Source organism: Triturus cristatus, chromosome 4_2 (assembly GCF_964204655.1).
Source record: "Triturus cristatus chromosome 4_2, aTriCri1.1, whole genome shotgun sequence".
Taxonomy (NCBI): domain Eukaryota; kingdom Metazoa; phylum Chordata; class Amphibia; order Caudata; family Salamandridae; genus Triturus; species Triturus cristatus.
This window is the reverse complement of record NC_140586.1, coordinates 633,271,653-633,560,010: the sequence shown is the minus strand read 5'-3', so window position 1 is coordinate 633,560,010 and position 288,358 is coordinate 633,271,653. Positions and strand designations below refer to the sequence as shown.

The 288,358-nt window shown below is 44.4% G+C and overlaps 1 protein-coding gene across 4 annotated transcripts in view; it reads right to left on the bottom strand.

The window, feature by feature from the left end:
- The window catches only part of GNG12 (G protein subunit gamma 12), a 537,018-nt gene extending 531,412 nt beyond the window's left edge, over nucleotides 1-5,606 (bottom strand). The window contains exon 1 of one of the 4 annotated variants that reach the window (XM_085602312.1): nucleotides 5,469-5,606. The gene's annotated coding sequence lies outside the window, so the exon portion shown is untranslated. Of the gene's footprint in view, nucleotides 1-5,250 lie in introns of all 4 variants that reach the window. The other 3 variants (XM_085602309.1, XM_085602311.1, XM_085602314.1) reach the window with 3 other exon arrangements.
- Nucleotides 5,607-288,358: the final 282,752 nt, after the last annotated feature.

Below are 288,358 nucleotides of genomic sequence, written 5' to 3'. Positions count from 1 at the left end.
ATTTCAGTCCTACTTCTAGGTTTGTAAAATATCTAGTTTTTTTGGTTTTCAAGGCCCGGTCACTCCAACCATAATGGGTGGCGATCCCGGGGGTCAGTAAGGCAATGTACATAGCAGAGACGACGCCCCCCGCTCGCCGGATTCTTCAAGGAAGGTTACGGTCTCCGTTTTCACCGTGTAGCGCTTTGCAATTAATTTCTCCATCCGCTTCCTGGCGCGTTGTGGCTGGGACACACGCCATCCGTCTCCCTGCTCCGGATCTGTCAGGCCGCCAGCCGCCCCTGGATCCACCATCTCACTGTAACAAGTTAAAGCTATTTAAAAAAAATGCTCGTTCGACAGCACATTTCATGCTTCAATATCCTTTTCTGAAGGAGTTTCCCAAGCTCCGGCAGCCGGAGATCCCCTTCAGAGCAGTGTTTTTTGCAGATTGAATGTTTTTTTCAGCTGTGAGAGGACTGGATGCTCACTGTGAATGTCAAGCAGCAAGCTGATTTTAGGGAAAAAGAAACACCGCGGGAGGTTGGGTCTGCGTGATTTCCCTCCCTCCCCTCGCTCACTGAAATGTGCAGTTCTTGTTTGTTCGATCGGTGCTTTCACATTGTCTACAAAGCACGAGCCGCGCTCACGCGGGGCGTTTCTGTGGGGATGGCAACGGTGGGCAGCATTTCTGTTGTTGATGTCTGTGACAAGAATATACGGAGACACCACCGCCTTTCTCCGAGGCGAAGCAGAAATGCCTCGGAGAAAGGCAGCGGCGGTTTCGAATTCGGGGGCGTTTTTTTCTTTTCTCTCCTCTTGCCATTGGCTGGAGGAGAGAATTAGAAAAGTTGCAAAAGACATGCCCCCGAATCCGAAAAGGACGGGGCCTGTTCGGAGTGACGGACCTCTTCTCCAATGGCTGGCCAGCATTCAAGAGGCCAGCCAATGGAGAAGAGGGGCGGGTTCAAGCCCCTCTTCTCCAAGTCATTATATCTTGCAAGCGAGACTGCGCGAGCGCAGCCTTCGCTAGCCGAGACCTAAAAAGTGGGGCAAAGAGGGGTGTGCTTTGGTTAGCACCATCTCAAGTACACTTACAGAAGTGGCTCTCTATGAAAGACGGTCTTGTCACTGGCATGTGGTACGAGGGACTTGGATGTTTGCAAATATCATTGCATGACGAAATTGACTATCTAGCAGGCCCACTCACTCATGAGGTGATGGGTACAGGGAGCTCAGGATGTATTTGTGTTCTTAACAGCAGTGTTCAGATCCTTGGACAGGCTGAGACTTGCGCACTGGAAAGAGCAGTAACGGTTAGTTGCCAAGCAGTGTTTTACCATGGCTTTGATTTAGGGCTATGTGAAGTAGCCCACACTGTGGATACAGTTCAGCAACATGGAGTCCATGAAGGTAAAAGTCCAAAAAATGATCACAGAACTATTGTGTAGCGACAATTTAGATTCACCAAGATGGTAAGTTGGCAGACCTATAATGCACAATCAATGTGTAGCGCAGCTACCAACTTCAAAATATCAGCCAATCAGGGTGAGGTCAGGTTTCCTCCTCAAAGCGGACACTGGGGTTACAGGGGCTTCCATCTCCATATAGGTGCTCAAGGTAAACCCTCCAAGGGCTTCTCTGGTAGGAAGCTATGTGGAGCCCTACAGACTAATTCAAAGAAAAAAGCAGAAAGAGGAAGCTGCAGAATGTGGTTGTCCTAAGGGCCAAACCCATTATCCACCATGCAAACATCATGTTTATTGAATGATAAAGGGTTGCTAACACTTCTGGGAAACCCTAAAATAGTTTTCACTTGTAACAAACACATTGTCATAAGATACAGCCATTGTTCTACAAGGTATATGCCGGTGATCGCCACACATGTCCGCAATCATATTTAACAAATTAAAATTAACACAAAAAGGTCCATGTTGGGCCTAAGCTTCTAGAACTCATTTTACACGGGAAGGCCAATAGCTTACTCCATCGGGTGCCCATAAACACCCCTAACCTAGTAATCAGATGCTATAAGCCAGAGAACAGGCCAATTGAGAACGCGGTCTAAGCCTATAATACCAAGTGAAGGAAGAAAAACTGGGGTTTCCCTTCTCAAGACTCACTCAGTGGGTGGCCCAAGGGCACCTATCTGGGTTTTAGCAGTCCTGAGGGATTTGGAGCCCTTCACACTGCTGCCCCCCCCCCCCCCCCAAACAAAATGTTTAACTGGAAACTTTAGGAGTCATGTCAGGCATGCCTACTGTACAAGCTGATAGGGTAGGGGCTTCGGCTAAACAATAGGACACAGGGAGGGGTGGAAAAGGGCTCCAAAGAGGGGGAAAACCCACCTTGCAATACATAATATTGATGTGACAGAGGCTGGACAAGGCACTTTTGCGAGGAACCCTCATCAGAAGCAAAATGGTGCTCACAGGGTTTATGCTGCACTTGAAGTAAAGATGAGCCAATTATTGGTGATGGTCCGCAAACCGGATATTGAACACTGTACATTCACTTCTATACTTCAGTTAGCCAAGAAGGTAAAATGGCACTTGAGCTACACAGCTGGATAGGAACACCTCACATCATGTTGTAGCCCATGCTTCACTGTGCCCCTCATTACCATGCATCACTCACCTATAGTATCCTATAGTACCTCCTGACCGCAGTAGAGCTCCTCCTAGCACTGGAAGGACAGTTTATCACTATGGAAGAACGGGACAAAGGCAAGCAATGGGGAAGAGAAGGACAAGCAGCAAGCACTAGAGGAGGGAGGGAGAAAGACCATAACAAGATACAGACAGGTGGGTAGTGAGAGAAGTCAGGGGGAGATGGTAAGCACCATGGAGGGTAAGTAGGATAGAATGTGACAGCTTAAGTAAGCAGGGGCAGCAGACAGAACGGTGCAAGTTCCATCTATACCTGCAATGCGCAGGTGCACGTACATGGCACCATCACCGCATGCAGCAACACTTTTGGCAACAGCAACGTGTGCTTTCCCTGAGGCAATGGTCTACTACTGCAAGAGAGTTAAGCAGCTACCTGCATAAAGCAGCCCAATGTGACTTGACCATTCACACAATGCAATTGAAGCACTCCAATGTGAGGATATGTGATGAACCCTGTCCTACTGGAGTAGTTAAGTTTGTGATCAATAAACTAGAATAGTACTCATGATGCTCAATATGCATCGCTGCGACACATCCAGCCAAATGTAGCAATTGAATCAAGATTTTAGCTATTGGCTTAAGCATCATTTGGGGAATGGAACTGGACTTCGGGAACATGCTGGGGTAGAATAAAGTTAGGCAAACATCTGTTAGCACAACAGAGCTAATTGCACTGTTCAAAGGGTTCAGCGCCTTTAAAATTGAGTTTGGCATCGCTATCTACATACATCTACATCACAATACAATTATATAATATTTGGTAAAGGAATAGAATATTCAGCATACACGTCGTCAAAATGCTCATCTACAATCAAAACATTTAGCAAATGTCGCTATCTTGACATTAAGACTACGATCATTCTTGCAAAACATTTGTACTAAGAAAAGCACAGCCTAATGAGCTAATTGTAACGTCTGGAAAAAGCAGGGCTCGCTCAAAGGTCAGCAGGGATGGTTTGATTTAATTTTCTTTTGTCGAACTGCTCTTCCTGATCATTCCCTTCAGAGATCATGACCCTATAAACAGATTAGCTGCACTAGAGAGTTGGCGGCTGATTCTTACGTTATCTTTTCATACTAGATTTAATGGAAAAAAGCACGTGTCTGCAAAAGAAATTCTCTTTAATGACAAGACACGTTTAAATATAGAGGAGCTGTTGTATCCTAAATTAATAAATCACACAAATTTCAGTGTAACCGACAAAGGTCGTCCAATGTGATGATAAAAAGCCTGAAGGGAAAACCGTGACGGATAACAAAACACCAAAATTACATTTAATTACAGAGAAAAGTACGGTACTAGCTGTCAGTAACCTTTGTAGTAGTGCAACAGATATCAACTAAGGTACAAAAAGCGACGATATAATTATAACAGTAAAAAGACAAAGGTTTTATCATCTCATGCGTAGTAAAAGAACAAAACTAACAGAACACTCCAGTGATTATTTAAGCGTCTCCATTTACCGCCCCTTGTTTTCCTGTCACACTGGGCCTAAGTTAACTCAGTCCAAGGGAAAGTTAACCTCCTGGGGCTAGGTTTGCCTCCGAGGAGTAAGGAAGTTGGAACATTTCCGAGCACAGGAACTTGCTCCCGCAACGCAGGACACCCACAGCAACCTGCGGAAGAGGCTATACCATTACCAATCTACATATTAGGACTTAACTACAGGAAACGTAGGCCAGCCTTGTGTAAAATCTTTCCACGGGATAAACAAACCAGGTATACATACATACATACTGTAGTAAGTACCCTGTTCGATTTTAAAGGGGGAAAAACACACACAAAAACACTTGTAGTATTTAGTGGCCAAAATACCATTATGTACACTCATAAACCTAATACGATGACATCTACGGGTTCGGGTCCCGTTTGTGCTTACGCCTACTTTCATTAAGTGGCGGCATAGAACACTTAGCAACATGATAAATAAAAATAAAGTCAAACGCATAAATAGTGCAAATGCATAGTTTACAACTGCTACTTGGTTGTGTATGTGAGGAATAAGATCACTTGGGTACTTAGCACTAGTGGGTTTTTATTTCACTCGAGCCGGATTGGTACTCAGCCAACATACCTGATTGATCAGTAAGTGCCTGGCACCGACTGCTTTTGTGGAGTAGCCGTGCAAGACATATCTGTGTATACGAGTTCTAAAAGTAGTTTGTGTCTTCTAATAGTTTGGAACATTCCTTTCTAACATAATCATGGCTGAATCACTTCCGTAAGTGGGTTTTATAAGGGACGGAGGGCGGAAGAAATAAAAATGTTTTGTTAGTGGGCGATTAGGTAGAAGTTTGCAGAAGGGAGTCAGTCTGTTGTTTCTATGGTGGTGTCTGCCAGAGATGCGCAACCGAAGGGCGTCCTTCACTGTGGTTTTTAATAAAATGCCCAGGCATAAATTGTCGGTAATATGTGAAGGGATCTAATATAGTGTTAGAGGGGTGCGGGTGTGTTTGTAGAGCTTTTTTGAGAGCTGTACTGGTGTGTCATGTGGTTCTATAAAGGGACTCCGTGAGTGTTCTGCGTTAGTATGCTTTTTCATTGGCGACTTTGATTCGAGGGAGTGATTTTATGTGCTGTCTGGGTTGTTACGAAACCTACCTCTGGAGTCGGCAGGTTGTATCTTAAGCTTTGTATAAGCTTCTGGTGCGTACAGCGCTTGGCAGGTCACAGACATCAGTGTTTGTATCCTTGTCTAGTAGGTCTGTGGGTTTTACAGCTGTTGTGGGTGTGTCAGTCCCCAGGGGTCTCTTGGGTCACAAGTACCAGCATGCCAACCCTCCCGAACCACGCGGGAACTTCCCGAACATGGACCTTACCTCCCGCCAGTAGATCATAAAAATCCGATCGCCTCTGCTTTGCTTCCGACTCTAACCAACTTTCAATACGTGAAATCGGAAAGCTGGTTTTATAATGATTGACAGGCTAAGAGGAGGTCCTAGGAGGGTCTTCGTGACTGTACATCCCAGTGCTTTCCGCTATTGGCCCCTCAAGAGACAACCCGCCCACCTCTGAGGAAAACGCCCTTGGTCCTGAACCGGAAAGGACCGCCTGCTGCTCCGGAAAACGTCGCCCAGCCACAAATGAGCCGTTGCATCAGGCAGTGTGTGCCGAGTCTGCTCGCTGTGAGCGGCCTGTGGCCAAGGTGCCCCGTGAATAGACTGGCTGACCCGGGAGAACTGTTTCTGGTACCGGATAGCAGGCTCTACCTGTAAGGAAAACAACTAAACAGCGACACAACGTGGGCCGCCAGGTGCCAGTGATCATATCACGGTCGGGGAGAGCGTCTTCTCGCAGTCACGATCAACCGGAGAAGGGGCACAACAGAGGCGGTAGTAGCGGCCCGTTAGCTTCCACAAGGTGGCGTGTCAGAAAAGCATATTTTTGGTTTTTGTGCACGGACGCCAAATGGATACCCGCAGCAGCATGTTATCACGGGCCACTCCTGAAAAAAAACAGTCACGCAATTTATGTGCTTGGGAGTAAAGGCCTCATATGTAATCACAGTTGCTAGTTGTAAACCGCCAGTCAAAAATAATCGCACCACACAAGCACTGCCAGTTTAATTAAAAGTTATGGCGATAATCCGTGTTACATGTTGGCGTCCTTGTAGCGGCAGTTCCGCCCTACATTGGGTTAGCCGTACGTTATTATCCTTTTGTGGGGACTCCTGCTCTTTTCGTGCTAGCTGACTGGCGTCGCAAGGAGAGCAGAAAATCCGGTATCAGCCCTGGCAAATAGCACGCATCTCGAGTTACTATAACGCATTTTAGAAAAGTAATTGCATCACTGCAAGCCCAGACATTTGTCACGCTCATCATCTGTGAGCTGATAGCATGGTCTACACACAATGCCAAAGCCAAATAATCGGTACTCGTCTCCCTGGCCATTTGTGACCAATAGGACAGCACATGCTTATGATAGCAAGCTGGAGGTGCACGCCCGGAGACTGAAAAATACGTCTACTAGGACTGGGTTGAAAAAACCATGATGTGAAAGACCAACAAATATGCACTCTTTTCAGCCTTTTACATGTAACGTCGACTCTAGAAAAAGGAGGCTAACTAACTATTTACCATGTTAACTCAGGTTCTGCCTATAATGGCTGTCATAATGCAGTCACCTCCAAATCATATGATAATATGCACACATTATTTAGTAATGTAAATCACATTTTGCTTATAAATTTGTTAATTATGTACCTATAAAATTGCGCTCCCCCATCTGCAAGAATGCAGCCCTATGATGGCTGCAGGTTATTGTCGGGTTTAATGAATAAGGGACCCATCAAAAGCAGCGCATGTGTTGCAGGTGGTCCACTGTTGAAAAGAGAAGAATGATGGTGACTTTGAGAAGTGGGTTGGGTTGCTACCTTTCACAGAGAAAAATACCAGCCACGCATTAATGGGTTAAGGTTCCAAGCTGGCCTCATGGCACCAAGACTCAATTTTCCAGCCCTGGAGTTTTTGTTAAACTGGTGCATTCTGGGAAAATTTTGAATTTCTAAAAAAAAAAGGAAAGTTCAGGTTTGGATAATAATGTCCCTGGTAACATGGAGTCCTCTTGTAAACTTTAATGCTTTAATTTGTTTGGTAGGATCTGGTCTTTGAATAACGTGTAAAATCTGAAGCATTCTTCATTCACATTTAGCTTTGCCTCTGTTTGCTTTAATAATACTTTGAACAGTTTTAGACTACTTTTGAGTTTATTTCTTCTGGAATTTGTTGTTCTATGTTTATTTTTAAAAGGGAAAAGAATAATAGCTTTTACTGATTTGCATTTCAAAATATCACATGACCGCTGTGTAGTAAATCTGGAATGCCTGCTACTGGTAGCATTCCAGGCATACTAATGCAGAGTTTTTGTGAATTGGGGTAAATTGTAAATTGACTGCAGATTTACTATTCCCTTTGCGAATTGGGTTAGGAGATTTTTTTATAACGTGTTACTCAAAGACCAGCTCCATGCCAATTCCGAAATAATAAAACATAAACACAGTGCTTTTTGTTTTCTCTGGGGAACATCCCTTGGGTCCAGCAGCAGCTGCGATTTGCTCAGAGGTGGCGCAATCACCATTAGGGTTGGGGAAACCAGTCAGACAAGAGGTGTGTGGACATAGGTGCCTTTTTGGGGGGGGGGGGATGCAGATGTGGCTATTTTGTATCGGGTGTCCGTCTGTATGATGTTGAATAAGGAATGCGTTGCAGTGCTTGGATCGTAATTCCCATTTTTTCTGTGCATGTACTGAAGACAGCCAAACTAAAAGTACTAGAATACTCAGAAAATATGGCTGGTTCTACTATTCATACACAGGGCAGGAAGATGAGAGTTCTGTAGTTGTCTCTTGATATGTTACAGGCTGCTTTCTTTGTATGTTAGCTATTTTTGGGTCTGGCCTAAGACAGCTCATGTGCTGTCTGTTGCAAGACATTTTGTTAGCTTGTAGTGGTCATATAGCCCACCCGTTATTTACCATTGCAGGGGTGTGGATTTAATAAAATATCTACTTATCCATTGGGCAGGTTGCTTCATAAATCTACTTGTCCTGTAACAAAATCGACTTGTCCCTTTGGTGCCATGTAGTGCAGTGACAAATTATATCAGCAATCTCATTCTATAAGAGCTCTGATAAAGCCTCTCTGATTATGCCAGGGCTCATACCATAGTAGTGTTTGAATACTTACAATCCCCTTATGTTGCCACATTTCTGCAGATCTACATACTGGGGCTGAAGGTAGTGATAAGCAATCGTTCCATGGTTAGAATGCCCTTTTGTGTCCCTGCAAACCTACTAACTAGCATGTTTTGAGGGTTTTCAACAACTCTTCTCTAATCTTTTCCATATTGAGAAATGTTGAAAATTTACTCGACAATGGCAGGCGTAAACCTTCTTCCAGAGTTGGGGAAAAAAAAGTGGTTGGAGGGAAAGTGAACTTGCAAACACTCAGATTTTTGCAGAGCGAATCTACACATGCATATTTGCTCATGCTAAAATGCAGTTCACAAATATTTTTTAGGAGTACTATTTCTTGTCCTACATCTGTAAATTCTTGGGAATTCACGAAAGCTGTATAGCTGCACTCAATGCAAGAACATATACCATGGGTGCACTTTTGAGATATCTTTAATAATTGGGCTCCTAATTTGGTCTGGCGTTGACCATGACCTTTTGTGTTTATTAAAATTCTCTCTCTTTCTCTCTTTCTTTCTCTCTCTTCTGCTCTTTCACAAGGAGCATATTGGCCCACACAGTAGTTTGTTCAGTGCCAGTAACTACTGTGGCAGTGTGCGCTTTTTGAGACCAAAAACTATTTTTGCTTTTGCCAATGTTTGTTATAATGGCGAGGGCCTGGCAGCTTCCACACCCATACGGTTTTACAAAAACCATGCTAAAATAAGTCACACATTGACAAAACTAATTCGCTGACCACCAATTTCAGACCTATTGGCTTTGCCAATGCTTATTTATATTTTTTCCCCATAATCTTATTGAAACTGGTTACACTGATTTTCCATTATCAATATTTTGGGTAAATATTAGCATGCATCAACACATGCTACTAAATGATGCTGCAAAAAATGGTACCTGAAATTTTACAGTAGCTGAGCTAAAACATTTTTTTCCTCCGTTCATTTTTTATGAACATTTTATTTTGAAAGCAAAGAATCATCAATCTTTTCAAGCTTCTGCAAATATTTGCATCAAACCAGAAAGCATTCTGGGAGCATTATACATAGCCTCATATTGCTAAACTTTGAACATATGTGTACACATTTTTATACTAGAACCACTGTCAGTACTGCAGTCAGAGCTTACAACATTTACTTAGAGCGCTTACCCTAATAATAAAGGGTTTCAATTAATGAACCATAAATACAAGTTTGAACAGCACTAACACTTGGACAACATTTTTAACTTCACTACAGACCGTGCCCCTCACTGATCCATAATGTGGTACTGCAAACTGGCAGCCAAAGGGTTTGTGCTGCAGGGGTTTGAGCCTACTTGTCCCGAGGACAAAATAAACATGAGCATTTGTTTCCCTTGGCCCAAACAAAATGTCCTGGGCGCCGGGCTATAGGAATTCCACATCCCTGCAATTGGCTGCCCCCATTGTGTCTCTTTACTTGCTTATTTGATGGCTTGTGTGGGCTGTACCTCCCTGACATGAATTTGTTTGTTTGTACCTCTCCCAAAGCATAGATGCAGTACTGTGTCCTTACACTGCTTGTTTTTTTTGGTGCTACTTTTTTAGGTCTTGCCTAGCGTCGCAGCGCATGCGCTGGTCGCTCTGCGAGATTTATTGTCGTCTGGTTGCTTTTGGGAGTGGGGTTGGTGACCGCCCTTTCTCCCTTAGGCCCCGCCCACTCGAACTGGACTGGACTCGTCGTATGTTGCTCGTCATGCGCGCTGCGTCTCTTTTCCTAAAGTCACTTTTAACGAGCACTAGTGTGTGTCTGCCGCGCTTCAACTTTCCTCCCTCCTCTTGTGCTCTGCGCTCCTTCTGCCAATTCCCCGTCTCTGCGCTTTGTTCCGCCATGACAGTGCCCATTCAGTGTGTGCGTCTCAAAGCGAGGGGCACAGGAGGCTCAGGGGCAACTCTAGTGCCTGCCGCTTTGCTGCTCCTCCTATGGCTCCTCTTATGTTGTGCATCCTTTCTGCCATGAACGCACCCGCCCTCTCCTGCTCAGTTTGTGGGTTGTGGCCGTAGTGGATCCAGTAAACAGCCCCTCCCACTGTTGGCTCCGTTATTGCAGCCCCCGTTCCCAGTATGGTGTCAGGTTTGCGTTACTGAGCTGTTTCCACTTGTATTGCCTGCCAGCACAGCAGATTTTCTACTCCTTTTACGTTAAGGTTTCAGCAGGCCCCCCCACACCTTTCATCAGTCTGACTGCCGTTACATTTGAAAGGCGTTTCTTAAATGTAACATTTTGAAATATCGTTTTCTCTGTTGTCTTTAGTGACATCTGTTTCTCTCAGGCAGACAACGAAACGGCGCATATTTCACTCTGAAGGGACCTCACTTACTGGGGCCCCGGTGACTGGGGTATAGATTGATGTTTATTTATGACTTCAGTTGCCCTGCTAACTGCACAGCGTGCACACCCCACAGCACCCCGCAGCCCTACCCTCCCCACATAAAAATATTTATTGGGTATGCCATTCCGACGCCACTTATAGCCGATACCAGGAGGCCCTATTATGACGGTGCCATTCCGACGCCACTTAAAGCCGATACCAGGAGGCCCTATTATGACGGAACAACAAAGAGTTACCAGATTATAAATAAAGCCTCAAACATGGCCTCGTTCCAAGGGGATTGGGAGCTCCAAAACGCAAAAAAAATGTGATTTTGCTTGGTACTTTGAAAGCCCTTGCATGGGACCTGCATAGGGGTATTTATAATGCGGGAAAAAGCAAGGTAATTGCTGGCTGGGCCCACCCCATGCTCCTTCTAAGCAACAGTAGAGAACTGAACTCTTAGAATGTGATGGTCTGCTAGATAGGGTGAGAACCGAGGCAATCAAAGCTTTTCAAAGCGCAAGACAAAATAAAATGTTGTCTCATGGAGCACTCTCTAAACACCTGCTATATGTTACATTTATTGAATGTAATGCTTCACTGGAAGACACATTTCTCGCCTTAACAACAACTCCCCAAAAGGCAGTTGTCAAACCGTTTGTAGTAATTTTACACCAGTTGGGGCCTTAAGGCTTCTGCGTCATCTCGATTTATGGAAGTGCTGACCCTGATATCTGAAGTTTCACCAGTGTTTTGGGAAACACTCCCAGGCATATTTTTAGTTTGGTGGGTATCTTGACAGCCCACTGAGACTTACAATGAAAGTGGGGAGAGGGTGTTGCATAATGACCAGAGCTGCCAACTTAAGAGCTGGGGAACCAGATTAGAGTCTCGCCATCTGCTAAAGCACCCTGTGATTCTGGGAAAATCACTTAATCGCCCCGTAAATGAATGTGTCCTTAACTGGTGCTTATGAAAAGAGCAGTGTTGATGATTAAGTGTTGGTACTGAGCGCTGGAAACCACTGGTGCAAATTACGCACTGGCCGCCCTACCTTTGCTAGTCTGGTGTAGGATTTGAGGACCCCACCTGTTTTTGAAAGTACTCATTTTCATCCAGAGTGTTTCTGCTATAAGACGGGAGTGCTTTTGTTAAAAATAAATGTGGGGCTGGCCACCATGTGATTGATGCCCGCTCGGCATGTGTTTTATTTTTCCCCCCAGAAATAAATGACCAGGCAGGGGACTGTTTCTGAAAAAAACTAGATACAAATGTCCCTGGCTTCAAAGTAGTTTTCTCACTGTGTGTCCGGGACATGTTTTGATGTTTACATTTGGAATGGGGGCCGAAAATTCTGCATCTGAAGGAAGGCAGTCCTTCCAGTGTTCTATAGCCAATGGACCTGAGATGGTTGGGCCACCGACCTGAGATTGTTGGGCCACCAGCTAAAAGTTTCCGGGCGTGGAGCAAGCTGGGCTCTGCTCTCGGAAACCAAGCCGTTCTGCTACCTGTAAACGAGGCTGAGGAACCCCAGGTTTGGCAAATGGGACATCCACTGATTTAAAGCGGCGGTCCCATATCCACAACACTCCTAAAGCCCTTCTCTGTCTGTCACTTTCACCTGCTCCCAAAGTGTTATAGTTAGGGACGGTCCACTTTGGGGTTTTTGTGTTATAAATACAACACAATATAACAAATGCAGGGCAGGTGGCTGCGTCCTATTGGAGGGTGGTGGTGCATAGCATTGCTGATAGGCTGTAGTGGCCCCTGAATCCCTATGCACATCAAAACCGAAATCAGAAACACAGTAGGTCTTTGATTCTGGATTTCAGGCACAGCTGTGGTGGCATATAGTGTGCTTAAAATACTTGGACCCATATTACCGAAAAGGCGCACTTCCCTGGTATGTGATAGGTGTACTTTTACCTGGTGCACCGGTAGCAGACTGGGTCAGTGCGCCCTGCCACAAAGAATGCATGGTTTGTGGTTTAGGCGCAAACCTGTGCCAGCAGTGGGAGCCACTGGGTCTGGCCTTCATTGTGTAGGCGGTAACGCAGCCTGCGTTTTTAAGAGGTTCAGTGATCCTCCTAAAGGTGGCCACAGTGAGAGACTGCACAGGCTTGCAGTAGATGTCAGTGGAGTCCATAGGACCGCCTAATCCCCCTTCAAAAGAAGTGCCTCGGTGGGGGCCCACTGACTGTGCACCACCTCTATGTGGCTCACAATCCTTGTGCCCCAGGCAGCTTATTTACCTCGGCGCCTGCAACTAGAATGCATAGTGGTCACAAAGGTAAAGGATTTCATAATGTGCATGTTGCCACACCCTCATGCAAATGAGGGAATAGCCCCTCAAGATGACACCAGCACACATTTAGCACTGCATGATCTACAATACACAATAAACCTCACAAACATCTGGATCGCCTTCAGTAATATGAAAGTGCCCCAGAGGTGCACAAACTGGGCACAAATTCCCATTGCATCCCGAGACAATGTTCTAATAAAACCCCATGTGTGGTAATCAGGCAGTTAAACGTTGTAAGGTAGAACATCAATTAGCGCTACATAATCTCTGCTGTTCATTCGAACCTTCAATGCAATAAGTTGCTTTGGGTTGGGGAGCATCAGCAAAACCACATCATGGCTGCAGTACTCTGTGGAAGAACCATACCAACATTTATTAAGTACATTCAGCTATTATTAGAGATCCCATGCCAGTGCTGGAACCTGTCCTACATGTGGACAAGCAGAAGAACCATTTATCCATGTTGTCTTGTTACGCCTACTATATACTGAAATCAGGACGTGGAAAATAGGAGATGGAACAGGGAGCTAAAAGTAGCCTTGGAAATGTTTTCAATATCAACCTTATATTGGCATGATTAAGAATAGCAAAAGTCAGTTTGGTGATTTTAAAGAGGATATGACTCCTTACATCTTTTTCAGTCTATCTAAAAACACCTTTAACTATCAGCAGTCCTATCGTTATCAATGCTATATTATGACTGATATAAGGGTATCAATGGGAGAGTGAGGATATTTAAGAGCTAGTCCATATCCCCTAGGTTATATATTAAATCAATGAGAACTAGTCTGTCAAGACGTGTTAAGGAACTCTAAGTTCTTCTTTCTTTTTTATGAAGCCCTCACCCACCAACCTAGTTGGTGGCATGCTTCATCATCGGGCCCACCTGGTGACACAGAGTGTTTCCCTGGTGTGCTACAACGCCTGTGTTACAGCGGAGCTGGTATACTTACTGAGTGTGCAGTGTAGGTGATGTGAAAGTGAGATTTAAAAGCTGTCCACTGGTCCCATTTACCCAGAAGGGATTAACTTTATTCTTTGGGCCTCTGGCAGCAGTAAAAACAAGGCAGCGGATGTAGGTGGAGTTATAATTAGGGGACTCCTGCATCCAGTGGGTGGTCTACATGTTTCAGCCAGGCCTTTAATATAAACTGTCTTTCTTCAGGACCTAGAAACATGAAAAAGTGCAATCTATATTGTGTATTGTGTATGGATCGTAATATGTGTGGCACACACTAATGTGCCCTATGTGTAAGAAATGCAGTAAGAACTATTGATGGACAGAATGCAGAACAATGTCATACATTCACCCCAGTATAGAGATCTGGGCCTAAATCCATCGTTGTTTGGCTCACCATGCCATTCCAGTTTGGACCCAGCCATATGCAAATCAGTCTTGACCCTGTGCCCAATGGGAACAGTCCAGCCCGAACTGCCAGGCCAGGTCCTCCCTGGACTGTAAACAAGCATCCTAGGACCAGTTTCAGGGTTTCACCCCTCTTCAGTCAGAATAGCTTGATTCCAGTGGCATGGAGAGCACGGAACTCATGTCTGAGCATACCCGTCCCACTCGGGGTGACAAATGCAAAAAGAACTATTGATGGACAGAATGCAGAACAATGTCATACATTCACCCCACTACAGAGATCTGGGCCTAAATCCATTGTTTGTTTGCTCACCATAACACACAAGAGGTTGACTGATTTGCATATGGCCATGTCTGAACTGGGGTGGCGGAGTGAGCTAAAGAATGATGATGGATTAAACCCAGATCAGTTGACTGGGGGTGAGTTCTTGCAATGTTCAACACTCCGTCCATTATCCCCTTTGGTATCGCTTTGTTCGCCCTAAGTTGGCAGGGTATGCCCAGACGTGGGTCCCTTGCTCACTTTGCCACTGGATTCAAGATAGCCTGGCTGAAGAGGGTTATGAACCCGAAACCGGTCCCAGGATGCTTGTTTCCGGTCCAGGGAAGACATGGCTTGGCAGTTCGGGCTGGACTGTTCCCATGAGGCACAGGGTCAGACTGATTTGCATATGACCATGTCTGAACTGCGGTGGTGGAGTGAGCTAAAGAATGATGATGGATTAAACCCAGATCAGTTGACTGGGGGTGAGTGTTTGATTAGCTCAAACGCTCCGTCCATCATCCCCTTTGGTATCGCTTTGTTCGCCCTAAGTTGGCAGTGTATGCCCAGACGTGAGTCCCTTGCTCACTTTGCCACTGGATTCAAGATAGCCTGGCTGAAGAGGGTTATGAACCCGAAAACGGTCCTAGGATGCTTGTTTCCGGTCCAGGGAAGACATGGCTTGGCAGTTCGGGCTGGACTGTCCCCATGAGGCACAGGGTAAGGCTGATTTGCATATGGCCATGTCTGAACTGGGGTGGTGGAGTGAGCTAAAGAATGATGATGGATTAAACCCAGATCTGTTGACTGGGGGTGAGTGTTTGATTAGCTCAAACGCTCCGTCCATCATCCCCTTTGGTATTGCTTTGTTTGCTCACCATGCCATTCCAGTTTGGACCCAGCCATATGTAAATCAGTCTTGACCCTGTGCCCAATGGGAACAGTCCAGCCCGAACTGCCAGGCCAGGTCCTCCCTGGACTGGAAACAAGCATCCTAGGAACGGTTTCGGGGTTTCACCCCTCTTCAGCCAAGATAGCTTGATTCCAGTGGCATGGAAAGCACGGGACTCAAGTCTGAGCATAATTTAATTTTTTATTTTTGCAGCATATGCATGCTACAAAAGATAAACCATTGCGCCAGCGCTACAAGGTCACATATATTGTCTTTGCCAGTATTTGTTTCTCTTGTGTCAATATTTTTGGGTTATACTTTTTTAGGTTCAGACTACTGCACAGCTGTCTGGTTTGCTAAAGACATCTTGAGGACATTCAGAATGCATTCCACCCATTGGTTACCATTGACTTTGTGGTTTGTAACTCTCATTGTCTGGCTTTTTATTTGTTGACTTTATTTGCTTTTTTATTGGGGCCAGTTGAAGCCTTTAGTTGGGATGTCACATATTGACAATTCTGCATCACACAACATATTTACACTCCACATAATACCACTCAAAGCCACATAATTATCCTACACATAATTTACACTCTACTCAACACAACATAAATACATCCCTACATAAATGCATTTTATAACCATAACACATAATGCCAATAAGCATAATTTCGCTCAATGCCACACAGTTCCACTCCACACAATTCAACTCCACACATTTCCAATACACACCACATAATTCCACACCAACCCACAGATTTCAAATACACAACACAATTCCACAACACACCACATACCTTCAATACACACCACACATGTACACATCAATCATACACCAAATAAAAACTACAATACAGCCCAAATAATTACACTCCACACCACATCGTCCACTACACTCCAAACCAAAACACAGATGTAAAACACATTGTCATTTAGAATGCCAATAGCTCTAACTCTTGCAAATGCGAGACCTATTGCATTGCAAATACTTATTCTTTTTAGTTTAGTACCACAAACGACTGCATGTTTTGCCAAGTTGTCTCCCTGTGCATGCTTCTCTGTCCCTCAGTCTTTATACTGCACGTTCTCACCATGTGCTTCTATGCCCCGACTCCATGTTGCTCTGTCTCGCTGTGTTCTTCTGTGCTCTTTCCCCCATCTCCATGTTGCTCTGTCTCACCACGTGCTTCTCTTCACTCCATCAGTCTCCACCACCAGTCTCCGTGTCTCTGTCTTACAGTTTGCTTCTGTGGTCCCCCCCGTCCCCCCCCCCAGTTTCCATGTTGCTCTGATGCGCAGTGTGCTTTTCTGTTCACCTCTATGTTATTCAGTCTTGAACTGTACTCCTCTGCCCCTTACCCCCAGTCTCTTTTTTGCTCTGTCTTGCTGTGTGCTCCCTCGATTTCTGTACTGTCTCACTGTGTGCTTTTCTGCCCCTCCTGTGTTGTTGTCTCCCAAGTTGCTCCTCTTGCTCACCGCCACCCCTCCCTATTTTGCTTGCACACTTTTTTCCCCATTTTGCTTCCCTTCTTCTTTCTGGCTTTTTCCCCTTTTTGGTTACCAATATAACTCTCTGATCGTTAACTAAAAGGGAAAAAAGTACCAGCGGCCATGCTAATTTTTTTCTTTCATTTTGTATTTTTATTCTTTAGTCATGCTGCGCAGCATCATAGATGCTGTGCAGCTTGTAGAATACCCATTGGTAAAGCCAATAGGTCACAAAGGCAAGACGTTTTTTTGCTTTCCCACTGCTTCATTGTTTCTTTTGAGCACTGATAGGTATTTTTTTCAAACTACCATACACCCTGATATTTTATCCTCCATACGAAATCATGATTGTTGTACTTTTCTCCCTCGGAATGTACAACCACATACAGTATACAATATAATGATCAACGAATATGATGATGTACTTGCGCCTGATATGCAGCGAAAGGAGTGCTCTGTATGTGTTTCATTTGCATCTCATCTGCCATCCTGGTCTGTCCTTACATGCTAGGTTTGTTGTCCCTGAGGAACAGGCAATCTGCTTGTCCTTCAAACACGCCCCACCCCCCGTTTTTTCTTTAATTAACTCTTCCCCACCGGCTAAAACCTGCTTGTTTCTGACAGCAATGTGTTATTCCCTTTCTTCTTTGGCAATGGGTATTTTTTTTCTCGGAGTGTGTTTTGTTTTCTTTTGCTCACCTTGTGGTCATTGTTGTCATTACCCACGTAGTTGTCACGCATCAGCTGATGTGGGGTCATGTGTCAATTCCTCACCAGTGGGGGAGTTGTCAAAGTGACACGCATTGTTACAGCGCTCCTTCGTTTCCCCACTTCCACTCTTCTATAATTGGGGGAGATAAGGCTTGCTAGTGTTTAGTGCCTCATGCCTCGAAGAATCTACTCGCTATGGCGAGTCAATTTCTTTCAGGACAAGACAGTTTTTAGGCCTACTGGCCCGAACTGGCAAGTAAGCTCAACAGCTCTGCTAATTATAACTAGCTTAGTGCAGTAGCAGTGAGAGCCTCTGGGGGCAGGGGGGAAGGGGTGCGGTGGCTAGCTGAAACGCTATTACATTGTATTTAGTGCGTGAAAAAAGGATTCTTTTTTATATAACAATAAAGTGTTTCTTGCAAACATTTCAAACCGTAATTTATCAGGACATTCTGCAATGTGATGTGAAGCTTTTTATTAAAGGCATGTCAGGGTAAGGTCAACTTTTAAGCATTTCGTGCTTGTCTCCGTGCATTTGGTTTAGTTGCTTGGAAAAACAAGCATTGGCATAGCCAATAGGTCTCGCTTTTGGGACCTTATAAGCATTTAGTTTTGAAGCACAATATCCTTGCTGCAAGAACATCAACTGTTGCATGGCTAAACACGTATAAGGTACAAGGTTTAGCCATGCAACAGCTGATGTTGTTGCACCAAGGATATTGTGCTGCAAAACGAAATACTTAGGAGGTCCTAAAAGCGAGACTTATTGGCTATGCCAATGCTTGTTTTTTTTTTTTTTTTACAGTTTTATATGGCAAAAACTTGTCCCGAAAGCGTCAGAGCGCTTGCACACACAGCAGTCAGATAACAAGAGCCACTGGCTTTTACCCCTTTCATCTATGGTGCCGCGCACTTGAGGTAAATTTGGAGAAATCGCCAGTCAGAGCTCTCCTTCATTCTTCTAAATTATGCAACACCCGGTTGACGATGTAACGTGGACAGTGCTAGCAGTGATACCTCCACGTTACAGGGGAGGGTAGATTGAACACAGTTTAGCACATTGTGAAGCAAAGTGTATTGAGAAACTTGACACCGTAAGAAAGGGCCTAAATGAACACAATGAAATGATGACCTCAATAAGTAGATAATAAGCGTTTGATTTTGCCTAATCACAATGAGGGGTTCAAGTCCATAAATATTACATTGATATACAGAAGATTAACGATGAATGAGTGGTATTAATTTTTTGATTGCTTCGTTCAATAAAAATGTCAATGCAGATGTTTAGAATGATAGAAAATGACGTACGGTTGCGAAGAAATGTACACTGTAAAATAATGTTGTTTATTTCATGGAACAGGCGATTGGCCAATGGCACCTATATTACAATGTTTTTTATTTTTTTCCTCCAATACTTTATAGGTTTGATAAAAATGATTAATCCTATAAACACACAGGCACATGCCTGTAACGATAACAAGAACTTTCCGAAAGGTTAATATAAGTAGAAGGTATATTGTTCATAGCACAATTCTGTCTCCCTCAAGATGGTGCTGTGAAAGTGCAGCGTTACACTTACTCTAGTGCAGCAAAGGAAAGCGAATCAAAACACACAACACGAGGGACCAATAAGTAGAGCTAACTAAAAAAACAGAAGTGTGGCCAAACAGGTGCGCCTATTACGGCACGGAAGTAGCGCTAGGTTGTCACCAAACTCGAGGGTTAGGGGGAAGAGTTCTTTTCCAGAGGAGAGCGGAGCGTTAGCCTTCGGTTGACACAGTGGGCCTCAGTGTGAAGGAGCTATCAATCCCTCATCGCGATCACGATCACTCTAATAGCGAAAGTGATCGCGATGACGCACGCTAGGGATGCGTGCGCAGCAGCGGGGGGAGGGGTATGGGGCTGAAGGCTGGCGCAGGAAAGGCAGATGGCTGGGCGAGAAGGGAGGGTGAATGCGGGGAGCAGCTGTGCGCGTGATCCAGATCAGGGCATACAAATTCTCCCTACTTCCACGGATAGAGTAAATTCACGGATAGAGTAAATTCACAGATACACGCACATACACTCATCATACGCTTGGGCCCATTTCACTAACATACGCTCAGATTACTCTACCAGTGCCAAACATGGAGTGGAAGCTCCTAAATACCCTGTATCTACAGTAAGGTCAATGAAACCAAATTGATTCTGTCCTGAGTCATGATATAAACAATAATAATCACATTTGTGTATTCAATAAACGACAAGAAATAACCACCAACACTGTAATTCATAAATGATTCTTTATCTAAAATTAGTTCAAAGAAAGTCAATCAAAGCAAAATCATTATTCTCATAATTACCTATTCTAGCTAAATGTCATAAACGGGTCAGGACAGGTCTCTCAGTAGAAGTCTCCCGAGTCGCCGTCCTCACAGCATCGATCCTCACCAACGCAGGTTTGGGAAGAAGTGGCCTTAGACCCTCTCTAGTCTAACAATATTTATAATAATTCTTACAAAATAAAGCAACATAAAATGTTCTAAATTTCCGTTGAGCCGCTGAGCAAAGCGAGCAGGAAAGCATGTAGCATCGCTACATTTGGAAAATCTCCGCTCAGAAAAAATCACAAAAATAAAAAGACGGAACAAGGAAACTCGAGTTTGCAAATGTTACTTTTAAAAATGCTCTTCCTCAGACCCATAGCGAAACCATCGCTGTAATCACAAAGTTCATTGTGGCTCTCTTTCCCTCCAAGGTTACTTGGATGTTTGCCTGGAGTCGCTGTCATCACGGAAACTTTCAAAACTCCAGCAGAAGCCATAGTCAGATGACTTTCAACAAGGCCTCTCGTCATCTCATATTCACTCGAGCAGAGGCTGTAAATGTCAGCCATCTTTTCTTAGGCCAAAACGAACCATCTTAATTGAAAGAAACACAAACAACGTTACTACATCATCGCAATGATTAAACAGTGTTAATTCCCACTTATACCCTTATGTGTATATAATTAACTAGCCATCTGCAACATATTTAAGCATTAGTACACGTTATTTTTAAAAGCATCGACACAAAACAAATAGCACACTTATTAAATAACCGCACATTATTATTAAGCAACATATATGCATTCCCACGTGTAGTTTCTCTTGTTATTCGTGTTGGTTAGTCAGAATTTTCACACAAAACAAATGATTATTAATTATAGATTAATATTTTTAAGTCTCGACATCTAGACAAAACTAGAGCGTAAAACCCAATAAATTTTTTTTTAGATTTTAGTCCCATTTTAGGAGAAATTGGAATTGTCTTTTTCTTTTTCACAACACTACATACCAGACTCCCTTTCATCATCCCTCTTCGTTTCCAGGTAAACACTCTCCCTCAATTCTTCTAATTCTATTTCTTGTGGATCTCTTTTTGACCTCTTTTGTCTCTTTTCAATATTTCTTTTGACTAATTTCTTTTTCCCTCCCCTGTTTTTACAACACAAACACACCAATCTAAGTATTAATAAAGCAACAATCACACATGTCAAAGGAAATAATATCTTACCTATAATAGTACTACCTATCTTTGCAATAAAACTCTTAACAGCAACTATCTTATTAGCTATTTTAGTCCAGATACTTTCAGCTTCCAGTGGTACCAATTCTTCATGCAAATCAGTAATATTTTTGATATAGACCTTCAGGTCTTTGCTTTCGTCAGGAATGTAAGTGCAACAATGTTGAACTTTCAGCATTCCACAAACTCCACCCTCCTTGGCCAATAGAATATCAAGGGCAAGTCGATTTTGCATAGACATGGCACGTACGGCAATCATCTCCGTATTCACCAAAAGAAACCCTCCAGCGGTACTTGTCGATAAGCGATCCACCACTGTTGACAGTTTCCGAATTCCATATGCATTTAAAGAAATTCCCACTGCTGGAATCAAAGCTCCAAAGATATCACCTACAATTTCAGACCAAGTTTCTCTCTTAAAACGTGTTAGTAAATTAATATGTTCTACATCATCTATTCTATCTATATGAAAGATCTTTGGAAAGACCAGGCCCACATAACACGTGCCATACCAATGGTCAGGCAACCTGTAATAAGCCTTGTTCCCACAAACATAATACACTCCTGGGAAAACTGGATCCTCTCCTCCTTTGAAACCCCATCCTGTTGCAATGAAGTATGTATCATGACACTCACTAGTCCCAACAAAATATGTATCATATTGGGATTTCCTCCTAGTAATGCATAGCTTACCCTTCTGTGGTGCATCTAGAGCTAAAGTTGGACTAGCCCCATTCCTCAACTCTTTCCCCATCTCAATGTCCCAAATTGTCTCACTCACTTTATATTTCCCTGCCTTTTCATGCATGCTCATTCTCCTTTCCTCTACCATGTTTAAGAAAGCTTTCTCCTCTTCTTTCAAACTACAAGTTAAATTGTTCTTAAAAATGTAATCTAATGTTAATTCTTCTTTCTCAATAAAAATTTCACCAAAAATGTTAGCTTCTTTAGCTGGATTCAGCCTTTTGTTCATAGGCAATTGCCCAAAAATGTTATCTTTGTTAGACATCTCTTAATCTATTTTCCCTAACAAATAAAAAACACTACTTAACACACTACATGAAATTCCATACGTAGCTGGTAAATGGTGATAAGTAACACCCTCTGAAACGGATGCAGGTAACTGCATACATACGTAACAATCTCTTACTTCCATTGTCTTCACGTATTCATACAATAATTTTGTAAAAACATTACTAGAAAAATCATTAATTGACCTATCTTTATGCATGTAAGTATTACTAATTCTAGTTGGAACCACTTTTTGTGAATTCTTTTCTACATTAGTCTCATTCTCAGTATGTATCTCAAATGTACCTATTGTAACTCTAAATGTAACTAATAAAGCTAAAACTCCCCATAATAGCATTAATAATCCAGTACAGCAGCAGCACATTCTACACCATCTTTTTAAGAAGGCACATCTACTTTGATTATTTTCTATGTTAGCCATTTTACTACTTTGACCGTGTCTTTTGACTTAGCCTCTACTACTCCACTACTGCAATTTCTATTTTCCTGGATTACTTCAGACAGCTAAATTTGAGACTTTCTTCTTTTCACTTTTCTCCAAGTGATTGCTTCAGTTCACTCAATTTGGATATTCATCACTCTTCACTTCGACTTCTTCAACATCAAATTGTATTAGATCTCCAACAACATCCTCAGTATCCGAATTTTCTCCAATGTCAGTCAAGATAACTTTCAGGATTTCACCTGTTTCTTCCTCAACCACTTCTCGTACGGTCTCCTCTGGATTTCCTTGACTTTCTGCCTCTTCACCTTCAGACAGTGCCACATACGTCCATTCGGGCGACCTATACTTCTGGTTAGGTTTTCTTATTCTTTTGATCTCCTCTGATTCTTTCGACTCTTTCCGCTTTTCACCTTTTGCTGGATTTTGACTCGACACCTCATTCACTTGTTCAGCTTTCGATGTATTTGCTCGTGTCAATCTGTATCTCAACCTCTTTACTCTGTTGTTAGGCCAAAGATCTCCTCTTACAACCTTTTTTGGTCTTGTTTCTTTATTATTTCTTTCTCCAATCCAAGTTCTCTTTCTCAGAACTCGACCCTCTGATTTCTCATTATCACTCTCATCTGATTCTGTTTCAAATACCTCTTGTTCTTCAGCAGTTTTCTTTCGCTCCACACTCTTTATCACCACTGTTTGAGACTTCCCTACTTCTTTCCCTCCTCGGGTCTCCGACACGCAATCTTCTTGCTGTCTACTTGTCCCTTCACCTAGCTTATCAGGAATATTCCCTACACCTCCTCGGGGGTCTTCCGCAATCTGTCCCTCTCTAACTTCTTCTGACCCTGCTTCTTCAGGTGTAATCTCAAGTGGATTTTCAACTTCCTCATCTGATTCAGAAGTAGTTACCGTGGAACTGCTCTTTTTTCTTCTTTCTTCTCCACTGCTTGTTAGAACTTCAGGCTCTCTTACAGAATCTGATCTCCCTTCTGTGACTCTCAATATTTCTCTTGAAGTCTCCCCTGGAAAGAAAGAATCACCTGACCCTCTTTCTCCTTCACTCCTTCCAGAATTCTGATTTCTCCTCACTGGTTCAGCTTCTTCTTCATCACTTGAATCTGATTCTTCAAAATACTCCTTGCCAGTTCCTTCTTTTGGATTTGGAACTCTGAGTATGACTTGCATGTACCCAGTTTTTCACACCAGCACACTTTACTGCAGTCGTTGTAGTCAGAATTACTTGTCTTGGCCTTCCCCACCTTGGGACCAAGCAATTTCTTCTCCTGTGCACTTTAATCCTCACCCAGTCCCCTGGACTCAGATCATGGGCTTGCTTCTTCTCAAGTGTAGTAGCGTCTTCTCCAACCTGGTGAAACACAGAATGAACTGCGTCAGCCAGGCCTTTACAGTAATCCAAAATCATGTCATCAGTTATTGTCATCAACTTATTGACAGGTACAAATGCATGACGCATTGCACGTCCCATCAAAATCTCGTGTGGACTCAAACCAGTAGTTCTATCTGGAGTAGATCTAATAGTCATTAGCACTAGAGGCAAGACATCAGGCCCATTTCATTCCAGTGGCTAAACACATCTTACCAATCCTGTTCTTGATCGTGCCGTTCATCTGCTCCACAACGCCAGAAGCCTCTGGTCTGTAAGCACAATGTAGCTTCTGCTGTATGCTCAATGCTTCACAAATTAAACTCATGAGCTCATTATAGAAGTGTCCACCTCTATCAGACTCAATTGTTACTGGAAACCCGTACCTAGGAATCAGCTCTCTTAACAGTAACTTTGCCACTGTTATTCCATCATTTCTCCTAGTCGGATAGGCCTCCACCCATCTTGAGAACAAACAGACTACCACTAGAACATACCTCAATCTGTTCACTTGTGGCATTTCAATGAAATCAATCTGCATTCTGGTAAAAGGACCACCTTCTCTGCCTATCGTTCCCAGACTCACCACTGTCTTTTTCCCAGTGTTAAATTGCTGGCAAATCAAACATCTTTGACAAATGCTTTCTGCAATCATCCTGAACTTTGCATTATACCAAGTCTGTTTAAAAGACCTGATCATCGCATCCCTTCCCAAATGTCCCTGGCCATGATACATCCTTGCCATTGTCGACAGCATAGAGTTTGGCATAACTGGTCTACCATCTCTATAGATCCAAACATGATCTGTTTCTCTTGGGGCACAACCTGCCTTGATCCAGTCTTTCTTTTCTTCCTTTCCTGCCTCATCCTGCAACTGTTTCACCTCATCCCACGTTTCTAGGACATTAGTAAACATCACAGAACAAAAAAACATTTCCCTTTCTCGTTCCCTATTAATCGAGTGATTATTTTTAGCACAATACTGTGCTATATCGTTTGCAAAACGATTTCCAAGTGTTACAAAATCATCTCCTTGTCCATGAGCAGCACATTTTACAACTGCTAATTCTTTAGGCAGCTGTATCGCCTCAAGCAATTTTCCAGTCACCTCAGCATTCTTTATTGGAGTTCCACTCGACGTCAAGAAACCTCTCTGTAGCCAAAGCTGGCCAAAATCATGCACAACTCCAAATCCATACTGACTATCAGTCATTACAGTCACTCTCAGATTCTTCCCAATCTCACAAGCTTTCGTCAATGCCACCAATTCAGCTACTTGAGCAGATTTCACTCCTTTCAATGGCGATGCTTCCATAACTTCTGAAACCTTGCACACTGCATATGCTGCACTCAGCACACCATCATCATTTCTCAGACATGATCCATCCACAAACAGCACATGATCACTCTCAGGCAATGGAAGATCTCTTATGTCTGGTCTCGGTTTTGTACAGTAATCAAGCACATCCAAACAATTGTGATCATCTTCTTTCACACCCACATTTTCATTATCTGGCAACAATGTTGCTGGATTCACATTCACACATCTCTCAAGAGTAACATTTGATGCTCCCAGAATGACTTTCTCATATTTAGTCAGCCGACTATGTGACATGTACTGAGTTCTGCTTCTTGTCAAAAGAATTGCCACATTATGAGGTACAAATACCCTTACAGGATATCCCATTATTATTCCCTCACTCTGTTCCAGACTTCTGCATGTTGCGGCTACAGATTTGAGACAACCATGGTAAACCCACAGCTACAGGGTCAAGTGTCGATGAGAAGTACGCAATAGGCCTTCTCAGTTGTCCATGCTTCTGGATTAACACTGAAAGTGCACATCTATTTCTCTCACTGCAGTACAACTCAAACTCTTTTTCATAGTCTGGCATACCCAAAGCAGGGGCTTCACACATTCTGCTCTTCAACTCCTCAAATGCTGCCATTTGTTCTCCATCTAGTTCCAATGGGTCTTTCATCTCACTCTTTGTAAGCTTAATCAGTGGCTTTGCTATCAGGGAGAAATTACTAATCCACTGACGACAATAACCCACCATCCCCAGAAACATCCTCACTTCTCTCTGTGTCCTTGGGGCTTTCATTCCCCTGATAATTTTGATCCTGTCATCAGTCACCTTTCTCAGACCCTTTTCAATATTGTGTCCAAGATAATGCACCTCTTTCTTGCAAAATTGCAATTTGGCTGGAGATACCTTTAACCCTCCATCTGCCAGATGATTCAGTAAAGCTATGGTATCTACTTCACAAGCTTCACGTGTCTTTGATGCCACAAGTAGGTCATCAATATACTGCACTAGTACTGAGCTTTCAGGCATGATCAAACTCTCCAATGATTTTTTCAATAACTGATTGAATATCGAAGGACTCTCTGTGTACCCCTGTGGGATACGACACCATGCTAAAATACGCTGGCCAAACCTAAATGCAAAAATCGGCTGGCTGTCATGATGCAATGGAATCGAAAAGAAAGCATGACACAAATCAATCACTGTGTACCACTCAGCATCATGTGGAATCTGATACAAAATCACTGACGGATTTGGCACAATGGGACAACATGCCACCACAATTTTGTTAACCTTTCTTAAATCTTTTACAATCCTGAACTTCCCATTAGGTTTCTTTAGCCCCATTATCGGTGAATTACACGGGCTACTCAGTAGTTCTCTCAAAACTCCTTGCTGAATCATTTTCTCAATTATAGGAGTTATTCCTTCAATTATTTCTGGTGTCATTTTGTACTGAGTAATGTTAGGATAAGTAATTCCCTCTTTCACTGAAATTTTCACAGGATCTACATTATTCATCAATCCCACATCCTCTCCAGTAAAATCCCAAACTGTCTTTTTCACTGTGTCTCTCAGCTCTTGAGGCAAATCCTCTGGATTAAACACAGCATATGTACCAACCATCTCATTTTCTCTATTATCTAGAGTCATTCGGTACAAAACATCCTCATCTTGTGTTTCAAAAGCTATTCCATCCGGAGTACAAAAAATTGTACAATTCATCTTGCATAGCAGGTCCCTGCCTAACAAGTTCACTGGACTAGTGTCACAGACCACAAATCTGTGCATGTCCGAAAATTTCCCTATTCTTACCCTTACTGGTTCAGTAAGACGTGTCTTGATTTGTGTATTAGCTACACCAACTACTTGGATTGCTTCATCCGAGAGAGGAAGATTTCTAATTTCTGCTGACCTGACAGTTGATCTCGTCGCACCTGTGTCTACTAAAAAAGTAACACTTTCTTCATTTATTTTCCCATCTACAAATGGTCCTGCCTGGTCTATTTCTAGAGTTGCACCAAGTATGCACTCTTCCTCCTCTCCTCGGCACCGTCAATAATCACCTTCAGACTCACTCCCTTCATTCTTTAACAAATACTGTTGTACCTGGTTAGAACGCCTTGGTTTGTTTACCTGCTCATCATTGTAGAATCCTGAATCCTGATTGTACTTTTGTGACCCTCTATTCTGCGGCAAGGGCGGTTTTGGCTCTTGGCTCTGCTGTCTCACAACCTTCTGTTGTTGCTGCTGTTGATTATTCCCCTAATTCTGCACCTGTTGATTTAAGGGTTTACTCTCGTTATTCGCTAATGGTGGATTTGTACACTCAGATCTCCAATGTCACAGTTGTGACAAGGGAACTTTTTCTTGGCTTCCTCCAGATTCTCCTTTCCTTTCCCTGCATATCTGGGCCTATTCCCTGAATTATTTGCCTGTTCCACCAACTGTGCTTCTTGTCTCTCCGCAACTTTCACTTGTGCCCACATTGTCTTTTCTTTCAGCTTTCTCTGTTTTGCTTCAATTTCATCACTGAAGTACTTCGCATGTCTCAGAATCTCATCTATTTTCTTACTCTGCCAGTCCACTGTATGCTCACGAATTCTCTCACTAATCTCAGGTCTCAGGCCATATACAAATCTGTATACAAAATGACTCAAATCCTTGTCACCCAGATGTTCATCCCCACTGAATTGTTTAAAAGCCAGTATCAGCCTCTCATAAAAAGCATGAACTGATTCTTTTGCTTCCTGATGTGTTCGATCTATCTTAACCCAGTCTGTCTCTTTTGGAGGTACTTTACTTTTCAGGTATACAATCACCTGATCATACTTCCTCATTACCTCTGGATCTGGTGCTCCTGTTCTCTGATCTCGTGGATATTCTTCAGTAGGCCAACTTACAACTATTTTACACTCAGCCCATAAGTCTGCTGGAACAATTATATCAAACAGACTATTCAGATCAATCCACAGCACTTTTGACAATTTCACAAACCTGTCTACCTGCCTATACCACTCGACGGGCTTTTCTCTCAGTCGAGGGAAATCATTTGTAAATGATAAAATATCCTGTCTGGTCCATGGAACATGTACATATCCTCCTGCAGGTATTTCTCTCATAGGATAAGCATCCACTATTTTCTCCTTTTCTCTCACAGGAAATGCTGAATAAGTCCTATCCACTGATTCTTCCCTTTTCTTGTACCACCTATCCTTCCATTTTTCTACATCACCCCATTTTCGCAATAATGCAATCATTTCCTTAATCTGTCCTGTTCTACCAACACCATTCAGATTTTCAATATCTTTGTCCGTAAAATCCATCCTGTAAGACTTCTGCAATGCTTTCACCTTATCAATGTCAACTCCTTGTTCATTCGCTATTGCTCTTAACCTGTCATGGGTATTTTTAGCTCTCCAGGTAATGTTTTTGCACATAAATAATAATTCTCCATCATGATGATTTTTGAGAATATCTGTAGGAATTGTCCCTGCAACAAGCTCCTCTAATTCTATACGCAACCTGGCCACATCAATTGCCTGTAAATCTTTATCCCTCTTTTGAAGAACTCTCATCCATTCATTCAAATCTTCAGCTGTTATTTCAGTAGATCTTTTCACTGGAACCACTTTCTCTGGCATCCTTTGTGGTTCTAAAGGCATCCCTGAACAACTAGTATCACTAGTTTCCAATCTCGAATTAGACTGTACCTCTAATCCTCCACTGCATGTGTCACGTCTGGATTGTCTCAAATCATCATTACTCCCTGTCCTTTTTCCTGACTCTCCTGAAGGACCAGCCAAACTTGTCAACTTATTCCCAACATATGGAACCACCAAACCATTTTCACCCGTCCTCTGCTTATCAAAAATAGGCATAACCGGACCTATGGTTACAGGCACCGTAACAGCTTCCAAATTCTTCGTCAGTTCTCTAATCTTTTCAGTCAGTTCAGATGTAGTTCTGGCTAATTCTCTCGTATTCTCGTCGCCACATCTTTTTTCTCTCTCTCTTTCTCTGAAAGAGCTACCACTTCTTAAATCAGGTGTCACAACTTCTGTCTCAATGAAACGCAATGTATCTCTTATCGGAGTAGCAACTGGTGTGCTCTCTTCTGGTTCTGGTCTATATGGAGGTGGTCTCTTGTAAATCATATCATCCAAGACCTCATCCTCATAATCATTAACTCCATATCTTTTCACTTCTGCCTCAGGAACCCTTTCCGTACCCTTCCTTTCTTCCTTCTCGTCAACTGTTCTCATAGGATATAATCCTTCTGACATACTAGCATCTCGCCATCTCCTCATTCGATCATGATGAGTTTCACGATCATATTTCCTCCCGAACATGTACCTATAGTTGCTTCCAGACCTCTGTTTTTCTCGCTCATGTACTTCATCTTCCCATTCTACCAGAGCCTCAAACTGTGTCGGCCTTGGTCTTGGGTCAAGACACAACATCTTCTCCCGTAAATTTCTCAACACAGCCATATTAAATGAACCATGTTCCGGGAAAGCCAAAACACCATCCTCTCTAGTGTACCTAACCCAATTGTCTAACCATATACAGGTATGATACCCATACTTCGCAGCCATGAAGGATGCAGGCGTTTTCGTTGGAGGTAACAATTCACCTTCTCTTGTTTTAACATCTTTATCCTTGTCAAACCATCTTTTTATTTTTCCAAACAAGGATTTCTTCTTTTTCTCTTCTTGGTAATACATTTCTGCGTTTACCAAAACTTTCTAATCCCTTCCGTAATACCACTGTACAGTACGATATTTTATCCAATAACAGCGCGACTCACACCAACGCACCAATCCTGGAGCGTCTGCGTCACCCTGTACTCCTTCCAATCCCTGCGCGGCTCACACCAACGCACCAATTCCAGCGCGAGCACTGTTCTGATCCACTACCCAATTAGATCGCGGTCTCAATGACGTCAGCAGTCGCTGCAGTTGCTCCTGCTCCTGTCTCTTGTCACTCGTCTACCCCTCCTTTACAAAACCTCTCAGTAGACTTTGTGTCAAATTTTACAAAATCTATTAGTTACAACATATAAACATCTCCATTGTCTGCTTCGCTTAACCATAGAATAGTAAAGAAAATCTATTTCACAAGAATCCCGTCTTTCCCTGAAACAGCACTCACTTCTGCTTCACTACGGAATTAATACTTTCATTGACACAGTAGCACATCCCTCTACTCTGCCCTTCTAACATGCATTTATTAACTGTTTCCTCTAGGACTGCTCCAAAGAGTCTTACAATCAACTAAATGCTCATACATTCACGCACTTTCATACAAGAAAATGTAGTACATACACACAGAATCCTGCCCTTCCCGAGAACAGCGAACAGTCTGCCCTACTACAGAATTATAACACACATTAACCAAACAGTGTTTACCTCTGTTCAGTTCTTCAAACAAGCTCAGAGAATACCTATTACTTCCCCAGCGATAAGCTTTAACGGCAAACCTTACGGATCCCTGGGACTTAAGACCAGAGTTTCACAGATAACCTTCGCTATCATTCACACTCCTTTTATACCAGAAATATATCCCTAATAGTAACACACGACGATGTCACTGATTCCGAACCCAGACAATGTGACGCGCAACTTCAATTGTCACACGTTTTCTCCTGCATACGTACAGGACCAACAATCCCGTCTTTCCCGAGAGCAGTATATACTTCTCTCTGCCCTACTACGGAACTGCTACCAGCTCCCAAGTTCCAGAAGCACTACATAGAACTCAACACGACGACTTCAACATATAGTATTAGTACATATACTAACATCAATCAATAATCAATAAATCAAAAAGCCAATGTACAAGCAATCTAATCAGATCAAGACAATAATCAAAACCATATCTCTGCTACCAGGAAATTGATCCAGATCAGGGCATACAAATTCTCCCTACTTCCACGGATAGAGTAAATTCACAGATACACGCACATACACTCATCATACGCTTGGGCCCATTTCACTAACATACGCTCAGATTACTCTACCAGTGCCAAACATGGAGTGGAAGCTCCTAAATACCCTGTATCTACAGTAAGGTCAATGAAACCAAATTGATTCTGTCCTGAGTCATGATATAAACAATAATAATCACATTTGTGTATTCAATAAACGACAAGAAATAACCACCAACACTGTAATTCATAAATGATTCTTTATCTAAAATTAGTTCAAAGAAAGTCAATCAAAGCAAAATCATTATTCTCATAATTACCTATTCTAGCTAAATGTCATAAACGGGTCAGGACAGGTCTCTCAGTAGAAGTCTCCCGAGTCGCCGTCCTCACAGCATCGATCCTCACCAACGCAGGTTTGGGAAGAAGTGGCCTTAGACCCTCTCTAGTCTAACAATATTTATAATAATTCTTACAAAATAAAGCAACATAATATGTTCTAAATTTCCGTTGAGCCGCTGAGCAAAGCGAGCAGGAAAGGATGTAGCATCGCTACATTTGGAAAATCTCCGCTCAGAAAAAATCACAAAAATAAAAAGACGGAAGAAGGAAACTCGAGTTTGCAAATGTTACTTTTAAAAATGCTCTTCCTCAGACCCATAGCGAAACCATCGCTGTAATCACAAAGTTCATTGTGGCTCTCTTTCCCTCCAAGGTTACTTGGATGTTTGCCTGGAGTCGCTGTCATCACGGAAACTTTCAAAACTCCAGCAGAAGCCATAGTCAGATGACTTTCAACAAGGCCTCTCGTCATCTCATATTCACTCGAGCACAGGCTGTAAATGTCATCCATCTTTTCTTAGGCCAAAACGAACCATCTTAATTGAAAGAAACACAAACAACGTTACTACATCATCGCAATGATTAAACAGTGTTAATTCCCACTTATACCCTTATGTGTATATAATTAACTAGCCATCTGCAACATATTTAAGCATTAGTACACGTTATTTTTAAAAGCATCGACACAAAACAAATAGCACACTTATTAAATAACCGCACATTATTATTAAGCAACATATATGCATTCCCACGTGTAGTTTCTCTTGTTATTCGTGTTGGTTAGTCAGAATTTTCACACAAAACAAATGATTATTAATTATAGATTAATATTTTTAAGTCTCGACATCTAGACAAAACTAGAGCTTAAAACCCAATAAATTTTCAACAGAAAACTCTGCTCCAGCACGCGTGCACGCCATCGTGCACTGTAGCTTGTCGCCAGCACAAAAATGTGGGTAGCATTTTCTAAACCCACCTACTAAATGTCTCGCCAGACCAGCGCATGCGCTGGGTCAGGCGAGACCTAAACATGAAGCTTGCTAAAACATTTTGAGGCCTAGTACTAATAGTATAACTTCATACTGTGTGTTGCACATTTTAATGTTGTCAGTTCAATATAAATTGCACGTTAACATGTGACTTTAACTAGATTACTTTTGCATTTTAATAAAAACTTCCTTTCAGTCGTCACACCTAGATTCACTCCAAAATCTTTTCAACTGATGTCCAACAGTTTCTCATGACATGCTCTTCGGCTCAAGGATGTTCTTAGCAAAGACCAATTCCTCTCTCAAGACGTTTAAGTAGAGTAGGGCCACTGCCTGCTTTCTGAGTTTAGCTCCGCCAGTTCAGCTGTTTCTCCAGCAGCAGCCCCCTTTTCAAGGCTGCAGTAGGACCTATCAGCAGAGGCGCAGAGACAATAAGTGCCTCAGCAGCAACGGGCCTCCCACTCTTTTTTGAGATCAAGGTTGGGGAACAGGCCGACAGCACCGAGGCCCACAGGGGCAATGTGCTACCCGAAGTACAGACCCCTCCTCTGCCCCCCCCCGCAGCCACAGCAAAAACCTCTTTAGTTTGTCATTGGCAGCACACAGTCGCCCGGTTGGAGGGCGAGTCGCCTTTCACCTCCACGGATGGAGGAGTATCACGTTTGATAATCTGGTGCTCTAGATCATGTAACACGGATACTCCCTACCCTTCCTGTCATATCTCCCAGAACGGCCACCCACACGCAACACCTCCCGGAGGACCACATATCCATACTCCACGGAAAAGTTCAGACTCTCATTAGCCAAGGAAGCAATAGAGAGGGTGCCAGCATCAGAGATCGGTACCAGTTGTTACTCCCATTATTTCCTGGTGCCAAAGAAGTGCAGAGGCACTGGCCCTAGCCTAGATCTTCACCCTATTACCTTGTTCCTACAAAAAGGACAAGTTCCAGATGCTCACCCTGGCCCAAGTTCTGTCTGCTCTGAATCCAGGCAACTGGATGGTAGTGCTGGACTTGCACACCATGCTGGATGCCTATTTTCACATCCATGTCCTGCAGTCCCACGGACTTTATCTGCAGTTTCAGAGGAGCCTCAAGCACTATCGATTCTCCGTGCTCTCTTTTGACCCTACCAGTGCACCTCAGGTGTTCACCAAGGTGGCTGCAGCCCATCTGTGGAGGTTCTGGGTATCAGTCTTCCCACACCTCGACAACTGCTTCTGAAGGCGAGCTCACCCAAGTATTCGAAAGCCTCCTCCAGAATATGGCTGACCTGTTGACTTCGATGGACTTTTCCATCAGCATGCTGAAGTCACAGCTGACTCATTCACAGATGCTCCCCTTCATTGGAGGCATCTTGGGTATGGTGCTCTTCCGAGCATTTTCTCAGTCTCAATGAGTCGAGGACATTTGATCCAGATGTTTGAACCCTTGACCAGGGTCTCAGTGAGGGCATCTCTAAAGCTTCTAGCTGTTTTGGCCTCCTGCTTGTGCTGCATGCCAAGTGGCACATGGGAGGTCTGCCGTGGGATCTGAAGTCTCTGGACTCAGCACCAAGGCAACTTGTCCGAGTCCAAACAAGTGTCAAAGGGGACTGCAAAACATCTGCAACGGTGGCTACTTTACCGTCATTGGACAAGTGGCAGACCCCTCTCCCTGTGCCACCCGGGGCCAACGTTTGTAACGGATGTATGGTTGTAGGGTTAACAAGGTCATTTGGGAGAGGCGGATATCAGAGAACTCTGGCATCTGGATCCAGCTCGACTTCACATCAACTAGCTAGAGTAGCAAGTGATTTACTTGGCACTGAAGGCATTCCTCCCAAACATCAAGGACGGCTAGGTACAGGTTCTCATGGACAGCATTACCTCCTTGTAGTGCTGCCAAAGACAAGGTGGAGTGGGGTCTAGGTTGCTCTGCTAGGAGGCTGTAAGTCTCTGTACGTGGCTAAACATGTATTACATTTTCCTGATCACCCAACTCCTGTCAGGATTTTTACTTATCAAAAACACAAACACACTTCCATAGAGGCCAATCCATCTTCTTGGCTGTTATCAATGCTCTACCTCACCCCTCTAAAGATGTGGAACAGCTTCACCTACTTGACCCTAAGAAGGCCCTTTATTTTTTGTTTTTTACAGCAAACAGACCACAGCTTGCCAAGAGGATGATAAGCTTTTTGTTGGTTTTTCTGGAGCAAAAAGGGCACATATGTACAAAAGAGAACTGTTAGACCTGTCATACTTAGGGTGGTCTTCACCCAAACTTATTTTTTCAGCTTACCTCCTCTTTTTGCTTATTCTTATTTTTAGCCTTAGGACTCTGTGCACTTTACCACTGCTGACTAGTGCTAAAGTCCATGTGCTTCTCCCCTATACATGATCACATCGGTGTGTACACAATTGACATATTAAATTTACTTATAAGTCCCTTGTGAAGTGGTATACCATATACCCAGGGCCTGTAAATTAAATGCTACAATTGGGCCTGCAGTACTGGTGAGCCACCCACACAAGTCGCCTTTCAAACCTGTTTCAGGCCTGCCACTGCAAGGCCTGTGTGTGCAGATTACTGCTACGTCGACTTGGCATTTAAAACCCTTTGCCAAGCCTTAAACTCCCATTTTATTACACAGAAGTCACCCTTACGGTAGGCACTAATAGCCCATAGGGCAGGGTGCTGTATAAGTAAAAGGTAGGACATGTACTTAAGTTTTGCATGTCCTGGTAGTGACAAACACCCAAATTCGTTTTCCACTACTGTGAGGCCTGCTTGGCTTAAAGGTTATCATTCAAAAGTACTCCTTTAAGCTGTAATTCTTGATTGGAAAGGAGTAGCTGTGTCATGTTTATTTCTTTGGATTGGTAACCATAAATTCTCTTCACTGGATTTAACATTTCTATTTTAGAAATGGCACTTTTAGAAAGTGAGCACTTCTCTGTTCTTACTACTCTGTCTACGTGCAGTCTGTCTCCAATTCACGTCTGGGGTGAGTGACCGCTTCACTTTATGCATTTCTTCTAGATCGCCATGAGCACAAGAAAGTTAGGTGTGTCTGAGCACTCGTATGCATTTGGATGGCTCTTCCAGGGCAGGAAAGAAGAGAGGCACTTACTTACACTTGCACCTCAATACGTAGTGTCCTATCCCCACACAAACGTCTGAATACCCCTACTGATAGTCTGAAGCCAGTGCTGGGAAGAAAGGACCTCTGCACTTCAAAGAGCCTTCTTTGAAGTCACCCCCACTTAAAAGGCACAACTGGGTATAAGTACTGGGTTTTTGACCCCACCAAAGTAGTACACTGCTGGATTTGTGAAGAACTGTTCCCGTAAGGACTGCTGTGCTCCTACAAGGACTGCCACTCTACTGTACTGCTGCTCTGGAAGAACTGCTTTTCTGCTCTGATGGGCTGCCTGCTGCTTGCTACCTTCTGCCCTGCTGAGGAAAGGACAGGAGTGACTCCAAGGGCTTGCAGGCTTGCCCATTGTTTTGAAGTCTCAGGGGCATTAAAGACTTCCTACAACCCTGCAACAGTGCCTGGATTCTGCCATCTGTGAATCCTGCCTTCCCTAGTGATGCCAACCCAGTCCTGGGCCCTTGACAGTGACTTTTCTGTGCTGACCCAGCAGAATCCACGCACCTACAACTTTGCGCCAATCAGAACAGATGCATCTCCTTCAACACCAACTTAGTTGCTGCTTGACGACATCTCCTCGACGTACTGTGCAGCTCAACGACTGACTGTGCGGCTCGACAATGACAGACTGTGCGGTTCGACAATGAAACATCAGCTGCATAGCAATGGGGTTCATAGTCAAAGTCTCGCTGACTGCTCAGATCAGAACCAATGTATTGCCTCCTCTGCTCCTCACAATGGGTCTTTGACATTGGCGCTTCCTCCTCCAAGGTACTTTTTTTTCAGCGGGACCTGCACGAGTCCTGTAGCTGGCCTGTGCTCCATCGTAGTTGGACTGAACTGTGGATTTACATTGGTGTAGTGGTACCAGGTATCCCCGGTTGGTACTTTAAGACTCTCAGTAATATACTTTGATATACTCTTTAAACAAGTCATACATTCGGTACTACTTATTGATTTTTGTTGTTTTGGTCTTTTTACTAAATAAAAAAAATCTCTTTTTTTAACCCTGTGTGGAGTATGTTTGTGGTGTTTTCATTGTGTTACTGTGTATTGTACAAATACTTAACAGATTGCCTCTTTAGACAAGCCTGACTGCTCTGTGGCAAAATGCTAAAGGGTAATCATAGGTTATCTTTTAGTCTGTGTCTAGCTTACCGTGACTAGAGTGGTGGTCCCTACTTGAGCACGGTGCATACCTCTGCCAACTAGAGACCCCAGTTCTAACATTGGAGATCAACAGCGACGATAGGACTTGTATTTTTACAATTCCATATAGTAATTCAGTGGTCCCTATTTCTCTATGCTAAACACCAATTCAAACCTTTTTCAATGCTCCCTAAATTGACTTTTATGATTTTTTGCTAGCACCACATCTTTCTCTGGAGAACCAGCACCTGAAGTCATTGATTTTGAGTTGCGCAAGTTAGAATCTTATACTGTGACCCACACATGATTTTTGCAAGGGGTTTAATGTACCTATGAGAGGCTTCACCCAGAAGGTGAAGCTGCAGAACGCTTTGAGAGCCTAGGACTGAGTTCCCAAAGAAGAAGTTCAGGAACTGGAAGATGAGTAGCTGACCCTGGGATCGGTTGTGAATTTGGGACTGCCTGTGGAGGGGGCCAATAATTAGCTGGCAGCAATAGTGGTTCCCAGAACAAAGAGCAGCAGCTCATCAAGGAACCTGTCCCCAGAGAAGCTGGCAGACAGGAGGGGAAAATGAAAATTTAAGTTGGAGCTTGCTAGGCAAGAGAAAGAGCAGGCTCTGACTGAGAGGTGGTTAGCTCTTGAGGAGAAAAACTATCCCATGAGTTAAGCCTCAGAGAGCTGGACATAAAAGCCGTGGACTTTGCATCCAGCAGTAATGGTGGCAGCATACCTGCATTGTCCATTGGTGAGTCGAGATTTGATACACCCAAGGATTTGGCTCTGTTACCTTCCTGGTTGCCGGAAGAGGTGAAGTTCATGCTCGAGACACAGAGAGACACACTGGTTTTTGACTGGTCCGTTCTGGTGTAATAACATGTAAAACAGCTTGCCCCAAGACTTATGGGTGCCATTATCCACCCCGGTAACCCCACCCCTCAGGGTGAGGAAGCCCGTTCACGCTGAGGGTGTTAAGTGCACCACACCACAGAGAAGGTGAGCGCCTACAACTGGGCAGCAGAGGTGCTGGGGAGAGAGGGAAGGAGCAAGCGAAGAGAAGCGGGCAGTACAACACTAGGTTGCAAGCACTGACTGCTGCACGGAAGCAGCCGGCATTAGGCCAGTGCAGTTTGTGCACGCTGTAGTGCCTGCCACTTTTGATTTCACTACACTTTGGCAGATGCGGCCTCTCCTGCCTCAGGCCCAGTATCTACGAAGACTGTGGCCAATATTTTACTGTATTTAACTATACCAAATTTAAATTGGTATAATTCCTTAGACACCCCAGCGCCTTTTCTGGCTCCTCGCCCAAGGGAGGTAAAGGGATAAGGTGTAATCCGAAGGGAAAAGGCCACAGAGAAAAAGTTGTAGGGGTACTGTGTTCCTTTACACGCCCTACACACCTTATTCCACCCCACATAACTTCTGGAGCATCTGTAATTGGTTGTTGGTGCACGTCTAAGCAGAGTGGAGTGATCCAGCTAAAGGCAACCTGTAGTAGAGGTCTTATCTGCATCTTCACTCTTTCTACATTGCGCGTTCCTTCGCCCTCGTCCATGTTGGCATAGTCCAATTTTCCATTCTGTTCAAAGGCCACTGGACAATCGGCGTTGTTGCTGCCTGCCTGAGGATTGAAATGCGCACTAGCTATTGTAGTGTAGTTCCTATTTCCCTTATAGGCTCTGCGCATTGGAATAATATACACTATAGTTCTGTGCATAGGACTGAGGTCAGTATGCTCCTATAGAGTATATTAAACTTAAATACTTGTGTGCCAGCTAACTCAGAGGTCACTAGAAACTTCTTGAATGAACAAGAAGGGATTAGTTTCTGACAACCACATAAACATGACAACTTTGTTTCCTTTCAGAATCTGAACGTGTCTCAGAATCGTGGAAACAATAGATAACAGTTTCACTCAGTCAATCATGCATGCTTAGTTTCTTCAGAGTTACATAGAAAATAGGAAGACGGGCGTTTCCAATAAAAAGGATTTATTGAACAGTCTTAGTTCTCGTGTAAGAGATATGAGCTGTCACGATCATTAGACAGTAAGCAAGATATAATATGCACAGCGTCAGCAGTAAGAAGTAGTAAAACTGCAACAGCATTTTGTTTTAGCTATGACCTATATCTATATACATACACAGGCTAAAAGTGGATACTTATCTGGTGCTTCTAAATAATTCAACCCCAGTGTACCTAACTTGAATGTAGTGCAAGGTAGGAAGTAGGTGCTGATTTAAGCTATAGTTGGTCTGAGCTTAAGTTAGTATTTCATATGAGATTCCAAGAATTTCCTTAGGTTCTAGTCAGCTCCATACCTTAGAATGAGAGAGGTGGGAATCTCTTTCCAGAGCACGAACTCTAACACCCCGCAAGGGTAGTTGGAACACTGGAAGCTGGAACCTCTGCGTGCAGGGAAGACAGCGTCTGTTCAGTGCGTCAGGCGGGGACTAGAACTCCTTCAGGACTTGCCATGGTTAGCCGTATAGACGAGCTGTGCCATGAATTGCTAGGGCAAGTGAAGGTATATTTATAGCTGGAAGGTGTCTAGGAATGCTAGCATTGACGTAAAGTCGGGCAGAGGAAGACGTCAGGAATGAACCCCTAAGGAATAGTAGTTCATGCATAATAGATGAGTTCTTGCAGAAATCAATAATCCTAGCAGGGAAAATCCCAACGGCTTAAGGGTCTGGTTTCTAAGAACTCGCTGTGACGTGGGCTAGACGGATGTCGGTGACCATGCCTGTATTTGAATCTGCATGGCCAATGCCTAAATAAGAACTGGAATATTATGCCTAAATAAGGACAAGTCGAATTGTGCCTATATAAGGACATGATTCAATAGACCTATATATGGGTATCTAAAGCGACACACAACTCCACTTTCGATAGAACGACATTACTAAATGCTAAACATGATAAATATGTTTTTTTCGGGGGAGAACCAAGATGGCGGATTGAAGCTGCCACGGAGAGCAGCAGCAGTTTGATGGTCTCCCTTTACCCTCTGCAGTAATGGGCGCATTGGAGGTTTACTGAGCGTTTTTCCAGGAGAAAGGGAGAAAGAGATCTAGCAACGATAGAGCCGAACGAATGTGGCAGCTTCTCTTGTTAAAACTTGGCCGGGGGTCACTAGTACGGCTGCTGGCAGTTTATCGTCTTTCGCCGAGGTGCTCGTTTGCTCACTCGGCGTTCAACTGGTCTGGTCTTTCGCCCGAGGTAGCTGTTTCGGCTCTCGGGTACGGGGGAAGGATGGCGCCGCCGAAAGTGACACCGCGGAGCACTCGCACTGGCCGTAATTTTGCTGGAAGAGGAGAGACAGGCTTACTTGGAGGAACCGTCACGAAGGAGAAACCGGGCATTACGACCAGCAAGCCACTCTCGCATTTACTGCAGACGGGGAGAGTGCCAGAGCTTCTGGCAGGCAAGTGCTCTTCTGGCAACAATGTTACTGAGACTTTACTTACTGCGATTTCAAACTGCAATACTAACACTGTCGGGATGAGTACTGATGCCCTCCATTCGGATTCAGCTTTGGAAATATTGGACAATGATGGTGATGGTAATTTGTTCAGTGTGAGTAGTGGCGAGGTTGCTGGGAGTCATCTAATTGAGCCGTCAGGGGCAGCACAGCCTGCTGAGGGGCTCAGTAGATACGAGCAGGATACACCGGAGTCAGCTAGTTTGACGAGCCCATGTAGCATTCTCGCTAGTATAAGTCAAGATGGTCAAGGTGGGCAGCATAATTTGGCTCTGCTAAAGGATAGTATCATGCAAGAAGGAGAGGATGACGGCGAAGCTAATGATTCAGGCTCATTTGAAGATGTAGTGGAGCCAGCAGAGTCATTAGGTCAGACTGCGGGCAAATCATTTGTGGCCAGAAAAGGTAAAGGCAAACTTAAAAACAAATCTAAAAAAAATATACCTCCTACACATATTGTACATGCATCAGGAAAAGCTATCTCGGATAATAGTCCTCTTAGGAAATGGGTGCAAGCAAAGGGTGGTGTGAGAAGTATGGCATTACGACTCTCAGGTGCCAGCTCTGTTGAGGATAATACAATGAAACCCCATTCTGGTGCTTCGACAGCAGTAGCTAGCTCTGAGCAGGAGACTCCAGAAGGAGGGCAGTTTACATCTTTAAATCATAGAGACATACATCCTTCAGAGGAAGCCCATGTCGTTCGGGCTCTACCCGAGGCAATGGCGACTGGTAGTCAAGAGTGTGCGGCACTAACGCTTTCTTTGATCCTTCAGTCTTTAACTTAGCAAAGGCAAGAGGTACAGACGCACTATATGCAGGTTAGAGAGGATAATAATAAGACCCGACAATCCTTGCAGGAGATGACTGATAAAATTGGTGGGCTAACTCAAGATCTCACGGAGCTGCAGCAGAGAGTTTTAGCTACTGAAGAACTATCAGGACTTACTGATGTCTCTGCTAAAAAACACGAGAAACAGATTTCAGGCATGCAAATCAAACTGGAGGATATTGAAAATCGCCAGCGCCGACAGAATCTTAGACTCTTTGGTATTTCAGAAGGCGCGGAGGGGGCGGATCCGAGAGGGTTTATGGTCAAATTATTTCAAAAGGCCTTTCCTGATCTCTCTGACTGGGATTGGGACTCCCAACTTCAAAGGGTCCACAGATTACCATCAACTCAGAAGAACAAGGGTGGGCAATACCCTCGTCCGTTTTTGATTTACTTGGGGAACTTCTTACTGAGACAGGCAGTGGCAACAAAAGCACGACCTAACACACCGGTATCAGTAGATTCATTCACCTTTTTTGTTAGATCAGATCTAAGCAAGGCTAGAATGGACAGACGTTGGAGATTACGTCAATTTATTGACCCTATAAAAGCTCTAGGCGCCCAAGCCTTCTTACAAGAGCCTGCACGTCTGAAAGTTATTAAGGGCAGTCATACTTATATTTTCTTGGAAGAAAAGAAAACTAGTTTGGCAGTGGCTAAATAGCGGGCAGAAGCTGCCGAACAGGGATAGACTGGGTTTTTTTGTGATACTTATGGATGTATGTATAGTGTTAATACTATACTATGATACCCTTGGTTTTTCTTTTTTCTTTCTCTCTCTCACGCTTTCTTTTTTTTTTTTTAACCAGAATTGCAGAAATTGTGTTAAGAAACGAAAGGGGGTGGGTTGACATTGCTGCTGTTCTATAGGGCTGCCACTCCAGCGGCAGCTGTTAATAGGGGGGAGGGTTTTTCTAAGAGACAGGGTGAGGTGTCACTCTTAGATCTCAGATCTTAATGATATCCGGAAAGGTTGAGGGTGGGAGTATGGGGTTGAATGGAGGGAGAAAATCATCATCATCAGGACATTGTGGGCCTAAAGAAAGGGGAAGGTTTTTTGTAGCTTTTCCTGTTTTGATTAATAGGCGAAATAAACAAAACAGCGGATTAAAAACAGTATATACTCTAATTCATTTTATTTTGACAATAACAGAAGGAGGAGGAGGATTAATCCAAAAGATAGCAAATAAGTATGAGTTGGGTTAAGTGTCTGGTTTGTAATGTGGCCGGTCTTAATAGCAAAATCAAACGATGGTTAGTCCGAGAAGAGCTACGAATGTATCAGCCTCAATTGGTCGTTCTAACAGAAACAGATCTGTCTTTTAAAGATCGAAATTTATTGATGGATTTAGGGTTGGATATAATCATTCGTACTACTCAAACAGTATCTATAAAGGGGGTGGCTATTTTAAAAGATAAAAGGTTCAACTGCAAAGTAATGAAAAAGCAAGCCGATCAATGGGGGCGGTGGGCATTAGCCCAGCTGGAGATAGGGGTTAAAATATATGTGATTTGTGCTCTATATGGCCCCAATGTGGATGACCCTGTTATTTTTGAGTTTCTCAATGTGGAATTGTTAAATTGGGAGGGGGATAAATTAATTATGGGGGACTTTAATTGTGTTATAGATTATTATATAGACTCTACAGGGAAAAGGCTCAATCTAAGAATGCGTAGAACCCGGGCAGCAATTTTACAAATGATAAGGCTTCAGTCTGTTAAGGATGCTTAGAGACATATATATCCTTTAATACCAGGGTATACTTATTATTCGGCCCCTCATAAATCATATTCTAGGATTGATATGGTCCGTGTGTCTGACAGTTTACTTACAACATCAAAAATAGAGATATGTCCCCGAGTGACTTCTGACCATAATCCTATTATTTTTTCTTTTGGGGTTAAAACTGCAGAAAAAGAACTTAGGCCATTCTCCTTCCCTAGGTACTTGCTGACGGATAATGAATATTTGTTAAGTACGACTCAGCTACTAGAGGAATTTTTTAAAATTAATACAGGGACTGCATCTCCAATAATTGTATGGGATGCTATGAAAGCGTTTGTTCGTGGCATTACACAAAAGTACATCTTTTATCAGAATAAAAAACGATAAATATGTTAAATAGAGTATCACATGATTTACTAAAAACATATCTAAAAGCATAAAAACCGTCTCTAAAAACAGTGGCTATGCATTAAGATGCAATAGTGCTGTACATAATTAAAGCAAGTCTCATTCTAAACAAAACATATCACATCGATCGCTAAATGAATGAGCACAAGTATATACAAAGACACATACAATGAAATGGTTCAATGGTACAGAAAGGAAAAGCAAACCATTTCATGTCATGATTACATTGGTGTTAAAAAAGTAAGATGACAACGTGTCCCTGGAAGTGTTCAAGGAAATCTATTCTCTATGAATAGTTCTACTATAAGCAGAGTCCATGAGCCAAAAAAAGGAAAAAATGATAAAGCGAAAAAATGAAAAGTTCCAAGCTCTGTCTTTTTTTAAAAAATTTTTTTAAATGAAGACCAAATTCAGTGATTGTCTGGTACAATGTGAGCCAAATCAAAAGTTAGTGGAAGGTGTCGGAGAGAACACGTAATCCTCCAATCCTGTAGACAAGAAGTAGTCCACCAATATTGGTGACAGGTGAAATACCTCATTTAGAATATTAACTGCACATAAATGTGGAACATCGTTGGTAGCAGTATTCGATGTTACCTGGGCACCTGTTGATCCGTGTAGGAGAGTAGGATCTGCTTCACATGGGTACCCCCACTTTTTGCTGGTGTTTCACTGTTTTTCGACCTTAGTCTGGCTGTGGCCCTGCTAATCCGGACCACGGCCTAGCTGCTTCCTCTCTAAAATGGTTTCCATGTACATTAGGTACATATCTAATTGGATTCTGGACTGCCTTATAAGCCCCTAGTATATGGTGTACTATGTACCTAGGGCATAGTTACCTATGAGGCCTACCAGGGGCTGCAGCATATATTATGCCATCCCTGGGAAGCACTCCAAAATGGCACCACAGGTCTGCTAGTGCAGCCTGGGTAAGGGTGTGCTTGCACCCCTTACTGTGGTATAGGCTACCTATATCACTACCCTATACAGACACATATAAACCTATAAAGCCACTCCTATGGCAGGCCTTGACAATCCTGAAGGTAGAGTGCTTGGTTTTATTTGAAAGGGCGCCCAAGCATGAGCTGAGCCCCTCTGCAGCTTTCGGAAATACTTCCTTATGGCTGTTCTGTGATACATTACAGTATTTTAGGGACGAATCTCTGCCCCAATTCCAACCACACAGCGTGATGCAATTTGCACAATGTTCCGTGATACAGCCATACCATATACTCTTAAGTGCATTATAACCTCACGGTAAATGCTAACTTTGGGATGGCTGCATCAAACATGTCGTGTTTGGTGTCAAACGCTTTGGAATACTACCCCCCGCCAGTTCTGGTGGCGGGGGTAGCATTCCACCCTTCTAGAGGAAGAGACATGTTCACACTGGCTAAACCCGGAAGGACTTTCCTGAGCCCTGGCATCACAAAATGGAGGCCTCTGCCACAGACACAGGTCTGGCCTCCTGCTGCTGACCGAAACTCCAGCAGGGGAGGGCTGGACAACAGGTTTCCTGTCGAAGGGAGGTGTGACCACCTCCCCAGACAGGCTGATGTGTATTGGGGCTGGGCGGGAGCACTCTCTGGTGCTTTGAAGTCCTGCACTGGGGGCACGTTTGCTGTCCCTGTGCATAGCCCAGTTCAAACCGGTTGCAGGGGCTACCTGCCCCTGCTCTGCTGCGAAACTGGACAAAGGAAATGGGTGTAACCACCTCTTGTCCAGGCCCACCCATAGGTGGGGCCTTAGAGTTAGTCCATCCCCTAAACTTACTATAAGTATAGGAATCCAGTCCCAAGGAGTTTAGATTACCTTGGATGAAACTCTGCAACGTACATCCTGGACTTTCGACGTTCTATCCTGACTAGAAGACTGAAGAGATCTCCCTTGGGGTCAAGGAGTGACTCCTCTGCTTGGCAGGCACCAAAGAAGCAACTGACCGGTCTGCATTGCTGAAGCTCCCGCCGGACGCCGAAGTCTTTGCCTCACCAGAGGTAGATTTCCAGACTTCCACGAGGCTACCCTGAGTCCACAGCAAAGCTGAGGCCCATGGCTATCGTGGATGACGTGGAACCGTGACCCCTGGACACCGTGAACCTTTGCAGCAACACTATCTTCCTGGTCCTCCTCAAAGTTGTCCTTTGGGCTCAGAGTAGCCCCAGCCTTGAGCACGTCCTGCACCGAAGATTGTTGGCCTCCACTCCACGAGTGACCCGTGGGCCAGCTTCAAGTGCGACCGCTCGAGGCTCCTTCGTGATCAATAGCCCGTTGGCTAGCAGGTCCCCACGAAGGCAGCTCCTTTTCTGCTTGGGCTTTCCTGGTTGCTCCAGACGTGCCCTTACTTACCCTCGCTGGGTGAGTCCCTCAGACCTTGCTGGTCTGCACCGCAGTCCTTTTTCGAAATTCCAGTGACTTGCCATTGTCAAGGCTTGTTGGGTCCATTCTGGTCGCCGACACCGCAGCACTCGACAGACTTCGTGGGACAGCTTGAATCCAGCTTGCGGATTTTGTCGACGCCTCCTGGACCTCGTGGCTGAAGAGTCAAGACACCCATCAACTTCCCTGAAGCACCCGACATCTGTGGGCATTGGTCCATCCTGCCCTTGGTCACTGGCTAGTGACCCAGACTCTGTCCCCTCAGCTTTCAGGTTCCTTCCATCCCAGATTCAGGCTTGGATCTCTTCGGACGATTCTCCTCTTCACGGCAGCACCAGTTCTTTGCATGCTCCCATTGATATCGACGACGTGACCCGACATCAAAAGACACCTATGCACCTGGCTTCCCTGGGTGAGGTAACTCGAGTACTCTGGTGCTCACGTGGGTGCTAGCCCTAGAACTTCTTAAGTCCAAAAGGGTTTGGTCCTGACTCGATTAGAAGTGTCCCTAATCTTTAAATTTCCAACCATGACATTGCCCATAGAAGATAGCGGGAACCCGCGGTTGTGTTTACACACTGCATCTTTGCATGCTCCCATTGATATCGACGACGTGACCCGACATCAAAAGACACCTATGCACCTGGCTTACCTGGGTGAGGTAACTCGAGTACTCTGGTGCTCACGTGGGTGCTAGCCCTAGAACTTCTTAAGTCCAAAAGGGTTTGGTCCTGACTCGATTAGAAGTGTCCCTAATCTTTAAATTTCCAACCATGACATTGCCCATAGAAGATAGCGGGAACCCGCGGTTGTGTTTACACACTGCATACAGTCCCCGTGGGTTCCCTGTGTCACTACCTTGGGTGGTTCCTTGGGGTCCCAGCGATTCTAAAGGCTATAGGCCTAGTGTCTATTCCAGTCGTGGTTCTTATACCACTTTTTAGGTCTCGCTAGCGTAAGGCTGCGCGCATGCGCAGTCTCGCTGGCGAGATGAGATTTAGTGTTGACAGGGTATTTTCAGTAAGGGGCATTAAGCCCCGCCCCTCTTTCTCATTGGCCGGCGTCACCGTTTATGGTAAACGGCGGCCAGCCATTGGGAAAGAGGTGCCGGTGACGTTTTCGCTTGGCTTTTCGAGCCGTCCCATTTGGACGGCCTCGCCTGCTTTGCGTTGGTCGCAAAAGGTTTCTTATCTTTATGGGGCCAAACACATGGCCCCATAAAGACAAGAAACCTTTTGGCAGGCGAGGCCATGGCAGAAAAAGCCAAACAAAAACATCATGGCGAGCGCATGTATTTATATGCGCTCGAGCCATGCTGTGCATTCTACATTCCAGGTTGTGAATCGTAAAGTTTACCACATGTGCTGCTGCTACAGAGTGTGAGGTGAGGGGGGGCAGGGAGCAGTGGGCCTTGGGAGGGATGAGGTCCGTTGCCCAGGGGAGAGGGTGGGAGAGATATGTGGGGCAGCTGGCGGGGTTAATATTACCAACTGAAATGGTAATAAACGGCAAGAACGTTATGGGGCATTAATAAAGTGCTAAGGGAAATAGTTGCAGGATATTTCTGAGTATTGGTGTATTCTTCTAGCTCACCTTTCACCGATTGTTGCTCGTCTGGCGAGGTCCCCGCCTGAGGGTGGATTTCCTCCTGAAGGCACATTTGTGGGGATGGGTGTGTTGGTGATGGAGCCACCAGGTGGCTGGCGTCTGTGGAGGTCGGCTTGGGCTGCTTGGTTGCCGATCTAGGGTTGATACGGTGTTGGAATGCCCGCGGTGACTGGCGTTGCGGTCGCCTAGACTTTTGTGATGGGTGCAAGAAATTAAAGGACGGAGTAAAATTCGGGGGGGGGGGTGTAACCGCGGGAGCGGGCGGAGTTTGAGGGGAAGGGAGGGCGACACAGGAGTTTATTTTATGCGTTTTTATATAACGCGGACTTTACCCGAAGGGGTCAGGGTGCCATCGGACGGAGTGCCAAAGGTGTTGTTCTGGGGTGTGGGCGGAGTGGGATGGTTGGGTGAAGGAAGCGGGGGCGATCGGCTGAGGGTAGGAGGGGGGGCGTTGTGGGTTTTGAGGGTCGGAGTGCTGCATGGGAGGGTGCGGGATGGGGCGTGAAGGGGAGGAGGGCCTTCCTCGGCGGGTCGGGTATGCGCAAAGGCTGGGAGGAGGCTTGGCGGCGGTTTGAGCACCATTCAGAGAGGATGGATGTTTTTGCCGGGCTGGGCTCGGCCTGCTGGCATGTGTCTAGCTGTGGAGGATAAGGGGCAGTACGGAGGATTTGATGTGGGACGGCCGGAGTGTCGGCGCTGGTTTGGATGGGTGGGTGATGTGTGAAAGTCGCATGGCGCCTGGGGGGGGGTTGGTTGAAGGAGTAGTGGTTGGGAGGGGGGACTGTTTCTCAGAGGGCTGCAGGCTCACTGTGGAGGTTGCGAAAGGAGGATCGGAATGTTATTCAGCAGGCAATAATAGGTGGGATCGGGACCCCAGGGGGGGCGACGGGCCTTGTGGGCGGGACTGTCGACTTTGGGCCGGTGGGATGGGGTGCGGTTTTCAGTGTGGACGAGCAGCCGGTGGTCCTGGGCAGGTTGTTAGATGTCTGGGGAGGCGGACTTTGTCCGGGTATGGCGCAGCGGGTGGTCCTGGGACAGACTGACGCACATTGGTTGGGGTTGGAGGGGGACTAAAGGCGTGCCGGGGGAGGGGTGGGGGCAGGGGGCACTGGGGAGAGGCAGCGTCGGGTCTCATTACATGTTGAAGGGAGGTGCCATGGGCACAGACAAGGTGTACAGCACCTGGAGGCTAATTACATCTGGGTTTCTCCCCAAATGCTATCCTCATTTCTCTTCGGCCTGAGGTGGAAGGGGTGGGGTGGGCTTCCGAGGAGTCCCTCGGCATTCCTGCCACATCTGGAAGTGGAGGAGTATGGGGGTTTGCAGTGCCAGGCACTGGTGGCCACTACACCCACGGCTGGGGAGTGCAGCGTTTAGGCCCCGGGTGACTAGGGGTGAAGCACTGTCTAGGGAGGGATGAGGGGGCGCTATACAGGGAGCAATGTCTTTGGGTTATGCAGCGGTCCCTCGGGGGCGGGTGATAGGAAGAACACACTGGGAGGTTGATGCAGTCCTGGGGTGGGGGAGAAGGCAAACCTTTCCTTCTTTAAGAAGCACATCTAGACATTGGGGATTTGTGCCCCATGTCAGGGTGCGTTTTGTGCATTTATTCCTATTATCCCTGGTTCAGCAACATGCTCATGGATGCCATGTCTACTCTGTATCTATGTCAATATTCTTTATGACACAGACATGTCACGTGAAGTAGCCCGCTGAGTTGGGGAGCTGATGAAATGTATCTCTGGATGTTATAACTCCATAGGTCTGCTCATGCCCTCACCTTCAAGGTGCTGTTTGATTCTGACTTAAGTCCCGAGTGAAAGGGCAGTGGTTGGGGGCTTCCCGTGTTCCTGCTGGGGGGCATTGTACTGTGAAGTTATGGAGCACAATGTTGGGTGTGAATGGGCAGTCAATTATTCGAACTCTGCGTGATTTAAAACACATTCACACAGTCACATGAACAAATATGCCTTGGTGACAGCACAATGGGCATGCAGCTATATCGTGACTTGTTGTCTAACATGGGGAGGTTCATAGAGTCACTAGAGGATTATGAGGAATCTGCTGTGAAAGTGATGGAAGAGCACTGATGTGGAATCCCACACTCCTGTGGTGATTAGGCCTTATGATGAGTGTGCACGGACCCAGATACAGCTAACATTTAAAAAGCTTCTGGCAGGCATCTTTGAAGGCCATAACCCCCCGACCCCTGAGGATTGTAAACATCAAAGGGCCTTCATGTCAAGCTCAAAGACCTCATAATAAATCAGGTCTTATCTCCGGGAAACTTATTCCTTAGCTGCCCTCTAGGCAGGGACAGGAAGACAGGATTACGGTTCCAGCACGAGACAAGCATTTGCAATGCAATAGGCCTCGCATTTACGCAAGTTTAAACTATTGGCATTGTAAATAACAATGCCGTTTATTTATCTTTTAAAAACAAAAATAAAAGGCATTGCCATTTCTAATGTTAATAACTCAAACTCTTGTAAATGCGAGACCTATTGCATTTTTAATGCTTGTTTGGTATATGGTTTGGTACGCCCCTAGGGCCCAAACGTGTTTTTGTGCTATTACTGATAATTGCTGACTTGTAAACAAAGTACTTTGAACTCCAGTCTCATAAAGAGACTAGAGGGGTGTGATTTATACTAAATACATATATTTTGAATATATACCTGGTGTGGTTGTCTTTTCAATTGATCATTCAAGAGATTATAGACTGGTAAAACAAGCTGCTTTACATTCCTTCAAGACTTAGCCTGAAGGCTGCTCTCCATAGCTACCACTAGGATAGCTTTCAATAAAGGTTGTCTTTAACCTATCACCATAAGGGGTTGCTTGGACTGATACAAGGTGCCCACTAGAACTAGTGGACAGCATATATCAGGCCACCTTCTCACAATCCGTCTCGTACCTCAGCAGTAGGATGTTGCATCTGTGAGATCTCAATGAATGACGTCATCAGGATTGGTAGCCGCTGGGGACACACAGAGCATGGGCCGTTATCGGGTCCAGCAGAGTATCGATATCCACAGGCCTGACTGATGGAAGTGTCAGACATATGTCTAGCACACATTCTTCACCGCAAAGTAGGCAGCGCAGAACAGGTAAGATGCAATCCTGTCAGATAGGTCTGAATGACAGAAACCATGTGGCGTTCAGTTCTCGTAGACGAGGTAAACCCAGTAGTTGTACTATGCGCTCACGACACCTCCTCTCTAGAACTTTCTCCAAATTGCTGGGAATGATGCTGGTGGATAGGCTTGCCATAGCATAGCAGGAGGAATAAAAATAGGATTCCTGCAATGAGTGCTAAAAGAAGCGACAGACCACCAAACTCCGAGTGCATAAAGTTTGGAATGATTCCGAGGACTGCTTGAAAAGGTGTTATCAGTCCTGAACATATGGTCTTAAATACATACACAATACCGCTCGTATCAGACATGTTTAAGATACGTCCCAACATTTCCGTGAAATGCGTAGGGCAGTTGGTTTTAAAAGAGCCTGTATTTCAGCCAAAGTCCTTGCAATTTGTAGATCATAGGTTTCTTTGGCAGAGGTCAAAGGCACAGTTTTCTGTAAAAGAATGGCTTTCATTCTGTTTAGAGTATCAATTCGTATAGAAGAGACGTTCAGTGAAGGCCATAAAGGCGACTCCCTGACTGTATCTATTTGGGGGAACAAGACTTGCATACAGCAAGTGACCCTGGAAGTAACCGTTACTAGATATGGGATACCTGGCAACATGTCACAACAGCTCTGATCATTCAACATGAGGTAACTCCCATTTGAAAGTTGTCCAAACGTTGGATTAATCACATGGAGACGCGGCAGTAGTACTGTTTCCGCCCGCTGCTGTTTGTTGCCTGGTCGCTGGAGGGACTGCTAGTCCCAGGATACATTGCGTCCTCTGGAGGGAGGTGCACTCTGTCAACAGCGCGCTTAAAACGCGCCAAACATCACCACGCCACAGGATGCGCCAGTAGTACTGTTTCTGCCCACTGCTGTTTGTTGCCTGGTCGCTGGAGAGACTGCTAGTCCCAGGATACATCGCATACCCTGAAGGGAGGTGCACTCTGTCAACAGCGTGCTTAAAACGCGCTAAACATCACCGCAGCGCCGAAGCCTGGGCCAAGGGCAGGCCCGTCCTTGCCCGTCATTGACAGGAAGAGATAGGACAGTGCAGGGCCATCCCCTGATAATTGGATATTGAACAGACAACTACAGTTCCAAGGTACCTCCTTCCTTTTATAAACTCTAACTATTGGTGTCTCATTATTGCCCACATCTCTGCAAGTAAGTGCAGTATAAGGGAGAAATGGGTAAAAGGAAAGCTATCGACGCCCCGGGAGAAGGTCAAACAAGGAAAGGCAAGAAGCTCAAAAGATTGGGAAAACGGTCAATGCTACAAAACAGTAATCGAGCTACAGCCTGTATTGATGACCTGGTAAATGAGTTTGAGGCGATACTACTAACCTCTACTCCTTTGGGTCCGGAATGCAGTATGATAGCTGAGCCACCAACTTCTAGTTCCAGCGCTCAGGGTAGAAACCCCATCCCCCATGTCCCAGATATGTTTAAGAAAAAAGCGAATTCCAAGGGACCAATTATGGGTGGTGAAGTAGGAGGCATTAGAAATTCTCAAACTACTGTCATAAGTACTGACGATACAAGCATTATCCAAATGTAACCCACAATAGAATGTTTTAACAGATTTGCTGCATTATCTTCGCTGGATGAAGAATACCCGGATGTAATTAATATTGAAGAGGTTGTTAACATAAGACATAATGCCACTCCACTCTGTTCATGCAAGAATATGTGTTCAGATGTATTCTCTGGTCGGCTGACTAGCGTACAAGCTCAAACCACCAAGCTCACTGAAGAAGTTACCACACTCAAACGTTTAGTTGGAAAGCTAACAGAGCTAATGAAGAACCATTTGCAAAATATTTCTGCTGGCATAAGTAAACCCACACCGAACCTGCAACACAGGAGAGTACGCCAATTAGCCTGGGAAGTAGGGAAAGACAAAAAAATAATATTGCAATGAACCCTTTGATAAGTAATAAGGACAATACTAAACACCATCAAGCTATGACCACTATCAAACCCCCAGTCCCAAGTGGTGTGAAAGTGAATCATGGTTTCCAGCGACAGAATGGGGGAGCAAGTAGGAATTATCACTAGAGGTATGTGAGCGTATTGAAAGCGACCACAATCCACTTGTGCTATTGATTTTGTCCCCGGGCTCCAAAAAGGCTTGGCGAATAACACCTGAGAGTGAAACCACGGATGTTCTATTGTGTAATAACCTGAGGCGGGTGAAATGGGATAGGATTGTAACAAATGCTAATTCCCTCACTCAAAAGAAAGCAGCAGTAGAGAGTACCCTAGCAGATTTTCACACTATGACTGCACATGAGAAATGTAATGCTACAATCACTAAAGCTCACAATGAATTGTTTGTAAAAATGTATTATTTGTTTACAAAATCATATAAATCAAACGATAAAGGACCAGTTAGGCAGGACAGATGGAATAATAAAAGCGGCAGAGAGGCATATAGGCAGTTGTCCTTAGCCATTTAATTGAAAGATATGGGGAGAATAAGAATCGCTCGTACTTTTTACAAAACTACTCTAGTAACAGCAAAAAGGGATTGGGACGAGCAAAGATGGTCAGAGCTCCTACAGGCCAGTAAGGGGAAAAATATGCAGTCCATTTGGAATTTGGTTAAATGGGGGAATATTGGGTTAGGGCAAAAGCCATGTAATCATGTTGCCATGGCCACATGGGTCTCCTTTTTTGAGGAGCAATTCACTGCCAATGATGGTGATGCCACCGATTTTTAAATTCCCAAGGCTGACACGCCTCTGCTATTTGTTCAAGAAGAGGTGGAGAATGCCCTGAAGGCAGTACCCAGGGGGAGAGCACCAGGATTAGATTGCATCCCCGCAGATCTGTTTGTTCATGATAAAGAGAACTGGGTACAGTATATTCTCTGGCTATCAAATGCCATTGCAAATGATGCCCCCATTCCAGAATCTTGGCGTGGTGCCGAAATCCTCCCAATTTATTAAAAAGGGGATTGTTCCTGTCCTAGCAACTACAGGCCGATTAGTCCCATTGATTCTATACAAAAAATTACCGCAAGGCTAGTGTTGAGTAGGATACAGGATTGGATTGAAACCAAAGACATATCATCTCCCCTCCAGGCAGGTTTTCGTTCTAATACAAGCACCATTGACCAAGTTTTCCGGTTTCTATTAATATACTGGTGCATTGTTGTAATAGCAGGTGGCACCATTTATGCAGCATTTGTTGACCTTAAGTCAGCTTTTGACATGGTCTGGCGCATGAAGCTATGGGAAGTATTGCATCATATTGGGATGCCAGCAGAACTTTTATCTATGGTTGTGCGATTGCATAAGGACAATTTCGCACAAGTCCAATGGGGTACCCAGGGAGACGTCACCCCACGGTTTCCAGTCTCCAAAGGAATGCGGCAAGGGTGTGTTCTAGCCCCAAACTTATTTTCATTATTCATTAATGGGGTTGTAAATTATTTCCTTACACACCCGACAGACGCTCCTTTCCTTGCTGGCACCGAAATACCGCTACTTATGTTTGCGGATCACACCCTGATTATATCAAAGACGCAAGCAGAGTTAGATAGGGCACAGACCTGTTCACATACGTAGGGGTTACCCTGAGTAGAAAACTAAACTGGAAACCCCACATAGACCTCATGGCCCTTAAACATAGCCAACTAGCTGGGATTTTATTAAAAGAATTCCATCTCTCCCATATCAAGCCTATAGGTCCAGCAATTAAGATTTACAACACCAAGGTCGCGTCCTCCGCAACGTACGGTGCAGAACTCTGGGGTTTTAATGACCTTTCTCCCCTGATATCAGCCCAGAACAAATTTGTGAGAGCTCTAACTGGACTACCACAAAGCACTCCACTAACACCTTTGGTATCTGACTTGGGCTGTAATCGGTTGGTGGAGGAAGTACGATTTAGACCTGTAGCATTTTGGCACCGATTATGGTCCACACCGGAGCTTACACATTATGCAATGGCAGTGAAGGATGTAGTAGAGGCAGATAAATCATGTAAGGTTGTCTGGCTCCAAAGGGTTAAAATCATGCTGGTAGATATGGACATGGGTTATTTGTGAGAAGACCCGGTTGGTAACCAGTTTCCATCAAAAAAATAATTTAAGGAGGCATATTGGTCGATGGTAAAGGCAGAGCATATATACTCCACAAAGATTAATTCGTTGACTGGTCTGTTTTTGGAGCATAAGATTGCTCCCAAATATGAAAACTTTTGGGATTTTATAGCTATACCCAGTGATAGGAGATTATATTTCCAATTTAGGGTAGGCAGCCTTCCGGTTAACTTTTACACTCGAAAATGGTCTACTCCGTGTAATAGTAAATGTTTTTACTGTAAAGAGCAGGATGAAATGGTACTACACATCCTATTTGTCTGCCCAATATATAAAATTCCCCATAAAGTATGGTTAAAACCAATCTGTTCAAAAATGGGCACACGGTCGAGCGCTATAGCTTTGCACATCCTTATGACCAACACTAATGAGTTAATTGTTATAGCTATTGCTAAATTTTTATGTTGGTCTTGGAGAATTCGCGCAAACTTTTCTAAAAATCAGACCACAGGGGCAAGTGCTAATGCCGAGGATGACCCATCCCCTGTTAGTGATTTAGTGTGATCAAGCCCAGGGAAGATAGTCTTGATATACTATGAAGTTTGTGAAACGACAAAAAGGAAAAGTCGATTTTTATATATATATATATTCACTGAAAAAACCATAGGTTTCAGGGGTGTTATAGTTAGCTGGACTTTTCACTTGTACAAAATCATTAAAATTCCCCCGTTATAGTTAGTTCAGCTAACTATAACTCGCGCGCCCGCAATGCACTGCTGATGACGTCACATATTACATCACTCATGACATGGTCAGTGACATCACCCTTGAAACCTATGGTTTTTTCAGTGAATTTCTGAGGTTTTTTAAATGCTAATTCCTAACTATAACGTGCCTGAAACCTATGGTTTTTTCTGTGAATTTCAAAGGTTTTTTAAATGCTAATTTCTAACTATGCCTACAGAGATAGGACATGTGAAGAAAGAAGAAAAAATGCACAGAAAGAAAAAAAAGAAGTGCAGAAAGAAGCAACAGAAGTCCTCAAAGACGAAGAAAAGTGCAGGAAGAAGGATAACGTGCAGAAAGAACAAAAAGAAGAGCAGAAAGAAGCCTTGTTGCAAAATCATCCTGTACCCTCAACTTTTTCAGACGGATACTGGTGGTAACTGAGTCTGACTAACCAGTCCTAGAGCCAGTGCTATGTTAAAAGACACTTAGAATACAGTGAAAACACCTACATACACTAGGGAACATTATGCGTTGGGGTCCCCCTGTGATTAGCATGACCTCCTCTGTAAGCCCCTAGTATATAATAGGGCAGGGGGATTAAAACTACCTCTTAAAACAGGCCACAGGGCGTTTTTGCACACGTTAACTCAGGCCCCGTCCCCTCCCTTCACCACTGTGTAAACACGCCCTGTGTCCGTTTTTAGTTCGGAGTTTAAGTTCATTTGAATCTTGAGCGTCCCTAGGGTCCAACTAGCCCACTAGGTACCTCCAGTAAGTGCCACAGAGCTGCGTTGCAGAGAGGTGTAAAAAGTGGCACGGCCTGGACCACCTCTCTGCAGTGCAGCTCAGTGGTGCTTACTGGAAGCACTTGGTGGGCTAGTTAGCCCCCAGGGGCCCTCAGTATTGAAGGAAAAGTATATCCCCAATTTAAAACGTGCCATAGTGCGTGTTTGCACACGTCACCTCAGGCCCCGTCCCCTCCCTTCACCACTGTGTAAACGCGCCCTGTGGCTGTTCTAAGTTGAGAGATTAAGTCCCCTTGAATCCTAAGGGTCCCTAGGGTCAAACTAGACCACTAGTTACCTCCAGTAAGCGCCACAGAGCTGCGTTGCAGAGAGGTGTAAAAAGGGGCTTGGCCTCAGAACACCTGTCTGCAGCGCAGCTCCCTGGTGCATACTGGAGATGCCTGTTGGGCTAGTTGGCCCTCAGGGACCCTCAGTATTGAAGAGGAATTAATTCCCCAACTTACAACTCGCCAGGGGGCGCGTTTGCAGAGTGCTGCAAGGCGGGGGGGTGGCCTCCGGCACGATGCCAGTCTTTTATTTATTTTAATTTTTTAAGAAGGGGGGCTGTGTGGTTCCCCTTCTTATTCTAATTTATTGGCCCTGATGACCCCATCCCCCAGGGCCTGTCTCCTAATTATATTTTTTTGACCCCAATCCCCAGGACCGGCCACTGTTTTTTATTATTTTTTAAAAATATATATTTATAGACACACCTAGGACATGCTGGACAAACCGTACGTACCTATCACCATGACAATTTGCGTGATATTCATTAAAAGGCGACTATGCATACAATGAATCCACGTGGAATGTATTTACACCACTAGTGAAGCTCTGACATGTCTGATGCCCTACCGTGCCTAATCCCGGTAGACACCCTTGTCGTTTATTTATACAAACATGGGTAGCTATTGACGGGCATATTTAATACACATGCACACCAAGCCATTCAAAGGGGATTCGACAAAAATTCGACCAAAACTATGCAAGAAACCCCCCTCACGGTTAATAAAACACACATCCACTGCCGGATGTGTAATACTTTTTATTTTACTCTCTGGAAATGGGACGAACATCACTTGAGAGTCACAGCGTGCTCCTGGCAGAGCCCAATGCTGTGTTACACCCACCATTGCCTGCTGAGTGCCACACACCTCTGTGTTGTATTCCACTAGCTAGTGCATATGCTATGACACTCTCTAGCCCATGTGCACTGTAACACCACCCCGTGAATATGTCATGCCACACTTGTCTTCGCACGGGTTATATTGCCCCATCTAACGTGCCTTCCTCGATGCCTATGTTATAACGCACAGTGCTATGCCATACATATTACGATCTGGGATCCATATCTTTGTCACAGTACATATGCAACGTTACACTCCCCAGCACATATTTTATATTACAACTTTAGAGACTAGTTAGGTTACACAACACTGCCCTGTGCATATTACACTCCAAGGCGCATATCGCATAGCACGCGCTAGTGCCTGTGCTATCTCGCGCTCTCCAATGAATCTGTCATTGCGCACAATGTATTGCATATTATATTTCACGCCCAGTTCATCTTATATCACACTTTTTGGTGCATAGTTTATACCATACACTATATCTAGTTTTCATTTTCAATCGTGCTCTCAGGACTATGTTCTATATAACACTGTGTTCACCTACCCTTTTCACGGGCATTACATTTTGCGATAGGGGGTGGAGGGTCAGGGGGTGTTTCTGCCAAGTGAGCCCGGAGTCACAGTCACAAGCGTCCTCTTCTTCCTGAATAAAAGTGAGATTATGCTGCATACTTGTTCATATTTTAAGTAATTCGCACAGACACACGTTTTAAAAACAATAAAGTTCCTTCTCTGAACAGTTAGCTTGCTGCCCCATCCCCCTCCTCCCTATCCTCTGTTGTGTGAATCCATGGACTAGCCTCCTCCCTCCTGACATGCATGGTCTGATGTGCTGCCACTGCCCTCAATTTAGTATGATGTACCAGTCCACTCCTCCTGCCCTCTATTGCCCAATTCTATGCCCCATCATTGACCTCCTGCTTAAACTCTGTGCTTAGCTTGCTGCCCCTAGTCTCCTTCCCCCTGCCCTCCGATGTCTTTGTGCATGCCCCTGCTCCATCCTTTTTGCCCACCATGTTCCATGGACCTGCCACTCCTATCTACTCTGAGTGTTCTGTTGAGCTGCCACTCCCCTCCCACCTGCCTAGCATTGTCAGATGACTGTAACCTGTCCCTGCCACCTCTACCCTGCCTGTCCACATGCCATGCCCCTATCCTCTTCCTCCTGTCCTACATGGTCCATTGTACTGCCACACCCTTCTGCCCTCCCTGGTCTGTTGTGCTGCAACTGCTCCTCCTGCCTGCCCCGTGCGGTCTGTTGTGAGGCCCCTTCCCCTGAACTTTCTTGTCTGTGCACAGGTCCTGACCCTCCCTTCTATCCTCCATCGTCCTTTGTGCATGCCCCTGCACCCTCCTTCTTGCCCATCATAGCCATTGTGCTACCACTAACCCTCCCACTTGCCATGCATGGTCTTCTGTGCTGCCATGGCCCCTCCCACCTTCCCTGTGTGGTCAGTTAGCTGCCCCTGAACCCCTCCCACCTTCCCTCCATGGTCTGTGTGTATGCCATCACAGTCTCACTGTTGCTCTTCATGGTGTGTCTTGCTTCTAATGCCCATCCTGCCTGACCTCCATGGCTATCTTGCTGCTCCTGCCCCCTTGCCCCCAGCCCTCTGTTTACATGTGCAGACCCCTACTCCCTCCCTCCTGGCTTGTCTGTTCCATTGTAATGTCCCTGATCCATCCCTCCTGCCCTTTATGGTCTGTTATGCTGCAGCTTTCTCTCCTGTCTGTCCATTATGGTCCTGCCTCTTGCCCCTCTGTTCTCTGTTGTCCATGTACATGGTCCTGTCCCCTCCCTCTTGCTTTCTATGGATTGTTGTGCTGCACTCCCGTCCCGCATGCCCTGTGTGGTGTTTTGTGCTGCTGCAAACCCTGATGCCTGCCCTGCAGGGTCAGTTTGGTGCACCTCTCCATGTCCCTCCTGTCCTCTGTTATCCAAGTCCATGTCCCTACCCCATTTCCTTCCATGATCCAATGTACCATACTTGCGAACATTTTGAACTTGGTAAGAGGGAGATTTTGAAAAAAAACTGGGGTATTGATTTTCCCCTTTGAGTTACATTGAAAAAGAGGAGATTGTAGACAGGAGACAGATAAAATAAAGCCCATTTGAGCTTAAAAACATTGGATGTTTCCTGACTGAATCGGGTCTGTTGGCATGTATGGTTGTACTACCATTGCCTCTTCCTTCTGCCCACAATGGTCTATTACATTGCCACAGCCTCTCTTGCAAGTCCTGTATTGTTGGTTTGTCGCCCCTGCCCCCCTTTCCACTGCCCTCCATAGTCTGTTGTGCTGCCACGGCCCTTCCTGCCTGCTCAGTGTGGTTAAATTGTTGCCTTTGTACCCTCCTACCTGCCTTCAATATTCAGAGTCCGTGCCCCTGGCCTCTGCCTCTCAACAGTATCCCAATGAACAACTAGATTGCTAACATTCTATATTTATTACAAAAGTGTGGAACGCCTGACGTCATCTTGATGTAATCAAAACTGTAATACCTAGAGCATTTCCTTTAGAAATTACATATATGAGAGGGTCTTAATGGCATCATAATTATGGTTAGTGCTCTAAAAGACTAAAATAAGGACATATTTTCTGAGTTTTCAAATAGCGAGAAAGCACTTTTAAATTATTTGTTACCTTTATGTTTTTTTATCCAGTTGACCACTTTATTAAATGTTGCACTTAGGGGAGAGGATGTAGTGTTACTTCCAGAACTACAGACTTTGCAACTGGGGAACCAGGTTGGAGTTTCTGCTTCAGCTCGACATTCTGTGATTCTGGTCAAATCACTTAGTCTCCCCATGTCTACAACCAAAATGACTTTGTTCTTGTGTGATGTAACCAATGCTCATGTAAAGCACTCCAATACCTGACAAGTCTGCACTATATAACACTGCAAAAACACAAAATAATAAGTGTTTTGCACACTTCTGTCATTGGGCTATATTTGGGCTACATCTGGGTGATTTTGGGCTACATTTGGGCTCTTTTGTCTCCGGTGGCCATCTTGGGAGATTTATTTGTTATGAAGTTTCCTAATTTCCTCATGTACTGCAGTCTCCTCAGTAGGAAATGCTTTCAGTTTTTTACTTTGATTCCATCATGAAGGTATTCAGATATGTCACACATTTGCCATAAATTCTGAATGTTAGCACTCTAGTTGCTCATTAGATCATTGTAGTAAAACTACTGTTCACCATGGAAGTCTGCTCCTGGTATTAAAAGTGCATGTTTTAGTCTGCATGTCAGAATTTTTTAATGAAATAGAAGAGGATTTGAGAAGTCACTCAAAATGTGCCCTCATTTTCTTTCTTCGGCATTAATCATAATTTCTACGGCAAAATGAACCCCCTCATTGTGTTCCTTTTTAAATTAAATGTTTTAAGTATTACCAGTTGTTGGAAACAGCCCACTCCCACTCCGCAGGGTGGTGGTGGACTCCCCGAACACACTGTGGTAGCTTGGCTCGAGTGGTCAGGAATCAGGCTCCGTGCTAAGCATACAACATACCCAAACAATAACCATGCGTGCATCCGTTCCAAAAACGACTCTACACCGTAAAAATTATGAAAATATTCTTCTTTATCTTTTTCTCTTAGTTGCTGATTGGAAAAATAAATAGGTCAATCACAATATACAATTTTAAATAGTGCAGGTTAAATAAATATTATCTGAAGATTCAATAAATAGGGGTGATCATAAATACAAGGGACATAAATATCAGTGCAGGTAATACAGGCAATTAAGTATTCTGAGGCAATAAATACTGTACCAATAAATATTGTACACCATCAAGTCCTGTGGACCTATAAATATAGTGAAGCAATAAATAGGTAAAAACTCAATAAATACAGTACCCCCAATAAATAATTAAAAGTATACAGCAACACTCATGTAATCAGTTGACATTTCAATTCCTAGGGCTGATTTGGCCCAGGCACAGCTTGTAGGGTTGTGGAAGGCTTGAGGGGGGCTACTCCCTGGCTGAGACAAGGCTGAGGCCTAAACTGAGGTAGATCAAAGGGGGGAATACCAGTGCCCGGGCTGTCTCTCTCCACACCACCTCTCTAGGTTAGTCCCAGTTCACCCCAGGCACAGTCAGGATGGTTTCAGCCCCTCCCTAGCCCCTTAGAGCAGTCTCTCAGGTCTCCACAGGGCCTTAGGCGCCCTCTACTCCACTTACTGCCCTTTTTCTGATGTTCCGACGCCGCTGGAGTCGTGTCGACGCCGTGAGGCGGTTCCGGTTCGGTCTCGGCGGCCTCGGCACAATGTCAGTTCTTTGACGACGCCGGTAGGCGGTTCCGGTCCGATGTCGGCGGCCTCGGTTCAATCTCGACCTCCGATTCGACGGCGTCGGGCAGTCTCTACTCGGTGTCGACTTCGGGCGGCTCCGGTCCGATGGCGCTCTCGGCTCCGATGACGTCGGCCGGCCTGGCCTCGATGTCGACTTCCGGCGACTCCGGGGTGCGATCCTCACCCCCGACCTCCGGTGCTCCTCCTCTCAGGTTCCGGGCGACTCCGGAGTGCGATCCTCACTCCCGACCTCCGGTTCACCTCTACCTCGGTCTCCGACGACTCCGGAGGGCGGACTTCACTCCTCCGATGACGCCGCTCGCTCGACCTCGGTTCACTTCCTCCTCGACCTCTGGAATTCCTCACGACCTCCGTCGGCGCCCTCTCACGACCTCAGGCGGCTCCGGGTACGACGTCTGCTACTTCAGTCAGCGCCGCTTCTCCACCTCGGGCTCCAGGTCTCAGGCTACTCGACGCCGGACTCCAGGGAAACCAGTTTCCAGGTCAGGATCTTGCTGCTTTCTGCTTCTAAGGCCTGTTCCTGCTGTTCAGGTCCTTAGGATGAGTTTTTCTGTCTTCTTCCCACACAGGGCTATAGGCTGGGATCCATCAGTAGGGACAAGTATCAAGGGTGGGTTTATGGACCCCACTCCAGGCACAAGTTTCCACCCCTGCTGCTTCACTCCTTCCTCCTTCACTGTTGTGCTCCTCTCTCTTCACCAGTCAGGTGCCAACTGCCAGCTCCAACTGCCAACACTCTCTCTTAACCTCCCAACATTCCAAACCGCCTCCAACTGTCACAGGGTTCTGGAATCTCCTGGAATGTTCTGGAAGGTGCTGGTAGGTTCCAGTGGATGCTGGTGATGTCACAGGTGGCCACCATTTTGTGCTCCAGGCCCTCAGACAGAAGTTTCAGGGGTAGGTAAAATGGCTCCCTGAATCTGCAGCAAACCTAAAAAGTCTGGTGGTTCCCAAAAAGGAAAAATTCAAACAGGGTTTGAGGCAAAAGTGGGACAAAATAAATAATGATGAGGAGGGACCACCCAAAGGGCTGACAGGTCTAACACGCGTCCCCCCCAGCTGAAAGTGGGGAGAGCTACCCAACCCCTTGGGAGTTCTCATCACTAAGGCGGAAATACCTTGAGAGACCGTCTGCGTTGGCGTGGTCCACTCCAGGCCGATGTTCCACCTGAAAGTCCATCCCCTGTAGGGAAATAGACCACCTCAACAACTTGGGATTCTCCCCCTTCATTTGCATCAGCCAACGAAGGGGTCTGTGGTCGGTCTGAACCAGGAAGTGCGAGCCAAACAGGTATGGCCGCAACTTCTTCAGAGCCCATACCACTGCAAAGGCTTCACGCTCTATTGCACTCCACTTCTGTTCCCTGGGAAGTAGTCTCCGGGATAGGAAGACCACGGGTTGATCCAGACCCTCTTCGTTGAGTTGCGATAACACTGCCCCAATGCCATGTTCTGATGCATCTGTCTGGACAATGAACTTCTTGGAAAAGTCTGGGGCCCTTAAGACCGGGGCCTCGCACATGGCTTTCTTCAATCTCACAAAGGCCTGCTGACAGGCCTCCGTCCAGACTACCCGTCGAGGTTGTTTCTTGGACGTGAGCTCCGTGAGGGGGGCTACGATGGTACCGTACCCCTTCACGAAGCGGCGGTAATATCCCGTGAGGCCCAAAAATGCTCGGACCTCAGTCTGTGTCTTGGGGGGTTCCCAAGCCATGATGGCCTCGATCTTCGCCTGGAGGGGTTGCACCGCTCCCCTACCCACCAAGTGTCCAAGGTACACTACCGACCCCTGCCCGATCTGGCACTTGCTGGCCTTGATCGTCAATCCAGCTTGTCTCAGGGCCTGGAGAACAGCTTGCAGGTGACGCAAGTGATCCTCCCAGCTGTTACTGAAGACAGCTATGTCATCCAGATAAGCAGCAGAGAAACTCTCCATTCCGGTGAGGATCTGGTTTACCAGGCGCTGAAACGTGGCAGGTGCGTTCTTGAGCCCAAAGGGCATTACACAGAACTGGTAGTGGCCATTGGGCGTGGAGAAGGCTGACCTTTCCCTTGCTCCATCAGTCAACGAGATCTGCCAGTACCCTGAAGTAAGGTCAAAGGTACTTAGATATTGGGCAGCTCCCAGCCGGTCAATCAATTCATCCGCCCTAGGGATCGGATGAGCATCAGTTTTTGTCACTGAATTCAGTCCCCGGTAGTCCACACAGAACCTCAGTTCTGGTTGGGCACCCGGTGGTGCAGCTTTCGGTACTAACACCACCGGACTAGACCAGGGGCTGCTAGAAGGTTCAATCACTCCTAGTTCCAGCATCTTAGTGACTTCACTATGAATGCTGGCCTTCACCTTGTCTGACATCCGGTAGATCTTGGACTTCACAGGTGGGCTGTCTCCTGTGTCCACGTCATGGACGCACAGGTGAGTCCTACCCGGGACAAGGGAGAACAACGAGGAGTACTGCCCCAGGACCTGGCGACAGTCCTCCTGCTGTTCAGGAGTTAGAGATGGGGAGAGAATCACTCCCTCCACCGACCCATCCTTTTCTTGAGACGCAAACAGATCAGGGAGAGGCTCGCTTTCCACGTCCTCTCCTCCGTCAGTCACCATCATCAAGATGACTTCGGGCCTCTCGTGGTGGGGTTTGAGGCGGTTGGCATGCAGCACCCGCAGGGGCTGGCGAGGGGTCTTCAGGTCCACCAAGTAGGTAGCCTTACCCTTCTTCTCCAACACCTCAAAGGGTCCTGACCAGCGATCCTGGAGGGCACTAAGCTCTCCCGGTTCGATCACCCACACCTTCTGGCCAGGCTCCAACTCCACCGGGTGAGCATTGTGGTCATACCACGCCTTCATCACTGCTTGGCTGGCTTCCAAGTTGTCAGAAGCTTGCTTCCACAACTTAGCCATTTGGCTCCGGAAGGCCAGCATGTAGCTCACCACATCCTGGGGAAGCTTTCTGGGAGTTCTTTCCCATCCGTCTCTCACCAGGTTGAGAGGTCCACGTACAGGGTGCCCATACAGAAGCTCGAAGGGGCTGAAGCCCACTCCCTTCTGTGGCACTTCCCTGTAGGAAAAAAGTAAGCAGGGTAGGAGGACGTCCCATTTCCTCCGCAGGCTTTCAGGCAGACTTCTGATCATGCCTTTCAAGGTTTTGTTAAACCTCTCCACCAGACCATTGGTCTGGGGGTGGTAAGGAGTTGTGAACCGGTAGGTCACTCCACACTCCTTCCACATCGCCCGCATATACGCTGACATGAAGTTGGTCCCCCTGTCGGACACAACTTCCTTGGGAAAACCCACTCGAGTAAAGATTCCCATCAGGGCCCTAGCCACAACAGGTGCTGTTATGGTCCTCAGAGGTATTGCCTCTGGGTACCGTGTGGCATGATCCACCAAAACCAGGATAAACCTGTGACCAGCTGTAGTCGGCGGATCTAATGGACCCACAATGTCGATGCCCACCCTTTCAAAGGGGGTGCTAACGACAGGAAGTGGTTCCAGGGGAGCTTTCAGCTTCACCCCTGTTTTCCCACTGGCTTGGCAAGACACACATGTCCGGCAGTAGGTATCGGACGACACTTTCATCTGAGGCCAATAAAAGTGTGGGACAAGACGGGCGAAGGTCTTGTCTTGCCCCAGGTGTCCTGCCAATGGTATCTCGTGAGCCAACTCCAGAAGGAAGGCTCGATAACGTTGAGGAACTACCAAGGCTCGTGACGATCCGTGTAGGGGTGCCTTGGGTTCACTGTAGAGGAGGCCATCCTCCCAGTAAACACTGTAGTTCCCTTCAACGTTCCCTGCTGCCTGGGCTTCAGCCTGTCGCCTTAGCCCCTCAAGGGTAGGGCACTCCCTCTGGCCCTGGCAGAATTCCTCCCTGGACGGGCCTCCCTCCACGTGCCACTCGGCCGGGATGGGTAGGTCCTCCAGGTTGGTAACGTCCCCCACCGCAGACTCCTGGTCCACCACCTCCGGTGGCCTATCCGTCCTACGGGGTGGGGACGCCGAGGCAGGCTCCTCCTGTCCTCGGTTCTTCCCTTGACTGGCAGCTGGCTGGGCCTTTGTTCCAGGCTCCAGCCGAAATGAACTCCCTCTTCGGGTAGTCGCGGACCTTGTGCTAACACAGGCCCAGTCAGGTGTACCCAGCATCTCGGTGTGAGTCCGGTATTCCACCTCCTTCCAAGCGTTGTGCTCCATATCATTCCCCAGCAGACAATCGACTGGCACGGCAGGGCTTACGGCAACTCGAAGTGAACCTGCAACCCCCCCCCATTCAAAGGGAACCTCGGCCACGGGATAGTGACCTGTTCTGCCGTCAGCCATCGCGGCTGGGTGGAGTACATCGGGAATTACCTGCTCTGGAGACACCAGTTGACTACGCACCATAGTCATACTGGCTCCTGTGTCTCTCAGAGCCTCCCCTCTTTGGCCGTTGATGGTGACCCACTGCCCATACTTTGCGGTATTTGCGGGCACCTGGATCTTAGGAACCATCTCCCGTTCTCCCAGGGACACTAAAGTGACACCCGCCCACTCCCTTCCCTTAGTTAAGGGCATCTCCTCCCCGAGCACTGCACTAGCTACTCCGGGGGTCTTTCCTCCTGTGGGAGGGGGTGGTCGTTTCTGGCACTTCGGATCTCCTTTATAGTGTCCAACGCCACCGCACTCGTAGCAATGGACAACCCTTGGCTGCTGACTCTGGCCAGGATTAGGGTTTCTGGGCGGGTTAGCCTTAGAGGTGAATCCTGTTCCCTTCCCTTGGAAGTTATTTTGGGGGCCTTTGGAGAACTCCTTTTTCTTTTCCCCTCCCTCTTTCTTCTGGGGGGCGCCCTGTCCGGCCTTTTGAGTATCCCCTCCAGTCCCCCTTGTGGACACCCGGGTACTAGCCCAAATGTCCGCCTCCTCAGCAAGCTTCCGGGGACTGGTCAGCTTGCTATCCACCAGGTGTTGCCGCAGTTCAGGGAAACATTTCTCGAGCAGGTGTTCCTTCAGTACTAGGTCAAACAACTCCTCGTAGTTCCTCACTTCACTGCCCTGAATCCAACCTTCCATTGCCTTCTTCGCATAGTCCAGGAAGTCCACCCAATTCTGCGTGCCCAGTTTGTGACTACCCCTGAACTTCTGTCGGTACTTTTCAGGTGTTAGTCCAAACTTTCTGATGAGCGCCAGTTTCATGGTGGGGTAGTGGGTCTGCTCATCCTCTTCGAGGGCCAATAAAGCATCCCTACCAGCTGGAGGCATGTACTTGTACAATCCCCCTCCCCAGTACTTCTCCGGAACCCCATGGGCCCTCAGTGAGACCTCATAGGCCGCTAGCCACTTGGCGATATCGTCGCCCACTCCATAGCTAGCCACTATGTCCTTTGGCAGGTATGGTTTGGATTCCCTGGTGATCTCTTGGGTTTGGCTGCCACCATTAGGAACAGGTTGTGCCCCGATTCTCAAGATCTGAAGATCTATTTCTTTCAGTCGCAACTTGTGGGCCATCCTCTGCTCCTCCTTTTCCTTTTCCAGCCTTGCTAAGTCCCATGTGAGCTGTCTTTTCTCCCTCCGGTCCGTTAGCTCCACTTCAGACAAGCCACCGCTAGAGGCACTGCTGCCCTTCCTAGAAATGGTTCTGGGCCCTGCTGACAGGTTCCCCACCTCAGGTTGGTACATCTCAGCCCCCTCAGGGTCAGGCTCTCCATCCCTGTCTTCCTCCTCAGCCTTGCTTTCTCGGCGTGCCTCCCCCCAAGCCCTTAAGCTGGTTTGGAGTGCACCCTTCTTTGCTCCTGGGGGACAGTACACCCCCTCCCGCTGGCAAAACTCCCTGAGTTGGGCCACAGTGTACGTTTCTAGATTTTCTAGTACAAACTCCATCTTGCCCACTCAGGTTAGAGGACAGGTTTTTGTGCAGTAACTATGCAGGGGGGTACCTTTAATAATACCTCCTCCCACCACCAGAGTAAATTTGGAAAAAACAAAAACCCACAATTAGGAAGGCCGCTTTGAGAAAACTCCCGGTGTAGGCCTATGGACTACCCACAGTTATTGTTGAGTATATGTAGGCACAGCTCTATCCCACCACTGAACACCAATTTATGTTGGAAACAGCCCACTCCCACTCCGCAGGGTGGTGGTGGACTCCCCGAACACACTGTGGTAGCTTGGCTCGAGTGGTCAGGAATCAGGCTCCGTGCTAAGCATACAACATACCCAAACAATAACCATGCGTGCATCCGTTCCAAAAACGACTCTACACCGTAAAAATTATGAAAATATTCTTCTTTATCTTTTTCTCTTAGTTGCTGATTGGAAAAATAAATAGGTCAATCACAATATACAATTTTAAATAGTGCAGGTTAAATAAATATTATCTGAAGATTCAATAAATAGGGGTGATCATAAATACAAGGGACATAAATATCAGTGCAGGTAATACAGGCAATTAAGTATTCTGAGGCAATAAATACTGTACCAATAAATATTGTACACCATCAAGTCCTGTGGACCTATAAATATAGTGAAGCAATAAATAGGTAAAAACTCAATAAATACAGTACCCCCAATAAATAATTAAAAGTATACAGCAACACTCATGTAATCAGTTGACATTTCAATTCCTAGGGCTGATTTGGCCCAGGCACAGCTTGTAGGGTTGTGGAAGGCTTGAGGGGGGCTACTCCCTGGCTGAGACAAGGCTGAGGCCTAAACTGAGGTAGATCAAAGGGGGGAATACCAGTGCCCGGGCTGTCTCTCTCCACACCACCTCTCTAGGTTAGTCCCAGTTCACCCCAGGCACAGTCAGGATGGTTTCAGCCCCTCCCTAGCCCCTTAGAGCAGTCTCTCAGGTCTCCACAGGGCCTTAGGCGCCCTCTACTCCACTTACTGCCCTTTTTCTGATGTTCCGACGCCGCTGGAGTCGTGTCGACGCCGTGAGGCGGTTCCGGTTCGGTCTCGGCGGCCTCGGCACAATGTCAGTTCTTTGACGACGCCGGTAGGCGGTTCCGGTCCGATGTCGGCGGCCTCGGTTCAATTTCGACGGCGTCGGGCAGTCTCTACTCGGTGTCGACTTCGGGCGGCTCCGGTCCGATGGCGCTCTCGGCTCCGATGACGTCGGCCGGCCTGGCCTCGATGTCGACTTCCGGCGACTCCGGGGTGCGATCCTCACCCCCGACCTCCGGTGCTCCTCCTCTCAGGTTCCGGGCGACTCCGGAGTGCGATCCTCACTCCCGACCTCCGGTTCACCTCTACCTCGGTCTCCGACGACTCCGGAGGGCGGACTTCACTCCTCCGATGACGCCGCTCGCTCGACCTCGGTTCACTTCCTCCTCGACCTCTGGAATTCCTCACGACCTCCGTCGGCGCCCTCTCACGACCTCAGGCGGCTCCGGGTACGACGTCTGCTACTTCAGTCAGCGCCGCTTCTCCACCTCGGGCTCCAGGTCTCAGGCTACTCGACGCCGGACTCCAGGGAAACCAGTTTCCAGGTCAGGATCTTGCTGCTTTCTGCTTCTAAGGCCTGTTCCTGCTGTTCAGGTCCTTAGGATGAGTTTTTCTGTCTTCTTCCCACACAGGGCTATAGGCTGGGATCCATCAGTAGGGACAAGTATCAAGGGTGGGTTTATGGACCCCACTCCAGGCACAAGTTTCCACCCCTGCTGCTTCACTCCTTCCTCCTTCACTGTTGTGCTCCTCTCTCTTCACCAGTCAGGTGCCAACTGCCAGCTCCAACTGCCAACACTCTCTCTTAACCTCCCAACATTCCAAACCGCCTCCAACTGTCACAGGGTTCTGGAATCTCCTGGAATGTTCTGGAAGGTGCTGGTAGGTTCCAGTGGATGCTGGTGATGTCACAGGTGGCCACCATTTTGTGCTCCAGGCCCTCAGACAGAAGTTTCAGGGGTAGGTAAAATGGCTCCCTGAATCTGCAGCAACACTAAAAAGTCTGGTGGTTCCCAAAAAGGAAAAATTCAAACAGGGTTTGAGGCAAAAGTGGGACAAAATAAATAATGATGAGGAGGGACCACCCAAAGGGCTGACAGGTCTAACACCAGTTTATTCCAATCAAGATGGCTTCAGGTGTGCCATACTTTTGTCATAATGAAGACAGTAAGCGCTCTAGTTGTTTTTAAGAACACTCTGGGACATTCTGTCATTGGGCTATACTTGGGCTACATCTGGGTGATATTTGGGCTACATTTGGGCTCTTTTGTCTCTGGTGGCCATCTTGGCAGACTTATTTGTTATGAAGTTTCCTAATTTCCTCATTTACTGCAGTCTCCTCAGTAGGAAATACTTTCAGTTTTTTACTTTGATTCCAAAGGCATTCAGATGTGTCACACATTTGCCATAAATTCAGAATGTTAGCACTCTTTTTGCTCATTAGATCACTATAGTAAAGCTACTGCTCACCAGGGAAAACTGCTGCTGGTATTGAAAGTGCATGTTTCAGTCTGCATGTCAGAATTTTTTAATGAAATAGAAGAGGATTTGAGAAGTCACTCAAAATGTGCCCTAATTTTTCTTTCTGCAGCACTAATCATACTTTTTATGGAAAAATGAACCCCCTCATTTTGTTCCTTTTTAAATTAAATGTTTTAAGAGTTACCACTTTAATCCAAGCAAGATGGCTTCAGGTGTGCCATACGTTTATCATAAGTAGGACTCTTAGCGCTCTAGTTGTTCTTTGGAACACTCTGGGAAGCTGCAGTAGAACACAAAGGAATCAACTGACAGTCTCTGCCCTTGTTGGATGTACATGTTTTACTGAGAATGTCAGACTTCATGCTCACATGACTGAGAAAGATAATGTGAATTTACAGAAAATAAGCTCTCAATTTAGCTTATAGATCACCTTCCAAACCTCTGTGGGAAAAGCATGAGAAAATATTTTTCTCTCAATCATGATATCCCAGCAGAAGGCTTTTTCACATGGTGAAATCACCTTAGAACATACCACAATTCCTAAAATGAGTATGGTACCATCAACAAATGATTTATAATGTAACTAAAGTCTTAAAACCTTCTATTAACTGCAATGCTTTTTAATGAGGTGCTATCATGTATATTGGTCCCAAGATGGCTGCCAACACTTCTTGGATGAAGTGCTGACAGCCAATCAGATCTCAGGATGAGATGAGTGGTTAGGCTCCGCCCACATATATATATGATTTTACTTTTGATTTTCTCAGGAACTACTGAACAGATTGACACCAGACCTGCAAAAAGCACATCCCTGACCTGAGGACTACCTCTCTGCCAAATTTCAAGTAATTCTGTTCAGCCGTTCGGGCTGTACCTTGGACTAAAGGTCCCTATGGAAAATTGCATGGGGAAAACGTGTTTTGGGACCCCCCTTTTTTCTCAGCCCCCGCTTGACGAATCCCCCCGAGTCTTTCAGGGTAGGAGCGGAGCGGAGCGCCCCACCTATTTTGAAAAATTTGCGAGGATTCGTCAACCGGCGCCAAAGTTATTCCAAATAGAATGTTGCGGATTTCCTATGGAAACACGGTCCTAACTATAACTATCTACTGGCGACCGGCAGTAGAATATATATATATATATATATATATATATATATATATATATATATATATATATATATATATATATATATATATATATATATATATATTTTTTTTTTTTTATTAGTTTTACCGGCCAATGTTTTTTATTGACGATTTTAAATCTCACAGTTCACTGTAAATTTGTATAGTGTTATCAAATTATGAATTGTTAATCTATCTACTGGAATCGTTGATGACAAGAAATGTTTTCAAATAACTTTTGGTATCATTGGTCATTATATTTCTCGGCAATTGGCTTTTGTGACTGATTTAATCGAAATAAAGCTTAAATTGAATTGAAAAATTGATTAATTACAGCGGCTGGTGAACCTTGCAGGTGGCAGGATAAATTTGAAATGGAACCGCTACAGACCCCGTGTAAACTAATATCCCGACATATGAGTGAACCGCTCAGTGGATTTTCACAGTGTGTACCGCTAATAAGCACTTCACGCCCACCACTACAACATCTGTGTGTGTAAGGTAAATCCCAGGATGTCTTGATGTATTCTTTACCCAACCTTTCATATTTGCCCGCTGGTATGTATTTGAGGCAATACTGAAAATGGAAGGTTGTAACAGGCAGAGTTATTTTGCCATGAATTATCCATTCAGTAGCTGGTTTTTCCGTTACCGTAAATGGCATTTTTTCCAGTTTTTAAATGCTCAGCATTGTTTACTTTGCTCCACTTTGGGCCAGTTCGATCTGTTTACCAGTGAGATTGTATTCCGAGAACAGAGAAGACGTGTTAATGAAACGCCAAGGCACATAGCCTGCACGCAAGTTTTGTAGCGTCCAGCCTAATGACAGAATAGAACGTAATTGACACTGGCCTTGTTGCAACTGGACCAAATCTTGTTCCAAAATGGCTATTGCTGAGGATACAATGTTGCCCAATGAATATATCCTGGATGACGGAGTCGTTAACCCATTGTCGACTACAGTGAGAGTTTTCTCTAAATTAATATGATCAATTTCTCGTATTCTTTCTGTAGCGTCTGCTTGGGTAACCTTCCATATTTCATTATAAGCAGCATAGATACCTGCATATATGAAACATTTTGACGCGGTTTTCTTGGTCCTAGCAAGAAATCCCTAAGATTTGCGTCGTATTTAAGTAAAGATAAGTGTTTGGTATTTCACATCTTCTAGTGTAGATGTCTTCAGCCAATCGAGGCATAATTTTCCTACACTGAATGTTGTTACTACCTCTGGATGCTGTCTTTGGACATATCGTGGGTCTGGCCTATTGATTGTGAAACCCTGAGTTCTGTTCAGGACTCTTTCTTGACAGTTGTTTGTGTTTATGGGACAGAGCAACCATTTTTCCCATTTGGAATCTGTTCTGTTGTTTTGTAGAATTTTATGTACGTCGACCTCCCCCTGTGTAGTGCTATCACTGGCAGGTTTAGGTATGGACGGAGTGTTCATGTCTTTGATCTTGGCTAATCCAAGGCAAGACGTTTGTTGGACAGTGTCATTCAGAAACATTGTCTGCTTTGGGATGATGCAGGCTCTAAACAAAGCTTCTATCCCCTGCACTTGCCAATCTTTTGTACCCCAGACAGATTTTGTGTCAATAGTTTGTTTCCAAAAATCAAAACCCTGTCTAGACATTTGGTCAATAAAGGATGCAGAATAAATCTGTTTTGTAGTTGTTAACATATCGTTCTTTCCTATTTTGTTGATATTTTTTATAATAAAACATTTCTGGGATGGATGTATTGTACCCTGAAAAATATGGAAACTTCTTGTCAAATGTTTTTCAGCTACCCCTCGGTGGTGTAGGACAATGTTCCCATTGGTTATAAAAAAATACATTTCTAGGAGTTGTAGATCTATGCAAGAAATGACTACCATTGTGGTTGTAACAAAAAAGCTGTTCATAGTCTGTTGAACCCTCTAAATATTCATGGTTAGAAAATGCAGCAGACCTTTCTAGATCAGACATCATGTTTTTAACAGTCTCAAAGTCCCAATCATTAGAATAGGTACTAGAGGTAATAAAGTCACTTAATGATATTTTGAATAAGTGTGGAATCTTCACAAGTTCAGATGGACCGAATATATCATAATCCGTTTTGTCCCAAGCTATACCATCTTGTATAGGAACGGTTGTGATGTTCACTGCTGACAAGTCTCTTGCTTCACGATGGGATGATTTGTGTGGTTTCAAAAGTAAGTTCACAGTTCTGCTTTCTGTGTCCAAGTGAATATATCTTACCTCAGTCAACATGCTCAAAGTTATTACCAAAGCAAGCCAAAGAAGAAAGTTCCAGAATAATCCATAGTTCAATCCATGGTGAAACCAGATAAGTCTTTTTCAAGTGATGAAAAGAGTCTTATGCTTGTTCTTTAAAAGTCTTTTTTGCTGGCATCGTTTCAGGTTCCCTGGGATCCTCAGAAAACGTATCAAAGTTAATGAAATAGCCAGAGCCAGTTCTGTCAATGGTTGGAATTGCTTCAGGATTCGTTGAAATCGCTGGCACCAGCTGATCACGTGTTACGTTGGTGTAGATAGGTGTACCAGGACGAACTGTTATTTGGGTTTCAAGAGGAACGAGTTCCATAGCATTGTTGCTTAGTCCTTCATTACTTACTGTTGGAGTCTCAAAGGTGATGAGTCTTTCAGTTTGAACCTCTTGGATAGTAGCTAGAGGAGTGTGTCTGCTACTTGGTCGGAGTCCACTTGGCCTACTATTCAGTATTGGCCACATGATGTGGTTTGATGTGGTCAATGGGCACAAATCTTTTCTCCTTTTTACCAGCAAGGGGCGGCAGAAGTACAGTTCTTGATCCGTGGATTGCTAGGACAGGTACTGGTTGTATGTAAGAAGGCCCAAATTTCTTCTTATCCGCGATCTTTTCTCTGACTAGATCCCCAAGCTTTGGGATCCAGACAGGCCTTGCTGGGACAGCTGTTTTTCCCCAGTGGTGGTTGGCTTCAAGAAGAAGTTGCTTTGTTTCGTTCCTCATTCATTTAAGTCCTGTAAAACAGCCAAACGATCTTTGATATCAAAAGGTTTATTTTCCACCACTGTGCCTGCACATTCTAGATCTGTGACCCACATTCTTGTCCCAAATAGGACCTCATATGCCGTGATTCCCCCTTGAGAACTTCTTGGAAAATTGTTTAAAGAGCGTTGGACTCCATAAAGATGTTTGACTCACCCGTCACCCGTACCTAATACTTTAGCTGTTATAGGCCGCTTTATGTCCTGGTTTTTTCTTTCCAAAACCGAATTTCCCTCAGGATGGAGTGGAGAAGAGTACCGCAATGCAATGCCCAAACTGGCCATGGCTTCTCTGTAAGCTCGAGAGCTAAACGCAGGACCCTGGTCAAAATGTAGCGTGCCAATTGCGTATGTGCCAATAAAGACTCGCAAATCTTTTATAACAGTTCGAGCGTCAGCCGAGCGCTGAGGCCACTTCCATAGGAACCTTGAGCACGAATCCACTGCGACCATGAAATATTTATAGTTACCATCCCTCTGCAAGAGACCGCAGTGATCCAGGTAAACACACGCTAATGGTTTGTCTGAGATAACAGGGGCTTCTGCGCAGGACGTTTCACTGTAGAGACTTTCATCTTCTGGCATATTTCACATTCCAAAACATAGCTTTTGGCCTGTTTCCTAATGCCGGGCCACCAATATCTCTGTTTTAGCAATGATACTGTGGCGGAAACACCTGCATGGGCAGAGGCTATCCCTTCATGTGCTGCTAGGATTAGTCCTAGTATATGTTCCATGTTTGGAATCACCCTATCCCCCACTCCAGGTATTCAAGCAAACAGAACATTGTTTGCATCAATTATGTATGAGTATTTGAGTGGGAACATTTTAGGTAATGCTGCGCCGCTGCCTTTGCCGGAAGCATTGACAGCCAGTAATATCTCACCTGTCTATTTTCGTTTTTGAAAGAGTGATCGCAGCTACGGAAGCCGTTTGCACAGCCCCCTTCGCGGCTTCATCAGCCAATGAATTCCCTGCAACGTGACCGCCATCACGTTGATGACTCAGCGTGTGTATCACGTGAGTGTTTTGTTGTTCGTCCCTCAACTGAACTACTTGTTCCCAAAGCGTCTTATGCTTAATTGTGCCACCTTTTGCATCTCTGAAAACATTTAAGCCAATTCTGTAAATATTCATTATATGATTGTACACAGTAAAAGGAATCGCACACTATAAGTGTGGGGAATTCCCGATCCGTATTTTCAAGTGCCAATTTGAATGCTTGTAGTTCAGCTCACTGAGCTGTACAGTCTCCTAGAGACTGTGTTTTAGTGACCATCGGTCGGAATTTACCATCGCGCATACGACCTTTAATGATCGCGAATGCTGCACTGTAAGCTTGCTTACTCCTGGTAGCGGGTTGTGCTGATACGTCAGTATAAATTATAAATTCGTACTGGTCAAGAGGGAGAATCTCAATAGGCAGAGGACATTCATGTTCATATTGCAGGAATGCTTGAGTTTTCAAATAAGGATCAAAAACATATTCAACATATGTTGCAGCAAGAGAATTAACCCATTGTATCCATCTTGGATGTAAAGCTTTTGCATTCGGAATGCTCGCTTTTGTAACCGCCTCTAAGGCTGGTACTCGAGTCATGACAATAATGCGTTTCCCCTGAGCCAGAGCTCTTTCTTTTGCTACAGTGGTTTGAACTGTTGTCAGATTTTTTTCGGTTGAAGTGAAGCGCATTTCCGCCTGTGTGTACAAATGGGATTTGTATGCAATTGGTACTTTTTCACCTTCATTAAACGTTAAGAAGGTGAATCTGCATTGACCCGGTATTCTTCGGATCACTAAGTTACGTGTATTTACGCGTGTTTCTAAGTGGTTTGTTGCTAACATGTCAGCTTGTATTGAACGCAGGATATTTGTGTGTTCCTGTGTCCAATCTTTTTGTTTAAAATCTTGTTTAATTCGTAGAGAGGTTTAACCCTTTCTGCGTAATTTAGAATGTAAGTTCTTCCAATTATTGAGAAAGCTGTCAAGTTCCTACTTTCAGGTGCTATGTTTTGACAAAAGAAACCATTTGAAATATCCAATGTGGTTTTATATTTGTTACGCACAATATTATTCATTAATGCTGTACTGTGTGCATTTTGCACTGCAAATGTTTTAGAACAAGTGTTCAGGTGTCTGTAATCCAAAACTAGACGCTATGTGTTGTCTGGTTTTGCAACAGGAAACAAAGGATTGTTCATTGATGAGGTGCATGTTTCAATCACCCCTTGATATTCAAGTTGATCTGTTTTTTAGCTTCTTGCTCAATAGGGTACTGCCTTTGTGCAGCTGGTTGAGTTTTTAATTGGATTTTATGGTGAGGTGAGTCCTCATCCCATCCGACATGATTTTTATATATTGCAGGAGCTTGGGCAACTGCCCATTTCCTGGCATAAGTATATACATTAGATGTACTGGAACATGGTTGGAGAAGGCTGGCATAACGATGTCTTTGCCATGTGTTCACTTCCTGACAAATTGTGGTGGCCAGTCTTTTTCTGCTAGAAGTATGTCATAACCCCTTGAAAGCTTCTCCCAAAAGAGTGCTTTCACTTTTCTTGGTATGTCTCCCTCCATCCGGAGTGTTATTTCGTATAACTTTTGTGGAGAACTAACGCTGGTGTCTACAGTTTCAACTGTTATGTATTCATTCAAGTCCACTATCTCCAGAAGTTCCTTCAGGTTCTGGCGAGCTATTGTTACTTCTGCTGCACTGTCCAGCATTGTCTGAGCCCATTCCCCGTTCTTGAGTTGTGTCCTCAGGATTTTCAGCATGTCTGATCTTTAGACCTGCTACCTTTTTCTTGGTGATTTGAGGTTTTGGTTTGTTTTTCTGAATGTGTTGATCGTCTCTGGACGTCACAGGTTCTTCTTTTTTTTCTGACCGTCCTCTTCTTTCGGATGTCTGTGAAGATGTCTGAAAGGTACAAGAGGAACGTGTATCAGTGTCTTGATACCTGTCAGTTTTCTCAAGTTGTTCCTATTCCTGAGGTTATACCTCCTTTCAGAGGGCTCCTTTTGAGGAGACCTCCCTCAGGATTGAGAACGTTTCTCCTTTTAATGTTGTTTTTTGTTTTTCCACTTCTTTTTAGAAGATGTAGCATTGTGTTTAATTGAGTCCTTTTCAGGATCGTCAGACAGTTGTGGTTTAAGTGGTTTCACTCCTAAACAGTTCCTGCCCAATTCCTCATAGGATTTTTCTATTATTCTGGGTAGTTCTTTTTGTTGTTCTGTTACATCAAATTCTCTCAATTTCGGCAAATCGCCACTGATGCTGCCTCTTCTTTAATATTAGATAATATTATTGTTGAGACCTGGTTGAAGTTTTTCAGTAATTTCATACCTAAGTTCAGAGCAGGCTCCGCCCGTATTCATTTTGAATTTGTTTCAGGACATCAGGTATTACCGTAATAGACGGAACACCGTGTGTTTTAGTATAGATTGCAGCAAAGACTGTGCCCCAAGTGGTGCAGTCTTCCAGATGTGGTGTGATCCCCTTTGGTAAACAGATTGTTAGAATTCTGTGTTTTTCATGAGGGCTAGTATTAAGAAATACTGCTTCGATTTGAGTAATTGTTTGAGCTATTCAGAATGGAATTTGTTCACGTTTTGTGGGCATTTTACCCATGACTGCGTGTAAAGTCTGTGGAGTAATTTTTAGCGTATTCCCCTGGTGGGGGGTTGGAGTTGGAATGGTTAATGGTGGTTGGACTGTGAAAGTCCGCATAACATATTGGACTAATTGTCTGTACATTTTTATTAACTATTTGAGTTGAATGAGTAAATCCTCGTCTGACATCTCTTCGATATCAGGATGAGGTGTGTAGCCGGCTAAAATCGGCCATGTTGCTCCTAGTCTACCTGCCTGGTTATGTGATTGTAATGTTTTAGGGAGCCTTTAAACCAGAGCTGATGCTCTTGGTATGTAAATGGAATTTCAATATCCTCGAAGGGAATGTATTCCTCAGGTGGTTCATCTTCTTTAAAGAAGTGAAACACATGTGTTACTGGATTTGATTCTGGGAATGTAATCCATGAATAGAATACCTCTGTCTGAAAAGATTCATGTGCCTCTATTATAAAAACTGCTCTACCACCTCTTGGTGTTAGGCCATGTTTTATAAGTTTTAGAGTGTTGGCTCTCCTTAAATTTGGATGGATGTTTATAACACCCTCATCGGTTTCATTTAAACCTGTAATATTTAAACTAGGCCTGGGCTAAAATTTCATTCCGTTCGCGGAAATTGCGATAATTTGACATTTTCGCGTTCTGCGGAAAGCGCGAAAATGTCAAAATTTCCGCATTCCGCAGCTTGGCGATAATTTGTTTCTTGCTCGCGCTGTAAAGTAATACATTCTCGCGCGCGCGCGATTGCCTTACCTGAATCCCTGCATTCGCCGACAAGTTTTCTTGATCCGGTCGCGTTCTCCATGAGATGTTGTATTGTTTTTAGCCATTTGCGCTGTCTCGTGACAGTTCGCGCCCGCAGTGACGTCATGCGTCGCGCGATCACGTCTTTCTTCTCGCGATCATGCACCGCGAGACAACTGAAAACAAGATGGCCGCGCCCGCGAGCAACCACATGGGTAAGTTGGCGAGCCGCAACCATGCAGAAAATCTCGCGAACATGCGGAAAAAAAACTTCCGCATCTTCGCGATATTTCCGCATGTTTGCGATAATTTTTAACATTTTCGCGATAATTTGCGAAAGTGGATTTCGCAAATTCCGCCCACCCCTAATTTAAACCTGTTATGACTGGATCAGCCGTAGCCCCTGTATCAGTCATTTTGTGTAATGAAAAATGTAGAACAAGTTTCAAGGAAACAAAGATAAGGTGCACAATATTTTGGAACACTGTATCCTTCAACGTTGAATAAACCAATCAGCTAATACATAGGATTTTCGTCCTACTCAGCTATGGCGGATATTATCCCTACCCACTCCAGACGTCGTATGGAGTATTACGAGTAGGGATCTCTGAGAAAAACACGACTGAGTTACTTCAGTATCTACCGTTAAATTAGTGCCTTACCAAACCATTGGGCACCATGTAGTGTAGTTCCTATTTCCCTTATGGTCTCGGCGCATTGGAATAATATACACTATAGTTCTGTGCATAGGACTGAGGTCAGTATGCTCCTATCGAGTATATTAAACTTAATTACTTGTGTGCCAGCTAACTCAGAGGTCACTAGAAACTTCTCGAATGAACAAGAAGGGATTAGTTTCTGACAACTGCATAAACATGACAACTTTGTTTCCTTTCAGAATCGGGACGTGTCTCAGAATCGTGGAAACAATAGATAACAGCTTCACTCAGTCAATCGTGCATGCTTAGTTTCTTCAGAGTTACAAAAAATAGGAAGACGGCTGTTTTCAATAAAAATGATTTATTGAACAGTCTTAGTTCTCGTGTAAGAGATATGAGCTGTCACAATCATTAGACAGTAAGCAAGATATAATATGCACAGCGTCAGCAGTAAGAAGAAGTAAAACTGCAACAGCATTGTCTTTTATCTATGACCTATATCTATATACATACACATAAATACACAGGCTAAAAGTGGATACTCATCTGGTGCTTCTAAATAATTCTATCCCAGTGTACCTAACTTGAATGCCGTGCGAGGTAGGCAGTAGGTGCTGATTTAAGCTATAGTTGGTCTGAGCTTAAGTTAGTATTTTATATGAGATGCCAAGTATATCCTTAGGTTCTAGTCGGCTCCATACCTTACAAAGAGAGAGGTGGGAATTTATTTCCAGATCGCAAACTCTAACACCCCTCAAGGGGAGTTGGAACACTGGAAGCTGGAATCTCTGCGTGCAGGGAAGACAGCGTCTATAAGTGCATCAGGCGGGGACTCTTACTCCTTCAGGACTTGCCGTGGCGAGCCGTATAGCCAAGCTGTGCCGTGCCGTGAATTGCTAGGGCAAGTGAAGGTATATTTATACCTGGAAGGTGTCTAGGAATGCTAGCATTGACATAAAGTCGGGCAGAGGAAGACGTCATGAATGAACCCCTAAGGAATAGTAGTTCATGCATAATAGATGAGTTCTTGGAGAAATCAATAATCCCAGCAGGGAAAATCCCAACGGCTTAAGGCTCTGGTTTCTAAGAACTCGTTGTGACGTGGGATAGACGGATGTAGTTGACCATGCCTGTTTTTGGATCTGCATGGCCAATGCCTAAAAGACTGGTATATTATGCCTAAATAAGGACAAGTCGAATTGTGCCTATATAAGGACATGATTCAATAGACCTTTATACGGGTATCTAAAGCGACACACAACACTACCACAGGCGAAAGGACACACGGGGCGCTGCCCTCTCAGAAACTTGGCAGTGAAACAGGGTTTTTAAAATCAGCACCAACAGATAGAGAAGAAACGATGGAGATGCAGGAATCCTCGCCTTGAGGAATAGGAAAATATATTAAGCCTAAAAAGACTGAGTTGCTCGAGCATGTGCCGTCTGAAAGTTGAGGACAGAAGATAACCAGCAATGCCCCTACTAATCCCAAGCTTTGTTGGCAGTTAGGGGATCCTTGATCCAGGTGACTTCGTCACAGAGAACTGCAAGCTGTGATTCTATCATACCATCAAGAAAGATCACACCCAGTTCTATTGGAAGAGCTACTAAACAGCAACACACCAGCACCTTTAAACAATAACCTGAAAATGTGCAACCACAAAGGCACTCGCACGTCTGAAGCACATACCATTCTAGGAGCCATAAAATTGGAGCGGGAAGAGCTTTCCATAAAAACAGTTCGGCCCCTCTCCCGAGAAATTATAATAGTGCCTGTTCTAATGTTAAATACGGCACAGGAGGTGGCAGTGGCCAAGGAAGAGACTTCCCTGCAGAGTCCAGATCAAATGACTAACTGCAGTTCCAACTGTGTACCCCTCCAACTGGACAAGGACTCAGATATCATCAGCTCCCCAGACTTGTTAACAGACGAGCCTAAGCCAGCTGTGATCCCAACAGCCTGTGAAATCATGTCCCTCATGAATAACAACAGAGACTAAATGCACACTAGCCCCAGACTTGCTGGGGAAGGGAACTAGAGGCTCGCCAGGGTAATAGGAGACGGCCTGCCTCCAACACAAATTGTTAAACACAAATGGGGCCGCTCCTATTGGAATGACCTAAAAAGTGCTGAGTGGTGTTATGTGAATGTGAGTGTGGACTTCTCACAAAAGGTTACGGACTGACCTCACACACCACCTGGTGTCATGCTTCATCATTGGCCAGTCCTCGACGGGGAGGAGCACAGTATACAGCTAGGTGATTTTTCAGAATTAAGAATTTTGTTTATACTGTTATATATATTTCTTTTTGTAAATAGGATCTAGCAGATGTTCATGGCATGATATAACATCAATTTACAAAGTTATGAGATCAGAGGAGCCATATCTAAAGAAGGTATAATGGGATGATCATGACTTATTATCATCAATAAGCCCACTTGGGCGTGAAGAAGAAGAAGTACAGTAGTAATATGAATTAAGACTGGCTACTCTATGCCCACTGGGGCAGGATTGGACTTGCAATATAATTCTTGCAGTAATGTAATAGAATCATATGTAACTGTATTGATGAGTGTTTGACTCGATTTTTAAAAACATGTAATTGTGACTGTATAGCAGTAATAGCCATGTATAAATGTTGGCATCAGTATTTTACAGTCGTTTAAAACCGCTTTACTACTGTAGTCTTGAACTAAGTTAACAAATCGCAAGCACTGGCATTTTTTGTGCTTTATTTGCAATGCCTCATTAAGAGCGCTCGTGTACTTGCATTTGCACTTTATCAAATGGTGTTGGTATAAAAATGGTAAACTTGATTGTTCATACATTAGTATTTTTAACTGTAATAGATCAAAATTGCGGTGTAGCTAACATAACTTTATTGGTATATTCTATCTCTGTAACACGGGATTGAATCCAATTAAAGATGGCACCCATATATTTCTGTGAAACAACATGCAAAACCTGTTTCTATGTTTAGATCACGATTGTATGAATACGGAAGTGTAACATGTCTTTCCTACCGTAACAAAGCAGTAAAGGTGAAACACGTCGGTCCGAGGCTATCGTGTCTGCAATAAATAGCATTTGAGCACTGTGGAAGTGTCCTCAACTTTATTCTTAGAATAAGGAATCAGTGTGGCGAATTTTGAGATTTCCTCGGGATCTGTTAAGGACCGCCACAAGTTCGAGCCCAGTTCTACCGGACTTTGTGGGGATATATATATATGTATATATCCTGAGGCCATCAGGGGCGCGATACATGGTGACCCAATAAATGCAAAACTATCCCCATACATATCTACACCTGGCTACCAAGGGCCATTATAACACTTCAGTACCCTAACCATTGGGTTTTTTGTTCTTGACAGAGGAGTACACCTATTAAACGGACTCAGGATCGATATCCTCTAGTCAATTTTACCTTCACTCACTACCTCATGAGCACTACCTCACACACACCATGCAGCCAGAATTAAAGAGATCTCCGCAAAAGTGACCATTCAAGGGACCCGTATGGCAATGCAGTGCCAGCCCAACGAGGAGCAACCGCTTTATGATGATGCATGACATCCCTTGGGATGTGTGAGGGCAAAAAGTATGACTTTCTTCTACACCCTAGACCGACTTTTCTTCCTTAATGAACAGTGACCCAACCCCCCCGTTTTTTGGTTTACACTTTACTTGGGGTTCATATATCACTTTCTTCTCTGAAACACCACTCACTGAATCTGCTGTGTTGAAATAAAAACATGTTTAGAGATAAAAAATATTTTTGCTATATATCTTTTTTCCCCTGTTATATTAATCCAATGAACGAATAAATATATAACTGAGTTCGGTTGAATTGAATTTAATGAAATACAATTATTGGGCTACTTAAAATTACTTTTTTGTCAAAATTAACTTGCGGCAGGTAATCCCAGCCCTATTGTTATCTCTGACTAGACCAACACAGATTAAGAATTTGTGATAAAATGAAAATTGCTTTCCAAATAAGTTCCATGTGAACACTTTTTGTAAGATATAGCTTAATACACAGTTTGCCTTGACATATGGGTTGACCTTGTTTTTTGAAGTATACCCCAACTGAGCAAGAGATCTATTCCCATTTTTCTCCAGTACTCTGCAAGTGTTCCCTTTTAGGTGTTTTTCTTGTTACAAGTCTAGATCAGGGCCATGCCTTTTCAGGTATTGGGCAACAATCTCCCTTTTATTTTACTCCCAAGTCTGTTGACATCCCATGCGCTATGCATCATGTGGTTTGATTTTTATGTGCATCTGTCAGACGATGAGATGTGTCTCACAAAACACTAATTTCTATGGTGGTTTTAGAAACCATACTTCCTCCCCTCTGGCACCTTCAGGTGACTTTAGTAACCACAAAAACAAACAGCAACCCCCACCACACCCAACCCACCCTCCACCGTTGCCCTGCATAACAGGCTCCAGACTATCTGAATCCAATTGTCAAAGTGGGCGGGATTGTCAGGGCACAGCGTGCCCCTACTTTTTAAATTTAATGGAATCTGTTCACCTACTTTTTTATTTTAAAAAAGCATCCCAGCCAAGGCCTATAGATGAGACTCAGCCGTTCGTGGTCGTTAGGGGACAGGCGGGGTGAGCAGATAAGGGAAAAGACTCTGTCTCTTCCTTCTTGCCCAAAGAAGACAAGGACAGTGTCCACTTCTGCTCTGCCCCGGCAGCTGTCTCTCTTACACTTAATCTTATTCCCTCTCTTTCTGTCTCTGTCTCGCTCCTCCTCATTTGCTGAAAACTGTGACTTCAAGAAATGACTTTTACCGTCTCTTTCCTCTTCTTTCCTTCACTCGTTCCCCTGTGAAATGGATCCAAAAAATAAAGAAACTCTTTTGCTGGTAAGTCTCCTTTTTCGGATATTTTTCTATTCTGGCGTGCCCCCCGAGAAGAAGAGAAACAAAAAGTAAAAAATTGCGAAAAATAGATAAATAACTAAATAAAGCAAGACAGAGTGGTCGCAAACAGTCCACATTGGTGTTATTCACACACACGCAAACACACACACGGACACACATTAGAGCCACTTTAAAGAGTTTGCCTGTGAAGCACTACTTTCTTTTTCTCCTCTTTCTTTGAACCACATTGTTTTCTCCTGGTGGGTAAGAGCACCGTTCCTGGACGTACTACAATACCTGGTTGATGCCTGGAGTGGAAAATGTTTAACCCCTTTGGTTCATTGGACGGCCGGGGCCCGTCCTACGCACCAGTGCTCATGTGCATCGGACGGCCCGGGCAGTCCGATCACATGGCACAGGGAATCCCTCTGCTGCGGATACCAGAGGGATTCTCTTTCATCCTCAACAGCCTCGGGAGCTGGGGAAGAGCTGCTCCTTGGGCAAGGGCTTTTGCTCCCCACAAATTAAATGGGTACATTCAGTCTTTCTGCCCCCCCCCCCCGGGGGCAAGATGGGGGCAGTAGTCTCCAATCTTCTCCCCCCAGGGGGCAGAAAGCCCACTAGCTACCAGGGATTTTTTGGGGCAATTTGAATTAGGGGTGGGGGCATTGGTATGCCCGTTTTGGGCAGCCCCAACCCCTAATTCAAATTTTACAGTTTTTTGCCCCCACCTCGGGGGCAGATGGGGCAGTAGCTCCCAATCTGTATCCTCGGGGTGAGGGGCAGAAAGCCCACTAGATGCCAGTTTTTTTCCCCCATTGAATTAAGGGGTGGGGGCTGACCAAGATGGGCATGCCAATGCCCGCATCCACAACATTCCAGTCTTTCTGTTCCCCCTGGGCTGTTGATGGGGGCAGTAGCCCCCAATGTTCCCCCCGGGTGGCCAGAAAGCCCACTAGATACCAGGGATTTTCTTTCACTGCGATTAAAGATGGGCATGCCAATGCCCCCACCCTGCATTTTCTTACCCAGAATCCCCTGCAAACCTCAAATCTACTTACAAAGTCCCGTTTTCCTCACATTTCTGTGTGGGTAGGTTGTACGATCACCTTGCAGGCACAAATTTCCTTCTACCCTGCATTCTCCTTTGTCTCCCGAGAAAAATTATAACTCACTTGTGTGAATGCCCAAAGTAGCGTCAGCCAAAAAACACAGGTGCCCACCTATCTATCACAAAACTACCTAGTTTTTTAAGGGGGTCACTTGTGGTTTTGGTCCCGGGCTCAGCGACCATCTAAGGAAACCTACCAAACCCACATATTTCTGAAAATTAGACACACGGGGGAGTCCAGGGAGTTATGGCTTGCATGGGGCCACCAACGTTTCCCTACCCAGAACCCCCTGCAAACCTCAAATTTAGCTGAAGAAAATCACATTTTTCTCAAATTTTTGTGTGGGGAAATTGCAGGATCACCGGGCTGACAAAAATTTCCTACCACCCAGCATCCCCCAGGTCTTCCAATAAAAGTGGTACCTCACTCGTGCGGGTGGCTTAAGTACCCGCGACAGGCAAGGGCCCAAAACATATTGAGGAGACATCAAAATTACCTATCACAAAAAGACCTGGTTTTGCAAGGGGCAAGGGGAGCCCGCTCGGGCTCGGCGGCCATCTAGGGAAACCCCACCAAACCCACACATTTCTGAAAACTAGACACCCGGGGAAGTCCATGGAGGTATGGCTAGCGTGGACCCCCAACATTTTCTTACCCAGACTCCCCTGCAAACCTCAAATTTAGCTGAAAAAAATCAAACTTTTCTCAGTTGTGGGACCACCGGGCTGACACAAATTTCCAACCACCCAGCATTCCCCATGGGTCTCCCGATAAAAATGGTACCTCACTCTCATGGGTGAGTCGAGTAACCGTGACAGGCAAGGGCCCAAAACATATTGAGGAGACATCAAAATTACCTATAACAAAACAACCTGGTTTTGCAAGGGGGTCACCTGTGTTTTTTGGCCCCAGGCTTGGCGGTCATCTACGGAAACCTACCAAAACTACACATTTCTTAAAACTAGACACCCGGGGAGTTCAGCATGGTATGGCTTGCGTGGACCCCCAACATTTTCTTACCCAGAATCCACTGCAAACCTCAAATTTAGCTGAAAAAATCAAACTTTTCTCAAATTTCTGTGTGGGAAAGTTGTGGGCTCACCGGGCTGACACAAATTTCCTACCACCCAGTGGTCCCCCAGGTTTACCAATAAAAATGGTACCTCACTCGCATGGGTGGGTCAAGTACCTGCGACAGGCAAGGGCCTAAAATGTATTGCGGAGACATCAAAATTACCTATCACAGAACAACCTGGTTTTGCAAGGGGGTTCACCTGGGGTTTTGGCCCCGCTCGGCGGCCATGTTGGGAAACTAGCAAACCCACACATTTCTGAAAACTAGACACCCAGGGGAGCACAGCGAAGTATGGCTTGCGTGGATCCCCCAACGTTTCAGGGCCCTGTAGTCATGTCCTTAACTTTTCAGGCAAAAACAATCATTGATTTCTGAATAATAAGTGTAACTGCGTTAAGCTAACCATGTTGTTCCTGCTTACATTTCACATGTTTTGCTCTTTCTGGCCACACCTCTGACTCTGCCCACTGACCCAGTCCTTGGGGTATTCCCGCTACTGATTTTCTGCCCACAGTTCCCCTACTTTTTTCCCTACTTCGACCACTGCCTGCATCCCCAGCTTGCAGAGTGCCTGTAACCCATGACTCTCAATAAGACAGTGAAACTGAAATGAGAAGCAATCTACAGCGCCCAAGCTTCTCTGCAATCCCCATCACCATACAATAGTCCTTTACAGTATGTTCCAACAACTTTTGTAATGAAAGGTCAGTAAATTTCTTCTTTTGGAAAGACTCAGGTCCTGATATGGGCCATGACTGGTAGCTTCAGTGGTTTGTAATGTTTATTCTCTCACCCTGTATCAGTTCCCCTAGTGTCAGTGGCGGGAGCTTCTTGCAAAGCTTCCGGTTATGCTCCCTCTATGGTAATATTCCAGGTCATCCGTCAGCTGTCTACCCACTGTCCGACAAGGTCCTTTGAACAGAGTGTACTTCTTCATCCCTGTCCTGGTGCGTGGGGCTTCCCCTTGTTCTGTCAACCTGTGAGTTGTCAGCACAAAAAAACCTTTCACATGAAGGGGGGGTCCAAGGGATATGTTTAGAGACCAACAACAGTATAAATCCCCAAATCAACATACATTATACATAGAATACTGTGGGTCTAAAGTTCTATGTGAATAGTAACACTGATCTGACAGAAAGAGTCAAAACAAATAAACACAATAAACGTCTGGAGCTTTCCAAAAGGTTAAGTTCCCATCACCCACCAAAGGTGGCTTATCATCATCTGGGAACTATGGACAATACCATAAGAACCAACCACTTTGATGATTGTGGTGGTTCCACGGTTGTCCCAGGCGTGGATGCCAACGGTGGGGTGATGGTTGCAGTGCAAAGAGTGAAAAAGAAGAAAGTGCTATTTAAAAATGGCTAACAAGACACTGTAAATTTTATTCTGGTGCTGTCTTGATGCCACTTTAAAAACAGTGCTTACACAGCTTCACAAATAACTGTCAAGTTGTCGGTCTACATGTTTCGGCTACTGGACATAAGAGTCCAAGCTCTCATCAGGACCATGTTGACGCTACTGCAATAAGTGTGAAAAATTAACATATAAATGAAAAGGTTTTTAGGTTGGTACCCAATACAACCTGATTGTTCCTGTACGTTCCCGTTGAACTTTTACAGGGAAAAGAGACCTAGTAAAAATAAAGAGAAAAAGAACTCAACTCAATCTTATACAATATCAGTGTTAATCACAGAACTATGCTAGATAAAGTATGCTAGCAACATTAGGTCAATACCCAATGGTGTATTACAAGGCGATAGTCAAATCGACGCTCAGCATGTGCCCTTACCCGGAAAATTCTGGGTACGCACCTCGCCTCGCCTGGCATCCGCTCAGGCCTTGAGGCACCGCTCTGAAAATGGAAATATCAAACAACAATATTACCCCAAAGGGCATGGCAAGTTCGATCCAAGAGGGGGGGGGAGAAAACTGCCAAAGGGAGTGTTTGACTAGACAGTGTAGGAACATGGCAGGATCAGGGTCTAAAAAACACAATGCTCGAGTGTATAATTATTCGAACTCGAAAAAGAAATTGCTGCAGCTTGTTAACCCACTAACAGTTGATAATATATGGTCTGTTGTTAAAAAGTATTTAACCAGTTAGGAAGGATAACTAGGGACCTACTGGTTCTCATTGACGTCCAGACAAAGGCGAGGACGCCTGATGTACTCTGTGACGCGAAAAATAGAGAAGGCGAAGGCTCAGCGCTGCTTTGTACCAACAGCCGTGAATCAACTAAAAATCGTCTAATAGTCACATCAGTATGTGGGAAAAGACAGCCAAAAAAGGTTAACACGGCGTCAAAGGTTCGCGCCATTACGGTGGATAACAAAGGACCGTTGAAGAGACCTACCTGTCCGTCGGTACCCCGCTCTGACAACTGAGCTGGAAGGGGAGGTACCGGACAGACCGGAGGAGTGTCTATATATGTTTTTTGAATGCGAGCGTACTTCCGTGTTGGTGACTACGGGGCGCCCGGAGGTACAAAGTATCACGTGTGATATTGTGTATTTCGGGATAGCTGGGAAGTGTAGTGCCGGGTGCGGTTCACCGTCTGTGTTATGTTTTCGGTGAAAAAACGGGAAGGAACACAGCGCAAAGTCGGGTCACAAAGGAAAGTAAATAAAGAAATTCCTAAATAACAGGTGCATCAATACAAACACCGTGAAACTGACTTATAAAAGTTAGAGTGCCTTAATAATCCATGATGTCTTGCGCCAAAAGGCGCTCTGTCCTGATTAAAGGCGCGCCTTCAAATTAGAATATAGAGAAGCTCATTAAGCTAGAATAATGGACTTATAAGGAAGCCAGATGGAACCTTATTGCATATGGACAAATTGCAGGTGTCCAAAGGTTTAAAGGGATGACCACGGAATATCATAATTTAAACCAAGTTGATCACTCTTAAGTTTGAACACCCATTTCTGTTCTTTGATGAACAGAAATTTTTTGATATCCATCACATGTATGGGGATGAAAGGTTGTTCTAAGACTACCCATCTCAAATCTTCCGGTTTGTGTCTCAGCGACAGAATATGGTTAGTGAGTTTGGTAGCTTGTTTATTCCGCCTGATTGTGCTCTTATGTTCATTGATGCGTATCTTGATCTTCCGTGTGGTCATACCTACATAACGCAAAGAGCAGGGACAGGTAATAAGGTAGATGACTCTTTCTGTATTACAGTTGGTATGTTTTTTTAAAAACCAAGGTGTATCTGTGCCTATGTCAATGGTTTTGGTCGGCTGGGTCTGTGGACATGCTGAGCACTGACCACATGGGAAATGGCCTTGTACTGGCGGTAAACCCCATAAGGTGTTTGTAGTGGTGGGAGATTTAGTTCTAGGTCTGGGGTGCGCGAGACTGTCTCTGAGGTTAGTGCCCCTTTTGAAAGAGAAAAGTGGGGGTGGTATAACCTCATTCCCTACATTCAATATTCGCCAATGTTTACGCACCATTTTTTGTACCTGGTTAGACCAAGTGCTGAATGTATTTACAAAGGTCATTCTGGACAGAGGAGGCTTCGGCACAGGGGGTTCTAGAAGGGCTCCCCGATTATTGTTCGAGGCTCTTTTCCAAGCCTGTCTCACCAAGCGTTTTGGGTATTGTCTATCCCTCAGTTGGTTAGATAGATCTTTTGCATGTTGATTGAAGGTGGTCACGTCGGAACAGTTTCTGCGAATGCGCAGGAACTGTCCAACGGGTAGATTCTCCCGAAGAGATCTGGGATGATGGCTATGAAAACTCAGGAGGGAGTTCTTTGATAGAGGTTTCCTGTACAGTTCGCTGCCAAGTCTGCCGTGATCAGGACATATCACAATGTCCAGGAAAGGTAGTCGAGTTTTGTCACAGACAACTGTAAAACGCAAGAAATCATTCTTTGTGTTTAGCCAAGCATGAAAATCTAGCAGAGAGTCAACAGGCCCATGCCAGACAACCAGAATGTCGTCAATGTACCTCTTCTAAATTTTTATCTGATCTCTGAATGGATTGGACTGTGTGAGTACATTGTTCTGCTCGAAGAGATGGACATACAGGTTGGCCAAGCTCGGCGCAAAAATGCTGCCCATGGATGTACCCGAGACTTGTAGATATATTGTCTCCTCGAACTTAAAAAAGTTCTCCATCATGGCCAACCAGGCACATTCCATTATGAAATGGACCGGTGTTATGGTGTCCAAGTTTCTCGCCTCTAGAAGACTCTCAATGGCTTCTAAGGTTTCCATTTGTGGAATAGAAGTGTACAAAGATTCCACATCAGAACTGACCAAGAGGTCTGTCTCTGTATCATAACTGATGTCTGGAAGCACACGGAGGACATCCTTAGTATCTTGCAGGTATCTGGGCATTTCCTTGACAAGGGGTCTAAGGAAAAAATCAACAAAGGTGGAGAGAGGTTCCAGTGAGGAACCTATACCTGATAAGATGGGTCGCCCCGGGGGGGGCCTTTGGCTTTTATGTATTTTTGGTAAAACACAAAAGTATGGCATCACAGGATGTGTGGTTGTTAAAAAGTGTGATTCTTGCTCTGTGATCCAACCTGCAGCTTTGGCATCATCTGCAAGGGTTTGTATCTTTCTCGTGAGTCTGGGAGTCGGATCTTCAGTTAATGGTTTATATGCTGTAAGATCATTGAGTTGTCTTAAACATTCAGTGCGGTAGGCCTCAGTGTCCAAAATGACGATTGCACCGCCTTTATCGGCCGGTTTTATAGTTATGGTCTCATCTTTTGCTAGAGCCATTAAAGCATGTTTATCGCTATTAGAAAGATTATGATAGACTTTATCTTTTCTAGTACTGAAAGAAGTGATGTCTTGAATCACTGCTTGTTCAAACACTTTAACTCGATCAGGTATTAGATGGACTGGAGGGTTAAAGGTGGATGGTGTTTTAAGGCCCGTATTCTTATCAGAAAAATCATCTGGAGAGGTTGTCAGTTCTTTATCTTTAAAAAAGAAATGTAGATGAATTTTTCTGAAAAATTTGGCCATTTCGCATCGTAGTTGAAATAAGTCTCCAACATTGGTTGGAACATAACCCAAACCTTTGTTGAGGACCAGTTGTTCATTGGGTGTAAGGGTTCTAGTGCTCAAGTTTACAACTAACTCGTTGTGTCCGAGCTTGTCCCTGGTTGCGGTTGCCCTTTCCTGCTGCGGGTGTTGGGTGGTTGTTGATCCATCTGCCAATGTACCTGTGGCTGCCCTCTCCTTCTGCCTCTGTTTCGTCCGCGGCCTGCTCCTAAAAAAGGCGGTTGACCAAAAAATGGAGGCTGTGCTGCAAAAGGAGGCATTGACTGAGTAAAAGGCGGGGGTTGGTACCCCCATGGGGCAGGGGGCCACCATGATACTCCTGATTGATAGGGGTTCGGCATACCTCGTCTAAAGTTAGGTAGAGATTGTTGTCCTCTGCCTCTCCTAGATGGTTGTGCATTGTTCTGAGTGTCTGAGTCACTAGAATAGGTATCTGACCCAGATGAGGAGTAGTTGGAGCCATACCTCTTGCCTTTTCTATTGTACTCGGGTGGAACATACTGATCACTGGTGTAAGGGTAGACCTTTTCTAAAGAGAAGCGCGCTAGATCTTTTTTAAACTTCTCTATTTTAGTCAATAGGATCGTGTCTTTATGTTCTTTATTGGATTTGTTTGTCTCATCCAAATTCCTTTTGAAGATGGTGCTAGATATGGTGGTCTTGATCTGCCCTTCCAATGTTTGTATCTCTATGAGTATGGCATCAGCCACCCTTTTAGCTGTGTTGATAATTAGGATCAACCAATCGCGTGTGCAACGCCACGCGATTAGTGACCAGTCTCTGAGGAATGCTTTGTCTGATAGAAAAAGTCTGGGAGCATTTGTCACTATTAGGCCCTTTTGGAAAGCTCCAGACGTTTATTGTGTTTATTTGTTTTGACTCTTTCTGTCACATCAGTGTTACTATTCACATAGAACTTTAGACCCACAGTAAAACCTGTGAGTTGTGCCTGTCCTCGTCTCTCCTGGATCTAGTTAGTCTCCACCCAACCTGCCATTTCCAAGCCTCATTTGGGGCCTCATGTAGGTAGCATACCAGTTACCACTTCTTAAATACCGAACGTTACCGAATCGGTATTTAAGAAGTGGTAACTCGTATGTAGGTAAAGTGTCGGTAATTTTTACCGATTCGTTAAAATTCGGTAATTACCGAATCGGTATTTACCGATTCGGTAATGAGGCATACCTTCCCATTGATGGGAAGGTATGCCTCATTACCGAATCGGTAAATACCGATTCGGTAATGGGGGGAACACATGCAAGGGTGGCAGGGTGTCACATTGACACCCTGTTGCACCCCTGATTCGGCCATGTGTGCACATGTGGCACACATACATGCCCTAAGGGCATGTATGTCTGCCACATTGCACACTGCTAAGCGCTTAAAAATGCTTACACACATCCATTCATTATTTACCACCAACTATTAGTTGGTGGTAAATACCGACTCCTAAAAACACCCACACACTCCCCCTACATCTCATTTCTGTATTCGGAATTTTCCGAATCGGTAAAATTACCGATTCGGTAATTTTACCGATTCGGTAAATTACCGAATACAGAAATGAGCCCCCTACATACCAAAAGCCAAAATACCGGTCGGTAACGGTATCATTACCGAAAATCGGCCGTTACCGACCGGTATTTGGCTTCCTACATGAGGCCCTTGGTATTTTAAAGTGAACAGCGTCATATATTTTATTTCCCTTTCTCTCAGAATCTTCTTACCTCATTAAAGGTAAGCCTCACCTTCTGGACTTTCAACGTGAAGTGTGGAAATATTGTGACAGTAGAATTTTTAAACTTCATTTGGTCTTTGGTCCCTTGTTCTAGCGGCCTGTAGAGTTGCATCTCTGTCTCTGTGGTTGAACATGCATGTTATTATCGTTTTTGGTGGGGCGCTCTGCTGTGGCAGGGGAAATGAGGCCTTATTGGCACGCTCAATTGAGAAATAAATTTGTGAGGCCTTTCAAGCACAGAGTGTTGAGAATAAAGCCTTCTAGGAACAGCTCAACACTAGGGTCCTCTGCTCTTTTTGGGACTCCCACTACCCTAATGGTGCTCCTATGGGAGCACTCTTCGTTGTCTTTCAGTTTCACTTGTGTGGAGTCATTGTCCCTTTGCATACGACCAACTATTTCTGTCAAAGCTTTGACCTCACCTTTTAAGACGCTCACTTCTCTGTTTGTTGAATCTTCTCACTTGTTTTCCGGAGATCAGCTGCAAATAAATGTACTTTAGCCCCCTCTATCGCAAACCATTTTTCCTCCCTCGATGACTTGTCCTGTGTGTGGCAGGTTCAGATGGCTCCAGTATCTTGCTTTGTAGTGTTAGGTCCTTAGAGCTCCAGATCATCTTTAGTGATTGAAGGCAGCCCTTGCTTTGCTGATTCTTGCCTTGACCTCAGCGTCTTTGCCGTCCTGCCTGTCTATGACACTGCCAAGGCAGGTGAAGGCCTCAACCTCTTCCTGTGCATTGCCTCCGAGAATGACTGCAGTTGTGCTGGCTGTGTTAGCCTTAAGGATCTTGCTCCCTTGTGAATGTTGAGGCCAAGCAGTGCTGATGTGGCTGCCACTTTGTCAGTCTTCTCTTGCATTTGCAGATGGGTATGGGAGTAGGACCAGGTCATCCAGCTGCTTCTAAGTTGTTCATTGGATGCCATTTATTTTCCTTGCTGTGGATGTCTTCATGACCCAGGCTATGGCCAGCAGAAAGAGAAATGGTGAGAGCTAACAACCCTGCCGGACTCCGGTCTTCACTTCAAAGGCTTCTGTAAGTTGTCCTCCATGAACTTTCTTGCAAGTCATTCTCTCGTAAGAGTTCTTGATGATTCTCACAATTTTATCTGGCACACCTTAGTGGCGGAGGAGTTTCCAAAGGGTCTCCCTGTCCACACTGTTGAATGCCTTGTCATAGTTGATTAGTTGACATAGAGGGGAAGTTCCACTCCATCAATTGTTCAATGATGATGCGTAGTTTTGTAGTCTGGTCTGTGCAGGATCTATCTTTGTGGAAGCCAGCTAGCTGATCTCGTGACTGAGCATCAACTTGTTTCTTCATTCTGTTCAGGATGACTGTTTATCACTTTACCTGGAGTTGATAGAAGAGTTATCCTCTGTAGTATGCTCAGTTACTCAGGCCACCTTTCTTGGGGATCCTTATCAGATATCCCTCCTTCCAGTGTGATGGCACCTTTTCCTCTTCTCAGATTCTTCCAAACCTGGGTTAGGAGCATGTCTACTGATGGCAGAGTATTGTCTGCCAAAGCACTGGGAAAAGTGAGCACAGAACTTGATCAGTAGAGATGGTACACTCTACTGGGATAATGTCCCCATTTCCCCTATACTCCTATAGATTTTTACAATGTACTAGTGTGTGAGGTACATATCTCCTTAGAGTGAAGAATGCTGCACATGAGCGGTGGTTGAATTGGGCCGTGTTGTGCTACCTTTCTTGGGGTTTCCTGCATTTTGCTCCTGGTGACGGGCCACTACCCGTTTCCTCTCTGCCTCATAATGAAATAATATATAAGCAACATTATTTTTTCCATTCCAAAGCAAAACTATTGTTTTACTCCGCCTACGCTTATGGTTATCAATGAATGACTTGTTAGAAAGGGCAGTATGTATATCTAATTTCCACATTCAATACCCTCTAAACTGTTCCTTAATATTTTAGTTATGCATGGTTGTGCTCAAATAGTTTCTTCCACAGTCTTTAACATTTCCCAGCAGAATTAATGAAGAGAATTTAATTTTCTGTGACCTATTCTTAATATCAGATGTGTGCTCTTTAATGTATTTTAAGGTTCCACCAGAAGGGTTCACTCATACACACATTTGTATATTAAGCAAAGAGTTTCGAACTTTACATAAGAGAACGTATATGATCACTGCAGAACATTAAAATAGGGTCATGTAATCTCCAGTGGCTCTTTTTGTTCCTGTTGCTGAGTCTGGCTGCTCTCCTTTGGAACTTATAAAAATAGTCCATCAACTTAAAATAATGGACAAGCCAAAATGAGGTTTCATTACCCATATGTGATTTATCCTTAGTCCCTGCCTGTAAGGTCATGCTTTACATAGACTAATAGTTAGTGTTTTTGAACAGTTTAGGTCTTTAGAGTTCTACTTTCGGTCCATCTACAGATTATTGTTTTATAATTTATGAGCTGTCACAGAGAGGACCTTTTTAATTTAGCATTTGATCTGAAAACCAAGAGTTCCTTTTGAGGCTAGAGCTTTGATAGTCTTAGACTGCCATGTTCATATTCACCCAAGCAGTTGGCTATGGAACACAAAATGATGTGGCCCCTTGTAGAATGGCTATGGAACACAAAATGATGTGGCCCCTTGTAGAATGGCTATGGAATACAAAATGATGTGGCCCCTTGTAGAATGGCTATGGAACACAAAGTGATGTGTCCCCTTGCAGAATGTGAAGAGGAGCCCCAAAGGCACAGAAATGCATTGGCCTTGGGCTGACTGGAGACCCTCTTAAAAGTGTGAGGACCTCTGTGCCACAGGGGGTTGCAGCTGTCTGTTTTGCGGCCCTGCATGGAACTGAATTGCACACACGTCAAGATGATGTGATGGGCAACCACGTGGTGCTCTCCTTAAAATATAAAGTGCTTTTGTCAGGGGGACTTAAACTATGTGCTTTTCCTCAGCACAGACAACATCAAACAAATAAAAAACATCTAAAAATTGTTAAAATAAGGAAGTTTGGCGTATGTGCATGTGTGAGAACTTGCCCACTAGATGCCACTGTGCCTATATGTAAATAAATCCGCAGAGCACTTTTTTTATAGGCCTTGGTGAACCTAGCATTAGTGTAGAGCCACAGTTTGGCATAAATCATTGATGTATTTTTAGGAGTCCATTGGGTATTTTAGAAAGTGGAGATAATTGTGGGGTGTGCTCAAAAAGTGTGAGGGTGTTTTCTTCCCCCAAAGGAACATAATTTTTGCCACAGTCGTTCAGATCTCTTTTCTACAATTAAAGATACTGGTAATGGTAAGACATTGAGTCAGGCCATGTGTAGTTCTGTTTTTTGTCTTGACCATTCGCCTTTACTTTTTGCTAGCCTTACCTTTCCCCAAAGGATGGCAGGGGTATGAAGAAAGGTTACATTATTCACATAGAGCTGTATTTAGTACATTAACAGATACATTACCATCGTCTCTTACTGTCAACACAAGAACATCAAGCTGGTGTTGCCACCCCTTCTGCCTGTGCAGCTGGTGGTGTGGGAAGATAATGAAGTTCACAGATGCTCAAATTACAGTGTTAACTATAACCCACACTTAGTCCTTCAGAGTTTAATGTGCACGCAGACTGGGTGATCCAAATACTTTGATCCAGCAGTGAATTTTAAAGATAAATTGAATGTTAAGTTATCGATTTTATATATTCACGCATCTTTTCTCCGAATTTAATGTGGCATATTCTGCACCGACAACATAACACATTCAAATGTACTGAGCATATCAACATATCTCCAAGTGTAAAATATGAAATTGTTCCAATTTAAAATCTAGCTGGTTCCTGAGATTGTTTGAGAACAAATTGTAGTGAATATGTATTCATTGGTTATGCAGTCTCCGACTGCGTTTTGTTGGTGTTTCAAACACGCTGAAAAGAAATTTGCAGAACTTGTCAGTGATTGTTTGAACTGTGTGAGTAATTCCAACAAACTTTTGAACAGCCACATGAAAAACCTTGTGATGACCTTCTGTAGGGTAACTGACTTACTTATTTACCGTCCTTCATATCATGATTGATTAAACCTGGGGATCTGAGGTATTTTTGGATTTGTTCAGTATATGGCAGTAGGGAAGGTGGTTGAGGGAAATCACCTGTTTAGATCTTATCCTTAAAGGAAGATTTCTCTCTGTCGTTTGATTGAACAGACTGCTTAGCACACTGACAACATTTTAATTATACAGTCAGAACTATGCTGCAGACATCAATTGTGAATGATGTAAAGGAATTCAAAGCAGTAACATAGAGAAGGAGAATAATTGCAAAACTGGTTTTAGTCTGGCAATTATCTTGAAGCAGAGGTAAATCTTCATCATTTCTTGTGCATGAGCACTGAAGAATGTGGGAATTGGTATACAACATGGACGTCATTTAGGTGTAGCAGGTGTGACCCGTGGCTTGCCGCTTGCGACCCTTGGTCCTGCCTTTACAACCCTGGCCTCAGAGGTAGCAAAATCAATGCCAAGAACGCAAGGAATGCTCAATTTTTTTTTTCCGCCCCACTTTCCATTATACTAATAGTGAATGATATTCTATTATTCACTATTAATGTAATCAAAAATGCAGCACGCTTAGCTTGTCTGGGGCCTTTTTTGGCAGCTGTGGTAAATACAAATGTTTGTAAATCTATGTTGTGTGTGTACTTGCTGATGAGAGTGTTTATGTGAGAGAGAAAGAGTGTGTGTATGTGTAAGCATGTGTGTGTGTGAGTCCGTTACCGGTAGTAAGAGAATTATTGTCTGAGATTGAGGCCAGCCTTTTCTATACTTTGATGCAAGGCAATGCTGCATCAGAGATTCTAAGCTGCCTTGCGTCAAATGGTGAGAGAAACAATGCACCATATCTCAACTGATATGGTGCATTGATTCTCTTCCTCTGCTCTGGTGCACTTTTGGCAGCCACGCAACAACGCACACATCCTTGCGCTATAGTGCAAGGGTATGTGCATTCTCTGAAGCTTAGATTTTGTACGGAAAGGGGCTCCTTCCAGTACATAAACAATGTGTTAACATTTTTGCCACATTGCAAGTGTGCTCTATAATGCAGAACACATGGGAAGTCGGAAGAATGAGGAGAAATGGAGACATTTCTCTTCGTTATGCCTACCTTGAGGTGTCCTACAATTTAGCCACAAATTCCTCTTTCTCAATGTTTGTAGATAGGGATTTGTGTCAAAACCCATGGGTGGTTGCATGGGAATGCCCATACACCACCCACGGGACGCCCACTTGATACACAATAACGCAAAGAAGTGCATTGTGCAAATTTGAGTACCTTTAGGATACTATTTATCGCTGACAAATCAGGATTTGTGTTAAGCAGTAAAACCCACCCTAACACTCGGAGCCAGGTTTGTGTCACAGAAGTGCTAAATGTTAGTAAACATGAGGTTGTGTATTAGCATGTATGAGTGAGATTAGGAGGGTATGCAAGTGAGTGGGAAATAATGAGAATTAGTGTAAGGGGGTATAAGAGAGTGCATCACTTCCTGTGATGTCATTAAGGTCAAAGGGTATGTGATGTCACTTTGGCTAACCCTGGCATTTTAGTATATCGACCTCCATGGTACACATACACTGATCCCTACACATTATTGTCCTGTATCGCATAACAGGGAGTAATTCTCCTTCTAGAATTATCAATGAATGAGATATTAGTTACTCATGCAGGGGCCAAGGATGAATATTAGCCTGCACATATTCAACCTCTGTGATGGTAAACATCCCATTCATCGTATTTTGAACAAGAACATAAAAATGATCTAAAGTTTCTGAGTCCGGAAAGGGGGGTTTACCTGACTTTCGTGAATTGTTCCGTTTTCATAAATAATCATGGGAACAGTCCATCCCAAACTGCCAGGGGATTCCCCGTCCAGAAGGGAACCCAAGTAACTCCAGTCCGGTTTCGGTCTAGCTAGGCCTAGTCAGTGACATATTGCTTGGAACCTGTGGCACAATGAGCAAGTGATCTACATCAGGACATACCCATGGCCGATTAGGTTGTTACTCAAGCACAAAAAAGGAGATGCTAGCAATGCTTGTTAATAGTTTAAATAACCCTGTGTGCCAGTGACAAGATGGAAAGAAATTGCGATGCCCCAACCAACATTAACACAAAACATGGCCGTCAATTCACCAAAATGCCGTTTTAGGGGATTTACAGATCCCCTTTGACCACGAATGACATAGCGGGTATTCCGACTTTCACCCCTCAATAGTCTCCAATTTCCTGCTGAAAAGTTAGAGAAAGGGCGTGAACGGCATACTATAAAAGTCTTGGACCTCACTTTTCCTGCTGCTGCTAGGACTTCCGAGATCAGCAGTAGGGAAGTTAGTGTTAGACACCCAAACTACATGCCAGAAGAAGCAGCTGCTGCAGCTGGCTACTCATGATAGATGTCCATGACACTCATCCTCCATTTCCCATGTCTACTTCAGAGGTATGCATCCTTACATGCCCCCTTGTGGAAACACTGAAGGCAATAATGGTAGACCTATAGAAACTGCAGACCATATAGGAGTTTGGGGGAGGAGATGTAGTCTGCCAATTCAGGTTGTTGACTTTAGAACCAGGAGACATAGTTCTAATTCTGCCACTACCACTTGATCTAAGTGATCGACAGAGGTGTAGCAGGTTAGTGGTCCTGCTATCTTGCAAATTGCCTGGATGTAATTTCACCACATCCTCTGGCGAGGTGTGGCCAGAGTGGATCCAATAAAAGGGGTCATACTCCGATAACGGCAGCAAGTGGTACGCCTCGTGTGTCTGGGCCCAGGGCTGCTTGGGCCTCACAACACTGGCAATGAGGGTGGCGCCATGCCCGTGCTCTTACCCCATGACTCACCAGCAACGTCGCTGGCTTCAGAGCATCAGCCAACTCTGTCCTAGCACTGCAGCGCAGGTGCAGAGATCAACTCCGTTGCGGCCAGCTCTCCCTCCATCCAGCTGACGCAGAGGTGTAGTGGTGTGGCGTGCGGCCTCCCTTTGCGGCACAATCTCCTGCCGTGCTAGGCTGCGTGTGGCCCCACCCATCTCTCTTCGGCGTGTGCAACACCTGGAGGCTCAGAGGGAGCAGAGGTGGAGAAAAAGTGAACGTGGCAACAGGCGAGAAGAAGCCACACCACACTCAGCCGTCCCCAAGCACCCTGATGAATCCAGGCACACAGAGCCATCCCAGCAAGCAGAGGCTGTAAGGAAAGCAGTGGAAAAAAGAAAGATAATACAAAAGAAATAAACAAGCCGAAAATCCATAACTGGGTGAAATTACAGCACAGAGGGACACAAACAGAACAACCATAACCCCAGCTATTCAAGCGTCATGGAAGTGACACAGCCTATCAAGGACACTTGACACCCAGGGTACCAACCAAAAATTCAGAGGCACACCCAGCATAGGGGACGAAGACCAGCCGCACCAGATAAACCCCACACAACATGCCCTCACAGGGGTGTTGCCTCCATTTAACGAACTGGCTGACCCGGCAACAGCATCCTCATGATCAAAAATATGGCTCAGGTGCCTGAAGAACTACTTTATTGCATCAAGGAAGAGAGATGGCGCTGTCAAAATATCACTACTCCTCCAACACGTGAGGGGAAGAAATCTACAAGCTTTTCAAACACCTACCCAACACAGGACCAAACACAGACTATGATGCAGCAGTAAGAGCATTCAGCGCCCGTTTTGATCCCCAGCTAAACCCGTTACTTGGAAAGATTAAACTGTGTGAGGCTTACCAACAAGAGGGGGAATCCTTGGACACCTTTTTATGCTAGGCCACGTGAGCTTGCAAGCGCATGCACAGAAGACGACAAGCTAAAGGAAATTTTCGCTCAATTAATACAAGGATGCCGGAGCAAAACCTTGCGAGGCCAAATCCAACACCAACCAAACATCAGCCTCAATGACATCCTGATCCTAGCACAATTGCACAATTTGTCTACCACACGGGCCCACGAAATGGACCTAGCCATCACATAATCTCCAGAAAAGCCAGCATGTGTCAAAACGGAACAGGTTGACGCATTCTGGACCAAGAACCAAAGTGACAAAAGGAGATCGGACCCGGCCCCCTAAGACGAGGTGTGGGCACTGCAGCCGCGAAGAACACCTGGTCAACAAATGTCCGTTGCAAGGCTGCAGCTGCTCAAACTGCGGAATCCAGAACCACTTTGCAACAGTGTGCAGGAAGAAGCTTAGAAACAAAGGACCCAGAAGCAATCGCTCGCCAACCAGGCTGGTGTGCCAGCTATCTCTCATGCATCTGGCGTGCCAAGGCGATGCCAAGCCACCAGCAACACAGACCCACCACTTGGGAGACTCCTCCCCAGAAGAAGAGGGAGAAGAGGAAACGTTTCTCATCTTTTTCACCAAGGAACTGAAGCACCACAGGAGGCCACAGTCCACATGTGTCGTCCGAATAGTAGGGTCTGAAGTGAAAGCGGTAATCGATACGGGGACCTCTGTCAACACGATGGGAATACAACAATACAACCGTCTGAGACCCAAGCCCCTCCTGGTACCATCCCACACCAAAAATTTGCGTACGGGAGTCACATGTTGCTATCCCTCCGCGGGCGGATGTCAGTGCCTGTGCAATCCGGCGATCAGAAGTTGACCACCACCTTCAATGTTATTGACCAGTGTTAGAAATGGAGGTCTCTAGTTAGCAGAGGTAGGTACCTCTGTCCAAAAAGGGACCCTTGCTTCTAGTCAGGGTAAGGGGGATAGACTTCTAATATAACTCCTGCTCACCCCTTTGGTAGCTTGGCATGAGCAGACAGGCTTATCTCAGAGGCAGTGTGTAAAGAATTTGTGAACACATACATTAATATAGTGAAAACACTACAAATGGACACCTCATCAGTTTAGAAAAATAAGTAATCTTTATCTAAACCAAAACAAGACCAAACAACAAAAATCCACAATACAGTAATAAAAATATGACTTTCAGATGGTAGAAATAGTTCAGTTCAAAGCAAATTGCAGTTGCAACACTTTTCACACAAATTACCTTGGATGCATCATGCAAACAAACAAAACGGGCCGCACGGAAGGTGATGCGTTGGTTCCTTACACTCAGGGAAGGTGATGCATTCGTTCTTTGCTCCGGGGGAGGTGATGCGTCGGATCCTTATTGCTGAGCAGGGGAGGTGATGCATTGGTTCCTTACCGGAGACAAGGTGATGCGGCAGTTTCTTACTGCGTGGGGAGATAAAGCGTTGGTTTCTTACTGCGTCCCCTAACTATGTGACAAACTTGTGCCTCGATGCGATGCAACGATCCGAAACAATGTGTGAACTTTTGCTGTTGCACAGCAGGCCTTGCGTCAAAGTCGGTGCAGTGATCTCGAACTTCGGGGATCGGTACACTCGATGCAGCGTGCGGTGATTTCTCGAGCCGTGGGCAGGTGATGCGACAATTTATCAGGTGTGGATGTGTCTTGCTTCTTGAAGTTACATTACTTTTCCAGCTCCCAGCGGAAAATAGTCTCTAGAGGTCCAAAACATTAGCAGGCACCTCTTTGTAGGTCAGAACTCTCAGCAAGGAAGTTCAGGGGAGCTGGGGATGAAGTCTTTTTGTCACTGAGACTTCAGAACAGGAGGCAAGCTCAATTCAAGCCCTTGGAGATCTTTCAAGCAGGGGACACAGCAAACAGCAATGTCCTTTTCTCCTTTCCTTGGCAACAAGTAGCCACTGCAGGCCAACCCCAGACATCAAACAGCACAGGGGCAGTATTCCTCCTCAGCTTCTCCAGTTCTTCTCCTTGGCAAATGTTCCTATTGATTCCCAGAAGTGATCTAAAGTTCTGGAGTCTGGGCCCCAATATTTATACTGCAAAATTCTTTGTTCTCTGGTGGCAGAGAAGCCCTGTGTTTGGTCAAAACCGGTTCTGTCCTCTCTGGTGCTGCTTCCTGGCAGGAGGCGGAGACAGCATTGTGGAAGGCAGGCCAGGCCCATTCAAGTGAAAGGAAATCTCCTCCCCCTACTCTAAATGCAGCCTAGGTCTATTCAGCCCAGTCCTAACTCATCAGACTCTCTGGAGCCACTGCTCCTCCCTAACCCATGTCATCCAAAGCGAGACATGCAATACACAAACCTAGCTGAGGCACACTGGATGGCTAAGCAAGAAAATACCTACCTTCTAAAAGTGGTATTTTCAAACACAGAATGTAAAAATCACCCTCACTAAAAGATGCATTTTAACATTCTGAGTTCAGACATACTAAACTTTATTTCCCTGCCTGGTTCCCAGGGGCAGTTACGTTTATAAGATGTTATAAACAAACTCACCATTATGTCCTATGGGAACAGGTAGCCTTGCAATAGTGAAAAACAAAACTGAGTAATTCACTATCAGGACATGCCACACACACCAGGGCATGTCCTACCTTTCACATACACTGCACCCTGTCCACAGGGGTGACTGAAATGTAAGAAAAGGGAAGGCTAGGGCCTGGCAAGTGGCTGTACTTGCCAAGTTGACATGGCAAATGCCAGACGGCACACAGGGTCTGCAATGGCAGGCCAGAGTTACATTTACAGGCTGCTTATTTGGGTGGCACAATGAGTGCTGCAGGCCCACTAGCAGCATTTGATTTACAGGCCCTGGGCACACACAGTGCACTGTACTAGGGACTGACTAGTTTACAGGGAGAGCAAATGCACTTTAGCACTGATCAGCAGTGGTAAAGTGCCCAGAGTCACAGAACCAACAAAAACAGGTCAGAAACAGGAGGTCAAAAAGCAAAAAGTCTGGGGATCAAGCCTCTGAAAAAGCCAGATCTAACAACTAGGAAGCAGACACACTCATCAGCAACCACACAGCAGAAGACCTTGGCCTCGTGTCCTCTGCCAAGAGGGTAAAGTCACACCAAATCGACAAACTGTTAGACCAATTTCCAGAATTGTTCTGCAGACTATGTTGCCTCAAACACCCTCCAGTGAAGCTGCACATCGATCCATCAATCGCGTTGGTGGTGCTCTGACACCGCTGTGTCCCATTCCCTCTATGCCCCCTGGTAGAACAGGAGCTCAAGAGATTAGAGGAGCAAGGCTTAATTGAGAAGGTCTCACCAATGGTCATTGCAGAGAAACCCAAGCAACCTGGAAAACTCTACCTATGCATTGACATGCGGCTCCTGAACCGCGCCATCAAGCGGGACTGGCACATCACTCCCACCATGGATGAAATTCTGGCAGATGTAAATGACTCCCGCTGGTTTTCAAAGCTGGACCTCAGTGCCGGGTATCACCAGCTATTACTCACAGAGCAGAGCTGGTATATCACCACCTTCAGCACACACCTAGGTCTAAGCAGATACAAGCTCCTAAACTTTGGTATTTCATTGGCCGCTGAAGTATTTAAAAATGCAATAAGCAAGACCCTATCCAATGACATCTTGATCCATTTGTCCACAGCTGCCAAACATCACAAGCAGCTAAAAGTCACCCTGTAACGCCTCCATGAACATGGAGTGATGCTGCACAAGGACAAATGCTCCTTCTTTCAGCCGTCCATTGATTTTTTGTGGGTACGTCTTCAATCAAGAGGGGATACAAGTCAACCCCCGAAAATCTATTGCCATCAAGTGGGCGCCCGCACTCACCACCGTCCAGGATGTAAGGAGCTTCCTAGGGACGGCTACATACTGTGGGAGGTTTATCCCAGACCTGGCAATTATCGCTGAACCTCTGAGATCCCTCATGAAGACGGATGCGAAATAGATGTGGGAGGAGGCCGCATTCCAGAAGATCAAAGAGACCTTCCTCGACAACACCACACTCGTCTATTTCGATTGAGGGATAGTGTTAGTCGATTCCAGCCCCGTTGGGCTGGGAGCTATTCTCGCCTAAGAACCAGGGCGCTGGCCCGTACTGGCATTCGCAGCAAAGCATTGAAGCCAACAGAGACAAGATGTGGTGCTATCGAGCAGGAGGTCTTTGCGATCAAGTGGGCCTGTGGACATTTCCATCTATATCAAAGTGGCCAGCCCTTCAAAGTTATCACAGACCACCAGACGCTGGTCCCACTTTTCGGAGGGTCAGTCCCTCAACCGACGCTACAGATCAAGAGGTGGCCCATTCAACTACAACATTACCGGATGGACGTGTTCTACCGTCCCAGTTCGAATAACCCTGCCAACTTCCTGTCATGCCATCCCAAAACCCCAGAAAGCCAAGACAGCTGTGAAAACATGGAAGAGTACTTCAGAATGATCTCGACAGCCGCCTGCTCCTGAGCCCTTTGCTTGGAAGACATTAAAGAGGTGGCGAAAGCAGATCCCACCATCATGCGGGTACGAGCAGTGGTCATAAGCGGCAGCTGGCAAGACTTTCTTAAGGTCGCCAACGACTGCCCAGGAGAAGACAAAGAGGACCTGGCGAAGATGTGGAGGGTGCGAGATGAATTCAGTACCACCCCAGATGGAATACTCCTGCGTAGGGCCCGCATTGCAATTCTGAAGACAATGAGACACCATATGCCACAGCTAGCCCACGGAGGGCACCAGGGAGCCACAAAAATGAAGACAAGGATGTGGGAGAAGATATGGTTCCTCGGCCTTGAGGAGCTTGTTTAAGATCTCGTGCGGAAGTGCCCCGCATGCCAGATAACGGGAATACCGGAAAGGCTAGCACCATTGATCAAGGAAAACCCTTGCACTACTCCCTGAAGCAAACTCAGCATGGACTTTGAGAGCCTCCCAGATGGACAGACAGCCCTCGTCCTAATAGATGCATACTCGAAGTACCCCGTAGTGGAGGTAATTGAGTCACCAGCCTTTGTGCATGTGGCCCCCGTCCTCCAAAAGACATTCGCCATCTTCGGCCTACCGGGTGAACTCAAAAGCGATAATGGAACCCCATTCCATGGTGCCGAATTTCGAGACTTCCTAGATCAACTGGGAATACACCACCACTGCATTACATCCCAGTCGCTGCAGGCCAACGGGGAAGTCAAAAGATTCATGTGCACCCTGAACAAGTCTCTGCGCATCGCTACTGTCAAACAGGTCAACCTTGAATGCCATTTATAATAATTTCTAAGGGATTATCGGAGTACCCCTCATTGTACGACTAACCAATCACCATGGGCCCTGATGTTCAACGGAACCTGTTGAGACACCATCCCCACGTGCCCAGTCAAAATGCCACCACCTTATGACATCAAAGGACCAAAGCACATCGTGAGCGGCGCAATGCTCTTGCCAGCCAGAGTAGGTGGGCAAAGGAGCCCCCCCTCCAACGTGCGGACAAGGTGATCATTAGGGAACGGATGCCCGGGTGGAAGTTCAGGACACCGTTCGAGCGGAGAATGTGGACCGTTGTCAGAAGTGAGGGAAAACGGGAACAGTCATGAAAGGACAAGAAGTCATATCTAGAAACATCTTGTGGTTCAAAAGAATTGAGAGCCCATCATTCACCCCTCCTCAAAACTCACATGAAGAAGACACCAGCTGGCAGGAAAGCGATAGGATTGGTCCTGGATCAAGCAGGTCCGAGGAACGAAGCCACAGAACTCGGAGGGAAACCAGAAAGAAAACCTGTGAAGCACCTCTCTGGTACGTTACCTGCCTCACCGGAGTCAACCCCATCGATACAACCTCTGGCCCAATCCATAGACCAGTCAGCGGCTCATGGACTATGCTTGTTATGTGAACTGAACTCTGATCAATCAAGAAATGAGTTTGGGAGGGATGTAGCAAGTTAACGGTCCTGCTATCCTGCGACCTGGATGTAATTGCACCACATCCTCCAGCCAGAAATGGCTAGATGGAAACCAATAAAAGGGGGTGGACCGCTCGGGGTCACACTCCGATACCGCAGCAAGTGGTACACCTCGTTTGTCCGGGCCCCAGGGCTGTATAGGGCCTCACAACACTACTGATCATGATTTTAGCTTCATATGCTAGGGATCTTTTTATATGCCGGAAGCATGAGTGCTTAGAAACTCGTACTGAGCATTTAAGATGCATATATTTACAGGCAGAATGATATAGAGCGGCTGCTCGGATGAGTATCTGCGGTATTGTGAATGGGGTAGTATGTCCATGTAGCAGTGGCTGGATCAATGCATGAGTGCAAAGATGAGTGAGAGAAGATGCACACGAGAGACTGAGGGCCATATGTAGCAAATTTCTATTTTCCGATTCCTAAATACCGAATTTTACCGATTCGGTATTTAAGAATCGGTAAATAGAATGTAGGTAAACAATCGGTAAATGTTACCGATTCGGTAATATTCGTTATTACCGCGGTAATAAGGAATACCTTCCCATTCATTCCTATAGGCCTGGAGGCCCATACGTATGAATGGGAAGCCATTCACTATTACCGATTCGGGAAATACCGAATCGGTAATAGGGGGAGCATATTCAAGGGTGGCAGGGTGTCACATTGACACCCTGTTGCACCCCTGAATCGTGCATGTGTGCACATGTGTCGCACATACATGCCCTAAGGGCATGTATGTCTGCCACATGGCACTTTTAACAAAGCACAAACACAAACTGGCACATGCATCAACAATGCCATTTGCGATTCCTTATTATCGAAAAATAAGGATTCGCTAATAAGGAATAGCAAAAGGCTATGCATGTAGAAATCGCTTACAAAATAGCGATTTCTAAACATTCCTTAATTGCGAGTCGCAAATTGCGAGTCGCAATTAAGGAATACCTCCCCATTTATTCCTATGGGCCTAGAGGCCCATAGGAATGAATGGGAAGACTTTCTCAATTTGCGATTCTCAATTAGAGAATCGCAAATTGCTCATGCAATTTCAAGGGTGCCAAGGTGTCAAAAGGACACCCTGTTGCACCCCTGAAATCTGCATATGAGTACATCTTGCACACACACATGCCCCAAGGGCCTGTGTGTGTGTGTGAAATGGAACTTTGAAAAATGCACTTTAGTGCATTTTTCAAAGTTTTAGCAAATTACCATGAAGTTCAACTTCATGGTAATTTGCTCCCCCTATTAGCGAAATCGCTAGTATTTTTACTTTAATGCATTGCATTTAAGGAATCTCAATTTGAGATTCCTTAAATGCAATCGCAATTTAGAGATTACTTAAATTCTGATTTTTGCATTTGGGATGATGCATCCCAAATGCTAAAATACCGGTCGCAAACGGGCAGATTCTGAGAATCTGCCCGTTTGCGACCGGTTTTTTGCTTTGATGCATGTGGGCCAAAATTGCTTGTGGAAAGGTATTCGGTATTTACCACCAACTTGTAGTTGGTGGTAAATAACGAATCCTTAAACCAAAAATGCACTCACTTGAGTGCTCCCCACATAGGATTTAAGGATTCGGTAATTTACCGAGTCCTTAAAATAACGAATCGGTAAATTACCGAATCCTTAAATCCAGCCTCCTACATCGCAAAGGGCTAAATACCGGTCGGTAACGGGAAATTTACCGACCGGTATTAGCCCACCTTCATATGGCCCTGAGTGCCTGAGCATTTAAGATGCATATATTTACAGGCAGAATGATATAGAGCGGCTGCTCGGATGAGTATCTGCGGTATTGTGAATGGGGTAGTATGTCCATGTAGCAGTGGCTGGATCAATGCATGAGTGCAAAGATGAGTGAGAGAAGATGCACACGAGAGACTGAGGGCCATATGTAGCAAATTTCTATTTTCCGATTCCTAAATACCGAATTTTACCGATTCGGTATTTAAGAATCGGTAAATAGAATGTAGGTAAACAATCGGTAAATGTTACCGATTCGGTAATATTCGTTATTACCGCGGTAATAAGGAATACCTTCCCATTCATTCCTATAGGCCTGGAGGCCCATACGTATGAATGGGAAGCCATTCACTATTACCGATTCGGTAAATACCGAATCGGTAATAGGGGGAGCATATTCAAGAGTGGCAGGGTGTCACATTGACACCCTGTTGCACCCCTGAATCGTGCATGTGTGCACATGTGTCGCACATACATGCCCTAAGGGCATGTATGTCTGCCACATGGCACTTTTAACAAAGCACAAACACAAACTGGCACATGCATCAACAATGCCATTTGCGATTCCTTATTATCGAAAAATAAGGATTCGCTAATAAGGAATAGCAAAAGGCTATGCATGTAGAAATCGCTTACAAAATAGCGATTTCTAAACATTCCTTAATTGCGAGTCGCAAATTGCGAGTCGCAATTAAGGAATACCTCCCCATTTATTCCTATGGGCCTAGAGGCCCATAGGAATGAATGGGAAGACTTTCTCAATTTGCGATTCTCAATTAGAGAATCGCAAATTGCTCATGCAATTTCAAGGGTGCCAAGGTGTCAAAAGGACACCCTGTTGCACCCCTGAAATCTGCATATGAGTACATCTTGCACACACACATGCCCCAAGGGCCTGTGTGTGTGTGTGAAATGGAACTTTGAAAAATGCACTTTAGTGCATTTTTCAAAGTTTTAGCAAATTACCATGAAGTTCAACTTCATGGTAATTTGCTCCCCCTATTAGCGAAATCGCTAGTATTTTTACTTTAATGCATTGCATTTAAGGAATCTCAATTTGAGATTCCTTAAATGCAATCGCAATTTAAGTAATCGCACATCCCAAATGCAAAAATACCGGTCGCAAACGGGCAGATTCTGAGAATCTGCCCGTTTGCGACCGGTTTTTTGCTTTGATGCATGTGGGCCAAAATTGCTTTTGGAAAGGTATTCGGTATTTACCACCAACTTGTAGTTGGTGGTAAATAACGAATCCTAAAACCAAAAATGCACTCACTTGAGTGCTCCCCACATAGGATTTAAGGATTCGGTAATTTACCGATTCCTTAAAATAACGAATCGGTAAATTACCGAATCCTTAAATCCAGCCTCCTACATCGCAAAGGGCTAAATACCGGTCGGTAACGGGAAATTTACCGACCGGTATTAGCCCACCTTCATATGGCCCTGAGTGCCTTAACTCAACACTCAATGAAGAGGCACAGCTAGTCAAAAGCCAGCTCTTTCGATTGCCAGTGTCAGTTTCTTCCCGCCCCACACTGAAAGATGTGTGCAAAAAGCTTCTAAGAGGGATGTTGAAGATAGAACGCTAGCGGCCTTGCATGCAGCAAAGAAATCAAGACTCTAAAATGCACACATTAGGTAAGAACGGAGATTTTCCAATCCAGGAAACAGCAGTGCTTGTCTGCCTGCATGTCCTCAAAGGATGGACTCTCCACAGTACTAATGAAGCTATTCTCGCCAGCTCTGCATCCACTGGATGGCACACACCGCTGGCTTCCAAGGCCTCTCCAGATTTATTAAACTCAGCGAATGGCTGCCCCCGTGACACTCCCGAGAGCCTCTTAATTGCTGATGAATTCAAGTAAATGGATACCCTTCCTTTCTTCAAAGATATATTTCTGAAAAGCTAGAAAGTCTAATTAGGAATTCATGAAATGGTGTGACAATGAAACGTTATACACACACTGCATAAGAGAGGAGTAAAACTTTACCCGAACATATGGGCAGCACAGAACGTACTGAAAAGCATGGATGAAGTCAGGGAACCAATACTTTCAAGGCAAAGCACTTATGAAGGCAGGAGCGCCCTTTCTTATGCTTCACCTTGATAGGCGTTCAATGTCTGCCTTTGCAGGGAAGGAACTCTAGAAGCATCACTGTGTGGATGTTGTGCTGATACTGGCTACAAAACAGATGTCTGAATTTGTCTTTAGGTAAGAGGCAAATGGAAAGCAAAACATAAACAATGGGAACATATTTTTTCAGCAACGTGATCGTCCATTTCCGAGGAAATAACAAAATATAGAGTACTCTATAATTGTCAGCCTCACTTCAAAGCTTTATGGTCATTATTAGAAAGCAGTGCAGTACCAGTAAGCCTTTATTCGGCTGATATAAAATCAGAAAAGAGCAAAACACATACATTCCATCAATGTGTAATAGATGTAACACAACACATCAAACCTTAAGTGGTATAATACAAAGCTAAAAATATTAAAAGATGCCCTAAAAAATAAAATGACAAAGTAACACCCAGATAAAAATATAATTTCCCCACCATATTCCTCAGTCTAATTGATGCCAATAAAAAGACATATGTACCATCATAGAAATATATTCAAACTGTAGTAACTGAACATAGTATAGAGCTGGTCTGCACTTCTTGTTGTTTAGGGACCTAAGCAATGGTAAGAGAAATTGCTTCCTGGGTATATCATACAGTGGACAAAACAGCAGGAAATGTAACATACGTGTAGTAAGTGACCACGCAGGTAAGTGGAACAAACTTCTTTATTCATTAATTCCATAAATGCATCCTCAGCTTGTCAGTCAATCAGCATCGCTCATCTGAAATCCACCTCCTCAACATTCTAAGGTAGACTTCATCTCAAGATTCCATGACTATACCATTTGCGATTAAGGGAGAGGGGTGGGGGGAACATACCAAATGGGGAAAATTACAACACATCTTCCTTCCCTAAAAGCCAGTCGGGGTGAGGACCCCATCCAGAGGAAGAGAAGAGGAAAAACACCAGCCTCCCTCCAAGCCACTAACCCAGAGGTGGACCTAAGTATGAGCCCTATATGTTTGACTTGGGTCTCCCATACTAAAATCCTTGTGCCAGTTTGGAGTGTACCTTTGCCGAATCCCTCCCCTGATTTGTGCCTTCTCCAACCCAGCTCCTTGTCCCTGAGCCCTGTTGTCCTCTCTGTGGATCCCCTCACTCTCATCCAACGCCACCCTGTCCATGCTCCATTTCTTCCCATCTTCCAGGATTACCACATTTCTTTTGACCTCCTTAATTCTACCCAGAGAGTAGTATTTTCCCCCACTTCCTCCCAGGATCTCAGGTTTCCTGATGTACACTCTTTGCCCAGGACTGAGGGATTTCTCCTGAACCCCCCACCTCCTGTCATACCACTCCCGGTATTTTCTCTGCCTGGTATCAGTTTTTTCTTTGAATTCACTTGTGTTGACCACTACCCTCTCCTTCGGACACAACCAGTACGGGGACAACTTTGTGCCTGCCTTCCTTCCCCTCAACAAATCAAAGGGGGAATGACCCGTTGAGAGACTAGGTGTAGTGTGGTATGCCCATAGCATGTCTCTAATAGCAGGTTCAATAGCTCTCCCTGACTTGTTTGCCAGTTGTATGCACTCCTTCACCATCCTATTGGCCCTCTCCACCTTACCGTTAGCTTTAGGACAATATAGGGGGGTGCGCACATGTGATATGGACATGTCTTTAAGGAACTCTCTCATCTCCTCTGACACAAACTGTACCCCGTTGTTGGTAACCAGGGTGGAGGGAATTCCTTCTCTCGAGAATGTTTAGCTCATGAACTCTATAAGTGTCTTTGTGTTGATTGTGTTCACAAATTTGCAAGATATCCAATTTGAATAATAGTCAATAAGGACCAAAAGGTACCAATCCTGGGGCCTTTTGCCCGGATGGGCCCTGTAATGTCCAATCCTAGTTTGTCCCATGGGACCATCGGGATTTCCACGGGTATGAGGGGTGAATGTCTTATACTTCTTGATTTGTCACTGATACTGCATGAATAGCAGTCCCTCACTTTGTCCTCCATCAGCTGATCCATACCTGGGAACCAGTACACAGCTCTTAAACGTGCCTTACACATACTCCTGCCCATGTGTCCCTCATGAGTTAGATCAATAATTTTCGATCTCAAACCCTCAGGGGGTACAATCTTTCCTGACTTGAGAAGTAATTTCCCCTCTATTGACAAGTCATTGCGTATGTTCCAGTAAGGTTGAATGTCTTCTGCCAGATCCCTGCACTTATTGGGCCACCCTTTGGTCACATACCTTCTGACTTCTCCCAGTGTAGCGTCATGTTCCAAATGCGCGTCCCATATTTCTTTCGTCACTGCTGGTATTTTTATTTCCATCACTTTTTTCTCTTCGGTCTCTAATTCTATTTCTTTCTCTATTGGTGATCTAGATAGAAAATCTGCCACCTTGTTTTGGTGACCTGGTAGAAAACCCACTTTATAGTTGAAGCTTTGTAAGCCCAGGATCCATTTAGCAATCCGTGGCGTCAAGTTCTCCAAATCTTTTTTTCAAAACAACCCCACTAAAGGTTTGTGGTCTGTGTACACTGCGAAGGCTATGCCCCACACATAGAAATTGAAGTGTCTGATTGCCCAATACACCGCCAATGCCTCCTTCTCGATAGTGGAGTAATTTGACGCGGCTGCTGACAATGTTCTTGAAGCAAACGCCACCACATTTATACCTTCTTCCGTACTTTGTGATAGCATTGCCCCTATTCCTTTGCTACTGGCATCCGTGGTAATGATGGTATCCTTATTAACATCAAAGTTGCCAATGTAAGGAGCTGTGACAATGGCTTCTTTTATTCGTTCCATTGCCTCTTCCTGTTCTTTTCCCCAAGTAAATTCAAATTTTTTCTTCAGCATTTCCCTTAAGGGTTGAGCCATCATTGCAAAATTCCTGATGAACTTCGCCATGTACTCTGCCAGGCCTAGAAATGACAGCACTTCTTCCTTGCCCGTAGGTGTGGGCGCTCTCCTCACTGCTTCTACTAGACTATGTTTGGGTTTGATGCCCTCTTCCGAGATTATGTGTCCCAAGTACTCTACTGAGGTGACACCTACTTTGCACTTACTTTCTTTTGTGGTGAATCCTACTTCTTTTAGCCTTTCTAAAACTTTCTCTGCATTCACCTTATGCTCCTCTTTGCTTGTGCCATATATAAGTATGTCATCTTGAAAGCACATTGATTTTGGACAATCTTTGAGCACATGCTGCATGGCTCTTTGGAAGGCTGAAGCAGCAGAGGCTAGTCCAAATGGCATTCTTAGGAATTTGTAATTGCCAAAAGGGGTTGTAAATGCCGTCAACGGTTGTGACTCCGGGTGTAGCTTTACTTGATAATATGCTGACGATAGGTCTAGAACGCTGAACACTTTTGCTCTGCAAGGTACTCAGCATCTCATGTATCCATGGCAAAGGGTGTCTGTCCACTACTATGTTTCCATTAAGTGCTCTCAAATCCACACAGAGCCTAATGCTCTTGCCCCCATCCTTTGTTGTGATAACAATGGGTGCCAACCACGCTGAGCTCTCTATTTCCTGTATTACCCCTTGTCTCACCAATTTTTCTAACTCCAATCTTAATGGTTCCCTCATTAATAAGGGGACTGATCTTGTCCTGTGAATTACCGGCATTGCCCCTTCTTTCAGTACAATTTTGTGCGTGTAATTCTTGAGCAGCCCTAACTCCTCACTGAAAACCTCGGGATAACTCTCAATAAGTGTGGCACCAACCCCTGGGGGCTCCATGAGTAGGACCTGTTCACTGTTGTTGGGATCAAGCTTTATGCCAAGCCCCTTCTGATGTTTCCAACCTAACAAGCTCGACCCCTCTTTTGAAATGTATACCTTCCCCACCGTATGCCTGTCTTTAAAAGAAATCCTCATTCTCACCATGCCCTCTAGAGGTATAGGAACTTTGTTGTACCCTGATGGAGAAATGTCTGCTTTTTCTATATTAATGTCTTGTTTTGCGAATTTCTCATCAAATAATTTCTTATCAACCAGAGTGAATGGGGAACATGAGTCTGCATAAACTTTAAAACTTTCATCATCCATTCTAATTTCACACATGGGATACACTGTACTTATCTCCTTGTTCTCCTCCTCAATCTGAAAAATGAAATTCTTATTTGACTCTTCTCCAGCATCATTGTGATCAATCATTATTATTTTCGTACCAACACCCCAATACAATTCCACAACAGCCCCAGCCCGCCACTGGAGAGTGTTACACATGACATTGCAACTAGTTGTGCATAAGAAAAGTCACCCTTCCCGCCTGGGCTCCCCCCATCCTCTCCCTCCCTCAACCCATGTCAGTGTGCCCCCATCTACCTATCCTCCCCAGGATGTGACCCCCCCATTACTATGATTCGTGTATGGGTACTCAAACCTATCTCTGGCAGCTTGGGCTTTCCCCCATGTCCAACCGCGTCTCATGTGTCCACCCATCATCCTGGCCCCCTCCTACTCCCCACTTGTCGCTTCCTCCTGTCGATCGGGTATACTCCCTTCTCCTCCCGTGTCGGACACCAGCCCCTGAAGTTCCACCACCAATGCCTCCCATGCACGGGCCGTCGCTAATGCCTTTTCGTCATTCCTCCTATGCGCTAATTGCAACCGAAGTGTGCCCTCTGCGCCTGCCCATTTCGCAAACGCCGTCCTCCACCTAAGAAAGCTAGGCCCCACCCGTGATTTCCAATGCATAGTTAGCTCCCTCTTAGCCATAATCAACCCTAAGTCATAGAACTTACTGGTAACCTTCGTTCGGCGGGTGTGGGGGAACCAAAGCAACAGGCTGGCCCCCATTTCCGAAGCAATGGTGCGGTCTGTCACCTGGTTCAGGCAGTCTATGACGTCTTCCCAGTAGTTACCCAACTCCGCGCATGACCAAAACATATGTCGAAAATCAGCCCCATCTCCCCCACAGCGCGGGCACTGAGATCATTGTGATCAATCATATGTACTTTAGGCGTAAATACATTACATACTTTTGAAAAATGCCCCTTCTTATTGCATTTCCTACATACATAATTTTTTGCCGGACACTTCCAATTGTTCGCCAAATGGTTTTGGCTACCACATCTAAAGCATTGTAGACTACCCATTTTCTTGTTTGCCCCCTCTTTTTGTTTTACATCCACTATACACACAGCCTCACTGTTGGCTCCCTCTTTGCCTTCAGACTTATCCTTTACTGCCACCCCAATTTTCATTTCTTTCATACACTGTGCCGTGTGCTCCAGCCCTTTAGCTATGTTAATGGCCTCCTCTAGATCAGGATTCCTTGTGAGTAGTTCTTCTTGCACCTTCTCGTCATTAGTGCATCTCACCAATTGGTCCCTTATAAGGGAGTCAGTGAGGGCCCCAAACTCACATGTGGCAGCCATCCCACGCAACACTGCAACATAGGAGGACACTTTCTCATCCCTCTTTTGATTGCGCTTGAAAAATTTGTGTCTTTCTAAGACCACATTTATTTTTAGTTTGAAGTGCGCCTCCAATTTCCTCAACGTATACTCTTACACATCAACTCCTTCATCTTCCTCCAGGGGATCGTCCTCTACCAACCTCGCTGTCACATCCTCATACACCTTCCTGCCTTGTATGCCCAGATTGTGCAACAAAATATGCTGCTTTCTTATGTTTGAAAAGTTTCCGCCCCCAATGGCAATCAAATACGATTTGAAAATACCGACCCATCTCCTCCACGGAATTTCTGGTTCCCCTAATTCATTCAAAAATGGGGGCGGTTGACTCATTCCAGCACCCGCCATATCTACCGTGTGAAAACTACAATTCCTTAGCACACTCCAAAACCCCTAATGAATTACAACACACTGGAAGCCTGTTGTACAAAGCAAAACTTCCCCCAAGGTGACAGTAAAAGATCTAGGGGTGAGGGTTCTACTGGTCCTTTTGTATCCTTTACTCCCTATATATATATTCAACTCAACCACCCTCAAAAAATGCCCCCTACTAATTCCTCTGAAACATGTACATAAGGCACAGTTTATTCTAAACAGAAGCAGTCCCTTTTCTATGACTATTTATCCTTAAAAACATGTGTAGAAAAAGTCTCTACTTTTCTAACCAGAAGCAGTCCTATTTCTTTGACTGTGTTTACAATTTTTTTTCCCAAGAATCACCGCCTCCTCCTTGACCTGGTTGGCTTGTGTGCTAGGAAAGGCGTCGCCTCAAACGCTGACAGGAATCTTCTCTCATGAGATCTCTTCCGCCGACCGCAGTGAAGAATTCCAGCGCTGCTCGCCTCTTGGTGAGTGATTACCGTCTCCGCAGCGAAACTTCTCCTTTATCCTGCGTCACTACACCGTCGTCCGCGGTGTATTAAGATATTCCCAGGCGCGATCCACTGCCCCTTGTTCGCTGCTTCCACACGTGAGTTTAAGACCTCCGTTCACCTTCCCGACCTTGCTTCCCTCGCGCGCCGCCTCAAAAACAGTATTACCGCTAGTAGGACTGTCTCTCGCACCACAGCCTCGCTCCTCCACAATATCTCCACACACCTTCTTTGTACTGCGTGGCTTCTTGTTTCCGAATGTCTGCCACCACCTTTCTCGATGCGAATACTTTCACTTTACTGCCACGCCGTTCCTCACACAAATTGCGCAGGATGCTCTTAAACGCTCAGCCCCCACTGCCTTCGTGCCGTCGCTTACCAGAAACGCTGTATAAGATTATTATCTCGCTCCACACCGTGGGAGATAACTTCAGTCCTCATTCGCTCCGGACACTCCGTGAGACACCAGGTTGAAACAGCATATAACACCAACCAACTTCCACGGTCCTCTGGCCAAATCTTTACGCCTCACCGCTGTTGTGGTTTAATATCCTCACTTCCACAGATGCTGTACTGCCAGGCCAGTTCCTGATCTTCACCGACTCCAAGCTGAAAATCTACAGGGGAGGATGCATCGCTGTCCCTGTCACAGCATCCCTTGTAACTCGTCGCCAAAATGTAGTAAGTGACCACGCAGGTAAGTGGAACAAACTTCTTTATTCATTAATTCCATAAATGCATCCTCAGCTTGTCAGTCAATCAGCATCGCTCATCTGAAATCCACCTCCTCAACATTCTAAGGTAGACTTCATCTCAAGATTCCACGACTATACCATTTGCGATTAAGGGAGAGGGGTGGGGGGAACATACCAAATGGGGAAAATTACAACAATACGTTGGTTAGATTTCGAGCCACAAGGGCATACGTCCAAATCTGAGTCTAAAAGGTAAGCTATGCCAAATCTAAATCTAATCTAATAAAAACATTGATGGGTAGGGCATACAAAAAGGGCTCCATATATTCAGTGGTTACTAAGTAGTGATGAGCTGCCACGCTTTTTTTGCTGAGCTCATGGGCACCCCTTCTCTGGGCCTGCAAAGAAAGGAACTCAGTTTTTAAACATTTCTTAGGAATGACAGCAATGTCCTGTGGATTATGAAAACAGTCCTGCCTCCCGAGCTGGGTAAGTTGCTCTTTGATGTATTTGAGCCATGGAAGTCAGTGATTATGTCCAGGTTCAGCTGAGTTTCCTGCTTTGTCCAGATAGCATGCCACAACAACAGTGGAGCAAGTTTGACATAATTCTCTAGATATGTGAGACCCAATTCAGCATTACAGGCATAGGTAGAAACAGAAGAGAGGTAGAGACAGAAAGTAATCCCCTCAGAAGCACCTTCTCACTGGTCTGTGTATGTGAGGTTTTTGCATACCCACAAATGCCTGCTATGTATGTATAAACAGACCAGCACTGGGCCTTTTAAAAGTTGATCAGCACATCCAGGGGCTTGGAGCCTAACTTCCTCGTAAACCTGAAGATTGTTTCATTCATTTGACAGACTGAGATTCTCCAACCCTTAAGAGGTGTGACCAGGTAGATCTGGAATTAGAGGACACCACTAAATACACAAAGGAGGATATAATTGTGGTTCCATTTATAAAATAAGATGTCTGTTTAACCTGGGAGCGCCCGAATGCCATGGTGTGTGACTTAACGATGTTGGTATAGAGACCAAGATCACTCATGAGTGAAACAAATGTGTTTAGCAACCTTTGTTGACCCAAAACTGTTCTTGAGATTAAATACAGTCATCCGCATACAGTAAGGCGAGGATACTTATAGGACCCTCAGTACATCTGCCTCCACACCAGAAAGTGATGCATTCAGATTGTTATTATACAGGCAAAACAGAAAAGGGGCAAGTACGCAGCCCTATCTCACCCCACGTTTAATCCTGATTTGAGGAGTACATTCCCCATTGATTCCTTACCCAATGCAGCCTTCACCTCTTCATGTAATTTGGCTAGGAGCTTGACCAGTGGAAGCTCGACCCCCATGTTTAACATTTTACCCCAGAGCAGCCCTCTATTAACTCAATCAAAGGCATAATTCAGGTCCATAAACACCAAAATGCAGATGACCCGTCTTGGTGTATATTTACTAATGACTAAATGTAAATTCAGGCACTGCTCGATGGTCCCAAGGCCTTTTCTGAACCCAAACTGGACGGAAGGGATTCAGAATCAAAGCATGTCTCCCATCTCATGTCTTACCCATGTTTACAATCACCCCTGCAGCTAGTAAAGAGGTGGGTAAAGTTGCATGTGCAAATCTTTATATCCCATATTAAATTGATAGCAAATCTGTCCTACATTGTTTAATAAACAATTTAAAGAATGGATTAACAACCCAGGAGAGGAGTTGGCCTGACGGCTAGGGCGGTCGACCTCGAATCTGGGGAACTGGGTTAGAGTCTCGGCAATGACGCTGAACATCCTGTGATTCTGGGCAAATCACGTAATCTCCCCGTGCCTAACAAAAAGGAACATGTCCTCATGTAATACAACTGGTGCTATGTAAAGCGCTCTGATACCCGATACCTTCGGGTCAAGTTCGCGCTATATAAAACTCTGTACGGCACGCAACTGGTGCTATGTAAAGCGCTCTGATACTCGATACCTTCGGGTCAAGTTTGCGCTACATAAAACTCAGTTAAATTAAAAATAAATTATCTTACTGATTTATAACCATACAAAACTATCTTTAATTGATACATTAAGTCTAAAAACACCTGTAGGAGATTTTTGTGTATTTATACATTTGTGCATTATTAACAACGTGCAAAATGTGGATTTATACTTGAATTTGCAAGTGTACACCTACATGATGCTATTGCTATTGCTTTTGAAACAATTGTGATGTGACCTGTTAAAGTGCCTTTTTCTACTTTCTAACATGGACTCAGTAATGTTACAACATTCAAGGTTTCTTCCGCCTGCCTGCTTTATTGCATTCATTTGCAATAGATCAATGTTGTGTTGTAAATAGTTTGTTCTGCCATGTCCGGATGATTTCAGCCACCCTCTAGCTGAATCAATATTCATGTAGTGGGATAGTGCTTAGGTGGTAAGGTAGTATGATGCTCTAATTTACTATGCTCTCACTCGCTGAAAATTGTATTCTTTTGCTCACACTATGATGAATCTGCACTTTCAAAGTTAGTTTATGAGAAGATTTGCAATATAAACCCTCAAACTTGGGGGTGAGCCGGAGACCTTTCCAAAGCTTCTAGGGATGCTGTCTGTTTTCTTACTGCTTATGCCCGCATTGAAACGTTTGCCTATAACGTTGTCATATGCTATTGCTGAGAACTTCATAATAGTGACTTTATGCACATGCCCTATATCATTTCTGCAGTGCACCTTATTAAAGTTTGTTATAAATATTTTATTAATGTATAGCCGTGCCCTAGACCTCTCTTTTTGCATTTGTCCTTACATAATTGACTGTATTTTGGATATGTTATAATGTGCCTTATCATGGGACACATTGCCTCATGAAACTGAAGTTTAACATGATCCCTAACCCATCCACCCATGGGCGCATTGCTGAGATGTCTTCTTGGTTGTAAGACTTTAGGGGTTCCCTGCACCCACACACCTATGTTTAGATTAATTAATTCAATATAACATAGTACCCCAAATCGCAAGTACACATCACCCAAAAAGTATTTTTTTTCTTTACAACAGATCTCTGCCTCTTTGTGCCATTTTAAAGAAGTTACATTTTAGGGGCACATGTTTGGAACTACTTTGCATTTCACTACCCATTTTCTGCAAATTCAAACCCCAAGATGCAAAGCAATATTAAATAATACGTTAAAGGTTGAGATTGGCAAGTAGACAATTGAAACACTTTCCCATGTGCCCCTTGGAAGGCGGGATCCTTGGGCAATTGCCCACTTTGCCCATGCCTTAAAATGTCTCCGTACTTATTCTTTATTTCCCCCAATTGTTTACATTGCAAAACATTTGTTCTCCTCATAACAATGCGTGGGATGGTACTAACAGCCGATCCTTTTTTTTAACTACTACTTCTCTCTTATGAACTCCCATAAGACTGTTGGGAAAGACGATTTAAGTGAGCATAGACAGTCAAAACTGGGAGGATGAACTATGGGCTATTAGAACTTCACATATCTCTTCTGCCATTTTCAGAATTGATTTCCGATTGTGAACTTTCTCATTTTATCGTCCATATATTTTTTTATTTCAATAACTTTTTATCAGGTTTTTGCAGTGTTACATAGTTTGGGTAGATACATTGATTCCTCCATATCTGGAAGCCAAAAAGGGAAAGGATAGATCGTCAGTGAGTAGCAAATAATAGTGCTATAGTGCATTATGCCTATTGATTTTAGAGGAGAGGTGTGTCAGGACAAAGTGTTGTGCGGTTGTAGTCGTGAATCAGTTGACAGGTGAAAGGTGAGAGCTCTCCAATGAGGTGAACAATACCAACAGTGATAAGTGTGGCAGTTCTGGTCCCATTGTGTGATGGATGTGTATCAAAATGTCTTAGGGTTTGGAGTGTACATTGCATACCTGCCAACTCACATGGTGCCACCGTGTGATACACAATATCGGCTCCGATATCACACAGTATCAGGGAAAACAAGCTGAAAATCACTGTCAATAGTGTTTTTCCAGCTCTCTTTCCGAGGCTTTAAACTGCCGACATCCATTAAGGGACATTAAAACACCCCTGGACATCGGCACCAGCCTCAGCAAGCATTTTTTTTCGGTTGAAGGAGGGGTTTGTTATGGGGTTCAAAAGTGCCTTCTACGCACTTTTTCGGCACGAGGCCCCTCTTCTCCTCACATGATGAGACTGTTCTTCAAGTTGGCAAGTGTGGCGTTGGGTGGTCACCTGCCTCGCCGAGAGGTATTGGGGGTTTGAGGGGTGCTTTAAGAGAGGAGAGTGGGGTTGGGTTTGAGCATCCATATATTTATATTACAACTTCAAAACCAGTTACAAGCATTGCCTTAAAAAGTATGTAATACTGCATCATGCTAGAAACGAAAATCATAAAAAATAAACTCTTATTTTAGTTCCATCATTCCTTCAATCTCAGAGAGCGTAGAAACACATGCACTCCCATGGAGTGTTGACTATAACAAAGAGTCAAAGCATACACAAGGAGATGATGGACGGAGTGCTGAAACTTTTCAAACACTCACCCCCAGTCACAGATCTGGGTTGAATCCATCATCATTCTTTAGCTCACTTTGCCGCCCCAGTTCAGACACAGCTATATGCAAATCAGTCTTGACCCTGTGCCCCATGGGAACAGTCCAGCCTGACTGTTTTAAGCGCCTCCTTAAAACTTATTTGTTTCCATAAATTCACCTGTTTTTGCTCCTACCTTGGCTCTTCCTCCTCTTGGGCTCGCGCTGGGACACTCTTCGGAGTAACTACTGCGCGCTATAAAAATATTTTAACATAACATAACATAACATAACATAACTGCCAAGCCATGTCTTCCCTGGACCGGAAACAAGCATCCTGTAACCGGTTTCGGGCTAACAGCCCTCTTCAGCTAGGCTTACTTGATTCCAGTGGCAAAGTGAGCAAGGGACCCACGTATGGGCATACCCTGCCAACTTAGGGCGAACAAAGCAAACACAAGGAGATCATGGACGGAGTGCTGAAACTTTTCAAACACTCACCCCCAGTCACAGATCTGGGTTGAATCCATCATCATTCTTTAGCTCACTTTGCCACCCCAGTTCAGACACAGCTGTATGCAAATCAGTCTTGACCCAGTGCCTCATGGGAACAGTCCAGCCCGAACTGCCAAGCCATTTCTTCCCTGGACCGTAAACAAGCATCCTGTAACCGGTTTCAAGCTAACAGCCCTCTTCAGCTAGGCTAGCTTGATTCCAGTGGCAAAGTGAGCAAGGGACCCACGTATGGGCATACCCTGCCAACTTAGGGCGAACAAAGCAAACACAAGGAGATCATGGACGGAGTGATGAAACTTTTCAAACACTCACCCCCAGTCACAGATCTGGGTTGAATCCATCATCATTCTTTAGCTCACTTTGCTACCCCAGTTCAGACACAGCTATATGCAAATCAGTCTTGACCTTGTGCCTCATGGGAACAGTCCAGGCCGAACTGCCAAGCCATGTCTTCCCTGGACCGGAAACAAGCATCCTGGGACCGGTTTCGGGCTAACAGCCCTCTTCTGCCAGGCTAGCTTGATTCCAGTGGCAAAGTGAGCAAGGGACCCATTGTTTTGCATTCTGTCCATCGGGACTGGGGTGGGCGAGGTAGGAGACTTAGATTTAAGGTGGCGGCGAGACATAGTGGTCAGGATTCTGCGCTTGGTCGACAGCTATCCATTTGGGAGAGATCCGTTAAGGAAGAAGTCTTTGAGCTGCCTTTCGAATTTTAAGAAGGAGGGGGTAGTCCTGATAGGGACTGGGATTGAGTTCCATATTCTGGGCGCATTTCCTGAGAAGGATCGAGATAAGGTTTTTTGTTGCGAGGTTTTGGAGGAATGAGGAGGAGAGTGTTTGTGCTCCTAAGGGTCCTTGTCTGGCCGGCCTTCTTTAGTTTGGAGGCCAAGTATGCTGGTTTCCTAGTGTGCAGGGCTTTGTGCGTGAGGCAGTCAGTTCTTAAATTAGCACGCATTTCGATTGGGAGCCATTTTAGGTCTCTGAACGCCGGGGAGATGTGTTCGTATTTCTTGACTCCGGTGACCATTCTGGCTGCCGCATTCAGAGTTCATCTGAGGGGAGCAAGGTGAGACTTTACTGTTCCTGTGAGAGTTGCGTTCCCGTATTCTAGTCTGGACAGCACTAGGGATTGAGTGACTTGTTTGAGGTCGTTGGGAGGGATGAAGGATTTTATTTTATTGAGAAGTTTTAGGTTTAGGAAGGCGCTCTTTGCGATGATCTTGATGTGTTTCCTCATGTCTAATTTTGGGTCCAGAGTAATTCCCAGCGACTTTACGGAATCGGCCGGGTGAGGTTGCAGTTGAGAGCATCAATGGCTTCTAGCCATTCTGTTATTGGGGGGTTCTGCTCCTTGTTGGAAATGAGGAGGATTTCAGTTTTATCTTGGTTGAGTTTCAGGTGATTGAGGGATAGCCAGCGTTGGACTTCTCTTAGAGTGTCATTTAGTCTCTGAATGTCATTGAAGGAGGAGGTTTCAAGATGGATCTGTGTATCGTCCGCATAGAGGTGGAAGGGGGTGTTGTTTTTTTTTAGTAGTATGGTGAGGGGTTCCATTTATATGTTGAATAGTTGTGGGGAGATAACTGATCCTTGGGGTACACTCCTGCTGATGGGGATTAGGTCAGACATGTGGTCTTTGATTTTTATTCGTTGGGTGCAGTTATGCAGGAATGAGGAGAACCACTGTGAGACCGCATCTTCTGCACCAACTCTTTCTTGGAGTACCTTAGTGAGTAGTTTGTGGTCAACCATGTTGAAGGCTGCTGATAGGTCCAGGAGTATGAGTAAACAACAACGATCCGTATCAAGTGATTTGTGTACATCATCTATCACATTCAGTATCGCTGTCTCAGTGCTGCACCCTTTTCTGAAACCCGATTGGTGGGGGTCAAGAAGGTTGGTGTTGTCCAAGTGTTGAGTAAGTTGACGGAGGACACATCTTTCCAAGATTTTAGCTAGGAATGGGAGATTGGAGACGGGTCTGAAATTATTAAGATTGTTTGTGTCAGAGCCCGTTTTGTTTAGTAATGGCGTGACTTGTCCGATTTTTAGACAATCCGGCATGATTCCAGTTCTCAGGGAGCTGTTAATAATCTTGGTCAAGAGCGGGGCTAGGGTGAGTTTGAGCTCTTTGGCCAGTTGGACAGGGATGGGGTCCGCAAAGTGTGCTGAGGGTTTGGAACTATAAATCATTTTGATGATTTCTGACTCGGAGATGGGGTTGAAGGATTTCCAGCTGTTTGGGTGGTCCTTGGGTGTGATATCTTCTGTTCTCGGGCTAGAGCTTGTGTTGGGGGGGCTGTGGTGACCGTCCAGGGAGAGTTCAATGTTAGTGATTTTGTCATTAAAAAAGTTGGCAAAGTTACCACAGAGGTCTTTGGAGGGTTGCATTGAGGATGAAGGGGGCTTGGAAGTTTGTTGCCTGATGATATTGAAGAGTTCTTTGGGCCTATTTTTAGCATTGTCTAGAGCGTCACAGAAGAAGGAAGTTTTTTGTTTCTTGATGTGTTTTTTATATTTCCTACGTTCTGATTTGAGTCGCTCAAGGAGAATTGTGGGCGGGTTGTTCTGCCAGAGTCTTTCTGTAGTTCTTAATTGCCTTCTTTTAGAGTTTAGTTCTGTGTTAAACCAAGATCTAGAAGGAATGTTCCTGGCTCTTTTTTGTTTCATGGGAGCTATTTGGTCCAGAATGGAAGTTATAGTTGTGTTGTAATGTTAGGTGAGTTCTATTGTGGAGGGGGGGTTTCTGAGAGTTGGGCAGGCAAGGGGTTGTTTGGTTTGAAGTGGAATATAATGATATGGTGGTCAGACCAGTCGACAGGCATGATGCGGTCGATGGAGACTGCGTCTACTTGAGCAATGATGGCATCTAGTATTGAGCCTCTGTTATGGGTTTGTTCAGTGCAATGTTGGGTAAGATTGTTGTTGAGTAACAGTTCGGTCAGGGATTGCATCAATGGGTTGTGTTCATCCTCCCAGTGTAGATTGAGGTCACCTAGTATAATGTTGTTGGAATCCCGGAGTGAGCAGTGAGTTATCAAGTCGGACAGGTGTTCCCCGAATGAGGTGGTGTTGCCTGGCGGGTGGTAGAGGAGATGGCAGTATAGTGGTTTGTTGTCCCCTGTCTTAAGGGTGGCTGTTAAGTATTCAAACGAGTTGTATTTGAAGGAGTCGGTTTCGATTACGGAGATGTTGCTCGTGTGTATGATAGCGATACCCCCTCCTCGCTGTTTATTTCTGTCTTTATTGATGATTGAGAAGCCTGGGGGCACAAGCATGTCTAAGTTTGGGGAAGAGAACTCATTCAGCCAAGTCTCAATGATGAACCCGATGTCAATGTCATGGGTAAGGATCGTTTCAGCCAGTTCTGCAGCATGCTTGGTGGCTGATCTGCAATTTATGAGCATGCAGTTGGTCTTCCCTTTGTTATTGAATTTCTTTTCAGGAGGGACCCTGGGGATATTGGTGTGGAAGGCTGGAGGTCTTGAGGTTCTAGTGGGGGGGGGGGCAGTCTCTTCCAAGTTATGTTATGTTATGTTATGTAAGCTTGTAGAGCGCGCTAATACCCGAAGGTGTCCTGGCGCTGTAGCAGAGTGTCTGAAGGAGAAATGAACAAGACTCAATACCAGGGGCGATGTCAAGGCCTGGTAGAGAACAACCAGGTCTTCAAGCCTCTTCTAAAAGAGAGTAGGTCAGAAGTGGCTCTAAGAGAAGGAGGCAGTTCATTCCAAGCATAGGATGCCTTCCGCACAAAGCTTTTACCGCCCCAGTTGGCCTTTTTTATCCTGGTGATGACTGCCAGTTTTGCCTCACTGGAGCAAAGAGCTCTCTGCGGGTGATACCACTGGAAACGTTTCCTAAGATCGTATGGTCCCACTCCGTGTAGCGATTTATGTGCTATACAGAGGGCCTTGAAGAGCACCCGATGTTTCATGGGAAGCCAGTGGAGGTCTCGAAGACCTTTACTAACGGATACAAACTTGGGTGTATTAGTCAACAATCTAGCTGCCGCATTCTGGGCCATCTGGAGTCTACTAAGATGTTTGTTATGGACAGTAAGGTAGAGACCATTACAATAGTCCAGGTGGGACAGAGCTAGAGCAGACACCACAGATCTAAAACTATCAGTAGATAGATAGGGTTTGATTTTTCTCAGCGTCCTGATGGTTAGGAAGCAGGTAGAGGTCACTCTGTTTACCTGATTCTCAAAAGAAAGCCTATTGTCAATAATAACCCCCAGGTCCTTTACTTTGGTAGTAGGAGGGGGAGGGGGGTCCAGATCACTAGGCCACCAGGCGGGAGACCAAAAACAGGGTTTATTTCCAAACAGGATAACCTCCGTTTTGCCAGCGTTCAGTTTCAAACAATTATTGGCCATCCAGCTAGTGATGGCAATCATACAATTCTGGCAGATGGACGCTTTAATTGCTTCCGTCCCTTTGTTTAGGGATATCACGATCTGGGTGTCGTCGGCGTAGGATGTTAGCCTAAGGCCAAAAGATCGTATCAGAGGGGCAAGGGGCTTCACATAAACATTAAAGAGCGTAGGGCTCAGCGATGACCCCTGCGGGACTCCACAAGGCAAAATGAAAGACATAGAAGAAAAAGTCCCCATTTCCACATTTTGAGTTCTGTGGGTTAAAAAGGACCTCAGGAGGGTTAGGGCAGAGCCCTGAATCCCGATCTGGGATAGGCGTTCCAATAGTATCTCATGGTGCACAGTATCAAAGGCCGCCGATAAGTCTAATAGAATCAGGATGGCTGAGCCACCCTGATCGACGGTTTCCCTAATCTCTTCTGTTGCTTTCAGCAGGGCCGACTCGGTACTGTGCCCAGTTCGAAACCCATATTGTGAGTGGTCCAACAAGTTGTAAGTGTTAAGAAACAGGCTGAGTTGAGTATTCATCGCCTTCTCCAGAATCTTAGCAGGAAAAGGAAGACGGGAGATAGGCCTGTAATTAGTGGGGTCCTTGGGATCAAGATTGGTTTTTTTTAGGAGAGGAAGGATTGAAGCTGTTTTCCAGGCCAGAGGGTAGTGTCCTGAGCCCAATATCTGATTAAGTAAGGGAGTAAGGGTATTTGCAATGATGTCAGGGGATAGATTAATTATTGAAGCAGGGCAGGGATCTTTCGGAGAGCCGGATCTGCAACCCCGCACCAGATTAGCCACCATCTGAGTGGAAAGTGGCGTGAACTCATCAAGGATGGATGTCCAGTGATGACCTGGATCTTGGAGCTTGGGGTAACAGTGGAGTCCGTACCATAGCAAGATCAATCACCTCTTTCTTCAAGAGTGGGGTTGTGTTCCAGTTGTGCCATTGAGCCTTGGGAGAAGTTGAGATTTTGGTGTTGGTAAGTGTGGATGTAGGGTGTGAGCATTGGATAGACTCCTGGGGAGCGGGGAGTATCATTAGGATTACTTTGAGGTCCAGAGTTACCGTTTCTAACTGGATTTTTAACTTGGCCAGCCTCTCCAGAGCAGAGGGGGAGTCAGGGATTGGACTATCCTGATCGGGTGGTCCTGGGAGGGGGAGAGCTTGTTGCCAGGAGATTGGCTAAGGTTATAGGAGTCACCTATGTTGTCCCTTTGGGTGGGCAAGGACAAGAGGTGTGAAAGAGCATGACGTGAATCAGGAGGTGGCCTATTGTGCGCCGGCAAGGGGAGGGGGGTTCAGAGTCCTTGACTGAGGGTCAGTTACGCTAGTTGTTTGTCAGGCTATTCTACATCAGAGTGTGCTCTGAGGCAGCAGTGATCTTCTGTGTGCTGTTTAAATTGTGTTTAATAGGGACTGTGCACTTCGTTTTTAGTCCAGGAGAGGGAGTAAAGTTTTATACAAACACTATTTTCAGAGGACAAGTTAGGCCCTTACCTGCAGAAGTCCAAAGTGTGGATTTAGCCTGTCTGTCTCCTAGGAGATTCTGAACAAGAGAAGCAGCTCCCCAGTCCCCACCCCCAGGCCAGCAGACCTAGGACTGGTGATTGGCTATTCAGCTCCCAGGCAACTCTGAGCCCTCCCCTCACACCTGCCCAGGCCCCTTAAGGCTTTGCTAGGTGCATCCCAAATCATTCTCCTCCATCTTGTGAGTTGCAGCCTACCTGTACCCCAGATTGCAGTGAGCAGAGTCCAGGAAGTAGTACGGAGGCAGACTAGTGCTGTCTCTTTCCTAAAAGAGTTAAAACACGATTTTCCCTATCTGTGATTACTGTCTTTGCCTGTGGTTGTTACAGTTTAAAATTGTAGTTATAACCTGCCCGTGATTGCATATTTAAATACCTGTTTTGTGTTCAAATTTGTGGTTTTTCCTGCCCATGATTGCTTCCATTTAACGTGTTGAATTGTGGGATTTGCAGTCCTAAATCTCTGTAGTTACCAGCTACCATTTTGTGTTAACAAGTCAGTGAAACCAGCCCCTACGCACCCCCAGCAACAGGGATATTCTACATCAGAGTGTGCTCTGAGGCAGCACTGATCTTCTGTGTGCTGTTTAAACTGTGTTTAATAGGGACTCTGCACTTCTTTTTTCTGTCCAGGAGAGGGAGTAAAGTTTTATACAAACACTATTTTCAGAGGACAAGTTAGGCCCTTACCTGCAGAAGTCCAAAGTGTGGATTGAGCCTGTCTGTCCCCTAGGAGATTCTGAACAAGAGAAGCAGCTCCCAACTCCCTGGCCAGCAAACCTTGTCTGAGGTTGCTGGGACCTTATATAGTATGCTAGTGGTAGGTACATGTATACACTGATTAGGGGTTGTATCCGATGTTTCTATTGGATTAGGGTTAGTGTCCTCATTGGTTGGGTATTTGAGGGTTCTGATTGGTTTCTGGGTCTGTGATTCAGTCAATGTAGTGTTGGGAATAGGGCTAGGGTTAGGATTTCTATTGGAAGTAGGGACTAGGGTTTCCTGTGTTATTGGTTGTTGGGACTAGGGTGGGACTAGGGCTAGGGTTGGGCCTTTAATTGGAAGGAGGGACTAGGGTTTCCTGTGCCATTGGTTGCTTGGACTTGGGTTGGGACTACTGGTAGGGCTAGGGCCTCTATTGGACGTAGAGATCAAGGGTTTTTAAAAGTTATTGGGTGCTTGGACTAGGGCGGAGTTTGGCTGTAAGGTCCTCGTCTCCTATTGTTTCTAGATTTTAGGGCTAGTGTTGTGATTGGATAGGGTTAGGGCTAGGGTTCCCATTGGCCGAAGGGGTCACCTGATTACTAGGGCTATAAAAAGGCCGAGGCTTAGGGCGTTTCAGCTCGGGCGTCGAAGCTAAGGGCAGAGAGGATAAGGGCAGGACTGGTCATGACTAGGGCCAGAAATGCTGCCCATGTTCACATTCAGTAATAGCTACCCCACACCATTCACAAACATAATAACACACTCACTCCAAATGTATACCACACACAACCCTATGCACGGACCAATGTACCAGCATGCACTATAAACCCAACCAAACCACATCTATACACCCTTTTATCCCAACTACCACACATACCCATCACCTACAAATAGTACACAACTCTGTCCTATACCACTAACCAATCCACTCATCACTAACACAACCCCATTCAACACCATACATAACTACATCCCATCCCGACACTCGCTCCCTGCTCAAATTACACCTAACAGACCACCTTACTACCATAATAACACTAACACACAACACACACATTGCACACCACCACACTTTTTAACTCATGCAACAAACCAGTCTAAGACAAACACTCTCACCTCTACTTCATTCCCTCCTACACACAACATACACTCTACTCATAAACACATCACCACCCCCTCTACCTTACAACCTCCTCTCACAAACAATACTATACAACCAAATCCATTGCATGAAACAAATACACCAGCACCCCTTTTCACTACTCCTCAAAAACAAAACATATCATACACACCAGCATAACAAAATCTTCAAAGCACAACATGCCAAAATACATACCATCACAAAATACAAACATACACCCACCTTTCAAACCACACAAAGGAGCGAACTCCAATGCCAAGCTTTCTCTCTTCCACCACACCGAACACAGATAAAGCAACACAGCAACTCTATTCTAACCGCCTCTCATCCATTGGACAATTTAGAACCTTACTACATGACCCACATGCTGCACCACCATCCCTGACTCATACACCTTCCACCATAAACACACGCAAACAACATAAGCGACGTGCCACACCTCACAACTTTGCTTCCTCATGTCTACTGCACAACAATGTTACACCACGAAAACAACATAGCACACCAACTCACTCTCAAACACCATCTCCACCACATACACACGCAGACCCATCAAAATGCCTTCTTAGCATGCTGGATGAGGAACATGATAAAGAACAGCTACACGATTGCTATCCTAATACAGCTAATGCCAGCTCTAAAAATACACCTGCTACAAACACACACAATACTTTTCACTCTACTATAAAACAGTCTCACTATCCCCAAAGGGCATTCTCTAAACTGTCTACTAATAAATGCTCGATTCCTCTCTTTAAATCAAACATCACATCTACGACCTTCTCACAGATGCAAAACCAGACATACTTTTCATAACTGAATCATGGTTGGGAGATGATATGGCTCCAGTCCTGCATGAAGCCATTCCTCTAGGCTATCAAACGATCACCCAAAATCGTATAGGCAAAAAAGGAGGTGGTCTAGCTGTTGTGTTCAGGCAAACATTGCATACCACTAAAGTTGATGACATCTCTATAAAGAATTGTGAGGCTCTTCTAACAAGATGCAATACTACACCTTCTTCATCCTGTAACTTCCTGCTCCTTTACAGAACTCCACCTAGCAAGGCGACATACCCCGACGCACTTCTAGACACAGTTTCAAACCTGATAACAAATCACTCCAACTTATGCGTTCGGGGTGAAATCAACATTTGGTTTGACAAACCAAATATGACCCATCCAAAAACAATAATCACTGGCCTAGAGACACTGAACCTGCATCAGATTGTCCACAAACCCACACACATCGCTGGACATATCCTAGATGTCATTTTTGCTAATCCTGAACTAGTTACCTTTCAAACTACAACTCCTGTCACATGGTCAGACCACCACTTGATTGCTTTCCAACATAAAACAACACTAAGGGACTCACCTAAAACTAGCTTACATCCATCCACCTATCGGCCATGGAACAAACTCAATTTGGAACACTTAGAAACACAACTAACATCAAGTACAACTCTGGAAACAATAACTTCGGTTCAAAATCTATATGAGTGGCTACAGGAAGCTTTTGACATCCTGATACCACACAACAGCAAAAAAGAAAAAAAGCGCCTTGGAGAAACATAAAAATAAAAGACATAAAACAACAAATTAGAAAGCTGCAACATACCTGGCTCAAAACAAACGGCAAACAAGACAAAATTCACCTGCAAAAAATTAACAGATTATGCAAGTCGGCTATCAAAAAAGCTAAGAAAACATTATTCCGACAGAATTAAAAATGCTAAATGTGCAAATAAAGAATTCTATAAAGTACTCACAGACAAACTGGCAAATCATTACACAGACAAAGCAGACACATTGGACTCCTACTTACAACAGAAACAAAGCACCAGCACTAACCCCTGTACAAAACAACAATCCAAGAATACTCTAACCCAACCTCTCCGTTCCTTCCAACACATCTCACACAATGAATTTATGGACCTGGTCAAAGCAAGCAGGCCTGCCGGCAGCCCTTCTGACCCCTGTCCACCACAAACTTTCAAGACAATTCTTTTAACAACCTCTGCTGCCACTTGACAGAGCTAGATTTCTTAAGTTTAAGCATCGCTCTGTTTTGTGTTTCAGACAGACTGCATTTAAATTGGCACGTAGATTTTGGTGCAAGTGAAAACACATGGCACATGAAATATGAAGTGAGGCATAGTCAAATGCTTTTTAAAAGGGGCACTTTTCGTGCATGCAAAGTGAAAGACATACAATGAGGCCTGGTAAAAATGCTTTCAGTCTGAAATGCTTGTGCTGAATTAACATGTGTTTTTGCATTTTAGAGAAACTCGTGATTGCAGTTTTCCTTTTTAGCTTTGAAGATAAAATGGAATGTGTTCTCTCCTCCCAGCTCCTTTCCCTTATAATCTACACTCCCTGTTTCCGTCTCAAGAGACTTTGGCTTTGTTGCATATTTAGACAATACATATTCAGTTCATAACACATCTTTTTATATGTCAACCAACACTACACATGGAGCAAAAGCATTTTGCATGAAAAGCTATCTAAAACATTAGAGCATGTTGATGTATTAACTGTTTGCGCTTTGAAAATTTGCTCTGGTGCATGTTTATGCTATGTTGTGCATTGCACATTTTAGCATGTTGTGCACAGATAGAAAAGCTGCTTTAAACAAATAGCTTTTGCTAGGTAATAACAAATACAGGGTACTAGTATGGAGAAGGTAAACATAATGGATTTTATTTAATAAATTAATACTTTTTTGTGTTTGTTTTGTTTTTGGCCTAGCATAAAATGGCTGCCTGGGAATCCAGCATGGCTGAGAATTGTACTGAATGAGAGACGCATGCGCAGAACTGCCAAGTGCCTGAAGTGAAGAGACATGGGTCAAGGCCACAGTAAACTGTAAATTCTTGTTATTGTGCCAATGTACAAATGTCCTTCCTGCGTCCGATGTGAAAGGAAGGAGGAAATGGACTGATACATTTTTCTGCCTTAATGTTGCACATTTGTATAATTATTGATGGTGAAACAATAACACTGTATTAAGCATTAACACTTCCTTTGTTAAAACTGGTATGGGTTGGATTTGCAATGAGAACAGGATGTTGAGACCCTCATGTCATCTATGCTAACCGATCACAGTGCGACTTTCTACTGAAACTGCAACATTATTAGTGTGGTCAGCCAAGAATTAGAGTATAAATAATGACCTCTTTGGAGGCGTGTTAGTTTTAGGGGGCGTGTGAGCTTTAGGTCTAGAAGAGATAGGAGGGGCCATTGCTCATATTTTTTTCAGAGAGTCCTTGCACGTCATATTTTTGGCAAGGCAGATCACATTCCTCTGTAGTCTGTGAGGGAGGGGCCTTTTCAGGAGCAGCCTCTGTGTCAGACAATGGCGAGGGAGAGAGGCAGATGAACAGACCAGGGCAGAGAGTGCAGCTGTTAGAAAAGGTTTAGATTTAAATGCTAAAACTCTAAGTTTATGCTTTGACTAACTAACTAGTTTTGAAAAGATTTATTTGGCTTATGCATTTATTTCTCTTTATGGGAGATGTTTGACAATTATTTATTATTGATTAGCCTTGCAAAACTCACTCTTGAATTATATGTTCCTGATCTCTTTAAAGAATTCTGACATACATTTGATGCCCCATTCACTTCCTTTATGGAATGCCTTGTATTCAGTCTATAATATGTTCTATATTAATTCTATTTTCCTATTTTCAATTCTGTGACCTGATTGATATTTGACTAATGAATAAAGGGTCTGAAAACTTTAACTTTTAACTAGAAAATAAAACCCTTAAAAATACTCACAAATCTCTTTATTGGCTTAAATATTAATTGCATTTTTGATTTTTCTTGTTTATGTAAATCTCCTGAAGGTAATATATAGTGGCAAGGGTCAAGTAAATTAGAAGGTAAATTAGATTTTGCATTGAGAAATTACCGTGAAACTACCGCTGGATCACACTCCAGTAAGAAGAATCATCAACGATTCCTTAACTAGCGGAATATTTCCAGAAGAACTCAAAAAATCACACATACGCCCTTTACTGAAGAAAACAAACTTGGACCCGCTGAACCCTGATAACTACAGACCCATTACAAATGGACCTTTCCTGGGCAAACTGATAGAAAGAGCAGTGTTCGCCCAGATGTCACAATTCATTGAAGAGAATGACATACTCTCAGACTTCCAAACAGGATTCCGTCCGGGAAGAGGCACTGACTCTGCCCTCCTTACCATCTGGGATGATCTGAAGAATACAGTTGACTGCAGCGGGATTGCTGCGCTACTCCTCTTGGACCTCTCGGATGCCTTTGACACGGTTGACCATGACACTCTGAAACAAAGACTCTATGAAGCCGGCATAGAGGGAACTGCTCTAGGCTGGATCGCGTCCTTCCTTCGAAGCAGAACTAATGTCATCCATACCCCACCTTTCTTGTCCAAACCATACTCCACAAAAGCAGGGGTCCCTCAAGGTTCTATCATTTCGCCCATGCTTTTCAACATCTACATGAAGTCATTACCGCTACTGATCAATCAATTTCACCTCACGTGCTATAACTATGCAGATGACACGCAAATACTCCTTCAACTGGAATGTCCCAAAGACATTGAAAAATGCCAAATTTTCAGTTGTCTCAGAGCCATGGATCAGTGGATGACTTGGAGCCACCTCAAATTGAATGCTTCAAAAACGGAAATACTCACTTGTGCTGATTGGAAACATTGCGAGCCGCTTGCCGCCTGGCCTGATGAACTGGGATCACCACCTAAATTATCGAAGGAAGTATGAAACCTCGGAATAACCATGGACTCCAAGCTGTCGATGAATACCCAAGTGGACAAACTAGCAAAATCAAGCTTTGTCACCATAAAAACGCTGCAACAAATTTTCCCTCATTAGGAATTTCCACACAAGGTCCAAGCTACCATCTCCCTTGTTCTGTCCAAACTCGATTACACCAATAGCCTCTACCACGGATCACCTTTAACAACCATGAAAAGACTACAACAGATTCAGAACTTGGCTGCCAGACTACTCTTGCATATCAAACCGCGAGACCACATCTCACCTGCCTTGAAAGCCCTGCATTGGTTATCGGTTGCCAGAAGATCCACGTTCAAGCTACTTTGTATCACCCACAAAGCAATACATGGGATGGGACCGCTCTTCATCAGGAATAAAATCGGCAAACACATTCAACAAAGGAACCTACGCTCTAAAGGGGCATCTCTCCTCAAAATCCCAAGATACAAGAAAAAAAACCATGGGTGGCACATGTTCAAGCAGCCAAACTATGGAACTCTTTACCCCCCAACATAGGATCCACCGACAACCACCTTATCTTCAGAAAACTACTCAAGAATTGGCTCTTCCCCACATAAGCACCATACGCCAAACAGAAATTTACAGCATATTCCTCTGTATATAAGCATTTATTTTCACTATAGATATGTACCTATCTTTGTGTATTGCTTTATATAAACATGTAGAATTATGTTGTTGTAAGTAAATACATGAATAAAAATCATCTTTGGTCTACATGTACTTACTTCCATTGTGCATCTAAGTACCTTCCATGTACTTGCATCTGTGTGTCTGTTACCTTTCTCTTGAAAAAGCATATCAAATGCACTACCCTATTTCTCATCCTGTACCTCTATCAGTATCTTTAATCTATGTATACTTACCTCTTTTATGCATCTATATACTTTCAATGTTCTTATGGATCTATATATTTATCACTTTCTTCTAATTTAGCATTTCAAATAAACTACTATATTTCTAAGCCTATACTTCTCTCAATATATCCTCTGGCCCAACTTTCTGACTCATCTCAAACTTATTTCTACTACTCTTTCCATTGCATTACCAAACCCCATACCACTACTATGATCCCAAAATAACCCTTTCTAGACTCTCTCCTACTCTACCCTCCTTGCATCATCTGACACCTTTTACTATACCGATCCCCCAAAACAAACTTTTATAAACTCTCCCCTCTGACTCTTCCCCTCAAAACCCCATTTTACTCATCCAAAAGCCTTCTCCTACTGCTATGACCTTAAAACAATCTCACTCTTCTGTCCCCCCACTATCTTTTTCAATCAAAATAACAGACTAACACGTTCACTTCTCAATTTCCATATTCCACTATTCTAATTCACCACTAATCTTTTATGAAGCGTGTCAACACCCCATCAGGGTTACCAGCGCTATATAAACGCAAACCTTTTCCCTTTTCTACCCCTCCCCAACCCTTCTCAATCCAAATAACTGACTAACATGTCCACCATTGCAAAAACAACAGTTGATGGACAGAATGCAGAACAATATCATACATTCACCCCAGTACAGAGATCTGGGCCTAAATCCATCGTTTTTTTGCTCACCATGCCGTTCCAGTTTGAACCCAGCCATATGCAAATCATTCTTGACCCTGTGCCTCATGGGAACAGTCCAGCCCGAACTGCCAAGCCAGGTCCTCCCTGGACTGGAAACAAGCATCCTAGGACCGGTTTCGGGGTTTCACCCCTCTTCAGCCAGGATAGCTTGATTCCAGTGGCATGGAGAGCATGGGACCCACGTCTGGTTATACCCTTCCCACTCGGGGTGACAAATGCAAAAACAACAGTTGATGGACAGAATGCAGAACAATGTCATACATTCACCTCAGTACAGAGATCTGGGCCTAAACCCATCATTTTTTTGCTCACCATGCCGTTCCAGTTTGAACCCAGCCATATGCAAATCAGTCTTGACCCTGTGCCTCATGGGAACAGTCCAGCCCGAACTGCCAAGCCAGGTCCTCCCTGGACTGGAAACAAGCATCCTAGGACCGGTATCCACCACTCAAATTACTTTCATGTTTCGCCATACTAATTCAACAGTAATCCTTATGGGTTCCAGAGTAGCGTGCTACTCGCCAATAAAGAGCTTCAAAACCCCATCAAGGGGTAGCAAGCGCTATATAAATACAAACCTTTTCCCTCTTCTATCCAGCAACCTACCATTCTCTATCCAAATAACTGAATAAAATATCCACCACTCAAATTACTTCATACTTCACTATACTAATTTTCAACACTAACCCTTTATGGGTTCTGGAGTACGGCAGGAGCATTCCAATGCTCTCTTACGCCGACGACACGGTACTTATGACACTCACAGGAAACAGTATGCAGCACTGTCTTGATGCCTTCCACAAATTCATGTTGGACCTAGACCTTAAGGTAAACTTTGCCAAATCTTTTGCCATGGTCTGTGGCCCAAAGGGCACAAAAACTAGAAAGTTTGTAGTTAACAACTTTACTATTGAAAAGGTTGAAAACTTTAATTATTTGGGTAACCTTTTTAACAACAAACTAAGTTGGGCCCCTCTAATGCAGACCCGAGTCCAAAGTGCTAGTCGCTCTATAGAGAGTTTGTTCCGTTTCTGTGGCAAACTAGGACAAAAACCTGTCATACATTTAAAAACTTTGTATAAAGCTAAATGCTTGTCGGTGGCTACTTATGGGGCAGGAGTTTGGGGGATCGAAAGCCCTGACTCACTACAGATTATGGAGAATAAATTTTTAAAGCGTGTATTGGCTACTCCATCAGGCTCCTCAAACAGATTTGTTCACAATGAAATAGGTCTAAGTTATGTGAGTGACACCATTCGCCTTTCTCCTTTATTGTTATGGGGCAAAATATGGCAATCAAAGGACTTACAGCTTACCAGAGATATTGTCCGCGATTGTTTAAGATTGGCAAACATGAAACAGATCCCCTGGCTATCATATGTTGATGAAATGTTTCATAAGTTAGGCCTGGGTGATATTTTTGACAACCCCGAAAACATACAGGGAAACATCAAAGCTGTAATTAAAACAACCTATTGGAAATCACCGTTTGTGAATTCCCTGGTTAGCCCTTATGCTCCTAAGGCTACTTTGTTGCACCAGTTTTATTTATCCTTTACAAACAATGTGCAATGGCGATTCTACCTGACAAGGTTTAGGTTACACACCCTGCATTTTCTCTTTGCGTTCCCTAAACAGGGGGGTTGGTGTGAGAGACTGCCCCCCTGTCCTTGTAATGACAAAGATACCCAAAGCACGATGCATATTGTTCTTTTCTGTCCTCTATATAAGGACCCGAGAATCAGGTTCATTAAGCCGATCCTTAAAGAAAAGCAACCATGCCATTATGAAGAGGGCTATGATTATTTACTATCTCTATCTTCACCTGGTGTTTGCTGTGCAATGCTAAATTTTATAAGGGTGTCACTTCTGATTAGGAAACGTTACGGCTAAATCTGGCACCATGAAGCCGACTTTTGATTAACTATATTGTATATTATTGCATCGTGATTTTCTGATTTTTTTATCTGTTTTAATCGGCATTTTAATGTATGCCCTGGCATGAAGTACCAATGAAATCATTTAATTGATTGGAAGTAATAGCTTTGGGGTTTTATTTGTGATTATTTTTTAGCTAATGAACTCTAACAGTTTAGTGTTATAATTGTAAGAATGCTCTTTAAAATTGATTCTGAAATAATGTTTGTAAATGAAACTGTTTGACTTTTATGATTCCTTTGCTTTGAATCGAATAAAGTTTTGGAAACGAAACGGGTTCTGGAGTAGCGCCCTACTCGCCAGAAAAGCGCTTCAACACCCATCAGGGGTAACAGGTGCTACATGAATGCAAACCTTTCTTCCCTTTTATCCCTCCTCTACCCTTCTCACTCCAAATAACTGACTAATATCCACCACTCAAATTACTTTCATATTTCACCATACTAATTCAGCACTAATCCTTTATGGGTTTCCGGTGTAGCGTGCTTCAACACCCCACCAGGGGTAAAAAGCGCTATATAAATACAAACCTTTTTTTTCCCCCTCTTCTTTCCTTCTGCTATCCTTCCGAATCCAAATAACTGACTAACCTATCCACCACTTCAAATGTACTTGCTGTTTCATTATACTAATTCAACACTAATCCTCTATGGATTCCGGAGTAGCGTGCTACTTGCCGAAAAAGTGCTTTGATGCCTCGTCAGGGGTAGTGAGCGCTATATAAATGCAATTACAATACAATACAATTGCTGTTTTTGCATTTGTCACCCCGAGTGGGATGGGTATGCCCAGACGTGGGTCCCGTGCTCTCCATGCCACTGGAGTCAAGCTATCCTGGCTGATGAGGGCTGAAAGCCCGAAACCGGTCCTAGGATGCTTGTTTCCAGTCCAGGGAGGACCTGGCCTGGCAGTTCGGGCTTGACTGTTCCCATTGGGCGCAGGTTCAAGACTGATTTGCATATGGCTTGGTCCAAACTGGAATTGCATGGTGAGCAAAAAAACGATGGATTAAGGCCCAGATCTCTGTACTGGGGTGAATGTATGACATTGTTCTGCATTCCGTCCATCAAATGTAGTTTTTCACGTATAAAAAAAGAGTCCCCTGAAGAATGCAGTAGAATGATTTAACTCATCCAATTATAACATGGTTACACCGAACTGCTCCTGGGTGGGACCGGCACGAGGAAGAGGGAAAGTTGTTGATTCAAGAGCAGACAACCGAGATGGAAAAGAAATCCATACACTCATAAGCAAGGGGCCAACACACAGCCCACACTAAATATATCTAGTTATTTTGGAAACAATATGACTGCCTACAGACAGCTAAAGTTGTCTGTAGTCAATATCTAAGAAGACAAGACAGTGAAATACCTATGAAAGTACAAACAGCTGAAATAACTGTCAGAAAAAACAGAACACATCCATAATGTGCATTACTGACTGATGTGGAATTCATTCAACCGTAATGTTTTCTTCCTCAAAGTTATGCTAATCATTTTGTCACAGAGAAAAGGATCCTTTTATTCAAAGTCACCATTAAATTCATATTTTTCAAACAATCCTTGAGGCCTGATCATAACACGTTTTCGACTAGCATCTGTGTTTTGAAAGGAACTTTCCTGGAGATGGTAATGTGTGGCAAGAATGTTTAAGCAAAATGTGTTGGATTTTATTGTGGTTATGATGTGTTGCTTTTCTCTGCTGCATTATTGCATTGTGTTGTGAAGTACTGTGGTTATTTTGTTGCATTCTGTTTTGACTGCTTTGTGTTGTGGCCTGTTATGTATTTGTGTGCTATGAAGTTGATTTGTGTTATGTTACTGTGTTATGCTAGTTGTTTATCTTAGCAATGTAAACGAATGCTCCTATATTGCCTACCAAAAGCAGCAAACTCCTTCAACATTCAAGTGACAAGCACTTACACACTGTCCAAAGTGGTAAACGGATGCTGCTCCAGCTCTTCCACTATTTAGGACACTAGTCAACTAGAAACTATGGTAGAGAACTATCTTAAATGAGCAATTCCAGTGTTCACTTTATGTAATATGGTGTTAATAGGGGGAGATACCAACTTTGTGGAAGCAAGAACAGCTGACAAAATGCAAGCAGAGACATAAAGGTAGACAGCGACATGACAAGCAAAGTAGGGAGACCTAGCTTACAGTTGGAAAGATAGCCATTAGACACAAGGAGGAAGGTTGTGAGGACTGTTCCCTCTGAGAAGCACTACAGTGAAAGCTTGACCTTCAGTCCATGACACATATGGCACTTGTGACAGACTAGTATAAACTTCTATCCTAGAGAAAAACATGCATACTCTCCCATATGTAAATAGCACTTTCTCAGGGCATGGCACTGGACTTTTCACTTTTGTTTTTTACACTATTTAATTTCCCATTACTCTTGGGGAAGTAGCCCAGCTGCCATTTTCATGTACGTTTTAGTTTTGTTTTTTTGATAAACAAATTTTATGTTTATTGATTGACAAAATGAAGAAAATACACCAGTCTTACAGTCCAAAACCGTAAAATTCCAGGACTTAGAAAAGAAAGCAGCACCACAAAATTTACAGACAATAGCAAAAAACACATAGGAGTATAAAGTTGGGCATTCCCTTCATGACTACTCCACCTCCCCCAACCATTTCCCCCAAACCCTACGGTATTTCCTAGGACACCCACGACCCTCGTACATGACCTTCTCCTGCGTGGCACACCAATCCACCCCAGTCCTTCAGCGTCCAACACACGGAGGTGTGCGTTTTTGTTTTATCTTGTTTTTAGTGTTAATTTATGCCCCTCTTTGGTGAGTTTCCCATTCCATGCCCCTGTTAACTAGTTCAGATGGTGAGGGGAAGAAAGGCTGTGCACAATTTGTTTTTGTGTTTCTCAGTCCTGTTTCTATGTCTATTTTTCCTTTATGTGGCATGTGAATACCACACGTTGAGTCCCTCACATGTGGTCATCAGAATATTATTGGGAGATACACCATTGAGCCTACGACCAGAAATATGACATGCAGAAGAATCAGGACCATCTCAGGAAAGGTTAAAGACAGAAAACCTGGGAGCACTCCAGAACCTCCACTCCATTGTAGATCAGGATTATGTATACATGTGTTAAGTTGTCTAACTATGTATACAGTTTGTCTATGTTTTATGATATATATAATAAATATATATTTTACCTAGTGGCGGACCCCCCTAGGTAGTTATAATTAGGACCTAGTTTCCATAGGAAAAGTGTTTGTGTTTTACCAATACCTTTGGCGCAGTTTGATGAATCTTCATGGAATTTTCAAAATCAGTACGACGCTCAGTTCAGCAGCTGTGTTGAAAGTTTTGGGTTAATCCGTCAAGTGGCGGCCAAGAAAAAGGTGACATTTTCCCCATGTTAATTCCCATAGAAATTTTAGACATTGCTATAGCCCAACCGCTGGACGGAATAAATCCAAATTTGGCAGAAAGCTAGATCTTGGTCCTGAAAGTGTATTTTTTGTGATTTGGTGTAAATATGCACAGTAGTTTTCGAGATATTAACTGAAAAACAAATTTGTATATCTAGAGACGCAGCCCTTTCGCAGATCCATCCGCGGTGAATCTGTGGCTCCACAGGTCCTGATTGGCTGGCCGCAACTTGACTCAAAAGTTCCGTCTGCCATTTTATATCTCGGAAACCGTCCCCGAGGGTTGAAAAGTTGCTTGCATACTAATTGAAGTGACCAGGTAAGAGCTTTCCTGACCTCGTTTGTATGTTATGAATGAGGTGAAAGCATGTTCAATGGTCAGTAAAATGCCTTAATTGTTTTTTCTTTCACTCGCGAGATCCGTGGAGTCGTCACAAGGCCCCCATGTAAATCCACAAACCTTGCTGCAAAGTTACACGGAGGGGCGCACTGAGTTCCGGTGAATCTGCAGATTCATAAAAAATAGCAACTAAAATTGGGCTTCTCCACCTGAAACATGGAAAGGGTTAAAGAAATATTGACCATTTAGAAGTGGTATAACAAAAAAGAAAGATGAGAGGAAGGTTGTGATTTGTTAAATAGAGCATAAAAAGTAAAAGCACCTGGTGAGGGGTAGCCGTTTTACCTGCTTTTCTACTGAGAGAGGAGGTGGTTTACGGGTGTTCTGACTGTGGATTTTACATGAAAACAGATTTTACCAGAAATAGAAATAAAACTGAGAGAACAGCAAAGAGCATTTACAGGTATGTTAATTAGATTGTAGAATATAAAGTACATTTAGAGAAAATAAAAGAGTATGTAAAGAGAAAGAAAATGTGTAGTTTCTAGACACTATACTTAAAGGAGAAAATAGAAGTGTGCTTAGATGAGAACATTAACTAAACATAAAGGGAGCAGAAAATGAGAAAGAGGAGTTAGTATACTGAATGAATATTAATTTTATTATGCCAGTATAAATGAAAGTGTTTGAAATTAGATGTGGTTGCTTGTATGTATGTAGATTTATAGTATGTACTTTTAATATGCTCATTCAGTCAGGCAGGCACTTACAGACTCAGTTACACTCCTACAAAAGCACTTATGTACTCATTAGACAAATAGCCAGACAGTGACTGCCACTCTCACTCACACACCCATAAGACCATTCACACACCCATTTACTCACCTGTACGTCCACGTTTGAGTACTAGTTTGCCCTTACAGTCTGAGAGGACATCCACAGAATGCAATCTGCACCACAGGAAGAGTTTTAAGAGGAATACTTCAGCACTTTTGAGAAGAGAGAACCCTGATTGTATTTGACCTTAGGATCAAGGCCCCTAAGGGGACTGGCTCTGCGAAGGAGAGTAAAGAAGTAGAGAAATGACTGGGCAAAGGTTCCAGAGGGGAGAGGGGATCCCCCAGAGTGTGAGAATTCCCTACTCGATTCAATGCAGGAAGCAGTGCCTCCTTCCAAAACCAGTCCCCTGAGGAGGTCAAGTACAGACAGGATGAGAGGGCCCTGAGGTTGCAGCTGGCCTAGGTGGCTGCGGAGGAGAGAAAAACTGAGGCTGAGAGAGCCTTGGAGGAGAAAAGGGTCTTGTTGGCTTATGAAGTGACTGTCAATGAGGTGGACCTGAAGGGCAAATAGCAGTTATTTAGAGTCTAGTAAAGATGGTGAGAGCAAAACTACTGTCTCCAGTGCAGAACAAAGAGTCCAGATACCCAGAGACTTGGTGTCAGACAGAAAAGAGGGGTGACATAGACAGGTCGTTTCAGGCATATGAAGTAGCTCTAGAGGAGCAGAGGATCTCTGAGAAGGATTGGAGAGCTGTTCTTTAGAATCATATTCCTGTTGATGGAAGAGACGCCCTAGTGACCATAGAGAAGGGTAAGAGGTTGAGATAGTCCATTATGAAGGAAAGCCTTGTCAGTAAGTAGGAATTCACCCCAGAAGAATGCAGGTTGAAATTCAAGCAAACACAAGGCGATGATGGACGGAGTGCTGAATTTTTTCAAACACTCACCCCCAGTCACAGATCTGGGTTGAATACATCATCGTTCTTTAGCTCACTCAACTCACCCCATAGAAATGTAGATTGAAATACAAGGGCAGTCAGAAAGAGTGTCACCAGTCCTGGGAGGATTTTGTGGGGTATGTTTGAAATTTTTTCAAAAAGTACTGCTGTTTTTTAAGAAGCTTTTTCTAACAGTTTCAGACTTTGAAAAACATAAAGGTTCAACAGTGAGCTAAGGAAACAATTAATTATTTCTGCTGACAGTACTTTGTACATGAATCTGAATGGAAACACAGTACTTCCTGCTTTATACTTTTTTCCTCAGTATCTTTTGGAATGGTACATGTAATACACTGTTCTATGAAAGAAAGTATGGAATCATCTGCGCCTGCTCCAAATTTAGGTGCATCTTTTACCCACAACACCATATGAATATGAGGAGCACCTCTTGATTGGTACTCTTTTTGCGTAAAGTAATCAGTAATTTCTCCAAGAAGTGGATTTTTTGTTGTTGCAGATGAAGGTCAGCATGCTTTCAAATCAATGTTTAAACCACCTGCATTTTTTCAGATCTCATTAGCAAAGTTCTCCTGGTATCTTGCATTTGATGTCTTTAATGTTACAGGTTGTGTGAAAAAGTTATGTAAGGTATCCCATATATATTCTGTATAGCTCAGAGTTAGAAACAAAGTTTTTTTAAAACAATATTTATGATAGTTTTTTTCCCATTGTTCATTGAGGTAATTTATACTGTGAGAGCATGTGGCATTTTTCACAGTACATCTCACTTAAATTTTTTAAGGCAGGTGCTATTATAGTCAGTGCATCTGGTGGTGGTTCTCCCAAGGGTACTATTCAGGTGGACTGTCCTGCTGCACCTACCTTTTCCTGCATGATTAAGTTGTGGCTCCTTTCTGGAATTTTACTTAAGTGCTTCCACATGAAAGTTGGACCATACAAATAATGTTTTATAGTGCCCCTGGATAACTGCTTGCTGCAAGTGAGAGAGAGAGGTGTGGCATAGTGGCCAGGGTGCCTGACTCCAGAGCATAGGGCTTATGGTTCGATCTCCGGCGGCAGCTCAGCCCAGCACTGTGTGACTCTGGGCAATAGCTAGCTTAATCTTCCCGATGGCCCCCAGCGCCTTGAGACCCTTAGGGTTGATAATTCGCGTTTTACAAATGCTGGGTGATTTAATCATTTTTTCCCTTGACTGTATTCTGAGATGATTCAAAACATCACTTTGTTTGGTGCTTCCTGAAGTACTTGTGCACAAAAGTGTATTTGTATTATGTTGTGTTTGTTAATTGTTTGGTTTAAATTGTTTTGTAATGTGTTACTAAATCTATTTATAAAATGGGCACAAGATATGGAGTTTAGGAGCAGTGGTTATTTGCACATCTCTGAATTTGTGGGTACGCATACTAGCATACGATTTAGAGGGTATTTTTAAAAATGTCTTCTTTCTTATGCATTGGCTTACATTTGGAAGGCACAAATGCAACAAAAACGAATGTTCTACTACTTTATGCTCCCACATGTCTTCTGATAAAAATGGTACCTTACTTGTGTGGGTCGGCCTAGTACACACAGCAGGAAATGAGCCAAAACACAACATGTACACATCACATTTTTCCACTGAAAATGCACCCCCAATGTGGGTAACTGTGGAGTTTGGGCCCTAGTTGAGCCAGCACCTAGGGATACCTGCCAAACATATATAAAACTAGACACCTACAGGACTAAAAGGAGAGGTGACTTGAATGGCTCTCACTGATTTCTTTTTACCTAGAATCCATTGCAAACCTCAAACTTTGACTGAAAAACACATTTTCCTAACATTTCTATGATGGAACGTTCTGGAATTTGTGGGAAGCCACAAACTTCCTTCCACCTAGCATTTCCCAAGTCTCATGATAAAAATAGCCCCAATGTGGGTAGTTGTGGGTTTTAGGCCCTACATCAGCCGGCATCTAGGTAACCTAGCACATTTTTAAAAACTAGACACCTGGGGAAATCCAAGGTGGAGTGACTTGCGTGACTCACATTGGTTTTTTTTATACCCAGAATCCATTGCAAACCTCAAACTTTGACTAAAAAGGACCTTTTTCGCACATTTCTGTGATGGAAAGTTCAGGAATCTGTGGGAAGCTACAAACTTCCTTCCACCCAGAAATTCTCCCATATTGGGTTTTGTCTGTCATCTACTGGTTTTGCCATGACACATTGCATGGGCATTTGAGGCTATATTTTGGTCTTTAAGGCTTTGTCAAGGATTGTTATAGTTTGCGTAGGCAAATTATTGTTAACACACGAAGTCGGAGGCCAGAGTATGAGCCTGTATCTGAGCATTTAAAGCTAATGCTAAGAGAATATTGGCTGTACCTGGTCTATCATGGCTGTTATATTGGTCTATGATGGTTGTTCTCCTAGTTTATGATAGCTGATCTCCTAGTCTATGCTGCTGACTTTTTGTGGACTATCATCACAACAGCCTAGTGAATTTTGCTAAAAACTATAGCACAATTGTATCTACTTTAATATACTTTAGTTGTTTTTCAATATCACATATTGTAGGATTTATTTTTATCACTTTTTGTGATGTCACTTTTGTCAATGAGACCAGGGCCGATGATTGAGTAACATCACTTCCTGTGAAATCACCAGGGTCAAAGGTCAAGTGATATCACTTCCTACAAGGTCACTAGGGTCAAAGCAAAAGGCATTTGATGTCACTTCTTCTACCCTTGGTATTTTGGTGATACGACGTCCATGCGTGGATACATCATATTTTTCCACTGATATAAGACCCTTTTCCAATGTGGACAGCTGTGGATTTTGAGCCCTAGTTCAGCCGGCACCCTTGGAACCTAGCAAACATGCATATTTTTTAAAACTAGACACCAGGGGGAATCTAAAGAGGGGTTACCCTCGTTGCTCACAGTTTTTTTATTTATTACCCAGAATCCATTGCAAACCTCAAACTTTAACTAAAATAATAATAAAGGAACGTTCTAGAATCTGTCAGGAGCCACAAACTTCCTGCCACTCAGCATTTCCCTACGTCTTCTGATAAAAATGGTACATCAGTGCGTGGCTTGGCCTAGTGCACGTGACAGGAATCGGCCCAAAACGCAACATAAATACATCACATTTTTCCACTCAAAACGGACTCGTTTTTTGCACAGTGGGTAGCTGTGGATTTCGGGCCCTAGCTCAGCCAGCACCATGGGAAACCTAGCAGACTTGTAAATTGTTTTAAACTAGATATCGTGGAAGGAGTGGCCTGCATGAGTGGCCTGCATGGCTCTCACCAGGTTGTTTTACCCAGAATCCCTCGCTAATCTCAAACTTTGACAAAAAACACATGTTCCTAACATTTCTGTGATGGAAAGTTCTGGAATCTGCGGGGAGACACAAACTTCCTTCTACCCAGAATTCCCGTATGTCTTCTGATAAAAATGGTACCTCACTTGTGTGGGTAGGTGTTTTTTTAAATTTTTTGAGTGCAAGCAGTGTAAAAATTACAGCATTTAAAATGTTGATCTTGGAAATATGAAAAATGTAATATTGAATAATAAATACACCAGGAGGACATAAAATCAAAATAGGCATCACAGAGACTTATCAATATTCAGATAAATCGTCAGGCAGAAAACAATTAACATGAGCAGAGTAAACAGTAATCTATTAGTCTGACGCTAAATAATCTCTTCAATTCCCCCAAGTAAAATACTGCTTCACCATAGAACCTCTAACCTCTGCTATATGGCATTCCAACTCATAGACTTCCATTACCTCTTTCCACCACTCTACGTATTTGGGGGGAAAGCAGATTTCCAGTTCCTCGCAATATTTAACCTAGCCAGACAGAGAAGTTAGAAGACCCAGTCAGTAGTGCCTATGCCCAACAACATCATCTTCGAAGTATTTACCCTTCGAGAAGTTGGTACGAGCGATATTTGTTGCTCAACCAAGGACCAGAATGATGAAAGTTTGGGACATGTAACAAACATATGGGTGGTATCTGCCACGCTGGATGAGCAACATGGGCAACTACTCCATCTATTGTGCAACTTCATCAGTATGGAGGAGCTGATATAAAAATGGAACAATGTGCGATAGATCTGGCCTCTTAGTCTAGTAGGAGAAATGACCTTACAGAAATCCTAGAATACAATTGAGTTCTTGCTCCATGACCTCTTTGCCTAGACTATGAGTCCACCTATCAGACAATGTTCCCAGGTCTTTTGAACGAGACAGAATAAGACAGAAATATTTTTCAGAGATACTGCGCATATGTTTGCCAAAAATCATTCGTGTCATATAAGGACGAGCCAGCGGGGTTGTGAAATTAATGTCCCTGCTGAGTATAAAAGTCAGGATCTGTAGATACTTAAAAACGTCACCATGGGGTATAGGAAATGCTACCAATAATTCTTTTACCCCAAACTCATCAATGAAATCACCTAGACACTTAATAGCCAAGTTTTCCTAGGAACCAAAGTATGGAGAGGTTGAAGCAGTTGGAAATGTCCATATTGTCTAACAATGGCATGAAGAAACAGAATTTCCTGAGTCCCCCTTATATTACTCCAGATCTTTTCAAGAGCAGATGTTGTCTTAAGCCTCACTCTTTTGGAGAATTCTCTGCTTTGAAATTTAGTACGGCTAATTTAGGGATCCTTCGCTAAAGAAATGGCATGAAGCCAGTTCTCCAGATAGGAGTCATACACCATGCTAATATGATTGGTCATACTGGTCCAGTAGTAAATAAACTTTATTTCAGCAACCAAATGCCTTCAAAAGTTTGAGCAACCAAATAAATACAGATGACACGCAAAATACATAAAATAGCATAGTTACAAACAATATAATTTATATGGCCTAATAAAACTATACATAAACCACAATAAGCCTGATACGAAAGGAAGATTATCATGTTAAAAGCAAATTCTCCTCTAAAAAAGTTCAAATCATTGATTTGCAAGGAAATTCCTCCTAATACCCCACATGTGCTCTAAACATATAGCTGCAGCACAAGCATATCAGATGGACAGATCAGATCTCAAAATCCTTAGGGCATCTGAATGACTCTGAGTGCCCAGCATCCTGCAAATATGTTTCAACCGTTTTTCCAGAGGAATTCTGTAAGCTGGGCACACAAACAATATATGGGCAGTGGTCTTCGACACATCTATACAACATGGGCAATATTTGGATACAGGGATAGGGTTGGACTACCTACTTACAAATGCCTTAAGAGGAAGGGTTCCCATCCTTAACTGCGTATACAATTTCCTTTCATTTGGGACCAGAATAGTGTAAAGATAGGCCTCTAATATATGGTGAAATTTGAAATGTAGGAATTCATTTGTCACACAAACTCCTGCCATTGATTTATATTCGAGATGTCCAGCCCACTCCCAGTAACAAACGTTCACCAAAGATTTAGAAGGAAAGGTATCAATGGATGTGTAATGCCAAATGTCAGGGAATCCAATGTCGGTCAGCAATAATTTAACATTCCAGAGCCATGCAAGTTTTTTTGATTAATGAAGAATTACTATCTCTTGGGGTGCCATGGCATAGGAAGATAATTCAGGTGTAGACCCGATTCACCTCCAATAGAGCAAAGGACATAATCTGTCCTTGTCACCAATTGATCCCCTACCCATATCCAACTTTAATTTGGTACTGGGGGGAACATGCACCAGGTTCCTCAGAAACATATGTTCTATACTAGAAAGTTCATCACATCTTTGAAAGCCCCAGAGGTCCGTCCCATAAAGTGCACCCCCGAACGCTTTAAGATCATAAATTTGGAGGGCTGGAGCAACAAGTTTGCTGGTTGAGGTTTGGTGTTCTTTGGGAAGTATCCCGACTGTTTGCCCTAAGTTTAAGGGACATCTTGGTAATGTGTGATTTCCAGGACAATCTAACCGACAATATGATGCCCGAATACTGAAACGTATCAAACCTCCATAAGGGAACCCCGCCCAAGGTGGGCATCGCACTGTATGCTTTATGGAGATTAATTGCCATATACTTCGTTTTTAATGTATTTATCTCAAGGCCCCGCACAATACAAAAAACCTCCAACTGATTCAATAACAGTTGGAGGCCTCCAGGGGTTTTGGACTCCAATAGGGTGTCATTGTTGAAATGTTCTTCTTATTTAATGACAGGACTTATATGGGTCTGATGGTAAGGAACTGGACAACATCATTCAGATAAAGAGGAAAAAGAGTTGGGGCCAAAACTCATCCTTGGCAAACACCCTTGGACTCACTAAATGGTTCTGAAAGTTGGCCTTGTTACCCCCAGCTTACTCTGGCATAATCATCTGCATGGAGATTGAGCACAACAGTTAGGAACTCCATGGGCATACCTATACTACACAGCACACACCAAAGATTAACTCTAGGGACTAGGCCAAATGCCGATTTCAAATCAATGAAAGTGACATAAAGACTCCCTTTCACAATAACCACTACTTTCCAGAACAATTGGAAGAAATGAAAAACCTGATCAATGGTGCTTATCCTGTGCCAGAAGTCTGCTTGAAAGGGTGACAATACGCACTGCTCATCTATCAAGTCTTGGATCTTCAACAACAAAGCTCGAAAGAAGACCTTCTGAGCTGAGTCAATGAGAATGATAGGCCTATAGCTCATTGGAATATTCCTGTCACCCTTATTATATATTGATATCAGCTCAGCCTCCTTCCAGGACCCTGGAATTGGTGCACCACCAGCGATGGCATAATAAAGTAGTCTAATATATTCCACCCAGCTGTCCCTTTCATATAGAAAAAGGTTGTCGGTAATGCCATCCGGGCCTGGCGTTTTAGGACACATAACTGCGTCAATAGAGGTTCGAATTTACCCCAGATCAAATAAGTTGCAATCATACACCAATTGGAATGAAGGTGGTATGGTGGTGGTGGTGACTTTGGAGTAAAGTAATTTGAAATGGGCTAGACACTCCTCTACTGCTATATGATTCTCAATTGATGGTTCAGCTCTATTGCCACCCCCAAGGACCAAACTTTGTTGGAATCCTTGACTTTACAGGCCTCTTTTGTTACCTGACCCAGTAACAAAATCACCAATTTGGGAATGCCCATCCACATTCAGTTATTGGAAGTTTAAACTTTTCAAAGATCTCAGCTCTTTTATCCCTTTCCACATGAATCTTGACACTACAGAATCCAGCATTTTCAAATACCTGTGGAAATTGTAAAGAGGAAATGAACGAAAAAGTTACAGGATTTTTGGAAGAATATTCATTTTAATTAAGGTAATTTGCCCAATTAGGTAGATAGGTAGATGCATATATTTGTCCAGCAGCAGCCTAATCTGACATAACTGCGCTGTATAATTATACTAAAAACATTGCTTGAAAATTGTAGGTCCCAAAATAGTGCCTAGATGGGAAACAGCATTTACAACGCTGTTGTTACCATGCAGGTAGGTAACAACGCGGTTGTTACAACGACCTTGTTGTTACCACGCGTGGCTTTACAACGCAAGTCGTTTCTACGACTTGCGCTAGGTGGCGTGCAACACCAGGGAATGTGTTGGATATTATATCCAACACATTCCCTGCTGTTGCACTAACTAGAGTAGGAATAGTAATTTATACCATTCCTAAGTCCAGCGCACCATATAGCGCAAGTCGTAGAAACGACTTGCGATGTTAAGCCATGCGTGGTAACAACGCGGTCATTGTAACGACCGCGTTGTAACCTACTGTGGGGTAATAGATGGCGTAGTAATGTCATACATTCACCTAGATACCTGGCTCGTGATATCACCCTCTGATCCCAGCTGTTTGTCCATTCTACTATAATAAATTGCATTTTATGGGCATCTTGTCCTTGAAACTTTGCCAAAAACTGATGCTAAACTTTCAACACACCAAATTGCAGGTTCTGAGCAGTGTGAGAATATTAATAGATCATCTGCATAGAATGCCGGGGGAAGCAAGCATTATAAATGGGTTGCTGGGAATGCTTTTTCAAAAAAGCCTGATGTATGACTCCGTATATAGAGCATTGAGAGTAGGAGAGATCAGGCCGCCTTGTTGAGTACCATGTGACCTAGGAAAAGAAAAAGTTAGTTCCTGATTTATGCTGATCTGAGCTCTCTGGAATTTATAGATAGACTTGACCATATTAATAAAACTGAGACTGATATTGTATTGGACCAGTAGTTCCCAGAGAAATTTCCAGGAAGCATGATCAGATGTTTTCTGAGCATCAAGTAGCATAATATTCAGAGGTTCCTGGAGAGTCTTGGCACGTTTTATCAGTGCAGTAATTAAATTAGTATGATAGGTCATATCCTTCCCTGGAATGAATCTATGTTGTTCAGAAGATAAAAGCTGAAGATAATCTTACTAACTCGATTTGCCAAAAGCTTGGAAAGTATTTTCGAGCCAGCATTGAGAAGTGAAATCGGCTGATAAGAGCTACACTTTACAGGGTTTTTATCTTTTTTCAAATAAATATTGTAATAACAGCTTCATTCCAGGAGGAAAGAACCCCACCGGTATCCTGCATCACTTTTAGCACTTCCAGGAGAAGTGGGATGATTGTGGGTGCTAGGATTTTATATACTTCCAATGGAATAGGGGTCCAGCCCTAGCACTTTACCTGATGGTAAACCAGTGAGAATTACATATCCAGCATATCACTTGTAGCTAGTATAGGCACATCTAAAGGGGCCGGATAATCTCTAATATTGGAAGTGCTACACTCCAACTCCTCCTGATACAACTTGGAATAATAAGCCTTAAATATCGAAGGAAGTTCTCCTCTTCAATATCTGCTTGGGAGATCTGCATAATAAAGGATTGAGAGATTACCCTAATGTAGGCTTTCAGGGTGTCCCAAACTACAAAGGGATAATCTGTACCTTGATTGATCATAAGGAATTCCTGCATTAAAAGGCGTACATGTCCAATATAATCAGATCAATCTAGCATATACTTAGGGAAGAAAAAGGGCCGTGCGTACCCATTTTAGATCATTCACAGAATGATCTGAGTGCAGCAGATGTAAAATCTCAGCCTTACAGCTTGAGGAGATTGAAGCACTAGTCAGACAGAAATCAATACATGAGTATTGCCTATGAGGCCTAGAAAAGAAAGTGTAATGAAGATGGTCAGGGTTTTGCTTTCTCCAAAATCGAGCAAATTCAGATTAGGCATCATAACTAGAGTACTTGTTCCGGTCCTACCCAGCTGAGCTGTGTGAGAAGTGTTAGTTGTGTCAAGCGCTGTGTTCAGTGTACAATTAAAGTTGCAAATTATAATGATAGGCAGATGAACATCACTCAATTCAGTAATCATATTAGTGAAGAAACACAGGTTCTGACTATTTGGTGCATATCTACATTTGCAACACAAGAGTTATACTTGAGGGTATTATTATGTCAGCTATATCCTATTTGGTGTACTGACTACTCCTAGATGTGGGTCTTCAAAAGATTTATGAGAAGTCATTTCACCCTCAACTTCTCGAGCCCGCTTCATCATTTGATGACCTCTCACACCGGGGGAGGAGCAGTACCGTCCCAGCAGTCTAAACTAGGGAAAGCTAGTCAATCCCTAGGAGTTCTTATAAATCTCAGATCAGGATACTATACTGGGCCCTGTTTTTCCAGGAGGAGAAAAAGTGAATATAAAATGTGCATAGAGGTATCCTCAAAATCTTATTTATTTAGCGAGTACCTCTGGTATGTTTAAAAACCTTAACAAAAATTGGGGTCATTAGGTTAAATACAATGGATCACCTGACCTAGTATTTATGTGTTACCAACATGTTTCGACCTCTATATAAGCCCAAAAGGGTCTGAGGTCTTCTTCAGGGTAGAACAACTATAAGGCAAAGGTGTGCGTTCAAACCATGCAAAAAGGTGACCAATTGCACTCTACTGGTCACTCTCATGATACAGTGAATACCTGAAGGGAATAAAAGAAAGGAGGGAGAGGGATAAGGAGAGATATTAATCAATGAGACTCACTTTTATTGAGGGGGGCATAAAATTATGGCCTTTGGGAGTTGTTTCCTTACAAAATATCAGTGCTGCACATACTTTTCACGTGACTCATTAATGAATAAAAAGCCTTCTATAGGTTCATATAATATACATGATAGCAGTGGTTCTCACTATTTGTGGTAGCTAACATTCAATTATGTACCAAGACTATCTGTAGTATTTTTTTTAAAGAAACATCTAACGGGCGGGGGGATAGGTTTGAGGGAATTGAACCAAACAATTATGGGGAAAAAAGGTTAATCAGCGTCTAATACATGATGTCCAGAGTACCAGCTGATGCTTACTTCTTGCGCATATGGCTTGGTGCTTTTACTTACCCCAATCATGTTAAACTGCGGGCTCTATAGCTAATTGATTTGGGCACCTCCACCATAGTCACACACTTGTGTTACAAAATGGGTGTTAGGAAAAATCAGAACAGTACACATTTATAACGTCATGCCAATCCCATGGTAGCATACCTTATTTTTATGATTCGACAGTGCTGTTTTAACTTTATTTTTATTTCCCAAAGTTCCTTGTTTTGCAGCAAATTGCCTAAATTAATGGTCGTTTTTGGATATAAAAATGTTGACATAGGCCACAATGTACATGCTGAGACCACTATTCATCATGCTTAAAGGGATACCAAAAAACCAAGACAATAAAACATGCTGTGGAATAAGCCATTCATACGTAATCACTGTAAGCCTTTGTTTATTATTGGCTCTACCAATTGGATCTTCATGTGTACAGTCAAGGTAATTTTAACGTAGAGGTGAAATGTTTAAACACAGACTGTGCGGAGGTGCTGGTAAGAAACCTCGGCCAGTGTTGCTTTGTTTTTAAAAAGCAGCGACGCCGTTAGCATGCATTTTAAGTTATGGGTGTGTGCCCCCCTCTGTGCAGATCGTACCCTTTTATATTATATCCTTTCATGCAACTGCTCCGTCACGAGCTGGAGGAAATATTTTGACGAACCACATACTGAAAGGAATACAGAAACAAAAGTGCAGCTGGTGGAGCTTTGTATTAAAGTGCACCGCTGCAGTTCACATACAGCTCCACTTACTTCATCAAGAGACAGGCAGTGTGTACTCACTTATCCATTTACCAGATCCACTGCTGTAATGTGAGGCCGGGCTGTGGGGTTGTGCTAGCTATAGCTGTCTGCCGGCGTGTCGATTGCGCATCACTGTTGCCCGGATGCTTAGAACTACAGAGAGCACTGGAAGCTGTAGTTCTTTCTAGATTCTGCCGTGTATTTTGTTGACAACTCTGGATGTTTTTGCTATTCTTTCACCTAGAGAATTGTTGCTAGTCTTTCGCCTAGAGAATATTGGATAGCTGAAGTTCATAGTTCTGATGGGTGCTTCCAAAATATGTATTTAAATTACTTATTCAAATTACTAAAATACCAGCAGAGACCTCTTGTGAAATTACTCTCTTATTAATCATGAGAGTTATTCACTAGCTGTAATAGTATTATTATTCTATATATATCCGTCAGCAAACAATTCACATGTTATTGCTACCATGGGGAAGAGTGTATGTACAACTTTTGTGTTCTAACCTTACCCCGGTACCCCTATTTTTATTTTTATTTCTTATGAGTAAACTTAGAGAATCATTGGTGCCTCTAAGTTGTAATCACTGTGAATCCCGCTGTTGTACGGTAGAGGGTGGTATTCCATATTTGCTATGACAATCCTCACTATATTAGAGACCGTACAAGTAGGAGATTACAGTTTGGCTCTCTTGTGTGTCAGAAATGGTTCTCTATGTATTATCACGGTGTCACACCAGAAGTGATGGCGAATCTTACTGTATTTATAGTTGTGTCCATTGTACATCATTGTTCAGACCCCTGCAGGAGGTCTCCAAGCGGTATATCCACCTTTGTTTCAAGCATGAATTGTTGTTTATCATTGATGTCTCTGGATTGAATTTATTCAATGATGGTCCATTCGAAATCACTTTCCGAATGTTTTTTCGCAATGAAATGCCTCATCATCCTTGTATTGTTATGTTTACACCAAAAGGTACTCCTGTGTTCGTTCATTCACACTTTCGCTTTTCTTGTGGTCATCCCCACATATCTTTCACCACACTTACATCTCAGGAGGTATACCACATTGGTTGAATCATAGTTTATGAATGTCTCTTGTATCCATGGAGTTCGTAGGCTTAAATGTATTTGTCTTGTCCTTTTATTTGGGGCACACACACTACAGTGTCCACAAGGGCCATGGGCAGATATTGGTGATGAATTCCACAGTGTGAATTGGTTATTTTTTACTTCTTGTGATTTTGGATAGGTGTGGACTAATTCATCTTTTATAGATTGCCCTCATCTGAATAAAAACATTGGTTTGGTGAAGGTCAGTGTACCATATGTCAGAATATGCCAATGCTTCTTCATTATTTTCTGTCTTTCCTTAGAGTGTTGCTCAAAGGTGGTGACACAGATTAGGTGGTCTGGCATCTCTTTTACTGAGTTCTGAAGTAGGACTTACCTCGGAGTGTTTGGATGCTCTTTATATGCGCAACTTATCATGTGTTGAGGGTATTTCTTCTCCCTCAACTTGGCAGATAATAGTTCTGCATGTTTCTGGTAGTCCTTTTTGTCTATGTAATTTCTTCTCATTCGCAGGAATTATCCGACTGGAAGATTATTTCGTAATTACTTTGGGTGATTGCTATCAAACGGTAGCAGGTTATTTCTGTCCGTCGGTTTGTAGTAAACCTTGCTCCTCAGTGTGTTTCTATATGGACTGATTATTAGTTCTACAAAGGGAATTTTCTTGCTGCTAAATGTCAGCGTACATTTTAGATATTTGTTCATACTGTTAATCCAGGCTATGAATTGGTTAGCCATATCTGTAGTACCTGTCCAAATGATGAAGATGTCATCGATATAACTTTTCCATACCTTGACGTGGTCTAGGAATAGATTTTCTTCATTGTAGATGTATTCCACTTCAAAGGCATGGTCGTAAAGGCAGGCTACACTGGTGGCAAATGTGCTGCCCATATAAGTCCTGTGGGTTTTCAAGTAGAACCCTTCTTCGAACTTGAAGTAGTTCCTTGTAAGTGCTGTATTGGCACAATCCATTATGAACTCCAGTGGAGTTATCGATGTCCATTATTCCCTTTGTAATAGATGGTCCAGTACTCTTAGTGACTCTTCTTGAGGGATGCTCGTATAGAGAGCTTCTACGTCTAGTGTTAGAAGCAGGTTTTCTTCGGAGTCAAATTGTGTCTGGCTCAAGGTTTTTAACGTGTCCTTTCTGTCCTGTACATTAGATAGCATTCTCTTCACTAAAGGCTGTAAGAAGTTATCCACGAATTTGGATAAGGGTTCCAATGCAGAACCTATTCCAGCCACAATCAGACGCCCTAGTGGTGGTGTTTTTCCTTTATTTATTTTTGACAGAATGTAGAAGTAGCACACTATTGGATTTGCTTCTACTAGGAAGGATGCCTCCTGTTTTGTTATCCATTCCTATTCTTCTGCCCTTTTAACCATATGGCTGATATCTTTCATGATATCTGCAGTGGGATCTCTTTCCAGTTTCTTGTAGTTCTTACTGTCAAAAAGTAGCTTCTTGCACTCTTGTCTGTACTTCTCTGCAGGTAGGATGACTACTGCGCTGCCTTTGTCGGTTGACTTGATTATTATTTCCTTATTTTTAGTCAAGTTGGTTAGTGCTTCTTTTTCTGCTTTTGAGGTATTGTGGATGGACTGTCTCTATGTATTTCTTAAAGCATCTAGCTCCCTTGTGACTGCTTTTTTAAATGTTTGTACTTCAATAGGGAGCCTAATTGTGGATGGATTGAAAGTCCACTTTCTATTTAAGCCTGTATTCATCTCTCTTGTGTTTCCTGGGTTTCCCAGAAAGAAAGTGTTTAGACGTATAATCTGAAAAAACTCAGCCATTTCTTTTCTTAAGGTTTTCTTAAGGGGAATATGTCATATTTTTGGGTTGGAAGGAAACCTAAGCCTTAGTTTAAGACTTGCACTTGAATTCCAGTGAGATCAATGTTACTTAGAGTTATCACTACATTCTGTCCTTGCTTGTCCCTCGTAGAGGGGACTGGTCTCTCTTAACCCTCTGTTCTTCTTGTTGATTCCATTGGACCCTTCGGTCCTTCCTTTATCCTCGGCTCCTTTCTCCACCTCTGGCTAAAAAAGGCATTGCTTGTTGGAACCAAGGTGGGTTACCAAAGGGATTCTGTAGTGGTGGGCTTTGAAATGGATTCCATCCCATTAGTTGTTGTTGATGGTATTGTGGTGGCCCAAAGTATTGTTTATGATAGCGGCCTCTATTTTTTGAATTTCCTCCTCTTGGTCTATTGAATTCGGAGTCGCTTTGGCCAGATTCTGATGTTGAAGATCTGGTAGAAAAACTATCCAATCGATCACTCCTGTTACTTGGCTTAGAATATGGATATACAGTTTCAATTGCGAATTATTTTAGATCTTTTTGAAATTTTTGTATTTTTTGTGTGATTTTCTTTAAATTCATTGATGGTTTTATTTGTCTCATCCAATTTTTTATTAAAATTGTGATGGTGACCTGTGCTTTCAGAGTAATTTCACTTATCTTAATTTTTATCAAAAATTAACCTGACAGATTCGTTGCAGTCTGTATTATTAGAACCAGCAAGTCTCTGGTGCATTTCAATGCTACCAGTGACCAATTTTTCGAGGGGACACATTCCCCTGCAGATCTGTCATCAGAACAGCATGTACATAATTGAGTGTTAGCCACCACAGATAGTGAGAACCATTGCTATCGTGTTGTATATTATATGAACGTATAAGCAGCTTTTTATTCATTAATGTGTAAAGGGAAAAGTATGTTCAGCCCTGAAATTTTGTAAGGAAAAACTATCAAGGGACATAATTATACTCCCCCCTCAAGAAAAGTGAGTCTCATTGATTTTAATCTCTCCCTATCCCTCTACCTCTTTTCTTTTGTTCCCTTCAGGTATTCTCTGAACTGTGAGAGTGACCAGTAGGGTGAATGCACACCATTGTTTTATAGTTGTTCCACCCTGAAGAAGACCCCAGACCCTTTTGAGCTTATATAGAGGTCAAACATGTTGGTAACATGTAAATACTAGGTCAGGTGAGCCATTGTATTTCGCCTAATGGCCAATTCTTTTTAAGGTTTTAAACATACCAGAGGTACTTGTTAAATAAGATTTTGAGTATACCTCTAGGTACATTTCATATTCACTTTTTATCCCCCTAAAAAACCAGAACCCAGTGTACTGTCCTGATTTGAGATTTATAAAAACTCCTAGGGATAGACTAGCTTTCCCTAGTTGAGTCTGCGGGGGTAGTACTGCTCCTACCCCGGTGTGAGAGGTCGTCAAATGATGAAGCATGCCTCAATAAGTTGAGGGTGAGACGACTTCTCAAAAACCTTTTGATGACCCACATTTAAGAGTAGTCAGTACACCAAATAGGATATAGCTGACATAGTAATACCCTCAAGTATAATTCTTGTGTTGAATCATTTCGGGGACATACTTGAGGTAAAACCTCCATTATTCTCTTCTTAGGGATTTAGCATATATACATTTGTCAAAACAAAATCATTTTTGCTTTGTTGATCGACTATTTTTACTCTAGCCCACCTACCCTCACGATCTATTGCAGGTTGTAATGCCTTAAGAGTCTTACTAAAAATAAAAGTGGAGACTCCCTGTTGACCTGAGCAGAATGTGGCATTTACTAGATTGTATATTCCAGGAGTGGTATATCCTTGGCAACATTTAAATATTCAATGAATATCAGCCTCTTTTTTGATAAGATGTGTTTCTTGAAGGACTAATATATCCGGTTTAATGCGGCAGGCTTCCAAAACTATCTTAGCCTTCTTCTTTCTCCCTGTTAAGCCATTTACAGTCCATGATATAATATTAACCATCTTCCTTTTTAAACCTTCTGTTACTCCTGTCTACCATCTAAAACATAAGACATGCATGCACTCTTTCTTTTTTCTTCCCCTCCCCAATACCCCTCTCCTCCCATTTCTCCTCCTCCCTGTCACCTTCCTCCACCCTACCCTATTTGACCTACAGAAAACCTCTAGCTTGGCAAGGCTAGGGGGTGGATACCACCCAGACCCTTGTGATATCACGTCTGACAACCAGACATCTAGGCAATATTGGAGTGGCACCTCTCACTCACCAAGAAGTGACCCCATAAAAAAATATAAACCCATCCTGCCACCCTGAATTTAAGTAGTTGGCTCATTTTGGAGAAAAACCTGCGTTAACATAATCAATGTGAAATGCATTCAGTGTCCAGTTTTGAAAACATTACAAAGGAACCCATCCAGTTGATTTTTAAAGGGGAGCCACCTTTGAATGAAACTGGAATGGATTTAGTTTTACACATAGGTATAAGGGCCGGCATTTTCCAAATCCTAGATGCTGCCTCCCTCGCCAAGTCCTGGAAAATAGAAAAAGAGTAGCCATCTGGTACAGAGAATCTCTTATGCTCCTTGGCAATCAAGGGAATTCTCTCTTTAATCTTGTAGTCCTGAAAACAGACAATAATGGTGCATGGCCTACTTCCAGCCTTGTATGGGCCTGATGGAATTCTATGTGCTTGTGCAATCGAAAGCAGTTCTTCTGAACTCTGTTCAGAGTCCCAACTGCCCGATAGAACATAAGTCAGAAGAAGGTTAGCAATCTATTCAATCACTGCTGACTCTGAGCGATATGTACTGCCTGCGAACTCTCAGCCCTCTGGTACTCCTACAATGCATACGTTCGACCTGCAAGAGCTGTTCTCCAAGTCCTCGCATTGGCGCATGAAAGACTTCATTTGCTCATTCATCGCGTCTTGTTGGCTCTCCTCCTGAGTTGTATGTGTTTTCACCTCTGTATCTTAGATTCAATAGCTTTATGTGTGTCGACAAGTTCACCAAATTATTGTTCAATGGATGACACTTTAAGCGCCAGACTCTCAAATTGTCGGCTTACGCTGTCTGGCTATTTTTAGCAGAACTTATTTTTTTCAAAATAGTCTTCAGCATAGCTTTTGTAGATGTTGAAGTTGAGGAGGAAATAAAAGTTACCTCTGATTCCTCTGCCTTACAGATGAGAGGAGTCCGTGTCTTGAGCGGATTCTAATCTTTCTCCTTTATTAGATAAGGCTGGTAGCAATTGATTGCTTTTGTCTCTTTTTACAGGGAACACAGTTTGCAAGGCGTAGGCAGCATAGCTTAGCGATGTGTTAGAATTGGCTACGCATCTTGATACTTGCGCAGCGGAATCCCTGTCTCCTCAGGCTTGGTTTTGGACAACATGTAGAGTGCACTCTGAGTATGCAAAATAAATAGTTGGTTAACAAATCCCCACCATTTTTGCTAGGGAAAAAATTAATAAATGCATCCACCACCCAAAAATAAAATTTCATCTTTAATACCAAACCTGTAAAAGCAAGCACATAAAGCCACAGCCTAAAAACAAACATATATTTTATAAATCTTAGCACACAAGTCAGAATACCTACAAATAGTAAAAACTAAAACAGGTGTTCCTAGAAGAAAAATACATATAAACAGGAATAGGCCTACTGCATGAACTGGTTACCTGTTCCCATTTGGAACAAAAACACACACTAACTACTAAAAATCACATTAACATGCAAATACTACTCTTACTAACAATCTACCAACTCCCTCTACCCAAATTAACTTTAGAAAATACATTAAGGACCCATTTCTGATGCGGGTTGGAAAAGCTTCCCGACCGAATCGGTTAGGAAATGGTTACCGACCCCCTCGGATTGGGAGAGTCCGACCGGCAGAGTACGATGCATCCGGATGCTTCCAGATGCGATTTGGTTGGTCTCCCATTGACTTCAATGGGAGCATTAGGTCCTAACCGCATCATAATTGGGCCCTCAGTCGGGAAAACACGTTCCCGATCCGTTTTGGAAGGAGCAAATGCCATTAGGAGGCCTTCCTAACCGCATCAGAATCAGGCCCTAGGTGGGAATGCTTTCCTAACCGCATCAGAATCAGGCCCTTAATGTTACCTACATTTTGTAGAGAACAGCAATGAAGAACCATTAACCTGTAGATTCGCCGGCATCCAAAAAGGATGGAAAAAGGCAACCAAAAAAAGGCAAGAAATTAAATAAAAAATGGCAAAATAATTTTAATGAAAAGAAACCTTTTTACTATAGAAACCTATGCAAAAATAAAATGCTAATATTAAACATATTTAAAAAAAAATTACCATATGGTTACAAATAGTAAATATATAAAAGTACTTTTAAAAGGGAAATTTAAATATATGTCAAATAAATGAAAACCTTATTCGCAGTATGTTTTATTATATAAAAAAATGAAAATATAAACTGAAAAGTGTGGATATTTCTCTATAAGAAATGGAACAAAATATTCCTTGCATACATATATATATGTTTTTATTAATACAATCATTTGTTAAAAATATAACACGTTTTTATTGTCACTGCAAATTGTGAAAAGAATGGTGCTACTTGTTTTGGAAATATAATTGTGAAAAGGGTGAAACATTTAAAAAAATTATAAGCGAACCATCCATTTTTACTAAATTAAATGTAAATGCTCAAGGGCCTGATTTCGAGTCTGGCCGTCTTGTGACCGTCAAACTCGTGATGGCCCATACGCCGCATTACGACTTGAAAAGTCATTGCATCGGAGGACCGTGGTGGCGGAGGTGTGCCACAATGGGGGATGCTCAGCAGGACTGGCGCAGTGCAGCTGAGCATATTACAATTTCTGCCACTGCCAGCCATTTCATGACGGGAGCCCTGCCATGGAAAGGCTAGTTATGGATGAACAAAGGGCCCCCTTTCCTCCCTACCCTGGGGATACATTCAGAGGGGCACAACATGTGCCCCCTATCTGTACACCTCTAAAGTTCCACCACCGCATGGACTTCACCTTCCATGCCGTGCTGGAACATTTTTGACGCTCCCATTGCGGTGCCTGTTTTCCAGGCACTGCCATTGGAAATGCGAAGAACAGTCCACTGTACAAGAGTTCAACTTATAATACGGCGGGTGGTCCTTGCGTGGGTTTAGCACTGCTGTACCGGCAGAGAGCCAGTGCAACTGTGCCAGACTTATAATCCGGCCCTAAACAACGTAACCAACAAAAACTATTTGCACTCCAAATCTAGCCATATTATGGTAAGAGTTGAATTTTGGGTGTTACATTTACCATTCCCACTCCCAGCTAAATCGCATTGGGGAAAGTGTTGAATTTGGGGGCAGACTCACTTCCCACTCCAAATGCAACCTACCTGGAGAAAGTGTTAGACTTTGAGGGTGTTAAATTTACTATTCCCACCTAAAACTTCACCACATTGGGGAACGTTTTGGACTTTGAGGGGATTAGATTTACTATTCACACTCTTAACCACACTGGGGAGAGTGTTGAACTTTGAGGAGGTTAGTTTTACTGTTCCCACTCTAAACTTAACTGCATTTGGTGAAAATGTTGGACTTTGGGGAGTTACATTTGCTATTCCCATTCTAAATTTCACAACAATTGGGAATATGTTGGTCTTCAAAGAGGTTTACATTTAAATATTCCTACTCAAAACCAAATAACATTGAGGTAAATTTTCGAACCTTGGAGGGTTACATATACTAATCCCACTCTACTCTATGCCATATTAAGCTATGAGTTCCACTTTAGGGGGTCTCAATTTAATATTGCCATTTTCATTGTGGTAAGTTTTGGATTGAGGAAATGCAGATTTACTAATACTACTCAAAACTTACCATTGTTTTTTGAAAATTTGGATTTCTAGGTGAACTATATTTACAAAACACTTTACATAAAAACCTACCTAAAATTAACAATGATATTAAAATAAACAATTTATGCGTTAAATATTATTTATTTAAACTAAAATCACAACCCAAAATAAAACATAAGTGTATTTTATAAAATCATTTATAAAAATCTTTAAAAAAATAATAAATGTGAAAATAAAATATAACTAATTTTTAACACCTTTTTTCAAAAAAAGTTAATTAATTATCAAGTGTTTTGAACAAATATAAAAGAAAAATTAACAAATGTAATACTTTTTTTCATTATATACACCTAGAAAAAATCTTAATTATAAACATGAATTTTAAATAAAAAATGTTTCAAACTTAACATTAAAAATATTTAAAAAATAACAAAAATGTTTAACTTTGCACCCAATTTGCTTACTAACTCTACAACCCAGTAGTAAAGATACAAACAAAATAGCATATAAAATACAATGTTAAAGCACACAGGTATGTAGTAAGTTATTAATATACTAATAAACTTAACATAAACTATAGTTTAATCGACATTATTTAAATACTCAATATTATCTACAAAGATATTAAAAAATACAGAAAACAATGATAGCCTAACCTTCAATAAATTTACTGCAACAATTTAGGAGTAGTAAAGTTAGGACTCCTCACTTTAGGACCCCTAAACTGAGAACAATCCTAACTTTAAGACTTTCGGTATTCACAGAAGGCATTTAGGAATCCTAAAGTTAGGAGTCCTAACTTTACTACTCCTAAACTGAGAAAAATCCTAACTTTAAGACTTTCGGTATTCACAGAAGGCATTTAGGAGTCCTAAAGTTAGGGCTCCTAATTTTACTACCCCTAAACTGAGAAAAATCCTAACTTTAATACTTTCGGTATTCACAGAAGGCATTTAGGAGTCCTAAAGTTAGGACTCCTAACTTCTGTGAATACCAAAATGAGTAAGTGCCTTCTGTGAATACCAAAATGAGTAAATGCGTTCTGTGAATACCAAAATGATAGTAAGTTTAGGATTTTGTCTTAAGTTAGTTCTGTGAATCGGGCCCTGTGTTCCAGGGAGAAGATTTATGCAGTATTTTACAACGTCTTCCTATTAAATGGGCAATAGAAAGTCTTGAGGTAGTACTTAGAAGGATGAAAATGTATTCTTTACACAGATCAGGCGGCCCAAACATGGTTAGCTGGAAACAAAGAACACAATCCTTGAGTGTTCAGAGGGTTTCTATTGTTAAACCTCTTTAGGTTTTAAACATGCAATAGACAAGGCAGAGAACACGGAAATTCAAATGTCCTGTCCACGTTCCTATTGCGTCTGATTATTTCAAATAGAAAGAATGTACGGGGGAGAGATGTGTCAGGGTTTATTTACCGGACATAGAGATCCCATGATTCACCAACTAGGATAGAGTTCCAAAAGGAGTCTTAAAAAAGAAGGAAGGACTACATAAGAAAAGGGAAGAAACAAAGACTAGGAAGAATGCAGAGCATATGGGGAGAAACAATGAAAAAAGAGAAAGAACTAATAAGAGACACTTTGCTGAGACAGGTTGGGAGATCACAAGGAGAAAAGGAGGATCGTAATTCAGAGGAGAGAAAGAGAATTGCAGGATTGTCTGAAGGAGCAGTGCCGGCAGTGAGGAGAAGTTGGACAGTACAGCAAAGCAGGAAGGAGATGTACCTCTTATCCTATGGGAAGATGCAGGGGTTGCCTGAAGAGTGGCACCAGTGAATCCTATAAGCCAGTAGTGTTGTGGCCTTGCCAGGTGGGTGTTGGGGGTACAAGGGAATATTTTCAAGCAGTCTAAAGGTCAGTCTGCCAGAAATCACTTGAAAGGACTGTATTGATTTATGTATGTCCTACTCACATCTATCTATCTATCTATCTATCTATCTATCTATCTATCTATCTATCTATCTATCTATCTATCTATCTATCTATCTATCTATCTATCTATCTATCTATCTATCTATCTATCTATCTATCTATCTATCTATCTATCTATCTATCCAAATATACACACACACACACACACACACTGAGGGTGGAACTTTCATTCAAGTTAAATCAGGTGGCTGCAATACTGCTGTTTGCTCAGTCTTGGCCTGTGAACAAGGGCGGTGGAGCCCAAAACGCGCTAGGCCGTCCATGAAATGATTTGATGTTTCTGCTGGCCTCGCTACAGTTTTCATTAAAAATGTGAACCCTACCTGGGAGCGTGTCTTTATCAGAGGGCAACCTTCTTTATATATATATATATATATATATATATATATATATATATATATATATATATATATATATATATATATATATATATATATATATATATATATATATGTATACACACACACACACACACACGCACACACACATACACACACACGCACACACCCACACACACACACACACACTCTCTCTCTCTCGCTCTCTCTCTGAAATACACAGGTTTCAGGGACTTTCTAGTTACAAATTAGCATTTTAAAAGCCTTAGAAATTCACTGAAAAAAAACCACAGGTTGAATTTCTCTGGTTTTGTGCGAGTGAAATGTCAGACTAACTATAACTTCCCTCTAACCTTTGTTTTTTTCTGTGAATTTCTAAGGCTTTTAAAATGCTAATTCCTAACTATAACGTCCCTGAAACCTGTGTTTTTTTTCAGTGAATTTCTATGTTGTTTTTAACTAGCAGTCATGTTTGCAGATTGATGGAGAAAGGGGGCTTGGCCTCCAACCAGTGCTTAGGAATTCCGCAGCGTAGGACTTACAGGCGGTACCAGGAGGGCTTCTTGGCCCCCAAAGTCCCTCAGGAGTAAAGTGGACTTCATCCCCCATCCAGTAGTGTGCCAGGAGGCACGTTTGCAGAGTGGTGGAAAAAGGAAGGCATGGCCTTTGAAAACCTCTTAGCAATCCCATTGTGTGGGACTTACTGGAGGTAACAGGAGGGGTAGTTGGCCCCCAAGGACATCCTTGGGGACCAACTACCCCTCTTATTACTCCAGTAAGCCCCACATAGCAGGATTGCTGAGTTCTGATACCAGGCCCCACCCCCTTTTTCCACCACTCTGTAAACGCACCTCCTTGCATGCTCTTGGTTGGGGGATGAAGTCCCCTTTGCTACTGGGGGTCCTTAGGGGCCAACTAGCCTACTTATTACCTCATGTAAGTGCCATACAGTGAGATTGCTGAGAGGTGGTTGCAAGCCACGCCCCCTTTCTCCACCACTCTGCAAATGCGCCAACTGGTGCACTCTTGGTTGGGAAGTCATAGATTTGTCTGAGAAAGTCGCTAGTGTCTTGAATATAGGATGGCAAGCTTTGAACATATTCCTGTAGGAAGTAGTCAATATAGCAAGATGTATTCTCCATGAGACTTTTGCAAGCAGAAATAATCGACCTACCCTGTGGTTCAATAGGGCTTTTGTGTATCTTGGGGATGAAATAAATAACTGGCAAGACTGGAAAATCATTCTTGAGATATTAGTGTTCATTGGAGCTAAGAAGGCCTGCGCTTTTCCATGCTAGAAGTTTGGAGTAGTACTCATTATATGTCGCTCTAGTCACTTGAATATTGCTTATCTTGTAGCAATCTCGATCATTGAGTTGTTTAAGCGCTTCCTCCAATATAATCTGATTTGGGCACGATTACAATATTGCCCCCCTTGCCGGCATTTCAGATCACAATCTGTTTGTTATTTTGTAACTTCTCCACAAGTGACGGTATTTACGGTCATGATTGTTGTAACTTTTACGTGCTCTCTAAATTTGCTGATTAATTTTTTGATCTGAGATGTTAAACGTTCATTGAAAATATCTATAGACTCACATGGCATAATTGGATGGATGGTAGATTTAAGTCTAAAGGCCATTGGGGCAGTGCCAAATGTATTCAGTTGTTGTTGAACTATTGTAGCTTGCGTGGAAGATGCAATGGACGATGCTGAGTTCTCAGTTTGTAGTTCTTGCAATTCCCGTAGAAGATGTAGGTCCGAGATTTGCAGGTTACTAGGACTTTTGGAAAGAGTGTAATGAGGAAACTGATTACTATTTTTGCTATTTTCTCACAGAAGGTGGTATTTTTTGAGTTTTTATTTTCGAATAAATCTGCACATGTCCAGCCTTGTCTGAGAATAATTGAAAGTGCTTTCTGGACAAAAAGACAGACCTAAAGAGAAAAGCTGGGTTTCTGCTTCATCTAAGCTTATTTGGGATAGGTTGATTATTGTTTTGGCATCCTGTGATGCTACATTCACTTGCGCCTCCATCTGCCTGTTGTCTGTTTCTTGCATTTCCTGGATCGTTTTCTTCTTTCCCAGCGCCTTTTGTTTCTCCTTTGTTTATTCTGGTGCTTTGAGTCCTCAGTCATAAAGTTTGGTGTCTGTCTTGTCTTAAAAAATCTAGTTCTTCTACCATGGAGAATTTCGGCAGTGGCTGCCCAACCAGCGGTCTGTTTGTTTCAGAATCAGATTCACTCTCCAAGGCAAAGCTCGGATCCGATGCTGATATGGCACCTGGAAATCCAGAACTGGTGCTCATTCCTTGTTTACTGCCATTCTTATCAAATATTTTAGATGATTTAGGTGCGTCGTATTTTTTTTTTGAAAATGGAAAAATGTGACTTTTCTCATAATCCAACTCGTTGCACTGAAATTTGAAGGCTTTTATATTTTTGATGGTATCCTCTTCATTACGCAATCTGATTGTCCTCTCCTCTCGATATTTATTTGTTGCATCAGTTGCTTCCATTTTGCTTAATTCTTCATTTAAATCGTCAATTTGTTTTTGAAGTTCAATTTGGTCTATTTCAGCGTATTTCACTAGAAGTTGCACCAACTTTTTGGATGATTCAAGGTTACATTCTGCCTACTCTTTGAGCATATTCAGGTTTGGATTCTCAAAACTTGGGGCAATCTTTATTCTTAATCCCTTCAGGATTCTGCCCACCTCCAAATATTTTTGTGTTCCCACCATTTAGCTTGTACGTGCTTCATACATTTTTCAAACTTTCTGAATGTGCTCCTGTTAGAAATGTTACAGGGACATAGTTAGGCTCACATTTTACTCCTACAAAAACATTTAAATTCAACAGCTATAGTTACTTGAGCTACCTATAACTTACGTCCCCGCAATACACTGCTTATGACCTCACATATTACATCACTCATGACATCTCAAATGACATCACTGATGACATCATCCAGTGAGTGTAAGTGTTTTGTAAATGTTTCTGAGACTCAATGATATATACTAAGACACTGTATAAGTTAAATTTGGATTCTTTGGGCTTACTAATGAGTTACTCTATTTGTAACATGTCATCTAAGTCGGTGTATCAGTGTCTGAATCTGTGTGTGAATAGCTGTCTGAGTGGCTGTATGTATGACTAAATGGATGTGTGAGTGGCTGTATATCTGAATAAATAAGTGTGTTAGTGACTGTATGGATGTGAGAGTGGCTGTGTGAGCCACTGTATTGGTGAGTGAGTGGGTATGTTAGTGGGTATATGGGTGGATGAATGTGTGTTAGAGGCTGAATGACTAATTGAGTTGCTGTATGGGTCTCTCTATGAGTGGGTGTGTGAGTACCTGTATTGGTGAGAAAGTGGGTATATAAGTGGCTGTGGGTGGGTTTGTGGCCTCGTGACTGACTGTATGCATGGATCAGTGGGTGTGACAGTGTTGTATGGATCAGTGACAAGGCTTGTTAGAGACTAAGTGAGAGAGTGTATAAATGACTAACTGTAAGACTGAGTGATTGAGTACATGATTGGCATTGGGTTGAGTGCCTGGGTATGTAGTGAGTATATAGGTGAGTGAGTGACTGTGTGAGTGGTTTATTAGTGACATAGTTTGAGACTCTCTATGGGTGAATGAGTAGGTGCATTAGTTTATGTATGTCTGTAAGACTGAGTGTGTGAGTGACTGTATTGGTGAGAGAGTGGGTATATGAATGAGTGTAAAGTTGAGTGAGTGGCTGTGTCTGTGGCTGTATACAAGAATCAGTGAGACTTTTAGTAGCTTAATCAGTGAGTATATAAGTATGTAACTGGCTCCTTTGATGTATCTTTGGGTGCAGGAGGACTTATATAGGCGAGACAGTGGTTGTGTTAGTGTCTGTATCAGTTAGTGAATGGGTGTGCGAGAGTATCTATGGATGAGTTAGTGGGTGTATGGATATTTGAATGGGTCTGTGGAAGGGTTGTGTGGGTGTGTTAGCGGGTGTATGAGATGTATGGGGTTATGAGTGGGTGTGTGAGTGGTTCTGTGGATGATGTCATCAGTGATGTCCTTTGAGATATCATCAATGATGTCAGTGATGAGTGGTCTAATATATGAGGTCATAAGCAGTGCATTGCGGGGACGTAAGTTATAGTTAGCTCAGGTAACTGCAACTGTCGCATTTAAATGGTTTTGTATGAGTGAAATGTGTGCCTAACTATAATATCTCTGTAGCATTTGGTTTTTTCAGTGAATTTCTGAGGCTTTTTAAATTCTATTTCCTAAATATGACGTCCCAGTAACCATTGGTTTTTTCAGAGAATTTCACTGTTTTTTAATGTTATTTCCTAACTATAATGTCCTTGTAACCTTTATTTTTTTATGAATGAGTGGCTATGTGGGTATGTGAATGGCTGCATGGTTGTGTGAGTGTGTGAGTAGCTGTGTGAGTGGTTGTGTGGATGTGTGAAAGCTGTATTGGTGTGTGAGTGGGTGTGTGAGTGGTTTTGAGTGTCTGTGAGAGGTTGTGTGAGTGGCTGTATGGATGCATGAGTGAGTGTTTGAGTGGTTGTGTGGGTGTGTAAGTGGGTGTGTGCGTAAGTGTGCGGTCTGTGAGGGAGTGTATGTTTTTTTAAATGGGGTCTAGATCCACGGATCCACCAGAATCCACTCAAACTTATGGGATCTGTGAGGATCTGTCCCAAAAAGTTTTTATGGAGAATTTCTTGCCCATAAGGGGTCCCTCACAGACCCCTGCATTATTCCCATATTTATCTCCAATACAATATGGATTCAGACCTGGACACTCAACAGTAACCCAATGCCTGAATCTATACTTGATTACAGGTAAATACACTTTGGCACGGAAGGGAACTATTCATATGGCCTTCATGGACCTATCATCCGCTTTTGATTGTGTGGACAGGGGTAAATTATGGGACATCATGCTAAAGATGGGTGTTGAGCAAAACCTAATCCATCTATTGGCTGATTTGCACTCTGATACAAGAGCAAATGTTCGCTACACCCAAGACTTGAAAGTGACTGGGGACATAAGAATTAATCGGGGTGTCAGACAAGGGTGTATCTTGGCCCCATTCCTCTTTAACCTGTATATTAATGAGCTAGAGGACTACCTGCTGAGAACAGGTACGGATTATCCCTATGTAGGACGAAGAGGAGTCCCGGTTCTGCTTTATGCAGATGATGCTGTCCTGATTTCAAGGACAGCTAATGGTCTCCAGACACTACTAAATTCATTTTATCTTTTCATGGAGTCTCGAGGCCTTAGCATCAATAACTCCAAGTCCTTTGTAACGAAAATTGGCCATGGTTCACGAAAACCAAACTCTTTTACTATAAATGGGGAAAAAATTCCAATATCTAAAACTTTCTCGTACCTCGGCGTCCTTCTCGATGACCAATTATCTTGGGGTCCTGCAGTCCAAAAAAAAAAGGGCGAAATGACTCGTGTTAACGCAGCCATACTTGGTTTTGCGAGAAAAATGGGCAATAGCCCGGTGGCGGCCCTGCTTAAATTATATCAAGCAAAGAGCATCGCCATTGCTTGTTATGGTAGCGAGCTCTGGGGCTACAGCCAGACACGTGACCTAGAGGTAACAGAAAATAATTTCCTAAAGAAGATTTTAAGGCTGCCTAGGGGCACTGGAAACTTCTCGGTTCACGAGGAGCTAGGTGTGCCCTTTCTTAGCGACAGACTAGCTGCAAATCCCATACTTTGTTGGTTGAACTCTTGGCTGAATAACGACATACCCCTTACACACGAGATACTAAGAGAAGCCCTAACTTGGGATGGTAGACTTAAGGTCCCATGGCTGAAATATATAAAAGATTGCCTCACCGAACTTGGACGGACAGACCTGTTTCTTTCCCCATCCACTATAACCAAAGCTGATGTCACATTCATGAAAAAAGCATTCTTCACAACCAGGTACTTTGCCCGGGAGGAGGGCGAGCTTGTGAAAGGCAGTGTTAGGAAACACGCCCTACTTAAAACATGTTTACATTTGGAACCATATCTCTCATGGCCTATATCTGGCTATGATCGCTTTTTGTTGACAAGGTTCCGCTTTGATCTGTTCCACCTCCTATTGGCAGTACCAAGAGGGTCCCATCGTGGACAAGTGCTGCCTGCTTGCGGCTGCGACGGAAAGTCTCCGCAAGATTTGGCGCACTTTTTATTTGTTTGTTCTTATTACTCAGTACCTCGAAGGCTATACTTAAAGCCCTGTTTAAAGAAATTAAAATTTAAACAGATTAAACCAGCACTTTATTTCCTTCAACTTTTGAATTGCGACTGCACTTTATATGTATGCAGCTTTCTAAAACTAGCTATTACTTTTAGGAAAAGTATGGAGGGATAACTTTGCTGTTATTATTGCTCTACTCCCTAACGATTTTTAACTTTGTATAAATTATTTATATTCTTAAACTTTTAATACCTGCTTGTTGATCTTTTTCTTCTTATTTACACAGTTTGCCTACAACACAAAAGTAATGGACAGCTCTTTTTAAACTGAAGTTTTTTATGCAACTTATTTGTGAAATGTTTGTACATGTATTGTGCTTTTATGATTGTTAAATTTACAATCGAATAAAGTTATTTGAAATTTGAGTGTCTGTGAGAGGTTGTGTGAGTGGCTGTATGGATGCATGAGTGAGTGTTTGAGTGGTTGTGTGGGTGTGTAAGTGGGTGTGTGCGTAAGTGTACGGTCTGTGAGGGAGTGTATGTTTTTTTAAATGGGGTCTAGATCCACGGATCCACCAGAATCCACTCAAACTTATGGGATCTGTGAGGATCTGTCCCAAAAAGTTTTTATGGAGAATTTCTTGCCCATAAGGGGTCCCTAACAGACCCCTGCATTATTACCATGGGGTCAGAGTACCTCTACCCTGACACCTTCTATCACTTTAAAATGTGATTTTACCCCCAGGGAACTGAGTAGTTATAATTAGGCTCAGGTTTCACTTTTACAAAACCAGTGAAATTCAGCAACTATATTTAGGTGAGCTAACTATAACTTGAACCCCCGCAATGCACTGCCTATGACCTCACATATCATATCACTCATGACATGGTCAGTGACATCACTTATGACATCACTGATACCATCTCAATCCCAGGGCACCCACTCTTCCATCATGGAGACCACGGGTGAGCCTCAAGGCCCCTGCGGTCCTTGTTGGCTCCCCGCCTCATGCGGGAGCGGGCATTGCCTTGACACAGAGGGAGTTGCTCTGTCAAAGCAATTGTGTTCCGCTTTGAGCTCAAACAGAAAACAGATATGTCCCGAGGGTGGGATGATCTCCTTGTACTGTACACCAGCTGCCATTAAAGATGTTGGCGATACCTACCTATGTGGGCTCCCTCTGTTAGAGGTAACTCTTTTTGTGGATTTAAATGCGGTTGCCACAGCCGCTTGAAGGAGCCCCGCTGTCGGTGAACAGCCCCACAGTGACGCCATTTGGCTTGACAGCTTGTTGGGGCAGGAGCCGCATTTTGGCAGCACAAGGGTGGTTGTGCAGATCGAGGGGACAATTTGTTGGGATGATCTCCTTGTACCGTACACCAGCTGCTATTAAAGATGTTGGTGAAACCTACCTGTGTGGGCCCCCTCTGTTAAAGGTAACTCTTTTTGTGGAGATATATATATATATATATATATATATATATATATATATATATTACCTACTGGCGGTCGCCAGTAGGTAGTTATAGTTAGGACCCCTTTTCCATAGGAAAACCTCAACATTCTATTTTGAATAACTTTGGCGCCGGTCGATGAATCCTCGCGAATTTCTCAAAATAGGTGGGGCGCTACGCTCCGCTCCTACCCTGAAAGTCTCGGGGGGATTCGTCAAGCGGGGGCTGAGATAAAAGGGGGGTCCCAAAACGCGTTTTTCCCATGCATTTTTCCATAGGACCTTTAGAACGAGCTACAGCCCGAACGGCTGAACAGAATTACTAGAAATTTGGCAGAGAGGTAGTCCCTAGGTCAAGGAAGTGCCTTTTGTAGGTTTGGTGTAAATCTGTTCAGTAGATTCTGAGAAAATAGCCTTTAAATCAATATATATATCTGAGCCCGCTTACGGTACGCTTACCGTACGCTTACCGTAAGCGTACGGTGGCGTGCGCGAGCGCGATTCTGATTGGCTCTTAGATCTTAGTAAACATTCGAATCGGCCGAAACCAGGAAGCGGCGGCCGCCATTTTGTCTCTCGCACTGAGTGTTGTTTATCAAACAAGATGGCCAAAAACATGTTACGGGGCTGTTTTGACAACTCCCTCCCACATAGTCATGTTGAGGGAGTCCCCAAACATCCCCCAAGAGCAAAAACGGTTTTATTTTTTTTTCGGCAATTTCGCCGAGTACCTTTACCGTACGCTTACCGTAAGCGTACGGTAAAAAAAATAAAATAAAAAAAACACTATCCACACTTACCCCACCCCCTGTGCTTTTGGTGGCCGTAGGCCACCAAATGTACAGGGCTTATGAATAGGTAAAAAAAACTAAATTTTGGCAACATGAAATTATAAAATCGAAATAAAAAAAACACTATCCACATTGACCCCACCCCCTGTGCTTTTGGTGGCCGAAGGCCACCAAATGTACAGGGCTTATTAAAGTTGATAAAAACCGTGCACGGAACGAACTGCGTTAAGTGGGCGCGCACGCCTCAAATGGCGTAAAGTAACTTAGCATTTAAAAAACCGTACAAATTCACTGAAAAAACCATAGGTTTCACACACGTTATAGTTAGGAATTAGCATTTAAAAAACCTTGCAAATTCACTGAAAAAACCATAGGTTTCACACATGTTATAGTTAGCGGAAATTTTACTGATAAAAAAACAGTGAAATTGCCCCGTTATAGTTAGTGCTGGCAACTATAACTCACGCGACCGCAATCTTCTGCTGATGACATATGTGTCTTTATGAAAAAAAAATATTTGTAATATATGTATAGCTAAAAATGTATGGAAGAAGACATGGGCAAATAAGTGTCTAAATACAGTATTAGCATCAGCAGAAGATTGCGGTCGCGTGAGTTATAGTTGCCAGCACTAACTATAACGGGGCAATTTCACTGGTTTTTTATCAGTAAAATTTCCGCTAACTATAACATGTGTGAAACCTATGGTTTTTTCAGTGATATATATATATATATATATATATATATATATATATATTATCTACTGCGGTCGCCAGTAGATAGTTATAGTTAGGACCATGTTTCCATAGGAAATCCGCAACATTCTATTTGGAATAACTTTGGTGCCGGTTGACGAATCCCCGCAAAATTTTCAAAATAGGTGGGGCGCTCCGCTCCGCTCCTACCCTGAAAGTCTCGGGGGGATTCGCCAAGCAGGGGCTGAGAAAAAAGGGGGGTCCCAAAACACATTTTCCCCATGCAATTTTCCATAGGGACCTTTAGTCCAAGGTAAAGCCCGAACGGCTGAACAGAATTACTTGAAATTTGGCAGAGAGGTAGTCCTCAGGTCAGGGAAGTGCCTTTTGCAGGTCTGATGTCAATCTGTTCAGTAGTTCCTGAGAAAATCAAAAGTATCATATACATATGTGGGCGGAGCCTAACCACACATCTCAAACTGAGATCTGATTGGCTGTCAGCACTTCATCCAAGAAGTGTTGGCAGCCATCTTGGGACCAATATACATGATAGCACCTCATTAAAAAGCATTGCAGTTAATAGAAGGTTTTAAGACTTTAGTTACATTATAAATCATTTGTTGATGTTACCATACTCATTTTAGGAATTGTGGTATGTTCTAAGGTGATTTCACCATGTGAACAAGCCTTCTGCTGGGATATCATGATTGAGAGAAAAATATTTTCTCATGCTTTTCCCACAGAGGTTTGGAAGGTGATCTATAAGCTAAACTGAGAGCTTATTTTCTGTAAATTCACATTATCTTTCTCAGTCATGTGAGAATGAAGTCTGACATTCTCAGTAAAACATGTACATCCAACAAGGGCAGAGACTGTCAGTTGATTCCTTTGTGTTCTACTGCAGCTTCCCAGAGTGTTCCAAAGAACAACTAGGGCGCTAACAGTCCTACTTATGATAAACATATGGCACACCTGAAGCCATCTTGCTTGGATTAAAGTGGTAACTCTTAAAACATTTAATTTAAAAAGGAACAAAATGAGGGGGTTCATTTTTCCATAAAAAGTATGATTAGTGCTGCAGAAAGAAAAATTAGGGCACATTTTGAGTGACTTCTCAAATCCTCTTCTATTTCATTAAAAAATTCTGACATGCAGACTGAAACATGCACTTTCAATACCAGCAGCAGTTTTCCCTGGTGAGCAGTAGCTTTACTACAGTGATCTAATGAGCAAAAAGAGTGCTAACATTCTGAATTTATGGCAAATGTGTGACACATCTGAATGCCTTCTTGATGGAATCAAAGTAAAAAACTAAAAGTATTTCCTACTGAGAAGACTGCAGTAAATGAGGAAATTAGGAAACTTCATAACAAATAAGTCTCCCAAGATGGCCACCAGAGACAAAAGAGCCCAAATGTAGCCCAAATATCACCCAGATGTAGCCCAAGTATAGCCCTATGACAGAATGTCCCAGAGTGTTCTTAAAAACAACTAGAGCGCTTACTGTCCTCATTATGACAAAAGTATGGCACAACTGAAGCCATCTTGATTGGAATAAACTGGCAACACTTAAAACATTTAATTTAAAAAGGAACACAATGAGGGGGTTCATTTTGCCATATAAATTATGATTAATGCTGAAGAAAGAAAATGAGGGCACATTTTGAGTGACTTCTCAAATCCTCTTCTATTTCATAAAAAAATTCTGACATGCAGACTGAAACATGCACTTTTAATACCAGGAGCAGACTTCCATGGTGAACAGTATTTTTTCTACAGTGATCTAATGAGCAACTAGAGTGCTAACATTCAGAATTTATGGCAAATGTGTGACATATCTGAATACCTTCATGATGTAATCAAAGTAAAAAACTGAAAGCATTTCCTACTGAGGAGACTGCAGTACATGAGGAAATTAGGAAACTTCATAACAAATAAATCTCCCAAGATGGCCACCGGAGACAAAAGAGCCCAAATGGAGCCCAAAATCACCCAGATGTAGCCCAAATATAGCCCAATGACAGAAGTGTGCAAAACACTTATTATTTTGTGTTTTTGTAGTGTTATATAGTGCAGACTTGTCAGGTATTGGAGTGCTTTACATGAGCATTGGTTATATCACACAAGAACAAATTCATTTTGGTTGTAGACATGGGGAGACTAAGTGATTTGACCAGAATCACAGAATGTCGAGCTGAAGCAGAAACTCCAACCTGGTTCCCCAGTTGCAAAGTCTGCAGTTCTGGAAGTAACACCACATCCTCTCCCCTAAGTGCAACATTTAATCAAGTGGTCAACTGGATAAAAAAACATAAAGATAACAAATAATTTAAAAGTGCTTTGTCGCTATTTGAAAACTCAGAAAATATGTCCTTATTTTAGTCTTTTAGAGCACTAACCATAATTTGGTGCCAATAAGACCCTCTCATATATGTAATTTCTAAAGGAAATGCTCTAGGTATTACAGTTTTGATTACATCAAGATGACGTCAGGCGTTCCACACTTTTGTAATAAATATAGAATGTTAGCAATCTAGTTGTTCATTAGGATACTGTTGAGAGGCAGAGGCCAGGGGCACGGACTCTGAAAATTGAAGGTAGGTAGGAGGGTGAAAAGGCATCAATTTAACCACACTGAGCAGGCAGGAAGTGCCGTGGCAGCACAACAGACTATGGAGGGCAGTGGAAAGGGGGGCAGGGGCAACAAACCAACAATACTGGACTTGCAAGAGAGGCTGTGGCAATGTAATAGACCATTGTGGGCAGAAGGAAGAGGCAATGGTAGTACAACCATGCATGCCAACAGACCCGATTCAGCCAGGAAACGTCCAATGTTTTTAAGCTCAAATGGGCTTTATTTGATCTGTCTCCTGTCTACAATCTCCTCTTTTTCAATGTAACTCAAAGGGGAAAATCAATACCCCAGTTTTTTTTCAAAATCTCCCTCTTACCAAGTTCAAAATGTTCGCAAGTATGGTACATTGGATCATGGAAGGAAATGGGGTAGGGACATGGACTTGGATAACAGAGGACAGGAGGGACATGGAGAGGTGCACCAAACTGACCCTGCAGGGCAGGCATCAGGGTTTGCAGCAGCATAATACCCCACACAGGGCATGCGGGACGGGAGTGCAGCACAACAATTCATAGAAAGCAAGAGGGAGGGGACAGGACCATGCACATGGACAACAGAGAACAGAGGGGCAAGAGGCAATGGTAGCTAGCTGACCATAATGGACAGACAGGAGAGAAAGCTGCAGCATAACAGACCATAAAGGGCAGGAAGAACGGATCAGGGGCATTACAATGGAACAGACAAGCCAGGAGGGAGGGAATAGGGGTCTGCACATGGAAACAGAGGGCTGGGGGCAAGGGGGCAGGGCAGGAGCAGCAAGATGACCATGGAGGTCAGGCAGGTTGGGCACTAGAAACAAGACACACCATGGAGAGCAACAATGAGACTATGATGGCATACTCACAGACCATGGAGGGAAGGTGAGAGGGGGTCAGAGGCAGCTAACTGACCACACAGGGAAGGTGGGAGGGGCCATGGCAGCACAGAAGACCATGCATGGCAAGTGGGAGGGTTAGTGGCAGCACAATGGCTATGATGGGCAAGAAGGAGGGTGCAGGGGCATGCACAAAGGACGATGGAGGATAGAAGGGAGGGTCAGGACCTGTGCACAGACAAGAAAGTTCAGGGGAAGGGGCCTCACAACAGACCGCACGGGGCAGGCAGGAGGAGCAGTTGCAGCACAACAGACCAGGTAGGGCAGAAGGGTGTGGCAGTACAATGGACCATGTAGGACAGGAGGAAGAGGATAGGGGCATGGCATGTGGACAGGCAGGGTGGAGGTGGCAGGGACAGGTTACAGTCATCTGACAATGCTAGGCAGGTGGGAGGGGAGTGGCAGCTCAACAGAACACTCAGAGTAGATAGGAGTGGCAGGTCCATGGAACATGGTGGGCAAAAAGGATGGAGCAGGGGCATGCACAAAGACATCGGAGGGCAGGGGGAAGGAGAATAGGGGCAGCAAGCTAAGCACAGAGTTTAAGCAGGAGGTCAATGATGGGGCATATAATTGGGCAATGGAGGGCAGGAGGAGTGGACTGGTACATCATACTAAATTGAGGGCAGTGGCAGCACATCAGACCATGCATGGCAGGAGGGAGGAGGCTAGTCCATGGATTCACACAACAGAGGATAGGGAGGAGGGGGATGGGGCAGCAAGCTAACTGTTCAGAGAAGGCAGGTATTAGGAACTTTATTGTTTTTAAAACGTGTGTCTGTGCGAACTACTTAAAATATGAACAAGTCTGCAGCATAATCTCACTTTTATTCAGGAAGAAGAGGACGTTTGTGACTGTGACTCCGGGCTCACTTGTCAGAAACACCCCCTGACCCTCCACCCCCTATCGCAAAATGTAATGCCCGTGAAAAGGGTAGGTGAACACAGTGTTATATAGAACATAGTCCCGAGAGCACGATTGAAAATGAAAACTAGATATAGTGTATGGTATAAACTATGCACCAAAAAGTGTGATATAAGATGAACCGGGCGTGAAATATAATATGCAATACATTGTGCGCAATTACAGATTCATTGGAGAGCGCGAGATAGCACAGGCACTAGCGCGTGCTATGCGATATGCGCCTTGGAGTGTAATATGCACAGGGCAGTGTTGTGTAACCTAACTAGTCTCTAAAGTTGTAATATAAAATATGTGCTGGGGAGTGTAACGTTGCATATGCACTGTGACAAAGATATGGATCCCAGATTATAATATGTATGGCATAGCACTGTGCGTTATAACATAGGCATCGAGGAAGGCACGTTAGATGGGGCAATATAACCCGTGCAAAGACAAGTGTGGCATGACATATTCACGGGGTGGTGTTACAGTGCACATGGGCTAGAGAGTGTCATAGCATATGCACTAGCTAGTGGAATACAACACAGAGGTGTGTGGCACTCAGCAGGCAATGGTGGGTGTAACACAGCAGTGGGCTCTGCCAGGAGCGCGCTGTGACTCTCAAGTGATGTTCGTCCCCTTTCCAGAGAGTAAAATAAAAAGTATTACACATCAGGCAGTGGATGTGTGTTTTATTAACCGTGAGGGGGGTTTCTTGCATAGTTTTGGTCGAATCCCCTTTGAATGGCTTGGTGTGCATGTGTATTAAATGTGCCCGTCAATAGCTACCCATGTTTGTATAAATAAACGACAAGGATGTCTACCGGGATTAGGCACGGTAGGGCATTAGACATGTCAGAGCTTCACTAGTGGTGTAAATACATTCCACGTGGATTCATTGTATGCATAGTCGCCTTTTAATGAATATCACGCAAATCGTCATGGTGATAGGTACGTACGGTTTGTCCAGCATGTCCTAGGTGTGTCTATAAATATATATTTTTTAAAAATAATAAAAAACAGTGGCCGGCCCTGGGGATTGGGGTCAAAAAAATATAATAGGAGACAGGCCCTGGGGGATGGGGTCATCAGGGCCAATAAATTAGAATAAGAAGGGGAACCACACAGCTGCCCTTCTTAAAAAGTTAAAATAAATAAAAGACTGGCATCGTGCCGGAGGCCACGCCCCCTCCTTGCAGCACTCTGCAAACGCGCCCCCTGGCGAATTGTAAGTTGGGGAATTAATTCCTCTTCAATACTGAGGGTCCCTGAGGGCCAACTAGCCCAACAGGCATCTCCAGTATGCGCCAGGGAGCTGCGCTGCAGACAGGTGTTCTGAGGCCAAGCCCCTTTTTACACCTCTCTGCAACGCAGCTCTGTGGCGCTTACTGGAGGTACCTAGTGGTCTAGTTTGACCCTAGGGACCCTTAGGATTCAAGGGGACTTAATCTCTCAACTTAAAACAGCCACAGGGCGCGTTTACACAGTGGTGAAGGGAGGGGACGGGGCCTGAGGTGACGTGTGCAAACACGCACTATGGCACGTTTTAAATTGGGGATATAATTTCCCTTCAATACTGAGGGCCCCTGGGGGCTAACTAGCCCACCGATTGCTTCCAGTAAGTGCCACTGAGCTGCATTGCAGAGAGGTGGTCCAGGTCGTGGCACTTTTTACACCTCTGCAACGCAGCTCTGTGTCACTTACTGGAGGTACCTAGTGGGCTAGTTGGACCCTAGGGACCCTCAGGATTCAAATGAACGTAATCTCCCAACTAAAAACGGACACAGGGCGTGTTTACACAGTGGTGAAGGGAGGGGACGGGGCCTGAGTTAACGTGTGCAAAAACGCCCTGTGGCCTGTTTTAAGAGGTAGTTTTAATCCCCCTGCCCTATTATATACTAGGGGCTTACAGAGGAGGTCATGCTAATCACAGGGGGACCCCAACGCATAATGTTCCCTAGTCTATGTAGGGGTTTTCACTGTATTCTAAGTGTCTTTTAACATAGCACTGGCTCTAGGACTGGTTAGTCAGACTCAGATACCACCAGTATCCGTCTGAAAAAGTTGAGGGTACAGGATGATTTTGCAACAAGGCTTCTTTCTGCTCTTCTTTTTGTTCTTTCTGCACGTTATCCTTCTTCCTGCACTTTTCTTCGTCTTTGAGGACTTCTGTTGCTTCTTTTTGCACTTCTTTTTTTTCTTTCTGTGCATTTTTTCTTCTTTCTTCACATGTCCTATCTCTGTAGGCATAGTTGGAAATTAGCATTTAAAAAACCTTTGAAATTCACAGAAAAAAACATAGGTTTCAGGCACGTTATAGTTAGGAATTAGCATTTAAAAAACCTCAGAAATTCACTGAAAAAACCATAGGTTTCAGGGGTGTTATAGTTAGCTGGACTTTTCACTTGTACAAAACCATTGAAATTCCCCCGTTATAGTTAGTTCAGCTAACTATAACTTGCGCGCCCGCAATGCACTGCTGATGACGTCACATATTACATCACTCATGACATGGTCAGTGACATCACTCATGACATCACTGATGACATCTCAAATGACATCACTGATGACATCACTGATCACATTATTCAGCTCACCTGTGGCTGGCTTGCTGCTAGCCTGCTCACACCTTATGCGCCTGAGTACTGTGAGCTCTTTTAAGCCCCAGCTCCCTTCAGCCCAGTGTTGGTCATTGTAGCTGTTTTCTGGGGGACACTTTCCTAAATTGTTTGCACACCAAACGGAGGAACATAGCACTGCCAGCGTGATACAGCGGCTCACCCTTCTACAACTCGGCGCACTTCCACCACTTGGCGCACCCGCTTCGCGGGTGCCCCTTCGCCTGTGCTGAGGAGGGGAACATACCTGACGTTTGTGAGGAGCACTGAGGCGGTAAGGAGGAAAAGCGGCATCAGGCGTGTGGCTGCAGCGGGGCTGCGAGCGTGCGGGGACTTCAATTCCCAGAAGTCCCTGCTAGACCGACGGAGAGCTTCCGGTCCGCTCTCCCTGCTGGCCCGCCCCCCGCCCTCCTGAGGCTTCATAACATCAGTTTGCTGCCAAACGAGTGGGACACTTTCCTAAATTGTTTGCACACCAAACGGAGGAACATAGCACTGCCAGCGTGATACAGCGGCTCACCCTTCTACAACTCGGCGCACTTCCACCACTTGGCGCACCCGCTTCGCGGGTGCCCCTTCGCCTGTGCTGAGGAGGGGAACATACCTGACGTTTGTGAGGAGCACTGAGGCGGTAAGGAGGAAAAGCGGCATCAGGCGTGTGGCTGCAGCGGGGCTGCGAGCGTGCGGGGACTTCAATTCCCAGAAGTCCCTGCTAGACCGACGGAGAGCTTCCGGTCCGCTCTCCCTGCTGGCCCGCCCCCCGCCCTCCTGAGGCTTCATAACATCAGTTTGCTGCCAAACGAGTGGGACACTTTCCTAAATTGTTTGCACACCAAACGGAGGAACATAGCACTGCCAGCGTGATACAGCGGCTCACCCTTCTACAACTCGGCGCACTTCCACCACTTGACGCACCCGCTTCGCTGGTGCCCCTTCGCCTGTGCTGAGGAGGGGAACATACCTGACGTTTGTGAGGAGCACTGAGGCGGTAAGGAGGAAAAGCGGCATCAGGCGTGTGGCTGCAGCGGGGCTGCGAGCGTGCGGGGACTTCAATTCCCAGAAGTCCCTGCTAGACCGACGGAGAGCTTCCGGTCCGCTCTCCCTGCTGGCCCGCCCCCCGCCCTCCTGAGGCTTCATAACAACATCCTACTCCCGCAGCGCGGGACGCAGCCCGGGCGAAGACGGGGCAAAGACAGGGCCGTTTTAGGCCGTTAGAGACCGTTTAAGACCGGACCGGGCCATTCCTCTTGGCTTTTAATTTCTGTGTTACATTAGCTGGCCTTCCTGCACTACTCATATTTAATTGTAATATCCCTTCCACACAATGTCCTCGCGCGAAACTAGGAGTAAGGCTACTAAGACCTCCAAAAAGGCTACAGGCACCTTAGATGATTTTATCACCTGGACCAGCCTCTCTATTGATAATGAAATAACTAAACTTCAGCACAAAGTCTCAATAGAACTTGAGTGTGCTAGGAGGCTCTCAACTGAATTTGCACTCAGAAAAAAATCTTCTCTAGGCAGCATTGCAACCTCCAAAACGCCTGAACGCATTACTGGCACAAAACCAATTATAACCTTGGCCGAGGTTTACTCAACAGTAGAAGAAACAACCCCTCCTATTAATCAAGAACCTCCTGGGCCTTCTGTTAGAGCCGAATCTGAAAGCCTATCACCGCTGAATCTTCCAAAGGAGAGTGCTGAGGATATCGCAAATGAGGTGCCCTGTCAGCTACCAGCTGAGACAGAGTCTAATAAAAGCAAGTCACCCGCCAAGGCACCATCAAAGCATAAAAGAAAGCGCAAACACCTAACCGCTTTCGCTAGGAAAAAAGCAAAAGTAGCCCTTAGCCATAATATCACGGGGGGAACACCAAGTATGCCTACTGTAACAACTGATAACATTGTACACGATGTAGCACCAGCAACTGTAGAAAATACTAATGCTAACATAGATGAACAAATCTCTATCGTCATGTCTGATCACTCAGCCAGTGAGGGGCAAAGAGTCTCGTCTGATATGGCAGAACAAGATGGTGGAAGGGAAGAATTCTTAAAAATAGTGTGGGAGACGCTAAAGAGACTACTTAAACCACTAGAAATCAGTCTAACTGGCATTGAGAACCAGCTACTTGAAGTTGAGAAAAGTGTCATCACTTTGTCAAGTTTAAGCCTTAACTGTACTGAAGTGCCTAGAGCCACCCAGCAAGCTCCAGTACCCAACCCGGTCTTAACAATAAACACAAATTCATCGAATGTGCAGCAAAAAAGGAGGGGATAGTAAGAAATACTAATGTTAAACAACCAACTAGCACTAAAGAAAAACCTAATCCAACTCCCTCAACTTCTACAGCTGTAAATATTACTAGTAAACCTTCACAGAAAAATCAGGTACATAGTAATACTTCTCAATTGCCAATTCTTCCCTCTACCCACTCTTCCAACCAGAGCGTATTAGTCCCAAATAAACCCCGATCCAATCCGCCTGCATATCCTTACATTACTTCTGCAAGCAATCAATCCTTGCCTGATAAATCTTTTAAAAATACCACTCATAAGTCAAACCATCAGTCTAGCCACATGTACAGTAATTTTAGAGGAGGGTATATAGATCTGCCACCAGACGCTAGTCCATTTGTAGCTGTCCTCACAGGGGTGCCAGAATTGGATAGCCAATATGAAGAAAACTTCCAATCTTTAAAAAACAAAGTGATTTTTTGGCTAGACAAATATAAACCCATTCCTAACCAGATGAAAAGTAAGATCCTTATGGTTAGGAGGGTACCATGGGTAGGGCCAACGGCCAAATCAACCACGGGTGACTGTATTGTCATATCCTTTGAAGAACCCCAAAGTGCTGAACAAATATGCAATTGGAAATCGTACGGTGCGAATCCTCCCATTGAAGCTAGACCCCTATCATTCTTTTACCCTTCACCTAGACCCATTCATCATGTCCCCAAGTGGAACCCTGTCAACCAGTATTATGGCAGTGCTCCCAATTCGGCTAGACATGGTGATTATAATATGTGGTCTGGCATCCCCACCTTCAATAGATTCAGTTGCCTTGACGCTGTCGATTGACTTGCCACTATGCCTGACTGTATCTCTAATTTATATGACACCTTCTGTAGCATGGACAAAGGTAATCCCAAACTAAAAAATGTCCTACAATTGCATGATGATGATCAGATCATTAAGGTTAGGATGCATAGGACCATTTCAAATCCCCAGAAAGTGGAATTATCTTATAAAGCCGGAAATGTATGCTATAGTAAAGCTAAGGGTGGTCCGGATGGGGGATCTAATACTGTAGTGAAAGAAAGAGCCAGGGATGCAGAGAAAGACATGCTAAACCTACAGCTAGGCAGTTTATCTAAACAGTGTGTAGTCAATCCCCCCCCTGACACTCAGAGCCTATCACCTCGCTTACTTATTCTATCGTGGAACATCGCAGGTGTTTGCAAGAACTTAAAAGACCCTGACTGGGCAGACTACATTGACACCTGTGACATTTGTCTGCTACAAGAAACCTGGGCTACAGAAGTTCCACATCGGGTAGGATATAAAACATATGGTATTGAGGCAGTCCAGTCCGACCGAGGAAGACCATCGGGGGGCCTAATAATTTGGCTAAAAATCACCTTGGTCATGCAGGTTGATCTTGTTGATACAGGCTCTCCTGATATCTTGGCCCTAAGGGTTACTCCACCCTGTGGAAACAAATGTTACATCGTTAATGTTTATAACAGACCGATCGGCCACTCCAAGGTTTCACCAACACTTGAAGCCCTGGATCTCCTCTTGAAAAACGTAGTTGGAGACACCCCGGTTATCTTGGGAGGAGACCTAAATTGTAATTACGAACCTGTTCCGGGCATCTCTGATGTGTTCGAAGATGAGGACCAAGCGTATAATATCCCCCAGCTTGATACCACAAAATCTGTTAAATACTCCACATTGGCCAGCCAATTACTAAGACTCACCGCAGATCACGGCCTTAGAGCAGGCAATGGCCGTCTCCCATCGGACTTGCAAAAACAACCAACCTTCTCTAAAGCTAAAAGCAATCTAGATTTTGTACTTGTTTCTCTTAGCATCTGGCACTTTTTGATTGATCTGAAAGTAATAAGTAGGGGGGAAATCGATCACTATCCTTTGGAACTTTACATCAACATGAATATGGTTAGTGACACCATCACAACATCAACTGAGAATATCCATGTAAGCATGTGTGAGGACGTCCACACAAACAACAACAGACGTGCAGTAAGATGGCCACGTGTTCTGGCGGATGGTAAGGCCTTAGCGTTGGTGTACTCTCTTTTTGAGCAAATGTTTGCACATATAGTTGACCATGCCTTCTTACCTGAACATTTTGATCATTTCGTTGATCTTCACAAAGTTTTCTTTTCAGAACTAAAAACGTATCTATCAAAAATGCCGAGAAAAAAGCAACAAAACATAAGAGTGGCCAATCACGGAAAGTTATGGTATGACCACTCGTGCAGGATTGCTAAAAGAAACTTATTGCTTGCCATTAAAAACAAGGCAAAAGAAGAAGTTAAACTTGCAAGGGTGGAATACAAACGTATACTAAAAACATCCAAAAAATTATGGGAGGAATCAATTTGGGCTGAAATGTTAGCTGCTGCAAAAGTTAATGATAATGTTGGCTTCTGGTAGCTGGTGGCTAATGGGGGGCACGCTGGGAGAGCTGTGAAAGATGTATTCCTGGATGAGATGACCTGGGTAACTCACTTTACAAATCTTTATAAACAATACGATGGCGACAGTAAAGGGAGCTTATGGTGCCCCCCCCTTATTGAACCCCCCCTTATTGAACCCCTCAACTTTACACTGGATGAGACAGTAAGGGCGATCAACGAACTTAAAAACACCAAAGCCCCTGGCCCGGATAAAATACCGGGGGATCTTTACAAACACGAAGTTGACGTCTGGGCCCCATATGTGAACCGCCTGTTTAATGCTTTATCATCAAACTGCAACTTTCCTGATAGTTGGCGTGCAGCGGAGGTTGTGTTAATATTTAAAAAGGGGGATAGACTGATACCCTCTAACTACAGACCCATTAGTCTGATGGACACGCTCCAAAAATTATATGCTAAACACTTGCTATTCAGGATTAATGACTGGCTGGAAAATTCGAACATAATTTCCAAATTCCAAGCTGGTTTTAGGAGTAGGACCAGCACTATTGACCAAATTTTTCGATTTTGTTGTTTGATTTGGAAGTATGTGCACATTAAAAAAGGTCACCTGTATGTTGCCTTCGTTGACCTGAGGGCTGCATTCGATCTTGTCCCACGCAGTCTACTTTGGAAAACTTTAAGAGAAATAGGTCTACCGGGATGCCTCCTAGCCCAAATAGTTGAGCTGCATGCTGACAACTTTGCAAACATCAGGTGGGGCCCTAATGGCGAGTTGACACGCAATATTCCTATTGAACGCGGGGTTCGCCAGGGATGTGTCCTGGCCCCTACCTTGTTTTCTCTGTTTATTAATGATGTCCCCGAATATTTGAATGTTTGTGTTAATGATTCGCCGCAGCTCAATGCTGAAAGGGTGCCTGCGTTGCTCTTCGCAGATGACACAATACTTATATCTCAAACAAAAAAGGGCCTCCAGGCACTCCTTAATTCCTTCAGTTGCTATTGCCAGACAAAGGGCTTGGAAATTAATGCTGACAAAACAAAATGCATGTCATTAAATCCCAGTATGCCAGATAGAGGGTTCCTGACCCTGAATAGCCAAAAATTGGGTATTGTGGAAAACTTTTCCTATTTGGGTGTTGTGCTCGATTCCAAACTAAGTTGGAAAGCCCAAATCGAGGAAAGCAAGATAACATATGCCCAAAATGTCAAGCCAATTTTATGCAAAATGAATACTAGCACGAGCAAAAGTGTAACCCCGGTTTTAGAACTTTTTAAATTTAAAATACAATCTGCTGTGCTATATGGAGCAGAGATATGGGGCACATGGGCCAAGAATAGTTTTCAAAATCTGGACAACAAATTCATGCGTGCTTCTGTAAGGGTCCCTAATAGTACACCTCTTTTACCTCTCCAACTTGACCTGAACTTTAGGAGAACAGACCACCTAGCTATCCTAAGACCATTAATATTCTGGGTTAGGCTCTGGTCCACCCCGGAACTGATAGAATACAGAAATGGTCTACATGAATTGATGACTCTTGATTCCTTTAATTCCATCCAATGGCTAGTGCATATTAAAAAATGGTTTACACTCCTGGGCTTATATTCAATGTGGGAGACTCCCGACAAAATGTCCACCTCTTCCAAACTAATAGTCAAGAGAGCTTTTTGGATCCACATGAGCGGAAATTTAGTGGATGGAAGTAGTGTTGGCTCCGCAGTCCAGGTCTTTCTTTCATTTAAGGATGAGTTCCGTTTTGAACCATTCCTGGACGAGATAGAGCCACCCATTGCAAAAACCCTTTACTTAAAGTTCAGATACGGGATACTTATGCTTAATTACAACACCGAAAGATGGGCACAAAAAAGACTGGGAGAATTGAATGTTAAAACGGGGTGTTGCCCTATGTGTTCCAATGTCTGTTCTGAGAATGAGGTTCACATGTTTTTTGTTTGTAGCGCCTACATGAATGCTAGAAAGAAATGGCTAAAACCAATGTGCAACCTCTTGGGAACTAGGTCCTGCGCAATAGCTTTTAGGATCATGAAAAGTAACTCAACCCAGTACATTGTATTTAGCATAAGTAAATTCCTATACTCTGCCTACATAACCCGTAAGAAACAAGGACAGGTACTCTGAGTTGGAAAGGTGTATATGTTTACATAACTCTTACATTTTTAATATTTTTATATATTTTTAAAATTGAAATGAAATGAATTGTAAAAGCTATTCTTTCTCCATGTACCATTTTCTTAAATTGCTGCCATGTTTACAGCTTGATTTTCTATGTATGTATGTGACTTTTATGGCCAAATTGGCCGAAATAAAGTAATAAATAAATTATCCAGTGAATGTGTGTTTTTCTGAAAATTAAATATGTTTTGGCCATCCTTTTTAAAAAAAATTTGGTGGGGGCTGCGTGGCCCCCCTCCTCAGGCCAAATATGGCTCTGGGGACCCCAACCCCAGGGCCTGGCCTCTCCATTTAAATTATTTTTTATTATACACTTCTGGCCCCGGAGACTCCATCCCCCGGGTCCTGGCCTCATCGTTGGGGACCGTGGAGGAGCCCCAATTCCTCCACGGTCCCACCGGCTCCCCGCCTCCTGCGGGAGCTGGCTTTGCTTTTTTCCGCAAGGGGAGCTGCTGACATGCAGCTCCCCTTGTGGAAAAGCAATGTGGTTTGAATTTTGTAAGCGAAAAGTTTAGATGAATGTATGTGTAGTACGTAATTGAGTGAATGAATGCATTAGTAGCGTATGGTGAATGTATAAGTGCAGAACTATGAGGAAGTGCTGCAGCATCACACAGTAACCTCTTTAACTACAGTGTGCTGTAGTACTTCCGTAGCACAGGGATGCAACATATGTACATAAATATGTTGCAAATCTATGCTTCTCTCTGCACGGCTGCTTAAACTGCAGCCATGTGGTGACACAGGCACCCTTGCACCATAGTGCAAGGATATCTGTGTCATGTGCTGTTTGTCTTTGTGCAGGAAGACACACCTTCCTGCACAAAAACAATGAGAAAATGCATTTTTCTCCTTCAATGTATGCTGAACATTTCAGCATGCATTGAATATATAAAAATGTGGAGAAATGAAAACAATTCTCCTTGTTGTGCTTTCCTACACCAATTTTAGAATGGTGCAGCATTCACACACATATCGAGATTTATGATTTCTGATAAATCTAGACATGTGTCTTGTTCTATGAGTATTCAGTGCAATCATGCACAACAACACTTATAGAACACCCTTTCAACTCAAAGTGGTGTGCATAATGAGGTTGTATTTACATGGAGTATAAAAAGTACACAGAGTGCCTTTTCCTCTCTTTGTAAATATGAAAGAGTGTCTTGCACAATAACTATGTTACAAAAAGTGACATATTTCCGTTTTTTTAAATTCCTTGCGAATGATAGAAGGTAACCACAGAGTTTTGTCTGCAAAGATGTTCAAAGAAGAATGATTGAAATGATTGCGGTCCTTCAATAGCTACAATGGGAAATATTATGAACCCCCTCAAATCTCTTTTTTTGCAGGTCACATGATATCTGATTATGGTCCGATTTCAAAACTACATAGGTATAAACAGAGTGTTTTTAGAAACGTGTTTCAACTTTGTAGCTTCTTGCAGACCTCCTCATTCTGCATATTGAGACTTAGTTAAACTTACCTTCACAGTAATAGGAATAAAAAATGGTATACATTTTTTTCAGATTTTCATTGCAATCTAAATTCATATAAATTGCTTATTTTAAAATTTGGATCTGTGAAAGAAATGGTAAAAAAAATTCTAACATGTAATAATACATTTTTTACAACACAGCATTTTAATAATATATTAAATTTAATAATATATTAAATTTGACTAAAAATAGTGATTTCAATCGTACTCATCACTTAACAGTGGGCAAAAAAAAAACAATCAACAAGATTGTTAAAAAAACAACAACATGCTATTCTCAACAAAATACCACAAGATACAAATCACAGATATATAAAATGCTTACAGCTAACAAAATTTTATAAGTTTAACTTACAAAAACTGTAAATCTTGTCGCTTTAAAATATTCACCGAATCTAAGGATGAATTTTTGGAGGACGCACCACGCCCACAACGTTTTCCCTGAGTGGTGTGGAAATTTTTTACTTTTCCCGAGGGGCAAAGAAAGATCAATGCCACCTTGGTCACGTGCAAGATTTGCAAAAGAGTTCTGTTGCAAGGGGATCCTAACAAGAAATACTCGCACGGCAAGTATGATGAATCACCGAAGGACCCTTCATCCAAACAATCTTGCACGAGAAGAGTGCCAACAGATGAGAAACACTCCTGTTCTGTATCTGTAAAAAAGAATCACAAATAAATGTATATTAATAACTTTCAAATTTATACTATTCTATTACTGTACAAACACATTTTATATTAAAACTGACTAAGAAACTATAGCTCTGAACCACAAGTGTGACGATCGTTAAAACACTACATGCATAGTGCATACTACTTTGAAGCAGTTCATGCCCTAAAGCCTACCTCACTAAAATACTACATGCTAACTGAGTGAATGATTACAGTACCATAAGGAGACACACTGGGTGAGTAACAGGGTGTTTGCTAGAAGTGTATGAATACTGACTGGGGAATTGAAGGTGTGAAAGACAACTGTGTAGGTGGTTAGAGGCCTGCATGCATAGTGAATAGGCGTTTGAAGCAGTCTATGTCATAAGGCCTGGCTCACTGCATGAATACTTGGGTACTGAACGAATGATTAGAGTACAGCAAGGAGAGGGCCTGGGTGAATTTATAAGTGGTAGGCTTTTGGCGCAGGGAATGGATTAGTACTTGGTACTGAATGGGTCACTAGAGGAGTGCAAAGGGAGTGACAGGATGTTTGCTGGACTGTATGGATACTGACTAGGAAATTGAAGGTGTAAAAGACAAGTGTCTAGGTGGTTAGAAGACTGCATGCATAGTGGATAGGGGTTTGAAGCAGTCCATGTGCTAAGGCCTGGCTCAGTGCATGAATACTTAGGCACTGACTGAATGATTAGAGTACTGGAAAGAGAGTGTCTTGGTGAATTTATAAGTGTTTGGGTTTTGGCACAGTGAATGGATTAGTACTTGGTACTGAATGGTCACTAGAGGAGTGCAAAGGGAGTGACAGGATGTTTGCTGGACTGTATGGATACTGACTAGGAAATTGAAGGTGTGAAAGACAAGTGTCTAGGTGGTTAGAAGACTGCATGCATGGTGGATAGGGGTTTGAAGCAGTCTATGTGATAAGGCCTGGCTCACTGCATGAGTACTTGGGTACTGACTGAATGATTAGAGTACAGCAAAGAGAGTGCCTGGGTAAATTTATAAGTGGTAGGCTTTTGTCGCAGGGAATAGATTAGTACTTGGTACTGAATGGGTCACTAGATGAGTGCAAAGGGAGTGACAGGGTTTTTGCTGGACTGTATGGATACTGACTTGGGAATTGAAGATGTGAAAGACAAGTGTATAGTTAGAAGACTGCGTGCATACTGCCTAGACATTTGAAGCAGTCTATGTGGTAATGTATGGTTCACAACATGAGTACTTGGAAACTGACTAAATCATCAGACTACTGCTAGGACAGTGCCTGGGTAAAACTTTTAAATTTTCAGTTCTGGCACAGTGAAGAGAATAATACATGGCACTGCACTTTAGTGTCAAACCCTGACTCATTTTATCAATGCGTTGAGCAAAGAATAGCTTCTAAAGCTACTAAAACTTGACAACATGACCGATTTTAAAACAGTTATCTGTCACCAAATACACCATGTTACCAAATGCTTCTATCACAATCCTTACCCAAATGTACACAGACTCACATTGTGATTTTAGACAAGCAACACTATCCCTAGCAGTTTAACAAAACTCATTCACTAGTCTAGAAGAGGTAAGGGTACTGCACACAATCTACATATTTAAGTACAGCACATTAGTGTCAAAGCATGACTCATTTAATCAACGCATAAGCAAAGACTGGCTTCTAATGCTACTAAAACTTGACAACATGACAAGTTTTAAAAGAGTTATCTGCCAGAAAATACACGATGTTACCAAATGCTTCTCTCACAGTGGTTCTCAAATGCACACAGACTCACAGTGTGATTCTAGACAACAACCACTATACCTAGGAGTTTACCAGAGTTTACCAAAAATCATTCACTGCTGTGGAAGTGATAAGGTAACTGCACACAATCTACATATTTCAGGACTGCACTATTGTGTCAAAGCCTGACTCATTTAATCAAAGCATAAGCAAAAACTGGCTTCTAATGCTACTAAAACTTGACAACAAGACAGGTTTTAAAACAGTTATCTGTCAGCAAATACACAATATTACCACATACTTCTCTCACAGTGGTTTCAAATGCACACAGACTCACAGTGTGATTCTAGACAATCAACACTATCCCTAGCAGCTTACCAAAACTCATTCACTACTGTGCGAGGGGTAAGGAGACTACACACAATCTACATATTAAAGTACAGCACATTAGTGTCAAAGCATGACTTATTTTATCAATGCATAAGCAAAGACTGGCTTCTAATGCTATTAAAACTTTACAACATGACAGGTTTTAAAACAGTTATCTGTCAGCAAATACACAATATTACCAAATGCTTCTCTCACAGTAGTTCCCAAATGCACACATACTCACTGTGTGATTCTAGACAAACAACACTATCCCTTGCACTATACCTAAACACAGTTCTTCATCTAGAGGGAGTACTACATTTTAGTATAGAAACATGACTCATTTCACAAATTCATATACAATGACTGGTTTCTAATTCTACCAAAATATAAAAACAGCACAGTTATCTGTGTGCAAACACCTGAAAAACACAAATGCTTATCACAGAATGGTTTCTACATGCACACACACTGTCAATAAGATTGTAGAGAAAAAAACTACTCCCTACACTTTAGCAGGAGAAATACATTAGTCTGATTAAAATCAAAATAGTCTACATACATCCTCTCACAATTAAATAACTCACCTTTTAGTAGATTAAGAAGTATATCAGTCACACACCAGATTTTCTTTTACAGAATCTCTGCACTGTGCACCTCTCAGCAAAAACAAAGAATGGAAAAGTTTCCCTTTCATTTTCCACACATATACATGTAAACATCAAATCACAATCCTTCACACCTAAATTCAAAAGCAAACACACATTTCTATTGGTTAAACATTTCAACCCTTTCCAAATTAAATACATTTCAACCCTTCCCCCAATCTGCCTTCTGCCTGTTACCATAGAAACAGGTCATGGAACACTGCACTGAGCACACGGGTCACAAGTTCAGCACACAATGTTGCTAAACGAGACAGCAAGTGTGCTTGACTTTTCAACATATCAGCTTATCATATATAATGTTCCTTACAAACTGTTTTTGTTAACCAATAAGAATGATGCCTTTAACAAACAGAAATATACACCCTAACTTTCAGTGTAGAAAGTTGTAATACAACCAATGATTTCTTGTCTTTTTTCAATTTTTTTTCCTTGGATCCGCGCACCCACCGCGAGAGAATCCGTGCACCCAATGCGATAGGATGCGCGCACCCTGCGCGCATTTCGCCGTTTAAAAAAAAAAAAGGGGGCCCTAGGGGCTCCTTCTGGGACCCCCTAAGCACCTCTAGAGGGTCAGAGTATTTCCACTCAGCCCCCTTTATATGTTTTACACACTTATTCCCCTTGCTTCTTCAGCCTCGCTTCTACCAAGGCAGAAAATGGCCGCCAACAGTTCCTGGTTTTGAATGTAGACATACACTCGATAGCCAATTACCATTCGGCGCGCGATCGGGAGCGTGCGCGCTCGGTTCGGGGAGGGTGCGCTTACGGTGCGGGTAGGGTCAGTGGATCCTCCCCGGCCATAGATATATATGTACTTTTAACTCTAATTTTATCAGGAATTACATAATGGATTCACACCATTTATGCAAAAGGCATGGTTTGAACTGAGGACTACCTCTTTGCCAAATTTGGTGTCATTCCATTCAGCGGTTCGGGCTGTAGCTGCGACAACAGATCCTATGGGAAATTGCATGGGGAAAACGCGTTTTGGGACCCCCCTTATTTCTCGGCCCCCGCTTGACAAATCACCACGAAACTTTCAGGGTAGGAGCGGAGCGGAGCTGGCCAAAAGTTTGGAAAATTTCGCGAGGATTCATCAACCGGCGCCAGACTTATTGGGAATAGAATGTTGCGGATTTCCTATGGAAAATAGGTCCTAACTATAACTATCTACTGGCGACCGCCAGTAGATAATATATCATATATATATATATATATATATATGTATGTATATATATATATATATATATATATATATATATATATATATATATATATATATATATGTGTGTGTGTGTGTAGTTATAGTTATGACCAACATTCCCCAGAGATGAAGGGTTTTGTTTTTTTTGCTAATATCTTTGGCGCCATTTGATGAGTGTAGTGGGGACTGAGAAATAGGGGCATTAAATAAGGGTACGTTTGTAATGTTAATTCCCATAGGATCACGTTATCAAACCAACATCCCAAACCGCTGGATGAAATTACACCAAATTTGGTAGAAAAGTAGATGTTGTTATGCAGATTGTCGTTTTATATTATTTTGTGCAAATTTGTTCAGTAGTTCTTGAGAAATTAAATCTGAACAGTATAGTGATATCTCTGGTCATGGATATTTTGCGATGGTTTCACCGTGATCACAATTAAATTGCAAAAAGTTACCAGTAAACCGCAACAGCACTCCGATTGGCTGGATGCAACCTTAATAGAAAGTTACAGCAGTTTTGCGGTGCTCACGATTACATTGCGACGTGTTTGAGGTACATCACTAAAGCGAGCCAGCGGGAATGCTGTGATTAGCTGGACGCAACCCGAATAGAAAGTTTTGGCCGTCATTTTATGTATTGGGGACAGTTCCTGGGGCTGAAAATGTATTTTGAATGTGACGTAAGGGGTCAGGTACTCTGACCCCATGTTTGTAAAATAGGGATATTAGTGACACAAGTTATGTGTCCAAAATTGATTTTGTAATTGTGCACAATATTTGCGACGTCACTGCGACTGCTGTGTACTGTTGCAAAAACAGAAGATCAATTTTTAAGATGAATTTCATGCAAACAACCTTGAAAAATATGATTTTAAACAGTGCACCATTAAACCCCTAGTGTCGAAAATACTGTAAAATGTGTGCATTTATGTGTTTTACACTTTATAAAAAAAGACTTTATCACTGCCGTTATCAACGTCTTCGCGATACTCAAAATACTCGCAAACATGGAAAATTGGTTTAAAAGATTGGTTTTGTACAAACTCCCCATAAAAATATGGCTTTCATCAGTACAGTAATAAACTCTTAGTGACTAAAATAATGTAAAATGTGTGCATATGTGTGTTTTACACCTCATAAAAAGGCGTGATTTTCGCGGTTACGGAAGGCATTGCGACTCTCTGCGTAGTTGCAAAAACAGACAGTAGGGTTCAAATACAGTTTTTTTTTAAAGTTACCACAAAAACATGTGTACAAACATGTTCTTTAAGTTAGTAATGTGTGTATCAAAAATAGTTCGAATCATTTTTTTAAGTTACATTTTTTTAATGTGGTGATGGCCGTTGAATGGCTGATTAAATTTTGCCATTTCACAATGTGATTGTGATCATTGCAAAGTTATTACGGAGTTCAAAAAATAAATTAAAAATATTTTACAAGAAAATGAACAAAATGTTGGGCTCCTGGGTGGCTCTGACAAGAGCCTTTTGTTGAGCGTGTGTAAAAAAAACAGCTACAGATAAGACTGTATGCAGACTTTCAGGTTGCTTAGAAACACCCTGTTCCCTTCATCTGTAAAGTGAACTCCATTTCTTCTATACATTCCATGCATGGCAAAACGGAGATTGTTGTTGTAGGTAGAGCCCATGTTATGGTCTCTGAGGAAAGCAGAAACTGTTTTATTAACATGCTTCCTGGCTTTGTCAATCTGTGGACAGATTTGATTTGACCACTGCCATTTCTGTCTTTGGCATATATTAGAGTACACCAAGACAGTGTGAGGGAACAGCAACTTCAGTTATGCAAAGGTGTCCATCATTAGGATTTCCAACCCCACTCCTGTCAATGTGTGTCAACTAATGAAACTTTGTGTCTCTGTGGACAAACCAACTAATCTCCACATTTGACAAACCCAAGTCCCTGTCAATATCCCCCTTTTTTGCAGCCTCGTTAGTCCAATAGACATAGCTGTGGCCCGCAATCCACACTCTAAGCATTTTGAATTGAAGGAGCAATAGCAGTCAGGTGAAGACTGGAGCTGATTGAGGTAGTTTTCCAAATGAAACGCAGTTAAAATGGATGTGTTTTTTTTAATGGTATATTTGGTTGGAAGCTGTCAGCATGTAAGTGAATAAAACTAGGCAGTGTGTTGGATGTATTAGCAAGAAGTCCTATTATTGGCCTCTGTTTAAAAGAAGAAATGTAATACAGACATGGATATGCTTTTAAATCTGTGGAGCAAACCTCATCTGCTGAATTTGTTTTTGAAGTAGCATGTTCCTCCTGGAATGTCCTGTGAACATGTGATCTACCGGTTCCACTGGATTGCTAGGTACACTGAGCTAAGAGTATATTGAGGGAAGGGTTTTAAAGAGACAAAACTTTTTCTTAAAGTTGAGGAGTTATGACCCACTTTAAGTAATGGCAAACTTTAATTTCCAATTCAGGACTGTGTAATAAACTGTTGTGCAGTATTCCAATTATAAAAAAGTGAAGCTAAATATCAGTTTGGACTTGCGTTTCTTTTCCATGGTTACTCCTCGATCATCACAAATACATCACGGACAAGCGGAGACAGGAACCTCGTTTTGAAAGAGAGGGAAAGGGTTTGCAGATGCTAACCATTCACAAGTGGAGATACAGTAGTCTAAAATGAAAGACATGATTTCATTTGCTGCCTTGCTCATGACCATAGAGTGGAAAGTTGAAGAGGTTTTCATTTTATAGTTGCTTTCTATGAGAGTGGTGTAATGTTCCTGTGCTTAGTTTGTACAAATTTTAACAGTACCAAGACTATCCATATAGAGCTAAAACAACAAAATTTAATCCGTAAACTCAATTCACTGGTAAGTACATGACTTTTGAATTACTTAAAAAAATTACATTAAAAGTCAAGAAGTATATGGGAGTTTGATTAAAAAGAGTATCAAAGTGATGTGAAAAAAATATATCAGATGAACTGTCTCTGTATGTTAGTACAGTTGAAAGTTACCATGAGTAATGCCTTTAAAAATGGCAATGTTTTAAATGTCTAAGCATCATGTGCAGAACAGACAGATCAATGTTATTTGCATTTTGAGAACTGTAGTACTTTTAGTCACATTATTAAATAGAAGTAGTGTAGTAATGAATAAAACATAAGAAAATGTGCTGTGCCTGTATTTGAATTATAAAGTAGCAATACTTGTTAGGTAGTCATTCGCGATTGTCAATGTTATTTTTAACTTATTTGATGGGTTTGCATATGTTTAGATGGTGAGATATGGTTTTGCTGGTTGCAGATAGTTATATGTAAGAGGAGACTCTTGAGTTTACTTAAAGATGGAGAGAAATATATATTTTTGGAAAGATGGCCTGAAGGTGTATATCCATTATGAAATCACATATATGTTAACATGTTGATCTATGTTCGTTAAGGCTGTTGAAAATTCCATGTATATGGTGAGGGTGGTACATTTCTTTAACTTCTCTGTTTAATATTGAGGAGATTGGTAGTGCATAATATCTCTTGAGAGTTCATGTGGTGCTAGCTTCAATTGGTGTGTAACTTTTCTTTGAGAAATGGTGAATATATGTTTTAAAGACACAAGAAATATTTGATAAGTAATGTATGTACCTCCCATAAAACTCCTCATGGTCATAGATTGTTAGTTGCGCCCTCCTCAGCCTTTAGAGCTGAAGCCACCATCTCGCTTTACAAAAGTGGAACCATCCTTATCCAAGCCTCTGACCGCAATCTTATGTTGTTTGACAACCTTTCCCCACCCTCTTGAAGGCAGTCGCCAATCTCAGTGCCACCCCCCTTGGAGTTAATGGCCCCTCAACGGGTCCCTTCGCTGTGCAAATTCTATCCCCCTCCTTTCCGCCACAAGACGCAAACCTTACATCTGTTCCTATTGGCCCTCTGCTAGTTACTTCCACTCAGATTAACAATTCCACTGCCAAAGAGCAGCGACAACACAGTCTTCACGAGAGTCCACATGCTACCACTCCCTCACAATTAGATGGTCCACCAGCCGCGAACCATACATCTGTTACGAAGGTTCCCCGCTAGCTACCTCCACTCAGATTAACAATTCCACTGCTAACGAGCTGCAACAGCAAAGTCTTCATGATAGTCCACAGGCTCCCACCCCTGCACGGTTAGATAGCTCTAAATATCCTAGCTCCACTGTACACAACACTGCTAGGACTCTCCCCGGGATCCCCTCTCCAAGCCCAACCTGCACTCCGTCACGGTCCGACAGGCTGACAAGGGTCCCCTACTGTCCATCCTCTCCTCTCCTATCCTACACATCCCCCCACGCACACAGTTCCATTTAGATGAATTCCCTGCCCAGGGGCCCACTCGTTCGCCACCTGCCCCACTTTCCCCCTCCTTCACTAGCTATCCTCTGCCGCTGGGTTCCCAGGACCTAACCTCACAACCCCATTCACACACTTCATTGGAAGCCCGACTTAACGAGATTGCACTATCCCTACTGCAACTTAAGGCAGATGTTCGTAGCCTATCTCACATTTCTGAGGATCTGTTAGTTAACTCCCGACGAAGTAGATTCTTTTTGACCAATCTCCATCCATGCTGGTGCCTTTCCCCCCTACCCTATGTGAACTGCATCCCACTGCATGCACTCAACCCCTAGTTGGCCCTCTGCTCCGCACCCTAATGACCCCTCTCGACCCGCCAGGTATAGAGCCTCCCTGTCTGATAGCGATATTCATTCTTTACTACTTTCATATGAGCTGGCACTGCCTTACCCCTCGAACTCGCATGCAATTGAATAAATCCCTACGGATCCCTTCAGGGTACCTAGGTCAAACTCAAGAACTTTAAATGAGAACAACCTCACAAGAGTCACCCCCACTCTACTGCCACCAAAGGACACCCCCGTCAGTCTCAGATGCACGCTCCTAAACTACAGATCGACTGTTAAACACGCTGCGGATATTGCCGATCTCATTCTGGCACAGGATCTGGACCTTGTAATGCTGACGGAAACCTGGCTAAATGACTCAGCCGCTCACACCATTGACCTTCTAATGCCTCCCAACTTTGATATCATTAGGTTGGACAGATCCAGTGGTCCCGGGGGAGGCATTGCATGCTTACATCGTAGTAATCTTCTAGTGAAAGTCCTTCAGGCTGACCTCTTGCCCTCTTGTGAATACCGTAGTATTGTAGTGACTGGGGGCAACAATCACGCTTGTAAACTGCATACATTCTACCACCCCCCTCGCGACAACCTTCCCTTCATAGAACAGATCATGGATATTATTTCGGCCAACGTGGATTTCCAGGACACGCAGATCTTCCTGGGTGATTTCCACCTCCACTGGAATGATGTAAACGATGTGCTGGTCAATAGCCTCAAATCCTTCCTACTTGACCTTAACCTTATCCAAATTTGTGACAGCCCTACACATATTAAAGAGGCCACACTAGATCTTGTCATTGGTAAGCCCATATCATTCAGCTTGGAGGCGATCCTCCCTTGTGGCTGGACTGACCACTATTGCATCACCTTCCTCGTCCTTGAATCGGTAAGAGCAAGCAGATCCCGACCTAAGAACCCAAAACAGTTAAAAAGATGTTTACGGAACATCAACGCGCAAGACCTGACTGAGATCTGTGATAACATCTTGCCGCCCCCTTTGAACATGTATGATGTCCATGACCTGACGGCCCAATATAACCATGCAATGCTTAATGTACTTGACTCAGTGGCACCACTTCAGCTTAAAAGAGTGTCTGCTAAGCTCTCCAAACCATGATTCAATGATAGTCTTAATGCTGAAAAAAGGAATTTAAGACTTGCAGAAAGAAAGTGGCGATCGTATCACTCCCTTGAACATCTTGGTCACCTGAGATCCTTGCGAAGCATATACAACAAATGCATTAGATGCTCAAAGGCTACCTACTTCAGAACTCAACTAGACCAAACAAAAAATCGTCCAAAAATACTGTTCGGAATAATCAAGTCCCAATCTAATAATCATCCTAACCTCTCGACCCCGGATCAAGGGACCTTGCCGAACTGTGAAAAATGTGCTGCTTTCTTCACGGAGAAAACTATTTAGATAGAATCTGAACTACGCTCGGCCCATGATCACATTTTGAGCGGGCCACTGATCACCCTTTGTCCCTCAGAGTCATTTATCACTGAACTATCACAGCCCTGCCACCTCACAAACAATGCATCCTGGAATCTGTTCCAAACAGTGCATGAATACACTATTCACAAAATGCTGGTGACCTTGAAACCTTCCAATCATTACAACGAACTCCTGCCATCGAACCTGTTCCCGGAAGTGAGATACGCCTTACTAACTCTTTGGACGACAATCGTCAATAATTCTCTTATGCAAGGGGCTATTCCGGATTCCCTTAAAGCAGGTCAAGTCACCCCGATCCTAAAGAAACCAAATGTGGATCCCACGGACCTTCTTAGCTTCCGCCCAATCACTAACATCCCCACCTTGGCAAAACTCTTGGAGAAATGTGTGCTTGCCCAACTCTGTCATCACATTGAACATTTCCAACTCCTGGATCAATGCCAATCTGGTTTCCGCCCAGGTCATAGTACAGAGTCGGCGATAACGCACATCGTGGATGATGCGCTTAGAATGCTGGATCACAATGAGTCATGCTTACTGATCCTCCTGGACCTTTCGTCACCATTTGATACTGTCAAACATGATCACTTAATTGACCTACTAGAGCACAGGCTGGGGCTGTCTGGGCCGGTATTAAGCTGGTTCTCATCCTTCCTTCAGAACAGATCCCAAAGCTTCAAGGTGAATCAATCCTTGTCCCTCCCTGCCCCAGTTACCTTGGGGGTGCCACAAGGGTCAGCATTGTCCCCCACGCTTTTTAACCTGTTTATGGAGCCTCTGACAGAAATCTTAAAATCATCCAGCATTCGCTATCATATGTATGCGGACGATACCCAACTATACCTGAAGATAGCCTCCCCCTAAGACATCCAGTCCCTCAATTCAGTCCTTCTGGAAACACAAAGATGGCTGACATTCAATCACCTGAAGTTAAATGCTCTTAAAACGGAATTCCTACTGATCTCACCCCACAACCAATCCCTCGTCATGGAGCAATGGTTGAATCAGCTGACTGCCTTTAACTGTAGAAAGCACCTGGTAGATTCGGCATAATCTCTGGGCATCATTCTAGACAAACGCCTGAACATGCAGAAGCACATCAGTTTCCTCACCAAAGGAGCGAACTTCCAAATCAGTTTACTTAGGAATCTCAAACCCTTCCTCCCTGCTCATGACCTAAAGGTTGTAGTTCAAGCATTGGCGATCTCTAAGCTGGACTATGGTACTGCAACACTTTGTGGCCTGCCCAGAGTTAGGACGGCTCCTCTTAGGGTTACCCTCAACTCCGCTGTGAGGCTCTTAACTGGCACTAAAAAATACAACCACATCTTCCCGGACTTGCGGGAACTGAATTGGCTGTGATATGAAGCTCGGATACTGCTAAAAATTGCATGCATGGCTCACAAAGCCATCCACTTCAAGATGCCGTTGTACCTTGCACAGAAACTGGAACTCTCCTGTGGTTCTAGAGCCTCCAGAAGCGCCAGCCCCCTTTTACTTAAACCTCAAAAATTAAACAAAAAAAAGACCTATAAACGAGCGTTCTCAGGGATGGCTCAGAGGATCTGGAACTCCCTTCCCCCCGAAGTCAGGGTGAACCCGTCTACTGTCTTCCTCAAAAAAGAAGTCAAAGGTCTACTGATGAAGAAATTTCTGCCTTAGCCTGGCACCTTCCTCTGATTAGGGGATCATACTCGCTGTTCCGTTCCCCAGCCACCTGTTAATGAGTTGGCCGGACAATTCTAGACTGTGATCTTTTTTTTTTCACCCTCTGTTGTTTATGATATGTTTTCCTGTGCCTCCACTAGATTGTTGGTCAATTCTGACTTTGTATTTGTTGTTTACGTTATTCTGTTTTGTATGTTCTGTACCTGGTGCTGCATAATCTGAAAGCGCTCTGATACCCTCGGTGGTCAAGTTCGCGCTATGTAAAACTTTCATAATAAATAAATAAATAAGAATGTATGCCATTAAGAAAAGGTTTTGTGCTTTGAAAAAGTGAGAATTGGTGTTTTTAGTTTTTTAAACTTACTAATTGCACGTGCACACTGAGTAACAGAGCAATGTATGCTCCTAGAGAGCCATGTATCCAATTATATATCAAGTGTGATATCTAGACTTCACTCACACATAGCTCACACATAGCTCAGTAGAAAAGGATGGATACACTAAAACAGGTTGTCTCATACTGACAGCAGGACTGTTGACTAGTATGTAAAAAGTGAAAAGGAAAATATTGAGAGCTGGAAAATGTTTGCCATGTACCTATTTGTAGAGGAACCCTTTGTCTTGTCCACGCAGTAAGTTATGTGTAAGTACTGTTACAATAAATTAGAGGATAATAAAATGCGAGCTAAAGCTGTGCATAACAAGTTAATACTGGCTCCTATTCCAGAACCACTTCAAGGTTTTAAATGTTTATGAGTCCATTCTTATCCAAAGTATACATCCATTTCAGACTGTAGTCTGTATAAAGCCAAAGACAGGCAAGTTAACACCAACAGAGCAGCAGAAAAGTCTGAAAGGTAGAGTACTGTAAAGGACTAATAGTGTTTTCTCACAATGTTCAGAAGGATGCTCAAAAATTTGTAATGGTAATGCTAGGACTATTAGAGGAAGAGGATGTGAATATCAATGAATTATTTAGTTTAAGTTATAAATGGAACAATCTTTGTGAACATTGTGAATTCACCTGTAGCACTGAAATTAATTCGGACCAATTTCTCAATCTGACGTTACTAGATTGTAAAGCTGTGGCTTTTGAAAATGTAACCAAGAACTCTCATCAAGATTGACCTCTCCAAAATGCAGATTAGAACTTAGGTATACGTTGGTATTACAAATGTATGGGAAATATATCATAGTCATGCTACAATGAACAGAGTGTATAGAGGTAAATTAAAAACTGAAATAAAAAACTGAATAGCTGGAAACATTTCCATTTTAAAAAGATGTTTCACAGCTATAGCAAACATGTTTCATGAAGGAGTTAATTTAACCTCTAAACACTGCACAATATATTAAAGATGTCAAACAGGATGGACGGAGTACAATGACATAGAGATGTCATTCCAATCTAGACTATGTCAAAAGCTAACAAACTTATATTTGCTATCTCTAGAACCTAGGTTTTTAGGATAATTTACCAATAACAAAATGTGTTATTGTGTTGACCAAGACGGCTGAAACATGTCTATATAGAAGCAATATAGGAGAAAAATGGAGTCCTAATTTCCCCTAGACCTTCTCCGCCTCTTCACATTTTAACCGTAGCCAGGGAACCTAGGAATAAAATTTTATATCAGGTATCTCTGAGTTTGTTTTTAGACTTCATACTCCACTGTCTCTTGTTTACTGCACTGATCCCAACACATTTATGTTTGTTTTGTCTTCCCCGCCCTTTGCTCCATCCCAGGCATTGGTCAGCACAGAGATGTTGTAGCAGCCCTATAATGAAGCATGCCAATACCTAGTGGGTCAGGGCAGTTTTTTTAAAAACCTTACGTTTTCTAACGAATGTTGTGAAGAGACAGGTGATTGTCTTCGGCCACCTGTCTCTCCCTCCTTTTCCTCATTTTGTGGTTACAATTTGATATTTAAAGGTAGGATGGAAAAGGAGTAGTACCTCTCTCCCCTTCTCTTTTGTGTGTAAATACAGTTAGGAAATAAAATGAAAAAAAAACAAATAAAGGTTACAGGGACGTTATAATTAGGAATTAGCATTTCAAAAACCTTAGAAATTCACTGAAAAAAACAAAGGTTACAGGGACGTAATAGTTAGTAAATAGCATTTCAAAAACCTTAGAAATTCACTGAAAAAACAAAGGTTACAGGGACATTATAGTTAGGCTGACATTTCACTCGTACAAGCCCAGAGAAATTCAGCAGTTACAGTTAGCTGAGCTAACCACATCACTCATGATGTGGTTAGTGACATCACTGAAGACATCATCCACAAAATATCTGGCATAACCGCTCACACACCCCAATATAACCATTAATAAACCCACTCTAACTTTTACTCTACCGTTGTCAAAACCATTGACACACCCATACTAGCACTTACACACCCACTCAATGATTCATTGGTCTACACACACATCCACTCACTCACTCATCCAGCCACTGATAAACTCACTCACTCACTCACTCACTAATACAGCCATATCTACTCATACACCCATGGAGCTACTCATACACCTACTCACTCACCCATACAGTCACTGACACAATCACACACTCACCCATACAGCCACTGTAACAATCCCTCAGTCTGAGGTACAGTCACTCATATACTCCAACACTCACCTATACTGCCTTTCACATATGTACTTACTCACCGATATACTACTGACACATCCATTCACTCACCAACACAGCCATACACACACTATACAGCCCCTCGTTTATGCACTCACTAACACATACAGCTACTGATTCACCTACTCGCTCACCCATGCAGGCAGTCACACAGCCTCTCATCCACCCACACAGTCAGACACCCATACAGATACTTAGACAACCAACCAACCACCCATGCAGCCACTCACATACCCACTCACCAACACATCCAGCCAATTAGACACCAACTAACAGACTTAAACAGACATTCTCACAACCCAGTCACTCACCCATACATTCACTGAGACACCGAACCACTCACTTCTGCAGTCAGTCATGCACCCACTGAATCATCCATACAGGCACTCATACACCCACTGATTTATTAATACACCTTGGTATATATATATATATTTAATACTCATAAACTTTTTTATAACACTCAAAGTCACTGGATGTACATATTCACAAAATATTTTTTTTAAAGTGGTCTGCTTTGGCTCATTCTGCATGGAAAGTTTTGAGGTTATACGTCAAGCAGGGGCCACGAAAAGGGGGGGGGGCAAAAAGATTTTCCCCCATGGAGAGTGTATGGAGATTTTGCCATTTATAGACATGGCTACAGGCTGAAATGCTGAACGGATTTACACCACATTTGGTATATAGCTAGCTCTTGGTCGAGAATGAGCACTTTTAGTAATTTGGTAGAACTCTGTTGAGTATTTTTGTAGTTATTAAAGAAATAAAACTTTGTATATCTAAGGATGCGGATCCTCAGTGGAACCACGGGTATCCGCAGGTCTTCAGATACCATGGATCCATTTATATATTACTTAACATTAAAAAAAAACATACTGTATTCACTGAAAAAAACAAAGGTTACACAGACCATACAGTTAGGTTCACGTTTTAACCACATAATACCATAGTAATTCAACAGTGATAGTTATACTTATCAGTATACTTATCTGAAGAAACTACCGTTAAGTAGCTTTAGGCCACAAGTTTTAGTCTCTTAACATAAGTATAACTATAAGTATAGATTAAGTCTAACTATAACTGCTGAATTTCTATGGTTTTGTGTGGGTAAAACGTGAACCTAAACTATAACGCCCATGTAACCTTTGTTTTTTTTCAGTGAATCTATCTATCTATCTATCTATCTATCTATCTATCTATCTATCTATCTATCTATCTATCTATCTATCTATCTATCTATCTATCTATCTATCTATCTATCTATCTATCTATCTATCTATCTATCTATCTATCTATCTATCTATCTATCTATCTATCTAGAGAGAGAACACCATCCTCACTGAGCCTTCCCTTATGGCCTAATTGATGTCAGAGTGTGTACAGGGGATGAGGAGTTCAGTATAAAGACAGAGAAGACCAGCGCCACATTGGCACAAATTGCACAAACTCCAGAGCTTATTTGCAGGTAACGTTTTAATTTAATATCTTTGGTGGTAGACTAGAAGACCCTATGCGTTTCGTCCAGGACACCCTCAATCATAGGTAAACAGGTTTTAGTTGTGTGTTTTATGTAAAAGGATTAAATTGGCATAAAGACAAGAACAAAAACATGAACACATATCACATAATGTATCTGAGGGGTTCCTTAACCCCTTCAGCGCTGCGCGGATTCCCCCGCGGTGCTGAAGGGTTCTAGCGCGGGCGGGGCCATGACGGAACGGTTCCGTCATGAGCACAGCTCAACCGATGCTCATGACGGAACCGTTCCGTCATGAGCATCGAAGGGGTTAAGCAGACAAATACTTATTATTTGATAAGTAAATTCTTGAAGGTGCAGGTTAGGTGGACTCTCTGTCCTGAGCCTTCTACATCCAATGTATATGTACAAGACAAAATAATCCCTGGTCACACTGTTGTTAATAAACAGCATGCTGCCTTCCAAAATAGTATAGAATGTTTAATAATTTAAAAAAAATGCTAATTCACAAGTTCATTCTGTTTCTTGGATCAATGCATTTTGTTTTAATTTCATTTTATTCAATATCCTCAGGAATGAATATTCAAACATAAATTCTTCATTTGTTCCCAATCAATGCCCAGTGCATTTCAGACATGGGAAACTGAAAAACCCTAATACAATGTATCAATCAAATACTGATAATTGAGTTCACTTCTAAAACAAAAAGCTATTCATGTACTTCCTAAAAGACGCCATTTTTTGAGAGAACAGATGATGGTATTTCTTTATTGTAACAAAGGAGGCCTTGTTTTATAATTCTCCAATCCGTGACCTTGTGAAGTTTAATATAGCTTTTATTTTACCCATCATTGTGCAACAATTACACATATGATTAGTGTGTGACTATGGAGGAGGCACTCCCCTACATTGAACCATGAAGCCTGTAGTTTAGTAAAACATGGGTACCTGGTTTGTTCCATACCTAAAAGAGAATACACTAGTACCTATTTGTAGTGGTTGCCTTGCATGGTCATCTCTTAGGTAAAAGGCACTTACATATGTGCACCTGTGCTAGAGTTTGTATTGTTTGCACTCTCCACAAATTGGTGATTATTTTAACTTTATTATTTTCATTTGATGCATTTTCTCTGATTAGGACCTATTTCCTTGATCAAAACATACTAAGCAGACTAGTCATAAGATTTTTGTTTTTGAAATCCATTGACTAATGTGTTTCATACTACTGTTGTTAAATATTAATATGCTTTAGGGTTTGTATAATCTAACAGATGTACGTCTAATCAAACGTCTAACTGGGATGCGAAAGTGTCTACTTTTTTCCATGGAATGAATGACCAGTATAGTTAGGGAGGTCGATTACCCTAATGAAGACCTTTGACCAATGTTTGACATAAAATATAGGTCGAAACATGTTGGTAGTCTGTATATTTTGAATGGTCAGATGAATCATTATATTTCATCTATTTGCCATACTTCTTAGTTTTTAATCAATACCAGGGGTAGTCAATAATAAAGGAAGTTCCTTAAGTATACCCCTAGGTATTTTTAATTCTTAAGACTTCAACTGGACCCGTGCAAATGTCCTGCATTACATACATAAGAACTCCCAGGCCTACGGAGTTTGGTTGAGTTCGCTAGAGTAGCACTGTCTCACCCCAGTGTGAGCGGTCACTGATAATGAAGCATGTCATGATACGTTGTGGGTGAGACGACCTCTCAAACATCCTTTTATGACCTGAGGCAATGGTTTCTTAACTGAGATAGGGCAAGTGGGACCATAGGTTTCGGTACCTAAGTACTTTGTGTGATAAGGAAGTACTAATGTTGAGCCTTCTTGCTTTGAATAGCCCAAAAGGCACAGTATTCTGGAAATGTCTGTGTGTAATCTGTTATTTGCATGCTCTTATTATGTGTATGGTAAGTTTTGTTTGGCCTGTTGGCCTGTTAGCAAAGCAGATTTTAATTACTGACTGAATACTGCATTGAAACCTTTGTGAATTGATATATTATTTAATAATGGAAACCACTTAAAGTAGCAGGTTTTGTCACGTCAACCCAAAGCCCTAATAAAACACTGTTGATAGCCCTTGGAGTCATTCTGGTAGTCCTAGGTTCAAGCAGTAAGAAGCAGGGCAGTCCTCTTAAGGTACAAGGCAGGCTTCAAGCAGCAACGCAGTCCACTGGTAGCAGCAGGGCAGGCCTCTGATGTACATAACAGGCCACAAACAGCAGGGTAGTCCACTGAAAGCAGGCCTTCCAAGTGTCCTCTGCAGGTCCAGCACTGAACTGAAGATTGGGTTTGAGAGTCCTACTTTTACATCTGGTGCCAGCTTTGAAGTTCAAGAAACTACTAGAGTTGTCCCCCCTCAGTTGGGTCTGGCATTTCCTTGCTCCCTGCCCAGACTCCAATTGATCTAGAGTGACAAAAGACTGATATGAAGTTCTTTATGAATGTGCTAATGCAGCTGCTTTAAAATGTAAGAGGGTTGGGAACAGTTTTGCCCCTCCCATCCTGCCAACACTTGTCCCCCTTATTCTCACTGTCTGGGAGGAATACACAAAGGCCAACTTCCACTCTTATCTCAGTCATGTGACCCCGTAGACAGATTGCAGGCACCAAATGGTTAAAACAAGAAAATGGCACCTTTCTAAAAGTGATATTTTTAGAAATTTGACTTAAAATACGACTTTACCATTAAAGAGGATTTTAAATTGCAATTCTTTAAAGACCAACCTGAGGTTTAAACCTTTTCCCAAACAAAAATTATCACTTAAATGTAATAAGGTAAGTCAATGTTATTATATGGGAGAGGCAGGTTTCAAGATGATGAAAAATACATTTGGGAATTTGTTCGCTACTAGAACAAATACAACTTAAAAGTACATGTCCCACTTTTTAAATACACTGCACACTGCCTTGTGGGCTGTTTAGGGCTACCTTAGGAGTGACTTACATGTATTAAAAAGGAATTTTTAGGCAGTCAAATTGGTAGTTTAAAACTGCACATATGCAGCAATGACAGGTCAGAGATATGCTTTAAAAGGCTACTTAAGTGGGTGGCACAATAAGTGCTGCAGACCTACTAGTAGCATTTGATTTACAGGCCCTAGGTACATGTTGTATCACTTTACTATGGATTTACAAGTAAATTAAATGTGTCAATCTTGTTATGTTGGCACATTTTGTTATGTTTTAAGGAGTGAACACAAGATCTTTAGCACTGGTTAGAAGTAGTAAAGTGCACAGTCCTAAAGCCAACAAAAACGAATATCAGCAAACAGGAGGGGAGTAGGCGAAATGTTTATGGGAAGACCACCCTAAGGGTGGCAGGTATAACACGTGTCCCACCCAGCTGAAAATGGGGAGAATTACACACCCTCCTGGGAGTTCTCATTGCTATGGTATGGTGGAAGAACCTGGATAGACATCAGTATTGGAGTTGTCTGACCCAGGGCGGTGTTCCACCATGAAGTCCATTCCTTTTAAGGAGACGGACCACAGCAAACAGTTTGGGATTCTCACCCCTCATCTGCATGAGCCATCTGATGGGCCTGTGGTCTGTCTGAACTCGGACATCAGTCCCAACCATTTATGGGCTCAGTTTCTTCAGTGCCCAGACCACAACAAAGGCTTCTCTCTCAATTGCACTCCACCTCTGTACCCTGGGAAGTAACCTCCTACTGATGAAGGCTACAGGCCTCATTTACTATTAGTAGCCCCCTAAGTGGATACAGGACTAAGGTACCTCATATCTTCACTCAAAATAATAACTTTAAATTTAGTATTTTAAAAATGAATAGTTAACTTATTTCACAAAAGAATCAATTTACATGTTCAACTTTTATTAAACATTAATACATTAATTTACATTAATTTGTTTTGTTTATCTTTTATTTATTGAGATTTTCATGGTATACGGAGGTGCAGTATCATTATCCATCAAGAGACCCGGTCTCAAATATCTCAGACTGTTGTACCAAAACACTTGAATCAAACAACAAACTTGATACAGAGTGCTTCTTCAATACAGGAAATAACCATCACAACCATTCCTGGTGTTCAACATTCCACTTCTTGTCATCAGTAGATTGGCATACATCCCATGTATAATCCACTAAGACAGCCATAGTTTTGTGAGATAGGCCCTGCAAAACGTGTTTAGGTCTATGACCATGCACCCTCCAGAGTCTCTTCACAAGACCAGTAACATACTTTAGACTGTGTGCTTGCATCCCCCCTTACCCCGATAAGCATATTACATCAGCAGCACCAAAGGACAGCATGTATTGTACAGCCCACCCGTGCCCTCCTGGGGATAATACATTATTTAAATGGCTGCACAGGTGTTTTAGTCAATCTCTAGTGGATGTGCATGCAGTTTGGCCTGCAGCATTTGCCAAAAGTCTTTCAGACGCGCGGCCGGCGGTTGTAATGTGGCATATATATGACCTGTTGCATCACAATATATCAGGTCGTGGATACAGGCCTTCATAGTTGGGATTTACACACGGTAGTGAGACCTGCCGTTCCGCAATGAGCAAGGCAATGGCAGTAAATCGCTGCATTCCTTTTCTGTAAGGGCTTAACGTACCCCAGCAGGGCCATTAGCGGTGTGAAGTGTATTGTGTGTTCCACCATCAGGGACAACTGTCGGAATACCTCCGCCCAATATGTTAGTGTGGGCCCACAGCTCCAGGCCAGGTGTAAGAAACCTGCTTGATCTGCAGCACATCTGGTACATTATGTTGTATGTTGTGATCCATCTTTGCCAGAACATATGGTGTGATGTACGCTCAATCAAATATTTAAAGTTGAGTAGTTTATGACCGTGGTTATTTGATACGTATTGCATTTGCTCACAGCTGTAAAGACAATCTTTGTCTGTCATGGGGAGGCCTAAGTCCTGCTTCCAGGCTTTAGCTTCGGCCGCTGGGCGGAGAGCTAAGGGTGTGTGGTAGACATGTGGTACTAAATCTGCCCCATCTGACGCTGTAATAATTCATGTAAGTGGTGGGAAATCTATTGGTTCTGTTGCTGTGGTTGGGAGTACCCCATTTAGGGAGCATCGCACCCTGTGTAGAAGGAATCTATCCATGTATGGCACACCACTATTCGAGGTGAGGTCCTCCACAGTGCGCAGTTGTGAGTCTTTAAAAAGGCCACCTACAGTGCACAGTCAGTTTTCAGCCAGAGGCTGTTTAGTGAGATTATCAGGTGTTGAGGGTAGCGACGGATTGTCGGCTAGCGGTATTTGCGTGGAGTATAGGGACTCTGCCTGTAGGTGTCATCGTAGTTTTGACCACGCCCAGCATTCGGTAGGTAGTGCCTGGATCAGCAGGGTTTCGTGGCAGCCCCTGTAGCAGTATGACTAAGAGCAGGTTTGGGTGTACCTGGGAGCTTTCTGGCTTCAGTTATTGCAGGCTGGTGCCCATGTGGTACCAATAATGTGTAAAATGAATTTGGGCGATCAGGTAGTATAAACAGATGATTAAAACACCTCACGATCCTCTCCTGCAGGAAAGTTGTAGCCCACACTGTGTACCTTGCGGTCGCAGTTTGCAAAAGGGAACCCAATGATGAAGCATGTCACCTTTGGGTGAGTGAGGGTTCTCGTCTTTACAATAATAATTGTCCTCCGTTTTTACAACCAATATTTAGGTATAGTTGGTAGACCATCCGGTTACTTTTTGTGTGTACTATAGTGCGGAGTGGTACCGTGGATGGTAACAATTTCTCCATTTGTGACCCCTTTAGTGAGATTACATACATCTGATGTGTATATAATGCCAATTTGTGATGTGTGTAAAATCATTTAACCATGGAAGCATTACTCTGTATTGTAACCGTAAAAAAACAACAAGTTTTACAGAAAAGTTTCTCACCACCCCCATCCACATCGGATACATATGGAACAGCATCCGGTGAATCCCATCAATATCCCTAAGAAAAATAGGGGGGGAAACTGTTAATTGAATAACAGGAAAAACTTCCAAAGAGGGTAGGCAATACTCCAAGGAGGCCGCCATACAGTCTTTAGAGTAGTAAATGAGTTCTATACCGCCTTGCACATATTAGTTTTCAAATAGCAAGTTTGCAGTCATTTGGTAACTATTTCACGTTCATGACTCACAGAAGTCTATCATTGATCCGTCGTCTAAGCTGCACCGGTGTGGTACAGTTCCTTTCTATAGGCCGGATGAATAGGAAGAGAGCCCAACTTGCATAGAGTTTATGAGGCAACCAATCATTGTTATGATCCAGATTCCTCATCTTCTCCGTAAGCTCGACTTTTCTTCGTGTTTTGATGATGCTTTCAGAACTTCATGGCGTCTTCAGGGGTCTCGAAAGTCTGTGGTTTTCCGTCGATCTGGATGTGAAGTCACGCCGGATAGAGCATAGCATACTGCACATTTGCTTTTTGTAATGTGCGTTTGATGTCTGCATACTTGCGCCGTGCTTTTTGCACCATCGGTGTGAAGTCTGAAAAGAACGCCAGTTCTGTGCCTTGGTAAGCGATCGAGCTCGCTCTCGGGCCAGTCGCAAAACTACATATCGGTCCTGATAGTTGAGGAGTCGCGCTATTATTAGTTTTGGAGAGGCTATTGGCGCCGGGCGCGGTCTCAGTGTTCGATGCGCTCTCTCCACTGCAAATGTACTGGAAAAAGCCTTTCTGCCATAGATGTCCGTCAGGCCCGTTTCAACAAATTTAGCCATGGGACCAATATTGGTGGACTCGGCCATACCAGCAATGCGAATGTTATTGCGGCGTGAGCGTGCCTCAAAATCTTCGACTTCGGCAGTCATTGTTTTGAGCAAGTGTGGGTTCTGTGCTGTGTTGATGGCCTTGAAGCCAGCCGTAGCTCTGCCATGATGGTGGGGGCCCCAGCACCCGGTGGCCCCTCTGCATCATGGCGTCGAAGGACAGTTGGTGCTGTTTCGGGTTCGTCTGCCTCATCGTGGGGCACCATCTCTGGGGGTACGAGTGGCGCAGGGAATCTGGGCCTGTTGCAGGCCTTCCAGTGTTTGTTGGGAATGTAGGTTTATTAACCTCCGGTCAAGGAGCCAGCCCGATGCAATGATGAATAATGGGACGGTTGTGCACGCCCATGTGGGCCCGAGGTAGGAGCAAGGCGTCCGGCAGCCCAAGCGAAGAGGTGTGGTTGATATAAGTAAATGTCTGCCTGGGGGAGGAGTGTGGGGCTTTCAGCAATAATGGCACATTGCCTCATAGTGCACGTACTTGCACTTAATCTTTATGCGCACCAAGTCCTATTGGCAAGAGAGGGGACATGGAGCTGCTTGAGGCATGTTTGGTAGGACACACGGCCGCGCTGCTTCCCGAGCCATTGCTTGGCGTGACGATCTAGGTGCCTCCCCACCCCGTGTACTCACTGCTGCATCTTGTTGTCTCCGAAGTCGGAGGTCATTGGGGCATGGAGCAGCGCTGTTTCCTCTCTCCAGTCAGGCCAGCGTCACCTTCAGGCTCCGGCGGAGCATCAAGGCCTGCACTTGCTGCACCGCCACGCATCCAGCGCCCCACCATCAGGCTCACTACTGTCCTCCCTGGTTCTCCGAGGGCCGCGTCCGGTCAATGGAGCGCGGGCCGCAGCACCATTATTTCTGGGCCAATTAAAGCCATTGACTGCTCATCTTGAAGCCGCTTGCTTGCAGTTTCTCATTCCACATTCTGTGCATCCGTATGGTGGGAGGAAAGGCAGCGGGCGGTTAATACGCGGTTGGCGACTCCGGAGCTTTGGAGTCAGGCGACTGTCTTGGTCGCAGGCTCGGCCACGCCCCCAATTAATTTACATTAATTAAGCACAGCTTTTAATTAAATTAACTAAAAATAAAAATGCTGGGGAGGGTAATTTTTTATTTTGCTTGAGAATTAATATTTATGACATAAATTAATATAGTTAAACGAGATTATTTGCTTCAAAAATATTTATTTTGAAGAGTTTATATGTTCTAACATTTTATTAGTTAGAATTGTAAAATTATTTGTATAAAAATATTTTACATTTATAGTTTACATTCAACTATTATTAATATATATTTTTTAAATGAATGAACCTTGTTAATTTTCCTATAGGGAGATTTCATCACTGTAGTGGAGATCTCCACATCCATATGTTAATTGTAGTGAATTTACATTCGTAAATTCAGTCTTAGATGTTCCTGAATGGATGTTGGAGACTTAATTTTGCACTTAGGTGTAAATCTAAGCTTGGAAATGATGGTCAGCAAAAAAGCGTAGACTTACCCCTAGGTGCAGGAGTACATCTACACATGTAAATTTACCTTTGTGAATAGGGCCCCATGTTTTTGCTACCGTACATGCATGTCACCCATTCTGTTCTTTTTTCAGCAACTGATTAAAACCAGAAACCCAATAGGAGGTTTGTTTTTGCTGCCTTTTCCGCTCAAGGTCTTTGGGAAACCATGACTCATCGTTCCATTTGTTCTCTCTATTAAAAGACTCGCACTTTCGTATGTGCGTCATTATCTAATGGAACCATGCAAATCCGTTACTAAATTTCAGGCTCTCCGAGTAGTGTTACATTGTGGAGAATACTATTAATGACCTGTGTCTTTTCATATCCTTTATCTCTACTAAATTCCTCCCCAGGAAACTACGTCTTTCTAGTAAATATTCACTATGTTTATTTGTAGGAATCTGACTTAAAACCTGTTTTCACTTCGTGGCTTTATTATTGACAGAATCCATTGCAGCACAAAGCTGTTCAAAGACCCTTGAAAGGGTATGGTCATATCAAGTGTTGTGTTTGCTCTGTTTGTATATGGACCAGGCAATACTAACACACTTTAACCATTGTGAAGCCAGTGCCAGGGCCTATAGCTTTACACAATAGGCCTTGGCCAGCGCCATCAAATGCCAGAGTGCCGAATACCAGTGCTTAGTCTTTTTTCCGACTCATGCCTCTTTAATCCAGTACCCGACACTGCATGACTCCTTAGCTCACTCTTGCAGGCTTTTTCATCCCTGCTTTTTCCATTTGCCATTGTTTTTCCGTCTTTATTTTTCACCTTCTTAAGACCTAGTGTGTTTTTCACTCTCTTACCTATATTAACGTCTTTTGAGAAAAAACATAAGTGCCGGTCCGTGAAAATATGAGCCGGTGGGCCCTACCTGCAACCACCAGCTCAAATTAAGCACTATGTGACCCCAAATCGCAAAGCTAGTTTCACAATTAAATTCGCCTTATACATGCAAATGGCATTTTGTACGGGTGCATAACCAGTTTTGGAATTCACAAAAGATATTTTTTTCTTCTAAAAGTATTTACTCACACAAAGATTTTTGCATAAGTCAATCTACTCCTAGGGGTTGGGAGAAAGTGTTACAGGACTAGAATGTCCTTGGAGTTTTTGTATATATACAGACTAGGTATTCACAAAGTGCTTGCCAACCACTCCCCACCTTGGAAAAGCTGAAAATGTACTCCTCAGAATGCCATTAATAAATTCTTTGCCACAGTGGATAGGGTACAAACCTAAAATTGGTGTGGATGTTAGGGGGGGGGGGATTTTATAGTGAAAAGTATAGCCCAAATGGAGATATTCACTTGAGAAATTTACACATGTATAATTGTTCATGAAAAAATCAAATTCACAAACGTTTTCTAGGAGTATTCAATCAATTCTAGGACAGTCACAGGTGTACAGGAAAAGTATTGAAAATTATTGTGAATTCTAGAAACAAGAAATTCTACACCTATAAAAAGTCACAGAGCCCTGAACGCTGATTTAATAATTTGGTTGTGAAGAGAGACACATTTTTGGGGTAGTTACTGTGGCATGTTCTTGCAAGACTTAAGCTGAGACTGCTCAAATGACAACAGGGCACTATAGTTCTGATTTGGTGCAACATTAGTCATGCAGGACTTCCACAGCCATGGCTCATATCTTAACAGACCACTATAAATCCGGTAAAGAGACATTAGAAGGTAATATCAGAAGCATGTATTATGTTAGCGCATTGAATTACCTCACACTTTGATTGGTAAAAATGATTAGAACTTGGAGCAAATCCATTGCTGCGAGGAATTGTAGTGCTTTCTCCAGTGTCCTTCTAGCTGAAGGTAATTGGTAGCGCAATTAACAATGGTAGTTGCACTATTGTGCACCTACTCTAAATCGGTAATCTGCCATTTTTAAGTTCTCAAGTTCCTATAACCTTAGCTGTCTGTAGACAGATCTGTTGTTTTTAGTACATGCCATAGGACTAGAATGGGCTTTGGGTCAGCCCTTCACTCTTGATTGGATAACCCAGTTGTCTGCTCTTGGGTGGATGGTATTCTTCCAATTCTGCCCAGGAGAATTCCAGTCTCATAGCATTCTAATGGGATGAGTTATATCCTTCCACTGCGTACTTGAGTGGACTCTTTTTGTAATTTAGTAGTGCGCATACCATGGCACTACATATATTTTCTTGTTAGCTTTCCCTATTTCCTCTCCCCTGCTCATGTTAATTTTGTCACTGTTCCCACTTATCCCTGTCCCACCTCCCATGCGCCCCATCTCATTCCTCATCCCACTTGGCATTCCATTCCTTCTGTCACCTAGCAGCTGCATAGTGCTGCTGGGCAGCCTGTTAACTTTTTCATTTTTTTTCACCGTACTTACATGGCTGTCTTCCATGTTAGTACAGTAAGTTCAAAATGGATGCCATGATTCACGATGCACACCCACACATAAATCACGACACACAAGCACATCTGCCAAGATGCATGCATACACTTCGCAGCCATGTTGGAAAAGGTTTTTCTTACCGGAAAACCCATTGCAAGATTGCCTGCCAAGCATGCACACGGATCATGGTGCATATGCATGTGTGCAATTAGCCAGCAGCATTGGGAAAAGGGGTGCAACCAAAACACTGACCACTTACTTTGAGCGGAAAAGGCCGCTTTATTGAAAAAGGTGCACATCACAAAAAAATACCCTGGCAACGCCTTAGAAAACTGAACCTCACTATGCATCTATCAAACTTACCATTTCATACCCCCCCCCCCCACCCCTACGATCTCCTCAACATGCTCACCTTGCAACTAACACATTACAAGCATCACAATGTATTGCATTTGGACATTACCAACTTTCTATTAACCCTACATCCTGTGACTGCCTGTATGAAACTGTAAACAACCAAATGTACTAAACTGAACCTTGAACTACCTGTCTACCCTTTCTTTGCAGATGGTTCACTAACTGTCAACGCCAACCAAACTTCTGCCAACTCCTGGCAAACTTTGCATGCCCTTGCCACCCTGTAAAAAGATGTGGCTAAACCGCCATTTTCCTGCCACCCCACCCAGCTAATCTGTTTCGTTTGCAACCTTAAACTTACTGCCGTACATTTAAGATCCTTCCCCAAGCTTCCCTAATTTCTAACAAATAGAGATCCATACTCATTCTGGACAAGTGGATCCCATCTCCCGAAACAATTCAACTGCATCAAACTGTATATATGGGGCAAATTCTGCCAAAACCAAGTCCCCTGCAAAACCGAGCCATCTCTCAGTTCACTTACTTTTGAGCCCTATCTACAGCTGCAGGCTTCAACACCCCTCTCTACACCCTCCTAGGCACAAACTCTGTCCAAAGGACAAAACACCCTGCCCACTGCTCTTTTATGAACGCCAGGTCTCGCTTCATACTGTGCATTGGAACCACCCCTTTTTTCTAACCAGATCCTTCTCCCCATATGCAAGATCAAAACATGTGAGCACCTGCCACCCGCCATCATGGCATTCAGATAGAGAAGCAATTCTTTCAAGCACATACCCCTTTTCCCTTCCAAGTGATATTAAATAAGCATTCATTAAAACCCAAATTAATGCCCCAATTCCTTTGCCATGCCTGAAACTCTGCCCATTACACAACCTAGTGGCCCACCACCGATAGTGCCACTTCCTCAGCTGCTGTGCCGGCCACTAAATCTGAAAGAAACAAATACCCAGTACATTTTTACATATTAACCTCCACCGCACACATGTCCTCGCCCAATCCCTGCACGTATGTTATCTTACAATTATTTATTAAGTGCGTGTTCGCCAAATGGTTTCATGGCGCTGTGAACAAGGGGAGGGGACATCGACGGGACAGTTAGCTTACTCATATGCCTGGGAAAACAGCCTGGTCTTGAGCTGTTTCCTGAACTGTGCATAGGAAGTCACAGACCTAAATTCCACAGGAAGCGAGTTCCAAAATTGCGGGGCCAAGACCGCAAATCTGAGTCCCCCATGTTTTTTGCGTTTGAATGAGGGAGTGGCCAACAAGTTCAGATTGGAAGAACACAGTTCCAGAGAAGGGATATAGCGCTGGATCCTTGAGGAAGTGAATGCTGGGCCATTCCCGGCGAGGGCTTTAAAGATAGTACATCCCAGCTTAAAGGCGCAGCTTTTAGCCACCGGAAGCCAGTGTGAACTCTTCATCAGAGGTCTAACGTGATGGTGTCTGGGCTGACAATAGATTAACCTGGCCGCTTGGTTTTGCACCAGCTGCAAGCGATGTAATTGATATGCTGGGATGCCAACATATAGTGAGTTGACGTAATCAATGCCTGAGATTACCAAAGCTAGAATAACCAGAGTCAAGGGCTCAGTGGTCAAGAATCTACTGATCCTCTGGATTCTACGCAGATGGAAAAAGCAGGCAGAGACCACTGAGCCAATCTGGGCTTTCATGGACAGATCATTACTGGTCACAATCCCCAAGCTCTTAACGGAGCCTGCTGGAAGTGGTGGGCTACCCAGCAGTGGAGGCCAAAAATTAGAGTTCCATGGGTTAGCAGTTCCTCCTGTGAGAATCAGCTCGGTTTTATCAGGATTTATTTTCAGTTGGTTGTCGTTCATCCATTCACTGATAAAGCTCATGGTGGACTGGAAATTAGACACTGAAGAAGTGGAGGAAATGATGTCAAACACCAGCTGAAGGTCGTCAGCGTAGTTAAAGGTTTTGACCATTCTTTCACGAAGAGACCAAATCAAGGGTAACAAGTACAAGTTAAAAAGAAGGGGCGAGAGGGAGGAAGCCTGGGGCACCCCGCAGGTCAATTTCATTTTTTTGGATGAGAAATTGGCAAGGCGAACTGCTTGAGATCGGTTACTAAGAAAAGAAGAGATCCACTTCAATGCCAGACCCTGGATCCCGGCATTGCTGACACGATCGATCAGGAGACCATGATCGACCGTGTCAAAAGCAGCTAACAAATCCAGGAGTACCAGGGCCTGGGTAAGGCCTTTGTCGGCCCCCCTTCTAAGCTCTTCCATGACTGCAAGGATGACTGACTCCGTTGAGTGTGCAGGTATAAATCCTGCCTGGTGGTAGTCCAGGAACTGAGAGTTTTCAATAAAAGAGCTAAGAAAGTTTGATACGTGGGCTTCTAAAATTTTGCCTAAGTAAGGTAATAGGGAAATGGGACGGTAGTTGCTAAGGACCAGGGGGTCAGAGCTGGGCTTCTTCAGGATCGGGACAATTTCAGCGCTTTTAAAGGTATCAGGGACAATGCCTAGTTTAAGAAAGTTTTTCAGGAATGAGAGGGGTGGGTCTGGACAAGTGAGGACAGCTTCCCGTAAAATATGAGGAGGACAGCAATCAGTGGGGGAGCCGGATCCAACTTTTTAAAGTAAAACAAGGAATTCTTCCCTTGAGATTGGGGGAATTTGATCAAATAGGAGTGGATTTTTACATATGATTGGGGAGGTCGTAGAAGAGATAAGGGTAGGGAGGCTTGCCTTGATGGTGGCAATTTTCTCAATGAAGTAGAAGTTGAGAGAATCACATAAGGATTGCGAGGGAACAGGTTTCGCCATAACTCTATGCGGTTGAGCAAGCTCATCAACTATGGAGAAAATATCCTTGGACTTATTAGCCGAGTTTACGATTTTTGAGGAGAAGTAAGCTGCCTTAGTCTGGAGGATAGCGTTTTTATATTCTTTGAGCTGAGTTACATAAGTGGCCTTTTTGTCTAAGAATAATCATGTCTCCAACTACGTTCAGCTTGCCTTAAGGCTAATTTCTTTGATTTTAGGTCATCAGAGAACCAACGTTGGGTGTCATGGGGTCGCTTAATCTTGATTTTCTTAAAGGGGGCAATGCTATCACTGGTAGATTCAAGCCACTTCTTGATGCTTGTTGCCTGATTGCAGAGGGACTCCTGTTCAATAGGCGCTGTGGCAGTTATTAATGAGCAGAATTTGCCAATGTTGGCACAATTCCAGTTTCTAATCAGATGATTTCCTGTCTGGGGAGTTTTGGTTGGGGGAAAACAGGACATAATAAATGTAACAAAATGATGATCTGAGATTAATAACTTTGAAATTTCCAGGTTAGATGTCCAGACTTGGTCAAAGATGTGCCCCTCTAAATGGGTAGCTGCGTTCACATACTAGGTCCAATTCATTCCAGAAAGGAGATCTGTTAGTTCTATAGAGCCAGCACTCTCCTGTGCATCGTTTGGCCAATAGTTAAAATCTCCAATTATAAGAATTCTAGCATGGTTAATGACTAGATGGGAGATCATTTCGCCTAGCAATTGGGGGAATGAGGGCATGTGATGAGGGGGTCTATAAAGTGAAGTGTAGATAAAAGAGGACTGCGGAGATTCAAATTTAAATATAAGGCTATCGACCGAGGGTATGCCTGTAATCCCTCGTGAAGAAAACTGGAGTTTCTGATGTATAATGGCTGTAACCCCTCCCCCGGCTGTGCCCGAGGACCTATTAGCCTGACGAATATAGTAGCCGTTAGGAACTGCAGCTATGATATCAGGGACAGACTCTGCAGTAAGCCATGTTTCGGAAAGGAGGAGGATATCCGGTTTGTCAGAGTCTATCAGCTAGAAATTTTCGAGCTGATGTTTCACCATTGAACGGGTGTTCAGATAACTAATTGTGAGTCCCCCCACCTCCTTTTGCTCGGGGATGGTTAAGTCTGGCAGGCCCTTTTCATTGACAGGAAACTCCCGGCGACTAGGTTTAAAGGAAACTTCTGGATAGGTGTCTGTTACATTCCCAAGTTGTTATATATTTATGTATGTTCCTTTAAGGCATGCGACATGTATTTGTTTATGTGAGCTCCAATGTTCCATTTAGAGCTTTGTGAGTGCATGTTATTCTAATAGGGTCAGTTTCCATCTGGTGCCTGACTACTTAGGAAGATATATGCCGTGCTGACAATAAACCCTTATTCATAACAAAATTTATGGATTGAAATATTACAAATTGGCGACGAGCGGACCGAAGTATTACTCCTGCCTTTATTCAGCACGGGAGCGGAGTACATACACCCCCGCAAATGGTGTAATTTCATTGATTACTTGAAGCTGCTGTTACACCGATCGATTCAACGATCTACAGGTGCTACGAGAGGGGCCGGATCCAGAGTGAGGAAGTTAAGACATGCAGATTCTTCTCCTACTGCCAAGTTGTCTGTGAGTAATTTAATTGTTGGAGTTTGGAGCGTACGAGCGCATTGTACCAATCCAGTGTATGTGCGCTACCTAAATGATGCCCTGTAGTTGCGAGGCCGTGAACTAGCCAGCGCTTTGTAAACTTTGGGAAAATTAAAGTGTAATCCAGTAGCTCTGTACTACTCACGGTTTGAAGCTGGCATTTTTCAAAAGGCGCACGCCTCAGCAGCAGTGTCGCGTCTCGCTCCGACACGAGCGTTCAACCATTGTTCTTCATTTCTGTTCCGGCGGCAGCAATTGACTATGCGCACGTCATCACGTGCGCATCGTAAGCACGTACGGAGGTTTATTACCTAGCAACGGTAACAATAACAAAAGGAAAGGAAAATACTTTTCTGATCGCCTGGAGGATCGTTTGTCAGCAAATTCATTAAAGGAAGCTTATAAAAAGATAACATTCAACCATATCTGATTTGAACTTGTTAAAATTGATTTAACTTCATGTTCAGGTTCATAAGTATCTATGGGATAAGTATGTGAATGTTTCTAGTTATTTCACTAAATGGGAATCACACAGATGCCAGCCGCAGTACCATTTATTCTGATGTTGTTTACTTGTCCATTTTAATACTACAAACTAATTCAAAATCTAATTCATTTATTCCATATACATACAATAACGAGTACTATAGTAGAATTAATCCTGTTATTCGGACAACATGCAATTTGAAGCTCCTTCAAAATTCCTACAAACCAAAGGAGATCCACCTATACCCTGGGCAAGATGGAAGGAAGAGTTTTTCAATTATATGAAGGCTATTGATGGGGAACGTATGGGTGCTGAAAGAAAAAAAAGTATTTTACTTCACTGCCTAGGTTTTGAGGGACAAGAAATTTTTAGGTCGCTACCACAAATAGTTCCTCAAGTTGGACAAGGAGACAATGTAAATGTATATACAGAAGCTTTATCCAGATTAGAGAAAAGATTCAAACCAACGTCCAATGTAGCCTTAAACAGATTTAAGTTTTACACTAGAGCACAGAAGGATGAGGAATCTTTTGATGATTTTTTAACTGCTTTAAGGTCTTTAAGCCTACATTGTAATTTTGGCAATATTACTGATGAAATGATCCGGGATCAAATCATAGTGAATGTTAAAAATAAGAAAATACAAGAGAAACTATGGGTGATGGGAGATCCTAGTCTTGAGGAAGCTATAGCAATAGCTAAATCAACAGAATTGTCGGAAAAATGGATGGATGTGGTCAGTCAAAAGTCAAACAAATCTTCCACTGAGGATGAAATTTGTGTAGTTAAACCAAAAGGAGATATAAGAAATTCGAATAATACACAAGTAAAATTTAAATCCAACTACAATAATTACTCAAGCAAGAAACAAGAACACACTGGAAGTTCTTTCGTTTGTTACAGATGTGGGAGCAAATCACACATTGCTTCATTTCAAGGATGTCCTGCAATGTACAAAGAATGTAGAGTATGCGGTAGGACAGGACATTTCAGCAGTGTCTGCAGAGATAGACGTGTCAACAATCATACACGCAATACTACAGCTGGTGTTTCGGATACCAACAAAATTACGACTGTCACAGAAATCCAAGACCCAGACAGAGGCTTTGTTGTTTCTATTATTCATGCTGGTTCTGAAAGGGAGAAATGTATGAGATCTCCCAAATGTCCATTTGATATTTTAGGTTCAAGCTTAGAACTAATGGTGGATTCCGGTTCACCGTGGACAATCATCAGTAAAGAGTACTTTAAAGAAAAGTTACAAGAACAGTGTAACATTAAGAACATACAGCAATCAGACATCCCTGCAGAAAGCTTTGATGGGACAAAAATTGATATGGAAGGTTATTTTACTGTGCCTTTAAGTTTTAGAGGTAGATTTGCCAATATTAAATTGTATATTGCTACCAAAGGTGTAAATGTGTTAGGTTGGCGAGACCAGTGGGAATTAGGCATCATACTCAATCCACGTTCCAATGACCCCATTTCATTATGCAATGAACAGGACATGTACACTACCACCACAGTGAACCGTGTAGTAGAATCCACAAGGGGTACGTCGTTTATAACACACAATTATGATAAAGTTTTCTGTGACAATTTAGGGAAACTAAAACATTTTTCACATAAGATTGTACTGAAAGATAACGCCATCCCAGTCAAACAAAGACTAAGAGGGGTTCCTATCAATGTCAGAGATGAACTAAAAGACATGCTTCAAGAATTGTTGAGGGACAATATTATTGAACCCATTGAATCCGCTGAATGGGTTTCTCCCATTGTTCTAGTACGTAAGCCTGATCAAACATTACGCGTGTGTGTTGATTTGAGAGCCCTCAATTCAAATATTATCATAGATTGTCACCCACTCCCTAACATTAACCCCTTCGATGCTCATGACGGAACGGTTCCGTCATGAGCATCGGTTGGGCTGTGCTCATGACGGAACCGTTCCGTCATGAGGACAGCCCCCGGGGGAAGCGCTGGCGCTCCCCCCCTTGTGCCTCGATCTTGCCCCCCTTTACGGGGGTGGCAGCGGAAGAGCTTCCGCTGCCACCCCCGACCCCCCCCGAGCCCCCCCACGCTTTCTGATGACGTCAGCGCGCACAGCGCGCGCCGGCGTCATCAGGAAGCGTTGGACGCGCTGGAATCCATTTCTTCCAGCGCGTCCAAGGGGAGCAGAGGTAGGTGTTTGTCGTCTGGTGGGGGCCGCGGCGGTGAAATCTGTAGTATTGAGGCATCGGGGGAGAGGAAAGAGTATTTCCTCTCCCCCGATGTCTCAATACAGGGCATTCCTGCTCCACGATCGCGCACAGCGTCGCGATCGTGGAGTAGGGATGCCCCACTAGACACCAGGGATTTTGTATTTTGAGTTTGGGAAGCGACCCCTTGGGCAAGGGTCGCTTCCTTGGGGGTGAAAATTTGGCAAAGTCTTTTCTGCCCCCCCTGGGGGCAGATCGGCCCGCTTTCTGCGCGTTTCTGCCCCCAGGGGGGGCAGAAAAGCCCACTAGACACCAGGGATGTCGTTTTTACTATGTAGGAAGCGACCCCTTGGGCAAGGGTCGCTTCCTTGGGGGCAAAATTTGTGGAAGTCTTTTCTGCCCCCCCTGGGGGCAGATCGGTCCGCTTTCTGCGCGTTTCTGCCCCCAGGGGGGGCAGAAAAGCCCACTAAACACCAGGGATGTCGTTTATGCTATGTAGGAAGCGACCCCTTAGGCAAGGGTCGCTTCCTTGTGGGGTCAAATAATTTGAAGACTTTTCTGCCCCCCCTGGGGGCAGATCGGTCGTCTTTCTGCCCGTTTCTGCCCCCAGGGGGGGCAGAAAAGCCCACTAGACACCAGGGATGTCTTTTTCTTTATGTAGGAAGCGACCCCTTGGGCAAGGGTCGCTTCCTTTGCGGCCTAATTATGTAGAATACTTTTCTGCCCCCCCTGGGGGCAGATTGGTCGTCTTTCTGTCCGTTTCTGCTCCTTGGGGGGGGTAGAAAAGCCCACTAGACACCAGGGATAGAAATATTATTGTAGGAAGCGACCCCTTGGGCAAGGGTCGCTTCCTTGGGCCCCTAAATGTTTTGAAGACTTTTCTTGCCCCTCTGTGGGCCGATCGGTTTTATTTTTTTGCCGTTTCTGCTCCCATTGGAGGCAGAAAAGCCCACTAGACACCAGGGAATTAGTTCAATTAGAAATAGAAGTGACCCCTCGCTTCCAGGGTGCAATTTGTTATATGTATTTGGCTCACCTGCCCCGGGACTGAATAGCCTTTTTTTTCCTGCTGTTTTCTGCCTGACCTGGCACACAAACCGATTGACCATTTGGGTAGTGACATGGCATGTTATAATGTTTATTGTTATATTTTTTGTGATTTCCAATTGTAATGTTTTTTTTGTTTACTTTTTTGTTCTAGGTGAAGGCTTTTCTTCTGTTCATGGTGACGTTTTGGTTCTGGTGGTTTTGCTGTTTGTGTAGTTTGGTAAGAGACTGTTTTTTTGTACAATGCAAATGTGTTTGATTTCTCTGCCTGTTTTTTTTTGCAAATGGTGTAATAATAGCAGTATGTTTGGTTTTTGAGTTTCAAAAACTTTTTGCATTGGTGCACGATGTGTATTTTGTTGTCTTGTGAGTAATTTGTTTTTTTTTCTTCTTTCTAGTTTGATATCGTTGGTCTTTGCTGTGTCACTGCAGAGTTTGTTTCTGGTGAGTGTAGCTGTCTCTTTTGATTTTGGATTGTATAGTTTTTGAGTACATTGATCTTATTGATATAAGGTACACATTTCTTTACTTACTTGGTTTGCACATTGTTGGTTGTTGTTGACTTGTTTGTGCAGTCTTCCATCTTAGTAGGTATAATGGCTAGCCGCAGGATGACTGCTCAGCAGGTTGTTGGTTTGCTGTTTGAGTCTTCCTCTGATATTGGGTCAGAGACTGACTCTGCTTCTGAGGGAGAGGGGGCAGGGGACGATTCTGGCAGTGAGTTTTCTCTCCGTATGGGGTCATCGGATGATGAAGATACTCTTAGTGCGGATGAAGTGCCTGTGTTAGAGGAGGAGACTGATGTGCCGATAGTGCGGCAAGAGGCATCTGGGCTGCAGGCTGGGACTGCAAGGCTTCCCGTTGGTGTAGTGCGGCAAGAGGCATCTGGGCTGCAGGCTGGGGCTGCAAGCCTTTCCGTTGGTGTAGTGCGGCAAGAGACATCTGGGCTGCAGGCTGGGGCTGCAAGTCTTCCCGTTGGTGTAGTGCGGCAAGAGACATCTGGGCTGCAGGCTGGGACTGCAAGGCTTCCCGTTGGTGTAGTGCGGCAAGAGGCATCTGGGCTGCAGGCTGGGGCTGCAAGCCTTTCCGTTGGTGTAGTGCGGCAAGAGACATCTGGGCTGCAGGCTGGGGCTGCAAGTCTTCCCGTTGAAAGTGATGACCTCTGGGTTGCCCCTGGCATGGTGCAGCCGGAATTTCCTGAGTTTACTGGTGTACCAGGGTCTAGAGTGAATACCGAGAACTTTTTGCCTGTAAATTTTTTTCAGTTGTTTATGGACGATGTGTTTTTGGCAGAGATTGTTGAGCAGACTAATTTGTATGCCGAACAGTTTTTGAGGGACAACAGTGCCAGTCTTAAGCCACACTCTAGAGCTACCCGGTGGACTCCCACAAATGTTGAAGAGATGAAGAAGTTCTTGGGTTTAACTTTTTTGATGGGCTTGCTAAGGAAGCCATCATTGGCTTCATATTGGTCTAGCAGTCCCTTGATGGCAACGTCTATTTTTCCGGCAGTCATGAGTCGTGACAGGTATTTGCTTCTGCTTCGGATGATGCACTTTGTAGATAATGGTTTAGCGTTGCCACGAGATCACCCTGATTGTGACCGTCTTTTTAAGATTAGGCCTGTCCTTGATCACTTTGTTGATCGATTTTCTGAGATTTATGCCCCTGGTAGAGAAATTGCAGTGGATGAGTCTTTGGTGTTGTTCAAGGGCCGCTTGGTTTTTAGGCAATACATTCCTAGTAAGAGGGCACGCTATGGAATAAAGCTGTATATGCTGTGTGACAGTAGGACTGGATATGTCTCTAATTTCAGGGTGTACACCGGTAAGGAATCTAGGTTTAACCTCCCTGGTTGTCCGTCCACTTTTGGAGTGACTGAGAAAATTGTTTGGGAACTTGGAAGAGGATTTTTTAACAAAGGCCACCATTTATATGTAGATAACTTCTACACTGGTGTGCGGTTGTTCAGGGAATTGGCCAAAGTGGACACTTTTGCTTGTGGCACAGTCCGCTGTAACCGTAAAGGTTTTCCGAAAGAACTTGTTTGTCAAAAGCTTGTGCGGGGACAGTGCAGTGCGTTGCGTTGCCAGGAGCTTCTTGCTGTGAAGTTTACAGACAGGAGAGATGTCTACATGCTGACTTCCATCCATGATGAAAGCACTGCACCTGTGACTGTTTGGGGTCAGGTCGCTGAAGCGCGCAAACCTGTATGTGTTTTAGACTATAATAGGTACATGGGTGGTGTTGACAGAGTAGATCAGAGGTTGGAACCTTACACTGCTCTTCGTAAGGCTTACATTTGGTACAAGAAGTTGGCTATCCATCTTTTCCACTTGGCAATGTTTAATGCTTTTGTTGTGTTCCAGGATTCTTGCCCTGAGTCAAAGATGACTTTTGCTAAGTTTCAGGAGTCTGTAATAGGCAGCCTTGTTGTAGTGGAACAGGCAAGTGTTCCTAGAGTTGGACTGGTGGAGGATGTTGCTAGATTGAAAGAACGCCACTTTCCAGATCACATTCCTCCCACACCCGCAAAAGATTTTCCCAGTAGGAGATGTAGAGTCTGTTGGCGAAGAGGTTCGCGGAAGGAGAGTCGTATGTACTGCCCCGACTGTCCTTCTCATCCTGCACTGTGTCTCTCTGCTTGTTTTAGAGCGTACCACACGCGAAAGAATTTTTGGGAGGATTCTTGAGTGGTAAAGTGAACTGCCTGGTCTGTATTCTTTGGATAATTTGATTCTGTTTCAATGTTGGTGTTAGTGCAATGTATTTAGTTGCTGATTTTCTGTTAGAAGATTTGTATCTATTTGCAATTTGTTTGTGTTTTTATTTTTTTCTAAAAAAATCCAAAATGTGATGGCGGTGTGTGTAGGCTTGCGCTTGGCTGTTGGTGTGTGTGGACTGGCACTTGGTTGGTGGTGTGCGTGGAATGGTGCTTGGCTGACGGTGTGCGTGGACTGGCGGTGTGCATGGACTGGCGGTGTGCGTGGACTGGTGCGTGGCTGGTGGTGTGCGTGGAATGGTGCTTGGCTGGCGGTGTGCGTGGACTGGTGCGTGGCTGGTGGTGTGCGTGGAATGGTGCTTGGCTGGCGGTGTGCGTGGAATGGTGCTTGGCTGGTGGTGTGCGTGGAATGGTGCTTGGCTGGCGCTGTGCGTGGACTGGTACTTGGCTGGCAGTGTGTGTGGACTGGTGGTGTGTGCGGACTGGTGTTTGGCTGGTGGTGTCCGTGGACTGGAGCTTGGCTGGTGGTGTCCGTGGACTGGAGCTTGTCTGGTGGTGTGTGTGGACTGGAGCTTGGCTGGCGGTGTGCGTGGAATGGTGCTTGTCTGGTGGTGTCCGTGGACTGGAGCTTGGCTGGCGGTGTAGGTGGATTGGCGATTGGCTGCCGGTGTGCCTGGACTGGCGATTGGATGGCGGTGTGCCTGGACTGGCGCTTGGCTAGCGGTGTGCGTGGACTGGCGTTTGGCTAGCGGTGTGTGTCGACTGGTGCTTGGCTGGCTGTGTGTGAGTAGTGACTTTCTGCTGGTCACTACACACACTGCTAGCTGAGTGCCACTCCACGCAATCCTTCAGCCTGTGTAGTTGCTGTGTCTGGATTGTGGGCGTGTGAAAGTGATGGGCCCTTGAATGGCGCTGTGTGCTGGTGTGAGTTTTGTTATGTGATGGGCCCGCGGCTGGCGGTGTGAATGGTTTTGTATGTCTCACACGTATGAAAGGTGTATGAATGGCCTGTAAAGAGGTTGGTGCCTTGTCGTGGCTTTACAGCTCACGAGCTGTGAGTCAATGGTTCAGTTTCTTGCCCTTTCAATTATTACCAGTGCATTTCATGTTTTGTGAAATCACTTGGTAATACAATTTTATCTACTGAACCATCACTCACCCTCGTGCCAAATCCAACCAGTATGTGTGTGTGCTTGCGGGTTAGATGACTGTGCAGTAATATTTGTCTTTCTGAAGCAGGGTGTACCTTGTCCCTTTTTGGTGATTTTTGTACTGTGTTGCTTTTGTACCTGGTGGTGCGAATGGTCTTGTTTGTATCACGTATGAAAGGTGTGTGAATGGCCTGTAAAGCGGTTGGTGCCTTGACGTGGCTTTACAGCTCACGAGCTGCAAGTCATTGGTTTGGTTTTTTGTGAATTTAATTATTGACAGTGCATTTCATTTTTGTGAAATCTCTTGTTAATAAAATTTAATACACTGAACCATGACTTGCCCTCGTGCCAAATCCAACCAGTATGTGTGTGTGTTTGAGGAATAGATGGTTGTGCAGGAATCTTTGTTTTTTGTTTCTCTGCCAAGGTACACTTTCCATGTAAGAATAACCCACCAACTGTAGATATTGTCGAAAACCTTTGGGAGTTCATGGTGATGTCTCTCTAGTGATTTGAAAAATATTTTTTATCCCCATTGTCCTGTAAACCTCAAATTGTCTGCCACATTTTCTTTGCAGTATTATTCCTAAATTCTCACGCTGTAGTAACAATAGGTAATCTGGTTTTGCAAGGGGGGTTACTTTGGTTTTTTGCCCAGGGCTCGGCGGCCATCTAGGGAAACCTTTCCAACCCACGCATTTCTGAAAACTAGACACCCGGCGGCTTCCAGGGAGGTATGGCTTGCGTGGATCCCCCAACGTTTCCTTACCTAGAATCCCCTGCAAACCTCAATTTTTGCCCAAAAAATCACTTTTTTCACACATTTTGGGGTGGGAAAGTAGTGGCATCACCGGGCTCACACAAATTTACCACCACCCAGCGTTCCCCCAGGTCTCCCGGTAAAAATGGTGCCTCACTTGTGTGGGAGGCCCAAGTACCCGCGGCAGGCAAGGGCCCCAAACGTAGTGAGGCGACCTCAAGATGGCCTATCGCCAAACCACCTGGTTTTGCAAGGGGGGTCACTTTGGTTTTTGGCCCGGTGCGCGGCGGCCATCTAGGGAAACCTACCAAACCCAGGCATTTTTGAAAACTAGACACCCGGCGGCTTCCAGGGAGGTATGGCTTGCGTGGATCCCCCAACGTTTCCTTACCCAGAATCCCCTGCAAACCTCAAATTTTGCCCAAAAAATCACTTTTTTCACACATTTTGGGGTGGGAAAGTAGTGGCATCACCGGGCTCACACAAATTTACCACCACCCAGCGTTCCCCCAGGTCTCCCGGTAAAAATGGTGCCTCACTTGTGTGGGAGGCCCAAGTACCCGCGGCAGGCAAGGGCCCCAAACGTAGTGAGGCGACATCAAGATGGCCTATCGCCAAACCACCTGGTTTTGCAAGGGGGGTCACTTTGGTTTTTGGCCCGGTGCACGGCGGCCATCTAGGGAAACCTACCAAACCCAGGCATTTTTGAAAACTAGACACCCGGCGGCTTCCAGGGAGGTATGGCTTGCGTGGATCCCCCAACGTTTCCTTACCCAGAATCCCCTGCAAACCTCAATTTTTGCTCAAAAAATCACTTTTTTCACACATTTTGGGGTGGGAAAGTAGTGGCATCACCGGGCTCACACAAATTTACCACCACCCAGCGTTCCCCCGGTCTCCCGGTAAAAATGGTGCCTCACTTGTGTGGGAGGCCCAAGTACCCGCGGCAGGCAAGGGCCCCAAACGTAGTGAGGCGACCTCAAGATGGCCTATCGCCAAACCACCTGGTTTTGCAAGGGGGGTCACTTTGGTTTTTGGCCCGGTGCACGGCGGCCATCTAGGGAAACCTACCAAACCCAGGCATTTTTGAAAACTAGACACCCGGCGGCTTCCAGGGAGGTATGGCTTGCGTGGATCCCCCAACGTTTCCTTACCCAGAATCCCCTGCAAACCTCAATTTTTGCTCAAAAAATCACTTTTTTCACACATTTTGGGGTGGGAAAGTAGTGGCATCACCGGGCTCACACAAATTTACCACCACCCAGCGTTCCCCCAGGTCTCCCGGTAAAAATGGTGCCTCACTTGTGTGGGAGGCCCAAGTACCCGCGACAGGCAAGGGCCCCAAACGTAGTGAGGCGACCTCAAGATGGCCTATCGCCAAACCACCTGGTTTTGCAAGGGGGGTCACTTTGGTTTTTGGCCCGGTGCACGGCGGCCATCTAGGGAAACCTACCAAACCCAGGCATTTTTGAAAACTAGACACCCGGCGGCTTCCAGGGAGGTATGGCTTGCGTGGATCCCCCAACGTTTCCTTACCCAGAATCCCCTGCAAACCTCAATTTTTGCTCAAAAAATCACTTTTTTCACACATTTTGGGGTGGGAAAGTAGTGGCATCACCGGGCTCACACAAATTTACCACCACCCAGCGTTCCCCCAGGTCTCCCGGTAAAAATGGTGCCTCACTTGTGTGGGAGGCCCAAGTACCCGCGACAGGCAAGGGCCCCAAACGTAGTGAGGCGACCTCAAGATGGCCTATCGCCAAACCACCTGGTTTTGCAAGGGGGGTCACTTTGGTTTTTGGCCCGGTGCACGGCGGCCATCTAGGGAAACCTACCAAACCCAGGCATTTTTGAAAACTAGACACCCGGCGGCTTCCAGGGAGGTATGGCTTGCGTGGATCCCCCAACGTTTCCTTACCCAGAATCCCCTGCAAACCTCAATTTTTGCTCAAAAAAGCACTTTTTTCACACATTTTGGGGTGGGAAAGTAGTGGCATCACCGGGCTCACACAAATTTACCACCACCCAGCGTTCCCCCAGGTCTCCCGGTAAAAATGGTGCCTCACTTGTGTGGGAGGCCCAAGTACCCGCGGCAGGCAAGGGCCCCAAACGTAGTGAGGCGACCTCAAGATGGCCTATCGCCAAACCACCTGGTTTTGCAAGGGGGGTCACTTTGGTTTTTGGCCCGGTGCGCGGCGGCCATCTAGGGAAACCTACCAAACCCAGGCATTTTTGAAAACTAGACACCCGGCGGCTTCCAGGGAGGTATGGCTTGCGTGGATCCCCCAACGTTTCCTTACCCAGAATCCCCTGCAAACCTCAAATTTTGCCCAAAAAATCACTTTTTTCACACATTTTGGGGTGGGAAAGTAGTGGCATCACCGGGCTCACACAAATTTACAACCACCCAGCGTTCCCCCAGGTCTCCCGGTAAAAATGGTGCCTCACTTGTGTGGGAGGCCCAAGTACCCGCGGCAGGCAAGGGCCCCAAACGTAGTGAGGCGACCTCAAGATGGCCTATCGCCAAACCACCTGGTTTTGCAAGGGGGGTCACTTTGGTTTTTGGCCCGGTGCGCGGCGGCCATCTAGGGAAACCTACCAAACCCAGGCATTTTTGAAAACTAGACACCCGGCGGCTTCCAGGGAGGTATGGCTTGCGTGGATCCCCTAACGTTTCCTTACCCAGAATCCCCTGCAAACCTCAAATTTTGCCCAAAAAATCACTTTTTTCACACATTTTGGGGTGGGAAAGTAGTGGCATCACCGGGCTCACACAAATTTACCACCACCCAGCGTTCCCCCAGGTCTCCCGGTAAAAATGGTGCCTCACTTGTGTGGGAGGCCCAAGTACCCGCGGCAGGCAAGGGCCCCAAACGTAGTGAGGCGACCTCAAGATGGCCTATCGCCAAACCACCTGGTTTTGCAAGGGGGGTCACTTTGGTTTTTGGCCCGGTGCACGGCGGCCATCTAGGGAAACCTACCAAACCCAGGCATTTTTGAAAACTAGACACCCGGCGGCTTCCAGGGAGGTATGGCTTGCGTGGATCCCCCAACGTTTCCTTACCCAGAATCCCCTGCAAACCTCAATTTTTGCTCAAAAAAGCACTTTTTTCACACATTTTGGGGTGGGAAAGTAGTGGCATCACCGGGCTCACACAAATTTACCACCACCCAGCGTTCCCCCAGGTCTCCCGGTAAAAATGGTGCCTCACTTGTGTGGGAGGCCCAAGTACCCGCGGCAGGCAAGGGCCCCAAACGTAGTGAGGCGACCTCAAGATGGCCTATCGCCAAACCACCTGGTTTTGCAAGGGGGGTCACTTTGGTTTTTGGCCCGGTGCGCGGCGGCCATCTAGGGAAACCTACCAAACCCAGGCATTTTTGAAAACTAGACACCCGGCGGCTTCCAGGGAGGTATGGCTTGCGTGGATCCCCCAACGTTTCCTTACCCAGAATCCCCTGCAAACCTCAAATTTTGCCCAAAAAATCACTTTTTTCACACATTTTGGGGTGGGAAAGTAGTGGCATCACCGGGCTCACACAAATTTACCACCACCCAGCGTACCCCCAGGTCTCCCGGTAAAAATGGTGCCTCACTTGTGTGGGAGGCCCAAGTACCCGCGGCAGGCAAGGACAACAAACGTAGTGAGGCGACATTTGGGATAGGCAATGTTGATGTTGCCTCACTACGTTTGTTGTCCTTGCCTGCCGCGGGTACTTGGGCCTCCCACACAAGTGAGGCACCATTTTTACCGGGAGACCTGGGGGAACGCTGGGTGGTGGTAAATTTGTGTGAGCCCGGTGATGCCACTAATTTTCCACCCCAAAATGTGTGAAAAAAGTGATTTTTTGAGCAAAAATTGAGGTTTGCAGGGGATTCTGGGTAAGGAAACGTTGGGGGATCCACGCAAGCCATACCTCCCTGGAAGCCGCCGGGTGTCTAGTTTTCAAAAATGCCTGGGTTTGGTAGGTTTCCCTAGATGGCCGCCGCGCACCGGGCCAAAAACCAAAGTGACCCCCCTTGCAAAACCAGGTGGTTTGGCGATAGGCCATCTTGAGGTCGCCTCACTACGTTTGGGGCCCTTGCCTGCCGCGGGTACTTGGGCCTCCCACACAAGTGAGGCACCATTTTTACCGGGAGACCTGGGGGAACGCTGGGTGGTGGTAAATTTGTGTGAGCCCGGTGATGCCACTACTTTCCCACCCCAAAATGTGTGAAAAAAGTGATTTTTTGAGCAAAAATTGAGGTTTGCAGGGGATTCTGGGTAAGGAAACGTTGGGGGATCCACGCAAGCCATACCTCCCTGGAAGCCGCCGGGTGTCTAGTTTTCAAAAATGCCTGGGTTTGGTAGGTTTCCCTAGATGGCCGCCGTGCACCGGGCCAAAAACCAAAGTGACCCCCCTTGCAAAACCAGGTGGTTTGGCGATAGGCCATCTTGATGTCGCCTCACTACGTTTGGGGCCCTTGCCTGCCGCGGGTACTTGGGCCTCCCACACAAGTGAGGCACCATTTTTACCGGGAGACCTGGGGGAACGCTGGGTGGTGGTAAATTTGTGTGAGCCCGGTGATGCCACTACTTTCCCACCCCAAAATGTGTGAAAAAAGTGATTTTTGGGGCAAAATTTGAGGTTTGCAGGGGATTCTGGGTAAGGAAACGTTGGGGGATCCACGCAAGCCATACCTCCCTGGAAGCCGCCGGGTGTCTAGTTTTCAAAAATGCCTGGGTTTGGTAGGTTTCCCTAGATGGCCGCCGCGCACCGGGCCAAAAACCAAAGTGACCCCCCTTGCAAAACTAGGTGGTTTGGCGATAGGCCATCTTGAGGTCGCCTCACTACGTTTGGGGCCCTTGCCTGCCACGGGTACTTGGGCCTCCCACACAAGTGAGGCACCATTTTTACCGGGAGACCTGGGGGAACGCTGGGTGGTGGTAAATTTGTGTGAGCCCGGTGATGCCACTACTTTCCCACCCCAAAATGTGTGAAAAAAGTGATTTTTTAAGCAAAAATTGAGGTTTGCAGGGGATTCTGGGTAAGGAAACATTGGGGGATCCACGCAAGCCATACCTCCCTGGAAGCCGCCGGGTGTCTAGTTTTCAAAAATGCCTGGGTTTGGTAGGTTTCCCTTGATGGCCGCCGCGCACCGGGCCAAAAACGAAAGTGACCCCCCTTGCAAAACCAGGTGGTTTGGCGATAGGCCATCTTGAGGTCGCCTCACTACGTTTGGGGCCCTTGCCTGCCGCGGGTACTTGGGCCTCCCACACAAGTGAGGCACCATTTTTACCGGGAGACCTGGGGGAACGCTGGGTGGTGGTAAATTTGTGTGAGCCCGGTGATGCCACTACTTTCCCACCCCAAAATGTGTGAAAAAAGTGATTTTTTGGGCAAAAATTGAGGTTTGCAGGGGATTCTGGGTAAGGAAACGTTGGGGGATCCACGCAAGCCATACCTCCCTGGAAGCCGCCGGGTGTCTAGTTTTCAAAAATGCCTGGGTTTGGTAGGTTTCCCTAGATGGCCGCCGCGCACCGGGCCAAAAACCAAAGTGACCCCCCTTGCAAAACCAGGTGGTTTGGCGATAGGCCATCTTGAGGTCGCCTCACTACGTTTGGGGCCCTTGCCTGCCGCGGGTACTTGGGCCTCCCACACAAGTGAGGCACCATTTTTACCGGGAGACCTGGGGGAACGCTGGGTGGTGGTAAATTTGTGTGAGCCCGGTGATGCCACTACTTTCCCACCCCAAAATGTGTGAAAAAAGAGATTTTTTGAGCAAAAATTGAGGTTTGCAGGAGATTCTGGGTAAGGAAACGTTGGGGGATCCACGCAAGCCATACCTCCCTGGAAGCCGCCGGGTGTCTAGTTTTCAAAAGTGCCTGGGTTTGGTAGGTTTCCCTAGATGGCCGCCGTGCACCGGGCCAAAAACCAAAGTGACCCCCCTTGCAAAACCAGGTGGTTTGGCGATAGGCCATCTTGAGGTGGCCTCACTACCTTTGGGGCCCTTGCCTGCCGCGGGTACTTGGGCCTCCCACACAAGTGAGGCACCATTTTTACCGGGAGACCTGGGGGAACGCTGGGTGGTGGTAAATTTGTGTGAGCCCGGTGATGCCACTACTTTCCCACCCCAAAATGTGTGAAAAAAGTGATTTTTTGAGCAAAAATTGAGGTTTGCAGGGGATTCTGGGTAGGGAAACGTTGGGGGATCCACGCAAGCCATACCTCCCTGGAAGCCGCCGGGTGTCTAGTTTTCAAAAATGCCTGGGTTTGGTAGGTTTCCCTAGATGGCCGCCGCGCACCGGGCCAAAAACCAAAGTGACCCCCCTTGCAAAACCAGGTGGTTTGGCGATAGGCCATCTTGAGGTGGCCTCACTACCTTTGGGGCCCTTGCCTGCCGCGGGTACTTGGGCCTCCCACACAAGTGAGGCACCATTTTTACCGGGAGACCTGGGGGAACGCTGGGTGGTGGTAAATTTGTGTGAGCCCGGTGATGCCACTACTTTCCCACCCCAAAATGTGTGAAAAAAGTGATTTTTTGAGCAAAAATTGAGGTTTGCAGGGGATTCTGGGTAAGGAAACGTTGGGGGATCCACGCAAGCCATACCTCCCTGGAAGCCGCCGGGTGTCTAGTTTTCAAAAATGCCTGGGTTTGGTAGGTTTCCCTAGATGGCCGCCGCGCACCGGGCCAAAAACCAAAGTGACCCCCCTTGCAAAACCAGGTGGTTTGGCGATAGGCCATCTTGAGGTGGCCTCACTACCTTTGGGGCCCTTGCCTGCCGCGGGTACTTGGGCCTCCCACACAAGTGAGGCACCATTTTTACCGGGAGACCTGGGGGAACGCTGGGTGGTGGTAAATTTGTGTGAGCCCGGTGATGCCACTACTTTCCCACCCCAAAATGTGTGAAAAAAGTGATTTTTTGAGCAAAAATTGAGGTTTGCAGGGGATTCTGGGTAAGGAAACGTTGGGGGATCCACGCAAGCCATACCTCCCTGGAAGCCGCCGGGTGTCTAGTTTTCAAAAATGCCTGGGTTTGGTAGGTTTCCCTAGATGGCCGCCGCGCACCGGGCCAAAAACCAAAGTGACCCCCCTTGCAAAACCAGGTGGTTTGGCGATAGGCCATCTTGAGGTCGCCTCACTACGTTTGGGGCCCTTGCCTGCCGCGGGTACTTGGGCCTCCCACACAAGTGAGGCACCATTTTTACCGGGAGACCTGGGGGAACGCTGGGTGGTGGTAAATTTGTGTGAGCCCGGTGATGCCACTACTTTCCCACCCCAAAATGTGTGAAAAAAGTGATTTTTTGGGCAAAAATTGAGGTTTGCAGGGGATTCTGGGTAAGGAAACGTTGGGGGATCCACGCAAGCCATACCTCCCTGGAAGCCGCCGGGTGTCTAGTTTTCAAAAATGCCTGGGTTTGGTAGGTTTCCCTAGATGGCCGCCGCGCACCGGGCCAAAAACCAAAGTGACCCCCCTTGCAAAACCAGGTGGTTTGGCGATAGGCCATCTTGAGGTCACCTCACTACGTTTGGGGCCCTTGCCTGCCGCGGGTACTTGGGCCTCCCACACAAGTGAGGCACCATTTTTACCGGGAGACCTGGGGGAACGCTGGGTGGTGGTAAATTTGTGTGAGCCCGGTGATGCCACTACTTTCCCACCCCAAAATGTGTGAAAAAAGAGATTTTTTGAGCAAAAATTGAGGTTTGCAGGAGATTCTGGGTAAGGAAACGTTGGGGGATCCACGCAAGCCATACCTCCCTGGAAGCCGCCGGGTGTCTAGTTTTCAAAAATGCCTGGGTTTGGTAGGTTTCCCTAGATGGCCGCCGTGCACCGGGCCAAAAACCAAAGTGACCCCCCTTGCAAAACCAGGTGGTTTGGCGATAGGCCATCTTGAGGTGGCCTCACTACCTTTGGGGCCCTTGCCTGCCGCGGGTACTTGGGCCTCCCACACAAGTGAGGCACCATTTTTACCGGGAGACCTGGGGGAACGCTGGGTGGTGGTAAATTTGTGTGAGCCCGGTGATGCCACTACTTTCCCACCCCAAAATGTGTGAAAAAAGTGATTTTTTGAGCAAAAATTGAGGTTTGCAGGGGATTCTGGGTAGGGAAACGTTGGGGGATCCACGCAAGCCATACCTCCCTGGAAGCCGCCGGGTGTCTAGTTTTCAAAAATGCCTGGGTTTGGTAGGTTTCCCTAGATGGCCGCCGCGCACCGGGCCAAAAACCAAAGTGACCCCCCTTGCAAAACCAGGTGGTTTGGCGATAGGCCATCTTGAGGTGGCCTCACTACCTTTGGGGCCCTTGCCTGCCGCGGGTACTTGGGCCTCCCACACAAGTGAGGCACCATTTTTACCGGGAGACCTGGGGGAACGCTGGGTGGTGGTAAATTTGTGTGAGCCCGGTGATGCCACTACTTTCCCACCCCAAAATGTGTGAAAAAAGTGATTTTTTGAGCAAAAATTGAGGTTTGCAGGGGATTCTGGGTAAGGAAACGTTGGGGGATCCACGCAAGCCATACCTCCCTGGAAGCCGCCGGGTGTCTAGTTTTCAAAAATGCCTGGGTTTGGTAGGTTTCCCTAGATGGCCGCCGCGCACCGGGCCAAAAACCAAAGTGACCCCCCTTGCAAAACCAGGTGGTTTGGCGATAGGCCATCTTGAGGTGGCCTCACTACCTTTGGGGCCCTTGCCTGCCGCGGGTACTTGGGCCTCCCACACAAGTGAGGCACCATTTTTACCGGGAGACCTGGGGGAACGCTGGGTGGTGGTAAATTTGTGTGAGCCCGGTGATGCCACTACTTTCCCACCCCAAAATGTGTGAAAAAAGTGATTTTTTGAGCAAAAATTGAGGTTTGCAGGGGATTCTGGGTAAGGAAACGTTGAGGGATCCACGCAAGCCATACCTCCCTGGAAGCCGCCGGGTGTCTAGTTTTCAAAAATGCCTGGGTTTGGTAGGTTTCCCTAGATGGCCGCCGCGCACCGGGCCAAAAACCAAAGTGACCCCCCTTGCAAAACCAGGTGGTTTGGCGATAGGCCATCTTGAGGTGGCCTCACTATCTTTGGGGCCCTTGCCTGCCGCGGGTACTTGGGCCTCCCACACAAGTGAGGCACCATGTTTACCGGGAGACCTGGGGGAACGCTGGGTGGTGGTAAATTTGTGTGAGCCCGGTGATGCCACTACTTTCCCACCCCAAAATGTGTGAAAAAAGTGATTTTTTGGGCAAAAATTGAGGTTTGCAGGGGATTCTGGGTAAGGAAACGTTGGGGGATCCACGCAAGCCATACCTCCCTGGAAACTGCCGGGTGTCTAGTTTTCAGAAATGTATAGGTTTGCTAGGTTTCCCTAGGTGCCGGCAGGGCTAGGGTACAAAATCTACAGCTAGTCACTTTGCCAAAAAAAGGGTCATTTTTCACTCCAAAACCACGTTGCGTTTTGCGCCGTTTCCTGTCGCGGGCACTAGGCCGACCCGCACAAGTGAGGTACCATTTTTCTCGTAGGACTTTGGGGAACGCGGGGTGGGTGGAAATTTGTGGATCCACGCAGATTCCAGAACTTTCCATCACAGAAATGTGGGGAAAATGTGTTTTTTTTGTCAATTTTTTACGTTTGCAAGGGATTCTGGGTAACAGACCATGGTGGGAGGCAGTCAAGTCACCCCATCCTGGATTCCCCTGGGTGTCTAGTTTTCAGAAATGTATAGGTTTGCTAGGTTTCCCTAGGTGCCGGCAGGGCTAGGGTACAAAATCTACAGCTAGTCACTTTGCCAAAAAAAGGGTCATTTTTCACTCCAAAACCACGTTGCGTTTTGCGCCGTTTCCTGTCGCGGGCACTAGGCCGACCCGCACAAGTGAGGTACCATTTTTCTCGTAGGACTTTGGGGAACGCGGGGTGGGTGGAAATTTGTGGATCCACGCAGATTCCAGAACTTTCCATCACAGAAATGTGGGGAAAATGTGTTTTTTTTTCAATTTTTTACGTTTGCAAGGGATTCTGGGTAACAGACCATGGTGGGAGGCAGTCAAGTCACCCCATCCTGGATTCCCCTGGGTGTCTAGTTTTCAGAAATGTATAGGTTTGCTAGGTTTCCCTAGGTGCCGGCAGGGCTAGGGTACAAAATCTACAGCTAGTCACTTTGCCAAAAAAAGGGTCATTTTTCACTCCAAAACCACGTTGCGTTTTGCGCCGTTTCCTGTCGCGGGCACTAGGCCAACCCGCACAAGTGAGGTACCATTTTTCTCGTAGGACTTTGGGGAACGCGGGGTGGGTGGAAATTTGTGGATCCACGCAGATTCCAGAACTTTCCATCACAGAAATGTGGGGAAAATGTGGGTTTTTTTTCAATTTTTTACTTTTGCAAGGGATTCTGGGTAACAGACCATGGTGGGAGGCAGTCAAGTCACCCCATCCTGGATTCCCCTGGGTGTCTAGTTTTCAGAAATGTATAGGTTTGCTAGGTTTCCCTAGGTGCCGGCAGGGCTAGGGTACAAAATCTACAGCTAGTCACTTTGCCAAAAAAAGGGTCATTTTTCACTCCAAAACCACGTTGCGTTTTGCGCCGTTTCCTGTCGCGGGCACTAGGCCGACCCGCACAAGTGAGGTACCATTTTTCTCGTAGGACTTTGGGGAACGCGGGGTGGGTGGAAATTTGTGGATCCACGCAGATTCCAGAACTTTCCATCACAGAAATGTGGGGAAAATGTGGTTTGTTTTTCAATTTTTTACGTTTGCAAGGGATTCTGGGTAACAGACCATGGTGGGAGGCAGTCAAGTCACCCCATCCTGGATTCCCCTGGGTGTCTAGTTTTCAGAAATGTATAGGTTTGCTAGGTTTCCCTAGGTGCCGGCAGGGCTAGGGTACAAAATCTACAGCTAGTCACTTTGCCAAAAAAGGGTCATTTTTCACTCCAAAACCACGTTGCGTTTTGCGCCGTTTCCTGTCGCGGGCACTAGGCCGACCCGCACAAGTGAGGTACCATTTTTCTCGTAGGACTTTGGGGAACGCGGGGTGGGTGGAAATTTGTGGATCCACGCAGATTCCAGAACTTTCCATCACAGAAATGTGGGGAAAATGTGGGTTTTTTTTCAATTTTTTACGTTTGCAAGGGATTCTGGGTAACAGACCATGGTGGGAGGCAGTCAAGTCACCCCATCCTGGATTCCCCTGGGTGTCTAGTTTTCAGAAATGTATAGGTTTGCTAGGTTTCCCTAGGTGCCGGCAGGGCTAGGGTACAAAATCTACAGCTAGTCACTTTGCCAAAAAAAGGGTCATTTTTCACTCCAAAACCACGTTGCGTTTTGCGCCGTTTCCTGTCGCGGGCACTAGGCCGACCCGCACAAGTGAGGTACCATTTTTCTCGTAGGACTTTGGGGAACGCGGGGTGGGTGGAAATTTGTGGATCCACGCAGATTCCAGAACTTTCCATCACAGAAATGTGGGGAAAATGTGTTTTTTTTGTCAATTTTTTACGTTTGCTAGGGATTCTGGGTAACAGACCATGGTGGGAGGCAGTCAAGTCACCCCATCCTGGATTCCCCTGGGTGTCTAGTTTTCAGAAATGTATAGGTTTGCTAGGTTTCCCTAGGTGCCGGCAGGGCTAGGGTACAAAATCTACAGCTAGTCACTTTGCCAAAAAAAGGGTCATTTTTCACTCCAAAACCACGTTGCGTTTTGCGCCGTTTCCTGTCGCGGGCACTAGGCCGACCCACACAAGTGAGGTACCATTTTTCTCGTAGGACTTTGGGGAACGCGGGGTGGGTGGAAATTTGTGGATCCACGCAGATTCCAGAACTTTCCATCACAGAAATGTGGGGAAAATGTGTTTTTTTTGTCAATTTTTTACGTTTGCAAGGGATTCTGGGTAACAGACCATGGTGGGAGGCAGTCAAGTCACCCCATCCTGGATTCCCCTGGGTGTCTAGTTTTCAAAAATGTATAGGTTTGCTAGGTTTCCCTAGGTGCCGGCAGGGCTAGGGTTCAAAAACTACAGCTAGACTCTTTGCAAAAAAAGTGTAAATTTTCAGTGTGAAAATGTGGTGTGTTCACCTTAGGTTTTGAGCCACTTCCTGTCGTGGGCACTATGCCTACCCACACAAGTGAGGTACCATTTTTCTCGGGAGACTTAGGGTAGTTCAAATTTGTAAAGCAACTGTTATTACCTGTTGATTTTTGATGCATTTCTCCCTTCCAAATGAAAGACATTGTGTAAAAAAAAAGTCATTTTGAAAAATGACCAATAATTGTCATGCAAATATGAGTATTCCCAATTTCGAAAATGTGCAAATATGCACTGTTTCTGAACTCTGTAATTTGTTCCCATTTCAGAAATACATAGGTGACTTTCATACCGATTTTTCCAAGTATACATTTTCCCACAATAATTGCTATATACCCGGACCAAAAAAAAAAACATTACAAAATGCTGCTCATTTTTCTACTCTGGGTTCGTTGGGCTCTTGATGAACCTACAAGTCCTATATGTCCCCACAACCAGGAAGGTCTACCGGATGTAACGGTACATTGCTTTCAAAGAGATGTCATAATTCGAAGAAGTTACAGGTAAAAACGTTGACTCAAGAGGCTGCTTTTTTCAACAAATTTTTAATTTCTCCTATATTTGCCTGTAAATTTCTATAAAGAAACCTTGATGGATCTACGCAAATGACCCCTTGCTGAATTCAGAAGTTTGTCTACTTTTCAAAAATGTATAGCTTTCCAGGATCCATTATTGTTTTGTTACCCTTTTCTACCGTTAACTGGAAGGAGGTTGAAAGCACAAAAAATAGCAAAAACAGGGTATGTCCCAGAAAAATGCCAAAACTGTGTAAAAAATGTTGGTTTTCTAACAAAAGTCTGTCATTCCCTAAAAGCTGGAGAAATTGTGATTTCAGCCCCACAAACCCTTTTTTGATACCATTTGCAGAGAAAAACCCAGAAGCTTTCATTTGCAGCCCGTTTTTCACATTTTTCACAAAAAAAAAAAAAAATTGCTGTATTTTGACTAATTTCTGTGACCCCTCTAGGAGAATCCACAAACCCTGGGTACCTTTAGAATCCCCAAGATGTTGGAAGAAAAGGACGCAAATTTGGCGTGGATACCTAATGTGGTCAAAAAGTTACAGGGGCCTAAGCGCGCACTACCTCAAATAGCCCAAAAAGGGCTTAGCACAGGAGGGGAAAAGGCCTAGCAGCGAAGGGGTTAATGAGCTGGTTTCATTGTTTGATGGTGCTCAAATTTTTTCAACTCTCGACTTAAGATCTGCATACCATCAAATAGAAATCACAGAAGAGTCAAAAAAATATACAGCATTTATTACACCTTTTGGTCTGTATCAATACACCAGAATGCCATTTGGGCTCGCATCAGCAGCCTCTGTTTTCCAGAGAGTCATGTTTCAAATTTTTAGAGACATTGAGAGTTATGTCAAATGTTTTCAGGATGATATTTTAGTTTTCTCCAAGAATGAGGCTGAACATGAAACGCATTTAAATGAAGTTTGTAAAAGGCTAGAAACGTCTGGTCTCACTCTTAAAGCACACAAATGTTATGTTATGTTATGTTATGTTAGGGGCATTTGTAGTGCGCACAGCTGCCCCAGCTAAGGGGCGTCCTGGCGCATGACAAGATAAACATAGCCGCACCTAACAGAACAGAGAGAGTGATAAACAGGGAGCACAAAGGGGAAACAGTTAAAATAGCACAGTCTTTAAAGCTTTGCGAAATAACAAGAGGTCGTCCAACAGGCGAATCTCCAGCGGAAGAGAATTCCACAGACTAGCTGCTTTCACCCGAAAAGACCGACCTCCCATTCGACTCAACTTGAATCTCGGGACCACCGCGAGCGCTTGGTCCGCCGATCTCAGAGCGCGAGAAGGTACATAAAAGGACAAAAGATTCCAGAGGGTCCCGAGGAGCTAGACCCTTCAGGATCTTAAAGGCCAGGCATAAAACTTTAAACTCAATTCTAGTTTTCACCGGCAGCCAGTGTAGAGACCGAAGAGTTCTGGAGACAGAGCAGGACCTAGGCAGGCCAACTATGGCTCTAGCTGCTGTGTTTTGGACGCGTTGGAGACGATTGATTTCTGCCAGATAAACCCCTATCAAAAGGGAACTGGCATAGTCCAAGCGAGAGATTACAGTAGCCTGCACCACCAGCTGCCTCGTGGGGGGATCAAAAAACTTCAGGACAGATCTTAGACCTCGAAGTACCCCAAAACAGCAGGCTGCAGTTTTCTTGGAGTGCCCCACAAAACTGAGAGCGGGCTCCAGCCACACTCCCAAGTTTCTCAACTCCGTAACCGGAGTTGGAGCCGGCCCAAGCTCCGGTGGCCACCATCTGTCTCCCCACAGCTCTCGCCCCTTCCCGACGACCATAACCTCGGTCTTCTTTGCGTTTAGCTGGAGACAATTAGCATTCATCCAGCTCGCCACCGCTCTCAGTCCATTCTGGAACCTGGGGGCATCGCACTCAACATCCCCGCTGATAGTGACCGCCAGCTGAGTGTCGTCAGCATAAGAGACCATCGTCATGCCCCACTGCTTGACGACATCAGCCAGCGGCCTCACATAAAGATTAAAAAGCGTGGGACTCAGCGAGGATCCCTGAGGCACCCCCAGGCCCAGGAGATGGAATTTGGACTGGTGAGGAGGTATGGCAACGCAGAAGGAACGGTCGCCAAGGAAGGAGCGGAACCACTGTAAGGCGACACCACCGATGCCCATCTCCTCCAGGCGACGTAAAAGGATGGGGTGTGAGACGGTATCAAAGGCGGCGCTTAGATCTAATAGTATTAGCGCCGCCGTCTGTCCCACATCCAACACCCCACGTAAATGCTCAACCATAGTGAGAAGAGCCGTCTCCGTACTGTGCCCAGCACGAAACCCATGCTGGGTGTCATCCAAGATATTGGCTTGGGTGAGATAATCAGAGAGAGCCAGATTCACATGGGCCTCCATAACTTTTGCCGGCCAAGGAAGTAGGGAAATAGGCTGGTAATTCTCCGGTTTCGAAGGATCCAATGAAGGCTTCTTCAAGATAGGGGAGACCACTGCCCGCTTCCAGTTAGCTGGGACCATGCCCGTCACTAGTGAGGCATTAATGAGAGATCGCAATATGGGGCGTCCTACAAAGGACTGATCTCTAAAAAAGACAGGCTTTAATGGATCCAAGGGTGAAGCAGACTTAATTTTTAGAGTCACCCTATCAAATTCCTCAGAAGAAAGCAGAGGAAAGGACTCCATAATGGGGCGGCCCAAGATCATCACCAGAGGTCCCAATAATGGGGTCGCGGAAGAAAACGTCCGGTAAATGGCTTGCACCTTCTCCAAGAAGAAGGATGCCAAAGCCTCACAATGAATGGTAGAGGCCAGTACCGGGGAAGAAGTTCTTTTGGCCAAGAGATCTTTAAGGGCCTTAAAGATTGATTTTGATGGATTAGAGCTGTTGCGGAATTCTTCCGAGTAGAACGCCACGCGGGCTCTACAAATGGCACGATGGTACGCCTTAACAGAGATTAAGTACAGCGTTTTCTTAGCCGCGTCGTAGTGTTTCCGCCACTCTCTCTCAGCCCGCCTACAAGTGCCCTTTAACGCCCGAAGGGCACTATCGTACCAAGGGCTCGAATCTCTAGCGCGAGATTTGCTTGCCATAATAGGGATCAAAAAATCAAGCGTCCTAGTGATCCATTTGCAAAACTGGTCATAACCCAGTTCCACACTATCCAAGGGTCCCAGAGGATCTGCAGCCAAAACCTCATGGAGGTCCTCAAGTCTGACTTTATTCCAGTGCCTTCTAAAAATTGGTCTCGGAGGAGGTATAAAGGGAGTGACAGGCAGCGGAGCTCGAATGGCCACTAAAAAATGATCCGACCACCCCACAGGTGTAATAGAAGAGATGGTAACTTCCGGAAGATTAGTAAAAAAAGGATCAAGCGTATGCCCTCCCACATGAGTGGGTTGGGCTACCTTTTGATCCAGTTGGAGGGCCTCAAGGTCAGCTAAGATGTTATTAACAGCCGGCATACTCCTGTTCTCAAAGTGGAGATTAAGGTCTCCCAAGATGGAGAAATTAGCACAGCCAATAGACAAAGAGCTGACAGCATCAGGGAAAACTTCTCTAAATGCCACGTCACTGCCTGGGGGCCGATAAACCACCATCCCCGAGATAGAAAACTGAGGGTTGATCGAAATATTAAAAGAGGCACTTTCACATCCAACGATGTTTAAGACCTTCCAACTACAGGGGAAACTAGATTTGACAGCAAGGGCGATACCCCCTCCTCTAGATGTCCGATTCAGAGTGAAAACTGAATATTCCGGGGGGAAAGCCAAGTTAATAATGGCAGTATCGTGATCCTGCAGCCACGTTTCCGTAATCGCAAATATGTCAGGGGACTCCTCCTGTATGAGGTCAAAGACAGCTAAATGATGTTGGACCAAAGACCTAACATTTAGGTTTAATATACGAAGTATCGGCGTTGAAGCATTGCCTTGGGAAGCTACAAGGGGGATCCCCTTGCAGATGCGGGCAGGAGAGCCAAGTGCCCATCTCTTACATGCACACCGATAAGGGCCGCTCAGCGGATGTATCTGTGCCTGATCGCACTTTGGAAGGGAATCTCCGATAGTCCGTAGAAAGTTGCTGGTATAGGTAATCATTCCGACGCTCACAACCCGGGTGCCCCAGACACGCCCCTAGCGCCCCAAGCGTCCTCGGCGCGGACGGGCGCAGACGGGCAGGACTCAGGCACGAATGTAAAATGTAAATTATTCAAGAGTTCTGTAGAATATTTAGGTCATACGTTATCTGGAGATGGTTTAATTCCTAAAAGGTCTAATGTTGAAGCCATACTAAAAGCACCAGCCCCGTCGAACAAAGATCAGTTGTTATCATTTTCTGGAATGTGCGAGTATTACAGCAAATTTGTTGAAAATTTTGCAACCAAAATGGAGCCCTTAAGAAAGTTATTGAGACAAAAAACTGCATTTGAGTGGAGTGATGAGCAAGACAAAGCTTTCTTGATTATTAAAAATGACATTGTAAATGCACCCACACTTAAACCGTTTAAAATGAGGAAAACATGTATTATTACTGTTGATGCCAGTCTATATGGTTTAGGCAGTGTGTTATCTCAAAGAGATGAAGGGAAAGAATGGAATGTGGCCTTTTCCTCCAGAACCCTCAATGATGCAGAACGCAAATATGCAGTTATTGAAAGGGAATTGCTGGCATGTGTTTGGGCTGTGGAACACTATAGAATGTATGTGTGGGGAAGCAGATTTATCCTCAAGACGGACCACAAACCATTAGTTCACATTTTGTCAGCAGGTGGTGGCTGGAATTCCACAGCTAGAATAGCTCGTTTAACATCCAGATTCCAGGAATACAATTTCACAGTTGAATACTTACCAGGAAAAAAAAATGTTACAGCAGATTGTTTATCACAACTGCCGTGTGAAAGTAGTATTAGTAAGGTTAATGTGGTTAATGAGGCAGATTTTGTATTAAGCATCTCTGATGTTTTTCCTGCACAATATAAGGAAATCACGGAAGAAATTTGGAAAGAAAGCCAAGATAAGGATGATAAATGGGTCTCTCTTAAAAAATGTGTAATGGAAGGCTGGCCCAGAAAGGCTCAAATAGGATCAGAATTATTGCCGTATCTTAACATGGCTGATGAATTGTTTTGTGATGGAGATTTTATTTTCAGAGCAGGAAAATGTATTCCCCCACAGTACATTCAAGAGTTAATACTCAAATTAGCACACAAAACCCACCCGGGAATTTCCGCTATGAAACGGCTTTTAAGATCGTATTTTTGGTGGCCGGGTATGGACAGATTCATTGACCGTACTGTGAGGGAGTGTAATGACTGTTGTTCAAATGATAAAATGTTGAAAGTTAATGTTCCTCCTCTGAAGACAGTCAAATGGCCAAAGGAACCATGGAGGAAGGTTGCTTTTGATATTTCTGGTCCGTTTTACATGTTACCTGAAAATTCACGCTTTGCTTTGGTCATGATTGACTACCATTCTAAATGGCCTGAAGTCAAGTTTGTTGCAAAGGCAACCACTAGTGCGGTTATTAACTTCTTTAAGGAGGTTTTTTCACGTGAAGGGTGTCCCTTTACTCTTGTTTCTGATAATGGAGTACAGCTTGTTTCTGGTGAGATGGAGAATTTTCTCAAAAGCTGTTCTATTCAACACGTTTGTACCTCTCTCTATGAACCTCATGAGAATGGTCAAGTTGAGAGGTTCAACCGGGTTCTAAAGAATTTTGTGTTGGAATCCTTAAAACTTAAAGGAGATTGGCTGAGTGCCCTCAGAGAAAGATTGTGGGTATATCGCATTACTCCACACTCAACCACTGAAGTCAGTCCGTTCAGGTTATTGAAAGGAAGAGACCCGGCTTCGGAAATTTGTCCTTGGTGGTTTAAGGTGAAGTGTAAGGAAGTGCTAGTAGAGCACAAAGATAGCATACATGATATTGCTAACAGAATTGAATACAAACAAGGGAAGACTAAAAGGTGGTATGATAACAAGTGGAAAACAAAGGTACATGATTGGAGAGTAGGTGATTGGGTTAGGATTTTAAAACCCACATTGAGCAATAAAGGTGTTAGCAAATTTAGCAGACCAATACAAATGAAAAAAGTGTTTAAGAACAGTATCATCACACAGGATGGTAGAACGTGGAACTCCAGGAGAGTAGCAAAGTGTCCTATGTTATGTGATAAAAATGTAAATAGGCATACTAATGGGTTTGCTGATGACAATGTTGTATTTGGGTCACAAGTGGATGGATCTGTTGCTTCCAGAGTTAAAAGTGATGCGCGTTGCAGAACTGCGCCAAGTTCCCTTAGAGATTATGTTTAAAGTAGTCTCACTTTTGATATCTGTATTATTGATAAGGGGGATGTGTTACATTCCCAAGTTGTTATATATTTATGTATGTTCCTTTAAGGCATGCGACATGTATTTGTTTATGTGAGCTCCAATGTTCCATTTAGAGCTTTGTGAGTGCATGTTATTCTAATAGGGTCAGTTTCCATCTGGTGCCTGACTACTTAGGAAGATATATGCCGTGCTGACAATAAACCCTTATTCATAACCAAATTTATGGATTGAAATATTACAGTGTCCCTATGTATCAGGATCCCTGCCTTGTCAGCTTTTGCCCGGGGCTCAATATCAATGGACCAATTTCCTTGCAACTGTTTCAAATCTGATGCTGAGTAGGTGAAAAAATGGGCATGGTGTGTGGCCCCTGGCCCCGCCGGCCGCGGACGGGCACAGACGGGCTTGCCCTTGGCGTGCCTTTGGAGCACCGGTGGCGTGTCCGCACCTATACCATTGCGATAACCAACGTCTTAACTGCATGATTTCCTCTTGAGCCCAACCCCTATGTACTACTTCTGACGCTGCCCCAATCCTAAACAAGTGTGTACCGTAATTCGCTGCTGACACCCCAAGGCGCCTTAAAGGTTTCCGCAAAAGCGCTAACAGCTGGTATGCTGTAGCATGTTCACCTGATCTGTGCCGGAAAACCACCCCAACTGCAGACCCGCAGCAGCGCACCCATTGCGATGCCCACCAAACCGCGCAGTGGTTTGGCGCCTCCCCCACATGCAAAATGACCTGCCTGGCCCTGACCTCGCTGATCCATTTTTGATCTGCTAAGCCATATCTCTAGCCTCTCTTTCCATCTACCCACCTCCTCCTAGTGTACCCCACCTGATCCCTTCCTTTCCAGCAACTCTAACACCTGAAAAGCCCCAAAAAACATACACAAATCAATGTGGAAAAAGACAGGATTTCCAGTCTTCCCTGCACACTTCTGGCAACCTTGCTATGACCCTGCACAATAGTAACCACAATAGCGGCTTCTGTGCCCACACGGATGGGCCCTGTTCCAGCGTCCAACCTTCCAGGATTCTACGCCCTAACTTACCTGCTGACAGAGCATTTCTCCACAATAATTCTCCCATGAAGGCAATCCCAGCAATGGTAACCCTCGAAAGACCTCTCTCAATCGTGTTTAGAATATACTGAATGACATCCTCCGCTCGCAACCACATTTCGACCCTATGCTGAGCCCCGGATTGCAGGAACTTTCTTCATGCAAGAATATATGTGGCCCGTGTAGATTCCTCACGGGACCCTACCACAAGTTGAAGCATCCGGCGTTGCATACGTACTATAAATGCTGAGGCATTGGCGTCAGGGTTCTGTTGGTGTCCTTGGCCAACCCACGGAATCCCCCCAACAGTGAATGAGACAAAGCATCCTCAATGCCATTGTCCATACCCAGCACATGCAACGCTCTGAAAGAAATGTCATAGAGCAAGCATCCCGGCATAAAAACTCTCATCAACTTCAAGACCTGCACATCCCCGGTCGACAGTGTATTAACTATCTCCACCACAGACATGTTTTTGACCCGAAAAAGCAATCTCTTATGGGACAATTCCTCCTCCATTGCGTCACCGCCATCACCAGGGGAAACAGTTCCAAGAATGCGATGCTCCTGCTGCCGTTTAGCCATTGTTCCGGCCACTGCTCTCCACACCATCCCCCTTGACAATACATTTCAGCTGGCTTTACTCTGGCGGCCATTCTAGACTCACTAGATGCTGGAGTCAACAAGACGATTCTGGTCCTATATGTGCTGGTCGCGACAGGATTCCCAACCACGTCAGGCACGCCATCCTGGGCCCAGCCCTCTCTTCACCTCTGTGCAATGCGCCACTCCCAGCTCTGCCAAGTCAGTTTCTCTGTGCTGCTCCTGTACCTGTCTGATCCTCCACATCACCCTCCTCCTCTCTATGCTGCACCTCAAGGTTTACTCAACTAAATCCCCCTCCTCATGACCTACCCACCCCTGTGGCTCCAGTTTCCACAAAACCCAGTGGCCTGTCTCCTGGTCCTCCTCAGCCCTGAACACCTCCGCAAAGGTGTCCACCGCCCCCCACCCCCAGGTGGCCTGCACATCAAGCTCTCTCCCCAATCCAGGGAGCCCCACCCTCCCTTCTCTGCTAATAAATAACTCCATAACCGAGGCCTTTCTGGACAGACCACACTTAACTTGCGTGGTCCCATTTGCACACACACCATGCGATGGGGCCACCCGAAAACCTTCACCACTCGTGCTGCCCCCAGAGACTAGAGCCACTGCATTGTACACCCCGAGGGCACAGCCCCGCCCCCAGTTTCCACACTCGGAGCCAGAGGCGCAGATCGCAACCTGGCTTCCGTCTGCTGCCCACATCAAGAGGCCGGTCTCTTGGACATCGAGTGGCCCCTCCTACTGACCTCAAGGGGCTCTTCTCCCTCTCGTAATTTTCTTAGTGGAGTAACGGTTAGCGATTTGCAATTTGAAAATCCCTATTTGCAATTTTCAAACTGTAATTTCTACTGGGTAGAAATCTCATTTTGCACCACCGCAAATGCCTTTCGTACATTTTGAAATGGCATTTGCATTTCCTAACAGCCTGAAATTGCGAATCGCACTGTTAGAAAATGCATAATTCCATTGTATATATGGTCCTAAGTGTGAAAAAAACGAAAAAAACAAGGCAGCAAGTTTTTCTATCTATGTACCCAGGATCTGGTGCAAAATGTCCCATCCATCAGTACAGCCCAAATGCTGCTCTAACTTAGGAAAGAGTTGAAGACTCACCGCGTTAAAGAACACTAAATTACAGGCCACAAACCAGCCACCTTTGCTATTACTCATTGATTTATGCATGTCTTTGATCATATAAAGTGCTCTGCTGCCTTTTGGCTAGGTTCGCCCAATAGAAATACCACATATATACACACCTATATACAAATCTATGGCAACTAGCCAAAGTAAAAAAGACATTAGAAGGAGGGTGGGGTCAGTTTACAAAGACGTGTAATATTAACCACTTTTCACATAGAAGGTGGAAGATTAGTGAAACATCCCATGTAAGAAAGAGAACACATTGGTTCTTTCTCCAGCAGGACCACTAATGACCAAATAGGGCTTTAATTCAATCGTGCCACATTCACGCACTGGTCATCGTTGTGAGATTGAAAGATTTGGAGCAGGGCTTGGTTTCTATGCAGACTTTTACTATGGTTGATGATAGCCACAGTCTGTTCCCTCTCTTTGTTTTGAAATTGGCTCATTTTGTTCAATTTCTGCAATGCTACAAAGCCTGTAAGTGATATTTTGGCACTATGCAAAACACAGAAAATAAATAAATTGCATTGTATTGCTTTTAGCAGGGCGCCCTTCCATTCTCCTCTGCCCAGTACCCTTCGCCTCCTCACCCCATCTGTACTTTCTCTGCGTGCCCTCTGCCCTCCTCTTCTCCCCATCCTTATTCTCATGACTCGCACTCTTCTACCTCGCTCCAGGATTCCAGAGCGCCTAGTGGACAGAAGGCAGCATGTTGGCCCTGTATATATCCTGCTAAGACACCTTAGAAGTGCTTGAAGCTGTTGAAAAACACCTACAGCCAATAGGCGCTATGCAATTGCCAACACTCAGATGTATATTGACTTGATGTGAATCTTATCTTTCTTAGCTTTTATCAACTAGAGAGTTTTTGCACATCTTTCTAACAAATAGAACGAGTGGAAAAGTTTCACCATCTTTCAGACCTCGCTAGCTTGGGAGCTTTATCAGAACAACGCCGCTGAAGGTCGTCAGAAGCCTTTCTCGGCAGGCACAATAGCATTATCCTTAGAGGGAGCACACGCCTGGACGGATGGCACCCTGCAGGGAGCACTCAGCGGCCGCTGCCTTCCATGCCATTTATTACAATCCTGCTTTTGTGCCGGGCCCTTTGATAAACATGGCCTGCATGTGGCGCAACACATGCTGCTACCAGCGGCGCACCAGCTTACACAGATGCCCAGTGAGCCCTGTTGACTGTTCCAAGTCTCGCGGACTGAAATTTCTAGAAATCTTTCAAATTTGTGAACGTTGTTTCTAGGAAAATAGTTGTGGATGTGACTTGGCTGCTTGAAAGCTGGCGCCTGATTCACTAAGCTTTTCTAGGAAAACGTGATTTACTTCAAGAAAAAGCCCTAAACTCCGCAAGCACATCTTACGTCCGATTCACTAAGCCACAACCTCCTACATTTTCCATTATGGAATTAACTCCTGGAGTTGACTTCAGTCCTAAAGCTGGCTTGTATAAGAATGCTTACATTTACATGCAGGTGTCACTTACCAGACTAGAATTTATGCCAAGCGTGCATCTTATCCCTATTAATTAATAACTCTTAGAAGTGTAGCAGTAGGCATCTCCAAGGGAGAGTTAGAGAAGTAATCGGGAAAATGCAATGCAAATGTGGTGAATGATCAAAAAAGCTGTTGTAGGTATGCACAAACATTTGTGTAACAGAATGAATATGTGAGGTAGATACACCACTGTCGTGTATGGCTCTGGTATCGAACCTCTAGCGTTCATTTCAGTTTCTGAATCTAATAATCCACTGTTATGACCAGGGTCGGACTGGGATCACAATTAGGCCCGGACACTCCCAAAAAAGAGGCCCACATTCCCAAATGGTTAGTTTTTTTTTTTGTAGCTTTATATAGCGTGAACTCGGTCCAAAGGCATTGGAGCAATTACCATGAGCACAGCTATTTTGCGCAAAATCAAATTCATTTTCATTTATGTAGATTGAGTAATTTGCACAGAATCACTGGATATTGAGCTGACACCAGAACTCAAACATACTGCCTCAGTTCCAACGTCAGCTGCTCTGAGACCATAACGCTACATCCTATGTTTTTTTCCTCTGGGAATGGTGGCCTCACAGTGGGGCCTATGCAGGTACTCTGCCACTCCTCCATCAAGGCGTAAAATACACTGGGACCGAGGTGACAACACCTGGCCCCTAACGAGACCACTTCTCTTACTAAACCCATTCCCATCCCATTATAGCCTTAGGGTATAACCCAGCAAGGGAGGGGGGTCAAGAAACTGCTACTCCAGGGGAGCTTAGGTGAAAATGCCCCCCTTGCGAGGCCCATGCATACTCCCACCCTCCCCACTCCCCCATGGCCTGAAGGTGATGGCTCAGCAAGGGAATGACACTGCTTCTGGGCCGGGCCACCACATGCGTCAGGGAGCCGAGGTGAGAATGCCCTAAGGATCATAAAACACCTGGCCCCCAGCCTCAGTTTGACAGCATGGCAAAGGAGTGCCCATCATAATGGCAACCCTTCACAGGTCCTGGACCGGGGAAGGTTGTACGTTTTTGTGGGCCAGTTTACAAAGCCCTAAAAACTGGCCCACAAATGACCCTGAGGCATTGGCACAATGCCCAATGCCTGACTGCCCGCCTTCCCAATCTGACCCTGGCTCTGACATAGCAACAGCTGATAACTACACTGGTTACCCACTATTGCGACATCAGAAAGGCCTTCCAGGCCAGGCTGACAGGCCTCCCTGAGAGCCTGTCAGTGCAGTGCTTTTTGCATACTTCACCTGAAAGCAGAAAGCAAAGCGCAGGAGGAGGAAGGAAGGCAGTGGTGGTGGGGGTGGTCAAGGATGGCAGGTACGTTTTTAAAAATCTTTTTTACTGGGATAATTAACAGAGGCTATGTTATGTATGGCTCCCTCATGATCCCTCTACCACTATGTAGCAGTATAAAACAGAGGCAAATGATTTTGGAGGCTGTGGAAATTTAGCTTGTAAACTGAACATTATCTGCGCCATCTTGCCTCTCCCCAGCGCCACGCACAGCGAATGCACGGCCGCCATTTTAGGCACCCCACTCTCTCCCCACTCATTCTCGATCGCCAGCGCTTTCCCCTGGCGCTGCGAGCATCCCCCGCGCGCCGGCCACCCCCGCTCTCTCATACACGGGCCATAAACCCTCTCATTCTGCGCGACCCTGCCATGGAACCACATCCCACACCTGACCGACATCCCATACATGGTCATGCCTCTCTTTGATAAACCCCCCTTCCTCTGCGCCCCATTGTCCGAACCGATCCCAGGCCATCACCTAGCCCTGCGGATGCAGTTTATTGCCCCTACTGTAAGGGAAACACCCCACATCAAAGGGATTACAGTGGATCAAAGCCCCTACCCCCTGAGATCCGGCCGGTTGCACACACCCCCGGGAATTGGCGGAATGTCCAGCTGCGTGATAGCCATCTCCTACTGTAGATGGGGTGGGGACTTCTACTGTAGATATGTGTGGGAACGAGCTTGAAGTGGGGGTTCCAAGGATGTCTTTCCGTACATCAAAGTCTCAATAAGAATGTACCATGTGTAATAAAGCAATAAACCTGTGTATAAGAGGCCAGGCCTCAGAGATGCAGTTAGAGCACCTCGTGACGATACCTTGCTGTCTGATCTGATGTGTTCTGCTCCGACGGAATAAAACTTTGTTTCCTGCCTTCCAGTCTCCGGCGCCTGCCTCTTGCATTGATAAATTATCGAATGGTATGAGAGGCGATTAACGCCGGGCAATACTTAAAAGGTTATCGACTGAAACTGCCGCTACCATTTAACAATTGGCGTCCCAAGCGTGGGGCCCATCAGCGACACGTGGATCCAGTGGGAGAGGTCCTGACGACAGAGTGAACGACTGCAACGATCGGGAGAGCTCCTGCCCGATAGACCCTCGTCTGGCAGCCGATCATCCGAACTTCACTGGTTCCGAGCAGACCTCTCTCGAGTGATCTACGGTCCTGACTGGGAACCATCAGGAGTGCCGCAGCAATAACGGAGAGTAGAGGACGATCGGGCGCTGGAGGCGGAAGACGAGAAACTGTCCACGCGGTCCGGGTAAGGTCGTGATACACGACAAATTGCGAAATAATTGATTGATTGTTTGAAGTTTTGAAAATACTAGTATTGCTCATTGATTGTTCTCTTTGAGATATTCGCTGTCTACAAACGGGGAGGAGTAGAAATACTCTCTCTCTCTCTCCCTTTGCAGATAGTGAAGGGTAGGTAACGCAGACTTTTGTCCCCGTTGAAACCCGTCGTGCCTATCTTTATCTCCCCACTGATTGATTGTCCGAACATTGATTGTTTTGAAGAATAGTGCTCTTTGAGATATTCTCTGTTTGCAAATAACGTAGAATAGAAATATTCTGTCTAGTCTTTGCAAATAGTGAAGGGTAGGTAACGCAGACTTTTGTCCCCGTTGTAACCCGTCGTGCCTATTTTTATCTCCCCATTGATTGATTGATTGATTGTCCGAACACTAGTTGTTCGATATTGGTTCTTTGGAGGTATTCTCTGCTTACAAATAACGAGGAATAGAGATATTCTGTCTAGTCTTTGCAAGCAGTGAAAAGATAGGTAGTGCTGACTTTTGTCCCCATTGAAACCCGTCATGCCTATCTTCTCCCCACTGATTGGTAGTTGGTTCTGCCCGGACCGCTTATTAGAGGTGGACCATCCGGCTCCACTGGAGTGCACCCCTAATAAGGACATGTTCACTAAATATGGACTAGTCGCCGTAGCTTATAGCAAGCTATGGCATAAATATACCAGGAAGGACCCCGAGAGTCAGTGGCCACTGATGGGATCCTTCGACGACCATAAGATAGAAGTGCTAGAAATGGCTCTGCGTAGCAATAAGACGACGCCTACTATGCTTGACAGTATCGGCATGTGGCGCAAAGAAGCAACGCAACGGAAAAAGAGGGAAGAAGTAAAAGCAGAAAAGGAATTACGAAAGGCAGCTCACCTTGCCGCTAGAAAGTTAGAAGAAGAAATAAAGGAGAGAAGGGAAACTAAACTAAGACAGGAGCCCGAAACCTCAGGCCAGTACGCTGTTAGGACCCCCTCTATGCTCTACCCTGAGTTGTCCTCTAAGCAACGAACGAATGACGAATTACTATTAGGTCCCCCAATCATTTACATGCCCCCTCCATACGCACCCTCCCAATCGGTAGTGCAACACCCACAACCCCCAAACACGAGCGAAAGCAGTACAGGGGCCTCGGTCCTCACGGCCTCCGCGCCGGCCGAGCCTCTTGTACTGAACACAACGTCGGCAACGACGTTGGATGACCCTGAGATAAGAAAGAAAGATTCCACCAGAATGAATCGACTAACAAAGGATGAACGAGCAGGAATCGACAAGATAGTAGGGACACTGGTGGAGCGAAAGGAAAGTGAGGAGTATATAACAGATGTGTATAACTCGTATGCCGACAGCCGTAGACGACACTTTGTCATACGACTTTGTTACCACGCCCTGAATGCATATGAGGATAGGTACCGCGATAAAGGTCCCGAAGGCTTAGCGGCCCTATATAGGAAGGTAGACATTGGGGAAGAAGGAGAGGGCGATGTGACGAACCTCTTCACTCGTACACTCGAGGTCTATCGACACCTTAAAGAACACAGGCAGACAACCAAAACAGAAACCCCCATAGCGGCTAAGCCCCAGGAAGGAAGGACTGATACCATGATGCCCATCAAAGAGGCCGCCCCCTACTGGGTCCCCCCACGAGGTCAGGGAACACATGACGACATCAACCACCAAGATGCGAAGGGGAGGGTTGTCTATAATTGGGTCTACCAGCCATGGGACCGACAAGATATTTTGACCTTTAGAAAAACTCTACCCGACTTAAGAAAGAACCCGACTGCCTTCTACACCGAACTAGGTACAGCCTTAGGCTCAACAATAATGACTTTAGCAGATATCGACTTGTTCTTCGGATTATGTCTGCCGGCTGATGTGTGGAAACAAATCCGGAAAGTTGACCACGCTGAGCTGTTCGGATATACCTGGGTACAACTCGATACCATAGATAAACAGCGAGAACCGGGACAGAAACCCCCGAAAGCCATATTAGAGCTCCCAGACAAGATTGTACTTAAGTTGAAGACTCTAATCCCAGAAAGAAAGGTAGATTGGTCAATAGTGACGGCTTGTCGCCAGAAACCCCAGGAGGATGTGTCTGAATACTTCTCTCGGTTCGAGACTGTGTTTTCCGATTATAGTGGCCAGGACATGACCACTGCAACCGGACATCACCTCTTTGTCCAGAATTATGTGAAGGGTCTATCATAAGAAGTTTCTCAGAAGCTGCAGACCAGCGAGAGTAGTTGGGCAGCCTCCAAACCCGCAGCTATCCTCCAGATGGCCCAATACTACGAAAACCAAAAGAATGTGAATGATAGGGCGTAGAAAGGAAGAAAAAGGAACTAAAGGAGAGGGTAATGATAGCACAGTTGCAAGGGGGGACCATAGGAAGAGAACCCCCGAAAGGGAATTACCAACCAACCGCCCCTAGAAAGCTACCCCCTAGAGACCATACCCCTGCACCCTACAACGGACGGAGAGACTTAGATGGGAATCAATGTGCGTTCTGTAGAGGGTTCGGACACTGGAAATCCCAGTGCCCGGTCCTTCTGGAAATGAACAAAAATAGGGACCCCAGAGACACAGCATATGACCCCAGAAATAGAGGACAGGGACGAGAGTACACGAACGACGCCATCAACGACAGGCCAGGCAGACCAAACACCTTTGATCGCCCCCGACAAAACCAGTGTCAACAGTCCGACTATGAAAGCACCCATGACTTCGCATAGGACCGCCAGGGGCAAGGGAGGGATCCAGTCGAACTCCGTGTTGACCAGCAAGGTCCTTACGTCACTGCTAAGGTCTTGGGCACAAAATCTCCATTCCTGGTAGACACTGGGGCGACACGTAGTGCGTTATCCAAACGACTGATTCCTAGGGCACCCTTGTCTGGCTCACATGTAACCTCAATAGGCTTCGATGGAACGCCCTCCACTAACCCCTTATCAGCACCAATCTCCTTTGACTTAGAAGATAACACCACTGACACGACCTTTCTGCTCTCCTCCAACACCCCCGATGCTATTATGGGACTTGATTTGCTAAAACATTTTCGAGCTACCATCAGATGCTCCCCAGACGGAGTTCGAGTCATCCTACACGATAACCCAGATCTGTCCAGACCCTGTCACACACGGCGTATGCTCTCTATAACCGATGCTGACATGTCCCTACTCGACACATTACCTTCACATCTATGGGCTAAAACCGACTCAGATGTAGGGCGCATGGTGATCGACCCGGTACACATAACCGTCCGACCGGACGCAGTGCTCCCAAAGCTTCCACAGTATCGGATATCACCCGAAGGCGAGAAGGCATTGGAGGAAATCATCGAGTCCCTAGTCGAGGCAGGAGTGGTAGAAGAAGTAGTCAGTAATGTTTGCAACAGCCCTATCCTACCCATTGTAAAGAAGCAAGGCGAGGGAGATGAGAAAGCCTACCGTTTCATTGTTGATTTGCGAGAGGTTAACAAAGTAGTCATACCCCAGTACCCCGTGGTCTCAGACATCACCACCATCCTCACCCTGATTCCATCCACTGCCACCACCTTTACTGTTATTGATCTCAAGAACGCATTCTTTTCCATCCCCATCCACCCAGACAGCCGCTACCTGTTCGGCTTCACTTTAAAAGCCCGTTCGTACAGATTCTGCAGGGCACCCCAAGGCTACACTGAGAGTCCCAGTATTTATAGCCAAGCCCTCAAGAGGCAACTAGATGCAGTCCAACTACCCGATGGAGTGGTGTTGATACAGTACGTCGATGACATTCTTTTGGCGGCCGACACCACTCCACTTGCCGTCACAGCCACCATTCACCTCCTCCGCTTCCTCGCGGAGAACGGTCACAAGGTCTCCAGGAAGAAATTGCAATTCTGCCAACCACAAGTAACATATCTAGGCCACCTACTATCCAAAGACGGGAGAAAACTTACCCCTGACCGAATTCAGACCATCCTAGAAACCCCTGTTCCCAAGACTCAGAAGCAAGTACGGTCCCTAGTAGGCCTCACCTCCTTTTGTCGACAATGGTTGCCAAATTTCAGTCTTATCATAAAACCTCTGCTTTCCCTGCTGGCTAAAGATGTCCCCTTCCCCCTCCCCTGGACACCCGAATGTCAATCCTCCTTCAAAGAATTACGAGACGCCCTCTGCTCGGCCCCAGTCCTAGGAACCCCAGACTACACTAAACCTTTCTCCCTCTACACCCACGAAAGGGAGGGATGTGCGTTGTCTGTCCTAACCCAGTCCATAGGCCCTAAGCAACGCCCTTGTGCCTACTTCTCTGCCACTCTTGACCCTGTAGCCAGAGCTTTGCCCGCCTGCCTTCGAGCAGTAGCCGCCGCTGCTGTCTCTATCCGGCAAAGTGAGGGAATCGTGCTCTCGAACCCCCTCACAGTATTGGTACCCCATGCGGTTGACACCCTCCTGAACCAAACCAAGACTCAACACCTGACTAGCGCACGACTGACTGGTTATGAACTGACTCTGCTTGCACCCCACATCACATTGAAACGATGCACCACTCTGAATCCAGCTACTCTACTGCCTCTCCCTGACGCTGACCCCAATGCGTCCCCTATACATGATTGCGTGACCCTCACCGACGAACAAACCAAGAGTAGGGTTGACCTCCGGGATACTGCCTTCCCGGACCCTGACGGAGAACTGTGGGTGGATGGCTCATGCATCAAGCTCCCCGATGGCACCACCTCAGCTGCCTATGCAGTCACCACAGCCCGAACAGTTGTTGAGACAGCCCGCATCACACAGCGATCCGCACAGGCGGCGGAACTAATTGCTCTCACACGAGCCTGCATCCTGGCAGCAGGGACAACCGCAAACATTTACACAGACAGTCAGTACGCCTTCGGGGTAGTTCACCACTTTGGGCTCTTATGGAAAGAGAGGGGATTCTTGACTTCTCATGGCACACCCATCCTGCATGGAGATCTAGTCTCTGCCCTGACCGAAGCAGTCCTCCTCCCCACACGGTTAGCTGTGATCAAATGCCAGGCACACAAGAAGGTGACAGACATTATAGGACAGGGAAATGCACTGGCTGACATTACTGCCCGAACCACAGCCGAGAATAGGTCCACGACCCGTATGTACGTGACCAGGTCACAAACTGAGAAATGGAAGGATGCTAGGGAAACAATTAGGGATATCCAACTAGCCAGCACACCACACGAATTAACTGAATGGGCCCGGGTGGGATTGAAGGACGATGACGGTTGCTGGCGAACTAAAGACTTGAACAAATGGTTGCTACCAGATTCATACTTGATCCCCATGCTGACCATGGCACACTCCCCCGCACACATAGGGTCTGCCCCCATGATCGAGCTCATCTCCAAAGTCTGGCACAACGACAAAATCCCAGACTCAGCCAAACGTCTGGTCCAACAATGCCTAGTATGCCTCCAACACAACCCTGGGAAAGGAACTGCTGTACCCCGCGGAGGGTTTGGGGTCCCCAATCACCCCTTTGAAGTCCTACAAATGGACTATGTCCAGTTAGAAAGGTGCCAAGGTTTGAAGTACGTACTTGTCGTTGTGTGTGCCTTCAGCAAGTGGGTGGAAGCCTACCCAACCCATGACAACACCGCTATGACTACCGCAAAAGTACTACTGAAGGAATTCTTCCCCGATACGGCCTTTGTCGAATTTTGTGGAGCGACAACGGCCCCCACTTCGTAGCCGAAGTTATCCAACTCATCTTAAAAGGGTTGGGTGTAAAACAGAAATTCCATGCGGTCTTCCATCCCCAATCTGCAGGCTTGGTTGAGCGACACAACGCCACATTGAAGCTTAAGATAGCAAAAATAGTCGCCACCACAGGACTGAGATGGCCAGACGCTCTCCCGCTAGCATTGCTATCAATGCGTTCCACCCCCACTAAACACCACTTAACCCCCTACGAGGTCGTTTTCGGGCGGCCCATGAACCTTTGGGCTGCTCCAAAGCCAACATCCATCCACGACGTCCCGGACGTCCTCATGTCTGACTATTTGTATAACCTAACTAAAACGTTGTCTGTCATCCATCAGCAGGTGCTGCACGCCATTCCCGATGTTTCCAGGGGCCCCGGACACGACATCCAACCCGGTGACTTCGTCTTAGTGCGTAACTTCCAGCGCACCAAGAGTCTGGAGCCCCGGTGGACGGGCCCCCTGCAAGTCCTGATCACCACCCGAACAGCTCTTCGAGTGGAGGGGAAACGCAATTGGCTGCATGCACACCACTGCAAGAAGGTATCACCGACCCTGACAACCACGGACAACATCACCGCCCAAGAAGAACTTCTGGACAAAGACCGACCATCCCTGAGCCTCTGCCCAGATACAGAGACACTTGAGTTAGTAAGATATCCTGATCCCACCGTGCCATCCAAGGAAGGGTATAACTTGCGACCACAGGCTAAGTGGAAATCTCAGAGCGGTAGCCTAGTCACCTCAAAGGCCACCAGGAGAGAAACTAAACAAAGTCTGTGGTTCTGCCCGCTACCGAGTCTCTTGAAGGTGATGGAAGCGCCCGACATGAAGATGATGGAAGCAACCGGACGTCCGAAGATCCACTACAAAAACCCAAAGGCTGACCGAATGCACAGCTTAAAGACTATTGCACTTTTCATTACCCTTCTCTTTTGCCTTCTCCTCGTGGGCACCTTCTGGATCATGGAGGAGAGCACACCCGCTCATAAGACATTGCTGACCACCGTTCAACCTACCACCACGAAAGAACACCATCTGATCTCACTTTCACCCCAACTCCGAGAAAGGCGTAAGGAGTTCTGGAATAACTCTTTTGTGCAGTTGCTCCACCAACACAATCTTGCCGCCAACGCCACTAATTGCTGGATGTAAAGTTGTCACTTCACCGCAAGAAAGCTTCTTCAAACACGTAGTCTGTATCAAGTTAGGATTTAATCACCTCAGCCATCAACAAGTAGATACCAACTGCCCCCAACAGAATTCTCACTTGTTTCACAAAACATTCTACTTAGAATTAACACAGACTAATAATTCCTAAACCTTAAAGTGACAATGTCACACATCTTCCCCCCTTTATAATAATAAACAATAAACATCTCTACATACACGGGATAACAATATAGTATACAAAGTAAGGAAATAAATCACACATAGTCTTTCATGTATACCGGAAGTCTCCGCAACCTCTGACTCCTTTCTCTAACACCTGTAACTGTCCTAGGAGACCTAACTGAGGTGGAAACAGACGAACTCGCCAAAGAACATGACGAGTCGTTAGAAACCCCCTGCTCATTGAAGGAAGACAAATTGTGATTAACAGTCACAACACGATTTTTGTTCCAAATCCGCCCATCATCAGTTTTAACAGCATTTTTGAACAATTTGACTATTGACATGCACTTAGAAAACTTAGAACCAGGTTGAGATCCAACCGGAGCTCTTATTTTCACTAAGTCGCCCACTTTTACCTCATTAGGTTGTACAGATTTCCTCCTATCAAAATAAACTTTCCTCTCTACCTGTTTATCTAGTTCCCTCTCTCTCCAGGAACCAATTTGGTTATCAACCAAACCTTTGTTAAGCTTCATCCAACCTGGACACAACTTAGAATTTGGCACCCTACCTCTGAAAAGTTCAAAAGGTGATCTCCCAGTAGTCATGTGAGGAGACATGCGGTAAGCTGTTATTCTTTCTTGCAAAACCTCCTTCCAGTTTAGATTGTTTACCCTCGCAAGCTGTATACTCTCCTTTAGAGTTTTGTTTACTCGTTCCACAGCCCCATTAGTTTCTGGATGATAAATTGCACTTCTTTTTTGGACAATCCCACACTCACCCAAGAAACTTAAAAACTCTCTAGAACAGAATTGTGGTCCGTTATCAGAAAGAATACTATTGGGAAAACTCTCCCTTTTAAAAATCCCTTCCAAAAATTTGATGACACACCCCGATGAGATTTCTCTCACAGCACCCACTTCGATCCATCTAGAATACAGATCTAACACAACTATCAGATAGGGAGTGTCACTCACATCTTGTAGGGGGCCCACAATGTCAATGGCTATCTCATCCCAAGGGTATTTCGGTAGTTTTCTACATACCATAGGAATATGCCTAGTCTTCAACACTTTATCACTCGCACAGCACTCCAGACAATCTCTAACCATCCTTTCAATTTCTAGATCCATGCCTGGCCACCAAAATTGTAACCTTATAAACTCTTTCGTTTTAACAATCCCAAGATGTCCAGAGTGAGCTAACCCAAGGAGTTTGCCCCTTACGCCTGCAGGAGGAACAAGCCTAGTACCACGAGTAAGTAGACCCTCATTAACTGAGAGTTCATCTCCAACCAGAGCCCATGGTTTCTCCAACCGACCATTGCATCTCAAAGTTTCCATCACCTTCTTTATCTCTCCATCTTTCTCCAATTCCTCTTTCCAATCAGATTCACTTACAGCCCCTGATGTCACTTCACAAACATTAACAGAGTCCTCTTCTTTACTGACATCATCACAGACAACAGACTCATTAGAATCAACTAGCCTAGACAGACAGTCTGCAGACTTATTGACCACTCCAGGAATATAGTCAACTTCAAAATTAAATTCTTGGAGAGCAATGATCCATCTCCTAATCCTCGAAGAGATAGAATCCAAACCTTTCTTTGAAAATACCTCTTTAAGTGGTTTGTGATCCGACAAGACCTTCACCCTGGTTCCCCAGATCAAATTCTTAAATTTTCTCAGAGCCCAAAAAATGGCCAATGACTCTTTTTCAATCACCGAATAATTTAACTCAGGACCTCTCAAACACCTCGAAGCACACGCAATTAACCTCTCTGCACCATCATGCTTTTGGACCACCACAGCTCCTAGTCCCTTCATACTAGCATCAGTAAAAATATACGTATCTTGTCCCGGAACAAATGCCTGTAGCGAAGGTGCTTTCATCAACTCCTTTTTTAACAAACAGAACTCATTCCCACATTCTGCAGACCACTGAAAAATAACACTCTTGCCCGTAAGACTCCTTAAACTCTGAGTCTTGTCAGCGTAACCAGGAATAAATTTACTATAGAATTCTACCATACCAAGGAAAGATAACAGTTCCTCCTTGTTGGTAGGCTCCTTCATATTCACAATAGTATCCACCAACTCCTTCTTTGGGAACACACCATGACCAGTAATGCAATGTCCCAGATAATTCACCTCCTCAACACCAAACCTGCATTTCTCTCTCTTTAATGTCAAACCTGATTCCTTCAAACGTTTCAACACGGCACACACCCTCGAGTAATGCTCCACCTTTGATCTTCCATAAATCAGCAAATCATCCTGATAGCACCTGACCCCTCCAATGCCTTTCAAAATCCTATTCATGATTCGTTGAAAAACTGCAGCCGCAGAAACCAAACCAAAAGGCATCCTACAAAATGTATATGTGCCCATTGGTGTCACAAACGCCGTTAACTCCTGTGAAGACTCTTCCAGTTCAACCTGGTGATAGGCCGATGCTAAATCCAGCGTGGTAAAGAACTTTGCACCCTCCAAAGTCCCAATCATCTCATCTATATTAGGTAACGGGAAATGATCTACTATCACCTCCTTATTTAGAGAGCGCAAATCAATGCAAAGCCTAAGCTCTCCACTAGCCTTCTTGGCCACAACAATGGGAGCCAACCACTCTGTTGCTTCCACTGGCACAATGACACCCGAATCGACCAACCGTTCAATCTCTTTTTGCACACCAGCTTGTTCATTAATGGGTATCCTTCTACACCTTGCCACAACCGGAATTGCTCCTTTTTTCAATCGGATGCAATGTCTGTATCCCTTGAGACAACCTAGTTTGTCTTCAAACACCTCAGGAAATTGTTCAGCAAACATCGAGCCAACATCACCCACCTGTTGTACTTGAACTTGAGGAACCATGTTAGGATTCAGAGTAACACCCAAAAGGCGTTGATGAGGCCAACCCAAAAGCGCATCACCAGATTTGGCCACATACACCTTCCCAGCAATCATTCGTCCACACAACTCAATAGTTGCTAAAAAATATCCTAACATTTTAATGGTCGCCCCACCGTATCCTTGTGGAGACACATCACTCTTGAAAAGCTTCACAGAGCTACTAAAATGCTTAATGAAAACATCTTCATTCATCATCGTCAAATGAGAACAAGAATCAAATTTGAATTCTAATTCCACACCTTCAATACTTACTGGGTGTGAAGGATGAACAGCTTCCCGAACATCAACTTGAAAGGTTACTACTTTGACCTGAGGCTGCACTTTTACTTGATCCCCTTTCCTTACCTTACTTCTGCAACACTTTGCAACATGTCCTTTCCTACCACACGTAGAACACGTTATCTTTAAAGCAGGACAAAAGGGTGCATTAGCTAGATGACCTAGCCTCCCACACCTATAGCACGTTGCCTTATTAAAACTCCCTTGTGCGCTCTCATTACCCTGCGTAAAGCTAACTTTCTCTTTTACATCTAAATCTTTTTTTACCACTTGACATACAACCTCTTCGACACTAGTATTATTTGCATTAGGTTTGTTTTTCTCCCCACTCAACTCATCAACACATTTCATCATATGTTCCACCTGTTTTGCAATAGTAATTACTTCATCTAAAGGTGGCTCATCTTTCAGCCAAAGTTCTTTCCTTATGTTATCATGAGCACATTTCAAAACAAACTGGTCTCTTATCCTTTCTTCCGTAGCACCCCCAAACTTGCATGAAGATGCTAACTTTCTTAAAGCAGAAAGAAATTCCTCCACAGACTCATCTTTTTTTTGTTCACGCAGTCCAAAATGATACCTCTCCATGATAGTACTTAGACGTGGAAGATAATGCCGATCTAACTGTTCCATACAAATCTCATATTCATTCAAGTTTCTCTGTTCTGCAACAGTAAGGTCAGGTAAATGTTCCAGAACCTCCTGACCTTCTCCACCTAAACAATGCAGTAAGAGAGAATGCTTACGTTCCGCACTTAGATTAGTTCCACAAACTCTGGCGTAGTTCACGAATATTTTCTTCCACTTTTGCCATTTAATACTTGGTTCACCCGGACTTGACAAAAAAAATGGAGGTTGTGTAACGTTCTGCATGTTAAATTACCTTGTTGCCAGTGCCTAAAAACTTAAACCACTTCCAACAGATACCAGCGTTGAAAAAAAAATAATTAATTAAGTATGCTGACTTCTGCAAATGGCCAATAAAATATAAATAAAGTAATGTTTTTAAAATGGTATATGTAGCCCACCTTTCAAAAATATAATTGTATGTAACACTCCTCCAAAAGAAAGTGCCACACTGAAGAATCTCGCCCACTCGATCTGCGCAAACAGAGACTGTAAAACGTCTTTTGTTTTCTCTCCTCAATTACCAGCCTGCCCAAACCTCTGCGCAACCAGAGATTGTAAAGCGTCTTTTGTATTCTCACTGCGCACGCGTGAGAGACAGCCAACACCTTTCTTACGATCTTTTGTATTCTCACTGCGCACGCGTGAGAGACAGCCAACACCTTTCTTACGATACTGCAGTGTACACGCTCCTCTCACTTCGCGCATGCGTGAGAGACAGCCTTCCTTATGTAATACAGAGTCCTTGTTCCTTGGGCATGCGCAAACAATGCGGAGAGCGTCACTGGAACGCAGATGAAGTTCTTTACAAGCCTCCTTGAAAAAACGACGTCACTGGTTGCCGCGCCCCCTTGAAGAACAATGGCACATCGTCACTGGAACGCAAACCAGGCCGTTACTACTCCGTCACTGAAACGCTTGTAACAGACGAACTCCGCCAGCACTTCACACCCCTAATCCTTTTTAGATTAGCCCTCGGGGTATCGTCAAAAGACGTCGGACGAGAAGTCTCCTCCTCACGATCGTCAAAGCAGAAGCAAAGCAAAAGTTCACTGCGATGAAACGGATGTGCTGCACACAAAAATCTGCAGGTATGAATCGAATGCTCTGGATGTTGAGGTGATGTTCCTTTATGATCCCACGATCGTCGCCAATGTAAAGTTGTCACTTCACCGCAAGAAAGCTTCTTCAAACACGTAGTCTGTATCAAGTTAGGATTTAATCACCTCAGCCATCAACAAGTAGATACCAACTGCCCCCAACAGAATTCTCACTTGTTTCACAAAACATTCTACTTAGAATTAACACAGACTAATAATTCCTAAACCTTAAAGTGACAATGTCACACTGGATCTGTGGGTTGCTACCACATGCTACTGGACACTCTATCCCTTTCATCCCTTCACCTTTTTCTGTCCATGGTTCCTGCCTCGCCTGGCTAATCCTCCTGCAAGAAAGCTACAAGGACAATGCCACTTCCGGCAGAACCATGTCACACTTCTACCATGGGTTCTGGCTGAACAAAACTGGAAGAACTTCTGCCCTCTTCTGCCCTCTGAGATCGAACACTTCCTTTCACATGGACATCCCTGCCAAAGAACGAGTTGAAATGCAAGTGTTCAACAACCCAGCCATACCCACCTTCTCTTACCTCCGGAAACGGACGGCCGCCACCCTAACAGTGGCCCTGTCCGTCATCAACATCACTGGATTTGTGTGCCTCGAAGGCCTGGGGGCGCAGCTGGTGGGCCACAGCTCCTGCCTCATCACCCGAACATTGGACTCAGTTGACCCACCCTCCTTAGTTGCCTCCCCGAATATGTACTTCGTCTGTGGTACTAAGGCCTACACCTGGCTTCCGAAAGGTTGGGGAGGCACCTGCTACATCGCCTTTGTCCTTCCTCCGACATATGTGGCTCCAGCAAACCATCACCGACAGAAACGGGCCAAAGACATTGTGCAAGCCGACTCCGCCGGAGCACAGTTCATGGACGCAGTAAAAGGCCTTGTTCCACTCTGTGGTCCAATGGCAAACAGCCGTGCCATCCGCCACTTAACCCAGGCAGTCGAAACGGCGATGAACATTACGGCTGGCGCCCTCGCCAACAACACCGCCGAGCTCCAGGCCGTCCGCTTAGTGGCCCTTCAGAACCGCCTCGTTCTAGATGTGGTTCTGGCTGATCGTGGAGGAGCATGCCGCATCATTGGGTCCAGCTGTTGTACCTACGTACCGGATAACTCACCCTCAGTCTACAAAGCAATTGAACACCTCCACAGACTATCCGCAGAGGTCCATCAAGAGCAAGAAGAATGGTCACTGGGGAGTTGGTTTTGGGACACTATTAAAAGTTGGGGATGGAGACTGTTTTCATTTATCCTAATACCGATTGTGATACTATGTGGATGTTGCTTGGGGATTCAGTGTCTGCCACCTTTATGTTCGCTTTTTATGAACTGCATCTGCCCTAAGACTTTGGACTTTGAAACAGAGCGAATGAAAGCTCTGTATGAGGTGGAAATTCGTAGTATTATGGGGATAGATCCGAACTAGACAAGCTGGCGAGATATGTTAAAAGGGAGGACTGTGGAAATTTAGCTTGTAAACTGAACATTATCTGCGCCATCTTGCCTCTCCCCAGCGCCACGCACAGCGAATGCACGGCCGCCATTTTAGGCACCCCACTCTCTCCCCGCTCATTCTCGATCGCCAGCGCTTTCCCCTGGCGCTGCGAGCATCCCCCGCGCGCCGGCCACCCCCGCTCTCTCATACACGGGCCATAAACCCTCTCATTCTGCGCGACCCTGCCATGGAACCACATCCCACACCTGACCGACATCCCATACATGGTCATGCCTCTCTTTGATAAACCCCCTTCCTCTGCGCCCCATTGTCCGAACCGATCCCAGGCCATCACCTAGCCCTGCGGATGCAGTTTATTGCCCCTACTGTAAGGGAAACACCCCACATCAAAGGGATTACAGTGGATCAAAGCCCCTACCCCCTGAGATCCGGCCGGTTGCACACACCCCCGGGAATTGGCGGAATGTCCAGCTGCGTGATAGCCATCTCCTACTGTAGATGGGGTGGGGACTTCTACTGTAGATATGTGTGGGAACGAGCTTGAAGTGGGGGTTCCAAGGATGTCTTTCCGTACATCAAAGTCTCAATAAGAATGTACCATGTGTAATAAAGCAATAAACCTGTGTATAAGAGGCCAGGCCTCAGAGATGCAGTTAGAGCACCTCGTGACGATACCTTGCTGTCTGATCTGATGTGTTCTGCTCCGACGGAATAAAACTTTGTTTCCTGCCTTCCAGTCTCCGGCGCCTGCCTCTTGCATTGATAAATTATCGAATGGTATGAGAGGCGATTAACGCCGGGCAATACTTAAAAGGTTATCGACTGAAACTGCCGCTACCATTTAACAAGGCCATACATAAAATACAATTATAGATGGGTAAAAAGTGAATTACGGGTATGTTTTTCACCTCAGGGTTCTACGTGACATCATAGACAGCTTCATCTTCGCTCTCGCTGTCTATTTGATGTTCCTCAGAACCACTTGGTGAAAAACATCCCTGTAATTCAATTTTACCCATATGTAATTCTATAGATAAATATGGCCTCCTACTGGAAGAGTTTAGTGTTAATTACCAGATTCTAAACCTGGCTGTTCACTGCTACAGTGGGCAACAAAGGTTATTCATTGTGGCTGTATAGAACATTGAATAATAATCCTCCACATGTGTAAGTTTCCATTTTGGTAATTAACAAGATTTACCTGTGAATAGTTATCCTTTTGGTGGTAGTATGACAGAGGCATGCATGGCTAAACCATGTGTGCCTCTACTACGCTGCCTAAACCATGCATGCATCTGAACAACACATTCCTTTGCCACGCATGCCTTTAACACAAACATTTTGCGGTAAAGACATAACTGTTAAAGGGATAAAGATCCCACTCTATGCCGCCTAACCTTAGCCCTAACAACTACCCTGACCCTGAGCCCTAAAAAGTACCCCAATCCCACCCTGAGCCCTAAAAACTAACCCGACCCTCTGGATCCCTAAAAACATCCCCAATACCCATTTGAACCCTAGAAACGAACCCATCCCTCCTAAGCCCTAAAAAGTACCTAGCCTGAGCACTTAATACTACACTGACACCCTACCTCTGAGCCCTAAAAACGACCCTGACCCCCCTAAGTCCTAAAAACGATCCTGCCCGAGCCAAAAAAAGCAACCCACCCCCAGCCTTGAAAACAACTCCAACCCCATAACCCTGAACCCTAAAACTACACCAACTCTTAAAAACTACTCCCACAACTTAAAACCTGGCCCCACTCCAACTTACCTAACTGCATCCTCTTCTAATCCTTACTGTTCCTGGGCACGCCCATCTCAGCATCCAGACGGCGCATTGCCCTAACCACGCATATGCGTGGTGAAGGCAAACATGGTAGCTCTTGTGTTGGACCAGCACCTGTGGCTCTGCCCGTGTTGTTCAGGCCGTTTCCCCCTTTTGTTTACTTTCTTTGCTATGTATACTTACTAACCATGCATTTCTTCCTGGAGCATGGTGGCATATTAGGTGGGAACACCTGTCCACTAAGCTTTCTGCTCCTTTACAGTTAGGGTTTGAATCTCCTATGTATATGGCCTGCTTTGATTTTTACCTTTACTTGTATCTCTGTGATGTCATCTGCAATGGTTCATATCAGGGCTGGACTGGTAACCGAGACCGGCCCTGGCAAACTGCTCAGTGTGTTTGTGTGTGTGTGGGGGGGGGGTTGCGGCCGAGCTGTTAGCTAGGGCCGGTTTTTGACGATTTTCTTACAGGAGGCCGATATTGCAGGTCCCTGGTAACAAAAACCGCCCCCACCCTGGTACCCACCGGGGAAACGCCCGGTGACCGCTATGGCCAGTCCAGGTCTGGTCCATATTACACTTCATGCTGGTATATACCGTATACACTGGTACCAAAATGTAGTTCTTGTCTGAACAGACAGGCTCTGTTTGCCTTCTCCTGCATCCTAGGGGAGAGCTCCTTGAATAGTGATCTGCCTCTATGTGCCTTTATTAATTACACTGCCCTCCATCTACAGATAGTCCTTCTTACCTCTCGGGGCTCAGGATTGTCATAGGTTTTGTCTTTGTACTTTGTTCATAATTTGCTCCCCTTCCCATGCTTCCCATGGGAGCTTTGTCCTTTCTCAAATGAGATGCCATATGCCCTAGCGCCCAACATGACAGCCAAGTGGTCAGGTAATTTTTAGGGCTACCAGCTCGAGTGAATAAGTCACACACGGAAGCGTTTTTGGTGTATCACACAACGAGCACCCAGACCAGTTATATTGACTTGCATAATAGCATGTGTTCCTTTACTTTGCATTTCTATATGTTGTAGACTGAATGCTTTTTTGATTGACCTGTGTGCATTGAGACAGCCTCACTTGTTAGTCTGCATCTTTTTAGGTTAACCCTTGATGTTTTACATAGCGATTCTTAGGTAGCATTGGATGAGCCACTGATAGATCGAGCCAGCTCAAGCCAGAAGTTTGGTTTTGACACATCTCCAAAAAGGGGCTCAGTTTTAAGGTGATGCACCCTCGTGGGACAGCTGCCGCCCTTGCAACCTGGGGCACGGGGTTTGAATCCTGGCCTAGACTCGGCATTCTGTGAATCCTAGCAAATACCACTGTGCCACAAAAGAGGTAACATACAAGCACATGCATCAAGCTAGGATTTTGCGAATCCTTAATTGCAAATATTAAGGATTCGCAATTAAGGACTCGCAAAATCCTATGCATGTAGAAATCGCTATAATAATAGCGATTCCTACACATTCCTTATTTGCGACTCGCAAATAGCGACTCGCAAATAAGGAATAGCTTCCCATTCATTCCCATGGGCCTGTAGGCCCATAGGAATGAATGGGAAATTGCAAGCGCAATTTGCGAGTACCAATTGGTACTCGCAAATTGCTCATGCAATTTCAAGGGTGCAAGGGTGTCAAAAGGACACCCTGTTGCACCCTGAAATTGATCTGTGCACAAATGTTGCGCACACACATGTCCTTGGGACATGTGTGTGTGTAACCTACAACTTTGAAAAATGCACTTTAGTGCATTTTTCAAAGTTTTTGCAAATTACCATGAAGTTCAACTTCATGGTAATTTGCGTCTCCTAGTAGCGAAATCGCTACTTCAAAGTGGTTCTTGCATTGCATTTAAGGAATCGCAAAATGCGGTTCCTTAAATGCAATCGCAATTTGAGAACTCGCAATTAATTGCGGATTCTCAAATTGCGAGGGCCTTGACCCTTGATGCATCGCAAAAGCTAATTTTGCGATCGCAAACGGCCGATTTTTGCGAATCGCACCGCTTGCGATCGCAAAAAGCTTTGATGCATGTGCCAGTATGTCTGTGGCTGCTGTTATTTCTGATTAGTTATTTAGTGGCTCTTTGAGCCGGGAAGCCGACGGGCTTAGGTTACGCACCTGCGTTGCTACGAGAGGTACATACCTGATAATGATTTTAGCAGCCTACACAGCAACCCTGCACTCTTTCCTACTCCCTGCTGACGAGAGGCAACAACCTCGAAACACGTGTCCAGGGATGGCACATGCTATTCACACTTGCACTCACGACACGAGCATAGGTGTACTCGCCGACGCTGACTACAGGGACCACAGTTCTTTGGGGTAACACGCAGGTAGGTCAGCAGTGTGCGACCATTTTGGATTAGCTGTTATTTCTATGTTTGTGCCATGTAAGACGTCAAAATTAAAATGTGGATTGCTCTAATCTCATCCTCTATGAACAAAGCATTACCTTTGGTGTCTCAAAGAGATACCAATCTAATGGCCAAATTTCACGTTGTGAAACGATAAAAATTAGGATCAGTCCCGGCTTCCATGCTTTGACCAAAGTCTGTGATCCTAGTCATTTACTTAATTTGACAAACCAAATTTTTGCTCATTGTCACATATGAGAGCACCTTCAAATACACATGTTCTGGATGTGTGAGCACAAAACCTTCTTTTGCATTGTTTTAATAGCTTATAATGTTGTTTCATCTACAATAAGAGTTTAGACCACATACAATGTACACATGGAAATCGACTAGGCTCTTAATTCACTAATAGCATTGTCATTAAGGCAGTTGCAGGATTGCTTAAAAATTCTCACCTTTAGTAAATACACTGAATGCAGTGATATCATTAGATATACTAAGGTGAAAAGTTTCATCTTCTAAAATAAATACACTTTTTTTAATTTTGAAGACACCTTATCATATTCCAACATGATGTTTATTGCATGATTTAATTAAAAAAAATGTTCAAGGCTCAGCTCCTAAGACGAGATCCAACCTTTGGTTTGGCTCTGGCGTGGCTTTCCCTGTTAATTTGTTAGCTGAACACCTCAATTCTTACGTATAAACTTGGCTTTATACAGACTGCATTTCGTGATTTCTTTTCTTGCCTGTAACACTCTATCAGTGTTACAGGCCTGAGGCTCGGGCCCTCTTCTCTTTTACCTGATCAGAGGAGAGTCCACAGTGTGCTTATCTTGCCCAGACTACTGTCAGATAGAATTGTCTTGCTTAAACTTTTGACCCAAATTATCTTTGAGTCATGCTGCTTGCTAATCCAGATACTGTAAAGGGGTGGAACCTTCTTGTGTGTTTGATATGGCTAATTTACTCAGGCGCCCCATTGAGACCCATGCTGTTTTTAGCTAGATCAGAGGATACACCACAACAAACTTTTGCTTTCTAATTTATTTTCCCAACAAACTGTTTTACCGTATTAATTAACCCAAAATATCCTTTAGTGACTTGTTTTTATCCCTATTAGCCCTAAAATTATAATTTGTCGATACTCGTTTGTAGGCTTCTGTACAGCAGATAGTTCTTAGTGCAGACTTGTTACTAGCTGCACTAAGCAAGTCTTCAGATTCGCTTACCAGAGCACTGTACATTTGGTTGAGGCTCTGGTCTCCCGAGGTATGCCTTCCTGATTATTTGATTTTATCATGGCTGTTGCTTCATTCCTCTAAAACTCATTCTAGCCTATTTTGCTCTCCTCCCTCAGACTCTTACCACGGGGTATATTCAACATTGCTCTTTGGTCATCATAACTATTCTTTAAGACAGCATTTTGATCTTACCTCTGGTTGGTACCTATAACTAATCATCACCTTTCTTTTATTATCATTGATTATGTCGAAGATACTTTTATGCATGTCTATTTTTCAGTCATAAGCTAGCACAACAGACAAGAGTATCCCCACTTTTTCTTTTTTTTAAACAGATTTTCATTTCTTTTCAGCTCTTACATACATCTTTATAGGCACCAGTTCTCACATCTTGTATTATGTGTCTTTCACATGTTAGAATAAGTTAATATTTAAATCTTCAGCATCTTGTTTGTCCTTAAAGCTGAACATTTACCAACCAACTCCCCCCGCCCACTCCCCCCGCCCACTTCCCAACTGCAGGTCACAATTTAGAGGCATCAGTGTAAGGTATCACTACTCCTGGAGGAACTCTGGCTCCTGTTCTCCTCCCTATATTTACGTTCTGCTGTTCCCACTCCTGACTTTGTATGTGGATTTATGTTCTCACAGTGAGGGGTGCCTGCTCTATCTCTCTCTCTGGATCCTGGAGTACTGGGGACGTCCCCGTCAGGATTGCACCGAAGGCGATGCTCCCCCCGATTCTGGTTCTGGGCTTCTCATGCTCTCGACTAATATTTCCCATCCTCTGGCTCTGTCGAACTTCCCTATCCCCCTGTGTGTCTTTCTTAGTAGTATCCTATTCTTGCACCCCACCCAAGCTTCCAGTTCCCTTTTCCATCCTGCTATTCTGGGTCCTCCACATGTATTCCAGCATCTGGTGATTTCCCGCTAGGCTAGAATGAGAGCGAGGTCCTGGAATCTGCCTGTAACCCGTGATTTACCTGTGTGGGGAAATAGCCTCACGAGACAATGCTCCGGTGTGCAGGGGACCACATGGTCAATATTTTTGTTACTTCTGCTGTTACCTCCTGCCAATATGTATGTAGAGTTGGGCAGCTCCAGATCATGTGCATCATGTCCGCCCCCATGTCACCGCATCATGGGCATCCCACATCCTCCCTATGAAAGTACCTATTAATGCATTCTGGGGTAAAGTACGCCCGATGCAGCACGTAAAAGTTAATCGGTCTAAATCGTGCTTTCCTCGAAGTCTTAGAAGTCCTGGCTAGTATATTCTCCCAATCCTTATCCTCCATACGTATATCCAGATCTGTTGTCCATCGGTCTCGCAAGGCTGTCAGGGGTTGGAGAGAGTCTGCACCAATGCTTTATAGAAGCACGTGACTGCCTTGAATGAGTCTCCCGCAGTCCCCAGGTAGCCACATGTGGCATGGTGCTTGGGCTCCAGAGTACCTGCCCTCTAGTGTTTTTGAATAGCTGCCGTTACCGCTCTATGGAGCCGGAACTGGCTTTAGGGGATGTCCCAGTCTGCTTGGAATACTACAAAGTACAGTAACTCCCCATCTCTAAAGAAGTCTCCCGGTTTGGTGGCTGCCATCTGTGCCCAGCTCTCCAGGCCCTTCCACTGCCCTCCATGAGGCAACGCCTGCAAAACTGTTATTGGAAGGTCTGGCGAGGAGGGCACCCGGGTTTGTATGTTCTGGTGGCATCTACCCCAGCATCGCCACATCACTTTTAATTAGTTTGTGCCCTCCTATGGCATCCCTCCAATTCTCAGAAGAGTCTGCAAGAGGTCTGCCCACTCAGGGGTAAAGGGCCATATGTCCCTTCCTGGCGTCAGTTTCCCCGTTAACCATTGTGTGAGCCACTGTAGTTGCCCTGCTAAATAGTGTGATTTAAAATCAGGGACTGCGAGTCGCCCCTCTTCAGTCGATCTTTTCAGTTTCGCCAAGGCCCCCACTATCAGCCCGTACCCCATATAAACGAGGTCACATGTGAGTCTATCTTCATGAACCGTGCCCTGGGAATCCATAAAGGTAGTATGGTAAAGAAATGCAGTATCCTCGGGAGGACTATCATCTTTAATAGTGCCACCCTGCCGGCAACTGACAATGGCAGGTGCTCCAGAAGGTCATGCAGTCTTTTAAAGATCTCCCTATCCCTCCTATGTTCCTTCCTGTGTGTCTGAGTGGGAATGCTAAATTTTAACCCCCAGGTATCAAAGACAGTGAGGCTGCAACATGAGGTCTCCTAGACTGTCTGGTGGGTCTCTGCCCTCAATCAACGGGAAGAGCCTGGACTTCTGCCAATTTACCTTTAGCCCCGATATTGCTCCGAACTCTGCCACATTTCCCTGGCTCCTTGCAGTTCTCCCTCTAGGTCTCACAAGAACAATACGAGGTTGTCCACATACAATGCTATATGGAGGGTATTTCCTCCAATTTACAGGCCTCAGTACCTATCACCCACCGAGTGAGGCATGCCAATGGTTCCATGGCCAAGGCGAATAACAAGGGGGAGAGGGAACACCCCTGTTCTCCCAATCCCCCATGATTCCCCCTCATTCCAGTGAGTTATTTACCCTTGTTGAATGTTGGACCCAGGGGTCTGTTCATAAAGGCTCGCCAGTGGCCCCATATCCCCTGCCCCACCACCCTCCCATACTTGCATGCCGGGTATCGTTCGCATGAGTCTGTGGATTCCTCCCAGTCAGTGAGGATACTTCTCCAGGTGCAGAAGTACTGAGCCAAGCAATTGCCGCCACCGCTCTGTCTCTTTCCCGCTGTGTCCCCGCCTCAGTAGGGATTGCCAGTGTTTTCCTCCTTCCCTCTCTTTGTCGATCCGTTGTTCTCTCCCTCTTTTCATGCACGGTCTGATCTTGCTTGTGGGGCGTTTGTTGGTCAATCCATTCCCAGGTCTGTTGTGGCGAAGTGAAGAAGCGCGTTCCTGTTGGTGTTACCACTCTCAGTTTGGCAGGGAACACCAATGAGTATTGAGCCCCCATCTGGCGTAGTTTCCTTTTAGCCACCATGAAGGAAGTGCGTTCTTTCTGTATCTCTCTGGAGAAGTCAGGGTATATTCTGACTGTGCTATTGTCCACCAATATTTGGCCTCATGAGGCGGAATTGTTGGAGCACATAGTCTTGGTCCTTATAGAACAGGAGGCATGTCACCACTGGTCGTGGGGGCCCCCTTGGCAGAGGTGGCCTTGCCGGCACTCAATGGGCTTGTTCCAGCATGAAATAAGGGGAAAGCCCCTCCTTGGCAACGTGTACACAAATCCATTTCTCTAGGTACCCATTCATATCAGTGCTTTCAATTTTTTCTGGTAGGCCCACATATCTCAGACCTATTTTCAGCATCTTCTGCTCTAGTTCAAAAGTGTGCACCCTTGCTTCCATCTCTTTCAGTTTCTCTACTGTGGTGGATAGCGTTGATCTCAATTCTCCTATGTCAGTGGTCTGCTCTAAGAAGCCCCAGATCCTCCCTAAGGGTGTCTATTTTGGTTTCCATCGCCAGCCTTAAAGTCTCAATTGCTTAGAGATTATCTTGGCGAGTTGACCCGGTGGGGGGTTCTCGCTGTACTATTTGTCCGTCGCCCCGTCTCTCTGGGCCCCCCGAGTTATCCACCACCATGTCCTGTAGTCCAGGATCTCTTTTTCTTTTAGTAATTTTCCCCATGTTGGAGTCCCTCTGTGGACATTCAATTCTCTCTGTATCCACTGTGCTCTTCTCTAGGGCTACATTATGCCTCTGCCTCTGCCCTGCTGAGTCTCAGTCTCTGGGGTTACGAACCGTGTCTTCTTAGTTCTTGTAAGTCGTATTCGTGGCCGGGCAAGGCTCTCCAGGCCCCCCCTTGTACGGCTAGAATGAGTGGGCTTTGGTTTGTTGTTTTCCCCTTTTGGCTCCCTTGCTCCGGGTGATTATCCCACCTTACGGAGCCCTGTGATAAGGCCAGAGTGTCACTGTACCTTCTCCTTTCTCCTCCCTGTGCATAAGGTGTTTTGCCGCATATGTCAGTTCTGCTTTTTCTGTCTCCCACTGGGACCCTTACTCCAGTCACCTCAACAGAGCAGAGATGTAAGGCACAATCAGGTCCTCTGTTTTACTCTCCCGAGTTTTGTAACCCTGGGCTGCTTCAGAGGACAGTCTCAACCCCACTGAGTTGCTTATGACGGCAAGTCAGGGAGCGGCAGGATCTCCTCCACCACTCCCGTAAGGGAGTGGTGGGGAAGATCCCGCCGCCCCCTGACTTGCCGTGTCTCTCCTGATTCCTTCTCCTCCATGGCCCAGGGATTTTCAGGGTCTCTTCTCACCGCCAGCTGCGACTCTGCCTGGGGCGCCTCCCTCTGCTGCTTCGCTTCAGTTCTTGGCCCCTAGGCTGTGTCTCCCTTCTGTCGCTTTTCCTTCTGTGGGGCCAGTTGGGGTCCAGCCTCGGGTGGACTTCTCAGGGCCCACTACCCTCTGCGGGAGGCTTGTCAGCCGCAGGCCACACCCAAGCCGCGGTCTTTCTTTGCTCCACAGCCGTCGGCCGGTGCAGGCGCTCCTAGTCTCTCCGGGACTGTTATGCTGCAACTCTCTGCCCCAAGGCTTTAAGTCCCATCTGCCGCTCTCTCTTTTGGGGGGAAGATGCGCGCCAACGGCCCCTCAAGTATAGACCTGCAGTAGGCTTGGCAGGCGTCTCCGGGCTTTCTTCGCTTGGCGGAGATTGCTGGCTGCAGGCCCCCTGCAGGCCGCAAGCTTCTTTCTCTCTATGGCTACCCGCAGCAGTAGCTTGCGATAATTGCAGCAGCCACTCAGTTTACAGTACTGGTCTTCCACTTGCACCTGAAATGCTGCATGGGTCCTTCCGAGGTCTGTCCTCAGCCCGTTGGTGCCTTCAGCGGGCTACGGGTCCTAGTCTCTCCAGTGGGATTACACTGAGTTGTCGTGGGCGTCATCTTGTCCAGTCGCCCGGCCACTCTTGTTGTCCTCAATGATCGGATCTTGCTCCTCCGGTCGCCTCACCACTCTCGGTATCGGGGTGTTTCCCTCCTCTCTAGGCCAATAACATTGATTGTGGCCACTGGGGTCCATCAGTTTGTGCAGGATATGACTGGATGGGGGCTCGCCACGGGGAGCATGGATCTGAGCTCACTACTCCATCGGTGGCAGCCCCTCGTTTCCCCACTTTTTCTTGTAGCTCTTTTTTACAATTCTTGATACAGAGAATTTTTACTATCTCTACAGATTGTACCAGTCCATTAATTTTTTTACAGTTCTAGTTATTAAGTCAGATCTATCATGCAATGGCAATTGCTTGTTCGATTAGAAATGTTAAGCCTCCAAAAGCAACTTTCTACTGATCATCACTGTGAACTCCAAGGAATCAGATTCTTGGTAGCTGAGTAGTATATTTAGGTCAAACACCATTAACATCATCACTGTAGATAATAGGGAAACAGCGTTTACATCGCATGTGCTACAACGCATGCGATTACAACGCAGCCGTTATACCGACCGCGTTGTTACAACGCAAGCCATTACATCGCAAGTCATTTCTACTACTTGCTGTAGGGGGCACGCAAAACTAAGGAAAAGTGTAATTTAATATTCCAACACCTTCCCTACTGTTGCACACGCTGGAGTTGGAATAGTAAATGATACTATTCCTAAGTTCAGCGCGCCCCCTACAGCAAGTCGTAGAAACAACTTGCGGTGTAATGGCTTGCGTTGTAACAACGTGGTCATTGTACCGACCGAGTTGTAACCGTATGCGTTGTAGCGCATGCGATGTAACATTGCATATTCTAGATGATGTAATACAGTTGAGAGAAAAAAGATCCAACAGAGCAGCATGGTAGTAAGTGCCTTGACTAATAGGGTCAATAATGAGCAGGCATTAATTGTTCATATTTTTATGATGGAGGTATTTAATATTATTGGCGTCAACCCAAGTGCCAGTTCATTTTGGTTCTATCCACCAAACTAATGATCATTTACTAGACACTAAATAGATGTAAATTTTATTGCTACACTGTACTCGTACTATTTCAATCTTCAAATACATATTTCTGTATGGTGTTGCTAGTATTCTGATACCTTGGTTTGTTCAGTACAGCCCAGAGGAAATGGGAGGTTAGTCCTATGAAGCAAGTGTTGGCCGTCTATGATGGAACTGTTTGAAGATTCGATATTCTAAATGACTATCACTTTGAATATTTGAGATCTTACTTAGGCAATTTCCTCCAACATACATCAATTTGTGCAAGAAACAACTTGCAGAGAAACAAGCAAGAAACCTTTGTAAGGAGGATTACAGATTTTGGAATTACCACTCTGGAATTACAAAGTAGCTTTGTGTTTTTGGACAAGCCGTAGGATCTACTGCTGGAGGATCACCAACTTTGAAACTTTACTGCAACGTTTTGATTCTGGCAAGAAATCCTGACCCACTGCACTTCTGATTAACATGGGAAATTATTTTATGAGATGTATATTACTTCTGCTCGCTGCAGATTCTGCATGTTTCATGCATTCTGTATGGTTTAAAGTTTATTGACTATTAGGATACTGTCAGTGGGGCATGAGCTATGCAGTTCCACTGACGGGTTTATTTTAAGCCATACTATTATACACTTGTCTGATAGGATCAAACTGATTATTCGAAGATAAGTTTCTCCTGTGCTTGCTTATTGTTCGCTGCACATACATAGACTCTGGGTTGTGCTTCATCACTTAGGTCCTGATTACGAGTAGTGAGAAGTGAAATTTCCATTTGGAATTCCACTCCACACAATTATAAGTAGTCTGGTGTTCCTGCACCTTCGCTTTCCAGGTGCAGGAACACCAGACCAATTTTACTGGCAGGTTGGTAAAGTTTAGGCGAGAAAGGACTGCATTGCAACACTGACCCATTCAGAGCCCCCCCTACTCTCAGCCAAAGAGCGGTAGAAGTATGTTCTTTCTCTCATGCGTAGCGACATCATCCCTCCCCAGGCACATAACTCTGCCAGACATACGGTAAACCCCTGAGAATAAGGAATTCCCCATGGAATTCCACCTGGTAATTCTGGGTCCGCACAGTTTTTCTCCATTCTGATGAGTTTCACTCATAATTAAATGGGTTTTATGTGGAGATTCCAGGCGGTATGGGAAATTCTGTCAGCCTAAATCTGTGCATGCTATTCGTCACCTGTCGTACTAGGTCTCTTAAATGTTTAACTGAATATAAAGATCTCTCTATATGTCTGTTCATGAAGATGTTGGTTGTATGCCTCAATGACTATTTCTTGGTTGAAACAACTGTTTTTGAATCCTTTACTGGCACATTATACCACCACAAGGTTCCTGCTATGTGCTGTTCTGTGACATCTGCACATTCTTAGCTCACAGTCGGAACTAAAATTGCTGAAACCTAGTCGTCAGTGGGTTATTCTTGTATTTTAAATATTATGAAGCTTGGTGCACCAAAATATAGTCTGTTGGCATAGTTAAGCTTGGAGATTATGTGATATAACTGAAATTGCCATCATGAGTTTGTTTATATAAAACCAGCTCCTGCATCACTTTTAAGCCCCTTCTAGTGCATACGCATATAATAAATAACTTGTATAAATCCTTCTCATAAAGTAGTACTTTAAACAGTCCACAATGTTAGCAAAAATAAAGCCTACATTGCCCACTTGAAGAAGGGATTAAAATATACCTGGAATTGATAGCATAAATAAATTACTGCCCTTTATTGAAATATTTGTCTACATATATGTTTCTGTCTTGCTAAGTGCAATGCCGTACATGTTTACTTGGGTTAAACTGTGTCCCACTCCCCTGCCTTTGCATACCCTCCCTTACACTGCATTCAGCCTGCCTGCTCTCTAAATAACCTTGAATACATTGACATAATGTAGGATAGTAGGGGTTTGTTGCACCAGATGCATTCCTGCAGGCCCAATTCAGTCTTTTATCTATTTTAGTCCAATACAAATATTATCATTAAACTGGTAAAAAGAAACATCTGTTATTTCTAACAGTGCCAGGAAACTGCAAAATTGGGGCATCAAGCGTGATACAAAACGTTATCACCAATCAAAATATTTACATATTTCATGGAAGAAACTGCTAACTAAATAGAGCCCACGGTTTTACAAGTAGCATCTTTGTTTGCACAAGTCACATTAAGGCTCTGTGACATCTATAAAGTACTCTCTTGAAAGTTACAGCAATTAATAAAGATTAATGTCTTCTTCGAATACATAAAACTAATTGCAAGAAATTAGAAGAAAACAAAGTTTCAATTAATTTTCTAAATTACAATAATTGTTGCTTAGTGTGGGTAATTATATTTTTCAGAGATAAGTTTAATGTAAGTAAACATTTGAACCTACATAATAACAAGAAACAAACAATTATCTCAGGAACGTGTGTTATTTGATATGAAAATGGGCTGATTTGTTCGAATTGCAACATGTTTAAAATAAATGAATCAGCCATGTAATAGCAATCGATTAATGGTGAAAATTCAATGCCTATACTATAATATACTATAATTTGGGGTGAGTGAACACAAGTGAAGTGGACAAGGGGTAAATAACAATAAACCCACAACTTATTTTTTTTTATAAAACCGGAAACCAGTTCCTGGAATGTTATTCAAGCCACTGCGGGCTTTTGTGACTAAATCAAGTAGTCAGGGGCATAACTTCAAAGAGGATGTTTGTGGTGTTATACCCCTGATATAAAGGCATCCTTAGGGTGGTAGTTGGGTCTGAGGGCTCTGAGCCGGGTTTGTTATCTCTATGCCAGATTTATTGCGTAGTGAGCAATGAATGAAAGACCACACAGTGACCTTTGATGTAAACCAGAGACAAAGATATTCATCCGGTGGCTGAATTTCAAAATGACAAACCAGATAACTAAGAACCAATACTGATTACATACTTGCCCAAATTGTGTGATCCTGGGTACATGTTTTATTTCACTGAGCCTTCTTTATCTTTATCACATATGGGCGTAGCTTTAAATACTTGAGTTAAGGATGTGCACGGTACATGCACCAATTATAGTTCATTTAATAGACTGTAATGTACTCCACCTACAATAAGAATCTACGCCACAGGCATGTAGGACTACTGATTTGCCTTTTATTTCACTAATGGCATTAGTTTCATTCTTGGAGTCTGCAGACAAAAGTTCCTAATCATGCATTAAAACAGGCCAGGACTAAGACCAGGGGGTGAAGAGCTACTATATTAGCCAAGTTCAATTAAGGAGACTGAGAAAGAAATGATGGCAAATGGAGTGAGAGGAGACAGATGGTAAGAGAAAAAAAAAGAATAAGACAGGAAAAGAAAGAAAGATTGGAAGCGGAAACCAGTAAGGATACAGGGGAAAAAGAAGAGAGAAATGGTGAAAGTATGAAAACCTAACAGGAAGGAATGAAACATGGAAAGAAGTAAGGGTGAAAGGATAGGTGTAAGGAAGACAGGAAAGATTAAAATAACACAGGGAGGAAGGGGATAAGGAGGGATGGATGAATGGCTGGAACGAAGAATGTAACTCTATATGAAACAAAAGATGCATGAATGAATGGACACAATGACCATTGGATAGATGGAATGGTGGAAGTATAGATGAATCGGTAAAAGGATGGATGGATGGAATGTTGAGCAAATGGATTTAACGGTGAAAGGACGGAACCGTGCATAGATGGAAAGGTGAAAGTTCATGCAAGAATTGAGGGTGGATGGAAGGATGGGAGGATGAATTTATAGATGGGTGGATGTAAGGGTTAATTCAAGAATTCTAGGAAGGATCAGACTTACTTGTTTCACTCTCTCTGTGCCATTGGAGGTTTAGTTCTAAGTGGAGGGAATTTTGATTTTATGGCTATTTCCTTGAATTTGATGTACTAAGTGAACATTTCTGCATCACAAAGAAATACAATCGCTTCAAAATTCTAAAAAGTATATCATATTTTTACATTATGTTTATTGCACAATATACATGTCAAACATTTTCATGGCTCGGCTGGTGCATGGACTTCTAGAAGCAAACCCGACCCATGGCTCAGCTCGACCTACTAATTTACCTGTGCATCCTCTTTTATATATGATTTGGACTTAGTACATGGGGCAGTCACTCACTTGATAAAACGCTTTATAAAAGGTGAGGTTTTGTAACATGGGGCTCGATTCACAAAGGTAAACTGAGACAAAAGTCTAACTTTATGACTTTCGGTATTCACAAAGGGCATTTACGAGTAGTAAAGTTGGAGTTTTGTCTCAGTTAAAATTAAGTTTTTGTCTTAAGTCTAACTGAGACCAAAACGTTAGATAAACTGAGACGAAAGTCTAACTTTACAACTTTTGGTATTCACAAAGGGCATTTACGAGTAGTAAAGTTAGACTTCTGTCTCAGTTAAACTGGTTTTGGTCTTCAGTCTAACTGAGACCGAAACTCAAGTTAAACTAAGACGAAAGTCTAACTTTACTACTCGTAAATGCCCTTTATGAGTACCGAAAGTCGTAAAGTTAGACTTTCGTCTCAGTTTACCTTTGTGAATCAGGCCCCATGGATCCCAGCCTACATGTACCAATTTGACAACTCTACCATCAAGGCTTCTTGTAGCAGAAATGAACAAGAGTGTGTACAGTGAAATTACATTTCAAATAAATGATCCTTGGGTTGGTACTTCAGACAGTTGTGTTTTATATGACTGTAGTCATGCGTTCAAAAAGCGAACTACCACGCACAGGTGGGACAGGTAGGGGTGAGCTTCAGTGGCATAACGAAAGTTGAGGGGGCCCCCCTGCAAGGTACACAGAGGGGCCTGCTCTGGATATAATCTGGAGCTCTGAGGCTTGAGTACTGTGCTGAGGAGGCCCCTGCAGCTCGGGGGCCCCATGCAGCTCAGGGGGCTTCCGCACCACAGGGGTTGCGGGGGCTTGTGTTACACCCCATGTGAGCTTCTGAAGGGGTGTTTGGGGCATTTCACCCCACAAATGCATTCTTGGTTTGGTAGTTGGGTGTGAGGGCCCTTAGTCGGGCTCGTTTTGCCTGTGTTGGTTTTTCTTATCATTCTCATTTCACTAAGAGGTTTTACATTGTACAGTTTTAGGATTGGGATCTTAAATATATAGAGTGACCAATTTACAAAAAGAGTAGCAAATCTGCTGCCATAGAAGTACTCTTTGAATGAGTGCAAATGTACTTATTTTTGAAATTCACAAACATTAGCAGTAGCAGGCATGGAAAGTTGTGCCAGTCTTATGTTTCACTGCATTATATTGGCCATCAAATGCCCAAATTGTGCTGAGATGAATGCTTGCAATAGTCTAACTAGTAGCAATTGCTCGGGATAGCATTCTAACCCATTATTTATTGCTCACTTTGCCACTGTAGACAGAGGCCCACGTAATGTAAATCAGATCTGACTCTGTCATGGAAACAGTCCATCCTAAACCTTGATCATCTGACCTTTCCATCCTGCAGTCCCTTGTTTTTTTATTTGATATATTCAAGGTTTATATTCCCTGAATATCACTGACTTAAGTCACAGCCCTGCAAATAATACTCCAGTAGCACTACTTCATGTACTCACAAATGCTATTCATGACTCTGCCACTGGAGATCTCCACAACGCCAGCAGAGATCTCCCCAAACAGGTGCATAGGAGAAATCTGACGGTAGAGTTACTATTAGTAATTACAAACGTAATTTATTTTTTACAAGACTCTTCCCCCTTATGTAACAATGTACAGACTAGTAAGTTTACTAGTTAGGTGGGGATGTCCACTTACAATTCTTGTTGAGATCTCTGCCTAGGATGGTTTTCAGAGATGTTTGGATGGACATTTCCCCTTGTGAATAGCCCCAATGTGTAGAACACATTAAGCAATAATTTCATTTTTAAACTAGTCAGTTATGTCTTGTATCCATGCATATTTTAGCTCTCACAATCATTGTAACTGACATGTTTGCATTAACCTGGTGCACTGGATCAAACAGAAGTGATGTTCTTTTCCGTCTCTTACGGTCTCCACCAATGATCACATACTCCAGAGTATGATGTCCAGTAGTAAAATTAGGGAGGGGGGGTGGGATAAGAGAGAAAACAGGACTCCACACTCTGCCTTTTCACTTTTGAGGGTCCGGGAGGTCTACAGGGAATAGAGAATCTCTATAAGATTTAGAGATACCTCCAGTAACTAGTCATTGGAACACTAAGTGTAACTATAATTGTGAGTCAGAGTATACCCCAGCAATATCTCTGTATTATGAACTCTTTGCACTTCAGTAGATAGCTGGAAATTCCTAGGCATTAGCTCTTCTCCTTTTGTTGAGAATAACTAATTCAAGCTTTGTCAAAAAGCTCTGTCCTTTTTAGAATTTGAGTATGGTTTCTACTTCTCTAGAATTCCAAAATAAGGAATACCTTTAACACTGTGCTGTTCCCTACTTATAAAAATATATACACAAAATGGAACCCCTATAACTTATAAGCAACAGCTATAAATATATATACAAAAGTGTCCTTTTA